This window comes from Peromyscus leucopus, chromosome X (assembly GCF_004664715.2).
Source record: "Peromyscus leucopus breed LL Stock chromosome X, UCI_PerLeu_2.1, whole genome shotgun sequence".
NCBI classification, from domain to species: Eukaryota; Metazoa; Chordata; class Mammalia; order Rodentia; family Cricetidae; genus Peromyscus; species Peromyscus leucopus.
Window position 1 is genome coordinate 113,582,929 of NC_051083.1, and position 281,836 is coordinate 113,864,764.

Genomic DNA, 281,836 nt, shown 5'->3' on the forward strand with positions numbered 1-281,836 from the left:
GGGGGGGCGGCGGGGTTATTCGGGAGTTCAACACAGCCTGGTGCTGGCCAGTGATGACTTTGTGTGACATTGTCCAACGGGGGTTGGCCCTGAATGCTTTATGGTTTTGTTTTGTTTTTTTTTAAGCTTTCAGCGGGGCTAGGACATCCTCGCCTTCACTTCACTCATCTTGGAAAACTAAAAAACCAAGCGCTTGAGACTCGCCACAGCTAAGCTGGAGACCTTCGACGAGAACGGAGAATGCAAAGGCCCGCCCACCGTCCGTGCCGCCTAGGGCCAGGCAGCCGGGTTTTATGCCAGCCAATCCTAAATGTATTTCAATCTTCACCAACCTCTCCCTGGGCGGAAATGACGCGTATCGTCGTGCGCGATTGGAGGAAGCCAAAATTGCTTTACCGCATGCGAGTAACTTGGTCTCTTTCGGGCTTCCGCTCTTGATCCATGTGAGAGACAGCCTACAATGATGAACGCGTCCAAAGCTGCGAAGGGGTAAGGAGTAAAAGGGAGATCCCGGGTCTCTAAGGGCAGAGTTTCCTGGGTTTAGGGAAGTAGAAGTCGCCTTCTAACAATCAGTAGTTAGTTATTCGCCTCCCAAGACCCTGCCAGTAGTTAATGTAACTGCGATTCATCCTTTAAAGCCCGTTAATTTAAACTGATTTTGCTCCTCTGTTTGTCGGCTCTTTAAGTGCGTCGCTCTTAGGTCTGATGGTCGTCCATCTGTCTCTTGACAAAGTTAATATTATTGATTTCCCTTTATTTGTCATGTGCCCATTTTCTGCCTCTGCCACGCGGGACCTGCGCAGGCACTGCCAAGTTGTTTGAGAGTCATCCACAATATGTCCTCCCCTGTGATATTTCATGTGTTCCCCCTCAGCGTTAGAAAATCTCAATGTAGTCCATTTGGTAATGTTTGCCTAATAAATACCGAGATGCTGTTAAGTAATAGTAGGCTCTTTCTAAATACCAATCTCCTTAGTTAAACACCCGAACTCAGTTGGTTTCCATCATTCCCGTATCTCCCCGGTTCTGGGAACAAATGAACAAGTTTACATTTTGAATACGCTGCATTTATCAAGGCACCTGACTGGCAGAAGGTGCATAGAAACGCCAGCAGTAGCATCATTGAGAAATGCAGTGCCGATCACTAACAAGTGTTGTCTTTTTCTTGCGGATTTGAATGTCATCAGTTACTGTTACGTGCCAGTCACTAATGAGTGTTAAGTCTTTTTCTTGTGGATTTGAATGATGTCATTAGTTACTGTTACCTTGGAGGTGCTGCCTGACTTCGGTCTAAATGTAAGACCTTGACAAATTACCGAAGGTGCTCTTACTGTTGCGCTTTTGCACCTCTTCTCAGATAAGGTTACTCAACTGGAAAAACTGAATGAATTGGTTTAGAGCAGTGGTTCGCAACCGTCCTACGACTGCGACCCTTTAACACAGCTCCTCATGTTGTGCTGACCCCCAACCATAAAAATATTTTCATTGCTACTTCAGAACTGTAGTTTAGCTACTGGTCATGAATCGTAATGCAATTATCGGTGTTTTCCAGTGGTTCCGTCCGACAACTTGCGGCGGGTCGCATGTTCCGTCCGACGACTTGCGACGGGTCGCGACCCACATGCTGAGAACCGCTGGTTTGGATTTTTTGTTTGTTTGTTTGTTTGGTTTTGGTTTTGGTTTTTCTGAGACAGGGTTTCTCTGTCCTGAATCTCGCTCTGTAGACCAGGCTGGCCTCGTGCTCACAGAGATCCACCTGGCTCTGCCTCCGGAGTGCCGGGAAAGGCGTGCGCCACCGCCGCCCGGCTGGACATTTTGTTGTTGTTGTTTTTGTTTTTGTTTTTTCGAGACAGGGTTTCTCTGTGTAGCTTTGCGCCTTTCCTGAAACTCACTCTGTAGACCAGGCTGGCGTTGAACGCACAGAGATCCGCCTGCCTCTGCCTCCAGAGTGCCGGGATTAAAGGCGTGCGCCACCGCCGCCCCGGCTGGACTTTTTTTTTTTTTTTTTTTTTCGAGACAGGGTTTCTCTGTGTAGCTTTGCGCCTTTCCTGGAACTCACTTGGTAGCCCAGGCTGGCCTCCCAGGCTGGCCTCGAACGCACAGAGATCTGCCTGCCTCTGCCTCCTGAGTGCCAGGATTAAAGGTGTGCGCCACCACCGCCCGGCTGGACATTATTTTAATAGGATTATTTTACGCACTAATATTTCTATGTTGCCTTTTTAAAACAGCCTTCTGGCTTTGAGCCAGCAGGAAGAACTAATGGATTTGCCAAGCAACTACTCCTTGAGTGCCAGTGAAGATGAGGTGGGTGACAAGTGTTGAACTGACTCAATTAGGGTGAACACCACATTCCTGGGGAGGAAAGGATTGAAGAGATATGTATGTGGAGGGGAGCTAACTAAAACTCCAGCATATGCTATCTGAATTTTAAACCTAATTCTCTGACAAAACTACTTAAATTGTTCTTCCTCTTGTATAAAACAGTACCAATTTTAATGATAAGGAAAGACCAGCGACAGTAGTCATCCCGGAAGTCGGGAGGCTGAGGCAGGAGGATCTTAAGTTTGAGGCTAGCCTAGGTTGCAAACTGAGGGGTTGTCTTTGTTTTGAAAGGATTTTATTGTGAAGCTCAGTGGCATACATATTTAATCCAGCACTCAGGAGGCAGACTCAAGTGGATCTCTATGATTTTAAGGCCAGCCTGGTCTACATGAGTTCCAGGCTGGCCAAAGGGTACATAGTGAGACCCTGATTCAAAAAGGGGGATGGAGTACTTTCTCCTGATAGAAAGCCACTTTGAGAACTGTGGTTATGACTTGAACTGTTAGTCAGTGTTTCTGTATGAAAAAAATACTTTATGGGTTTGGGGATTTAGCTCAGTGGTAGAGCGCTTGCCTAGCAAGTGCAAGGCCCTGGGTTCGACCCTCAGCTCCAAAAAAAGAAAAAAAAATACTTTATGCAGAAACAGCATATTATTAAGCTGATTTCTTTTCTTTGGGGGGCACTTTGATACAGAGTTTCTCTGTAGATAATAATTAAAATATCAGATACTTGTACAGCCACTAAGCTGACAAAAAAAAAGACCTTGAGGTGGGGCAGTTTTGGGACAGGGTTTCTCTGTAAGCACCCTGGCTGGCCTAGAACTCAAGCTGACCTCAAACTCACAGAGATCTACCAGTGCTGGGATTAAAGACATGTGCTACTACCTCCCGGCTTAAAGTGTTTTCTTAAAATCAGTTAGGACGTTAGCCAAGGTACTAGCATCCAAGTTACTAAGGATCTACATTCCTTATAAAGATAATGTTTGGATTTTGAAACAATTCCTAATTTCAATTCCAGCTTGGATCAGAGTGGTCATATAATATCTCATCTGATTTCCCCTGTTCTCTACCAACCATAACCAAAATGTTTATGTGGACTTGTTTCCAAGTTGTCTTTTTCCTCCCCTTATTGTCCTAATGGATTTTCCTTTTCTGAGTCTAGGGGGACAGTGATGGAGAAAGAAAGCATCAAAAACTTCTGGAAGCAATTGGTTCCCTTACTGGAAAAAATAGGTAACATCCCTGTCAGTTTGGACAGCTTATAATTAGATCTGCCTTCCCTCCTCCTCTTTCTTTTCTTTTTCTCTTTCTTTTTCTCTTTCTTTCTTTCTTTCTTTCTTTCTTTCTTTCTTTCTTCCTTCCTTTCTTTCTCTCTCTCTCTTTCTTTCTCTTTTTTCTCTCTCCTCTCTTTCTCTTCTTTCTTACTTTCTCTCTCCCTTTCTTTCTCTTTCTCTAACTCTTTTTCTTTCTCTCTCTCTCTCTCTTTCTCTTTCTTTCTTTCTTTCTTTCTTTCTTTCTTTCTTTCTTTCTTTCTTTCTTTCTTTCTTTCTTTCTTTCTTTCTTTCAGGATGTACATGTGCCACTTAGTATAAGGGGAGGTCAGAGGACAACCTGTAAAAGTTGGTTCTTCCACCATGGGGGAGATTCAGGGATCAAATTCAGTTTGGCTTGGCAGCAATGGCCTTCACTTCTTGCGCCATCTTGCTGGCCCTATAACTAGCTGTTTCTATGAGATGTCTCCTAAGATTTACTGAATGATTCTGGTACCTACCTGTGTGTAGCATATAGTAAAAAACTGTATGATTGTTGTTGGCTATTTTCCTTATTGCTGTTACTGTATTAGAACTCATACATTGGAAGTTTTATTTAATTCACACCTACAGTCTTTTGAAGCATTGAACACATGTTAATTAACCCCATTAAAGACGTTAATTAAAAATTTATCTCCATGGTCAACCATTTATAAGTGGCAGGTCCTAGATTCAAATCCATGTGTGCTTAAATCTTTTTCATTGTACTACATTATATTTTGTAAGGGCCAGGTCTATATATGAAAAGATGAGATATGGATTAGACTACTAAGTCTAAGTTTAGGAACAGTTTGGTTGCTGTGACAAAAGTGGACCATAAAACCACAGCTGCCTTTGAAGAAAGAAATATTGTACTTAAAGATGTAGCTCAGTGATAGAGTACCTACATAGCATATATGAACCCCTAGATTCCAGAATCTTAGAAAAAAAAAACAATGAACCTAAGTGTTTGGGTTTCCCATGCAAATGTATCCATTTCTAGTATATCATTTTCTCCCTAATTTCAGGTGGAAATTGCCTGAGAGATCTGAGGCTAGTCTGAAAGTGTCCGAGTTTAATGTTAGTTCTGAAGGTAAGTTTTTAAAACAATTTATGCATGAAATCATAAATATTTACCAATGAGAATGCATTAAGGGTAGTCAGGTGAAGGATGCTAAGGTCAGTGGAGCCCAGTGGGATGCCCATTGCATAAAGTGACTTGAGTGGTGGTTCCACGCATCTTTTACTAGCTTAGCTGCCATGCTTGTATGGCTCTTTAATGTTCCCAGCTGCCTTTGTATTTTAGTTCTCTCGTGATGCTTTGAGGTAAGACAGACAGATAATCAGCTTTGTTGGGGCTTTATTAGAATGGTTTGCTGTTGGTTAACCAAGGAGTCTATATGGGTGAGCGGTTACTTATAGGAGCTAGAATGGCCCCCAAAACAGGTGTATTACCGACAGCCCACTGCAACGCTGGTCAGGACTCAAGAATGCTGTGCCCCTTGACTTCCTGCAGGAATTGACCAAGGAAATCTCTGTAGCTAGTTGCTCAGATATCTTCCCCAACAGTTGTTAACTACTTCTATAAAGTTGTGTAGTGGGGGTGGACTTGGATAATTTTGCAAGTTTCAGCTTTCCCAGACACCTAAAATTTGTTTTCCTTAGGAGCCTTCCCCCTCCTATGGGAATGCTTCAGTTTGGAAGCCAGTGCCATGGAACAGGCCCCTCCCTCCCTCTTTCACAGTGTTCCCTGAGACTTGAAGTGGGTAATACAGATAGCATTTATGACTAAGTGTTGTGCCATGGCAATGGTCACTTGGGTGATTAAGTCTCAGGAAGTTTTCCTCCATGACCAGTTTAAGGCTGACAGTGACAAGGAGCTTCTCCTCTAGCACTTCAGGGTTTCAGGTTTCATGTTGTAGTCTTTAATCTACTAGGAGGGTTTTTGTTTTTGTTTTATTTCTGGCTTTCCGAGCATTAGCATCTTTGCTGTGGTTCTCCCCAATGCAGCATGTCATAGGGCAGAGGATCAGGTAGAGAATCCCAGGCCTCCTCAGCAGAAAGGAGACATGGTGACAAATCATTACATGACTGGCAATGAGGTGTCAGACGTTTTCTTAGCCCCATTGCCTCCCTGTCCAGGAAATCAATAACTAAAGAATGGACACATGTTGAGTCTTGGAAAGGCACAAAGCTTAGGAGTATCTAAGGTTTTTTTTTTTTTTTTTTCATGTATCCCCGCCCCCTCAAGAGCCCATGTTAACCCCTGAGTTGGGAGAGTGTAAAATCACCCCTGTTAAAAATGCATGCTCCACCAGGTGTGGTGGTATATGCCTTTTATTCTCAGAACTTCAGGAGGCAGAGGCAGGTGTGTCTATGTGAGTTCAAGGACAGCCTGATCTATATAGCAAGTTCCAGGCCAGCAAGAGTTACATTCTGAGACCTTGTTTGCCCCCACCAAAAAAAGTCTATTAAGTGGCATAGTTACTGTGTCTAGATACCATTTTTTCACCCTTTTCTGAACTTAGGCAGCTTGAAAGAATTTGGTGCTTCTAGGAATCACCATTGGAACCTCAGAGCAGTTAGCAATGTGCTACCAGTAAGCTAATTGAATTGATTCAACAGGTATTTATTGAGTGTCTGCAGTGTATCCAGCAAAGTAGCTAAATCAATAGCAGGTGATATTCTAGATACTAAGTCAACAGTGAAGAATAAGGCATGACCGAATGGGCTCTGCAGTCTGGTAATGAAGGGAAGAACTAAAACAGGATGATGCAGCAATGGTTCCTGTCTTTAATCTCAGTACTTGAAAAAAAGGTAAGAAGATCAGGAATTGAAGGCCAAGCTTGGCCACACAGTTCAAGATCACCCTGGTCTACATGAGACCCTGTGTTAAAAAACAAAACAAAAACCATATGGTATAATGACTTAATTGAATACTTCAGATTGGTTGGTCGTGAAAGGTCCTTCAAGAGGCAAAGTTGAAGGAAATGAAAAGCCAACCATACAAAGGTGGGAGAAAGCATTCCAGTCAAAGGAACAACTTTGGAATAGTTAAAGAAACACAGAGCATGTTTCAAAGACTTGGGAAAAGGACTTATATGACTTAGAGTGTAGCAGACTAATGTTTGTTAGAGGCAGATGAAGACCAAATCCTATCGGGATGTGTCCTTTAGGGCTATGAGATTCCAGGTAGAATTCAGCAGCACTGAATCATTTTCAGCAGGATTATGACATATTGAGATACACATTTTCAAAAACTGACTGGCTGCTATGGGATGAATGAATGAGTAGAAGTAAAAAGACAAGGACAAGCTGGGTGGTGGTGGTGCACACCTTTAATCCCAGCACTCAGGAGGCAGAGGCAGGTGGATCTCTGTGAGTCTAAGGCTAGCCTGGTCTACAAATCGAGTACTGGGACGGCTAGGACTACACAAAAACCCTGTCTTGGGGGTCAGGGGGAGACAGGAAAAGAGTAAATAACTTGCTTTTTGAATAACTGGTTTTCTCCTTATTTGTACCCCTAACATTTGGAAATGTACAAGACTAGTGGTGTCACTATGGCTATGGATAAAGGATTGAAATAAGAATTATTTGTACTTCCCTGTACATTTTCAAGACTATCAACATATTCTATTCAGGCCACTCCCTACATGATATTGACATTGTTTGGTCTCACTTCCCAAACTGACCAGAAAGTTGGCCTTTCCACAGGCTCTGGAGAAAAATTGGCCCTTTCAGATCTGCTTGGGCCTGTTAAACCCTCATCTTCATTGGCTACTGTAAAAAAGCAACTGAGTAGAGTCAAATCAAAGAAGACTCTGGAACTACCCCTTAACAAAGGAGAGCTTGAACAGGTAAGTCACATGGAAAGTGGCCCGTTGAAGGGAAGGACTTCAACTGAGAAGGGGAGGTAAAGTAGGGGCAGCTGAAGTCTTTAGGAGGAAGCAAGAGTTCATTTCTAGGCTTCTGATTATTGGGGTGGGGGTGACTAAGAAACATTGCCTCTTGGTTTCTTGTTACTCCTTTGAGTTCGATGTGGAATTTCATGGCTGTTTCCTTTCATGTACATTGCCTGGTTTAGATCAACAGAGAAGTGGCATTCAGTAAAACTTCGAAAACCCTCTCCAAATGGGATTCTGTTGTTCAGAAGAACCGGGAAGCAGAACAGCTGGTTTTTCCCTTGGAGAAGGAGCCATCTTCCTTTGCTCCCATTGAACATGTGTTTAATGACTGGAAGGTGGGTACAACAGAATGGAAACAAACCTTGAAAGCCGAGGTGCAACGTGAAGAGTCCGAACCTTCCAGCGTGTAGATGAGTAGTTTAAGCCTGAATGCCAGCTTATGTCATTGTCGTTTAGTGGTCAGAGGAAGAGAGAGGAGACAGCATATCTATCTTAACTGTCAGTCAGGGAATAGCCAAGCCACACAGGAGCTCTTGTAATCATTCTGTCTGTGCCCATGGGATTCAAAACATGGCTTTTATAAGTTTCAGTGTTAAAACATCTGGTGACAAAGATTGGGATATGGTGAAACATACCTATAACCCCAGCACTTGGGAGGTGGGAACAGAAGAATCAGGAGTTTGAGGCCAGCTTGAGCTAGCTACATGAGACCCTGTCTCAAAAACAATTAATTTTAAAAGACGTGTGTGTGTCTGCCAAGATAAAGGGAACATACTGTGTTTTTTTTCTTTTATATGGTTTATTTTTTATTTTATGTTCTTGGTTGTTGTGCCTGCATGTATATCTGTGTGATGGTGTCAGATCCCCTGGAACTGGATACGTGTGAACTGCCATGTGGGTGCTGGAAATTGAACCCAGCTCTTAACCACTGAGCCATCTCTCCAACCCCTATGTTTTCTTTCTTATCCCCTAGGTCTATTTTGTTGTGTTGCTACCACCCAAACATATAGTACTGTTTAATGATGAGAACTTTAGCAAGTAACTCATGAAGGGGGTAAGGAATAGTTTAAAACTTTGTTTCCCAAACACTGACCCCCCTGCCACTATGCATAATCATGGATAGGTTGTAATGCACCAAGTCCTCTTTATTATTAGGTATTCTTCCCATTTTAGTAGTTTTGCAATCTCCTTGTAAATGAAATGATGCTGGTAGAAAATGATGGTGTTTAAGAAGAATAGAAGTTATACTCTTGGCAAAATTGGTCCCTAGAGTATGTACTTTTTACTATATGAACAACTCCTTCAAAGCAGCCAGCCTACTTTTCTAGTATACCTTTGGTATGGAGTCTCATCTAGAGTGGTCTGTCTTAAAGAAAAATAGTCAAAGAAAACAGTACCTACACCATAGATAATAGATAGATAGATAGATAGATAGATAGATAGATAGATAGATAGACAGATAGATAGATAGACAGACAGATCTGACCACAAAGGTGTTATGTTTCTCCATGCTTTCTAAAAAAACAGAAATGATAGTGTCCTATGTCAGGAAGTTTAGCTAATTAAAGCTAATTAAAATTATATTGCTTGCCACCATAACTAAACAAATAGTCACTTATTAAGGGATTAAGCTCTGTTCTCTGATAGTATTTTTGAAGTCACTACCATTCTCTTTCTAGGATTCTTCAGAAATCAGGTATAAAGTGTGGCTGCAGGATGAAGGGAGACTTTAGGGAGAAAAAATTGAAGAGGTAATAACAATTTACAGGCTTCAAAAATATGAAGTGGTGCATGCCTACAATTCCTGCACTTAGGAATGTAAGACTCAAGGAGTTCTGGTTCAAGGCAAATTAAATTCAAGGGACATAGGGCTGGGCATGATGGCCTAGGCCTGTAATCCTAGCTGTTTGGGAGACTGAGGTAGAGGCTTGAAAGGTTCAGCCATCCAGGACAATTTAGCAACATTCTGTCTCCAACTAAAAAAAAAATGTAAAGTTGAGGATAGAAAAAAAATGGCAAGGTAAGTTGTGTTTGAAGCTTTTACAAAACTGAAGCAAATCTCACTGTCATCTAATGAGGAACATGCCTTTGGAAGAGCTGGTCTCTGCTGTTGTTTCTACTGTTCCCCTTCTACTGCTACCAGTCTCAACGTTCATTAGTAGTGGGCCTCCAAATTGCCTTATCCTAATTAGGCCCTCATAGCCTTCGACCTATCTGGCAACAGTATCGACATACCACATTCCTAAACACTCTCCCGTCCTTGGCTTCTGTTAGCCTTACTGCTTTATTGCTCCAGCTTTTCACGGGCCTTTTAATTCTTGCTCTGTAAACTCTGTGAGTTGGCTGTCATTCACAGTCTCTCTTAAACTCTAGTTTCACAGCCTGTGTGACAAAATAGGCATCCCCTGCATCTCCATGTGACCTGTCCTACCAGAGCATCCCATTTCTAGATTCCCAAGCCTTAACCACCACCTTTATTCAGTTAACAGCCTAACTCCCTATTCGGTCACCTGGGTTGAAAGCCTGGATCATCTGATCTCTACCCATTCCCTTAGCTGTCCCCTCCTTAGCACATGTGATGGGCTAATCTTATAAATTCTGTTATGGCTCCAGGTCCCCACAACCATTAGGATTTCCATCCTGAAACACAAAATTACTTGTCACTCTCCTACCTAAAATCCATCATGGGCCAGTGAAATGGCTCAGTGCTAAGGATGCTAACTGCCCAGCCTGGCAACTCAAATTCTATCCCCAGGCCCCATGTGGTGGAAGGAATTAACTGACTCGCAAAAAAGTTGTCCGCTTGCCTCCATCTATGCACCATGGCATGAGCACCTACGTGTGTGCGCGCGCACAAACACACACACACACACACACACACACACACACACACACACACAGTCAGTCAGTCAATCAATCAGTCAGTCAGTCAATGTAAAAATTAAATTAAAATCCATCAAAGGCATTCCACTTAGAGGACAAACTAAAAACACCTAGTGTTTTAGCTGTGCTGAACAACAACACATTATTCTCTTACATACCACTTATTTCCTGGTACCTGTGTTTTTGTTTATGCTCATCTGTTTGGACTTTTCCTACTCTTGAAAGAATTGTGCTTAAGCCTCAAAGCCTACATCTAAGAGTTATTTTCCTTACCTCTCTAACCCACCCACCTCCTAATCAGAATTAATGGTTCCTTTCTGTGTGCTTACCTTTATAGAATAACATTTAACCCATTCATGTTACATAGTTAGTAGCATATGTATCTCTTTTCTCTAAGCTCTATGAAGACAGGATCTATCTTAATTAATGGTGTAGTCCTAGCACCCCTCACAAGTGCCTGAAATGTAGCTGAAATCAATAAATGTTGGCAAATTGAATTGAATTTGAAGGGCGATTACAACATTGTAATATAAATCACTTTGTAGCCTGTGATTGATCACTTCTGCAGATACTAAAAAATGGAAGAACATGCACCTTTACCATTCAGTAGAATAGGTTTATGGCTAAATCAATAGCACCGTGTAACATGTGATGATGTGTATTTATGCGTTTGCTCAGATATTTGTAAGTTTAATACTGACCATGATGCATGTGGCTACTGAGGAAAAACATGCATAAAATGTGAGGGTTGAAACTGGCTGTTGCCTAAGGCTGTCTTTGTACTGTGTCAGGATGGACCATGGCCTGATTGGCCTGATTGTTTTAGTCATCCTCACAATGGCAGTCAAGCAGCAAATGGAATTTTTGACCGACACATGAAGTAACTAGTGGACAGTTTATTTCATAGATACCTCCTGTCACACAAAAGTAAATGGGAACTAAGGAGTTGGAGCCAAAGTCAGAAACTGAGTAGAGTTCAATTTGAACTCCAAGGAAGCTGGATGATTATATGAAAGGGAAGGTGGATGATTACATGAAGGTCATATTTATTTTAAAAAAAATTCCTTATGCTCAGGAAATTAAAACACATGCCCTGCCATAAAACAAATTACTAGGCAAAATGTACCTAAGAATGACTGTTCTTGTCTTCTTGGTAATGAATAAAAATATGAGAGCCAGGCATAGTAGCACATATCTGTAATGCCAGCACTTGGAAGGCTAAGGCAGAAAGATTAAAATTTAAGGCCAGCAAGACCTTATATCATAAAAACAAAGAAGAGGGCTTGAGAATTATAGCTCAGTGATACAGCACTTTTCTCACATACACAAGGCCCTGGGTTCAATCCTCAGCACTACCAAAATAAGTACATTAAAAATTAGAGTTCCCTTCTCGATTGGTTTTCCAGTTAATATCATCAATGGCAAATAATGCTTAAGATCTAACCTCTCCTTCCCTGTAGGGAAGCATCTTTAAAGGATGCTTATGATAAGACCCTGAGATTCCCAACTATCAGGTAATTAATTGGTGTTTGCTTCAATATATTTTATATATAATGGGATTTTTTTTAACTTTTGTTTGCTTTCTTTTTGAGTCAGAAGTTTGCTATATCACCCAGCCTGGCCTTGAACTTGCAGCTCTCACCCTGCCTTTGTCTCCCAAGTATAGGGATTATAGGCATTCACCATCACTTCTGAAAGTTTTGGACTTTGAAAATTAATGTGACAATTTGGTACTGCTCTCTTCCCAGCATTTGACTGAATCAAACTTAGATTCTTAAGAAAATAGAGTTCTGTTTTCTCACAATTGATAAGAGAAGACGATCCCCCAAGTAATTTTTTTTCCCCGTGCTGTAGACCGGGCTGGCCTTGAACTCACAGAGATCTGCCTGGCTCTGTAGACCGGGCTGGCCTTGAACTCACAGAGATCCGCCTGGCTCTGCCTCCCGAGTGCCGGAATTAAAAGCATGTGCCACCACCGCTGCCTGGCCCTCCCCCAAGTAATATTAAAGAGTACTTCAGTCCCCTTGTAAAAGTTGTCTTAATTAGAATTTTTTAAAAAGTCAAGCTGATGCCGGGCGGCGGCGTTGGCGCACGCCTTTAATCCCAGCACTTGGGAGGCAGAGCCAGGCGGATCGCTGTGAGTTCGAGGCCAGCCTGGGCTACCAAGTGAGCTCCAGGAAAGGCGCAAAACTACACAGAGAAACCCTGTCTCGAAAAACTAAAAAAAAAAAAAAAGTCAAGCTGAGTGTAATAGTACCTGCTTGTAATCACAACACTAGGGGAGCTGAAACAGGAAGACACCATGACTTCTGGGGCAACCTGGGCTACAGTGAGTTCCAGGCTAGCCACGTCTGGATCGTAAGGTCTTATCTAAGGAAGAAAGGAAGGGGAAAAAAAGAACAAATTTTTAAAATTCAGAATAAAATAGGACATTGTCTATTCCTCAGAACAGCTAGGTAAGAACCTAAGCTTTTTCCTGTTTTGTTACCTTCTTAAGGCAAGAACCCCTCTGGAACAGGAAGTTTTTAACCTCCTCCATAAAAACAGACAGCCAGTGACAGACCCTTTACTGACTCCTGTGGAAAAAGCCTCCCTCCGAGCCATGAGCCTGGAAGAGGTAAGTGTTATAGACCATTCCACGTACCCAGGCAAGCCATGGTTCTCCCAGCATTTGCCGTCCAGCCCAGGAGTTACTGTCCATGTCATTCATTGTAGGCTAAGATTCGCCGCGCAGAGCTTCAGAGGGCCCGGGCTCTGCAGTCCTACTATGAAGCCCGGGCTCGAAGAATGAAGAAGATCAAAAGTAAAAAGTAAGGAAGCTGCGGATCTCATTGAAGAAAATGGTGGGGTTAATCACGAATTCTTTGGAGAGAACTTTTACCATGACAGTTAGGGTCATGTAAAAGAAGTCCCAAGTAGGAACGACTAGTCACCTTTTCCTAAACCAGCCTCATGTAGTTATGCCTGCTTCAGCAATGCCCTTTGCTCTGTGTAGCTTTGTGCCTTTCCTGGAAGGCACTCTGTAGCCCAGGCTGGCCTCAAACTCACAGAGATCCGCCTGCCTCTGCCTCCCAGGTGCTGGGATTAAAGGCGTGCGCCACCACCGCCCGGCTCAGTAGGACTTTTCTTTTGTCTTTTTGCCTCTTTGGAACGTGTTCTGTTCCTTCTTTGACCTATAGAAACAGGAGAGTCTGCTCTGCAGAAGTCTGAATGGTCGGAGAGTCCTGTCCGTCTTCTCAGGTTCCGTGTTAACTGTGGTAGCCATTCTACCACCTGCTTAAGGAACCAACCCCCTTGGATACCGTGGGCACTTTTGCATGTGGTGTTTAGTGTTTCAGCTAAATCTCAGCTCCCACACCTCCTCTCTTACCCTGTAGATACCACAAAATTGTGAAGAAAGGAAAGGCCAAGAAAGCCATCAAAGACTTTGAGCAGCTGAGGAAGGTCGATCCAAATGCTGCATTGGAAGAACTGGAAAAAATTGAGAAAGCCAGAATGATGGTGAGATTGCCTTTTGCTTTTCACACCTTTGCCAACGACTGTCCCTGGAAGGGGTTGAAGATCTCATTTTGTCCTTCCTTTCCAGGAGCGAATGAGTCTTAAGCATCAAAACAGTGGCAAATGGGCCAAGTCGAAGGCAATTATGGCAAAGTATGACCTGGAGGTAAGAAATAGGCCAGACAATAGGAGATGGAATTGGAGGAAAAAAGAAAATCAGTACACAAGAATGGTAGCAGAAATAGAATTGGGGAAAAGCCACAAGGATGAATGAAAAAACAGGAATATAAAAAGATACCAGAAAAAAAAATTAAGGCACAGAGGAAAATGACCAGGAAAAAGATCGAAGGAAAATAACATCAAGGCAAATCTAATAAAAGAGAGAGGAACTTGTTATTTTTTTTATCATTGTATTTCACCTGTTGCTTCTTTAAGGATAATTTGTCTTTCTATTTTTTTCTATGGCTACTAAAAAAATGTATGTGTACTCTTTTAACAGTAGATACCAGTAAGAAATAGCAAGTGAAATGGGAAAACTGGGTTTGTAGCTCAGTGGTAGAGCATGCTAAAAGCTTAGGGTTCCAACCCAACACTATGAAGGAAAAAAATACAGGCGGTAGCTTGAGCTTAATGTTGTGACACATACCTACAAACCCAGCACTAGAAAGGCTAAGGCAGGACCACCCATTGCAAGGTCAGACTGGGCCACCTAGTAAGACCCTGTCAGCAAAAGGAAAAGAAAAGAATGAAAGAACGGAGGCCACTTTGAGAAATGAGGGGAAAGATATTGTTTACTGTGGTCACTAACGTCAAAGTTCCTGTGCTGGGGGTCTCCTTCCTCTAGGCCCGCCAAGCTATGCAGGAACAGTTGGCAAAGAACAAGGAACTGACGCAGAAGCTCCAAGTTGTTTCAGAGAGTGAGGAAGAGGGAGGCGCTGAAGAGGAGGAAGCCCGAGTTCCTGATGTAGCCAATGAAGTACAAATGAATGCTCATGGGTCCAATCCGTGGATGCTCAGGGGTTGCAATCGTGATGCAAAAGAGGAGGAGGTCCAGGCAGACTCCGAAGAACTGCCTGAGCCTGTGGCCCATGAGTTTTCTGAAAGTGAGAGAAATGAAAAGCCCGTGGCAGAGGAAGATGTTTTGTTGAAAGAATTTGAGGAAAGGAGAGCCCTTAGGAAAAGAGCTAAGCTCAACCAGGATGCTGAGCCAGTGGGTGGCCAAGAAACAAAAGGTGAGCTGTGAAGTGGAAGGGGCAATTTCTTATTTGCTCTGGATGGACTGAGAGAAAAAAGAAATGTCCACCCACACATGCTACATAGTGATTATTTTAAGAGTGTGTACTAGGTCCCTGAAGTGAAATTAGATTCGTAATAACCATTTTTTTCTAAGGCATTTGATAAGCAAACCAAACGTGCTCAAACACATTTTCTGCTCTTGGGGCTTATAATCTTCAAAAAGACATTACTAAGTTAGCCTTGAAAAGGTGTGGCTTATCATTCCTACAGACTTGAATCTAGTAAGATGGTAAGTGTCAAAATCTATACATTCAGACATTAGGTAGATATGGAGAAATTGTTAAACTGCTCTAAATGTCTGGAGTCCAATTTTTGTTTTTGTTTTTTTGTCTTGCTTGTAAAGTGAGAAAGTGGCATTTTTAGCACGTCATAATGCTAGATTTTTTCTGTGTCTGTATTTGGGTGACACTTCCCCAGAATGAATTTTTCTGCAGGCTACATGTAAGTTTATTTATTTATTGTAGTGCTGTTGTCCTGGGGATGGGATTCAGGGATGCCCTGGGGATGGGATATTCTAGGCAAGTGCTGCACCACTGCCTGATATCCTTGGTCTCCCCACCCACCCTTTGGTTTTGGGGTTTTGTTGTTGTTTTGTTTTTGTTTTGATATGGTTTCTCTGTGTTGCAGCTCTGGCTGTCCTGGAACTCACTTTGTAGACCAGGCTGGCTTTGAAGTCACAGAGATCTGCCTCCTGAATGCTGGGCTCAAAGGCATGTGCCACCACCATCTGGCTATCCTCGGTCTTGTGATGAGATTTTTTCTATAAACAATATTTATGCTTTAGAGGCTGCTTGATTTTTTTTTCTTAAAGATGCAGCCCATGTTGGCTTTAAACTCACTATGTAGTCAAGGATGACCTTGAACTCCTGATGCTCTTGCCTCTACCTTTGGAGTGCTAGGATTACAAGTGTGTGTCACTGTTGGGAGGTGGTGGAGGTTGTAGAGGTGGTGGTGGTGGAGGTGGTGGTGGTGGTGGTGGTGTGCTCGCCTTTAATCCCAGCACTCGGGAGGCAGAGGCAGGAGGATCTCTAAATATGAGGCCAGCCTGGTCTACAGAGTGAGTTCCAGGACAGCCAGAGCTACACAGAGAAACCCTGTGTCAGGGGACAGGGGGACTGGTTATCTAAGACAAGTGTGCTACATGTCTACAATCCCAGCACTTAGCAAAGAAACTGAGCTAAGAAGTTCAAGGCCAGCCTAGGCAACATAGCAAATTTGAGGATAACCTGGGATACCTTGTAAGATTCCTATTTCCAAGGAGGAAAGGGGACTGATCATTTATCTGGCAGAAAGATAAACCCAGCTAGTGTCAGGTAACAGATCACAGAATTTCAAGGGTAGCCTGGATAACACAGTGAGACCCTATCTCTTACCAAATTTTTTTTTTAAAAAAAAAAGGAGGGGGATGCCAATCATGGTGGCACATACCTTTTTATCTCAGGAAGAGGTGAATATCTCTATTCAAAGTCAGCCTGGTCTACATAGCAAGACCCTGTCTCAAAAAAAAAGCAAAAATTAATGAATTATAAAAGGGGTGGTCATCTAGCTAGCTAAATATTTTGAAGCTGTTGGTTGTGGTATGGTAGTATAATGGTAGATTTTTAAGAATCAATAAGAGCTTCCCCAAACTATAAGGCATATTATAAGAAGTAATGCCCTAAAATATTAGGAAGTCATGGATGTCCCCCTCCAACACACACACTCTATCAAAATGAGCTTGGAAATTTACTTTTGAGAAATATTGGTATACCTGTCTCAAGGCCAGATCTAAAATGATCCGATAGCTTCAAACCAAAGCTAGAAAGCAAGGTCCACACGGAAGGGAGACAGCTTTAGTTATCAAAAGGGGCAGTTTAGAAGAATAGTGTGTTGCTGTTGTTTCCCTCAAGGCTCTTAGACTAGAGATTTGGGCAGTAACTGGAAAATGGGAGCGTACCTCGACTCCAAAAAGCAGCTATTTCATTTTGTCTTGACTAGGTCACATACAACAGGTCATATAATCTGCTTGAGATGTGTAGTGAAAGGGGGAGATCTGTTCAACGTATGACATGTACTTATGAAAACGTAAGTTTAACTAGTTCAGAAGTATGAATTGAGGCTCGCATAGTTGTACATGCCTATAGTCCCAGCACTTGGGAGGTAGGGCTAGAAGGATCAGGAGCTCCAAGGTCATCCTCAGCTACATAGCAAGTTCAAGGCTAATATGAACTACATGAAAACCTGTCCCCAAAAATACATATATAAATAAATAACCAAAAGATTATAAAATGAGGATTCTTGGGTCAGTCAATACAAAACCCTCCAGAGGAGCTTTGTCTAGGCCATGAAGCCCAAAGTACAAGACTGTTTCATTCAGATGTGGTACCTGTTAAAATGTCACCTCCACCTCTTTTTTTTTCCTTTTAATTTGGATCTTTGGGATAGGAGTGGAGCTTGGTGGCGAGTGTTTGCTTGGTGTGTACCAGGCCTTGGGGTTGTTCTCCAGCACCACACTTTTAAAAATAAATAAAAAGAACTTCTGGGGATCTTTCCAAGTAGAGTTAGTCAACTAACTGACAGGGTAGTTAATACAAGGTAGTTAAGCCCCAGTCCTGGTCATTAGCGGTCACCTGGGAAATAGGACCCTGTTTGTTCTTATTAGAGTAGTTCATGGTACTCAGCACTCAGTAGTTGCTTGACAAATCCTCATTAACTGGGAAACTTCCAAGCTTCTTCTCTGACAGAATTTTTTTCCCCTCCAGATTCTACCAGCAAGGAGGTATTATCTGAATTGAGGGCATTGTCCCAGAAACTCAGTAAGGAAAATCATCTACCCAAGAAGCAAAAAGAGAATTCGGCAAAGACTGTTCCCCTGGTCCAGGAAGAGGAACCTGCCCCAGAGGAAGAGGAGCCTCTATTGCTGCAGAGGCCAGAGAGACTACAAACTCTGGAGGAACTAGAAGAGCTAGGTAAAGAGGACTGTCTTCCAAATAAGGAGCTCCCTAGAGCTGCAGTAGAAGGGGAGCAGATGAGAAGAAACCCCCAAAATCAGTTGAAGGGGAAGAAGAAGAAGAAGGAGCAAATGATCAGTCTGCAGAACATCCTGACTACAAGAACTCCTTCTGTGACATCAGTGGCAGTTCCCACAACAGTAGAGGAGCTGGTGAGCAGAGCCAGGGTCTTGGGTTTGTGGGGGCTGGAGCTGGAACAGAACAGGTCCTTCTTACAACACCATCTAGGAAGGTTGGTTTGCTGGGAATTTCCATTTCAGGAGTTGAGGTCCAGATTACCATGGTGCCAGGCTGGGACCCAAGTGTCAGTTTAACAGATACAGATATGTGGACACAGCTGAGCCACACAAGCAGCCTAAATTCTGAGCCACTAAAGCTCCCTGGGGTGACTGTCAACCAGTCCTCAGTGGAGGCGGTGGTCACTGAAAGCCCTGACTAGATCTCAGGCAGGCACAAGAATTCAAACTTCAGTTCTGTTGACTCAATTCCAACCACCAGTGGTCTGCCCTCAACCCCAGTCCCAACCCCAAATTAAGTAATTAAAACTAGCAAGACAAAACACCCTATCTGCTTTTCCTGGGATATAAACTGCTGGAAGTTCCCATTCTGGCCTCGCTTGGAGCTTCTGCTGTTGACCCAGACCATCCTTTCTCCCACCCTAAAAATTCCTTATTGAAGGTTTTAAGTTGTGTCATATGATGACGAGCTAAGGATATTCAGCCTAGAGAGAGAAATCGGAGCATGATTGCATGATCGGTTCCTATTGTGAATCGATCATCCTTTTAGCTCTTCCCCCTAGGGGGCGCTAAGATGTCACAACCCAGGATTCGGTCATGTCATGAAGCACTCGAAAGACAAGTTTCAGTTCTTTGCACTTGTTTCTTCCCAGGAAGATGAAGTGGAGAGAGACCAAAAGCAAATGATAAAGGAAGCTTTTGCCGGGGATGATGTCATCAAGGAGTTCCTAAAAGAGAAGAGAGAAGCTATCCAGGCCAATAAGCCAAAGGACCTGGACCTGACCTTGCCTGGCTGGGGAGAGTGGGGCGGGATGGACCTGAAGCCCAGCGCCAAGAAAAGACGCCGGTGAGAGGAGGGGAACCCTGTCAGAAGAGCACAGTTTCCCCAGCCCACCCTGAAGTGTGTTTCCTGCATTTTTGACTAAATCCTGAATACTCCTTTTACTATTTGGCTTTCCAGGTTTCTTATTAAAGCCCCTGAAGGTCCTCCAAGAAAAGATAAGAATTTGCCCAATGTGATTATAAATGAGAAGCGCAATATCCACGCAGCAGCTCACCAGGTGAGGTTCAGAGCACTCTCTAGTTGTCTGATCTCCACTACCCGCGCCTCTTGCTTGAGAGAAGAACTATTTTAGTATCAGTGGGGAGAGGGATTGTGATGTTTTCCTTTTTTGGTTTGTTTACTTTTGCGTTTTTTTGAGACAGCTTACCCCAGGCTGGCCTTGAACTCCAAATCCGCTGTGCTGGGCATGACCTGCACCATTAATCCCTGATCTCAGCACCCCTTAACGTCATACCTGGCTGGGACGTGTGATGATGATCAACAGAACAAATTTGTCTTTTCTACTGACTGGCTGTGAGAGTAACAAAGCCGGGCAGGCTGTGCTATTCTGACTACTGACCAGGTTTAGGCTGAAAAGAGATTCTTTGCAAGCAGTAACAGAGGCCCTAAGTCACAGTTTCAACTGGTGCTCTGGATCATTCTGCTCTAAATGAGTCTTGCCAAAGTAAAAATTAACCATTCTGCTGTAGGCTTGGATTTGTAGTCAAGGTAACATGCACAGACCAGAAGGTTTGAGCCATGTGTCAAGAAAAGTGGTGATGAACCAGTATCTGTCCACAAAAGTGAAGGGATTTTCAGTTGACTCATATGCTAATAAGCAAGGGATGGGCTGGGTATGGTGGCACCGCCCTTAATCCCAGCAGAGGCAGGTATATCTCTGATCTACAGAACGAGTTTTAGGACAGCCAGAGCTACATTGTGAGACCCTGTCTCAAAAAAAAATAGTTATCATGAGCAAGGGATGTTTGCACTGTGGGAAACTAGAGCATAGTCATTGTCCTCTGGAATATCACAGGCAATGCTGAGTGCTGTTGTTGTAGAGTCACATAAAGTAAAAAAGTTAGGAAATGGGAAGAAGATCCAGAGAGAAATTGGGCTTCTCTTGGGGTGAGGACGTGACCCAAAAAAAAAAGTCATTGAACTGCATAACCTGCATGTTCCCTTCAGTCCTGAGGTTTGCCCCTCATTAGTACAATATTGAAATGAGTTATACTTGCCCTTCTAAAAGAGAAACGAACTATGTAATGGGTACAAAACAGATGAGGGTTGGAATTGGCTCAGTTGCTAGAATGCTTGCCTAGCACTGTGTAAAGCTGGACATAAAGCACACCTTTAATCTCTAATCTTAGCACTCTGGAGGTGGAGACAGGAAGATCAAAAGTTCAAGGTCATCATTGGCTACCCAGTGAGTTGGAGGCTAGCCTGGGATACATGAGGCCCTCTGAAAAAAAGTCTTGAGATAACAGTTCAGTCATATTGTTTGATCTTAATTTCTAAGCCAATCATTGCAGAAACTGTTGCCAATATAATCCAGCTGAGACTATTCTAGACAATTGGATATAAATGGAGAGGGAAGGAATACTCTGATAGGACTGGTAAGGTGGTTCAGTAGGTAAAAGCATTTGTTGCCAAGCCTGATGACCTGATTTTAATCTGCAGGGGCCCACACTGTAGGAGGAGAATGCTCCAATGGGCCAAAATTACAGATGACAGCTAAGAGCATGCTTCTCCGAAAGGCTAGCCTTTTCCTTCCCAGAGCTCTTTCCATGTTGATTTACTATTGCCACAGCAAACTGTGAAATGGTTTTCCAGGAATCTTTCTTGACTTTTGATTTGTTTTTTTTTAAGACAGGATCTCATGTACAGCTTAGTCTGGCCTTGAACTCACTATGTTCCTGAGCATGGCCTTGAACTTGAACATCTGTTTTTCGGGCCACCTCCTCCCCAAGTGCTTGAATTACAAATATATGCCACCACATCTAGCTTATGTGATCCTGGGGATTGGACTAATGTTATGATCATAGTGAAAATAACTGATAAGTGAAACCTGTGAAAAGGATCATTCAACCCACCAAGGGGTCATGACCCACAGGTTGAGAACCACTGAATTAGCTAGCCACTACAGGAGCAAGAGAGTGAAGTGTGTCAAGACAGGAGAGGACTCCTGTCTGACCTTATTTTTTCATACCCTCAGTAACATACACAGATAGAAAAAATATCAACCTAAACAAGACATTTTCTTAGCCTAAAGGGAAAGGAAGCCTTTTTCTCTCAGTACTGATGCTGGGGAAGTGTTTACAGATCTGAGGGTAGCACTCTGGAGTGGAGAAGAGCACAGGGCAAGGACGAGGAACCCAAGGGTTCTGTTCTCTTCTCTCACATTGCTTACTTTACTTGGGGAAATCATTTCCCCTGTCTGGACACAAGTTGATGCCAAGGAAGATAACTGATGCTATCAAGTAGGGCCAACCAGCTCTGCATCCTCTGATGCCTTAAGAGGATGAAGCTGAGCTCAAGAACCTGGACGCATTCTGGATTCAGAAACATTGTGGGCTTCCTTAAAACATCAATCATAAAGAGGAAAGGAAAGTAGATCTATGAATAGTTCAGCCCAGCCAGGGCTACATAGTGAGACCATGTCTCAAAAAGCAAGAAAAAAGGGAAGAAAGGAGAGAATAGAGAGCAGGAAGAGAATAAAAGGGTCAGAATCTATAAAGATGCACAAATACTCTGGGGCTTCTTGAAGTAACAGTGTTGTCTAGAAGCACCCACTGGTTAGCAGCCTTAGAATTACTATAGCCAAACAGGAGTGGTCTTCTGGGTTTTCTGTTCTAAAACCATTGGCTAAGACTGAGAGTATGGGTATAAATAACTTCCAACAGATTAGCAGTCCTAAGATTATATGGGAACACTGGGGTGCTTTGACCTCTCCAAAGCTTACCTCCCTTGTGATTGTCACATAAGACTGAACTATGTAGACCAGCCTGGCCTTAAACTTGTGATCATCCTGTCCCAGCCCTGGCAAATGCTGAGATTACAAGCATGAGCCATTATGCCCCTTCTCTAGGCTACCTTTAAACAACTGTACCTCACACCAAATCCTTCCTTTCCCTTCCAGGTGCGGATGCTTCCATATCCATTCACGCACCATCAGCAGTTTGAAAGGACCATCCAGAATCCTATAGGGTCCACGTGGAACACCCAGAGAGCCTTCCAAAAGTTGACTGCTCCCAAGATCATCACCAAGGCAGGCCACATTATCAAGCCCATAAAAGCAGAGGATGTGGGTTACCAATCTTCCCCAAGGTCTGATCTGTCTGTCATGCAGAGCAATCCAAAAGGACACTCCAAACATAAAAAACAGCTGAAGAAAAGCTCTATAGATTGAATTGTCAGAGAAATGTCCTGACTAGTCCGCTGCTTGTCCTATGCTGCAAAATGAACTCCAAAACTGGCTTAATACACTGTGTGTAGTTAAGCCATATCTTGGAAATAAAGAAATTTTTACCTTTATAACTCGACTGCCGTCTGTATTATCTCCCTGTTGAATCATTTTCTTTAAGTCAGACACTTTGGGTACCCCAGCTTTGTACTTCTCTACTTACCACTTTGTAAGGGGAACTTCATCTCCTTTTTTTACCAAGACTTGTCATAGTCATGAAAATGAAGGAAATGTATCCACATCTCTGGTTATACATATGACACCCATCAATCATGATCCACCATAAATACCAATTTATAATGAGGGATTGACAAAGTACTACGAGGTTTAACCTCCGAATCCAGAAGCAGCATGTACAAACCACAGCTGGATCCTGCCCTTGGTTGGTCATGGAACCAAGGTGAAGTGGGGTCTAACCTCAGGAGTTGCAACTGTATCTTGTGAGCTTCCCAGCTCATTCAGGTTGCTGTGTAGAGTATCATTTTGGGGAGATGTAGCTCTGTGGGGAATTTCGTTTCCTCCAAGATACATTCTATCCTGCAGGAGGCTCCTTTAAGCATAAGGTAACAACCCAGAATAGCTTTAGGAACTCCCTGCAACTGACCAGATTTCACTAGGCCCCCTTCCTGCCAGAGTAAGTAATAAAAGCTGGGAGTCCCTCTCGGATGGAGCAAGCCAGGCTGCTCTCTCCAGCCTCAGACTAGACCAGCTGCCTGGAGGAGGTTTACATCAACTGAGGCACCCAGAAAGGACACACTCCAGCCTCTTGAGCTACCTGCAGGCTATGAAATGTGCTCCAGGTTCTCAGCTTTGTGAGCTGTCACCCATGCCAGGGTGGGCTTTGGTCATGTAGCTGTCTTTGAGTCATTTCCCTCCTGTAATTAACCCCAGTAAAACTTAATTGGTTTACCAAGTTAGATTTGGGTGGTATCCCTGCTTTGGTCTATCTCAGGCACGATATCTGGGGTGAGTAGATGTGTGTTGGTTGTCTCCCCAGGAAAAGTTTGGTCACAACAGGAGTGTACCAACCTACATACCTAGAAGGCCCAGGTTTGATTCCCCCAAGAACACCTAAAAATGGGATCATGGAGATATACTAGGTCTGTAGTGTAATCCTCAACACTCCAGAGGTATATCATTTTTGTATGTCTCTATAACAAGACAAGCTTTATCCTCACTTTCTTTCTTTTTTCCTTTTCTTTTCTTTCTTTTTTTTTTTTTTTTTTTTTTTTTTTTTTTTTTTTTTTTTTTTTTTTTTTTTTTTTTGGTTTTTCGAGACAGGGTTTCTCTGTATAGCTTTGCGCCTTTCCTGGAACTCACTTGGTAGCCCAGGCTGGCCTCGATCTCATATCCTCACTTTCTTTACAAGTACACATGCAATTTCAGAAGTAAACCTGTTTCCTTTCCAACTCACCCAGCCAGTTCCTCACCACTGATTCAAGCAGTATTTAGCCATATGGTAGCTAGCATGGACTTTTGCCTCCTTTTGTATCACAGTACCTGGAAGGCTGGAGGTGTAGCTCAGTGGTAGAGTTAAGTGCTTAGCATGCCTCAGGCCCTGGACCACACTGTACTTCATGTCCTCCCAGGGAGGCTCACCCCTCATAACCTTATGGCAAGTTTGTATCACAGGTTGTAAACGTTGAGAATGTGCTGATAGTTATGAAGCCTTCTGAGGAAAACACGAGAGTTACACTATTTTACAGAAAGTTTCAGCTTTGGACATTTATAATCACTGGACCTATTGCTACTGTGGTTTTCTGTTTTTATAACCTCTCCTCTCCATCTGGACCTTTGTCAAGCACGCTACTCCAAATCAGTTCTGAAATGTTAAGACCTCAAAAATTGGGGGGGGAGGGGGTTTAGACCCCCCTAGTACCTTGGTTTTTATAGGCAAAAGATTTCAGTGTAGAGTGATTAAGTCCTGTGTTATACAGTAAATTAGTAGGAACTAGTACCTTAGGCTAACTTGGAAGCCAAAAGTCACAGTTGTTTTTTTTTTTTTTTTTCCTGAATTTCTGAGTGTTAACTGTGTGGGTTCTTACCAGCAGTCTTCAGGAAGTACCTGGAACTGGCTGTCAAGGGAAATGAATATAATGAGTAGTGTTCTATGCCCAAAGGGCATTTTTTAAGTTATGCACTGACTTGAGATTGTCCATAATCGGCTCCGCTAGTTGACACTTAAATCAGTAGCCAGTGGAGGGGAATGAGGAACCCCTACCTCTTCCTGCCTCCATGTAAGATACCTCAACATTCTTTCACTCTTAAGCACAAAGCTGCCACCTCTGTGCAACCCACTCCCCAAATCGAAGCGCCACCAAAAAGTGGACAATTCCGGGTCTACTTTCTCCGACCCTCCTGAGCGCCTTTTGCGCTGCACAGCAGTAGAGTGATGCAAGCCACCCATCCTTCCAAGGAGAGGGCAGACATGGGAACATGACATTAACGACGCCCACTCCCCGTCTTCCAAGCCCCCAAACGGATTCGATTGTTGTTTCGTGGGGCTTCTTTTTTCCTTTTCTTCCTCCGAACCTCCGAAGTGTTCTTCCTTCCCATTGGCCAAAGCTGCCCCTTGACGCCACCCAGGCTTTGCTTGCTGATTGGTCGGCTCTGGATGTGCCCAAGCCTTTTTCCCAGGGTGTGGCGCCCCCCTCCCGCCCCCAACAGGGTTCTGACCCCTGGCTCCTCCCTTCCCCCCAACCCCCCCTCTCCGTTCCGAATGGTACCGCCCTGGCTCGGCTCCCCCACGGCCAGGCCGCTGCCCTTAGGGCCCCCGGACGGGGCGGGGCACACTGGGGACGGGCAGAAGGCGGTGGTGGCGCCTTCCTGCCGTGCCCGAAGCCACCCCCGCCACCGTACTGCAACCCTCCTAGGTTCCACTTTCCCCTGAGCAGTTTTCGCACTGCCTTGGTAGCCCCGTCCCGTCTGTTGCAGCCCCCACTGGTCTTTTGGTCATCCCAAAGGGCAGCGTTCAATCCCAGCCCTCCGCGCTCCACACGCCCATCCGCCTCCACCCTTGGATTCTCGAAAGGCTCCTTTCTCCCAGAGTCTGTACACCCTTCCCCTCCCGGTCCCTCTTTCTAGCGGACTGTCCATCCATCCCCGGGACCTCCCTCCCTGTGTGTGGCGGTTCCTCCCAGCGGCCTCCACTTCGCGGCGTCCCCTCCCCTTCGTAGCCAGCGTGGTGGAGCACTCCTGCACCCCCCTCTTCTCTGTACCCCCGCGCTCTCTTATGTTGTCCCTTCACGTCCCACTCTAAGCCCCTCCCACGACACCCCACACACACACTCACACCCCTCCCTGCGAGGCGTCCCCCGGCACCCCTCCCCTAGCCCCGCTTGTCTATGCCCCTCCCACACACCCGGTCCTTTTGTCTCCTCTTTGGTCTCTAAGTCCCCCGCCCCTCCCTCCCGCCCGCCCTCGCTCCCCCCCAGCACTCTCTTATCTTCCCCAGGTCCCGGCGCCCCGCCCCCTGGCCGCGCCCCGCCGGCCCCCTCCCTCCCGCGGCCCCATCTCCGCCCTTAGCGCTCCGCCTTCCCCTACCTCTCCCCCCCCCCCCCCCCGGGGCTCAGGCCCTCTAGCCGGGCCCACCTCCCTGGTTCCCTGGTTCGCTCCTCCCGCCACGGCCGCCGCCGCGGAACCCAGACCCACCCTTCCCGGGCCAGCAGCTCACGCTCCCGCGCGCTCTCCCCACACATGCACTCCTCCCTCCGCCCTGCCTCGCTACCTCGCCCAGGCCCGAAAGCCGTCCTACCCCGGGCACCATGCAACCCGCCCTCGGGGAAGCGTCTCTCTTTGCTGCCCGCTGCGGGCACCTCGCGAGTGGACCCACAGCCCAAGAGCGGGAACCCAAGCTGGGCGGGCCGAGCCGCCTCTACATAGCCCGGCCCTTGGAACCCGCCCGGGACCTGGCGCCCGTCGGAAGTGTATAGGGACCGGCTGAGCGCCACTCCTCTGGCCTGCCCTGCGCGCCCAGGGGAGACGCTGCAACCACAATGCCAGGGATGTCTACCTAGAGCTTCCTTCCAGCTTCTGCCCCAAACCTGTGTGTGCCTTCAGTATGCTGCTCCCACCTGAGGACTCGCGCTCAGCGGGCCGAGGTTGGGACGCTGTGTCCAATACCTCCCACCCCAGCATCAGGAGCCTTAGTTATGGACAATCTTGCCCCGTTAGTGAGAGCCGGTGATACGCCTTGACCACCCAGGGAGACTGAGAGAATTCACATCCCAGCCTAGTGCTTGAGGAAGGGGGCACCTCCCTGCCCGAGTTCTGGCCCATCAGAGAGCCTCTGGGCTTTGTATCAACCTTCTGCAGGTGGAGGGCTTGGAACTAAACTCTTTCATCTCAGGTGAGGGATGCGTCCTAAGTAGAAAGCCCAGCTACAGGCCAATAACTACTTTAAAACATGTCTGTTCCATAATGCCCACGTTGACGGTATCTCTCGCCCAAACTTCTGCTGCCAAGACCTTATTTACTCACCAGACTGGAAGCTCTTTGAAGGAGGTCCCTGTTCCTTTACCCTAGCTCACTCAATGGATCTCTTGTGATTGGCAGATAACTGGATGTGTTTGTTAACTGCCCGCCTTTTGTGACTTAAGGTTGTACACTGGCGAGGGCCAGGACCAGATCGGGATTATTAGCTTGTACCAAGCACAGCATGGTGCCCGAACGATTTTTGAAAGGGCAATCAATGGTTTTTGAAACTGATGAAAGTAATTATGCAGGAGGCAAATGCCTACCTCTGGATCCCCAGAACTGTGGATGCACCTGAGAGAGAAACTAAGGAAGTTGCTTTAGCTCATCTGCAATCCAAAGCAGAGCTGCTGGTGCCAGGTATAGCTCCAGTCATCAACTGAACACAGTGGGTGTAGGACTCTCCACCACTGGGAGTGGGTTTGCAAGGAGACATAAAGCCATCAATTCCAAGTTTACAACTGAAACCAAAAAAAAAAGTAAGTAGCCAGGGTTTTCTCACTGTGAAACAAACTGTCCCATATAAGGAACAAACCTGTAGCTCTGTCCCAAGGTCGAGCTGAACCCCAATCTGTCAGAAGAAAAAGGCTGCAAACAGACTGGAATCCATCAACACCAATTACCACGGGGTGGGGGGGCGGGGGGGCACAGTGAAAAGACTGTTTCCTCCCATTTATGGATATATTCACCCTGTGCTTTGTAGCAGCTCATTTGTAACCTGGTCACTTTAGGGTTAGTAAAACTCCCTGCCCACCTCATAACCCCACCCCCAGTTGGTCTGTGTTCTCTGTCCTTCCTCAGCCCTCCACTGTCTTCACCCAAGCCAGCCTGCTCTAAATGGCCACGGTCAGTGATCCAAGCAGAAACTGAAACAGTAACAATCAGACAGTGTCAAGAGACTCCGGCAGAGATGCCTCGGATGGCCCGGCCTCCTCCTCTGCCTTGGCACAGATGTTCTCATTGTCCAGGAAAGAAATACCAAATTCCCTCTTCAAGCTGGAGAGGGGATATTGCAAGGCTTATCCCCAAGGCCCAGCCCAGTTCCTCTGCCCCCTGATTATTCATCAGCTTGAGACTGTCACTATCTCCTCTCCCCATGCTAGCCAAGATTTTTCTCCCCCTCACCAGAGATTAAGGGGAGTGGGACTGGAGCTGCACGAGATTACTGAACTGTTCTGCAGATCTCTTTAGGGACTGTTAGCACATCAAAATACATATTTGGAAAATGCTCACAATTAACACTGGGGAAAAAACAGTAAACACAGTGTCACTTTGCCAGGCTCAACAGTTTTGTTTTGTTTTGTTTAAATGCTAATGGCCTCAAATGGGGAGCAGCATCCATCAGTTAAATAAACAAGCCATTAGACTGAGACTAGAAGTGTCAACACATGACTAATCTACTAATTGGGAGAAGCCATGGAGTAGTGAGGAAGAAGGCAGCAAGGGATGCTGGAGGCTGTGTAGTGGACAGCTCAAGCACTTAGCATGTGGGGCTTAGAGCCAAGAGGACCTGAGTTTGAATCCTGCCCTCAAACAGTTCATAGCACTGTCTTCCATAAGTTGTTGTTTTTTTTTTTATTTCCCCCGAGCCTCTGTTCCCCATTCTGTAGAATGGGCATAATAATGGTACCCATATTACAGGATTGTTAGAGGCTGAACTGAGATGATACCAATAAAGCTGTTAATACTGGGCCTGCCATATCATCAGCATTCCATGCCTTATTGGCTACACCTGATAACGTGAGGTAACTTGCAACAATGAGCACTTTTTAAAAATGAAAAAGAATTGACATTTTGTCTATCGGTATGCATGTCTCTTGTCTCCAGGTCCCCATACCTCACCATATATCTGGCAAGAGCATGCTTTTGGTTGATTCTAACATGTTTGCATTGTTTGATTGAGAGTTTTGTTTTTATTTTTGAGTTAGTATAGTCAGAGTGTCCTCAAACTCACTATATAGATGAGGATGGCCTTGAACTCTTGATCTTTCTGCTTCCACCTACCTAACACTGAGATTTTAGGTCTGTATCACTGAACCTACCTGGTTCTAACTTCTTTCTTTGTTTCAGTCACATTTTGCAGTCCTAGTTGGCCTGGAATTTGCTATGTAGAGCAGACTGGCCTTAATTCACATAGATCCACTGCCTCTGCCTCCTGAGAGCCAGGATTAAAGTTGTGGGCCACCATCACCCAGGATGTAGGTGTGTGACTGTACATGCCTCAGCATATATGTGGAGGTCAGAAGATACATTGAGTTAATTCTTTCCTTCTTTCTACCTTGAGGGTTCTGAGGATTGAACTCAAGTCATCAGCCTTGGTGACAAGCACCTTTATCAGCCCTGTGTTCTTGCATGGACATTCACATTGCTTTTTCTCTTCTTTTTCTATTCTAGGAGATTTGGGGATTCCTTCTGTGTGATTAAGAAATTAAGCTGGTTGTTTATTAACCTGCCTTCCCCTTGCTGGGTCTTGTAGTTGTATGTTAGCAACTACATTTTTTTTACTTGAAAAAAGAAATCCTGTCTAATGGTTCAAGCCTAGAATCCCAGCACTTGGGAGGCTGAGGGAGGAGGATCGTTCTGGAGCCAGCCTGGGCCAGAGTGAGACTCTGTCTCAAGCAAAAAATAGCAACAGGGCTGGAGAGTTGGCTCAGTGGATAAGAGCACTGGCTACTCTTCCAGAGGACCTGGGTTCAGTTACCAGCATTCATATGGCAGCTCTTAACTGTAACGCCAGTTTCAGGGGATCTGACACCCTCACACAGATATTCATGCAGGCAAAACACACATGCGCTGGGCGGTGGTGGAGCACACCTTTAATCCCAGCACTCGGAAGGCAGAGGCAGGTGGAACTCTATGAGTTTGAGGCCAGCCTGGGCTACAGAGTGAGTTCCAGGACAGGCTCCAAAGCTACACAGAGAAACCCTGTCTCGGAAAACCAACCAACCAAACAACAACAACAACAAAAAACCCACAAATGCACATGAAATAAAAGTAAATAAATTACTTTAAAAACAATGACAACAAAAGTCTCTGGAAGTACCCAGAAAGAAATAATAGATTGGAGGGCATTTTCTGGTCTATTAACAGGTGAAGGTGGTATGGAAGAGAAATTTGACCCTCTGGTCCCCAGTCTTCAATGGTTTATTTAGTTGTTGTTTGTTTTTGTCATTGTTAGAATTGTATTGGTGGGGAGAGTTTAGTGGTTTTTCTTTATTTATTGGAGGTCAGAGAACAGCTTGCTGGAGTAGGTTCTCGCCTCCCATCATGCGTGTTCTGAGACTCAAACTCCGGTTGTCAGGCTTGGCAGCAAGCGCCGTTAGTTACTTGCTGAGCCTTCTTGCCCGCACAGTCCTGTTAGTTTGGTTTCCACTTTTCTCTTTTTTAAAGATTTTTTTCTTTTATTTCATGTGTATGAGTGTGTCACTGTATGAATGTATGTGCACTGCATGTGTGCGGAGCAGATAGTTGTGAGCCTCCATGTGGGTACCTCAGGAACGAAGCCCAGGTCCTCTGGAAGGGCAGCAAGTGCTCGTAACCACTAAGCCATCTCTCTAGCCCCTGTTTTTGCAACAAGGTCTCAAGTAGCCCAGGATGTCCTTGAATTCAATATGTAGCTGAGGAAAACCTTGAGCATTTGATCCTCCTGCCTCCACCTCCGCAGTGCTGGGATTACAGATGTGTATGCTCTCATACCTGGTTTGGTGAAGTGCTAGAGCGAAGAACCCAGGGCTTCGGTACAGGTTAGCTAAGCACTCTGTCAACTGAGTAAATATCCCCAGCTTCAGAATCTTCAGCTGCGTGGTCTTTGTAAATTCTGCCTTGCACTTAGAGTCCTGAGTAGACAGACTGTCATCGACACCCATAGATGTTCTGCTCTCCAGTTCTACAGCTGGACTACCCCCACACTAGCAATGGGATTAGTTCTCAAACTCCACTCTCCCCCAGTTACCCTTACACCTAAGCCTTGAAGCAGGCTCCCTCCTGGCTCCACCCTTTTGCATTTGCTTTTTTTCAGATGTCTCACTCTGCAGTCCTGGCTGGTCTCAAAGTCTCCGAAATTCTCCCACCTCAGTCTTCCCAGTGCTAAAATTACAGGCATGCATGCTGAAGTCCTGACTCGGAGAACACGAAGCAAAAGACCGCGGATTCACTTGTAAACTCTCCACGGGGACTAAGAGGTTTATGTGTTCTCCCTCTTCCTTCAACAATTCAGTTGCACTTCTCCGAGCCCACGTTCTGTTCCAGAGTCTCAACTGTTGGCAACTGCATTGCCTATTTGGGCCACCCAAATTAGCCCCTCACCTTGTTCTCTGCCAATCAAATTCTCTTCCTTAAAGGACCAGCTAAATTGACTACGCTGCAGAAAGCTGCCCATGGTCCCCATGGTGAGTTCAGCTTTTCACTCCCTGGTAGTTCATAACAGGTATCCCCCCCCTTAGAGGGCCTCCTTGCCAACTATCTGACATAATTTTTTTTTTCTGTTAGACACATGTAACCTTCTTGAGGACAAGACGCATTTCAGAGGACATGGTACCACACACCTTTAATCCCAGCACTCAGGAGGCAGAGGTAAGGTGGAGTTCTGAGTTCTGGGCCATCCTGGTCTATGTAGTGAGTTCTGGGAGAGCCAGCGCAGTTACACGGAGAAACCCTGTCTCAAAACGAAATAAAATAAAATAAAACAAAACAGGAAGACAAAGCCACAACTTGGTGGGAATTGGAGGGTGTTATGGTTTACAGGACAGGCTCCTAGGGGTGACATGGGATGATGTCATCAGGAACTGACAAAAAGTTGTCATGTGGTACCAGGCATGGTGGTGCACACCTTTGCTCTCAGCAGTCAAGAGACAGAGGCAGGCAGATCTCTGTAAGTTCAGAGTCAACCTGGTCAAGATAGCAAGTTCCAGGCCCATCACCTACAAAGAAAAAAAAAGTTATTCATGCTTCCATGCTTCAATATTTCAGGTGTTTCACAGGTTATCTCATTTCACATTCATCACAACTATGTAGAATAGGTAGTTATTTTCTGTTTTTTTTTTTTTTTTTTTTTTTTTTTTTCTAGACAGGGTTTCTCTGTGCAGCCCTGTCTGCCTTAGAACTCACTCTGTAGACTAGGCTGGACTCCAAATCAGAGATCCACCTGCCTCTGCCTCCTGATCCCTGGTATTAAAGGTGTGTGCCACTACTGCCTGGCAAATAGGTACTGTTGCTGTGCCCATTTTACAGATGAGAAAAGGGATTCAGAGAAATGAAGGAATTTACCTTGGGTTGCCCAGATAAAACAATAGAAGATCTGGGATTCAAATTCAAGTCCAGTGACCTTCTCCTTATATCCTGCAGCTTCCCAATGAGTCTACCACCTTCTCTGCTTCCATTTTACAGCATACAAGACATACTTTGTGCATGCCCTTGGAAGTTCGGTACGTGTATACACACACACACACACACACACACACACACACACACACACACACACACACAAGTGACCTGCATGTTTGCAGCGTGATTATAAAATACTTGTGTTGATGGTTTTTTTTTTTATATGAAAATACTCCTAAATCAACTCAACCTGGTGAGGAGTAGAGGATGGCTGGGCACAGCCATGTACTTCTCCAAAGGGATATAGAATTTCTTTCCTCATGCTCCTAACTGTAGAGCAAGTTTTATAACTCTACAGTGACCTTGGAACTTGCACCCCCCCCTTTCAGTCTTAACTGGCTTCTTGCTGTCTGTCTCATTCTTTGCAACTTCAGTTGTCTTATCTGGGTATTTGTTTGTTTTTGTGCCAATATCTCCAAACGCCACGCGCCCCCCCCCACACATGTGGATTCCTGATGTTCCAATAGCCTGCGGTGCCCTCCCCCACCACTCTCCATACTTCAATTCTCCAAGTCAGTGTTCCAGTTTCTCCTCCTTCCAGAAGCCTTCCCAGACTCTGATCACCTGCCAGCTTTTTGATCTGGTCTGATTGTGCTATGTGTCCCCATCTGGCCCAGACCCTAGACCTTCCTGGTCAACCTTCAGAGTGCTGGGCTTACAGGTGCGTCAGCGCTACAGCCAGCTCTGATGTTTCTTTGAACCCAAATCTCGATTCTCATCTTCCTTCTGGGCTTGCACTCGTGCCCCGACCCCTTCTCTCATTGCTCCTTGGGAGCTGTTCCCTTGACCACACTTGTCCCTTGAGTTTGAAGTTCCAGGTAGAGAGAAATAAAGGAAAGTCTTTAGGAAAGAAAGACTTTATCAAATAAACCCCTTTCTCTTGCCTATGAACCTCATGTTCCCTCTACCCTCCACACACATGTGGTGACATGAGTGCCTATGCAAATGAACACAGATAAGTAAATGAATGTGATTTAAAAAAAAAAAAAAGGCCTAGACCAAGCTGGACAGTGGTAGTGCACGCCTTTAATTCCAGCATTCAGGAGGCAGAGGCAGAAGGATCTCTCTATGAGTTTGAGGCCAGCCTGGTCTACAGAGCGATTTCCAGGACAGTCAGGGCTACACAGAGAAACACTGTCTTCAAAAAACAAAAACAGATAACCAAACAAAAAAGGCCTAGACCAATTACCCACCTTCAAATGCTGCCATGTAGGTTCAGGGGATTAAAGCCAGATGTTAAGCCCCTGTGTGCTGAACCATTTCACTGGCCCCATGATAGCCTCCTTGCTCTAGTGTCTTGTAGTGCAGGCAAAGTGAGAATGCATATAGCAGAAAATGCTTGAAATGTTTCTGATTTCAGCCTTAGCTAGGAATTTAGTTACCAGTAAGGAGAGTTCCAGTTCACCTTTTAATCATTTGTCCAGGCATTGGAAAGTGGGTAATTGGTAGGTTGTAACTCTGGCTTTGATCTGGCCACTCTGGTTAAAAGATGCCCTTCCACTTGCGTATAAGAAAATGCCACCTTTGAAAAGGGGGGTGGGGGGACAGCTATATACACTCCTGAAGGCTCAGACACTACTCCAGAAGGGACTGAAAGAATGCCAGAGTAGCTGGGAGATACCTGAACTGGAGATAGTGCCACATGCCTCTATTTCCAGGACTTGGAAAATGGAGGCAGCAAGATCAGCAGTTCAAGGCCCACCTTATCTACATAGCAAGTTCAATGCCAGTTTGAAGCATATGAGCTATCTCAAAAAACAAACAAAAGTACCATCTTTGACCCTTAAAGAGGGGCAATTACTGATGACCCATATTCTGCTCCCTCCCTAACTACTCCACACACTTTCTTTTGAGTCAGGGTCTTATTTTATACTGGCTGAGCCAGTACTCACCATGTAGCCCCAGGTTGGCCTTGAACTTGAAATACTTCTGTCTCAAACTTCTTGAGATTACAAGTGAGTACCATCATATCAAGCTCCCCATTTCCTTCCAACCACAAATATTTATAATATTGGAGTAAGGAGATGAAAAAAGACTTTTTACACATCACAGATGAGGGGTCACACTTAGGCCAGGTTCTAGAAATGGGTCTGTCTATGTACTTGAGGACTCCACTGTGGCCTAGAGTAAGTTGAAGGTTCAGTCTGTTGTTAAGACCAGGATTAGAAGTCAGGGTGGCTGTCAAGTCCCTGGGGGCATCCTATTCCAGATAGCAATCACAGGGCTAGGAGTGTGAGGAAGCAGTGGAGTGCTGCCTAGTCCAGGGGAGGCCCTGGGTTCCATCCCCAAAGTGACCAAGTGTCAGGAACTGTGTTCACTCGGGATCCTTTGTTCTGTGAGGCAGTGAAAGGTTCATGAAATCAGCCTCAGGGGCCAACTTCCATGCCAGAGTTTGGCACTATTTTTCTCCTGGGGCATTAGACAACTCATTTCCCCTCTCCCATCCTGAGTCCTCGTGTAATCAATGCTAAAAAGCGGTCTTAATCTCTAGGGCCCCATAAGAAAATATAAGAAAAGAGTTGGGAAAATGTAAAGTAGTAAAGCGAAATGAAATACTGGTTTCCTCCATTAAAAAAATGTTCTAGGGGGGCTGGAGAGATGGCTCAGAGGTTAAAAGCACTGGCTGCTCTTCCAGAGGTCCAGAGTTCAATTCCCAGCAACCATATCGCAGCTTATAACCATCTATAATGAGATGTGATGATCTCTTCAGGTGTGCAGGCAAACACAAAGATAGCACACTGTATACATAATAAATAAATAAATTTTTTAAAAATGTTCTAGAACTGGGCGGTGGTGGTGCATGCCTTTAATCCCAGCACTCAGGAGGAAGAGGCAGGTGAATCTCTTTGAGTTCAAGGCCAGCCTGGTCTACAGAGTGAGTTCCAGGACAGGCTGCAAAAGCTACATAGAGAAACCCTGTCTCAAAAAAAAATGTTCTAGAAAGGACTGGGGATCTGGCTCATTTGGTCAAATGCTTGCTTAACATCCATGAAGTCCTGAGTTCTATCCCTAACATGGAATAATCCAGGTATAGTAGAGCATGATTGTAATCCCGGCATGAAGGTGGAGGCAAGAGGATTAGGAATTCAAAGTCATCCTCAACTATGTAGTAAATTTAAGGCCAACTGGGCTACATGAGTTCCTCTCTCAAAAATGAATATATTTATGTGTATATATGTATGTATACATATGTATGACCATCACATGCTCATTGTAGAAGTTTTGAAAATACAGGCAACTATAAAAAAATCATAAAACATGTTTGTAATCCTACCAACATAAAGCTTACTACTGTTAACATTTTAGTATTTTATTTATATCTATTACATATTTTTTCTTATTTTTAATTTGGTATTTATAGATTACATGCAAAATTACTGATAGCATGTTAAGTATAGCACATCGCTTTTAACATTTTTCTTATTTTAAACGTTTTTATTACATTTATTTAGTGTGAGTGTAAGCACATGTGTATGCATGTATACATGTTACTCTGTGTGTGTGTGTGTGTGTGTGTGTGTGTGTGTGTTGTGTAGATCAGAGGACAATGTGTGGGAGCAGGTTCCCCGTTCTACTATGGGTATTGAACTCAGGTCAACAGCCTTGGTGGCAAGTGACTTTATTCACTGAGCCATCTTGACAGCTATTATTATTTTTTAAAACTTATTTATTTTGTGTACATTGGTGTCTTGCTTACATATATGTCTGTGTGAGGGTGTTGGATCCCCTATAACTGGAATTACAGTTATGAGCTGCCATGTGGTTGCTGAGAATTGAACTCGGGTCCTCTGGAAGAGCAGCCAGTGCTCTTTTTTTCCCACCTGAAATTTCTGAAAGTGAAGATATCTTCACCTTTATTTTTTAATTAAGAATTTTTTATTTATTTTACATACCAACCACAGATTCCCCCCTTCCCTCTTCCCGCCCCCAGCCTTCTCCCCCAACCCACCCCTATCCCTCCTCCAAAAAGGTAAGACCTCTCCTGGGGAGTCAGCAGAGCCTGGTACACTCAGTTGAGGCAGGCCCAAGACCCTCCCCTGCATCAAGGCTGTGCAAGGTGTCCCACCACAGGTAGTGGGCTCCAAAAAGCCCGCTCATGAACCAGCCAGCACTCTTAACCTTAACCGCTGAGCCATCTCTCCAGCTACAACAGCTCTTCTTTGATTGATTGATTGAGGAGTGAGTGAGTGAGATGTGAGTGAATGAGTGAGTGTGTGTGTTTGAGTGTGAGCACCATGGCACACTTGCAGAGGTTAGAGCACAAGTTGCTGAGTTGATTTTTTTCCTCCTACCATGTGATTACAGGGACCAGAATGGAACTCAGGTTCTCAGGCTTGGTAGCAAGTACCTTTACCCACTCAGCCATCTTACTGGCTCTCTGTTTTGTTCCTTTCAGACAGAATCCTGCTGTGTATCCCAAGCTGGCCTCAACCTTGCAACCCTCCTGTCTCAACCTCCCAAGTGCTAGGCTTCTAGGTGTCTACCACCACATCCGGTTTACTATATATTTTAAATGAAAATGGAATAATGATGTACATACCTACTTTTTTCTGTTTTGTTTTGTTTTGTTTTGTTTGTTTTTCTGAGACAGGGTTTCTCAGTTTAACATTCCTGGCTGTCCTGGATCTCACTCTGTAGCCAGCCTGGCCTCAAACTCAGAGATCCACCTGCCTCTGCCTCCCAAGTGCTGGGATTAATGGTGTGTGCCACCACTGCCAGGCTACTCTGACATTCTTTCAGTCCCTTTGCTAGTGGTCCCTGAACCTAACAGCATAATTTAAATGAACTCAATTGGCCTAGGAGGGTACCTCATATGTGGAGTGCTTTCCTAGCAGTGGGAGGCCTTAGTTATATTTAATTAATAGTTTTAGATTTGTTTTTATGTTTTATGTGTATGGGCTTGGGAGGTAGAGGCAGAAGGATAGCCATGAGCTTTAAGCCAGTCTGAGATAAAGTAAGACCTTTCTCAAAAAAAGTAGCATTTCTTTTGGCAGCACATATCCTAAAACTGAAATGATGGAGAAGATTAGCACAGTTCCTATGTAAGGACATAACAACATTTATGAAGAGTTCCATGTATGTGTATACTTCAAAGAAGTCTGTCTACATTAAAAAGAACTCTATTTATTTACTTTTTGGTTTTTTGAGACAAGGTTTTTCTGTGTCGCCCTGGCTGTCTGGAACTCACTCTGTAGACCAGGCTAGCCTCAAACTCACAGAGATCCGCCTGGCTCTGCCTCCCAAGTGCTGGGATTAAAGGCGTGCACCACCACCACACCACCACCACCACCACCACCACCACCACCACCACCACCACACCACCACCCACCACCACCACCACCACCACCATCACCACCACCACCACCACCACCACCATCACCACCACCACCACCACCACCACCACCGCCCAGCTGGAACTCTTTCTTTAGATTTATTTTATTTTATTTTGTATGTATGCTTGTTCTGCCTTCATTTATGCCTAGGCACCAGGGGTGTGCCTGACGCCCATGGAGGCCAGAAGAAGGTATCAGATTCCAAGGTACTGGAGTTACAGACAGAAGTTAGCTGTCCTGTGGGTGCTAGAAATTGAACCCAGCTGTAAAGACAGTTGACAGGGCAGCAAGTGCTTTCAACTACTGAAACATCTCTCCAGCCTGAGTTCCATATATTTTAAAGAAACAAATTGATTTTCTTTTTGTTTTTGTTTTTCGAGACAGGGTTTCTCTGTGTAGCTTTGCGCCTTTCCTGGAACTCACTTGGTAGCCCAGGCTGGCCTCTCACTCACAGAGATCTGCCTGCCTCTGCCTCCCAAGTGCTGGGATTAAAGGCACGCGCCACCACCGCCCAGCTAACAAACTGATTTTTTTTGTGTGCCACCACTGCCCGGCTAACAAACTGATTTTTTAAAAAGGCTTTCCTAAACACTCTTGATACTGAGTTGAAGGGAAACAAATAAATATTAGGATGTATAGTTCAGTATTTGCACTTCTTGGGCTGGGAGTGCAGCTCAGTTGGTAGTCCTGCTCTGGCATGGATAAAGCTCTGGATTCTGTCCCTCACACTGTACAGACTGGGGATGGTATTCCGTGCCTGCAACCCCAGCACTTGAGAGGTGGAGGCAGGCAGAACAAGAGTTCACGGTCATCGTGGTTACACAGCTAGTGTAAGATCAGCATGGACTACAGGACAGCCGATCTCAAAAAGCCAACAGAGAAAGGAAGGGAAGGACAGAGGATAGGTCATGTTGAATTTTTTTTCTAGTTTATTGTCCATATTCGTTTTTGTTTCATTTTTCAACTTTGTTATTGTCATATGATGTGTGTGTGTGTGTGTGTGTGTGTGTGTGTGTGTGTGTGTGTGTGTACACGTACGTACTAGAGTATATGTGTGTGGAGGTCAAAGAACAACTTTGTGGAGTCAGGTTTCTCCTTCCACCTGTATGTGGGTTCCAAGGATTGAACTGGGCTCATCAGGCTTTCCAATCAAGTGTTCTTATTTGCTGAGTCATTGCACTGGAATTTTTTTTTTTTTTGAGACAGGGTCTTGCTACATAGCTAAGGCTGGTCTCAAATTCACTGTGTAGCCTAGGTTGTCCTTGAATTCAGGATAATCCTCCTGCATCGGCTTTTCTAATGTCGGGGATTATAGGCATGTGCCACCACTCCCAGTTTATTGGCTATTAGAATTTATTATATGCTGGGCATAATGGCACACACCTTTAATCCCAACATTCTGGAGGCAAGGTCTGGAGGGTCTCTGAGTTCGAGGCCAGCCTGGTCTACAAAAGTGGTTCCAGGACACCCAGGGCTACACAGAGAGACCAAAAACTTAAATTTTTTTAAATTTCCTACTTGTGTCCTTTGACTATTTTTGTTGTTGTTGTTGGTTTTTGTTTGTTTGTTTGTTTGGTTGGTTTTTTGAGACAGGGTTTCTCTGTGTAGCTTTGGAGCCTGTCCTGGGACTCACTTGGTAGCCCAGGCTGGCCTCGCACTCACAGAGATCTGCCTGGCTCTGCCTTCCGAGTGCTGGGATTAAAGGTATGTGCAACCGCTGCCTAGCCTTTGACTGTTTTTCTATGAAGTGCTCATCTTTTCCTGTAAACCTGTAAGACTTTCAGGGTTTTTTTTCTTTTTTATTAAGACATTCTGAGCTGGAGAGATAGCTCAAAAGTTAAGAGCTCTTGCTACTTTTCTAAGAGAACCTGAGTTGACCCATGTCGGGTGGCTCATGACCATATATGACTCCAGCACTAGGAAACCCAATATCCTCCTCTGGCTCCTGTGGGGACATACAAACTTTTCTAAGAAAAGATGTTTTAGAGCAAGAAAGATGTTCAGTGATTACAAGTACATGCAGTCCTTGAAGAGGTTCCAACTCTGGTTCCCACCACCCATATCAGGTAACTCACAACCATCCACCTGTATGAACTCCAGCTCCAGGCAGATCTGATGCCTCTGACCTTCAGAGACACTCACATACATGGGTACATACCCACACATGCATCATACACATAATTTAAAAATTTAAAATGTTTTATGTTTGGGCCGGGTGGTGGTGGTGGTGGTGGTGGTGGTGGTGGTGGTGGTGGTACACACCTTTAATCCCAGCACTCGGGAGGCAGGTGGATCTCTGTGAGTTTGAGACCAGCTTGGTCTACAGAGTGAGTTCCAGGACAGGCTCCAAAACTACGCAGAGAAACCCTGTCTTGAAAAACCAAAAAAAAAAAAAAAAAAAAAAAAAAAAAAAAAAAAAAAAAAAAGTTTTATGCTTTTACATAGCCAAATCTACTTCATCCTTCACTGTTCCTTCATTTACCTTTAAACCTAAAACAACTTGCCCTACTTCCAAGATCAGATCACAAGTACATTCACCTATTTTCTTCTAGATTGTTTATGGCCTTGTTTTTGTTTTTTGTTTGTTTGTTTGTTTTTCAAGACAGGGTTTTTTTTTTCTGTGTAGCTTTGGCTGTCCTATAACTCAATCTGTAGCCCAGGCTGGCCTGGAACTCAGAGATCTGCCTGGTGAGGTCTTTCTTGATCACTTTAGGCCATAGTAGACAACAACAAGCTTTTATTTAACACAGAGTCTTAAGTAGCTCAGACGGGATTTGAATTCACCAGGCAGATAAGGGTGACCTTGAACATCTGATCTTCTTGTCTCTATGTCCTAAGTGCTGGGATTGCAGGCATGCCCCACCATATCTGGTTTATGGGGTGTTAGGGATCAAACTTAAGACTTGTGATGATAAGCAAACACTCTTCAGACTGAGTTATCTCCAGCCCAAGAATGGCCTTTAAAGTCAAAGGAAGCTGGAACCAAGTCTCTGCTTCATTCTTTACTTACTTCCTAGCTGTGTGATCAAAGGCATCTTCAACTTTGTCTATAATGGGATACCAAGGCCTGCAAGATGGCTCTGAAGGTGAAGGTACTTGCTACTAGGCCTGATCTGAGTTCAATTCTGGGGACCCACATGGTAGGAGAAAAATGACTCCCAAAAGGTGTCCTTTGGTCTTCACATACGTGCTATGGTACATACACCTCCATAAACAAACAAACAAACAAATAACGAAATAAATAAATGTAATTTTAAAGAGGAGATACGAGCTGAGCATAGTGGTACATACCTGTAATCCCAACACTAGGGAGGTAGAAGCAAGAGGATCAGGTTTTTTTTCTTTTTCTTTTCTTTTTTGTTGTTCTTGTTGTTTTATTTTATTTTATTTTATTTTTTTATTTATTTTCTTTTTCTTTCTTTTTTTTTGAGACAGAGTTTCCACATGTAAACAGCCCTGGCCATCCTGGAACTTACTCTGTAGAGCAGGCTGGCCTTGAACTCGGAGATTTGCCTGCCTTTGCCCCATTAGCGCTTCAATTAAAGACATGCACCACCACTACCTAGTGAGGATCAGTTTTTCAAGGCATTCTCAGCCACATAATGTTTCAGGGCAGCCTGGGTTGTGTATGAGACTCTGTCTCAAACTCACACCCCCAATTAAGATACTAATAGTTTCCAATCTATGGCATTGGTTTGTTTGTATGTTTTTTAACAAAAACATCGACGTTTAATCCCCCCCACCAAACACTGACAGGAGGCTGATTTCCCATATGACATTATTTTCTACTATAAGTATGGCATTGTTTTATGCCATGTATTATGTATTATGTATGTAGAATAGCCAACCAGACACCTCAGACATGTTCAGGAAACATCAGCAAGCTGGACGTGGTTGCTCATGTCTGTAATCCGACCACTTAAAAGACTGAGGCAAGATGATCTAGAGTTAGTTTGAAGCTGGCTTTTTTTTTTTTACATAGCAAGACTTTATCTAAAAAATGGGAGGGGGGGGGCAACTGGCTCTGGCATGGTGGCATCCAACCACTTAGACTGAAGAAGGATGATCCAGAGTGAGTTCAAGGCCAGCCTTTTTTTTAGACTATGTAAGACTTTGTCTTTAAAAAAAAAACAAATAGCCAGGTGGTGGTGGCACATGCCTTTCATCCCAGCACTTGGGAGGCAGAGCCAGGCGGATCTCTGTGAGTTCGAGGCCAAGCCTGGTCTACAGAGTGAGATCCAGGATAGGCACCAAAACTACACAGAGAAACCATGTCTCAAAAACAAACAAACAAACAAACAAACAAAACCACTGGGGGCTGGAGAAATAGCTCAGAAGTTAAGAGCACTGACTGCTCTTCAGAGGACCTGGGTTCAATTCCCAGCACCCACATGGCAGCTCACAACTGTCTGTAACTCCAGTTCCAGGGGACACAACACCCATGGCAAAACACCAATGAACATCAAATAAAAATAAATAATTTTTTTAAAAAAAAATGAAATTTAAATAAATAAATAATAAAAAAGGCAGCAACAGGCCCTGGCATGGTGGCACATGCCTTTAATTCCAGTGCTTGAGAGGCAAGTAGATCTCTGAGTTTGAGTTCCAGGCCAGCCTGGTCTACAAATCGAGTTCCAGGACAGCCAGGACTACATAGAGAAACCCTGTCTCAAAAATAGAAAAAAGAAAGTACATGTGTTGGGGTGTGGTATGTGTACATGAGGTGCCTTCATAGATGGCCTCAGATTCCCCTGGAGCTGGAGATAGATGTAGTTGTAAGCCACCTGATGGACGTGTGGAGAACCAAACTCAGGCCTCGTGCAAGAGCTGTTTGTGCTCTTAACCACTGAGCAATCTCTCCAGCACCGACATTCCTTGCTTAGATTGCTCAGTATCCCAATGCCCTGATGATTTAAAGTAAACCACTGACAGCTAGGTCAAAACATGTCACCCAGAGCTTGCCTAGCCCAATGCTAGAGTTCCCTCTGGACTTTGGGACTTGAGCATTTACTGTGTGCTTCAGGGGAGAACATCAATAAATCCTGGTGGTATCTGTGTCCAGGCGAACAGAATAGCAACAAGTCTTTGGAGGGAACCCTAATGTCATGGCATCCTAAGCAAGTTAGGCATGTGACATGGACTATTCCCTTTTTCTGAGGCTGACTCTTTATGATTTTTGTTTGTTTGTTTGTTTGGTTAGTTTATTCTGTTTTTGAGACGGGGTCTTATGTAAATTAGACTGGCCTCAAGCTTTGTAGATGAAGACAGCCTTGAACTTCTGATTTTTCTGCCTCCACTTCTTGCCACCATGCCTGGTTCTCTCTGGTGGATGGTGTTAGAACACAGGACTTCATACATATTAGGGGAGTACTCCACTAACTGAGCTGTTTCTCGGCCTTGATCTTCACAGATTTGCTCACAATGAGATCCCAGAGAGCTTTCCGCAAACTCTTTGTATGCTTTCATTAGGATTAGATGCTATAGCTTGCAACCAAGAGCTTGACTGAGCAGCTCAGTGGCAGAGCACTGATTAGTATGTGTTCAGCCTTAGGATCAATCCCTGGAAGAAATCACTAACTGGTTATCTTTATGCCACTTTTATGATTTTCTTTGGTGATGACATGAGGTGCTAACTTGTTTTCCTCAAATATTCACATATCCCCAAACCATTCATTAAGTAATACATTCTTCTCCACTGATTTGAAATGGGTGAAATTTCCCCTTAAAAATCAACTCTTGCTCCAGGATTGTCCCTTTGACCCCATTCCTCCTAGAACTCCAGTGGGTTGTTCTTCTTTTCTGGAGCCCAGACCTGCCTGCTCCAGACCAAAGCTTCTGGCTAAGGACTAGCTACAGTTTCCTTTGTCCTGAAGCTAAAGGGCTGCCACTCGGGAACAGGCCTGCTGAGCTTCATGCCCCCCATAGTAAACCATCTACTGGATGGTTCTTGACTCAGGTTAGAGAAACTCAAAGACATAATTTCGAAGAGTTTACTTAGAAATGGCCCAAGGAAAGCCCTAGCTTTCTTCTCCACCCCTTCACTGGCTTCTTATATTTCTTACACTCATCACCACTCAGCTGGTATACAGTATCCTTCCTCCTGACCTGGGCCCCTAAGGCCTGACAGTGGCTATAGTGTTTACTTACCTCCTGGCCTACTGTTTAGGTGACAGCAAAACTGAATTAAAAGCTGGACCTGGTGGCACACAGTTGCCTCTCTAGCATTCTGAAGACAGAGGCAGGAGGACCTCATGTTCCAGGCCAGCTTGGAGTAAATAGCAAGAAGCTGACCCTGACCTCATGTACACACCAAAAACTGAGTTGACAGGCTGGAGATGTAGGTCAGCTGGTAGAATACTTGCCTAGCATGCATGAAGCCCTGGGTTCCATCTCTAGCATCATATAAAAGCAGGCATGGTGGTGCACACCTGTATTCCTAGAACTTGGAAAGCAGGAAGAGACAGGAGGGCCAGAACTTCAATGATGCCTTTGATTACATATAATGAGTTCTGGCCAATGTGAGATTCATGAGATCTATCTCAAAAACAAACACGTGAGTGTGGCCCCAGCATTGGAGGTGCTAACCCTACCTGGTAGAGGAGAAACATAACTAGCCTCCAAAGACTTCTTCAAGATTTCATTTGAGCATGGGCTCAGAAGACAGGCTAGAGCCTGGGAACAGGAAACATCATGAGCTGAAAGAGGGGATGGTCCTCTGAGTCTAAAGTTACATTGGTGTACACATGGCACCAAAAGATCTGAAGATGCCTTAGCTTTCATTAAGTGTAAGGGCAATGTTCAGCAGTACATGCACCAAAATTGGAACATGGAGATGAGCATGACCCCTGTGCAAGAATGACAAGCGAATTTGTGAGGCATTTGGTATTTTTATTACTTTGTATGCTAGGTAAAAATTAACTTTTCAAAGTGTAAGGACAGACATCTGTGGAAATGCCTAAGTAAAAGTGGAGATCCCAATCAATTCCTTGGGAAATAGTTGAATATGAATGTGGAGGATGGGAAACATGTGGCTCTGTAATTGTCTTTGGCAAGGACCTCTGTCATTAAGGGCATTGCTGAGGTGGTCATGGATAAAGAACAAAGGAAACAGTAGGCCTGGGAGCTTTGAAAAAGCAACAGGAATCTACACAATGAACAATTATGTGATCACTAAGATAATGTTTACAAATATTAAGGAAATTACCACTGCAATTTTAGGTTAAAAAGCAAGCTATAAAATTATGTATTAAGTTTAATCACAAACTATCTATCTGAGGAAAATATGCATTTTTTACAAAATGACTGGGGGGCCAGGGATGTAGCTCAGTTAGTAAAGTGTTTGCCCAGCATGCACAAAGCCCTGGGTTCAATCCCCAGCACTATATTAAAAAAAAGTGATGGTGCATAACTGTAATTCTAGTAGTGAGAAGGCAGAGGCAGGAGGATCAGAAGTTAAAGGTCATCCTTAGCTACATAGTAAGTTCCAGACCACACTGTCCTATATGAGACTGCCTCCCCCACCTCTCTAAAAAGAAGACAGGAAGTAGTGGTGCACACCAACAATCTCAGCACTGGGGAGTCTGACACAAGAGGGTGGAGAGTTTGGGGGGTAGCCTGAGCTACACAGTAAGACTAAAATAAATAAATAAATAAAATGAAACAAAGCAAAAACTGGAAGAAAATGCACTAAAATGTTGATAGCAGTTGATTGCCTTTGAATAGTGGCCACATAATAACATACCTGCAAAAAAGGAAGAGAACTGGGTTCTGTGTTTGGCTTTTTTGGCACAAATTCTCAACATATCTGTGCATAAGGACTCTAAACGTATCACTATTATTCCTACTTTACAATGAGAAAACTGAGGCTCCCTAACTAAAATCCACATAGCCAGCTGAGTGTGATGACTCACACCTCTACTTTCAGCCTTTGGGAGGCTGAGGCAGGGGTAGTGCCGTAAATTCAAGGCCAGCCTAGACTGTACAATGAGTTTCAGGTCAGCATGGGCTAAAGTAAGACCTCATCTCAAAAATATAAACACACATACAAAATCTACATAATTCACAAGTGGCCAAAACAAAATTATTGATTATATTTTGGCTGAGGCTATAGCCTAGTTGGTAGAGTGTTTGCCTGGTTTGCACAAAGCTCTGGGTTCCATCCTCAGCACTGCATAAAACAGATATGACATTGCATGCCTGTAATTCCAGAACTTGGGAGGAAGAACTAGGAGGATCAGAAATTCAAGGTAATTCTCAGCTACATATGAGTTTGAGGCCATCCTGAGCTACACAGTGATTCTCTGCTTCAATCAACAGTAACAATGAACAAATGGAAACATTCTCTCCTGCTCTATAGAATTTGCAATCTCTTCCTTTAAAAAGATAATTTTTGAGAAAGGGTCTCACTGTGTGGTCCTGCTGGCCTATAACTTGCTTATGTAGACCAGGCTGCCTTTGACTTATAGACATCTGCCTGCCCCTGCCTCCTGAGATTTAAAGGCCTGTGCTGCCATATACCAGGTTTCAATATCTGTCTTTCTTTCTTTTCCTTTTTCTCTTTCTCTCTGTTTCTATTTCTTTGGGGTGGGGTTTTTCCCAAGATGGGGTTTCTCTGTGCAACAACCCTGGCTGTCCTGGAACTTGCTCTGTAGACCAGGCTGGCCTCAGACTCAGAGTTCCTCTTGCCCCTGCTCCTCCCCCACCCCAAATGCTGGGATTAAAGGCGTGTGCCACCACTGTCGGCCTCAATGTCTTTCTTAGTGGAGCAGAAGGTCCTGGTGGGAAAGGACACTGTGCCTAGTCCTGAGTACAAAGGGATGCTCAACGCTGAACAGACATTTGAAGAGTATAAAAAAAAAAAACGGATAGGACAATTGAGTAACAACCACAAAATGTTTGATTGTGGTGAGGGGATTGCCTTTCCACTAGAATATGGGAAAGGATGTCATTTGGTCTGCAGCCTATTTTGTAATTTGGTCCCATTGCCCTAAGAAATCCAGCCAGCCACTTCTCAAAATAACATCTCTAGCCTTGAAGATGGCATTTTATAAATCAAGACCTAAAGCTGGTAGCTGTCATGTCCTCTTCTGCAGTGAAATTCACTCATGTTTGTAAGACCCCAACTTCTAGTACAGTTGGGGGTCGGCCAGAAGAAAGGCTGTAAGGTTCGAGAACTACGGGGTTCTTGGGGACCTTAATAAAACCCCTGTGGATAAATAGAGAGTAGAACATATTTTTGCAAATTAAGCAAGACATCAGATAAAGTAATTGATATGATTAAAATGTCAAGAAGAGAGGAGTAAGATATCCAAGGAATACCTGGCCTGCTCATAAGGACCTAGAGTCTGAATTTAGAGACCCTGTCTGGTTGGTCAATCCCAGAAAGGAATGTTAAGGCCACATGTGTGATGAGAGAGGAGGGCAATGCCAGGGCAGAGACTTAAGTGCCTTTGGGCCATACTCACTGAGTGGGTGGTCACCTTCTGTCCTTGTGGGGCAGGGGGACTGGGGACAGACAGGATATTGACTTCATTTCCTCCTGGCCCGCACTTCCTCAATGGAAAAAGCAGGCCGGGCAACATTTTCATTGAATTGGTAGCACTTTGGAAAATTATAGCCAATTCCCAGTAATCAGCACCAACGAGGGGCCAGCAGTAGGGTCTGCAATTAGATAAAGAAAAATAGCCGTGTTTACAGTTCAATTTGTTTTAAAATGACAGATTTCCCTTTATAACTGTGGACCAATGAAGGTTCAACTAGAAGGGGTCTGTCTTTGCTCCAGCCCTTCTGCTCGCCTTCTCTCCACCTGTCCCTACATCCATCCTCGGTACTCCAGAACTCTTCTTAAGCCCTGCTCAAATGCTACCTCCTTCTAAAAAAACCTTCCTGTTCTGCTGTTGCCTCTCCGTTCTCCCTGTTCTCTCTGGCACTTGGTATAGCCCCATTCACAGGCAACTTTTTCTGCCTATCTGTGGCCCGTCTCTTTTCACAATGAAAGCTTCCAGAAGCCAGGCTGCAGTGTTTTGTCCATTTCTGCAAGTCCTTGCACTTAGCACTCTGCCTGGCACAGTTAAACTCCTACCCAAACCTTCGCTTGTTGTTGCTCAGTGAACCCTGGGTCTCATGTCCCAGTGGACTTGAGGGGTACTCTAAGGTCAGGGGGATTCCATATTCCAAGGGCCCGGAGGACACCCCCTACTCGCGCGCGCGCCCCCCCGCACGCGCTCGCGCGCAGATAACAGAGAATTGCCTATATTTTGCAAGCTAAAAAGGAGTGGTATTTACCGGGCCCAATTACAGCCCATTTTGTTGTTCTGGGAGTGGGAAGTGTCAAACCTAACCCAGTAGACAGTGTGATCGAGAAGAAGAAAGGGCTTCTTAGGCTGGCGAACAGACCCTGCAGTCCCCATTTGGTCACTGGGCCCCCTAAGTGTGAGACCAGAGAGTTGAGGTGAGGAGAAGGAAAAAGAGGGAGAAGGCCCGCGGCATGGAGCCCCTCCTTTCTGCTGTTACTGCTTTCACCTCTGGTCCCGGTGCCTCCATGCCGGCCTCCCTCTGGGCTCTTGGGCTCTTTGTTGGTCTGTCTGTCCGCTTTTTTTTCTCCTCCTCCTCCTTCTTCTTTCTCTCTTTCTCTCTCTCTCTCTCTCTCTCTCTCTCTCTCTCTCTCTCTCTCTCTCTCTCTCTCTCTCTCTCTCTCTCTCTCTCTCTGTTCACGTGACCGCCTGCTCGCAAAGGCTCCGATCACCTCTTCCTGAGGCAGCACCTTTCAGCTGGTAACAGGAGACAGTCAGTGTCGGAGGCAGGATGGGTTTCCTTCCTCCGCTTTTTTCCTCGGTGCGTTCTCCGGGTAGCTCTGGAGGCTTCTTGCTGCTTGATCTCCGGCCCTCCACCTCTCCAGCCTCTCCCAGCCCCCATAGTGCTCTCGCCCTCTCCATTCCCCTCCCCCGCGGGCCCTCCCTAGGCAGCCAGCCCCCTTTGGGGAGAAGGCTTTTGCGCAGGGGATAGATAAAAGGGCCTGCACCGACTCCGGAGCACCCCTTTGCAGCGACCCACCACGTGGGCCCTCCCTCCTCACAACGGGCAGCCTTCTCGTTCTCTTCCCCAGCCAGAGGACAGGAGTTCAGTCCTTCTGGCAACCTTTCTGGCCCGGTTCGCGCCAATTGCCCTGCCTTGGGTGCCGAGCCTCTGGGTGCTTCGAATACCAAAGAATGCTTAGAGCGCTGGTCCTGGGAGATGCTCCTGAATGCAGAAGCAGCTCACTTGGTTCCTCAGGCTGGAAAATATCTGGCTTAAGGGAGGAGACTCGGGCTCCAGTTTCAGAACGCTCCTAGTCCTGGGTGGGGAGGCTTGGGGAGGGTGTGTGACAGTATCTCCAGCCTCAGGAGCCTTGAGTCTGATGGGAGATACGTACTGTGTCTCCACGTTGCAGTCCTAACCGAATAAGGATGAATTCAAAAGTGAGATGACTGAATAGCGACCCATTCCTGTAATCCCAGATCACAGAGGTTGAGACAGGTAGATCGAGTTCCAGGCCAAGCTGAGCTACATAGCAAGACCCTGTGTTTAATAACAATGATACTACTACTAATAATAATAATAACAATAATAATAATAATAACTATAACTGGGATGAAAATGTCTTGTAAAATGAGAGCCGAACCTATGTATTGGTGAACTCTTGGCAAAACCATATATTGTGTTTTCCTGACAATATGCCCAGCACTTACTGAGGTAGCCTACTTCAACCTACCACTAGTGATCATCACTTGAACCCACTACCACAATTTGGAATCAAAACTGAACTCCCGTTATGTAGATGGGTAAAATTTTAATCAAGTGCATCATCAGGCAAAAGCATTTCCACAGCTGCTTCTCTGTAAATGGAAGCTCTTAGATTGGAGGCTACTGCCAGGGTGCTTACCTGGCACTACATGACAGTAGTAGGCATTTTAGATACTATGGTGGAACTATTTATCTGAGACACACAAGCAGCTGGCCACTTAATGCTATTTTAGTCAATAAAACTAAGTCCCCTCAGGGGATATTGCCTGTAGCCACAGCTACACTTACTCTACATTGGGGCATATCCCTGGCCAATCCCATATCAAATGACCCAAATGCTGTATGGGGAAGGGTGCCAGAAGGAATTCCATCTCTCCAGGATTGTGGGGAGAGAAGTGCCCTGGGCCTGATATGTACCAAATAGAATAGTACTTTTTGCAACAAAAACTAATAAAAATGGTCACCACGGCTATTTTTTGACCTCTTCCAAAGTGCCAAGTGTATAGCACCTATTATATTGAATCAAACAACAGTCTCATATGGTAGGTACTATTATTGTCCCTCTTTGGCTGACTAATAGCAAAGCTGAGTTTTGAATCCAGGTCTAGCCAATGCCCAGCTCCAGGTGTTTAACCATTATACTATCCTATCTGTTTCTTACATGGAATGATTCTAAGACTCTCCTAGAAGGAATATCATGAGTTGGGGGAATTTTCTGGAAACTGGCTATTTAAAATATGTTCAGTAAGCTGGGTGGAAGTGGTGCAAGCCTTTAATCCCAGCACTCGGGAGGCAGAGGCAGGTGGATCTCAGTGAGTTCGAGGCCAGCCTGGGCTACAGAGTGAGTTCCAGGAAAGACTCCAAAGCTATACAGAGAAACCATGCCTCAAAAATAAATAAAATAAAGTGTGTTCAGTGGAGGAGGGCACAGGGGACAAAGTAATCTTGCTGGCTCTTTAAATGTCATAAATCTTCTAATGAAAGTCCAGACTCCTAGATTCCTAACCTAGACATTCTACCTGCCCAGGCCCAGAGAAGTCATCCCACGTCTGGTTTCTGTCTTCTGGGTAGTAGTGAGGTTTGTAGGATGCCAGGCCCCGGGTGAGCTTCTGGGAGGCAGTGTTGTGAGGATAGGCTTGATAATAGACCCCCACTGCCCTACCCCCAGTCTTCCCCAAAGGGAGGACAAATAGGTCCATTGATTGGAAACTTTCCCAAAGGGCATTAGAGTAATGACTCTAGACTGTGTGATGCCCACACCCCCTTTGACCTCCTGACTGACCCCTGCCCTGGGAAGTTCCAAAGGCCACAAATCTCAGTTGCTTGTGGGCCATGTGGTTTGTAGCTGCTTGTAGTTTTGGAGGGGTCCGGGAAACGAGGATGGGGGACACTGCTTCTCACTGTGCTGGGTTTTCAAGAGAACTAGCGAAGGGAAGGCAGGGCCCCTTCCAAATCCTGCCAAGACACACTGCAACTACTAATATGGGCTCCATCATTTATTTTTGAAAGCAGCAGGGCTCTGTGCTTATTTGCATAACTGTTTTCACTGCCTGCCATATATTGGGTTGGGAGAAGGGTACCAAGACCCAGAACAACATGCATAACAGATTTGTAACTAGGCAGCTTCCTCCTGCCTCTGAATGTGTACTCTAACCAAGCAAACATGGCCACTCACCCTCTGTGCTTACTTTCAAAAGTCCCCCAAGGTGCAAAGCCCACCATCCAGGCTATGTGGCAGTTCTTACCTTGAAAAGAGTCCTTCCAAGCCAGGTGTGTAGGTGGATAGGTAGATAAGGCAGCAATTTGACCAAGAAAAGCTTGGAGGTCTAAACTCCTAATTTCTAGCATTAGAAAAAGAAACATACATTGAGTGCTTTCTATATGCCAGCACTATTGTGGTCACTAAGCTGAGATGTCAAGACCATCTCCATCATTTGAATACTCATGACCTAACACAGGTGACAGAAACAATAAAATATGCCACCAAAACTAAAGTAACAGAGGATTAATAAAGTAACACTCAGCCATTTGAAGTGGGGATCTAGAGAGACTGGGTGGGGAATATGGCTGCTTAATCTGATCCTAAGCATCAACCCCATTCCTATTTTTAAACCACGTTTTAATATCTATAACTATCTTCCTGTGTGAGCTCAGCAAGAGATTAAACCCTTTGGGTGGCCTCAGTTTCTTAACTTTCAAAATGGGAGCAATAGACTGAGTGAGGTTGCTTCCATTTAAAATCTGGAGTTTGAGGAGCTCAAGTTCAAGGCCAATCTGGGATCCGTGGTGAATTCCAGACCAGCTGGAGTTACAAAGCAAGACTCTAAATACATACATACATACATACATACATACATACATACATAAACAAACAAATAGAAAAATAAAACAGGCGGGCAGTAATATGTGAAGCAGCCCCCTGTATCTTATTTTGCCTGGCCCCATATTCAACATCTATCCCTGAAGTGAGTTGAGGGAAAGCATACCACCAATTTCCTTAAGATTCCAAGTAAACATTTTGCAGAGCTAAAGAGTAAGGAAAATTGAGATTGAGAGGGTGACAGGAGTTACAAGGGAGGTTCGGTTGTGCGCAGGGTGTGTGTGTGTGTGTGTGTGTGTGTGTGTGTGTGTGTGTGTGGTCCCAAAGGAAGACAAGAGGTAGAGTTCCGAGTTAAACTTCTCTTCTGATACATTGTTATGTATCAAATCATCCTCCCCAAACCTTTTCTCTTTCCCAATGGTGAGGCAACAAACCTCGGCAATCTATCTTGAAGACCAGGGAGCCGGGAACGGAGCTGCCCTTTTCGACCTCTTCCCCTCATTGATTGGCATCGCCTTCATTTCTCTAAGGAGTCCAGTGGAGCATTTGCCTGCATTTTTTCTGTTATTAAATTCCAAACCCACTTTGGGGGAGAAGACTGCCAGCTGCATTAAGTTTTGTCCCCGCTGAGCAAGGATAGACTTCCTTTTACTGGCCCTAAACTACTCCCTTTGGAGCTTTAGCGGGGCTAGAGAGCTCCGGTCCTGGACAGGGCCAAGCAGGCTGCCCTGCCCCTTCAGGATTTCCTGCACTTGGCAAGGCGAGGTCGGCTCGAACTTCGGCCTGCGAAGAAAGCAACTCCGCTTCCCTTTAAAAAGCAGAAACTCCTAGCCCACGCCCACGCCCACGCCCCTCGGGCTCCCCCCACCCCGCTCAGGCTCCTCCCACAGCCCTCGGTGTTGGGGGCCTCCCAGCCACCTGCCCGATGCCCATCCCACGAGCTAAGCGTGACCGCGGGAGAAGGAAGCGGAGCTCGCGCCCACACCGGCCCGGTGCCGGCTGCTGCGAGCAGCTCGCCTACTCCGGCCGTCTGCGCTTACCCAGCATGCACTTCCAGGCCCTGAGCTATCTCGGAGCCGCAGCCCTTAGGGTCAGAGCGGCCTGAAGAAACAGGAAGTTTGGGACGGTCTTCGTCTTGGGGCCCACGGCAGGCCCTTCTCTCAGTGCTGCCTGTCTCCCCCACCCCACCCCCAACCCGCCCTCTCCCTTTGGCGCACTTCCCTGGGGTCCATTTCGGGGGCTGGCCTGAACTCCAAAAATCCAGATGTGTTAGGGGGTCATTCAAGGCACAATCCCAGGGTTCTCTTCGTGGTAGCATCCTTAGGCTTTACAGATCGAGGGATGTACAGGATGGGGGAGAGAATGCTCTGGTCCTGATAAAGTAGTAGTCCCGAGGGTGGGGAAGGGCAGAGGCGTTTTGGGTGAGGGTAGGGACTGAAGATTCATTTTCCACGGGTCATCTCTTGGGTGAATAGGGCAATGGTTAGAACTTGCTGCAGAATCCAGAGACTGTCCCTCCAGCCCTCCTTCGAGTAATAGTTAGCTTCCCTCTAACCTGTCCTCCATACTAACTAGAGCCTCCCTAGCCTATCGGGGACCATCTCACAATTCAGCACTGCCATTCACTAGGCGTGCCTGGCAAGTTAGAGGGGATCCCTGAAGCAGCCCTATTCTTAGTGCAGAGAACACAAAAGACGTGCTCATTGAAGATGATCTCCATCTACACACTATTTGGACAGGCAGGAAGGACTGGATTCTCAGTCCCTGGGCCTCCCTCTCAGTCCCCACCCCTACCTCCATATTAGCTAAACTGGTGACACAAACAACCTCAATTGTCACCACTATCCCCGACCTGAGCTTCTCTCTGACTTAGAGCTGAGAGGGGTATGAGTGGCAGTTGGTCCCAGTGAGCTGTTTTGATACCAGCATGCCATTTGGCCAATCCCTTTCTGGTTGTGCAGAGAAGCCATTTGTGCAGACACAGTGGTTCTCTTCCCATAGCCTCATTCTTCCAGCCGGGACTTCTTCCTTGCTCATTAGAAGTTTCCAGGTTCTCATGGGTGATTTCCACTCTGAAACTTCGTAGCTTTGTTGAGAGGAGGTGGCTAGGGTGTGACAAAGGCACAAGTCTTAATGGTTTGAAAGTAGGAGTGTGAAGGGAATAACTCAGGAGTTGTAGAATGGTTATAAAGTGAAACTGTCACAGGCATAGTTTTGGCCCCAGATACCCCTGGGTAGAATTAATTGGTCCTTTCTCTGTGTTCCAATAATGAAGTCTTTATACCTCTATTATCACACTGTATTGTAATTATTTGTTTATGTGTTTGTCTGTCCCATAGAAGGTGAGCTCCTGGAGGGCAGAAACCATACCTTATTTATCTATATCTCTGCAGTTCCCTGCTAGTGAGTACCTAGATTGCAAAGGGCTGTTGAATAAATGAAGTAGAAATGGACGGGATTCTATTAGATGGAAGACTCTTGTTTATCTCTCCTATTCTTTGATGCAACTTAAACATGCATCCATGGATACACTCACTGATATAAACGCACACACAGCTGACACACAAGAACCAATACACCACACTGTATGGTGTCAGTATAAGAGCACTCCTTGTAAAGTAAGCAGATGCTACCTCACATCAAGTAACTGGCCTTTTAAAAGTCCAGTCTTCAAACCTAACCATCTGACAAGTCAACAGCCAGCAGTCACAACTGCTTTGGCTGATATTTTTCTGTTGGCCTGACTTTTAAAGTAGCTACAACTCAAAGTGTCAAAACACTGAACATCAGAGCCAGAAGGACTTTCTGAGAAGCTCTAGGAAAATCTCTTTTGCAGATGAGAAGTTTCTCAATCCAAAGTCAGGCTGGAACTGAAATATCAGTCCTATGTTCTCCATACCCAGAGTATACACATGTATGACACACGTTTGTATGTAGACACTGCCCAGAATCTGCATTCCGGGCTGCTGACATTCATAACTGTAGATATATCTGAAACCTGTGCCATCATCACACAGGATCTACCAAGTAAGAATGGTCTCGTCTCATCTGAGTGTAGGAGGAGGACCGGCTCTTGCAGATCAAAGAAGGGAGGGCAGGGGTCATCTGGGCCAGGCAGCCCTTGCCAGAGTGCAAAGGGGATAAAGAAGCCTACAGGTCAGGTTTGCAGCTGTCACTGAGTGTGCTTGGTTTGCCCAGCTCCCCTCTGTGCCCCCACCCCACCCCCTCTGCCCCTGTCTGCAGAGGGTGAAAGAGAAAACATTCTCTGCTCATTCCAGCGAGCATGCACATGCTGCCTGTGAGGTATGTGAGTGAGGAGCGAACTTCCAGCTGCTGTCTTACACTTGGAGGCCCTGACAGGCCAACCCCTCCCCCCAAATAAAACTCTTTACCCACCACTACTGGCCTTTCTTCGCATGGTGACAGGCAAGAAGACAGCACGACATTACTTCCCTCCAACTCCTCAGGAATTTTTTTCTTTCAGAACCAATTCCAGCTGGGAAGTCTACACAGGCTTAACCCTTACCTGTGTGTGAGAGCCTCTTGCAGCCTGCTCCATGCGATGGTCTGTACCCTCATCACTGGGGCCTGTTCATATTTCCCCATTGGAGTCCTCTCATCTCTAGCCCATAAAATGCCATTATCTGTTCCTTGCTTTTGCATAGTGCTTTACAGCTGTCTTTCGAGACAGAGTTTCTCTGTGTAGTTTTGGTGCCTGTCCTGGATCTCGCTCTGTAGACCAGGCTGGCCTCAGACTCACAGAGATCTGCCTGCCTCTGCCTCCCTGAGTGCTGGGATTAAAGGCGTGCGCCGCCGCCGCCGCCGCCGCCGCCGCCGCCGCCACCTCCTGGGAAATTTACAGCTTTCAAAGCACTTTCCTATACATGTCTTACTTCACGTTTGTCACAATCTCTAAGGCAAGTGTTAGTAGCTTCATTTCAGTTAGAAAGATAAGCAAGCTGCCCAAGGTCACATAACTAACATGTGAGGGTGGGACAGAAGTATGCCTTCATCTTTGCTACAAAGTACATAATATCTCAACCACTCAGCCATTCAGCTGTCTGGCTCCTTAAGAGGAGTTGAAGGGAGTGTCATCCTTTATTCTTTGACAATTTCAGGATGTCTTAAGGAGAACATCCTTTGTACTCATATGGCATTGGAAGGCCTGAGTAGTCAGAGAGCATACAAACGGATAGTGGATGCTGGAAGTTCCAGGTAAGGAGGAGGTGTGTTTGCATACTGATGTTGTGCACCACCAGGGTCTTCAGTAACACTCATCTTTTGCCTCTCTTCTGCACTCTAAATTGCTCAGGACAATGGTCCTGGTCTAGATCAACTCTTCATGTAGACCCTGGCTCTCCAGTCGGCCAGTTAGCATGATTAGAGCTGAAGACTAAAGTTAATATTGGTACTCGTTATATACAGATCAAAGACACTATGATCTAGATCTTTCCTTGCAGGGACAAGTTATGCCAATAGAATGCCTCCTGCCCCTTTAGTTCTGGCAGGCTCAAACAGAGGGCACCCTCTCCAGTCCTTTTAGGAATCTTAGCTGATTTCCCTTAAAGGCGGGCTGCTAGGCAGGGCTTTCCGCCCCTGCCAAACTCCCTCACTGTACCTGGGCCCCGCCCTGACTGTCCTCAGGGGCGGAGCCAGCCCTAGGGCAAGCTAGGGCAGGAAGTGGTTGCAGTTACACACTCCTGCCCCTACCGGGAGCGACACTGCTAACTGGACTAGCCCCAGTCGTCCAGGACAGGGCTGGAAGAGAGTTTGGCGAGGGGGGCGGGGGGAGAATGGGCGGGGTGGCTCCTAGGCTAGAATTAATCTTCTTTCTCGAGGGAAGAGTGTTTCCAAGGCTGAACAGGCTTGAAGCCTTAACTGACTGATCATCATATCCACGGATATAGGAAGGGGGTTGTGAGTCTCGATCCCTCCTGCCCTCCTTGCATGGCAGGCACTCCTCACTATTGTCGCTTTTTAACCTGGCTTCTACCTAAAAGCAAAATTCTCCAGCTGCTTGGACTCCCTGCTCCAAACTGCCAAGAGCTCTGATTCTTCCTAGCCGGAGAGGACAGGCTTTGATCTTCTGCTACTGCAAACCACAGCCCAGTGGTTTTATATCTGCCTATCACTCCCGCATTCCCATTTCTTAGACGCTTTCATCTGGGGCCAGGGCGGAGCCAGGTGAAGAGTTGAACTGGTGTGCTCACAGCCATGGGCTGAAAACAAAATGTAGAGAAGGATGGTTGGTGGGGTTTGAGGAGCTTTGCCTGAGACAGCTTGGGAAAACTCTGGGTTTGGGTATTCAATGAAAACATCTTTAGCTCTGAAAACGGGCTACATTAGAGGCATGGAGATAAAGCACTGCTCAGGGAAGGAACTAGACAATGAGGCAGACACTTGCTGTAATCCTGGAAGCAACTCCAGGATCAGGAGCTCACTGGCATCCTCAGCTTCCTACCAAGTTTGAAAGCTGCCTGGATTATATGAGACCCTGTTTCAGTAACAGAAGAAACTGGACGGTGACCAAGATAATGGAGTCTGTGAGGGGATGGGAGTGGTTGAAGTAGCTTTTAAACAAGACCTGAAAGTTGAGCACGGTGTGTGAATTTGGGATCACTTTGGAGGCTAAGGCAGTGAGATAACAGTGAGTTCGAAACCAGCCTGATCTACATAGAGACATAGAATCAGCAAAGTACATGAGACAGGAGCATGAGGATTTAAGTTCAGATCCTCAGTACCCAGCCAGGTTCCTTTGTCTATAATCTGTAATCCCAGTGCTGAGGAGGTGGAGACAGATTTCCATGGTGCTGGGCATAATGCACACACACCTTTAATCCCAACACTCCCAAGGCAGAGGCTAGTGGATCTCTGTGAGTTCAAGGCCAGCCTGGTCTACTACTAAGTGAGTTCCAGGACAGCCAGAGCTACATAGTGAGACCCTGTCTTGAAAAAAACAACAAAAAATGTGGTAGAGAATTAACTAAGGAAGAGAGAGGAAGACACTCCATGTGAACCTCTGGCCTCTAGGCACATGCACACATATATTTACACACAAAACAAACAAAAACCCCCAAAGTCCAGAAACCTAGTGAATAGGATGGAGACTTCTCTGCTTTTCAGTAGCATCCCCTTCTGCAAGCTTGAGTTCCCTTGGCACAGCTGTATACTACAAGCATTGTGGCACACACCTTTAATTCCAGCACTTGGGGGTGGGCAGTGGCAAGCAGATCTGAGTTTGAGACCTCCCTAGTCTACAAAGTCAGTTTGAAATCAAACAGGGTTACATAGCAACTGTCTCAACAGCAAAAACAAAATGCCTACATTAGCCGTACCTCTGCAGCTTCTGAACCCCATTCCACATTCTCTTTAAAGCTTCAGGACGTTCTCTTTTCCTTGCCCTATTGAAACCGCCCTTTCTCCCCAGCCAGGCTTGCCTAATTTCCTGAGGTAAGCTAGGGCTTACTTTGGGGCTGCCTGAGGAAGAGGGCCTCCTCATCCAGGCTGGAACCAAAGCAAAGGCTTTGCATTCCACTTCAGGGGGCTAGCTGGCCAGCAGCCCTTTCCCTGGAGTTCCAACGCCCCCCTCCCCATCTGACTAGGAAGCTGAGTCACAGGCAATTGCAGGTTCCACAGACAGCACAGCAAAAGAGAGAGGAGAAAAATAAAAGGTGAAAAGAAGAAAAACCCAACATGATGTCTTTTAGCAGAGGCCAGAAGGGCCTCTTGGTTCCACCTTAGTCTTGCTTCACTCTCAGCTGGAGATAGTGATCAGAAGGCTATCTTTGAATATGAAGGATGATGGCAGGACACGGGATCAAATAAGGGAATCGGGATGGAAGTGTTTTGTAAACTATTAAGTTCTACAGAAATGTGAAGGATTACTGTTATTGTTACTATGCATTATAAACTTTAGTTTTTCTCCCATGGATCTGGTTTATTCAGTACTGCCCTTAATATGTGAGCATTGAAAGAGCCAGTTTGAGCCCTGAGGCTTTGGGGTATAGTGTGTGTGTGTGTGTGTGTGTGTGTGAGTGAGAGAGAGAGAGAGAGAGGAGAGAGGAGAGAGAGAGAGAGAGAGAGAGAGAGAGAGGAGAGAAGGAGAGACAGAGGAGGGAGGGAGAGGGAAGGAGGGGAAGGGAGGGGAGGGGAGGAGAGGAGAGGAGAGGGAGAGAAGGAAGGAGAGAGATTTGCATAGACTCCCTTCACTCAATATTTGAACCCTGGTAAAGTGTGGTTGTGTGAATAAGAGGGAGGAACTTGAAGGGAAGAAGACATCACAGATCACACAGCAAGGTAGATCTAAGAGATAGTCTTGTTCAACACTCAGCTTTGAACAAGCTGAGGCAATGAACTCAAGCACTCAGTGGCCACTGATTGAATGACTGATGGAAGAAAATCAGGGGAGGGCATTCCAATCCTCTGGCCTCTTCTGTGGCTGCCACAAGTAATCATTTTGTACAAATGAGTCTCAGCTCTTTTCAGCTGAAGGAGTGGTGTCCTACCAGCCCAGTCCCTCAAGAATTGGTTTTGTCGGGCTGGAGAGATGGCTCAGAGGTTAAGAGCACCGACTGCTCTTCCAGAGGTCCTGAGTTCAATTCCCAGTACCCACATGGTGGCTTACAACCATCTGTAATGAGATCTGGCACCCTCTTCTGTATACATATAAATAAATAAATCTTGGGGAAAAAAAGATTGGTTTGTCCCTGGAAGTCTGAAACATCCTCTGATGTCTTTGCCATGTCAAGAGGCCTGGTGTTCAGAGGCCACTCACATTTCACACACCATGACTTGTAGATTCTTTAGAAGGTCCCCTAGAATTTTCAGAACCATTCCAAACATTAATCAACAAACAGGGTTGTCGGTAGAGAAGCCCTTTGTCACCCCTAGAGCTCCACACAAATAGAAGAGAATATTTTTTTTTTGCACATGATAGGTTATTTGGATTTTGACTGAAGTTTACTGTATTATAAAATGTGTTTGTGTCTTCTCTATGTGTAAGTTTATTGTCTTAGCCTATAGATAGACATCTCTCTGGTCAAGTGGCACATACAAGGAAACATTTAGACCTCATAAATCCAATATTGGAGAGTAAACTCGAGTTTCCTGCCCATCTTTTTGTTTTGTTTTGGAGATAGGGTTTCATTGTGTGGTCCTGGCTGTCATGGAACTCGCTCTGTAGACCTGGCTGGCCTCGAACTCACAGAGATCTGCCTGCTTCTGCCTCCCAAGTGCTGGCATTAAAGGAGTGAGCCACCACCATCCTGCCTGTTTATCTTTTCAAATATGCTTTTATATAAGTGCTCCTCACAGCACTAGACCACTCCTAAGTCCCTCTGAGTTGAGTTCAGTAGAAAATACAGTAAGCTCAGAGGAATCTGCATTTCAGGCTTGCAGCCTCTAATGACTTTGATTGAGAAAATTTTACACACAGACAAACATAATTCATGTAGGTCCCGACATGTCTTTCCACTCTCCATTTCCACAACATCCCCACAAACATCTGCAAACCACAAAGGTCTCTTTCAGTATTCAATCAACAAACATGTGTCTAGCTCTTTCCTATCTGTGCCAAACTTCTCTTAAGCCCCAGGGCTATCATAGTGAAGAAGTCTTCACTGCTCACCATTTACCTTTCACCTCTTAAGCAATCTTTTGTAGACTATTTCCCCCCTCAAGGCCTTCCTTGATGTCCATTTGATTCTACTGAACTAAGTCAGGGTTTGAATCCAGTCTGTTTGTCTGGTTTCTAACTGGTTAACAATAGATATTTCTGGAGAGGATGGTGCTCAGAACATCATTCCTATGTATCACTAACCTCCAGAGAAGATGTAAGCCAGAATTTTTCCCCCTTGGGTCCACACCCTTGAGAAGTCAGGAGAAAAAAAAAAAACATGTGATTGGTGTTGTGTTGGAATAGCATTCTCACCTAGGGCTCTGTCAGAGAGAACACCAGGTCTAAAAGGCCTCTGCAAGACATCCAGATTAGGAAGCAGCCTTTCAAGGGACAGTTAGGAGCTGTTATTGGTGTCAAGTTATTAGTGAAGTTCTAGTTAACTATAACATTTTGGCACTTAGCAGATTTGGTGGCAAACTATTTTTATGAATTTTAAATTATGTGTAGGTGTGTCTCTGCATGTGGGTATATGCTCATGAGTGCAGGTGTCTGTGAAGGCCAGAAACATTGGATCTCCTGGAACTGGAGGTACAGAAGACTGTGAGCCACGATGTGGGTTCTGGGAACTGAACTCAGGTCCTCTGGAAGAGCAGCCAGTGCTCTTAACCACTCAGCCATTTCTCCAGCTCCTCTGGCAAATCATAGTTACTCACTGAGCCATTTCATAGCCCAGATTTAAATTGTTTCTTTTTTCTAAATGCATTTGTTTTTATTTTTGTTGTATGTGTGTCTGGATGTATGTAAGGGTTCTATGTGCCTGCAGGAATCCTCAGGGGTCAGAAGAGGGCTTCTGATCCCCTGGAACTTGAGTTACAGCCATATTTGTGCTGGGAAACAAACAGGTCCTCTGTAAAAATAGCAAGTGCTCTTAACTGCTGAGACATCTCTCCAGTGCCAGGTTTTTAAAAATTCTAAATAACTGATTTTGGAATTAAAAAATTATTTATCTATTGTATGTGTACTGGTGTTTTGCATGCGTGTATGTCTGTGTGAGAGTGTTGGATCCCCTGGAGCTACGACAGTTGTGAGGTGCCACATGGGTACTGAGAATTAAACCTGGGTCCTTTGGAAGAGCAGCCAGTGCTCTTAACTGCTGGGCCATCTCTCTGGCCCAGAGGAATTTTCTTATTTACTGAAAGGTAGTCTCCAATTCCTTTCTTTCTGTTTTTTTATTTGTTTGTTTGTTTTGTTTTTGAGACAGGGTTTCTCTGTGTAGGCCTGGCTGTTCTGGAACTCCCTTTCTAGACCAGAATGGCTTCAAACTCAGAGATACACCTGTCTCTGCCTTCCCAGTGCTGGGATTAAAGTCGTGTGCCACCACCACCATCAGACAATAGCCTCCAATTCTTTATTTTGTTTAGCTGCTTGAATGTCTTTGAAACATTCCTGAACCCATATTCAGATTGTTAGCACAGCCTACAGAGCAAGTTTAGAGTGTTTCTTTGATGACTGGGTGTCTTTCAGAGATTTGAAGCCTATGGGTCTCAGACTGAGTATTCTCAATCCATAAATGCTTGTATGTATGAATATCTGATAATTATGTCTCAAGTTTCATAAAACATGCTAAAATTATACACAAACTTGCTGGAGTTAAGTGACTTCAGTATACAAGCTTAGTTCTGAAGAAGTTTTATTTGAATTTTTGTATTTTATAACTGTTTTCTGGGAGAGTTTGGGTATTTATTTATTTATCTATTCATCTATTTATTTATTTGTTTGTTTTGGTTTTTCAAGATAGGGTTTCTCTGTAGTCTTGGCTGTCCTGGAACTCACTCTGTAGATCAGGCTGGCTTCACTCACAGAGATCCATTTGTCTCTGCTTCCTGAGTGCTGGGAATAGAGGTATGTGCCACTGCCCAACTCAGAATGTAATTCTGTTGGTAGGGTTCTGGACCAGCATAAATGGAGCCCTGGGTTCTATTCCCAGCACTGCACAAAACTTCACGTGGTGGTGCATGTCTGTATTTCCAGAATATGGAAGTGGAGGCAGGAGGATCAGAAGTTCAAAGTCATCCTTGGCTTTGCAACAATGTTGAAGAAGGCTGGATTACATGAGAACCCTCCCCCTCTCAAAGAGAGAGAGACAGAGACAAACAGAGAGAGGAGAAGAGAGATAGGGAGGGAGGGAGAGGAGAGAGAGAGAGAAGAGGGAGGGAAGGAGGGAGGGAGAGAAGGAGAGAGAGAGAGAAGAGAGAGATAGGGGAGAGAGGGGGGCAGGCAGGAGATGGTTCACCATTCTTGGCTAGCCACCAGGACCCATAGTCTGCAAAAAGATAGCTGACTCCTGCAGGTTGACCTCTGACTGCTACATGTATTTAATGGCACGTGCACCCATACAGATGTACACACATGCACACACAGAAATAAATAAAAGTAACCTTAAAATGAAAAAAGAAGCTGGGCTGTGGTGGTGCCCGCCTTTAATCCCAGCACTCAGGAGGCAGAAGCAGGTGGATCGCCATGAGTTTGAGGCCAGCCTGGTCTAGAGAATGAGTTCCAGGACAGCCAGGGTTGTTACACAGAGAAACCCTGTCTCAGAAAAAAAAAAAAAAAAGAAAAACCCAAAACAAAAAAAGGAAGGAAGGAAGGAAGGAAGGAAGGAAGGAAGGAAGGAAGGAAGGAAGGAAGGAAGGAAGGAAGGAAAACTCACTAGGTGGAGCACTCAGGAGAGTTCCTGTCTCTAAAACAAGCTGGGTGTGATGGTACACATCTATAATTCCAGTACCCAAAAGGCAAAGGCAAAAGAATCATTGCAAATTCAAGGTCAGTGAGTTCTAGGATGTCTAGGACTACATGATGAGACATTGCCTCAAAAACAAACAGCTGGCTGTGATGTTTCATGCCTGAGGTAGAGGCAGTAGGATCAGAAGTTCAAGCCCAGTCTGGGCTATAAGAAGTCTGTCTCAAAAAGACCCCACAACTGGACACATTTACATGTCTACCCAAATACACAAACATGCATGCACAAGCATGAACATACACACACACACACACACACACACACACACACACACACACACAAATCAAACAAACAAACAAACAAAGTAAAAAACAATAAAATACCATGAAGGCCAGGCATGATGGCACTATACCTGTAATCATAGAACCTGGAAGGTTGAGGCAAGAGAATTAGGGTACATAGCCACTTTCAGGACAGCCAGGGAAACATAGACAGACCCTGTCTCAAAACAAACAAACAAACAAACAAACAAAAATAAAAAACTGAGCAAGCCTATAATCCCAGCACTTGGGAGGTATAGGCAGGAGGATCAGGAGTTCAAAGCCAGACTTAGCTACATGAAACTGAATCCACTAATCAAACAAAGAACAAAACCAACAGCTACCATTAATAAATGGGACCTCTCAAAACTGAGAAGCTTTTGCAGGGCAAAAGACACAGTCAATAAGACAAAAAAAGCAACAGATTGAAAAGATCTCACAATCCACATCTGACAGAGATGATCTCCACAATATAAAAGAACTCAAGAAACTAGACATCAAAGCACTGAACAGTCCAATTAAAAAATGGCTAAAGACAAACAGAAATTCACAAAAAAAACAAAATTGAAAGACATTAAAAAATGCTCAACATCCTTAATCATCAGAAAATGCAAATCAAAACGACTCTGAGATACCACCTTACACCTGTTAGAATGGCTAAGATCAAAAACACCAATGACAACCAATGTTGGAGAGGATGTGGAGCAAAGGAACACTCCTCCACTGTTGGGAATGTAAACTTGTACAACCACTGTGGAAATCAGTATGGCGGTTTCTCCGAAAATTAGGAATCGAACTACCTCAAGACCCAGCCATACCACTCTTGGCATATACCAAAGAATGCTGATACATACCATAAAGATACATGCTCATCTATGTTCATAGCAGCACTATTTGTAATAGCCAGAACTGGAAACAGCCTAGATGCCATCAACGGAAGAATGATGAAAAAAATGTGGTACATATACACAATGGATACTACTCAGCAGAGAAAAACAATGAAAGCATGAAATTGCAGGTAAATGGATGGAACTAGAAAAAATCATCCTGAGTGAGGTAACCCAAACCCAGAAAGACAGTTATGGTATGTACTCACTCATTGGTGGATTCTAGATATAAAATGAACAATCAGACCACAACCCATAGAACCATAAAGCTATATATATATATATATATATATATATATATATATATATAGCATGGAGGTCCTAGACGACTGTGCATATAATAAATTTCAGTTTTACTCAATTATTGAAAAAAAAATAGCCAAATGAATAGAAATACATGAACTATGAACCAAAGCTGAGGGCTCCCAGCTGGACCAGCCCTCTGAATAGGTGAGACAGTTGATTGGCTTGATCAGTTTGGGAGGCATCTAGGCAGTGGACCAAGTCCTGTGCTCAATGCATGAATTGCTGTTTGAAACCAGGAACTTATGCAGGACACTTGGCTTAGTCTGGAGAAGGACTGACCTCCCTGGACTGAGTCTACCAAGTTGATCACAGTCCTCGGGGGAGACTTGTCCTGGAGGAGGTGGGAATGGAGGGTGGGCTGGGGTAAGGGGAGGGCGTGGGAGGGGGGAGAATAGGGGAACCCATGGCTGATATGTAGAACTGAATGGTATTGTAAAATAAAAAATATATATCACAAAAAAAAAAAAACCAACAGCTACAAAACCTTACTAGCAGGAAATAAATAAATCAGTGTCTATCCATACAATGGAATATTATTCAGTCATATAAAAATTAAATATTGGGGGCTAGAGAGATAGCTCACAGGCTAAGAAAGATTTCTGACATCTGACAATCACCTGCAACTCCACGTCCAAGGGATCTGACAGTTCTGGCCTCTTTGGGCACCTGAATGCACAAAGCACAGACACACATTTTCAAAACAAGAATGAAATACGGACACATACACCAACATGGATGAATCTTAAAAACGCGATGAATGAAAGAAATCCAGAGCAAAAGGTTATCATGAAATACCAAGAACAGGTAAATACATAGAAACAGAAAGCAAATGAATGGTGCTGATCAGAGGCTAAGAGGAGTGGGATATGAAGAACCACTGTTGAGCCACCAACACAGGTGGCACAGGCCTTTAATCCCAGCACTTGGGAGGCAGAATGAGGTGGATCTCTGAGTTTGAGACCAGCCTGGTCTACACAGCAAATCATATAGATAGATAGATAGATAGATAGATAGATAGATAGATAGATAGATAGATAGATAGATGATAGATAGATACATATTTGATTCAATTAATAATTTAATTTCTTTTTAAAAATAAAGAAATAAAAGAAAAAGGCTCAATGTCACCCAAAGTGCAGTCCATAAATGTCAGTGTGCCAACTGAACCTACTGAAGTGGAGTATGTTGGTGCACAGCCATAATACCAGAACTGAGGAGGCAGAAGCAGAGGGGTTGCCCTGAGTTTGAGGTCTCCCTGGGCTACATAGTGAGTTCCAGGCCAGTCTGGATTGAGATCCTGACTCAAAAACGAAAAGCAACAACAACAACAAAACAAAACCAAATCCCATAAAGGAGATAACTCAGTTGTTGAAGTGCTTCTTGCCATACAGGTATAAGGACCCAAGTTCAGCCCCCAGAACCCACCTACAAAGCTGAGTGTGGTAGTGTGCACTTGTCGTTCTAGTGATGGGGAGGTTTAGAGAGGTGGATCCCTAGAGCTTGCAGCCAACCAGTCTGGCCTAGTCAACAAATTCTAGGTCAAGGTCCTGTCTCAATAAACAAGGTAGACAGCCTCTGCAAAAGAACACACACACGAGGTTCTTCCTACACACACACACACACACGAGGTTCTTCCTACACACACACACACACACACACACACACACACACACACACACACACACACGGTTGGAGATGTAGCTGAGTTGATTGTTTGCCTAGCACACAGGAAGTCTTAGGTCCAACCCCCAGTACCCCATAAACAGAGTATAGTAGCTCATGTCTGCAGTCCCAGCACTTGTGAAGTAGAAACATGAGGATCCGAAGTTCAGGATATTCCTCAGCTATCTGGAGTCTGAGGACAGCCTGGAGTACCTGAGACCTGGTTTCAAACAAAACAAAAAACCAAACTAAAAGCACAGTTGGTCATAGAGATTTTTAGAAATGTAGAGAAGGGGGCACCATCTCAGACCAATTCAATACAACACTGAATGGGGAGAGGCCCTTGGAATCTGAATTGTTTTGGTGTTGAGTTTCAAAACCAGGGCCTGGCACATGCTAGGCACATGTTCTACACACCTCATACCAATAATCTGAAATTGGATCAGGTTCCCTGTCTTCATTCTTTGGTGACTATGATGTATATTAAGTTTTGAGAAAATCTGATGTAAAAATATAGACTGGATGTGTACTTGAAGGTAGAATATTCATTATGTGGATTTTGAAAATAATTCGAATTCCAGGTTTTTATTTGTTTTTGAGTTATCTCCTTACTTTCCTCACAAAATAGGCAACGCATTTTTCTAGTATCTCTTACAATTCAATAAGAAAGAACAGACAAAAGAATATGTACACACACACACACACACACACACACACACACACACACACACACGGGGGGGGGGAGATAATATCTTTAATGAGTTATCCAAAGCAGCAAAACTATGTGCTTATCCAAAGTTATTAATACTGGAAGCTCTAGGCTGGGGCATGTGGAAGGCACAGCAAAACATGGACTTGCTGTCCAGATACTTAGAAATCCTTGAGTGTGGTGATGTGCTGAGTGTGGTGATTTATGCCTATAATCCCAACAATCAGGAGGCTGAGTCACCAGGGTGATTGCAAATTTGAGGCCAGCCTGGGCTACAGACGGAGACCTTGTCTCACAAAACTAACAACAAAGAACAACAACAAAAAAAAAAGCAGTGAATGTCTAAGGGATAAGATGGCCACTGAAAAGCCTTGGCATCACCATGTAGGTACTTGGTTTGACAAGTGGAGTGGAGGGTTAGAAGGAGGCATGGCAGACAAGATTTGAGGGCACCCATGCCACATTGCCCCTCACAAAAAAGGACTATCAGTCAATCCCCAAACATTCATAGAGTGCACGCTTTTTGAACACTGCCAGAAGGCTGTCTTCTACAAAGTTCCTGCTTCTGGGATCTGAGGTGCCAAACTTAAGAGACAAGGCTCAGGAAAGCCTGTGTAACATTTAGTTGTGGGTCAAGAGTTCAAGAATGGCCTTGATCACTCCCTCCAGCCTGCCATCTCTGGCTGAGGCACCTGTTCCTAGTGGTGCAGAGCGCTGGACCTGGCAGATCGGGAGAGCGCCAGAGCGCCAGGAGCAGGAGCAGAGCAGGTCCGAGGAGTCAGAGCTTCTCAGCGCACCTGGTGGTGAGCATCGCCAGGACTGGGAGAAGGCAAGGGTAGGCCCAGGAGTAATGGCGTCCAAAGAGCAACAAGTCATAAAAGATCTCGCTGTGATGCCGGGCGGTGGTGGCGCACGCCTTTAATCCCAGCACTCGGGAGGCAGAGGCAGGCGGATCTCTGTGAGTTCGAGGCCAAAGCGAGTTCCAGGAAAGGCACAAAGTTACACAGAGAAACCCTGTCTCGAAAAACAAAAAAATCTCGCTGTGCAAATGAAGAAAAAGAAAACAAAAGAGGGAAGGCCTCCAAGCAAAGTGAAGAAGAATCCCACCACTTGGAAGAAGTTGAAAACAAGAACCCCGGTGCCTAATTTTCTTTGCCTGGGCCATACCAAATAGACATGTTGATCACAAGAGGGAGAGAATGTTGAGAAATTTTTAGGGCAGGTGATGGAAGTCAAGAGGAAGATTAGGGAGCAACAGATGAGGCCAAAGGGGCGTTTCTAGACACCTGAACCTGACAATCACTGTGATTTTTGTGTCATGCCTTAAAAATGGAATGTTTTCTCTGAGCTCATAAAATGGCTACTTTTTTACAAGCTTGTATTTAGTGAAGTACTTTTTCTGTAAACTTTTGGTGTTTCCACTTAACAGTTTCTACTTAACGATTGTTTATTGTTGCATTTAACTTTTTGGTTTTTTTTTTTTTTTTTTTTTTTTTCGAGACAGTGTTTCTCTGTGCAGCTTTACGCCTTTCCTGAAACTCACTCTGTAGCCCAGGAGGGCCTTGAACTCACAGAGATCCGCCTGGCTCTGCCTCCTGAGTGCTAGGATTAAAGGCGTGCACCACCACAGCCGCCCAGCACATTTAATCCTAAACATTCCTATCAGCATGGCAATTTAATCCATTTTAGAAAGAAATCTTTTTTTTTCATGATTTGAAATTAATAAAGCAATTTAAAAGGCAAAAAAAGAGTTCAAGAATGAATGAGCTTCTCAGAGGCAATGGTGGTAGAATAAAACTTAGTGGCGGTAGGGCTTAAAGCATTTGTGCTGGTAGACAAGAGGCTGGGTGTAAGCTCATGATGACCAAGAACACCAGAAGCTATAGGCTTTTAAAAATGGCATATGCTTGTTCATCAGGGCACCTGAGTTCTAAGCTTATAAAGGAGATTCCTTAGGCACAATGGTTCGTGCCTGTAATCCTAATATTCAGGAGGGAGAGAAAGAGGATCAAGAGTTTGAAGCCGGCCTGTGCTACAACAGCAACCTCCAGCAGGTCAGCCTGGAATACCAGAGGTTAAGACTGCCTCAAACAATAACAACCACAACCACAACACCACCCACCTAAACCTAGATAGAACCATTGCCACAAAAAGAAAAATGAAACCATTTAAATTCTGGGAAATTTGCCGGGCGGTGGTGGCGCACGCCTTTAATCCCAGCACTCCGCAGGCAGAGCCAGGCGGATCTCTGTGAGTTCGAGGCCAGCCTGGTCTACAGAGCGAGATCCAGGACAGGCGCCAAAGCTCCACAGAGAAACCCTGTCTCAAAAAAAAAAAAAAAAAAAAAAAAATTGGGAAATTTGGTGAGCACTCACTCACTTACATAGGCTCCCTCTATGAATGCATTTCTCAGTATTCTTTAGTGCCTTTGTGGGGAAGAGGTAGTAGTTTTGGAATTCGCCACGCAGATCAAGTTGGCCTCAAACTCAGATGTTTGCCTCCTCAGTGCTGGGATTAAAGGTGTGTGCCACCAAATTTGACTCAGTGGTATCTTTATGGTAAGTCTTGGTCAGTTTTATCCTACTCGCATTACCAAAAAATATACCTTTCTTATTTTAATGGGCCAGAGAGAAGGCTCAGTGGTTAAGAATGCTTCCTGACCATCCAGAGTACCAGAGTTCGAGTCCCAGCACCTGAGCCAGGTGACCCACAGTTGCCTGTAACTCCAGCTTCAGGGGATCAAATGACCTCTTCTGGGTACCTGCCCAAACATGGCACACACATTCTCTCTCTCTCTCTCTCTCTCTCTCTCTCTCTCTCTCTCTCTCTCTCTCTCTCACACACACACACACACACACACACACACATAAATAAAGATAAATCCAAATAAGACCTATCATTATTATTATTAGTGTCTCTCTCTGTGTGTGAATGAAGGTACATGTGGCTGTCAGAGCATAACTTTTGGGAGTCTGCCCTCCTGAGGTTTGAACTCAGGTCATCAAACTTCATGCAAGTGCCCTATTCCGTTCTTTTACTTTCATTTTAAATTATGTGTATGTGTGTGGGTACATGCACATGCACATGTGAGTGTGGGTACCAGTGGAGTCCAGAAGAAGGTGTTGGATTCCCTGGAGTTGGGGGTCATTGTGAGGAACCCAGTGTGGGTGCAGGTGCTGGGAACCAAACTTGGATCCTTTGCCAGGACAGAAGAGCAGAAGCACCTTTAACCACTGAGCCTTTTCTCCAGCTCCTTTCTTTTTTCTTCTTCTTCCTTTTTAAAAAAATTAGACAGGGTTTTACTGTGTAGCCCTGGCTGGCTTGGAACTCACTCTGTAGACAAGGCTAGCTTAAAACTCACAGAGAGCAGACTACTTCCGTCTGCCTCGTGAGTAATGGAATAAAAGTTGTGCACTACCACATCCAGCACATCTTTTTTCTTTATGTACAGGTGGTGTGTTTATCTCTGTGCTCAAACGAAACAGATATTATCACAATCTTAGTGCCTTATTTTATTATTTTATGTGCATGAGTATTTGCCTGAATGTATAAGTGTGAGCCATATGCATGCCCATTGCCCCAAGAGATCAGACAAGGATGTTGGAATCCCTGAGACTGGGTGCTAGGAATTGAACATGGGTCCTTTGCAAGAACAGCAAGTTCTCTACCACTGAGCCAATTCTCTTGACTCTCAAGAGCCTTCCATGACTCTTCCTATTTAAAAAAATTAGCCGGGCGGTGGTGGCGCACGCCTTTAATCCCAGCACTCGGGAGGCAGAGGCAGGCGGATCTCCGTGAGTTCGAGGCCAGCCTGGGCTACCAAGTGAGTTCTAGGAAAGGCGCAAAGCTATACAGAGAAACCCTGTCTCGAAAAACCAAAAAAAAAAAAAAAAATTATCATGGGGGTCTAGAGAGATGGCTCAGTGGTTAGGAGCACTTGTTCTTGCAGAGGACCTAGGTTTGAGTCCCAAAACCAACATGGCAGATCACAACCATTTGTAACTCCAGTTCCATGGACTCTGACACCCTCTTCAGACCTCCTGGGCATCAGGAAATGTGCATGTGGTGCACAAATATGCATACAAACAAAACACTCACACACCCATACAAAATAAAAATTTTAAAATCTATTCTTTTTGAGACAGGGTCTCTCTGTGTAGCCCTGGCTGTCCTGGAACTTGCTCTATAGACCAGGCTAGCCTTGCCACCTGAGTGCTGGGATTAAAGGCACTCACTCACCCTTACTGCCCAGCTTATAAATCTAAAAAAAAATTTTTTTTACAACAATATCATGGGCCAGGTGTGGTGGCATAAGACTTCAATCCCAGAACTCAGGAGGCAGAGGCAGGCATAGGTCTGTGTGTTGGCGACCAGTCTGACCTACAGGGAAAGTTTCATGCTAGCCAGGGCTACACAGTAAGACACTGTCACAAAACTATCATGGGGTATCCAGTAGCTGTCAGACTATGTTTTAAGTGCTTAAAAAATAACCCATTTGATTCTTACATCATTCAATAGGTACTTATATGTTCACATTGTCAAGAAGATAAAACTGAGGCTTAGAGAAAACTTCAATATTCAAGATGTTACCACCAATAAATGGCAGGGTTAAAATTCAAAACACCTATATACTTGTTGAACTTCAGAGATTATGTATATAACCACTAAATGGGAAGAGAAGGGTTCAAAGAGACTTGGTAAGTGCACTTCCTGTTCTTTCCAGAGGACCTGAGTTTGATTCCCAGCACCCACATAGGGTGTTTGCAATCACTTGTAACTCTAGTTCTAGGGGATCCAATATCATCTTCTGGACTCCAAGGGTTCCTGTACTTAAGTGCACATAACACACACACACACACACACACACACACACACACACACACACCACATCACACATCACACATATACACATAATTTTAAAAACTCTTTTAAAAAAGATATTAAGATTGTTGGGCAAGGTGTGCATTCCTATGATTCTAGCACTTGTGATGTGGAAGCAGGATCAAGAGTTCAGGGGTCATCCTCAGCCTGGGTATCATGAAACCCTGTCTCAAAACCAAACAAACTAACATAATGTCTTTTTGACTAAAAGGGAAGTCAGCTCTCTGTAATGTAAGGAAATGGATTGGGTCTCACCCATTCATTGACTTAACAGGCATTGGTTGGAGTCTTGCTGCATGCCAAAGTGAGAGATGGTTAAGGGAGAGGAAGAGAGCTGCTACACAGATGAGACACACTGGTGCTTCTTCATCCAAAGACTGTTAAGATGTATTTGCAAAAACAAACAGAAGTGCTAACTAAGAGGACAAGCTAAGTATGGTAGCAGTGGCCTATCAGGAGCTGCTCTTGAAAGAGCAGTATGAAAAAGAGCTTGAGAGAAATTGCAACAAGCCCCCCAAAAGTGCGTGTACCGCCTAAGAAATGGCAAGAAGGTCAGGTTTAGGCCAAATAGAGGGCTTGGGAGGAATATGGAAGTAAAGGAGACCACAGACTAATTAAGAGAACCCTGAAAGCCAAGTGAAGGCTCATAGACTTTATTTTGTCTTTAGTGAGTAGCCACAACTAGTTTTTTGAGGAACATTCATCATTTCTTCTTTTTCAAGATTTAATTACTTTTTAATTCTATGTATATGTATGTGTCTCTGTATACATGTGAGTGCTGGTGCCAGAGAGTCTCAGAAGACAGTGTTTGATCCCCTGGAACTGACATTATAGATGGTTGTGGCTGCCTGATGTGGTTGTTGGAAAATGAACTCAGGTTCTCTGCAAAAGTAGTATGTTCTCTCTCTCTCTCTCTCTCTCTCTCTCTCTCTCTCTCTCTCTCTCTCTCTCTCTCTCTCTCAAGATTTATTTATTTTGTATTCAGTGTTCTGCCTGCATGTCAGAAGAGGGCACTAAATCTCTTTATAGATGGTTGTGAGCCACCATGTACTTGCTGGGAATTGAACTCAGGACCCACTGGAAGAGCAACCAGTGCTCTTAGCCTCTGAGCCATCTCTCCAGCCCATAATATGTTCTCTTAACTGCGGAGCTATCTCTCCAGGCCCCATCTTTTTTAGGATCCTTTTTATCTTTAGCACTACCTGTTTTTAGGTGTTCTCTTTTGGTTTTGTGTGGTTTGTTTGTTTGTTTGAAGACAGAGTTTTTCTGTGTGTAGTCCATGCTGTCCTGGAACTCATTCTGAAGACCAGGCTGGCCTTGAACTCACAAATCTGTCTGCTTCTGCCTCCTGAGTGCTGGGATTAAAGGCATGTGCCACTACTGCCCATCAGTTTTTTCTTTTTTCCTGACAGGGTCTCAAGTAGCCCAGACTGGGGCCTTGAATGTATTCCTGCTTCAGCCTCCTGAATGTTGGGATTACAAGCCTGTGCTACAAGGTTTTGCTTGATTAAGAACCATGTTAGACCAGTTGGGTGGCACATGCCTTGAATCTCAGCACTTAGGGGGCAGGCAGACAGGTCTCTCTGAGTTAGAGGCCAGCCTGTTCTACATAGTGACCTCCAGGTCAACCAGGAGTATACAGTTAGATCCTGTCTCAAAAACAAACAAAACAACAAAACAATTTGTTAATCTAGTTTTAAGGGAAATGGGGAGAGGTTAGTGGATTGAGTGGCTTGCCCTGGTGAGGTCTCTGAGGTGATCTTAGCCCTCTTCCTCATTTTCCCCACTTTGGCAACAAAATCGAGAGAGTTTGTTGGCTGTTTACAGAGTTAAGTTTAACCAGACACGAGGTCTCTCTGTTTAGACTGGGGTGCAGAGAGGGCAGAGACCTGGCCTTCCTCAAGCATGTTTGTTCTCAGGGAGTTAGCACTTAGCCAGCAGCACTCAACCTGCTGCTGGAGTGCATCTGCAAGCATTAAGCTTGCTTGCACCTGGGTTCATTATTCGTTGTTTGCTGAGATTTGCAAATGACAAATCGGGGCAAGAAACGCTCCCCAACCCTACCTGCCCCTGGAACATAAAGTGAAACAAGATGGAATGTTGAACGAGAAAGTGAAACATGGATGGAACATAGAGTTTGGAGAGAATGGAGGATGGGCAGAGTGTAGAGTGAAACACCGGGGAACACAAATAGTGATACATTAATACCCAGCCAGGCTTCTTATGTACCTCTCCCTTACTCGATCCCCTTTCAACCCGGGTGACTTAAAATGAACCGTTCTGCTGTCCTGAGATGCTGCTTTCCACACCTGACTTAACCTTCAATTGAGTGAGGTGCTGAAAAGGAAGGGACAACCAGAAGCTCCCAATTTGCTTCATTCTGATAATTCTAAAGATTTCAATCAGTAGGATTCTTTTTTTGTCATAGGGCTATGCTGTTTTACTAGAGAGACAAGGCTTTTGATTGCAGAACAAAGCAGAGAATTAACATAATTATCCTTGTGGATTTAGTCCAAGGTTGGTTTGGAGCCCCAATTACCCTGGGACCCTCAAATGCCCTCCTTTGTCTGCCAAGTGTCAGGAGGGCAGGACCCAATCCAGTGTTGTTCCTAAGTCTCTATGCTAACACCTAGATAGCCTGTGGTGGACCATTGTGGATAATAACTCTTACATGAGTGCGATGGTTTATGGTGCTCATAGGGTGTCCCAGTGAGGGTAATATAGCATGTACATTGGTTCTGTATTTTAGAGTTGGGGGAAGGGACACACCACGAAGTACATGGCATCAGGCTGGCACTACTTCTTGGTCAAATATTAGTCCCTGCTGTTAGTTATCAAGACAGGACAAGACTCTGGTTGTTATATTTCTCCTAAACAATCTTCTTCCTATTTCACTAAGGTACCTTTCTGAGTGTCCTGTCTGGGTCAGTACATGGTAGGGCTAGGAGAATCGAGAAAGACGATATTCCTGAAAAAGGCTGTTTTGGCATTTAACAAAAGTGTTGTATGATATTGAAAGGAACTGTGGATGTGGAGGCAGGACTACTAGGTTCCTGGCTCAGAAACTCACTAGCTGGATGACCTTGAGCAAGCCACGCATAGATGCTTAAGAGACTCAGTTTCCTCAATAACAAAACCAAGAGTTGTAGTGAGAAACAGATAGAATAGCATAAATGAAAGGGCATTATAAACATTTTGATGCATATTCTTATTATGATTATGTTATAGTGCTAGCCTCAGATAAAATAATCATTGATATCTACAGCTCTCCCCACACTGATCCTTGGCTTCTCATCATCTCCTGTAGGGCAGGAAGTCTGGCCCCCAACAGGAAAGGGCTCAAAAAAGCTACAGTTTCACCCAGGAAACAACCATCTTCCCCCAACCTTCATTTTGCCAGATAAATGATGCAGCCAAATGGTAAGCAGACTAGTGCAAATTGGTGTGTCCAAAATGTGCTCAAAATGGGGAGCAGAGTAACACTAAGGTCCTAGGGCCTTAAGATTAGTGGCGATTTAGTAATTACCAGAATAATTAAAATCAGTGAAAATAATCAACTTAAAGCAGGGTCTGCAATATCAAGCCACATGGAGGTGATTTCCCAGTTAAGTAATGCATGTTGAGTTCATATGTTGATTAACTTAAATATATTTCTGAATCTTCTTTGTGTCTTGGTGCAAAACACTTTTTAAATAGGTGTGTGTATATGTATTGGAGGGCAGGTGTGGCCAAGTAAAATGACTAGTGAAGAGATTCCCCAAGCAAAATATGATGGCCCTACTCCATTGCTGGCAACTAGTGTTGAGGTTGGTGAGGACAGGCGATAGGGGAAACAGAACACCAGATCTCAGACAATAGCAAAGCCACCATAGCCTCAGTTAGCTGCTCTTATACTCATACACATCTTTTAGACCAGGTGAGGGAAGCACAGCAGGCAAGTCTCAACTGCCATCTGTGAAGTCCTTACAAAGGAAAGAAAAGACACCCTCCAGCTTAGGGTTGGAACCTCAAGGCCTAGAGGGGTGGGAGTAGGGGTGGGGGTGGGGGGGTAGGGAGAAGAGAAAAATATTAATTTTGCAGGGCTTCCTTCTAGTTCAAATGACTCTCCGCTTCCTTATCATAGATAAATATATAGTAAATAATATCAATATATCTGGACATAAAGATTATTTTTCCAGATTCTTGTTATTTATTTCACATTCTGTTTAGAATCCTCTAGGAACTGCTGGACATCCCCCCTCCCCCCCACCCCCACCCCCGCGCAATACCCTCTGGGTTGAGACAATACCTTCGAAGTCCTCACCACCAGATCAGGGGTGGAGCTGCTAAGAAACAACCTAAGACTGAAAGCAAGTCAGCCAGCAGCAGCTTCATCTCTCCTTCGCAAAGCCTGTCTCCCTGGAGTTAACGGAAAGTCATCAGAGTTCGAACATGGACCACAGGCTTCTAAGCCCTTCAAATCCCAGGGATGGCCTGCGATATAAACACAGGAAGGATTTATTCCCTTGGCCAGCGGGCAGTCCTTAGGGTAAAGGGGAAGGGTCAGGGGGCTCAGATTGGTGTCTTGAGAGCCCAGAGGAAAAGCAAGCTGAAACCAAGCCCTTGGTACTCTTCTAGCCAGGTTTTTCTCTGCAAGTCTTGCAAGCTCTCTCTTTACTGACCTTTCGTCCCCCTTCTTCCCCACTCAGGTCTCCCCGCCAACCCAGATGCTTCCACACCCAAGCAAGGGATGTCCACTGAGGGTGACCCAAGGTTTTTGCAGCCTGGGAGGTTGCCACGAAGAGTGGGCCGAGCGGGAGTCGCGAGACGAGGCGACAAGAGTAGGCATTTTTCTTTCCCTAGCACCTGTCCCACTTCGGCGCCCGGGCTGGGGCTTCGCCTGAGCGCGGCCTGAGTTCTGGAGCGCCAGAACCACGCACGGAGGTCGCCAAGGGTGGGGGACCGGAGGAAGGGCGGGGTGTCTGGCGGGGGCGTTCCCCTCAGGCAAGACCCCCGCCCTCCTACAGAGACCGAGTCAAAAAACGGGGAGAGCATGTTACATATAAAACCAGAGCGAAAACGATCGCTCTCCGACCCCGAACGGCGTTGCGGCACCCCCCCTCCTTCCTGGAGCGGAGGGCTGACCGGGGAAGGTGGCTCAGTTCTTCCCCCGTGGCCAGTGCGGGGTCTGCGGCTGCCCGGCAAGGTTCCGGCTTCCCCGGGGCTGGTAGGGGGGAGCCCCGAGAACTGCAGGCCCGCCCCCTTCTTCCTCCTCCTTCCCCTCCTCCCCCACGTGTCCTCCCGGAGCCCAGCGGCCTGATCCCAGCACCCCCCCCCTCGCCGCCACCTCCCTCCTACTCCCGCTTCGCCCGCTTCCCGGGCGGTGTGGAGAAGAGCAAAGTTGCGACAGCAGCCAGGGGGCTCTGCCCAGGTGAAGGGGGCGCTGTGACGGGGGCGGGAACGGCGTGGCCCTGCGGCGGGGGCGGCGGGGGGGAGGATAAAGAAACTTGCTTTCCGCAGCCCCCACCCTGAGCGGGTTCGGATCTTGCGTGAACCGAGCCCTCGTGGAGACGCTGCAACGCCGCCAGGACCGAGGCCGGCACCCCGACCCGGACCAAGACCGGGACCGCGCGCTTGGGCGGGCTAGCCAGGGCAGGCAGGCCGGCACCCAGGCAAGGGCGGGGTGGGTGACCGTACACCGGACCGAACCACGGACTCCGGTGGCGTGGGCGCGGGCCGAACCCGGACCGGGCCGAGTTGGGTGGCGAAGTAGGACGTGGATTCGGGGGGCGGGGCGCAGCGGGAGGGGGGAAACCAGGCCCGGCCTGACTGGCCTGGGCGTGGGGGCGGGGGGCGAGTTCGGGGCACTTGCTGGGCTCCGGACCGAGCGCTAGGGCGGGGCGGCGCTAGGGGCTGGGCCCGACCGGCGAGGAGAGGGCGAGGGGAGGGAGAGCAGGGGGTGGAGTAGGGGCGTGGAGTTGCGAGCGGGGTCTGGCCTCGGCCGGGGGCGAAGGTAGATCTGCGGGGCCGAGAGCGGAGGGAGGGAGGCCCGAGGCAGCGCGGCGGCGGCGGCGAAGGCCAGCTTCCGCGGAGTTTGTGCCCGGGCTTCCCGGCTGGGCTCCGGCCGCCTTATGCGCACAAATGGGGTTAGGGGACTGACTGGTTGGTAAGCAACTCCCCGTGTTAGACGGTGTTCCGTGGCGATTCCCGGAAAACTGAGGAAGGACGCCGTCTGCAATATGCCGCACCCCCCACCCACCTCTTAGCATCTGGATTCTGCTCTTTGGGGGCCATGGACCCTCCCCACCACAATCCCTTCACTCTTTCAGCACCCCTTCCGTCTCCCCCTCATCCTTGGCCATCTGAATCTCCTAGGGGTATGCGTTTGAGGGGTGGAAGGCGTCGGGGGTTGCACTTTCCCTCCCTTGGGGGCAGCCTAGTTTGTATCACATTCGTGTGAGGTAACGTCGCTTGGCGTCGTGTGGACATTGGGCTTTAGATAATTTAACCCTCCCTTCCAAGCTCTTTGATGGCTTTTAAGGAAAAGGACGGATCCCTGGATTTTCAGGACTAGAATGGGGTTTGAGGACTGGGATTTACTCTAAGCTCACTTCCACTACCAACCGCCTTACTACGAACCATTTCTATAGGGACTCGAACGTGGAGGGTGGGATACGGGAGCATTAATGTGCTTCTCTGTCTTTCTACAGGGTCGGCGTGGCGAAGGACAGCTAGTGTCGGAGGAAAAGTAGACACACACCAGTTCAACTCCGGTCGCCCCCACTATTACTTCGGTGAGGGGGACACCGCTAAGGGGATGCTGGTGGGTTGGGGCCCAGTGTAAGAGTAGGGGTGAGTAGTCGCCCCCAGAGGGATTCTTCACTGGTGGGGAGAGAAAGGCGAGCCCCAGCTTCGGGGAGGGTTCCAGGGAAGGAGATGGAGGGTGGCGACGACAAGGAGGGGGGGGGTGCGGGAAGAATGGAAGAGTCACACCCTGCTTGCAAGGGGAGCCTCCCTCAGGCTCCTGGGAAAAGGGGACTGAATACGTGTGCCCTGTGGTACCGGGGCAGGGGAGGTCTGGGGATGGTTCAAAGAGTGATTTGCACCCTGGTTCTGTCACTAGTGGCCTGAGAAAGTCAGGTCGGGGCATAAGGTGGAGAACGTTGGAAGGCAGGCAGACAACCAACCCTCTGGCCTCGGCACCCTGATCATCTCCCTTCCTCAACCTCCCTCTTGAGGGGCGTCGGGGTGGGGGGCGTGGAGCTCTTGGAGCCCCGAGGATTGAGTGCCTCCGCCTTTCTTGGGAGTCTATCTTTTTGCCCAGCTTGCTACAAGCTACCACTGCCTCCCTCTCCGGAATCCGCTCGGTTCTCTCAGCGATCCCCTCCTCCTCCTCCTCCTCCTCCTCTCCCCTCCCCTCCCAGTGTCACCGGGGCTGCTTGGCTCTGCCCCCTTCGCCGCCGCTTGCTCCCAGCTTTAGTCCCTCCCTCTCATGCTTGCTCCCTCCCTTCGCCTCCTCCTCCCCATCCCCCCCCCGTCTAGGCAGCATTCTGGGAGTTGTAGTATCTTGCAACGCTGGCTGGCGCCGCCCGCGAACAAGGCCGGACTTCACTTCCCGTCGAGCTCTGCGACCGGCACCCACTCCACCAGGCTTCGCTCACACACACAGACACACACACACACCGCTCTCCCCCTCACTCTTTCGCTCGCCGCGGCGCTGCCAGTGTGTGGCTCTGTCTCTCCTCGGCTTTGCTGAGCCCTCCCTTCTTCCTCTCAGTTCCTAGAGTCCGACCGCCGCCGCCGTGAGAGGAGAAGGAGGTCGGTGGCGATAAGGGGCGGAGGGGGGCATCGGATCCCGGCAGTGTTAGGCGGGTGGTGGTTCAAAGAGGGTGAGAGGGAGCTCGGGTGGCGGCCTGAGCCTCCCTGCGGAGCCGACCCGGGAACAGGTGCGTCTTTTTTCTCTCTCCCCCAACCCCTCCACCCCTTTTGACTCCCCGGCTTTTTCGTATTCCCCCACCCGCTTCTTTCTATCCTAAGCCTTTCCCCAACCCTGTCCGTTCTTCTCCCCTCAGCCTCTCAGCTTGCCCCCCGGGGGCGCCGTCCTCTCCGTGTCCCCGGACGTAGAGCTCCCTAGAGCTCTCTCTGTCCTCGCCCCTCCCTTCGGGACAGCTCCCCTCCACTTCCCACCTTCGTACCCCATCCCTGCCCTGCCCTATCCCCTTCTCGACCTCCTTCTCTTTTAGCCAGGTGAGACTTGTTCAGCACGATCCAAGAGAGTCTTCCTCTCGGCTGGGCGGGGGTCTCCATGGAAACGGGGGTCGGTAGATACTGGAGGGGGGAACCATAGGAATTACCCCACTCCACAGAAAGGGAGGTGGAGGCTATGGTCTTGGAACTACCTGGCCCCAAACCCTGATCCAAGGATCCGACGATCCGAAGGGAACCTGGCCAACAGGGCAGGGCGAGAAAGGGCTTGTTATTTTTTTTTTTTTGGGGGGGGGTGTCCGTGATGAAGTCTTGAAGAGACCGGGAGAAAATGCCCTCCAACCTTAGAGGTGGAGGTGCGACGGGTGCTTTCTCAGGGTTGCTTTCTCCCCTGTTCTGGGGTGCAGGAACCGTAGGGTAAGGGGTACCCCTAGGTGGCGGCGGGGCCTGGGTTCGGGAGTGGGAGTGCTGTGATGGGGGCAGGGGCAATTATCCGAGTCCCTGGAAAAAAGGCGGGGGATGACTTCGGAGCGCCCAAGCTCCGCTGCCCTCGCTCTAGGGGCGGGGGCTACCGGGCCAGGCGAGGCGGGGAGGGTGTTCAAATTGAAGGAGGATGAGATGGGGGCAATTCATACTGGCCCCGGCAAGCCTGGTGGGAGACCCGGCTTGCAAGCCCTCAACCGGCTTCGCGCCAGGCCTGGAGGCAAGGGGTCTGAGAGGAAAGCAGAGGGCTGGAAAGGAGGGAGGCTCCGGTTACGGGGCCAGATTTCGGGATCAGGGGCAATCCCCTGGCCCTTGGAGAAGGAGGGAGAGGGATGGCCGCGAACCCCAGGGTTCCCCCACCCTGGTTCCTAAGGGGCGTGAGGAACGGACAGCAGGCCCAGCGGAGCTGGATTCGAGCAGATCGTGGCCAGGGATTGGGGGGGCTTAGTGGTGGTCTTCGGGGGGGAGTAGTCCGGCGGCGGGGCGGGCGGGCGGGGCGTGGGGCTCCGGCGGGCGGCGGGGCGGGGCCGGGGCGGCGCTGCTGCCGCTGCCGCCGCCGCTGCTGCTGCTCCTGCTGGGGCCGCCGCCGCCGTTGCCGCCGCCGCCGCCGCTTCTGGGCGGGGAACCGAGGCCAGAGAGAGTCCCGTGCCGGGGCAGAGGGCGCAGGCGGCGCGCGGTGGGGAGGGGGCCTTTCCGCGGGCGGGGGCAGGCTGGGGGTGGAGTCCCCGACGGGGGGCGGTACGAGCCAGGACGACGACGACGAGGAGCCCCGGGGGCCCGGTGCGTGGAAGACGAGGTGCTGGGAGAAGGAAGGGGGGGTGGGTCCCGCGACGGGCCTCGTGGGCTTGGCTCCCGGAGGTTCGGTTTGGGGACAGAGCCCTATGGGGGCACCCAGAGGCCAGGAAAGGGATAGAGAGGTGAACTGGACGGTGGAGGGGGCCCTCCTTGCCGGGGTCCCGTGGAGAGGAAGGCTGGGCCGGAGGGACGTCCGGGCAAGGCTGGGAGGAGCCGGCCGCACCAAGGCTGGGGTTTTCGTGTTATGGAGGTGCAGGAGATTGTTGTATCGAAAGATGTGGTCGAGGGGAAAGGCGGGAGGGAAGCACGCTGCAAACCCAAGAGGCCCAACACCACAGGCCAGTGGGGGTGCCCTTCTGTTCCACTGAGCCTCTCCTCTCCTCTCGGTATTAGAAGCACTGTTTTTGTTGCATTGTTTTGAGATTTTCAAGGTTGCCTGATCAAACTGTCGACGTGGTGATACTTTCTCATTCTTGCTGTTTTCTAGAGTAGACAGTAAGGACAGCCTTCACTTGGTGAGCATTCTTCTAGCCCAGCGTTTTGTGGCTCTTTGCATGAGTGTGGGAAGGGGGCCTGTAAAGCAAGCCACAGATGAATACTTTCAAGGCGATTTGGAGGTCGTCCCCATGACACAGGGGTAGAGTACAGTTGCAGATAGCTTTGATCAGACTTTTGGGGTACACTTGAAGGCTTCAATGATTAGTCCCATGCTTCTTTCAACTTAGGCTGTTTCTCAGAATCACACTGCAGAAACATTTCGTGGAGAAAGAAATGGGACATGAATTTGGAGTTGGGAGTTGATAAGGTTCATGATAAAATTCTAAGGATGGAAGGGAGTTATCTTTTTTAGTGGCCATCTTATGTTATTCTGTTTAATATGTCCTGTCCTTGAATGTTGGGATTGAGGGCCCTTTCTTACTGGGGACACTGTAGGTGGCATAGCCAAGGATGTTTGGGCAGAGTTTTAGGGTACTCGAATTGAACATGATGTCACCATGTGGTACTGAAGATGACAGTCTGTAGGAAAGAAACTTACAAGATTCCACTGGGGATTAAACGGGATAATCCCATTCCAAGAATCACCCAGAGGCTCCAAAAGGAAGTGAAAGGCTGAGAAGGAACCTGTAAAATTTTGACAGAGAAACAAAGGTAGCAAGAAAGACTGAGGGAGGACCAGGGGACTTGATGAATCAGATTAAAAGAATCTGAAGTTCCATGATGGATTTGAGGACTGACATGTCCATGTTGAGTAGTTTATGAGGATATTGGTAGCAGGTACTTTTTGCACCGGAGGAAACTGGCTTGAGGTGAATCTGGGAGATGAGAGCCACAGGTCTTGGCACAGAGGCTTATTAAAACTGACTTTGTTAAAAGGGATTTTCACACACACTTAAGCACAGGCAGTAATGAAAAGAGGCACTTGTGTGTGTGGGGGATAAGATATAACCACATGTGGGTATGGGCTAATCAAGGGAAAGTCACTCTAAAACTTACTTTGAAAAGTTTGACTCTTGCTGGGTGGTAGTGGTGAGCACCTTTACTCCAGCATTCAGGAGGCAGAAGCAGGCAAATATCTGAGTTCTGAGGCCAGCCTGGTCTACAGAACAAGTTCCAGGGTGGCCAGGGCTGCAGAGAAACACTGTCTCGGGGGAAAATAAGTCTGACTCTCTTACCAGATTTGCAGGCAGAGTAAGTTTCTTTTTGTTCTGACTCTGATAGGAAGAGAACTAGATACCTACTTGATAGAGAAAGGGAAGGGATGCAGAAGTCTGGGTTAAGCAGACTAGTTCTCTGAAACAGAGCAATAAGGAAGGGCTGGTTAATTGTTGGGATAGGGCAGAGGAAAGCTAAGTGAGTTGTAGCCAGCTTTGCTGTTGGAGTCTGTACTGTTCAAAGTAAAGGGAAGTTCTAGAAGATAAGGGGGCTGTACCAAGGGCACTCTTAGGGATCTGGATTTTTTTTTTGGCCAGGGAAGGTGTGTGTGTGTGTGTGTGTGTGTGTGTGTGTGTGTGTGTGTGTGTGTGGAGGGGGGGGCAGCAGGAGGAGATCCTTTTCCTTCTCACTGCCTTAGAGGCTCTTGGTAAGCAAAGGAGGCTTCTCTGGGGGTGTGTATCTGTGCCTTGTTCATGATGCAGTCTACACATCATGCTTGTAAAGGTGGCAGAGGATCTCAACACATGATTAATCTGCACTGTGGGCTTTAGGGAAGAGCTTTGCTGAGAGAAACAGAATCATAGGAGAAAAAAGTTTTACCACAAGACAGAAGGAAGGCAAAAGAAGTCATAAAGCAGGTCGGTAGGGCAGTGAAGGGGGAAGGAAGGTGACCATCACTGTTCCCATGTCAGGTCTAACTAAGGAGAAAGCAGTACCTTGAATTCTCCAGGGTAATGTTTTTCCAAAGAAAGTTTGAAGAACCCTTAGGGCTCTTTACACTTTAGTGCTAGAATTGCTAGAGCAAGTAGGAAGATCATGGGTAAAAATAGGGCTAGGGAGAAGCTGGCATTTAGAAGAAAATAGAAATAGAAATATATTTACCCATAAAGAAGTAAAGGTAGTATACATGTTAAAAATGTAAAATTCACAATATGGGCTGGGCATGTAGAATGCTTGCCTAGCATGTGTGATGGCCTGAGTTCAAGCCTCAGTGTTGAAACAGAAAACAAAAATGCACAGTGTGAAAGAAGAGAGTCATTAAGAGTGATAGGAGAGAAGCATTCAGATGCTATATGGAGCTGGTGTTGAGAAGTGTAAAAATTAACTTTCGATAGCCACTACTGTGGGAGGACCCAGGAAACAGAGGGCTGGAATTCAGTGAAACATTCCTTAGGAAATCCTGATGAGTATAAGGATTCTGAATGGGGAAAGGGAGTATTGATCTCAAATAGAATGGAGAATAGGAGAAACTGGGAATACACCTGTTTTTCCGATCTGTAAGTGGGAGGAATCCTGGATTTAAGGAGGTGAGAGAAATTCCAGAGTGAAACAAGGATCAGAGATAAAGGATGAAGAACAAGGATCTGAGAGCCTTAGGCCAGAACTGGAGGGTGGGGTTAAGGGCACCAAGAAGAGACTAATCAGGGTTGGACTGGACTACATTTACACTGGTTTGTGAATTCTAGGTGGAGCTGTCTGGGACTCATTGGGTTGGCTGTTAGATGCATAGAGCTCTTTCCCAGGGTGAGCTAGCCTCTGAGAATCCATGGCAGGAATTCCATGTTGAGTTTGGGTGGGAAAATGAACACTAGAGGGGAACCGAGAGAGTAGGGAAAGTGAAAATTATTGACTAATTAAACTGAAAAGGGGGGGGGAAACACTGATGAGGATGTGAAGGAAAGGGGAGCGCTTAGACCCAAGTTTTTTTTTTTTTTTTTTTTTTTTTTTTTTTTTTTTTTTTTAAGGAAGAAAGGAAATTTCTTATCGTTAGCAACGGAAATCAGTTTGAGTCTGTGTCTGCTTGAATGTTTAGTGTCAGGACAGTTAAAGAGAGAAGAAATAAGTAATCTACCTTTCTGTTACTAGGGGATTCTAAGGCAGTATTTTATATAATCACTTATATGAGCCAGGCATTATTCATGCCAGTCTGTAAAATGTAGGAAACCATCTTCTTTCTAAATCATATCATTTCCTGCTATTCATAACTTTAAAATGGTCTTTTATGTTGAAAATGTTCTTTAGTGAATTAAAGTTGTGTTCTGGTCAAGAGGAAAACTTAACTCTGTTTCTTCCCCACCATCCCAATAAACTCTTGTAGTTTTCCTTTTTTTTTTTTTTTTTTTTTTTTTTTTTTTTTTGTAAAGCGATCACAACTCTTTCCTCATAAAACATGTAAAAACTGATCATTTTTAGCAGAGTATGTGTAGATTTGTTAAGGAACAGTGAAGAAAAAGCTCCTGAGTGTGTGTGTTGCGGGGGGAGGGGGGGGATGGGGGATGGGACTCCAAGGGAAGAATACCCTGAATCTTTTTTTGGTTTGGGTTTTTTGTGTTTGTTTTTGTTTTTTTCTGAGACAGGGTCTATGAAGACCAGATTTTCCTTGAACTCACAAAGATCTGCCTGCTTGTGCCCCTACCTCCCAAGTGTTAGGATTAAAAGTGTGTGCTACTATGCCCAGCCTCTTTTTCAAAAAAAATAAATTGCAGACTGGATGTCAAGGTTGTATTTGCCCTGGTAAATGAATTGTGATGAATTTGAAGATGTGGCTTATTATTTGTACAATACAGTAGTTTTTAAATTTCCCCAATAGAGGTAAATGTGACTTCATTTGGAGTTGAAGAGATTAGCGTGGCTAGAGATTTGGGAAGGACTGAATTCTATGGAGGAGTAACTTTGTGTTTGAGGCTTCTTTACTGACTGTCTGCTAAGAAAATTTGCTTACTTCATTACTAAGGTGTGTCTAGAAATCTTGGTGTTGGTTCCATTTAAGGGTACAGTAGAATTTTTTCAATGAAGGGGTATGAGAATAACAAGACTTTTGTTTTTCTAAGTTTTGTGAAATGTATAATACACAAATATAATCCCAGGGAGAAGATGCACTGAATACTTGGATCTATGAGACGATTGAATATATTTTCTCATGAAGAGTCTTTGCTCAGTTGAACTTGGTTCTACCATGCCCAGGTGAGCTTGCATCCTAATTAATCTACTGCTTCAGAGACAGACCTGTGTTAAAGTCCTTGTTCTTCAACTTCTTAGCAGTAGGGCAGGAAGCAAGTCCCTAACTTTCTTGAGCCCCAGTGTTCTCCTCTAGACAATAGAGATGTTACTAATATTATAGGATGATTAGAATTATATAAGATAAAATGTATGTTGTAACTGCTAATATACTTAACACATGGGATCTATTTTTAAAACTACAATTTTGTACTTGTCTTATGACATTACTTACTATATACTGTGGCAGAATGAAAACAAAAATTCATTCTGCTACCCCACCCCCATCTTAGCCCTTTGTCCTTTTTCTCTACAATCCTCTTTAATTAGTTTGGTATACATTCAGCATTTACTACCTGGTAGGAAGTAATACCTTACCTCATTGCTGCATCTACCCCGGAGGTGGATGTGGTAGTTGCTTTAACAGCTGTGCCGTGACACTATTTGCTATTTCAGGAGAGGAACTGAAGACTGTATATGCAGTTGAAATTTTAAAGGATCTTTGGGGCTACAGGTAAACTTCGTTTTTTTTTTTTTTTTTTTAAAAAAAAGGCCTTGGGAGATGGTCCAGTTGGTAAAGTGCTTGCTGCTCAAGTCTGAGAACCTGAGTTCAATGCTTAGTGCCCATGTAAAAGCTGGGAATTGTGATGCGCCTGTAATCCTAGGGCTGGAGAGGTAGAAACAGATCTCTGGGTCTACCAGTGACATCTAGCTTCAGTGAAAGACTGTCTCAAAAAATAAGGTAGAGAGCAATTGAATATGACACTTGACATTGACCTCTCGGGTCTTAAACACATATGCATGTGTGGTGAATGCATGTACACATGATCCTACTTTTTATTTATTTATTTTTGGATTTACATATTTCCAAATAACCACTTTAAAGTATTTATGTTTTAGAGATTTATTTATTTTTGTTTTATGTGTATGAGTGCTTGCCTGAATGTATGTGTGTGCATCATGTGCATGCCAGGTACCCATAGTACCAGAAGAGAGCGTCAGAATCCTTGGAATTGGAGGTACAGATGGTTGTGAGATACCATGTGGGTACTAGAAACTGGACCCAGGTCTTCTGCAATAGCAAAAAATGCTCTTAACAGCTGAACCATCTCTAACCTTTTATTTATTTTGAAATTTTATTTTGTATATATGTGTGTTTTGCCTACATACATGTCTGTGTGCTGCTTGCATGCCTGGTGGTATCTTGGAATTAGAATTAAAGACTATTGTGAGCTACCATATGGGTGCTGGGTATTGAACCTGGCTCCTTTAGAAGAGCAGCCAGTGCTCTTAGCAACGGAATCATCTCTCTAGTCCCCTTTATTTTATTTTTAATTGTGTGTGCATGGTGTATGTGTGTGTGTGTATGTGTATGTGAGTATGTGAGTGCAGGTGCCTATGGAGGCCAGAGGTATCAAATTCCCTGAAGCTGCCTGATATCAGTGCTGGGAACTTAACTAGGGTCCTCTACAAGAGCAATATATACTCTTTTTTTTGTTTGTTTTGGTTTGGTTTGGTTTGGTTCTTCGAGACAGGGTTTCTCTGTGTAGTTTTGGTGCCTGTCCTGGATCTCGCTCTGTAAACCAGGCTGGCCTTGAACTCACAGAGATCCACCAAGCTCTGCCTCCCGAGTGCTGGGATTAAAGGCGTGCACCACCAACGCCCGGCTGCAATATATACTCTTAACCACTTAGCCATGTCTTCAGCTCAAAATACTGCTTTCAATAAAGGGCTTTTAAATTATGGCTGCTTAGGCTTTCTAGCTCTCTCTGGAAATTCTAGGAAAGCTGATAGAACCTGGAGCTGATGTGCTTCTATGATAAAGATGCTCATCAATGATTGTATGGGAGTGAATAATACTGAAGAAAGCTCTGGGTTCCCCAAAACAAACTTTTGGGCAAAGGAAAAACAGTGGCTTTCAAAGTAGATCTCTTCTGTGCAGCTGGAGTGGACTTTGGTGTCAACAATTGGGTCTCTGTTAGCTATGCCAATATAGGGAGAGACCGATGACAGGCCAATTGAAAACAACAGATTGGCTGACAAATTAACAATTTGTTTGACTTAGAAAATGCATTGTTATTCTCTACCTGCCCCCAAACCCCTGAGATTTACCTGCCTATTTTTATTATGTTTAGGCAAATATTATAGTTGTTCCCTGAACACACATCTACCGGTATTCCATAAGTCACCTGAGTTTAAAAACTTGCTGTAGATGTATCACAGTGAGATAGTTGGAAGTTGATTTTATTATTTTGCTTGGCATAATTTTATTTTAGTTTTGTGATTATCTTTATTACAAAGATAAAGCAGGAAGAAGGTTAATGTGAGAGCAAGGCAGTAAAAGGAATACTTTCATCCAGTGCTGTTTTGTTTTGTTTTGTTTAGTGTGTGTGTGTGTGTGTGTGTGTGTGTGTGTGTGTGTGTGTGTGTGTGTGTGTGTGTTTTGCATGTGCATGACAGCTTGCAGTAGTTGGCTCTCTCCTTCCACCATGTGGGTCCAGGGATCAAATTCGGGTCATCGGGCTTGGTGGCAAGTGCTTTTACCCATTGAGCCCTCTCACTGGCCCTGATTTGTATCATTTTATTTTTTGAAACAAAGTTTCATTGTATTGTCCAGGCTAGTCTTATGAGTTCAAGTATCTTCCTGCCTCAGTCTGCTGAGTTATCAGAGACTGCAGGTGCATACTATTGTGCTAGACTTAACTAATATTTTCTACCTGGGGTTCCTGGTCTCTGTATGATACAGAAAAGGTTTGGTTTTCTCCAACAGTTTAGCAAGCTATTTATTGAGTCCATTTTGTGTGCCTTACATCATGCTAGACCCTACTGGGATGGGGCTAGTAAACGTATGGATGGGTAGTAGAGAGAGTCATTATGGAATTTGAAATTCTTTGAGCAAATACTGTGTAATAAAAGGGAAAACAAAACATAGCTTCAAATGAATTATATACATGATCTATATGTAGTCAGAGTCTCATCTCCCGTAAGAGAACAGAAAAAAATAACCTGATAATGGTCTCTCCAAATATGTATGTATGTACATGGTCTAGGATTGTTTTACAAAAACAAAACTTGGACGATGAGGACTCCCCTTTCCATGAAAAAGTCTGTATTATAAATACAGTATGCTAAAATGGAGGCACCAGAGGGCCACTGTCATAGTCTATAACAGGAAGGACATAGAAACATGGCAAAAGTGATTCCAATCTTCATGTTGGATGTGTGATACACTAGATGTTCTCAAGGTACTGCTGAAGATCAAGATGGAAAAAATCAACTCTTATTTTTGGATTAACAGAAATGACAAGTCTCACAAAATGTCCCTATTTACAGAGATGTCTTGTTGAAGTAGCTTTGAGTTTTAAAAGAAATAACTAATTTCACAATGCTGACTTAAGTTTTCTAGCTATCTGTGACATGTAAAAGTTGTACAAAATCTTTTTAAAGATAATTCTCTCTTTCTTTCTGTGTGTGAGTGTGTGTGTATATGTGTGTGTGTGTGTGTGTGTGTGTGTGTGTGTGTGTGTGTGTGAGAGAGTGTACATGAGAGAGCAGTGCCTACAGAGGACAGAAGAGGGCATTGGACTGCCTTGAGATGCAGTTACCAGGCAATTGTGAACCATTTGACATGGGTACTCAGAAAGGAACTCCAGTAGGAAGTATTTTTTTTTGTTTTTGTTTTTGTTTTTGTTTTTGGAGACAGGGTTTCTCTGTGTAGTTTTGGTGGTTGTCCTGGGTGTCACTCTGTAGACCAGGCTGGCCTCGAACTCACAGAGATCTACCTGGCTCTGCCTCCTGAGTGCTGGGATTAAAGGTGTGCACCTCTACCGCCTGGTGAGCAGGAAGTATTCTTAACTGCTAAGCCATCTTCTAGCCCCAGTTGTACAAAATCTTACAGCTAGAGCCCGAGTTTAGTATAAAGCTATTAATACAGTGATATATTTTTCTTAGATAGAGTAAATCAGTTTCTTTACAGCAGGAAATGAAAATGAGTGCTGTGAATAATAGGGAAAAATCAAGGTAGATAAGCTAAAACAATCTTATGTTATGAAAATGTAAGTAAACCATGAAAACTTTTGTTTTGGCTCACATCATCCTCAAAATATATTACCTCTGGTCCTTGTAAGTACTTCTATGTTATGCTCAGTTCTTGGTAGAGACTACTATATGTTATTTGGCAGATGTGGTGATAAATGGGCATAGTGGGATGATCTTGAGATGGCGAGAATTGGAGGAGTGAAGTGTTCTGTAAGGTTTCTACCACAATTTAGGCTGTGGGTCCAGCAATGCATCACTGTTGCAGGTGACAGAACAGTGATTAGATGACTCTGTTTAATACTGCTGCTATCTGATTGCATTGTTTTTTTCCATATTTTGAGACAGGGTCTCACTATGTGTCAAAGGCTGTGTCTGAAATAGCTATGTAGCCCAGACTAGCCTGAGACTAGGGATACTCCTGTCTAACTTTCCTAAGTTCCAGGTTTATACCTTCACACCTATTGTCTTGAATGGATTATGGATGTTCCTAAATATCAAGTCACCCCTAAAAGCATGGGTGTATATAATGCTCTTAAAATTCCATGTTAGTGCTCTCAGGAGCTCTGTAGAAAATTGTAAGTAAGCCTTGGTCATCTAGTTGCTGAGATGACTATTCAGCCTCCCTAGGTGACTACATTGGCAGTAACTAAATTCATCAGAATGAGTAAGCTCTCATCTGTATAATAGACAGTTAACATTCCTTTGTATCCAGTCTCATAAATGTTTATAGGCACAGTTTTTAAACATGGTGGTACCCAAGGAGTCTGTGAAGCTATCCATGCTAAAATCATATGCAGGCCATTCCTTAGCCTTCTTGTTAAATACAAGAATTAAGATATCTTGGAAGAGGATGCAATATGCCTTGGAAGAGATGCAATATGTCTGATCTCTGATGGTAGACACCAGTGGAAATATTCAGATATGACAATAAAACAAGGGAGCTAGAAAGTGTTCCGGATAGATTTAGTCGGACAAAATGAACAGCACAAAAAGTTCCTATTGTTCAAATTACTGAGTTGATCTTCGTGTGTCTGCTATCATATATGGTGGTAGAAGGACCTGCTTTGTATGAAGGGAAGCACAGTAAAGCAATTAGGACATGTCTATGCCACTTGAGTTTCAGGTACTGATAGCTGATAAATAGCTAGAAAAGGTGAGGGGATATAGATATGAGGGACAGGGAACAGAATATAAGAATGCCCTTCTCTGGAAAACCACTAAAACAGAACAGCTTAAAATGGGGAAAACATTCTCATTGGTGTTAAAGTTTGAGGTATGTAATTAATGGGGAAACATGTGTTAATATCCTGTTCAGTACACACAGAAGGAGGTAGGGCAATGATGCTGCTTTGCCCAAAGTGGAGTAGTAGGGGTAGCCTTTCCTTTGCTTCTTTGAAGGCTTTTTCTTCCTTATGGGAGTGTTACCCTACCCAAAGCTCCGTGTTTCTATTGGAACAGTAGGACCCAAAGTTTTCTTCATTAGTCACCACTGACCCAACCTTCCTCCTTAAATTGTCTACTGGCCACACCTGTAGTCTAAAGGACAGATTTAAGGCCATGCTTCAAGATGAATGTTCAAGGCCAGAGTCAGCTACATAGTGAATTTGAGGCCAGCTTGAGTATCATGAACCTCCATCTCAAAACAAAACAAAAACTACTCTAACTCAATAAACAAACACAAACCCATCATCTACTCTAGTGTGAAATATTTGTCATAGTCTTGCTCTGTCACCTCACTTAATGTTCTTCTCTTCCTCAAATGCAGTGATGACCGTGCGTTTGCTTTTAATTGTTGTGAAATCTTGTTCTGGCATCTTCGTTTCAAAGCACAATTGTGCCCTTTTGTAAAATCTTTATACGTTTTAGAGCCGCCCATGGTGCCCCAAACCATGGATTGGGCTATAACTTGTTATATACACCTTTTATCCCCTGTTTTGACAACATATTGTCTCTAACCTTTTCTAAAAAGCTACAGTGCTTCCCCACAGTATTTCAGTTTGGCCCGTGATGGTGAAATATTTCAGGTTCCCCTATTTCACTTTTCCCGTTTGATTGCTGTATATCATGGGCTTCTCTTTTATGCCATCTATACCTGCTCTTATCATCCAGCACATTTTCTTTCCTTTTGGAGGTGTTTCTTTTTTTTTCCCCTTCAGATCTCTACATCATGGTATTCCTTCTAGTCCCTATTCATTTTCAGCTTAGCTGCTATTTTCACCATTTTAAAGTTATTTCTCTCCCACTAGTCCATTCTCATCTTGGTTTCCCCTATTCTAGTGCGGCCATTATGGCTGACTACACACTCTGTGCAGTCTACTTGCTAGACGCATTTCCTAGGATCTCAGTCCGTCTATCTCCTCCTATCTACATAGGCCTCCTAAATGGCAAAGTTCTATTTTTTTTTCAGACACACTTGCTGCTTTGAGCTTGTGAACATGTGCTCTTCTTTGTCCTTATCATGAGTTAGATAAGACTTTTGAGGATAGTTTACAGTGGTCCCACTCCCTGCTTTCTAGGCAGTGACCAGCATTTGAATCATGGGTCATGCAGCTGTTCTTAACAATTACATGGTTGTGACACCTGGGAAAGTCCTTTGTGCCTGTGATTCCTTGATCATTTGGGATTACCAGGTTTCTGCCAAGTTCCTTTTTGGAACTTCATCTTCTAGATTATGGTTCTTAAGGGGAGGGGCAGAGAAAGAGAGAGAAGTAGGTGGGGAGAATGAGGATATCAATGTGGGTGCTTCGAGTGAAAACAAGTTGGTGTGAAAGCATGTGTGCCATGTGTGTTTGTTAGGTTCTTTTTCCCTCTTCACCTCCCTGTGTGATTTACAGTGAGTGATCACTAACTTGATTGGACAGGATGTAATAAAACAACATCCTAGGCTTACTGAAATCAGAGTATGTGGAGCTGAGACCTAAGATGCTGTTTGAAACCAGCTTCTCAGTGATCTTGGCTTGGGAAACACTCGTTTGCATTGACTGTTCTGATCCTGCTCCTCCTTTGCCAGCAGAAGCCTGTTTTTTAGTGAATCATTTGATGCTACCATTGACTTTCTCTCTTGCTACATGAATCTTGCCTTCTTATGTAGGCCACTTAGTTCAGTATCCTGCCTGTGTGTCTGCTTTTTTCTAACACTTGAGCACAAAGACTACTGTTAATTAGCAACAGTGGACTTCAGATGGCCAAGAGTGCTCCTCTGGTAAAATCATGAGGAACGTCACAAGGCCAAGATTTAAGAGGTTGTTCAATCTTCAAGATTTCATGAAGGCTAGATGGATGGATGGGTCAGTGGTCAAGAGTGTGTACTGCTCTTACAGAAAACCAAATTTGATTCCGAAGACCCAATCAGGTGGTCTACAAACACCTCTCTAACTCCAGCTCCAGGGATCCGCGTGTGTGTGTGTGTGTGTGTGTGTGTGTGTGTGTGTGTGTGTGTGTACATGCACACAGAGAATAAATTTTAAAAAAGACTTCTTCCAAGTAGAGGCATCGAGTGTCAGTTTTGCTCTCTAGGTTGCCATACACTACACCATGAACATGTTTGTTTTTAGCTTCTGTTTTGTTTTGCTTCTACCTTTCCTCTCTTATGTTTTTGCTGGGCCTAAAAACTAGGAGATGTTTAGTATGTTGCTCTGTTTCCAAACATTGGGAATCCCTCTTTGACTTCTGTCCTAGACCAGCAAACAATTTTCAAAAATACAGAAATAATTTTGAGTGAAAATGATGTGGTCTCTGAAGTACCTGCTGCTTACAGATACTTAGATAGCTACTAAAGTGTGTACATGGTGTTGAAATTCATCTTCCAGCAAGAATAGGTCCTTCCATTGCCTGATTCCTATAATGTTCCCTAGAGAAGATGAAAAAGTATCTGGTGTATTAGCCAGCAAGCAGGATCATTGTTTCTTTTCTCTTTCTCTTTGTTTTGTTTTGTTTTTTTTTCCCCAGACAGTTTCTCTGTGTATCTCTAGCTGTTCTGGAACTCACTCTGTGGACCAGGCTGGCCTGAAATTAGAGGTCCACCTGCCTCTGCCTCCCAAGTGCTGGGATTAAAGGTGTACACCACCATTGCCTGGCTAAACCTTTTATTTATTTATTTATTTATTTATTTATTTATTTATTTATTTATTTGGTTTTTTTAAGACAGGGTTTCTCTGTGTAGCTTTGCGCCTTTCCTGGAACTCACTTGGTAGCCCAGGCTGACCTTGAACTCACAGAGATCTGTCTGGCTCTGTATCCTGAGTGCTGGGATTAAAGGCGTGAGCCAACACCGCCCAGAAACCATTGTTTTTTTAATCTAGGAATATTCCAAGATGTTCTAACAAATGACAAATTAATTAGCAAGGATATTCAGGGAAGGGAGTTTTTTTTTTTTTTTTTTGTTTTTTTTTTTTTGTTTTTCGAGACAGGGTTTCTCTGTGTAGCTTTACGCCTTTCCTGGGACTCACTTGGTAACCACCCAGGCTGGCCTCGAACTCACAGAGATCCGCCTGGCTCTGCCTCCCCAGTGCTGGGATTAAAGGCGTGCGCCACCACTGCCCGGCTTTTTTTTTTTTTTTGAGACAGCGTCTTTCTATGTAGCCCAAGCTGGCCTTGAACTCTCAGTCCTCTTTGGATTACATGCACCACTAAGCTTAGCAGATGGGGTCTTAGTTAAAGATGTATTTAAAATTACCCTAGCATTAGTAATGGTAAAAGGTAACCTTCAAGCCCACCGGTGGTGGCACATGCCTTTAATCCTAGCACTTGGGAGGCAGAGGCAGGTGAGTTCAAGACCAGCCTGGTCTACAGAGCAAGTTCTAGGACAGCCAGGACTGTGGAGAAAACCTGTCTCAAGCTCCCCCACCCAAAAGATAATCTTCAGAGAAAAGGAAAGCATTATGACTCTCTCAACAGATTGAAAAATGAACACATAGTAAGGATTTTTTCTTCTTAATTAATGAGAAAGCTAGACATGCTATAGCTAGTGTAAAGAAAAGGTCAAAATCACAAATTCATGTGGAGTAAAGGAATGGGATTACAAATGGAGGTAAAACTGGTTTTTCCACAGTGGGGGGGGGGGCAGGAGGTCAATCCCAACTTTATGGGACCATGACAGAGTTTTTATACCCCTGAGTTACTTGCAATGTAGAGGTACAAAACAGGACATACATAGTGAACTGAGGCAGAATCAAGCAGCCTTGAAAGGTATACTATAGATAATGTATGGAGTTTTTTTTTTTTTTTTTGGTAGTAAGCCAGCATGGTAGCACTTTTTCATTTTGGTTTATTTTGCTTCTTGTGATTTCTCAGAGTCATTCCCTCAGGTCTAATCTAGAATTCAGTCCCATATAACATGCATTTACTGAGTCCTTACAATGTGTAAAGTGTTACAGAGAAGCTAAAGACAAAAACCGCTGTTATTCCTTAACTCCGGTAACCGATCCTGTGGTGGAGAGACAGACATGCCATGGCCCAGCAGAGGAGGACATGCAGTAGGACAGAGGAAAGAAGGAAAGGTTTGAGGAGAGCCAGAAAGGGAGGGGTTAGCTGTTCTTGTGCTGAGGCTAGGGGAATGACACAATGACATTTAAGCTAGACATTGAGGGATGATCGTGAGGGGAAGAAGGGGTACGGGGGAGGCCGTTTCAGAGTGCAGAAGCAGCAGAGTCCTGAAAGTGGATGGGCAGGAGCTGGGGGTGGCAAGGATTGCAGGCAAAGGGCAGAGGAGCTTGCAGAGGAGTTTGGAGGCTAGGTCCTGAGGGCCCTGAAGGCTGTCCTAAGAATTCTGCCTTGAGAGCTAGCTTGATTCTGATGGCTTTTGACGAGAGTCGGGAGGTCTGATCGAAGCAGCATTTCAGAAGATGAATTGATTGTGGAATCAAGCGATGGGAGGCTGAGAGAGCAGTTAAGAGGCCAGTGTAATATTCCTGGGCTGAGATGATGAAGGACTACCAGGGCAGTGGCAAGAGGGGTAGAAAGAGGAAGGGAGATGGCTTTATCAAGACTTGACACCTCATTTCATTGAAGAGATTCAAGTGAGAGGACAGTAGTGCTAGAAACTAAGGAAGCATGCTGTGACGGCCTGGTGAATGGAGTGAGGAGTCATTTATGGGGACAGATAATGAGTCCGGTCTGAGATATGCTGGATTGAGAGGCTTAGTGGACATCCAGTTAACAGCAAGTTGCTGGCATCTGGAATTCTGCTGTAGGCCTATGGGGAGAGGTCAGGATTAGAGTGAGAGATGTAGGAGTCACCAGTGCATCCAGGGCTGAATTGACATTGTGACTGCTGAGAGAGATGGAGGGCAAGACTGGCATGCACAGCAAGGAGACAGCCAGAAAGAGACCCAGAGTGAAGAAGGGGAGCTAGGCAGAAAGATGAGAGGGAGACAAGCAGAGGCTTGGTGGAGAAGTGGGGTGGGAAAGGATGGAAGGGGGAGCAAGGGAGGGAAGACGGGAAGGAGCATCAGAGTGAAGAGGAAACAGGGAGATGGTGAGGATGAGATAAAGTAAGGGAGAGTCTGAGAAGGCAGCAGCCAGGAAGGGAAATGGAAGAGGCTGTGCTCTGAGAGTTGTCAGAAAAGAGGAGGGGCCACAAGACATCTGAGAAGATAGGAGGGAAAAATGAGAGTGAGGAGAGAGCAAGAAGGAGAAGAAAGAAAGGAGGAAGAGATAGTAAGAGAAGGAAGGAGTCATGTGAAGGCTCATCTTCAGTGAACAGCCAGGTTTCTGGGGTGGAGAACAACAGGACCACATACAGAGAAACCAGCTAGCACTGAGCCAGGAAAGGCAGGGAGGGGGCATAAAGAAAAGGGGGAGGACACCAGAGCCCCTTGGCTTGCGCAGAGATGGGATAAGATGAAGTCAAAGAGAACAATGGGTACATACATCTCTACTGTTCTTTCCTTACCACCTTCCTTGAATCCGACCATCATGATGATCTGGCTCTTGGTTGCTCTGAGCAGGCAGCCTCCTCCTGCTTTGAGAACTTGGCTTTCCTCTGTCTGGAATGTTATTCCCTCTAGGTATCTACATTGCTCACTCCTTTATACCCCTTAGGTTGTTTTCCTCTTGATTAAGCCTATGTTGATCATCTTATTGTGAATCACAGCCCCTCCACTTATTCCCCCTGGCATTGTACCCATGCTCCTTAGTCTGTGTTGTGTAGCTTGGGATGTACTATGACAGAACAATTTAATAAGCTTATCATCCTTCTGGTCACCACCCTTATAGAATGTAAGCACTCTACAGGTATGAGTTTTGTGAATTGTTGAATCTCTAGTACCTAGGACAAATGTTTGTTGAGTGAGTAAGTGAATTATGTTGAATATGAACAATTTGTGAAAATTGAAGAGGATAAGTGGAGCAAATCTCTGATGCGACTGTACATTACTGTGACTTCTTTGGAACACAGACAACAGCAGAAAATTCTGATCACCATAGGGCTCTGTTCAGTTGAACTTTGGTGAATGATGATTTTAGCTAATAGGTTAACAAAACAGGTTCACTGGATACAGCTATTTTCCTTGATACCCCTTTTTCTGCCAAAGAGGAAAGGACTGTGCAGTGGTTGTCAATAGCAAGAAGTAGACATTGGCTCGTGAAAGGGTTAGTAAGCCATGGCAGGGCAGACAGACTAATAGGAAAGGACAAGGACAGAAGTGCGTAGTTCTTGACGGAGGCTTGTTTTTGTTCATTTGATTGTGGCCACAGTACAAGGAGTATTGCACCTAATTTGGAGGGAGCTTTCTACACCTTACACAGATGCATTGTGACCAACTTGGAAGCAGAGCAGAGTACTTTTGAAAGGCTTATAAAGAAAGTGTATGCTTCCTCTGGAGAGCTTAAATTGGCTGTGTCACTCAGATCCTTTGCTATCCATGGATTAGAGAGCAGCTGTGAAAAAGACCCCCAGTCTTTCACTGCACTTGCTGCTCAGGTATGGATGCAGCACTCTGACTGGGGTTGCTTAGGCTAAACGTATGTCAAAAATATATTGTCCCTCAACTGTATGCAGTAGATTGAATTTCCTCAAACATTCAAGCATATGTGTCTTTGAAGATAATTTAAAAATCACTCAGGGTGATTGACAGTGTCCTCATCTGCATCCTGAAATGTGGATTACTGGAAAGCTGGTGTGATCTTTTCCTTATTTGGACCTTCATTTTCTTTAGCAGGCTGCCTTGTAACAGTGATCACTTTAGCATTTTGATGCTATGATTACCTTGATTTCAGTGTTTCAGTGTAAAAGGTGGTTAAAGTATCTGTGCTTGTTCTCACTTGTAATTTCTCAGTATTCTTTTTCCCCAGGGGGAGTGGCCACAACAGATCCTATCTGGCAGTGAGTGGCTGTCATGATCTCTACAGCACCGCTCTACAGCGGCGTGCACAACTGGACCAGTTCTGACCGGATTCGCATGTGTGGCATCAACGAGGAGAGGTAAGTTTTCAAAGGTGGCATCCGGTAAGCTGTACCTAGTCACAGGTTGGGGGTAGGGCCTGGGGACAAAATTCTTGTTTGTTTCTAATTTTCCTCAATCATAGGGTTCGCCTGCCCTGCCTGCCATACTGTCCCTGTACCAGTAAAAATGAGGGAGCCATCAGATGAAAGTTGGTTTGATCTGTGTGTGTGTGTGTGTGTGTGTGTGTGTGTGTGTGTGTGTGTGTGTCTAAAATTTATTTATTTCATGTACAGTCATGTTTTGCCTGTGTGTATTCTATGTGAAGTTGTCAGATTTCCTAAAACTGGAGTTACAGGCAGTTAAGAGCTACCGTGAGGATGCTGGGGATTGAACCCAGGTCCTCTGGAGGAAAAATTTGTCAGGAAGACCTTATGAAGAAGCATCAAAGGAAGATGAGGTTGTTGATCATAGTTTTAATATAAAATTCAGAATTTGTGAGGCCTGCCTGGTTTCTGTGTCTATTTTCAGTTTTCAGATATTTGGTTTACCAAGACAGGCCTTCTTAAAATTATACATCATATCAAGGGTACCCAATTGTCCTTCAGAGTTTATATTTTCCTTTTATAACCCCTGGTCAAATTGCTCTGTATGGTGGTTATGAGACCTCTACCAACTTCAAGACATTGTCCAGCCATGCTTGCTGGTGTTTTAATCTATTGACTATTTAAACTCACATATGCCAGAGGAATTACAATAGGACTTTCCCTCCAATTTAAGATCTGGGGTCTTCAAAAAAAAAAATATATAAAGAGCCTGGTTTAGGTCTGTTGAGATGGTTCACTGGGCAAAGATGCTTGTGGCCAAGCCTGATAAACCGAGTTTGATTCCCAGAACTCATTAGATGTAAGGAGAAAATGAGTCTCACAAGTAGTTCTCTGATCTCCACATGTATACACCAGTGCTACATTACACCCAAAATAAATAAATGAATGTAAAAAAAATAGATCTGTAGTTTTCTAGGTAAATCTAAAAAGCATTCATGTATTGGGAGAGGTAATATTGATAATTTTGAAGGGAAAAAGAATGATTATCTTTGCTTTTACATACTATGTTTTTGTGGCTCTAGGAATGGAACACTGGGACTCATGAATGATAAGCATGTTTCTACCCCTGAGCTACTCCCTCAACTTCATGTTTGGTTTGTGGTTTTTGTTTTTTTTTTTTCATGACAGGGTTTCTGTGTATAACCCTGGCTGTCCTGGAACTCACTCTATAGACCAGGCTGGCCTTGAACTCACAGAAATCTGCCTGCTTCTGCCTCTCAAGTGCTGGGGTTAAAGGCATGCTTTATTTTTAATGATTTTTTTCTTTATTTCCTAACTAGAGAATTGTGTACTTGTCTGAGACTAAGGTTAGGAGAATAGACCTTTTTATTTTCTTAATCCATTGGCACCTGATAGTTTAATGGTCCCTGTGCTGAGGAATGTGTTAGAGATGGACTTAAAAAAGGAATTTAATTTCAGAATACAAAAACCAAAACCAATGAAAATAAGACAATTCTTCTGGGAGACAGGAGAAGGAAAAAGGTTTTCCCTTTGTGGATGAGGTCTGTTCTCAGATGATTCTAAGAAATGATCTTCGGCAAGGCAAGGTGGTGGTCATGATTTGTGAGTATGCATTGGTAGGTCATGTTGTTCTAGTTATAAGTAGTTGATGCTGGTTTATAGCTGTGGGCCTGAGCCTTCAAGAAGCTAGTGTGCAAGCTAGGTGTGGTTACTCACATCTGTAATCCCAGTACTCAGGACACTAAGGCAGAAGGAGTGTGGATTTGAAACCAGCCTGGACTACCTATTAAGTTTTAGGCTAGCCTTGGCTATATAAGTGAGACTCTGTAAGACAGGGCATTTTGTATACTAACCTGAGAAATTAAAAAACAGTGGACAAATTACCTTGGTTCACTGTCTATACTATATTCCTTCCAAGAAAGGAGTCAGAAGGAGATGTGAAATATGATTTTCTCTTTTTACAGACCTTTCTTGGGATGCTAAATTAGCACATATGCCCAGTGGTTAAGATGACCTTTTAAGCATTGTCATTTCTGGTCCCATCCACCCTTTGTCACCTTCTTACCACAGTCTAGGCTATGTTACAGCGGATTTCTAAAATGTAATCTCACCCTGTGTGCTTGCTTTTTTTCTTTTTTTTTGAAACAGCGTGTCTCTCTCTCTCTCTCTCTCTCTCTCTCTCTCTCTCTCTCTCTCTCTCTCTCTCTCTCTCTCTCTCTCTCTCTCTGATGCCCAGGCTGACCTGGAGCTTACTATTATAGCCTAGGTAGACCTCTAACTTGTAGTAGCAGCCCTACTGCTTGAGCCCAACTGCTAGGACGTCATGTGTGAGTTACCATGCTTGGTAAAATATGTAACATATATAATATGGTTTTTCTCTATAAATGTGTGTGTGTGTGTGTGTGTGTGTGTGTGTGTGTGTGTGTGTGTGTGTATATATATTTTTTTTTCTTTCCTATGTGTATGGGTGGGTGTTTTGCCTGCATGTATGTCTGTGCACCATGTGTATGCCTGGTACCCATAGAGATCAAAAGAGGGCATCAGATCCCCTGGAAATGGATTTGCAAATGGTGGTGAGCTGCCATGTGAGTGTTGGGAATCCAACCCAGGTCCTTTGAAGAGTAGCAAGTTCTCCTAACTGCTGAGCCAGCTCTCCAACCCCCACCCCCTCCCCCTTTTTGGAAACAGGGTCTTGCTGTGTAGCACGGGAAGAAAGTCTGTCTTAGCCTCTCAAAGTACTGTGATTACAAGCATATGCCGCCAAGCCCAGCTTTACTCTATATAAAAACCACCTTCCCCCAGTCTTTCCAACTGGTAGACCTTACAAATCTGAGGTATAAAGCTGTGTTTGGGGACCAACTTAAAATCACATTGTAGAAGTCTGCTCAGCTTCATCAAATATGGTTGAGGCGTACAGAACAGAAGGTGTTGCCTTTTCGACTGTTCCAGGTGGTTGGTCAGCTTTAGTCAAACCTCCAGCTAAATCAGCTTGCTTGCTTCTAGCATTTAATTATTTATTCAATACAAGAGCAAACTGGTAGTACATTGCTGGCGAGTGCTATAGAGTGGTATGAATAGGTCCTATGGAGTCTAGTTGCAAGAATGATGCATTTTCATGGAAATCTCAGAGGACAGTGCCATCTGAGCCCAGGCTGGAGAGATGATTAGGAATTCGGGGTGAAGGCCACTGTCCATATTTCCTTGAGTGTTTGGGAAAGGCCTTAGCTGAAGTGAAGGGGGTCCTGAAGGAGCAGTGGGACTTCAAACAGGAAAAGTCTTGGGCTGCTAGGTAAGGGGCTGGCCTCATGCATTCTAGGTTGGATATTTCTCTTAGACATTGTCCCAGGCCCAACAGGAACTGAAAAGGTCCAGTGTGACAGGTCCAGGTGTTAGCCTTTAATAATTAGGAAAATAGCCTTGAGACATGGTGGCTCATTTTGGTTAAGTTCAGCAACTCCTTGAGCATACCAGCTGTCTTCTAGTGGGAAGAACTGATTTTCAGTCCTGATTAGAGTCTCTGCATTTCCTCCTCACCTATATCCTCATAACCTTGCTCAGTTGACCCAGCCTCCTCCCCCCGCTCCTGCCTTTTCGATTCCAGGCTCCTCTCTCAGTGGAGCGTTTTTTAAATATTTGCTCAGCTTTGCATCCCCCTCAGAGGATTTGAAACATCATCGCACACATTTTCCCAGAGCTTGGAGGCTGGTGCTGAGGCTTAGGCCCGGCTGGAGTAGCCAGAAGGGCTGCTGCTGCTGCTGCCACTACCAGTTTCTCTGCCTGGCTCTAGGCTTCCCTGGTAACTACTGGCTTTCGAGAACATAGCTTCTGCTTCAAAGCAGGCTTTCTGCCCAAGGAGGAGCCCACCACCCGGGGAGGGAGCTTGCTCAGGAGGGGGAAGAATGTAAACAAATAGTGCCTTCCCCTGTCGGGTTTTGGAGGGAGGGACTGCTGTTTCCCCTCACCACCACAGCCCTCCCCCTAAAGCATCCCTGGTGAGTCTAGTTGGAACACGCTTCTTCAGCCCAAGGCTGGGTACATAGAGGTCCTGCTTTTCTGGTCTCTCAGGAGTTGATGTGAAAAGTGTGTTTTCCCTCTCCTTGGGGCCCTCCCCTTCCTCAAGACCCCCAACTGCCTCCAAAGCCTTTGCCTCACAGTCATTCTGTTTGTCCCAACAGTTGTTTCCAGCAGTGGAACCCTCCCACTTCTGCAACTCTAGCTGCTTTTTAAAGGGGACAAGCCTTTCCCCCTTGATTAGCCCCTTCTGGAGCACCGAAAAGATGGGGAGAGGCCTGCTTTCATCCCCATTGCCATTTTTGCTTCTCTTGCCCCAGGTACAATTTGGGAGTCCCTGGTTCAGTCAGAGGGAGGGAGTTATTTTCAGGGTACTCCTCCTTGCTGGAGTTGGCTCCAGGCACCCCAAATACCCTTTAGACTAGAGTGGTCGGTAAGGCAGGGGCTGACTTTTCTTCCCGGGCTGTATTGGATCTCTGGCAGGGCTCCAAAGATGGCAGGCAAACGCAAACAAAGAGCAGGCCGAGAGAGCAGTCCTGGGCTTTGCCCACCCAGGAAACTTGCTGCAGCTTTGTTCCTTGACCCCCCACCTCCTCTGCAGCCGCTCCGCCCAGGCGGGACAGGGGCAGTGTGTTCCTGCTGCACTTAAAGCGCCAAACTTGGACTTGAGCAGTCTGGTCCTTTTGTTTGTTTGTTTGTTTGTTTTGTCAGATGTCACATGTTTGAAGATTCTTACCTGAATTTAGAGAATTCTTTTTGAGCAGGTCCGGCGGGGGGAGGGGGGGGAGGGGGACATACAATTGGGTTTTTCTCTTTAGAGACCCAGCTTTCTGGCCTTAAGCCTTTACTTATGGCACATACCAATGTGAATGTGGAGTCTGGCTTTCAGAGGCTCCCTTTTGGGAAGGGAGAGAATGTGGTGGTACAGAGAGGCTGAAGGGAAGGTGCTCCCTGTGTATTCTGAAGAAGGGAAGGTGCTCCCTGTAAATTTGGAGAAGGGAAGGTGCTCCCTGTGTATTCTCTGAAGGGAAAGTGCTCCCTGTGTATTCTGTGAAGGGAAGGTGCTCCCTGTGTATTCTGTGAAGGGAAGGTGCTCCCTGTGTATTCTGAGAAGGGAAGGTGCTCCCTGTGTATTCTGTGAAGGGAAGGTGCTCCCTGTGTATTCTGAGAAGGGAAGGTGCTCCCTGTGTATTCTCTGAAGGGAAAGTGCTCCCTGTGTATTCTGTGAAGGGAAGGTGCTCCTGTGTATTTCTGAAGGGAAGTGCTCCTGTGTATTCTGTGAAGGGAAGGTGCTCCTGTGTATTCTGAGAAGGGAAGGTGCTCCTGTGTATTCTGTGAAGGGAAGGTGCTCCTGTGTATTCTGTGAAGGGAAGGTGCTCCCTGTGTATTCTGTGAAGGGGGTTGTGTATTCTGTGTGCTCCCTGTGTATTCTGTGAAGGGAAGGTGCTCCCTGTGTATTCTGTGAAGGGAAGGGAAGGTGCTCCCTGTGTATTCTGTGAAGGGAAGGTGCTCCTGTGTATTCTGTGAAGGGAAGGTGCTCCTGTGTATTCTGTGAAGGGAAGGTGCTCCCTGTGTATTCTGAGAAGGGAAGGTGCTCCCTGTGTATTCTGTGAAGGGAAGGTGCTCCCTGTGTATTCTGTGAAGGGAAGGTGCTCCTGTGTATTCTGAGAAGGGAAGGTGCTCCCTGTGTATTCTGTGAAGGGAAGGTGCTCCCTGTGTATTCTGGAAGGGAAGGTGCTCCCTGTGTATTCTGTGAAGGGAAGGTGCTCCTGTGTATTCTGAGAAGGGAAGGTGCTCCCTGTGTATTCTGTGAAGGGAAGGTGCTCCCTGTGTATTCTGTGAAGGGAAGGTGCTCCCTGTGTATTCTGTGAAGGGAAGGTGCTCCTGTGTATTCTGTGAAGGGAAGGTGCTCCCTGTGTATTCTGAGAAGGGAAGGTGCTCCCTGTGTATTCTGTGAAGGGAAGGTGCTCCCTGTGTATTCTGTGAAGGGAAGGTGCTCCCTGTGTATTCTGTGAAGGGAAGGTGCTCCCTGTGTATTCTGAGAAGGGAAGGTGCTCCCTGTGTATTCTGTGAAGGAAGGTGCTCCTGTGTATTCTGTGAAGGAAGGTGCTCCCTGTGTATTCTGTGAAGGGAAGGTGCTCCCTGTGTATTCTGTGAAGGGAAGGTGCTCCCTGTGTATTCTGTGAAGGGAAGGTGCTCCCTGTGTATTCTGTGAAGGGAAGGTGCTCCCTGTGTATTCTGTGAAGGGAAGGTGCTCCCTGTGTATTCTGTGAAGGGAAGGTGCTCCCTGTGTATTCTGAGAAGGAAAGTGCTCCCTGTGTATTCTGTGAAGGGAAGGTGCTCCCTGTGTATTCTGTGAAGGGAAGGTGCTCCCTGTGTATTCTGTGAAGGGAAGGTGCTCCCTGTGTATTCTGAGAAGGGAAGGTGCTCCCTGTGTATTCTGTGAAGGGAAGGTGCTCCCTGTGTATTCTGAGAAGGGAAGGTGCTCCCTGTGTATTCTGTGAAGGGAAGGTGCTCCCTGTGTATTCTGAGAAGGGAAGGTGCTCCCTGTGTATTCTGTGAAGGGAAGGTGCTCCCTGTGTATTCTGAGAAGGGAAAGTGCTCCCTGTGTATTCTGTGAAGGGAAGGTGCTCCCTGTGTATTCTGAGAATGGAAGGTGCTCCCTGTGTATTCTGAGAAGGGAAGGTGCTCCCTGTGTATTCTGTGAAGGGAAGGTGCTCCCTGTGTATTCTGAAGAAGGGAAGGTGCTCCCTGTGTATTCTGAAGAAGGGAAGATGCTCCCTGTGTATTCTGTGAAGGGAAGGTGCTCCCTGTGTATTCTGAGAAGGGAAAGTGCTCCCTGTGTATTCTGTGAAGAGAAGATCCTGGCTGGAGCCAGGTAGTATTCTAGAACTGTTCCTTTGGAGAGAAAGAAGTGTCTGTTTGTTGTTGTCGTTGTATTGTTTTGTTTTGCCATTTTTTAATTAAGTCAAGGTCTTAGTATGTAGCTTTGCTGTCTTGTAATTCCTTTTGTAGACCAGAGTCTAGGCTGGCCTTGTACTCAAAGAGATTTACCTGCCTCTGCCTCCTGAGTGCCAGGATTTAAAAAGATGTGCATCACCACATCCACTCCATTTTTGTTGTTGTTGCTGTTGTTGTCTAAGACAGGGTCTCCTGTAGCCCAACTAGCTTTGAATTACTTACTTTTCAGTCTCCACTTCCTAAGTATTCAAATTACAAACACATGACACATGCTTGGCTAATGTAGTATTTTTAAAGAGCCTCTTATTGTCAGTGACCAGATAGCCACAAATCAGTGTTGTATGTGCTGGTAAAGGTGAATGTGTATGGGCTACAGGCATGCCCAGCCCATCGGATGAACAGGTGATTCAGATTTGGACTAGACTTAAACACAATGGGAATGATGGTTTGCTTTGGAAGAGATTTACCCTAACATATAGACTTGAAAGAAGATGGGATTTAAAATAAAACGAATTTGCATGCCTTTTGAGGCTTACAGGTCACATCTATTGATGTTTGAGTGATGCCCTGTATATCCTAGATTGAATGGTCCCCTTGGTGGGTAAGCTCCAGGGAAAAGAAGGTGCTAAGATGGGGTTCGTCCACACTTTTGTGAGGACACTAGAAAGCAGAATAAATAGCCCCCAAATTCTGGTCAGACAAGGCTGATATTCAGGAACTTGCAAAGGCACGTGCAGAGGCTCTGCTTTGTCTCTTGAGCCCCCCAGTACCCTGCTATCTATCCCCTGAAGCTACCATGGGAAGTGAGACAGGAGGGTTTGGTGGGAAGCCAGGGAGGCAGTACCTTCTGGAGAAAGTGTCAGTGGCCTAAGTCTGAGCCTTATGTCCCTTTTCTGGTTGTGTCCTTCCTTCCAGAAGAGCACCTCTTTCTGATGAGGAGTCCACGACAGGTGACTGCCAGCACTTTGGATCTCAGGAGTTTTGTGTCAGCAGCAGTTTTTCCAAGGTAAGGAGCTGTGTGTTGTCACATGCTGCCCATCAAAGGGTGAGCTTTCTGGGGTTGTGTGGCTGGCTTGGCCATTCTGAGAATGGGAGCAAGGAGACAAGCTGCTCTAGATGAGATAGAAATCGGTGTGTGTGTGCCCTGTCCTTTGCAGTTGGTTGAGCTGCAGAAAGGACCAGCAGTTACTTCTCAGGGGCCGCAGGATACTTGGATCAGCTGTGGGGAGCTTGCTAAGATGGGCATGCTGTTCTTTCATTGCAGGTGGAGCTCACAGCAGTTGGAAGTGGCAGCAATGCCCGGGGGGCAAACCCAGATGGCAGTACAACAGAAAAACTTGGGCACAGGTCAGAAGATCAGCCTGATGATCCCCAGCCAAAAATGGACTATGCTGGGAACGCAGGAGAGGCTGAGGGCCTCCTGGTGCCACTGAACAGCCCAGGAGACGGGCTGAAGCTGCCCACTCCTGATAGCACTGAGGCCGGCCATAGCAGGGCCAATTGCTCTTGGACTCCCCTAAGCACCCAAATGAGCAAACAGGTTGACTGCTCGCCAGCCGGGGTAAAGGCTTTGGACTCTCGGCACAGTGTTGGGGAGAAGAACACTTTCATTTTGGCAACTCTGGGAACTGGAGTCCCTGTGGAGGGAACCCTGCCTCTAGTTACCACTAACTTCAGCCAGCTGCCGGCACCTATCTGCCCTCCTGCCCCTGGGTCGACCTCTGTGACCCCGTCGGTTCCCGATCCATTCCAAGTTCCCCTCTCTGTCCCAGCCCCAGTGCCCCACTCAGGACTAGTTCCAGTCCAGGTTGCCACGTCAGCTTCAGCTCCTTCTCCTCCCCTAGCACCAGTGCCCGCTCTAGCTTCAGCACCGCCCTCGGTGCCTGCTCTCATCTCTGATTCAAACCCTCTCTCCGTGTCAGCCTCTGTCTTGGTGCCTGTACCAGCGTCTGCTCCCCACTCGGTCCCAGTGCCACTGTCGGCTCCTGCTCCTACCCCTCTCACGGTCTCTGTTTCTGCACCTCCCCTGGCCCTAATCCAGGCTCCTGTGCCTCCTTCAGCTCCCACTTTGGTCCTTGCTTCTGTCCCAACTCCGGTCCTAGCTCCCATGCCAGCATCCACGCCTCCAGCAGCTCCTGCCCCTCCGTCTGTGCCGATGCCCACTCCAACCCCATCCTCTGGCCCGCCGTCTACCCCCACCCTTATCCCTGCTTTTGCTCCTGCTCCGGTGCCTGCACCCACCCCGGCCCCAATCTTTACTCCAGCCCCCACGCCCATGCCGGCTGCCACACCAGCTGCCATCCCCACCTCAGCACCCATTCCAGCCTCCTTCAGTTTGAGTCGGGTGTGTTTCCCTGCAGCTCAGGCACCAGCTATGCAAAAAGTCCCTCTGTCTTTTCAGCCAGGGACAGTGCTGACCCCTAACCAGCCGCTGGTATACATCCCACCTCCGAGCTGTGGGCAGCCACTCAGTGTGGCTACACTGCCAACCACTCTGGGAGTCTCTTCCACACTCACGCTCCCAGTCCTGCCATCTTACCTACAGGATAGGTGTCTCCCAGGTGTGTTGGCCTCCCCAGAGCTCCGCTCTTACCCATATGCATTTTCCGTGGCCCGGCCTTTGGCTTCAGATTCGAAGTTGGTCTCTTTAGAGGTGAACAGGCTCTCTTGTACTTCCCCATCCAGCAGCACTAACACCCAGCCTCCTCCTGATGGGATCCCTGGACCTATGGCAGATACTTCCCTCACCACTGCTTCTGCCAAGGTGCTTCCAACTTCACAGCCTTTGCTGCCAGCCCCCAGTGGGAGCTCAGTCCCACCACACCCCTCCAAGATGCCAGGCAGCACCGAGCAACAAACAGAAGGGACTTCCGTGACCTTCTCTCCTCTCAAGTCACCTCCCCAGCTCGAGCGAGAGATGGCCTCTCCACCCGAGTGCAGCGAGATGCCTCTTGACCTCTCTTCCAAGTCCAACCGCCAGAAGCTTCCATTGCCGAACCAGCGTAAAACACCTCCCATGCCTGTGTTGACCCCTGTGCACACCAGCAGCAAGGCCCTCCTTTCCACAGTCCTGTCGAGGTCTCAGCGCACAACTCAGGCAGCCGGCAGCAATGTCACTTCCTGCCTGGGCTCCACTTCTTCGCCTTTTGTTATCTTTCCTGAGATGGTGAGGAATGGAGACCCGAGCACCTGGGTCAAAAACTCCACCGCTCTGATCAGCACCATCCCTGGCACATATGTGGGAGTGGCCAACCCAGTGCCTGCATCCCTGCTGTTGAACAAGGACCCGAACCTGGGCCTCAACCGAGATCCTCGCCATCTCCCCAAGCAGGAGCCTATCTCCATCATTGATCAAGGAGAGCCTAAGAGCACTGGTGCCACTTGTGGCAAGAAAGGCGGCCAGGCTGGTGCCGAGGGACAGCAAAGCACAGTCAAATCCCGTTATACCCCAGCCCGCATTGCCCCTGGGCTGCCAGGGTGCCAAACCAAGGAACTGTCTTTATGGAAACCTACAGGGCTGACAAATATGTACCCACGGTGTTCCATCAATGGGAAAGCCACTAGCACCCAGGTCCTGCCTGTCGGCTGGTCACCATACCACCAAGCATCTCTGCTTTCTATTGGCATTTCCAGTGCCGGGCAACTAACCCCCAGTCCGGGGGTGCCTATCAGGCCCACCAGCATTGTTTCTGAGTTTTCTGGTGTGTCATCTCTTGGCTCCAATGAAGCTGTTCATGGACTTCCTGAGGGGCAGCCACGGCCTGGGGGCCCCTTTGCTCCAGAACAGGATGCTGTCACAAAGAACAAAACTTGCCGAATTGCTGCCAAGCCTTATGAAGAACAAGTCAATCCTGTCCTCTTGACTCTCAGCCCTCAGACAGGGACCCTGGCGCTGTCTGTTCAGCCTAGCAGTGGGGACATTGGAGTGAATCAAGGACCTGAAGAATCTGAGAGCCGCCTCTGCTCTGATAGTACTCCTAAGATGGAAGGCCCCCAGGCAGCCTGTGGCCTAAAACTGGCAGGAGACACAAAGCCTAAAAACCAAGTGCTGGCTGCCTATATGTCCCACGAGCTGGTCTTGGCCACCCCCCAGAACTTGTGCAAGATGCCTGAGCTGCCTTTGCTACCTCATGACAGCCACTCTAAGGAACTCATTTTAGATGTGGTTCCAAGCAGCAAGAGGGGCCCCAGCACAGACCTTTCGCAGCTTGGAAGTCAGGTGGATCTGGGGCGGGTAAAAATGGAAAAAGTGGATGGTGATGTGGTCTTCAATTTATCCAACTGCTTCCGGGCCGATGGTCTCCCGGCAGTTCCCCAGAGGGGCCTGGCTGAAGCTCGTGGGAAAGCCGGGCAAGCTCGAGTGAAACGGGAAAGCGTTGGGGTCTTTACTTGCAAGAACAGTTGGCAACCAGATGAAGACACAGACTCTCTGCCACCCAAAAAGTTGAAGTGTAACAAAGACAAGGAAATTGAGGAAGAGCCACAGCAGCAGCAACAGCAGCAGCAGCAGCAGCAACAGCAGCCACAGCAGCTACAGCAGCTGCAGCAGCCGCTGCAACAGCCACAGCCGCAGCACCAGCAGCAGCAGCAGCAGCAGCCGCAGCCACCGCTGCCGCCGCCTCCGCTGCTGCCACAGCCACATGATAAGCCTATGGTCCGGAATTCCCTGGGATCCAAGGTGGGTGCCAGTGTATGGCTGAGAACTTCTGATGGTCTGCTTCACTTGTGGGTCTCTGCTGCATTTGACCCCTCCCTCCCCACTCCTAGACAATGTTCTTGAGCTGTGTGAACAGAGCTGATGAATGGAAGGCTTTCCCCTTTTAAATCATGGTCTCTGTATATATTTTTACCTGGAAAGGGCCTAGCTCAGTCCATGGGATGTAGGAAATGATTTCATCCTTGGGGCCAGGGAAGCCATTGTCCTAGATAAAGTCAGAAAGCAGAAGAAGGTATTGATGAAGGAAATCACTTAATCATGAGCTTTTCCCTGAGGAACAATTCTTCCTGGTCCTTTAAAGATGATGGACCACTGGCCTTGGCAGTTTGGGGCCCAGGGAAGGAAGGAACTTTTTGATAGGATCATTTTGGCTCCACTTCTTCCTAGTTCTGTGACATTGATTAAGTTTGCTACTTAATTAATCTCTCTTAAACAAACTCAGTTCCTTCATCTCTGCAATGAGACAAATAATAGTACTTATTCAGAGAGTTGTTGGAAAGATCAAATGAGATGTTGATAGGAAATATCCAGAACAGGCAAATTGATAAGAGGGAAAGTAGCCTGATAGTTGCCTAGGGCTAGGAGATTTGTTGTGTAACCAATTAATGGGAGTAGGGTTTCCATTCAGGGTGAGGAGAAAGTTCCTGGAGGGGGCCAGTGGTGATAGTTACACAATTCTGTGTTTATACCAAAAACAATTGCATTGTACATGTAAGTGAATTGTACAGCATAGCTCAGTAAAGCTGTTACAATTAATGAGATGGTGTATGCGTGCTTAAAATAGTACTTGGCACATAATTAAGCACTCAGTTGATGTCAGTGGCTGCTTTTGTTTTTAGTATCACAAATAGAATGCCTCCTGCCCTCATGGAGCTTATGTCTTGCCATGTTGACTTAATGACAGGTAGGCATAGCCCTTCCTCTAGGAGATGACTGGTTCAGTTGGCCAATTGAGAAATGAGGGGAACAGAGAATAAAGTTACAGGAGAAGGAGAAGGCGACCAGAACTTCCAGTTTTTTTCCTTTGGAAACCAAATAATCCAGGTGTTTTGTTAGGTCCCATTTTGTTGAGAAACATGTGATGAATAACTAAGCTAAGCTGGGGCATTAATTCAAAACAGCCCACTGCTGGAGGTGGCCAGGAGGCAGACTAGGTTCCTGTTACTTGCTTGAATTATGTTTCTTTCAAAATTTTTATTACATTTATATTAATTTTCTGTGCTCATGTGCGTATATGTGTGGTACATGCATGCTACAGCATCTGTGTGGAGGTCAGTGGACAATTTCAACAGTTCTCTTTCTACTGTGTGGGCACCAAGGATCGAACTCAGATCATTGTATGTAGCAGCAAGCACGTTTACCTGATAATGCATCTTGCCTGCCAAAGAATTATGTTTCATTTGATGCTACCTGAACTTTATTCTTGTCTTTTGAAATGTATTTCAAAACTCCATTAACCTGAACACTGATCTTGATTTCTCCATCCTCCCAACTTCTCGTGTAGTTGGAGTGCATCATATATTTTTACTTTCACTGCTGCCATGGCAGAAGATACAAACAGAAATCTCTTCTAGATGTTCTGTTCTGTCTACCTTAGGAAGTAAAAGTTAATGATCTCTACTCAAAAGAGGCAGCTAAAAACAATATTTAGAAGTAAATATGACATGTTCAAATTTTATGTGCATTTAACTTTATTTCCCTTGGCTTAAAATAATTGATCTTGGGATGTACTTGAAGGTCACATTTTAAGTAATCATCCTCATCTTTCTCTTTTCTCGCTGGTTCTTTGATTCCTAATACTTTGGTTCATAGGAATGGCAGTAACTTGAGTTTCATTCAGCTTAGTCCTCTGCTGAGTAATGGGTAATGACTCCCTGTGCCTGGAGAATTGAAGGTCCTTTCCCCTCAAATATCCCATCAGTAAGATAGCTGCCATCCTGTTTGCTGGAACTAGAGTTTGATAACCGTACTGGAAGGTGATATAGATGTGATTATGGGAAAACGTGTTAGTCTTCATCCCAGTGACTAAGTGTCTGAGAAAATAATGAGAGAAGAATAGTTTGTTTTGGTTCACGGATTCAGAGATTTCAGTCCCTCATAGTGGGAAGAGTGTAGTGGAGTAGAACAGCAGCCCATGGCAACCAACAGAGAAGAAAGGAGGAGGAGGGAGGGAGGGAGAGAGAGAGAATGAGGATATGAATGAATGTATGTCCATAGTACTGGGCTCCCATTTTCCTATTTTGTGTTTGGGTGTGCTCATTGTGGGTATGTATACATGCAGGTACCTGTGCAGGCCCAAGGTCAGCCTTGGGTGTGATTCCTCACTAGCTGTCCACTTTGTGTTTTGAGACAGCGTCTTTCTCTGGAACCAGGAGCTCACCAATTATATTAGACTCATTGAGGGATCCACCTACCTCTGCCTCCCTAGTGCTGGGATTAAAAGCACACACTACTACACTTAACTATTTTTCTGATGATGAAACTCAGGTCCTTGTGCTCTTGTAGCAAGTACTTGACCTTCTGAACTGCCTTCCCAGCCCATCACTTTTCCCTTTTCTATCTGGGTCCTTAACCTATGATATGATGCCCCCTACCTTTAAGGCAGGTCTCTTCTATCCTTAGTTAATTCTCTCTGGAAAAAATAGATGTACCCAGAGTTATATAGCAGTTTGTCAATCCAGCCAAGTTGAGAAATCAAGATTTACCACCATATAACTTCAAGTAGGGTTTTTTTTGTTGTTGTTGTTTGTTTTTTGTTTTTGTTTTTTTTTTGTTTTTTGTTTTTTTTTTTTTGAGATGGAGTTTCTTTGTATAATCCTGGCTGTCCTGAACTGGCTCTGTAGACTAGGCTGGCCTCGAACTCAGAGATCTACCTGCCTCTACCTCCTGAGTTCTGGGATTAAAGACACACCCCACCATGCCCAGCTGACTTTGAGTATATTTAACTTTTTCTGTTGTCTTAAAACTTAATTTCACAATCCCTAGCTCTACAGTCCTAGAAACGTCTATCTTATCCCATTTCTTGTTTAGTGTCATAGAGGGACCTCAAAGCTTGTGGAAATCTGTGTCTTTGGGATGGAGTTCTATAGTGTGTAAGCTGATAACCCAGCAGCAGGTGAGAATGGGACTGAGCAGAAACAGTTGATGAAAAGGCAGCAAATAGGGAAGGAGATTCTTGAAAGCTGATGAGAAGAGGCCCAGCTTTGAGGGCCAGGAGTCCCAGCTCTATCTTTCTTACTGCAGGTGTAAATGAGCTACCTTACAGGATGGCCTGGTAAGTGGCATCCCTTGAGTTAGTGTGGATGCTAGACTGTGTGGCCCAGGAATAGTCAATTGACCACTTGTCTTAGAGTCTCAGTTTCTTCATCTGTTCATTGAGGTAGTTGTTATGATAAAGCAAATGGTAGCATTCCAAGTGGTACAGAGTGTAAAGAGCCTTTAATATATACTCAGCTTCGTAAGTCAACTCCAGCTGGTGTTCCGCCTGGAGCACTGGCGGGGCAGTGGGGACTCCCGTGGAGATGGCTTGTGCAGCTGCCCGGTCCCTGGCCGACCAGGACAGGTTTATTTGTATCTACCCCACTTACTTAAATAATAAGAAGACCATAGCGGAGGGCAGGCGGATTCCCATAAGTAAGGCTGTAGAAAACCCTACTGCTACTGAGATTCAGGACGTATGCTCAGCAGTTGGACTGAATGCATTTCTGGAGAAAAACAAAATGAACTCCAGAGAATGGAACCGTGATGTTCAGTACAGAGGCAGAGTCCAGGTACAGCTCAAACAGGAAGATGGCAGCCTCTGTCTTGTACAGTTCCCATCACGGAAGTCAGTGATGCTGTATGTAGCAGACTTGATACCCAAGTTAAAAACAAGAACACAAAAATCAGACGGTGCTGACCCAAGTCTTCAGCAAGGAGAGGGGAGTGAAAAAGGGAAAGGAAAGAAGAAGAAATGATGTGGTGTGAATGTGAAGCACGCAGTCCTGCTGTGAGAGACCTGGGCATCTTTGTGTCGGAGGGAGCAGCTTTCTGTGTCTGTCATTTAACTGAACTGTGAACAGTGTGTCTCCCATCTTCATCAGCAGTTAACAGTGAGATAAGTTTACATCCGAAGTCTGCATCTAGCTTTTATACTGTGAAAAGGAAAGGGTGTGTGTGTGTGGAAGAAAGAAGACTATTTTTAATAGATAATGACTGTCCCGTAAGTTACTTGAAATCCTCTATCTGTTTGTCTTCTATGTAAACACATATTTCAGGTAAATAAGTTGAATAAAATTTGAAATACAAATGTGAATGGTATAGCAGGCCTGGCCCTGTCCATTGTGTTCATAGGGAGATGGGAATCACACCTCCTGGGTAATGTTCCTCTCCTTGCTGTAGTTGAATCCATTTTCTGGCATTAACTGACACATGAGAAAAGTTTTTCTTGACTATTCTCAGAATTATTTTCAATTGATAGTAACACCATTCACAGTATAAACATGTAGCTATCCAACTTACAGAAGAGACATTTTTGTTTAATGCTTATCTTTTAACTTGTGTATGGGTATGCACAGTATGAGGCCTGACTTTGGACCTTATAAAACAACTTTGGATGTGTGTTCAGGGGCCACGAATACAGATTCTGTAGATATCTTTAAAGTTATGTGGATGCCTGAAGGGACCAGCAAGGGCATTTGACTCAGTCCAAGAGAGCCTTTATAGCCCACTGTGTCCTATAATACCATGACACACACACTGCCAGTCCTAACTCTGGGAAGTTCATATCCATGTGTGAGCAATAGGCACATAACTTGACCTTGGAAGAGGATTCTTTTGTTTTGTTTTGTTTTGTTTTTTTTGTTTTTTGTTTTTGTTTTTGTTTTTCGAGACAGAGTTTCCTGTGTAGCTTTGTGCCTTTCCTGGAACTCACTCTGTAGACCAGGCTGGCCTCGAACTCACAGAGATCCACCTGCTTTTGCCTCCCAAGTGCTGGGATTAAAGATGTGCACCACCACTGCCCGGCTGGAAGAGGATTCTTAAGAAGCAAAACTGACCTCAGATCTGACTCCTTCTACCTTTTTACAGTGCCGGAAGCTGCCTGGAGACCCCCAGGAACCCACCAAGAAAAACCCCAGAGTGGCTTCAGATTCAGGAAAAGAGCACAATGGAGTCAGGGGAAAGCACAAGCACCGGAAGCCAGCAAAGCCAGAGTCCCAGCCTCCAGGAAAACGAGCTGATGGCCATGAGGAAGGTAGGCCCCAAAGGCTATGCACGACCTTGTAGCCTGAGCGCCAGAGGGATCCAGTGGAATTTTGGTGGGGAGAGAGTAGCTGAGAGATTGAGTAGAAAAATGGATGCTTCCATGCTGTGGAATAGAGCTAGAATTGGAACCTCTGAAGTCAACAGCCAGGCAGGATGGATGTATTCTGACCTAATGTGTTAGAGTACCACACATTCTGAAGTCTTAACATTGAATAAGGTGGCTTGCTAACAGATAGATGGCAGTCCTACAATAGAGTCATTAACCCATTCCACGAGATAGGATTAAGGCTCAAAGAAGCAGCAGCTGTAAGAATACTTAGACAGCTGGGCGGTGGTGGCGTACGCCTTTAATCCCAGTGCTGGGGAGGCAGAGGCAGGCAGAGGCAGGCGGATCTCTGTGAGTTCGAGGCCAGCCTGGTCTACAAGTGAGATCCAGGAAAGGCGCAAAGCTACACAGAGAAACCCTGTCTTGAAAAAACAACAACAAAAAAGAATGTTTGGGTTGGGTATGGGTATATTTGACCTGTATACTCTGTTGTAGATGACCCAGGCATTCCTGGCTACAGTAGTCCATGTTCATGATCTTGCTCATTGGACATGACCTAACTCCTCTACTTTGCTCTTGTATACCTGTTTCCATTTGTCCACCTCCTCCTGCCTTACCTTTCTAAGGTCCATTGAGGTTGCACTTGTATGGAATAGGCTACAGCTCAGTTAGAATCTAACAAACATACAACAACCTTTGAGTTATGTAGGCAGATATTCTACTTTGGGACATGCTGTTGAACTGATTGGGTGCATTGCCTTTATTGATGCCAGTAAAAATGGCCCATCCCCAGCTTTCAAAACCACCATTCCCAAAGAGATGGGTAGTAGTGGTAGCATAAGGAGAGTCAGCTGGGGTAAACCAGGGTAACTGCAGGGTCAGCGCAAACCTTTTGGTTTTCTCATTGGAACATCGCATGTGGGCTTTTTGGTTTATAGATTTCTAATTGTGATATTCCTGCCTTCTGCCCCCAAACCACACATCACTCCAGGTTCCTTGGAAAAGAAAGCGAAGAGCAGTTTCCGTGACTTCATCCCTGTGGTTCTGAGCACTCGGACACGCAGTCAGTCTGGTGAGTAAGACCAAGAGTAAAAGCTTGCCTTGGCTTCTTTGAAAAGGTAGACAATGGGCTTGATTTTGCCATTGGTGCAAGTAGACAGTTGGCATTTTGCTTCCCTGTGCTAAAATGAAAGTCTCCTTGCAGGGACAAGAGAGTCCTGGGTAGGGGCAGAGAGATCACCTACACTTTTAAGTGGTTTGCTTAGCTATGTTAGATTAGGGATTTGACATTAACTCCTGCTTAGAGCCAGTGATGGAAAGAGCAAAGGCCCCTGCCACTCAGGAAATGTTGATAATCCCTGTCACATAGGGTGATGGGATTAAAGCCTAAAGGTTGAATGTCTTCACTTGAGATGGGCCCCATGATCATGAGATGCATCTGCAGCTCCTTTGCTGATATGGCAGAGAAGCTAGGAGGTCTTCCCTACAGAGGAATAGGAGGAAGTGGCTCCTACCCCAATTAAGAGGAGAAAGGTGCCATTGAGTGTTCTGGGCAGGCACAATCACCTTTGGTCCACTGAACTTGTCTAGGGTCTAAAGAAGATGATCGTTTCCAGCTTGTGTTCTTTTCTGCTGGCTCTCTGTTGGTACACAGGACAGAGATGGTTGCCTGCACTCACTCAGATTTCCATGCAAATTGGAAGAATGGAGAAGCATGGCCCAATGAAAAGTCAATGATTTTACGTCCTGTTAAGTGCCACCTCAGCACATGGCAAGCTCTGTGGTAATTGGGGCTTATAATGATGGCCTGGAGGCCTCACAAAGTCCTGAAGTGTCCTCTGAATCATCAAAGAGCGATTACATTATGGCCAGTCCCATTTTTGTGTTAAACACATTGTGCTGTATTTGATTCTTTGGAAATTGGTGATTTCTGTGTGATCTCTATGGTGATTCTGTATTAACTGTAATATCAGATTAACTAGAACACTCTGTTCCCTGCCTGGTCCATATAATGCAAAGTTTAGTGGGTTAGTTGCTGTCTTTAAGCAGACTGACCAACTTGAAGCTTTGGTCAAGGGCTGCTTTTTCCTTCCAACCATTTCTTTCTTCTGCTGACCTCACTGGGGTCTAGGGATTGTTGAGTTAACATGGTAGTGTTGCTTCTAAGAAAGCTGTTAGATCTCCTGTCGTGTAAAACCAGGCCAATTTAGAATTGTGCTTTTATTGTTAGCAGCGTTAAGGGTAAGTGAGGAGAGAGAAAATAGCCTCTTGGCAAGGTGGCCCAGGAGTGTAGGAAAGATGCTGTTTGTCCTGGGGCAATCAGGAGTAGAGAAGGTATGCTTTCCCAGCAGCAAGGAACAGCTGCAGTGGATGGGCAGATGGACTCGAAAGAAAACTCCACCCTTGACCTTCTGGCTACTCTGTAGGAGGTGGGATCAGTTTAATGGAAGTGGCCTGCTGTGTTCTACTGGGACATGCCTGAGTCAAGCTATGTCATAGGAAAGGGACTCCTTGCTTCTATGTTAGAGATACTCTTTTGTGATGATTCTGCTTGGCCAGGGTAGCTCTGTTGGCCATACTGGTGGAACCACAGAGTTATGGGGCCTAAGTTGTAATACCAGACTTCCTACCTCCTTGCCTTCAGCAAGAAATGAATTCAAGTAACACTGTACCATGGACGAGTAAGGGATGATTTTTAGTACTTCATAATTGTGTGGTATTTTGGACTCTATAAAGTAAGTACTTAAGACTGAAAGACTTCAGTCCTGTGAGGTAAATGTACCAGTAATAAGTGACAGAGCATGAACTTGAAGTCTGTTCTTTGAATTCCTCCCCCAGGACAGTTGTGTCAATACCATATTTAATCCCTTGAAGAAGCACCTGAAAAAGTCTTCTGTATTTCTCATCCTTAGGAAGCATCTGCAGCTCTTTTGCTGGTATGGCAGACAGTGACATGGGAAGCCAGGAGGTCTTCCCTACAGAGGAAGAGGAGGAGGTGGCTCCCACCCCCACTAAGAGGAGAAAGGTGAGAAAGACCCAAAGGGACACCCAGTACCGCAGCCATCATGCCCAGGACAAGACCCTGCTGAGCCAAGGCCGCAGACATCTGTGGCGAGCCCGAGAGATGCCCTGGAGGACAGAGGCTGCCCGGCAAATGTGGGACACCAATGAAGAGGAGGAAGAAGAAGAGGAGGAGGAGGAGGAGGGCCTGGTGAAGAGAAAGAAACGGAGACGACAGAAGAGCCGAAAATACCAGACTGGGGAGTACTTGACAGAACAAGAAGAAGAGCAGCGGCGGAAAGGGAGAGCAGGTAAGGTTGGCCGTGGGGCTGCTAGTCCTGTTTGGACGTCAGCTGGGAATCTTAGGCCCAGTGGAGTTCATACCCCTCTTCACCAGCTGATGGACTTAGCACTGACAGGAACTTGGTACTGTGGTCTTCACCTGTCACAGGAGCTCACTCAGATCCACCTTGAGTATGTGGCTTTGAATCTGGAAGGAAGGATTTCAGACTAGCCTACAGGTAAGCTGAGACGTAGAGACCCTTGCCTTCTGGTTTCTTATAGACATCTGAACCTGTGGTCCATGCCATGGTGACATTCTTGGCATGGGCCTTTGTCATACTAGGGAGTTCTGGTTAGCTTGAAAGAGTCAAGTCTTGGAGGTTCTCCCTTTTGGAATCTTGGGTTTAAAAAGAAAGAGGAAGCAGGTGTGGTGCCTGTCATCCAGGTGCTCAGGAGGTTGAGGTAAGAGGACAGTGAGTTTGAAGCCACCCCGGGCTGCTGCATAGTGAGATCCCATCTCAAAACAAATAAGGAGGGCATTGGCTGCCATAAACTAAAGTGAAATGTAGTAGTTCTCTAAAGGCAACAGAAAACCTTGAAATAGGTAAAACCTGATTTCTTAGGTAAAGCCATAAAGAGTTTTTTATAGAGTCATAGTAAAGTTTTGAGGTGACATAGGTATTTGTTGGTCCTAAGCTGTGAAAGCAGGCAGTTCAGAAAGAAAACCTTCTGTGGCCATGTCAAATGCTTTAAATATGATCATGGAGGGATAGACAAGAGGTCACACCAGTATCCTTCATTAAGTACAATTCAGGCCTGTTCCCATAGTGGGTTTCTAATTGAACAAAAAGCCCATCTCCATAGGAACATGTTTGTCTTTCCTTATTCTCTGACCACCCTCTTGAAGCAACAGTCAATTGTCTCTTATAGTATATTCACTCTGAGCTGCTGATAAATATGTATAGTCCCCTTATTAGCTAAACCAAAGCAGCTCACATTGAGTAGGCAGTAGATCCTGGGTATACTATAATGCAAAGAAGGCTTAACCTCATTTCTGACTCATTTAAGTGGAGATATATATGATACCTATCCCTACACTTGAGGGTAATTGAGCTCATTTTCATTGACTATCTGAACAAGTGGGGCAATTTTTCCCTTCTTTTGCCAGAACCGTAATGGATTGGTCATGAATGAGTTGTCAAACCATTGGCCTCTGCCTCTTGTTAGGATGATGAGAAGCTTTTGTCCCAGTCCTCTCTAATGAAGGCTCCTTTCCTAGCTTGGAAGCTTCTCATAGAACTACCAGCTCTTTCTTTTTATTTTTTCTTTCTTTCTTTTTTTTTTTTTTTGTGGTGGGGGGGCGTGCACGCGCGCACTTGCGCGCATCTCTATTATGTAACCCTGGCTGTCCTGAAAATCACTATGTAGACCAGGCTACCCTCAAACTCACAGAGATCTGCTTGCTTCTGCCTCCCAAGTGCTAGGATTAATGTGCCACCAGCTTGAGTTATCAGGTCTTTCAATCAGAAGGACCTCTTTGGAGTTTCTTGGTCCCATTTGCTACACAGTACACACAGAGAGAGAAAAGTTGCCACAGCATTGTCATAGGGACTTATCTAGCCTTTGCTAGGACATTTACAGTAAGTATGGAGAACACCAGTGATGAAGGTGTCTTGTTCAGAGGCAGCCCAGACTGTTGAAAAGTAGATCATTCATTCTCCTTCTAAGGTATGCCTGGGAGCTTTGCATTGAAGCCACTGGTGTTGGCGTATCTCTTCATGCAGAAATTTCTTTTTTAAATATATTTTTCTTAGTTTTTTGGAGATTTTCGTTTGTTTATGAGTGCTTTCCTTGTATGCATGGCTGTGTACCACATTCGTGCAGTACCTGAGGAGACCAGACTAGGGCACTGGATCCTCTGTAACTGGAATTATAGATAGTTGTGAACTCGTGTGGATGCTAGGAATCAAACCTGTGTCCTCTGGAAGAGCATCTAGTGCTCTTAACCACTGAACCATCTCTCCAACCCATGTGGTAATTTCATAACAAACATTTCTCTCCTCAGAAAGCTCTAGTCTCCCTTACCTACTTACTATCTGGCTTTCAGGTCAGTGTCAGAGAAGTTGGAAATGGACAAACGAGGCAGATCACCCTACTTCTATCTAACTCTTATAACCTCTCCTTTCATCCTGTGCTTGGCTGTCTGCCTTTTTATTCTGTGAAAGAGGTAGAAAGACCCATTTCCATGCACCTGCCTGTCACCTTCACTCTGTGCCTTTGTGGGCTAGCATAAAGCTCTGGTTCTGCAATTGAATATACTCCAGAGCTTGCCCTACCGTTGGTACATGAAATAGATGGCTATTTATTTTCCTCTTTATTGAACTCTGTAATGTGGTTTCCCCATGCTTCCTGCAGTTTTCACAAGGTAAAGTTCTGTTCCTTCCTCTTACTTTAACCCATACTTGTTGGGTCAGAAGCCCTGGGTTAAGGCTGGGCATGATGGTGTATATCTTTATTTGCAGCATCTAAGAAGCAGAGGTAGGTGAATCTTCATGAGTTCTAGACTAACCTGGTCTACATAGTGAATTTCAGGCTATCCAGGACTATATACGGAGACCCTGTCTTAAGAACAACAAGAGGCCTGGTGGTGATGGCACACAGCTTTAATCCCAGCACTCTGGAGGCAGGGACTCTGTGAGTTCCAGGACAGCCAGGGCTACAGATCTCACTCTGTAGACCAGGCTGGCCTCAAACTCACAAAGATCTACCTGGCTCTGCCTCCCGAGTGCTGGGATTAAAGGCGTGTGCCTTCGCCGCCTTGCTTGAAAAAAGTTTTTAATTAAAAAAAAATCAAGAATAAAAAACCTGGCCGGGCGGTGGTGGCGCACGCCTTTAATCCCAGCACTCGGGAGGCAGAGCCAGGTGGATCTCTGTGAGTTCGAGGCCAGCCTGGGCTACCAAGTGAGTTCCAGAAAAGGCGCAAAGCTACACAGAGAAACCCTGTCTCGAAAAAACCAAAAAAAAAAAAAAAACAAAAAAAAACCTGAGTTAGTGTTCCTGCTGGAGGGGTCATTAGAGACCATGTAGCACAACATTTCTTGGACACGTTGTGAGGATCACTAATACACTAAGTGGAATAAAGCTAGGGCTTCTTTCTTATATGCATAAGCTATAGTCAATTCCATTCCTTTCTATTATTGTTGTTATTGTTGTCTTTGAGACAGGGTCTCTCTACACAGCCCTGGCTGTCCTGGAACTCACTACATAGACCAGGCTGGCCTCGAACTCACAGACCTCTATCTGCCTCTGCCTCCTGAGCACTGGAATCAAAGGTGTGCTCCACCATACCCACCCAATTTTCTAGGCTTGAATGAGGACTCCTACATCTGCATCTGCCCTTGGCAATTTCACATATGAGAGTCCATGTCAAGTTTGGGGGTGGGGGTGAGTTGAGAACTCTGTTATTTCAATCCCTTCATTTCACAGGTGGTAGGAACCTGAGGTTACAGTTAGTTCATAGCCTTATTGATCTGTTGTGTGCTAGGCTCAGTGTTCGATCTTGTACTGAAGTCATATAATATTAATGCCTTAATCTTTATAACACTTTATAGAAGAAAATTTTGCTTGTATCACCTCAATTAGTTCTGCTACCATTTCTGGGACTTGAATTATATTCTCCCCATTTATAGATAAGGAAACTGAGGTTCAAAGAGATTATGGATTGCTTCTATTCCATTGCATAGTTAATGGTAAGCCAGGGATAAGAATGTAGTAGTTTTTAGTTGGTTAGGATGCTTGCCTACAATGCACAAAGGCTTGGGTTTAATTCCCAGTACTACATAAACTGGCTGGGGTGGAATATGCCTGTAATTCCAGCACTTAGGAGGTGGAGGTAAGAGAATCAGAAAGTCAGAGCCATTGGCTCATGTTGAGTTGAAGGCTGACTTGTTACATAGTGCAGCAACAAACAAGAGAGACCCTGCCTCAATACAAGGTGGAAGGAGAGAACTGATACCTGATGTTGGCCTCTGACTTTCATATGCTCACTGTAGCACACTTGTGCCCACACTCACACAACTGCATGCATACACACCCACACATACAAGCCATACAACTCTATTGTTAATACAAGTGAATACGCCGGGCGGTGGTGGTGCACGCCTTTAATCTCAGCACTCGGGAGGCAGAGGCAGGCGGATCTTTGTGAGTTTGAGGCCAGCCTGATCTACAGAGAGATATCCAGGAAAAGTGCAAAGCTCCACAGAGAAACCCTGTCTCGAAAAACCAAAAAAAAAAAAAAAAAAAAACAAGTGAATACAACTGAATGGTTTATGTCACCTATACAAGAGGTTTAGGGCAGACCATATGATGTGAGGCTCAAGCTAGTGGAGTTTGTAGCAGAGCTTTTTGAAATTACAATTCTAGACACATGGTGCCATGTACCAGTGATACCAATGACTTGATTTCCAATCAAGGAAGGTGGTAACTTTCTGCCATTACACATAGGTCAAGTAAACTCATAATACCTTCTGGATTGGGGAATTTCTGTTGCATTGATCTTGGTGTCTTCAGACAGTAACAAACAGGACAGTTAGGTGGGGAGAACTGAGATCATGAAGTCAGCCTTCTACTTTGATCTTACATTCCACTGTACTCGATACTTTAGCAAAACTGCTAAATTGGTTTTCATTTTGGAGAAAGAAAGAGGATGGAGAAAAGGCTGAAAAGAAATTCTGGTTGGCTCTGGGCTATGGGGAGATCCTTTTTAAATGACCCACATTTTGGGGGCCAGCCAGATGGGCTGCCCTCTGCTGGCAGGGCTGAAAACTGCCTCCTGTAGATAGAAGAGGGATCTGTATGGCGAAGCAAGAAAGGTGTTCCATTTCTCTTACAGTCATTCTTTCCTGTTTCTTGTTCAGATTCAAAGGCCCGTAAGCAGAAGACTTCCTCCCAAAGTTCAGAGCACTGCCTCAGGAACAGGAACCTTCTCCTGACCAGCAAAGCCCAGGGGATCTCCGACTCACCAAACGGTTTCCTCCCAAATAACCTGGAGGAGCCAGCCTGCCTTGAAAATTCAGAAAAGCCATCAGGAAAACGAAAGTGCAAGACCAAGCACATGGCAAACGTCGCAGAAGAGGCAAGGGTGTGTGGCCACCAAAGAGATGAACGTGGCGGGTATGGGCTAGAGAGGCAGACTTTCGACCAGGTCCCTCTGGCGGTAATTTCCTCAGGGAGGGTGAAGGAAACCAGTAGATAGGGGAGGTCAACTAATGTGTATGCAAGTATTTGAAACTAGTTCCAGAAGGGTTGGGACAGATTTAGAGAGTAGAAACTAAAGTTATAGTTAGCTCTATGGTTTGGCCCCTGATTTCTTTTCCCCAGCAATCTTTGTATCTCCTTTGAGTTAAGATACAGTTAAAGGATGTGGCAGTGCGCTCGCCTGAGTAGGTTGTTAACATCTAATCAAGAAGCTTTTGTCTGAGTTTAACACACTAGACACCAGTCACGGAGCTCCCTGAGACAATCAAGGTAGAAGCCAACTTGTAGAAGCCAGGATTTGGTTTTCTAGACCGAGGTTTCTTGAGGGTCTAGGTTAGCTGCTTTTTCCAACCTGTCCCCTGTTCCTTTGCCTTTGGAGGAAGCCTAGGCTGGGTACTCACCAGTTAGTCAGGCAAGCATTCTTTGACTCTTTTTCAAAATCCCCAGTTCATTTGGTTCTGATGTTCATAACAGTTGGTGTTGGTGTCAGATTCTTCCTGGTACCACTAAAGAAAAAATAAGACAGTCCTCATGCTGGGTGAGTTTTACATTTGAAGGAAGTGAAGGTCCAGTGTGTACCTATGATAGGTATCTGTCATTGACAACCCTAAATCAAAAGGCCACGTTGGGCTGGTTTGGTTAGTTATGATTCTTACCCTTCTGTCTAGCTTTCAAGTAGGAATTCCCAAATGGTACTAGCAAAGAAAGGATGGATGCTTGTCTCCCCCCACCCCTTCCTCCGTCCTCCCTCATGAATCCTTGTTGCAGCTTAGACAAGGCACTCAAGTCTATTTTGCTCATCTTTTAAAATGGAGCTGATGCTCCTTGCCCTTTCTGTCTCACAAGGGTGCTTGCAGGGAACAAAGGAGGCAGTGTCTGTGACAGGCTTTGATAACCGTAAAGTGTTCTCTGAGGGTTGGTGCGCATCCTTGCAGTTCAGGCAGAGACAGGAATGAGAGAAGCGGAGGTACAGCGTGACAGACTGTGGCCTGGCGTGCCAGGATAGCCGTTCCCTGAAGCCCTTAGATTATGAGAAAGATAGGGCCCACCGAGGAGTACAGAACCCTGCTTTGAACTCAGTGCCTCTTAGTTCCTGCTGTCACTCTTCTTGTTGAATGTGTGTGTTTGTCTTGTATGTATACACATTCATGTGTACACATGCAGGTCCGTGCCATAGCACAAGTGTGGGGGTCAGAGGACAACCTTGACTGTAGGTCTTTACCCTCCACCTTGTTTGAGACACTCTCTTTGTTGTTTTCCTGCTACCTACGCTGGGCGAGCTGGCGTGAAATTTTCTGTGGATTCTTCTGTATCCACCTCCCATCTTCCCACAGAGTGCTGGCTTTATAGGCACTTGTGCTACAACTCCAGCTTTTGTCTGGGTTCTGGGGATTCAAACTCAGGTCCTCAGGCTTGTGTGGCAATTGCTTTTACCCACTGAGCCATGGCCCCAGGCCTCCTGTTCTCACTCTTAATTCCTGAGTGCTTCTTGGAGGTAGGCATATGTATTCCAGTCATTTAAAGGACTTGTGTGAAGCGACGCAGTGGTCCTGCTTGCCAGAATCAGGACATGAAAGAAATTTGTCTGCCTTGGGAGGAGCCCTGGTTGTCAGTGTGCCTTGCAGTCTCTGACTCGGTGCTTTCTGCCTATTTCTGGGACATCCTTGGGAAGTGGGGGAGTAGGCAGAAAACACTGCCACCTTGAAGTAGTTCTGAGAGAGGTAGAGGTCCCAGGGTCCTGCCCCTCCTCACCATCTTTCCTGGACACTCAGATGGCCCCATCCCACACAGAGGTAGCCCGCTGCTGGACCCTCACAGCACAGTCTTATGCTTCAGTCTGGTTGTTCTGTCTGGCGATGAATCTGCTAAAACGTTCTCCTGGAGAAGGTTTTGTCTCTCCCCAGGGCCTCCCTTCCTCCCTCTCGCCTTTCTTTCTCTCCCAGTCATCACCACCTGCTCCGGTTGCCCCCATGGCACTGGGCTTTGTAGTAGGAAGCAATGCAGGGGGGGAGGATTGGGGGGCGCTCCTGCAACACTAAAGCGGGGCATTGGCCAAGGGCTTCTTCCCACAGAGGCCCGGAGCCAGGGGGAAGAGGAGAGGGGGAGGGGTCCCCCTACTTGTTCTCACTCCTCCCCCTCCCAGGCAGTCTTCTTGCCTGCTCTAGCAGCCTGGTCTCCAGAAAGAAATGTGCCCTTTGGAGCCTGGCTTAGCTTAGCAAAAGCCTGGGTGCATCACCCTGTGTCTTCAGTCCTGCCATTGTATTCTCCGTCTTCCTGGTGATAAAACAGTACCATATCCTCATGGTTGATGCTTTCTTGCTAGGGCTTGTACTTCCACCCTTGTGCTGTAGAAACTGATCATGACCGCTTGTGATCTTCAGATTTACCAGAGGGCACTGATTCCCTGGACCTGCATAGTTTATCTGCTAGTGTTCCTTTCTTGACTTTATGTAACTTTCTAGGTAACTTTTCTGACTCCCCAGGGCTTTTTACATGGATAACTTGAATCAAGTCAACACATAATTGTGATTGATAATGTACCCAGCTCTGACTTCAGTACTGGAAGCAACAAAAGAGAAGGTGACAGTATGAACTGTGTCCCTAAGGAGCTAAAGAGCTAGTCGGAGAGCTAGGTGTAGGGGGTAAAGAAAGATTACTTGATCCCTGAGTTGGACATCAGCTTAAACAATGTAGTGAGTGAGACACAGTCCTAAAGGACATTTAAAAAGAAAAGAAAAGAAAAACAACCTTACTAGGGGATGCAGACATCCCCTAAAAAACAGCAAGAAAATAAGGAAGTGAGGTGTCAGACTAGATGATTCTAAGTAGGCTCTGGATATGCAGAAAGAGGGCAGTGGGGCTACAGTGTTGTAGAATAGTGTAGAAGACGTAGGTTAAATGAAAACTTGATGCTCTGAGGGCTTTGAGTAAATATACGACATGTTAGCCCCTTTGTGGCATAAAAGATCACTCTAAAACCTAGTGGCTTTACACAACAATGAGCATGTGTTGTCTCATAGTTTCTGGAGCTCAGGAATTCGGGCCAGCTTAGCTGAGCCTAGTGTGGGGTTTGGCATGAGGTTGCAGTCACGGTGTTAGGGCCACATCTATTTGAAGACTGGGAAGATGTGCTTCCAGTATAGTTCGTGCACATGGCTGGTGTGATGCTGGCTATTGGCAGGAGGCCTCTTTTCCTTTCCTCATGGATCTCCCCAAAAAGCTGCTGGCTTTCACTTCACCACAGAAAATGATTTGAGAGAGAATCATACAGGAACCACAGTGTTTTGGGGACCTGGCCTTGGAAGTCACCCCCCATACACACACTTTTGCAGTTTCCTGTTGATTACCTAGGTGAGCCTTATCTCATGTGGGAAACGAGCTACATAGGAGCTTGACTGTCAGGGGTAGCGTCCTCAGAGTCCATCATGGAGGACCCACCCTTAGTCTTCTTTCTGGCTTCGAGTGGGTTCATGGCTCTCTTGTCTGCAGGGTATACTTAAACTCTGCTAACGCCCCTTGAGTATCATTCAGTTTCATATCTTAGACTCTCAGCCACGTGCAGCTGAGGCTGCTCCCATCTTTGAATACAGTGGTTCTTTTAATACAGTTATTTCAACACAGTTATTCCTCATCTAGAACCCAGGTTTGATATACAAATGACCTGTGCCCCCACAGACCAAGGAGGGTACAGGAAAACAAACAGGGGAACCTTTTATGTACCTTCAGTTCAAAATGGGGCAAAGGGAAGCATCCATGGGTCACCTCTGAGGACAGAACTTTTAGAACATTGGTAGTCCATAGCCTTTGTAGTAGCTGGTTATCTCAAAGGCCCTCCAAAGGAGAAAGTAATGCTCAGAGGAGTTAGGCTCTGCTTCAGGTGTTGTAACTAGTGGATGGCAGAAGCAAACTTTAAACCCAGCCCTGTCTGGTTCCAGAGCCTCACAGTCCACTGTCGTAGATGGGTCTGAATATAATGTTAGGCCATGGTATGATGAAAGACAGGGAAAGCCTGTGAGGTTGGATAGGGGGCAGGTTTATGCAATAAGAGTGAAGGCATTGAACAGTATGACGAGTCAGACTGCTGTCTCTTATGTTTCTTTGTTCTTATTACTTACAGACACGGCTTATACAAACCCTCAATGACAAGTAGAGGAGGCATGCCAAGTGCTTTAGAGAAGCTGGGCTGTCTCTACCCAATTTTCAGTCCTCCTGCCATGCCGTGGCTTATGGGGCTGAGGATCTTATACTCTGAACATCCATCTATCCAGGGAAATGTAGAAGCTTTGCTGATTTGGCAAATAACCTCACATGGCTAGTGACTAGCCTAGCCTTCACTCTCCAAGCTGACACTAGACTGGGCCGCTTGGTGTACTGTCAGTAAAGCACAGCATGAGTGCAGATGTAGTGAGGTGGCTTTGGCAGCCAGATGGCATGGCCATGATGAATCGGATATGTTGCCTAGCCTGACCTAGGACTTCATTTCTTCTTTCCAGAGCAAAGGTCGTTGGAGCCAGCAGAAGACACGATCTTGTAAATCTCCTACTCCAGTGAAGCCCACAGAACCATGTACACCCTCCAAGTACCGAAGTGCTGGCCCAGAAGAGGCCTCAGAGTCACCCACTGCCCGACAGATCCCCCCAGAGGCACGGAGACTCATCGTGAACAAAAATGCTGGTGAGACCCTCCTGCAGCGAGCAGCTCGCCTGGGCTATAAGGTGAGTAAGCTCTCCCTGACTGAGCAGGCAGGCAGTGACAGGATGACATTGGCCTGGGCCTCAGGGAGCAGCTATGCCATTGGCTCCTTTGGGGCCTAAGTCTGGCTGGTCTCCCTCTACTGTCGATATTGCCTCTGAGGCTGCTCTGCCCCTTGTCTTATCTCAGTATGTGGGAAGGTAAGCTCATTGAAAAGTCAACTCAGGATAAATGCAATCGAAATAGTATACAATAGCATCCGCTACATCCCTAGGCTAGGAAGGGCATTTGTTTTACCTTACCTATGTAGTGGCTCTTCCAACCAAGAGGAACATAGGGCGATTACTGTTCACACTTTAACTCCTGTGGTTTCTCCTCATTTTGGCTTTCATGTAGAAGGGGCAAGAGCATGTCCACTAAACAAAGCCAGAGCTAACCCCACTTCCTTATACGTGGGAAGGAGGGCAAAGAAAGCAGTAGTCATATTAAGGACTTTGATGTAAGCCTATTCAGGTATGTCTTATTGCAAAGAAAAACCCAGAGTTAGCAATATTAAATGATATGGCAAGATGTGTATAGTGGATTACCCAGGTGGCAACCCCAACTCCTGGGAGGTAGAGGTAGGCAAATCAGCAGTTGAAAGCTAGCCTCAGCTACATAGTAAATTCAAAGCTAGCCTGGGCTACCTCTGACTATCTCAAAAAAAGAAAACAAGATAAATTGTGTTCAGTATCCTTTATGACAATATTTTTGTCTGAGTTCAAACAAGTCTTTGGACTCCCAAGTGCTGAGGAATGGAAGGACTCCCCCATTTACCTTGATGAATTTACCTGAGGCTGAATGTTGGTATACATTTACATCCCTTTCCACTTTTTTTTTGATACACAGATATCCTTTAATGTGTATCTTTGCCTTTCTCCATGATGATTTCTTCTGGATTTATTTGTGGATGTGGGTTTAACTACATTCCAGAGTTTGCCTTCTGTATTAGGCTTTCTGTACCTATAAGTGTACAGACTGCTGTGCAGCTTTCATGGTGCCCCATCAAGCAGCCAGTTTACCTTTCTTGAATATTTAGTGTGGGTGTCTGCATGGCTGTCAGGGAGACCTGAATATGCACTGATAACCAGTCTCTGCGGAATCAACAAACAGGCGAACATTGGAGAAGCCAAGACCAGAGCTGGAACTTGGTCTGGAGAAGAGTGGGCATCTCTGTTAGTGAGAGTGTAGGAGGTCCATGTAAAGGCGGCAGGAGGCAACAGGCACAGCTCCGACTCACAGAGGCTTTCTCCACCTGAAAGTGTTGACAGCAGAACAATAGTGGGGACCATGGTCTGGAAGGCAGTCATCCAAGGGCACTGCCCACCCCCATCCCGGTTTATTCATAGCCTTGTCCTAGGCTAGCAGGACTGCTTCAAGTCACTTGAGTTCCACCTCTGGTCCTGTCACCTTGTCCCTCAGCCCCAGGAAGGTAGGCATGATCTGAGGCTGAGGGACAGAAGTGTAATGTGGGCCTAGAGATGTAGTTCAGATGCTTTGCCTAGCAAGCGCAAAGCCCTGGGCTCAATTCCCAGCACTGCATACACTGAGTGGAGTGCTCCATGCCTGGAACCCAAGTACTCAGGAGACAGAGACAGGAAAAGCTGAAATTCAAGGTCATCCTTGGCTACATAGGGAGTCTAAGGCCAGCCTGGAATACAGTGAGACTCTGTTTCAAAACAAGAAAACAAAACGGAGTTGTGCTTGGTGCAGTGACTGGAATGACCCTGTCAAGAACAGACCTCGCTGGGCCTTTAATCCCAGCACTCGGGAGGCAGAGTCAGGCAGATGTCTGAGTTCAAGGCCAGCCTGGGCTACCAAGTGAGTTCCAGGAAAGGCGCAAAGCTACACAGAGAAACCCTGCCTTAAAAAAAAAAAGAATAGACCCTCCCATCTGTGTCTTTTAAAGCTCAAAAGGTGAGTTCTGGGCAGCAGCGAGGCCACCCTGAGGACCTTACTCCAGTGATCACCACCTAGATGAGTACTCTTGGCCGTAAGAAATGTCTTCCTCCTCGTGCCAAGGGAACAGCTCAGAGCTGGGGCCCTGGCCATGGAGGCTGAGGACTGACTTTGTTCACAGAAGATTTGGAAATGTGTCTTTTGTTCTCACATATAAAGGACAGGCTCTAGGACTTGTCAGACACTTGTGGAGTGGTGAGTCTAAGAGGGAGGATTCCAAAACTGAGACTTCTCTTTGCTGACAGAGCTGTCCCCATCCCCACAGGACGTTGTTCTCTACTGCCTCCAGAAGCACAGTGAGGACGTGAATCACCGTGACAATGCGGGCTACACAGCCCTGCACGAGGCCTGTTCCCGGGGCTGGACTGATATCCTGAACATCCTGTTGCAACATGGGGCTAATGTGAACTGCAGCTCCCAGGACGGCACAAGGCAAGAAAGCTGCTCCTCGGCCACGTCTCAAAACGCAGTTTAGTCCTTCACTGCGGAGGGCTTACTCCAGCTGGGGTACTTGCAGCATATCCAGCTGCTGGTGTCAAAAAGGCCTTTCCAGGAAGCCTTTGAAAGGATTTCTGAGGGCTTGAAGGGAGCCAGCTTAGAGCAGGAGCTGATGAGTTCCTCGGTGGTCAGTCCATACTGGACTAAGAGAAGGCTGAACTTGTCCAGGCTTCATTCTGTCCCATGCCAGGTCCATTCAACCTTCCTGAATATCGTCCTGGTGGGCCACTTGTCTCATGTGGAATTGATGCCTTGTGATCAAAGCAGGAAGCTAATCTTGTAGTGACACTCCAGATTTGGTTTTTGTAATTTGGTCTCTGTGCACTTAAAAAAAATGAGCTACCTGGGTCTGTGAGGTTAGCCTGGTATGTTGTCACTTGCCACCAAGCCTGACAGTCTTGGCTTCCCCGTGATGGAAGGAGACAGCTGATTCCTGCAAGTTGTCTTCTGACTTCCACACACATATATTATTGCATATATTCACGCATATGCACACACACAATAAATAAACAAGTGCAATGGCATATTAATGCACACACATACACAAACATAAACACTCGCTATGTTTTGGAGAAGTTACACCCACTCTCCTCAGAGGACCTGCTTCAGAAAGGTTCCAAAGGATGCTGCATTCCAAGTAGAAGGACCCAGATCAAAATGTATAAGCTCTGCTTGGCTGCTACCTGGTATGGAGCCTCCCTACACATCCCTGCCCTTGAGCAGTCTGGGTCCTTCTTAAACAACCACCCACGTCTGCTTTCGTGTTAGCTTCCACCTTGTTCTCTGCTGAAGTAGTAGTAGATCTAAACCGTGCTCTAGATACTGTCTGAAGATGCAGAGGAACATAAAGGAGAGGCAGATATGGGAGAGAAGAAAAAGAGATACAGAGAGGATAAAGACATGGCTAGATAGGATAAGAGTTGCAGGCCAGGAGTGACTTCTCTTCCCTGAATCTTACCCACATTGCATTGAGGATATCCTGAGGTCACCACAGTATCATCTCCTCTTCCCTCCCCCTAATTGGGTAGGCTGAAGCCTGAAAACTGCCCCCTTGAGTACTGTCTCACTGACTCTCTATGACCTCCACAGGCCAGTTCATGATGCTGTGGTCAATGACAACCTGGAGACCATCTGGCTCTTGCTATCCTATGGAGCTGATCCCACACTGGCTACCTACTCGGGTCAGACAGCCATGAAGCTGGCCAGCAGTGATAACATGAAGCGCTTTCTCAGTGGTAAGCATGGACCAGAAGTACAGCCAGAATCATCAGGGTTGGCCTTGGACTCCTCAACCTGCGGTCGTGGTGGTAGTGGTGGGGCTCTTCAATAACTCTGTCCTAGACAGCCCCCATGAGGGGTGTCCTCCCTCCTCACATATTCCTTCAGTGTCTTAGGAATCTCTAGTTACTTTTAAAAGCCCCCTGCTGTGAGTGTCCACATAACTACCTCTGTTAGGCCCTAACCTCCCACAGGGACTCATTTCACCGCTAGGTGTCTGGAGCAGGCCTCCTGATGGGAGGTTGGCTATATACTCTTAGCTGGGAGCAAGATACGTTGACCTGTGCTATGAATGGAATGCCATTGGTAGAGAACAGATAATCTCCATTTTGCTGTTTCTGCAATCTCTCCTTGATTGTGATTAAAGAGGTACTTCTGAGACCCTTTCTGAAGCTTTATTCCTCATGGCCCTTTTCCCATGGTAACTTTGATATTTCCTATGCATTCCAATATTCCCCTTCTCTCCATTCCCTCTCTCTTCCCCACCCTCCATCCTCTAGGGAAGCGTCATGTTCAGGCCCATAATCAGGGGCAGAAACCACCACATCGATACTTTTCTCTCGTGGGTAGCACTGTGTGTCTGCAGGTAGGCAGGTTGCTCTGACTGAGTTGGTCAGGTGGGATGGAGGAAGGAAAGAGGGGAATCTAGTTTGAGCATGCTCAGTGTCAGTCCCTTCTGACTTTATTGCAGGAACCTTTAACTTTTTGTGACAACGTGGCTTAGTCCTTGCGCTTACCTGAGTGATGGGTGCTGCAGCTATGACCCTCCTCACAGGCAGGCTTCAGCTGGGCTAGAACAGTCTGTTCCCTCCTCTCACCTAAGCTTTGGCCCCATTAGTCACCAACTGTCCCTGCAAAGGATGCAGTATTCAGTTCCCAGGTAGGAAGTCATGCTTACTTAAGAAAGGTTCACTGAGTAGCTGTTAATGGAGGAACTAAGAGAACCTGTACTAAAGGTTCCCACAGAAGGGGAAAGAGATGGGGAATACTACCTTTATATTGTAGAGGCTACAGGGAGGCAAGTGGATGGATGACAGGTTACCTAGGGAGGTTTGACTTGAGCTCAGCCAACCTCCAGGCAGGTCCCACTGAGCTTAACTAACCCTTGAAGTATAGGCCTCAGGGTTTCCAGCCTGACTGACCTTGGGGGCGCGGACTGGAGGCTTCTTTTTCCAGTTCTTTCCCCTGGCTCTAGGTCCTTGAGCATCTGTTCCTTATGAGACACAGCCACTTAGGGATTTCTTTTCATTAATCACTTAACTTGGACCGATGATGACTGGTACTCACTTTAGCAGAGCCACCCCAAGGGTACAGGGTCTGTAGCATCCTCCCACCTGCTCACTCTGTCTTAGATGCACTCTGGATTCCCAGGACCATGTACAGACTAACATCTAGAGTATGCCAGTATAATGAAGGCATTTCATGAAGCTTTGTATTTCATAACTTGTCTAATGGGAGGGGGACTCTCTGGCTAGAAAATACCCTCAGCAAAGTAGAAGTCAAGTAAATTAATACTTCTGGCTACTTTATTGAGTAAATGAACTCTCTTTTCGTTCCTGACCTCTTCTCTAAAACTCCAAAGGAGTTTAAATGTTGACACTTTTTTTTTTTTGGAGACAGGGTCTATGTAGTCGTGGCTGTCTTGGAACTTGCTATGTAGACCAGACTGGCAGAAATCCACCTGCCTCTGCCTAGGATTAAAGGCATGCACCCCTACACCTGATTGACACTATTTTTATTGGCTAAAAATGAGAAATAAGCAATTCTTCTCCTATATTTCTATAAACTCATACCAATCTCCTAGGTATTCTTTTTAAAAGACTTTGAGCCAAGGTCTCACTATGTGGCTCTGATTGGCCTGGAACTTGCTATGTACACCAGGCAAGCCTCAAACTCAGAGATAGGAAGCTTTCTCTTAAATAACATCTACCTGCCTTTGCCTCCTGAATGCTGGCATTAAAGGTGTGTGCCACCACACTCAGCTAAAAAGATTTTTAAAACGTGTGGGGGGGGTGCATGCATGAATGAATGCCACAGCCTACATGTGGAGGTGGGTGGACAACTTTTAGGAGCTCAAAGTTAGGTCACCAGGCTCATGCAGCAAGCACTTCTACCCACTGTGACATCTCACTGACATATAGCTAGCCTTTTGACACCCCCTTTCCTAACTAAAGTACTCGTTCGTGTTGTAGAATCCAGAGGAGACTTCCCTAAACTCTAGTACTCTTGCCTATCTGGGCATCTTTATTCAGGTCTCGTCACATGTTTCTCAATTCATGGGTAGGGAGGTCATGCTCCAAGGGAGTGTTAATAGACTGGAGCAACACTTCTCCATGTGAGGGCAGAGCTCTTGTTTAGGGAAAGTTCTAGCAACCTAGACTCAGACCTTGACATGATCCTCCAGTGGAGGCAGGCATTTGTAGGAGCCAGCAGGCCCCCCAGGCGGAGAGGACTTAGACCCCAAAGCTCTTTTGATGAGGAGTGACTGAACAGGTGATAAATAGCACTTTTTTAAAAATGAAGGTGAGATAGCTGTGTGTGGTGTCACACACCTGAAGTTGAGCACTGGCCAGAGGCAGGAGGCTAAGGTAGGAAGATTGCTGGGCTCGTGAAGCTGTCCTGGGTTACACAGTGAGCAACAAGACCCTGTCTGTCAAAAGACAATGGAATTCATCTAATATAACAAAGTTCAAGTGGCTAATTCAATGACATTGAGTGCATTCATGATTAGTGATCACTGGGGACTCTGGATGCCTCAAACTGAGCAGTCCCTCTCTTCTCTTTCATCCCTGGATACTACCTCACTGCTTCCTCAGGAACCACAGGGTAGGGTGATGTTCATAAGGTGGGAGAGTAGGGAAGCACTCCTCCGATGCTAGACCTTATATCTAGGTGCATATGCATGGAATTTGGACATGTTTGTTTATTTGGGCCTTTTGAGATGGAGGTTGTTTTGTTTTTTTCTTTTCAATTTCCACTCACCTGTCTGGCTACAACCTTTAAAAGTGCTCTCCTTTTCATCTTCAAGCACTTGCTTGGCCAGGTGCTCCAGAGACAAATTGTCTCATCCTCCCCTAGCAGAAGCAGAAAATGAAGCAAACCCATGTAGGAATGCTCGGGGCTCCATTTTCTGTGGTCGTCTGACTTGTACTTCATGCACAGCTTTTCTCACTATGCAAGGCTCCTCCAGTTCTGAATGGTTTCCTGCGACTGAACTCTTCTAAGTCCCCAAAGGAACATCACTATTTATAGTGTTCCTTTAAGTAAAGGAGAGGGGACTGACTTGGGTTATAAATGTGGACTTCCTTAAGTTGGGTTGACTCCAGCCAAGGCCCATTTCTCCTGAGCTCATGGAGGGTAGTGTAGCACTGCTTCATTTCTTCTCCTGCCCATCCATTTACTGAGCTTCTATTAGCTTCTGGATGCTAAAAGCCAGATAGTAAACCCTTTCTTCCTTGTAGGACTTGGAGCATGGAGCTGTCCAAACCCCCAGGAGATCTTTGAAAGGCTTCCCCCTTGCGCCAAATTATAGGCCTGTTACTCATTTACCTTTGACCTTTGGAAAAATGAGCAGCATCCAATCTGGCTGAGAAGGAAAACAGACCCCATTTTTCCTCCTCTGTGGGGAAGAACACAGGTTGGCGGGAACTGTGCAGTTTGGGTTGAGGCATTAGAAAAAGTATGGGACTTCTTTGCCTTTCACTGATGAAAGGGTTAGCCTTTGACCATTCAAGGTCACTGAAGCACAGATTTTTGGTTTTCCTGCCAGAGACCTCTATGGTATGACCCCATGTCGAAGACATCTCATTTCTTAGTTTTTCTCCTTTCATGTCCTCAGCTGGTGACTGAGCTGTCCGGGAGGGGTGTGAAGGGATGCTAGGCTCTAGAGAAACTACTGGCTGCCACTCCATACATGGCAACAAGGGATGTGTACCTAACAGTGAGGGACTGAGGGTGCTTTCAGTCAAAAGGCATTGAGGTAAGATTCATGCCACATAAAAGTAATGATCACAAAGTGATCGGTTCAGTGGCTTTAGTTCATTTATAGCATTTTCCAGCCACTACTTCTGTCTAGTTCTGAAACGTTATCATCATCCTGAATAGAACTTTGGACCAGCTAAGTATTTGTTTCCCATCACCTCTTCTTCTCTGCTCCTAACACTTAGCACTCTGCAGTCCTATCTCTGGATTCACCTGTTCCAGACTTCATATACATGGAACCCTACAATCTGAGGCTTCTGTGTCTGGCATAATCATGTAGCATATTTCAGTACTACACTCCTCTTTAAAATTCATTCCCCCCTCTGTGTGTGTGTGGGGGGTCAGAGGATAAGTTGTGGGAATTGAGTCTGTTCTTTCACCATGTGGGGCCCTGGGTTTGAACTCAGATCATTAGGCTTGAGGTACCTTTTACCCATTGAGCCATCTATCTGGCCCATTTTTTTTTAATTTATCTATTTTATGTGCATTGGTGTCAGGTCCCCTGGAACTGGAGTTACAGACAGCTGTGAGCTGCCATGTAGGTGCTGGGAATTGAACCTGGGTCCTCTGAAAGAGCAGTCAGTGCTCTTATCCCCTGAGCCATCTCTCAAACCCTACATTCTTTTTTATGCCTGACTAATAAATAACATGCCATTGTGTGTGTATATATGCCGTTTATATTATCTGCTTATCCACGCATAGCCATTTGCACAGTGTCCATCTTGTACCTTGTCAGTGGTGCAGTTTTGATCATACATGCACAAATACTTGTTACTCTTTGTCAGTTATGTTGCATGTGTACCTAGAAGAGAAATGGGTAGGCCCGGGGCACTTTCTCACACAAAGGATAAGATCTTGAAACTTTGGTGGGCGTGGAAGAAGAATAAAAAAAAAAAAAAAAGAAGGCCACTCATTTTGATGGTAGTCACATCTGAGGAGTGTGCATCAAAGCTACACCATCAAGTGACTCCTCCCCTGTGTCTGCCACTCCCAGGCCTGTTCCAACTTCAGCATCTTGCCTCATGCCAGTTAACTTTGGGCTATCTCAAAAAGGCAAGTTCACCTGTGCAAGACAAAGCTTTGCAGGCAGTGGAGAGAACTAGAGGAATGTGCCGTGGGCTCTGAAGGCAGGCAGTTCCTAGTGAGGAGCCCCAGGAATGTGAACTGGGCCTGTTCTCACGGAATCCTTGTGTGACGTGGGGGTAGGGGAACAGGGGCAGCAGAGTGCTTGCTTATGTTTTGGTGTGCTGCTTAAGCACTTTGGTGTCTCACTTTATAGTGATTCTCTCCTTTTCCCTTCTTCCTCCTCTCCCTCCTTCCTAGTCTGTTAAGTGTTTCCTAGGTACCAGGCCCTGGACTTGCAGCACAGGAGACACAATAGTGAAGAAAATAGACCTGGTTCCTCCCTTTTTAAAAACAAGGACCTCCTTTCCTTTATTTCCCATGAGATAAAGCACAGGACTAGGCTCATTCTAGATAGACATGGACGCAGCAGACGCTTCTGGAAGGAAGTCCTGTCTCGGGTAGTGCAGTGTATAGAAGAGTGGGGGCTGTCATCAGGGCCTCAGGTTTGATATGTTGTGTGCAGAGGTCTAATCTACACGACTTAGTTCCCCCACTCTGCTACTTTCCCTGGTGCCTTTCCAATGGGAGCAGCTCTCCATGTCCCAGGAGATGGCTAAGAAAGGAGTGCCTTCGGTAACTTGCATGAACAGATAGTTCTTGGCCCGGAACAGAGGCAGTGTATGCTAGTGGTACTTTTCAGTGGCGGAAACAAGCTGCACTCCTTGGGGAAATAATTGCCAACTTCCTCCTGGGATTGGCTTTGCAGGCGGTCACCCTTACCTCCTTGTGTTCTTTGGACTCTCTTCTGTCCTGTTGCCTAGGTGCTACTTGAGAGCTGGTGGCAGTCACCCACAGCTTAGTCAGCCTGCTAATTGTACTATTTGGCACACTGGCAACTTCCGAACTGTGCACTGGCAGACAGCACACTGAATTTTGTCAGGAAAGCCAGTAGGTCTGCTTTGTATCTGCGTGGGAATATGAGGTGAACCTGTTCACTAACTGATGCCTAGCTAGGAAACAAGGAGGCTGAGGGTGACCTGGGGTCCATCTTGAGAGCAAGGAAACAAAAGGTAGGTTTTTAAGTTTGAGTTTTTTTCCTGAGACAGGGTTTCTCTGTGTAGTTTTAGTTCCTGTCCTGGATCTTGCTGTGTAGACCAGGCTGGCCTTGAACTCGCAGAGATCTGCCTGGCTCTGCCTCCTGAGTGCTGGGATTAAAGGCATGTGCCACTGCCACTGTGTGGTTTTTAAGTTTTAATTGTGGTAGTACATACATAGAAGATGTTCAACTTTAACCACTTTAGACAATCGAGTGATGGGATGGTGTCAATTCACAGTGCCGTGCTACTATCACCATATCTGGTTTCAGAACATTTTTTATCATCACGGAGGGAAACCCCAGCTCTATTCTCAGCACTGCCCTCCCCCAACACTGACATACTCAATCTGCTTTTTGTTTGGTTTTTTTAAAACAGGGTTTCTTTGTGTAACAGGTCTGGTTGCCTTGGAACTTACTCTGTAGACCAGGCTGGCCTTGAACTCAGAGATCTCCCTGCCTCTGCCTCCCAAGCACTAGGATTAAAGAAAGGCATGTGCCACCACTTCTTGGCCTTAAAAATGAGAAGGTTTTCCATGATTTTTGTTTGTTTTTAATTTTTTTTCTGCTTTCTGTCTTACTAGCCTTGCTAGTCTGGACATTTTCTTGAGATGGAATTATATAATATGTGGTCTTTGTAACTAATTCTTACACTTAGCATCATATTTTTAAGATTTGTCCATGTGGCATTGGTACTCTGTCCTTTTATATGGCCTTTTGTGTCTGGCTTCTTTTAGTTACCATCAATGTTCCTTTTTATGGTTTAGTAATATTCTTCTTTATCCATTCATTGGGCTTTTGGGCTGTTTCCAGCTTTTGACCATCATGAATAGAGCCATGTCCATTCATGAGCATAAAAATTGTGTTTGTACATCTGTCTTCAGTTTTTTTTTCATGTGTAAGTATATGTGTCACCCTATGTGTGTAAAAGTCAGTGGACAAATTATGGGGTGTTGGTGCTCTCCTTGCACCTCGGAAAGCAGAATCTGGTTTTGTTGCTCTGTACTCCAGCCTGGCTCATCTGTGAGCTTTCAGGTGATTCTCCTGTCTCTGCTGTGGGCCTTGTCATTGGAGTTCTGGAGCTATAAATGCTTACTACCACAGCCAGGTTTTTCCATGCCTTCCAGTGAGCAAACTCATGTCACCAGGCTTGTACAGCAAGCACTGTTACCTGTGGGGCCATTCTCTAGCACCTTGTCTTGAGCTCTTTTGGGTAGAAGCAAAGGGGGTTTGCTTTGGTTTTGTTGAGACAGGGTTTCTTGTAGGTGGCCCAGGCTAACCTCAAACTTGATTCTCTTGCCTCAGCCTTCTGAGTAGTAGGGATTACATATGTGTGTACTGCCATGCCTAGCTTTACTTTTATGTGTGTTTTTTTTTTTTTTTTTTGCTGTAAATTAAACTTAGAGTCTTTCACATGCTAAGCATACATTCTACCACCGAGCTCTACCCATAGCTGCTTACCTTACTTTAAAGAAGGTAGATCACGATTGGGCACATTAATACTGCGATAGGCGTAGGATTCTGCTTGTAGAGGAATGTCCTGTGCCTTTTGAAGCTGAGGTCCCCAAGCTACATGCCTTCCGGCTGATGTGTCAAACAGAGAAGAGGCCCAGTGGGGACTGGAGACTGTACATGTCCCAGCTTCTTCCAGCCACCTGTTGACATACAGGAATGTCGAGGCAATACTGCCGGAGCTTTGGATTTTTATCTATTTTCTTCAATAAAAAGTTGGGAATCTAATTTTTCAGTGAAGTCTCCCTGTTTTCAAATACTGGAGGCTGTTTTGTTTCTTTCCGTATGTCGGTGGGCTTACATGGGGCTTCTGCCTGCCTGCTTGCAGTCTGTTGTGAGCAGGAAGTGGACTTCTTTCCTGTCACCCCTGGCCCCTCTTGTGGCCTCCCCCCCACTTCCCCTCTCCGCAATCCCACAGGGATAATCCTCCAGATTTCCTCCTTGTCTCACACCTTCTCTTCCTTCCTCAGATCACCTCTCGGATCTTCAGGGCAGGGCAGAGGGCGATCCTCGCGCATCCTGGGATTTTTACAGCAGTTCTGTGTTGGGTAAGCTCTAAGTGGGAAGAATCCCGGGGCACTGGGTATGGGCCACCAGCACTTCTGGGAGGTAGGAGTCCCACTGTGGGACTTCCGCAGCCCTTCCCCAGCAGCCCTTCCTCACCTGGTTAGGCCCCTTTGGCCCTTCCCACTCAGACTCCAGTCACTAATATGAAGCCTGAGATGCCACAAGGATTTGCATAAAATCATCCTCCCCGGCCTTCTCCCACTTCCCACCCTGGGTGCTGTGTAAATCCTGGTGTTAACCTCTTTGGATAGTGCTCACACTGTAGAAATGTAGCAACTTTTATTCCCCCCTCACTATGCCCCTGTGATGGCAGCCCTTGTGTTTGTTTTATTTTCTTCTCTGGGTTTGGTTTTGTTTTCTTTTATTTGTTTTTGAGACAGGGTGTTACCATGTAACTCTGGCTGGCCTGGAACTCAGAGATCCTTCTGCCTCTGCCTTCCAAGAACAGGGAAAAAAGAGGAGAGCAGGGATTAAAGGTGTGGGCCACCACACAGGGCTCAGCCCTTGATGTTGAGATTGCTGGTGTCCTGAGCCTTAACCCTCTGGCCCAAACCTCACGCATCAGGAAGATCAGCACACCTTTGTCTGTGATCATCCAGCATTTGTCTACTATGAGCCAGGGACTGAAGATTAAGAGCAGGTTGGGCTGAAATGCTGTGTGCCACACCCAAGTGATTGGTTGGGGAAAGGAACCTTCTGAGTCTTCCCAGTTCTTGAGGATCAGGCAGTGAGATGACTTAGGGGGGCTGTAGCCAGAGGACGGGTGTTTTGCTTTACTGTAGTCCTTGACTAGTTAGTATCTTCTGTCTTCCATCTGAAGAGCTGAGCTGTCATCTTTTCAGAGTACTTTGCTTTTCTAAGCAGAGGGTGGAGAAGGGTAATGGACTTCTGGCCACAGCACATTTCCTTCCAAGAACAGAACTTTCATGTGCCCCCTCAAGGATGTGGGCCCATAGTCAATCCAGCCAGGACTTGTGGCCTTGCATTTATCTCCTAAGCAGCCTCTTTGTATCCCTTTGTCTGGCTGCAGCTTTTCCTCCCTTCAGTTTTGTGCTTATAGCTGATCCCGTGGCTGCTCACTTTACAGAGAAAAAGGACGGGTTTGCCTGTGACCTCCTCCATAATCCTCCTGGGAGTACCGAGCAAGGAGACGATTCAGAACAGGATGACTTCATGTTCGAACTCTCAGACAAGCCTCTTCTCCCTTGTTACAACCTCCAAGTGTCAGTGTCCCGTGGGTAAGTGTCTGAGAAGTCTACAGGGACTGTGTCATAGTGTCCTGGCAACCCGTGGCCCGCCTCCCAGGGAAGGAAGAGCTCTATGAAGGAGGCAAATGCAGCCTGGGGAATGAGTGCTGGAGCAGAGGAAAGATGCCCTGCTCCTCCAGACCAGATGGAGTGGAATTTACATCTAAACTCAGGGTTCACAGATCTCTAGAGCTACACCTTGGCTATCAACTCGCATTTCCAGGCCCCCAAATCTGAAGAATTTTTTGCGCTGTTACTATGTGTAGGCGATAATCTGGGAAATATTTGGGATGATGAACTATTAGAATCTCTGGAACATTTTTGTGGTTTCTGGGAATAGCTAGACAAAATATTTGCAACTGAGATTCTTGGAAAAGCCAAGGCATATGGTTGCCATAGCTCTGGATCCACTAGGATCCTTAAGCAATCCACAGCACAGGGTCTCATAGCCTTAAAACCAGCAAGGTGACCAGCACTGCTGGTTCAGGTGACTGCCTACTACAGAGGAGCCCCATCCTTTGAAGACTAGAGTATAACCTGACACCTGGTATTAGATTGAGCCCAACTGAGTCTTTGTTGATTCTGAATTGACTGAATTCTAACTCAAGGAGTTTGTCAGCCTTCAGGATCATGGATTTTTGATGCATTCTCCAGTGCATCGGCATGTGGAAGTGCTGCTCGGTAGGTGAATAAGAATCCTGGCTCCGGACACTGGAGAGATGGCTCAGCCGTTCGGCACACTTGGGCCCAGATTTGAACCCCAGTGCCCACATGACAGCTCACAACCATCTATAACTCCACTTCCAAGGGATCCAATGCCCACTTCTGGCCTCCACAGACACCAGTCACATACGTGGTGCATATGCATGCATGCAGGAAAACCCTCATGATATAAAATAAATACATTTTTAAAATGCAGGATCAGCTGCCCTTTTGTTCTTAGCCTCCTTGTTCTTCTGGGCAGCAGCTGATCCCAGGGTAGGGGCTGGGCCTCTGGGATATAGTGTTGCACAGTTAATTAATTCCTCCAAAGTATTCAGCACCTCCTTCTCTGAAACAGGATCTTAGGCCACAGGCAGTAAAAGGACCAGAGTAGTTTGCTTTAGGTACAGACCGAACATGGACAACCAAGGGCCACATGCCACCCCATAAGCCAGGGGGTTTGGGTGATTTGTCTGCAGAGGCCAGAAGAGGGCGTTGGATTTCCTAGAACTGGAGTTATAGACAGTTGTGAACTGAGTCATGTGTGGTGGGAATTGAACCCAGGTCTCCTGGAAGAGCAAATAGTGTTCTTAACCATTGGACCATCTCTCCGGCCCTTTTATTTTCATTCTTTGAAAAAGATTGTTGAAGTATATGGTATTGATTGTCACTTTCTCTTCTTAGCTTAGAGCACTCCATTCCCTAATTTTATAATGTGACAGACTTTGCTATCATGTGGAAGAAATGTTGGATTTTAGGGGAAAGGACTATGAGTCTAAATAGGTGAGGGTGGGGTTTTTTTTTTGTTTGTTTTTGTTTTTGTTTTTGTTTTTTTTGCTTTGTTTTTGATGCAGGACTCTATGTAGCTCTGGCTAGCCTAGAATTCACTAGGTAGCCCAGGCTGACCTCAATCTACCTGCCTCTGTCTCCCAAGTGCTAGAATTAAAGACTTGAGCCACCATGCCCAGCTAGATAGGTGTTTTAAATACTGTGTAGAGTGATTGATTTCGTAACCATGTTTTATGCACTGGATCAAACCTTGAGATCCACAGCACAGACAATTCTAGCCTTTGAAAAACTCAGCCAAGTGTAGTAGACAGATAAGTATGCAATTAACTTTAATAAAAGACTAAATGTTCTAAGCAGGCTTATTATTGTAAAAAGAATGTCAAGTGAGAAATAAAAAGTCAAGTCCATCTTGAGCTCTATTCCTAGGCACCAGAGAAGACCACAGTTTATGTTGATTTTGTAGCCTGTTGGAAATATCATACTAGGGCTGAGAACCAAGTGTCCTGAGGCCATAGAAAGAAGATGGACTGAACACGGAGTTTCTTTGAGGTCTTGTAGGTTTTGAAATGGCATCTGAGCTGGGCTAAAGAAGGACAGGTATAGGGAGGGACGGCCTGGGCAAAGGCATTGCAACAGAAAGCACAAGCCAGACGTGATGCCGGCGCACACCTTTAACTCCAGTGCTCAGGGGGCAGAGGCAGGCCGAGCTCTATGAGTCTGAGGCCAGCCTGGGCTACAGAGCGATTCACAGGTGATCTAAGGTTATATAATGAGGTCTGCTGTCTCTTAAAAAAGGGGAGCTGGAGAGATGGCTCAGAGGTTAAGAGCAGTGGCTTCTAGGACCTGTGTTCAGCCCCTGGCACCTCCATGGTAGCTCACAATTGTCTGTAACTCCAGTTCCAGGAGAGCTAAAATCCTCTTCTGCAGGCACCGGGTGTGTACATAAAGCACAGACATATATCAGACAAAACATCCATAAACATAACATTTTTAAAAATGACCTGGTAGGACAGGGGTCAGCGTGGTGAGTGTACGTGGGGGAGTTGGAGATTGAGTTGAAGAGGTTGAACTGGGGTCATCTTTGGACAGTCTGTCTTAATATCATGCTAAAGAAGTAGAACTTGCTGGATGACCTGGAACTTACTTTGTAGACCAAGCTGGACTCAGATTCACACAGATTGTCCTGCCTCTGCTTCCCAAGGGCTGGGATTAAAAGGCATGTGCCACTTATCTGACTACTATTTTATTTTTAATTATGTGTATATGTGTGAAGTCACATGTGGGTATGTGCACATGAGCATAGGTACCCAAGAAGGCCAGAGGTGTCAGATCTCCTGGAGTTGCAGTTATGAACCACCCGATGTGGGTGCTGGCAATTGAATTTGAGTCCTCTAGAAGATATGATGAGGGTATACTCTTAACCACTGACACCCAAGTTGGTATTTTTTTTGCTGGAAGCATGGAAGAGCCATTGAAGGCTATTCAGTGAGAGAATGGAGGATCAGATTTTCATTTTTGAAAACAGGATTCGAGGGACTCTGAGAAACCTTTACCTATGTTCTTGGGTATGTCTTACTTTCTGCTCGGCACCTCTTTTTTTTTAACCTTTGCACTTAAGCCTGTATTAAAATAGCTTTAGTAGTCCCCTCCCCCTTCAAGAGAAAGGATTCAACAGGGACAGATGGAAGCAAGTGTAAGGCTGGTGCAGTGTCGCCAGCCCGGAAGTGGCAAAGGCTGGAGCCGAGAGAGGAGAGTGGCTGTGAGGAAGAACTGTAAACTGGGACCACTTCCACTGGGAAGTCCTTGGAAGTGCTTGGCTGGTGACCGGCCTCCGCAGCACCCCTCCCAGCTAGCTGAGGCTGCGGTCCCACTCGATGTGCTCCCCAAGGGCAGACTGGCTCTAATGTGAGCCCCGGGCCTGCAGAAACGCTGCTGCTGCTGCTGCTGCTGCTGCTGCTGCTGCTGCTGCTGCTGCTGCTCTGGAGGAAAAAAGTTGTCTAATACATTCCAGAGCCAAAGAGAAATGCCTTTTGGATTACCGGCAGTTGAGGCCTTTCTCCACGCTCCACCTCCACGCGGGAAGATCTAGGAGGTCGAGTGAGGAAGAGTGAGGGCAGGAGACAGAAGCCAGGCAGGGTTGCCTGGAGTCGGGTCAGGAACAAGTGGTCCCAGCAGATAGGAAAGGCCAGGCCATGGGGTAGCAGGCTAAGGCCCCAGGGAAAGCAAGCCCCAAGAGAGCTGTTTCCCCAGGCTTGCCCTTTATGGAAGAGCTAGCCCATGGGGTGAGTGAGTACTCAAGGATGTTCAGCTAGAAGCTGGGGCGGGTAGTGTGTTGTCCCAGCCTCATCCCAGAAACCTGTGCTTTCCTGGGAGGTAGCAGTGAGTCTCAGAAGTATGGGAGTGGGGGTCACTTGGTCCCCTGGCCTTCTACGGCGCTTCTGGGGCCCCCACCCTTCCTCCTGAGCCTGTTTCCCTAACTCCATCTTTCTCTCTCCAGACCCTGCAACTGGTTCCTCTTCACCGATGTCCTGAAGAGGCTGAAGCTTTCCTCAAGAATCTTCCAGGCCCGGTTCCCGCACCTTGAAATCACCACCCTGCCCAAGGCCGAGTTCTACCGGCAGGTGGCCTCAAGCCAGCTGCTGACCCCCGCTGAGAGGCCTGGGAGCTTGGAGGACAGATCTCCCCCAGGCTCTTCTGAGACTGTGGAGCTGGTGCAGTATGAGCCAGAGCTGCTGCGGCTCCTAGGGTCGGAGGTGGAATACCAGTCTTGGAGCAGTTGACGGAAACAGCCCCTCCCCTGTTCTTCTTTCTTCTCCGAGTTCACCCTTCCCCCACCGCCCGTGTCTCCCCCACCACGCACCAGACTGCAGAATGAGGCAATAATACGGACCAACAAGAAGCCGCCTTATCAATGCCAGCATTAGTGACTGGATTTTTGTTTTGTTTTGTTGTTTTGGGTTACAGTTAGTTCTCATCTCCCTGTTGTTGTGGTTGGTGACGGGGGTGGAAAGTTGAACTCCACTTCTGAAGACAAGAGGTCTGGAGATGGTGGAAGGTGGCACCAGGGTCCCTTGGACTGGCTTCTATGCTTATGACCAAGACCAAACATGGACCTGGGTGGCTGTGGCCTGTCCTAAGGAGAAATGAGAAAAGCCCAAATCTCTCGAGTGCCCCTCCCTATCTCCCTGTTCTCTTCTGTCTTCCATAGTATTTATTTTATTAGTATTTAATTTGTATTGTTTCATTGGTTTCTGATAAGTCTGTATCACTGTGACGATTTGAGGCAACTTGTTGTATTGAGGGACTTTCTTTACCTCCTTTCCTTTTTCTTTCTGGATAAGCTTTGGGGATGCCCCCTCCCTCGAAGAAAACTAGTCCCAGCTCGTCTTTCCCCAGTCGGGGGAGGGAGCAGGGTGAGGAAGGCTAGGGGGACATCATCATATGACTAAACATCCTGGCTGCTGCTGGCCCAGAGCTGGGGGGCTGGGGGCAAATCCCTGGCCTTTGGTGCTCCCCCACCCCCTGCCAGTCTTGCCCCACGCCCTGCCCTTTGTAGCAGCTCTGCCATCTGGAGATTAGTGTTTACTGAGGAGAGGGGTTCCTGAGTTACTCTAATAAAGGCAGGTCGAGAATGGGCCCGAGGGGTGAGGGCGCTTCCCTCACCCTGCTCTGCTCACAGTGCACAGGGTGAAGCTATCCTGGCATCTTCTGCCCTGTACCCAGCCCCTCCTTGCCTCACCCTGCCTACCCTGGGCTCCCTCCCCATCTTGAGATACTGAGCCTTTTCACCTCCCAGCCTTTGCCCTGCCATCCCTACCGCAGACTTCCGGCCCCCTTTCCCGGCTCTCCTCCTCTGGAGTCCGCAAAGAGCCCTGGGACTGACTAGGCAAGGGCAGAGACTAGTCTCTAGTCTGGCTCCACACCCACTTGGGGACTTGGAGCTGAGTGAGTGGCACAGGGGCCTCAGAAGCCTAAGTGTTAGATCTGTTCTAGGAGAGTCGGGGGAGGAGGGGCTTGGGTTCTTTCCATGGCCCCACCCCTCCATACCATCGTCTTTCCCACTCTTCTTATTTTTCTACCGATTGCTATTTTTCCGAACAATCCTTGTAGAGTATGTACCATCGAAAAGCAGGAGGGCCTTGCTGTGGTTGGCTCTGGATGGAGATGGTACAGTTTTATTGTACAGGTGCTAAACAACAACAAAAGAAGAAAATGGAAAAAAAGACAAAAAAGGAAAAAAAAAAAACCAGTTTGGGGATGGGACAATCTGTTCTCTGGAGGCTCCTGACCCATTTAGGAGCATTGTTTCTTTTAACTGTGTGTGATTTTTGTTCCCATGGGGATTTTCTGGGCCCCCTTCTGTAGGACAGCCCACCATCCTGCCCAATTGGTTTTGAACAATTGTTTTCCCTTTTTAACAACAACAAAGTTATATATATATATATATATATACACACACACATATATATGTAAAGTTGAGGGGGTTTGGACTTCAGGTTTCTCTGTTGTGTTGGGATTTCCGATACTGTGTGGTTTATTTGGTTTTCTGTTGGCCTTGACTTTGTTTTGCATTTGGGTGTGTACTCTGGCTGCCCTTTATGTTTCGTTCTCAGCCACTGGCTGTGGAGTCAAAAACACTTGCATACTGAAACACCTGTGTCAGGGCCTTTGTCTCCTGTCTTCACGATTCTCCTCTTTGTGGCTTTTGGGGAGTTGAGTGGTCCCTAGGGATACAGTGGGTGAAGGCAAGGCAAGATAGAGCTTTGGGTCATTAGGTCGGGGTGGGAATCTGGAAAGGAAGGATGGGCATGTCCCAGGGCCCCTGCCCACCTGAGGGTAAAATGGTCCACCATGGGGTTGCCTTCACCTGAAGATGTGGGAAGAGCATTCCTTGTTTGCAACTGGAGTAACAGGAATAGGGGAGAGGCCCCCTATGGCTGCTGGGTGGTGGTGCAGTCCTCCCTAATCCAGTCGGAAATCAGCTGCCCGCTAATTCCTCTTCATGCTGGGACTAGCCACCTGGCTACACTGTAGTTCCCCAGCCTGCCCTTACCCTTGCCAGCCTTCACTGCTGTACCAGTGCCTTACCTGCCCACCTGAGCCGTGCTGGCTCTCCATGATTCTAGTTTCCAATGACCTAGCTATAAACGCAAGACACCTGCCCCTAGTTTTACAATTACTCCCACTTTTCGATAAACAGAAGTTAAAATTGTCTGCAGGCCCCAAAATGTGTCTTTGAATGAGAGATTTTCTGAAGGTCTGGATCCTACAAAATTTTAAGCTCTGTCTTTGGGGACTCTCACTGTAGCTTGAGTGGGCAGGCCATGGGAATGATGTGTCTGGCATCTTGGAGTCCAGTCATTGTCCAGGAGTAAACTTAAGTGCTCTCCTTACCCACACCTCAGGAACTTGCTTCTGCCTGAGTCTGCCCAGATACAGGAGCATCATCCTTTTTAGAGGCACAACACTAATCTGCCTCACTGCTGTTCCCCTCCCCACTTTCTGATCACAGGTCATCCCAAACACCCCATAGTGTTTCCAATTTCAGGTCCATCCTCTCTTTGAAACTTACAATAAAATGGCAAGCATACATGGTGGCCCATGCCCATAATCCCAGCTTGAGGGAGTGGGGCATTGAGGCAGATGGATTGCTGTGAATTCTAGGTCAAGCCAGGGCGATAATGGCAAGACCCTGTCCCAAAAAAAGCAAGCAAGGTGTGGTAATGCATGCCTGTAATCCCACTTCTCTGAAAGACAGAGACAGGAGGATTTGAGGTCAGCTTGGGCTACACAGATGAGACCTTGTCTCAACAAAAAGGAACTTGCCATTCAGAAGTCAGGCATGTCAAGAGGTTACAGAAGCCGTGTATGGTGTGGTTTGACAGTATTCAGATAGGCCCAAAATGCTGTGGGAGCTCAAAGGGCTGGACAAGGGCACCTGGATGATTGGAATACATGGCCTGGGAGAGATGACGAATGGTGTATACTTAGTATAAATAGTTACCAGGGAATGATGTTTGGATTGAGGGCACAATCTGAGCAAAGGCTTGGAGAGGAGAATTTTAAGAGTCAACAGCAGTTTCATATTTTCATGCTTATGGGTTTTTTACCCACACATTAACTGGAGACCATTGTCAGGTTATGAGAAGGCTAGAAGCGTGGACTGATGCTAAAGCTAGTGGCCTCTTAAATCTGGGATCAGACAGTTGTGAGCTGTCATGTGGGTACTGGGAATTAAACCCGTGTCCTCTGGAAGAGCAGCCAGTGCTCTTAACTGTTGGGCCATCTCTCCAGCCCCAGCTGGTGGCCTCTTAATTAAAAGTTCTTTGAGTGCTTTCCTGTGTGGAATAGGGAAGAACTAATACCGCTCACTACTGTGCACCTTGCTTGAGAGCCTAATCTTTCCAGTGGGCGCTCAGTTTACCAAACTCTGGATAGATGAGACTTTATAAAGAACAAGAGTTTCGCTGAGGTCAGTTCCCCCTCTGTGCCAAGGTCAGTTAATGTTGATCTTGCCAGGATGGTCCTCTTCTGGTGTTGAGAGCACTCCTATCAACTTCTGGATTTTCATGCCTGGTCTCTAGATGATAGAGGTGATGGAGAGAGGTGAACTAGGCAGTATGTTGCCGCTTTCATAATCTGGTCTAATCAGAAAATCTGTTGGGCATTTTATTGTGTTGGGTCTTGACGTGTTTTCAAAGAGTCAGGTATGCCCAAGGCATCCTGGACCACAAAAGGGAGTCACCAAAGGTTCAGGCATGCTGGATTCAGAAGGAGGGCAGGCCTGGTTCTATGTTTCCCCCTTAGAGGGGTAGTTTTCACTATTGGGGGGCCGACCACTGCAACGATGTGTCACTGGGTGCATGATCCTCCCAGGCTCAGGGCCCCCTTCTCCCGGAGCTTGGGTTCAAGCTACAGACACATGCCTCGATCGTTCTCCCATTTCAAGAGAGAAAGTGCTGGTTCGTGAAAGTGTCGCTAAAGGCAGGCCAAGGAGAGAGGAGCATCAGATCCAGGGCCTGTCGAGGGATTGGTGATGGCCCGGAGCCTGCTTTTGCTTTTCTAGGGAGTGCGCAGGGAGCCCGGGAGGCCAGCAGACTCTTGTTCACCTGCGAGTTCGTGAGGCTGGGGGCGGGGCCAGGGAGCGAGCGGTTGGCCAATGAGGAGGAGACACTCCGTGGACCGCTGAACTCTCCTTGGGAAGGAAAGGGGACCGAGGGTAAAGTTAGAAGCTCCAGAGCTAGGGTGGTTGTCGGCGGGAACCCGAACCTCCCCGGGAGTCAGAGAACGTGGTCAAGGGACAGGAAGACGCCCGCTTAGCCCGCTCCTCTGGGAGCGGTGGGCCACGCCCTGACCGCCCCTCCCTCCCCGGGCTCCGCCTGGCTGGCCCACCGTCGCCGGCTCCACAGCGCCACCTGCTGGATATTGGCTTCTATATCTGGCGCACCGGGCACAGGCGAGAGGAGGCTGCTGAGGCTGGGAGCCCAAAGTTGGCTCGCCCTGGGACCAGAGACTCCAAAGCCCTAGGCAACTGCCTTTCTGAGTACAGTCAGCAAGCTTGTGACCATCAGAAAAACTTGGTTGTCCCCGCCCGAGGAGGAGGAGGGGGTGACATTTCTACCTCAGTTCCACCCAGGGATGAGGAAATAGTGCTGAGGCAGTCGCTGGAAGGGAGACAGTGGCAGTTGTTTGGGAGTCGCCTGTCAGCAAAGCATAGTCGAAAGCAACTCTGAGCTCCTGGTGAACCCAACGGTAAGTAAACATGTGGGTAAAGGGAGTAGCTGCCTGAAATGTTGTGTGATGGGTCAAAATGCTGTACTCGGGGCTGCGGATGTAGCTCAGTTGGTAGAGTGTTTGTCCAGCCATACAGGAAGCTCTCTGGGTTCCATCTTCAGCACCAAATAAACGGGTTTTGGCAACGAATGTATGTAATCTCAGAACGGGGTCACATAGTCAGCTCCATGAGACCCCCCCCCTTCCTCCAATGACATCAAAACAAAACATTGTGGTAGGATTGGCCTACCTGTCCTCTTCCTGCTGTCATGCAGAAGGTTGCACAATTGGAATCTGGACTCATTCGTCTTTTCAATAAACATTTATTGAGCACCTACTGTGTGTCAGGCACTGTGGCTAGGTGCTGGGGATACATCATTGACTAGCACACAGCTCCTGTCCTGGAGGAGCTCACAGTCTATTGGAGGGGGAACGTACATAAACACAATTAAAGAACTACATACAATGTGCTACAATAAGAGGTATATACAAAGTGCTGTGGGAGCCGGGGGAGGGAGACACAGCCGCTGGGAGGTGCAGATCTTCACTTGACTCCTGACTCCATTAGGCCATCACGAAAGCGGGGCTATTTCTGCCACCCGACTCTGCTTAAAGTAAATCTTGCTCCTGAGGTTCTCCTCCAGTCTCTTCCGTAACTCTTGTCAGCAAGGGTTAGTTACCTGGGTAGCTAGTTTAACACTTTGTGTAGAAAAGAAACCGGACAGGGAGGTGTCTTTAGGATCAGAGGATGTTCAAAGTAATAGAAATCTTGGGTGTTAAGATAGGGGACGGGGTGTACCGTGGGGGCACTGAGCCAGGAATGGCAGGCCCAGGGCAGTGAAGCACCCGGGGTAACTGTCTGAGGAGAGGGGAGGACAGGGGTCACCTACCTCTAGGTCCCCATCTCTCATCAGATCAATCAGTAACTAGTCATTGATGCTCATCTGCTCTGTAGTCTGCCCCATTTTGTGGTGAAACAGTGATGCCTATCCCTCATGAGATCACACACACACACACACACACACACACACACACACACACACTCACGACTAAATCGGTCCGGATCTAAACTTAAGGTCTATGTAACAGTTTGTGATTACGATAGAGATGTCAGGCTGTTTATAATCGCCTGCCCATCAAGTGGCAGTTACAAGTTGGAATTAAACTTAAGAACTGGCTGCTTCTACCGAATTCAGTCTTGAGACAGAATTTTTAGTTGTCAGTGAGGAGAGAAAACATTTTGGTTGAACAGAACCCAGGAAAGAAAATGATAGGTGGGAATTTATGGCAGTAATAAATTCAAAGACCATGGAATCCTTTTGGAGTAGTACCTTGGAGTGGGGTGGGGAATATTAGATAGGACCACCAGCTTTGAGCTTTGTTTCCTGGTGAGGCTGACACCAAATTTCAGATCTTTCTAGAATTACTGCCATTAGCTCTCCAAGTGCTCCCCAATTCCTGCAGGACCCCTTGGGCCATGTCATGACTAAGAAACTAAAGGGTTAGTGCTAGGCCTCTAGAAAAGCCTGGAGGGTATTTGAAATATTGCCCCACCTGCGGGCCAGGACTCACTGCAGGCCTTTTAGCAGAGAAGGAGAGAATAAGTGGCCTGCAAGATGAGAAGTCACACTGGACAGGGTGCTGACGTGTTGGGAAGGGGGAAGCTGAGCAGCATGAGCTAGGCTGCATGCTCTGGGAATGTAGACAGGCTGGATGTCAGGAGATGAGGAGAGGGGCAGGGTCAAGTGCAGGTAGCCACCAGACATCTCAGAGATCTCAAGTCTAGGTCAGGAAGCAGCTCACTAGAGCTGTGAGCCACGGACTTAGAAAAGTAGGCTCTGGATTGCAAACTCATTTCAAAGACCTGGCCCATGACAATGGTGGGATCCTTGGAGAACAGCCACATATAAAGAGATGATGAGGAGCCCACACAGAAACAGAAAGTACAATAGGTGGAGGCACGGCAAGTGTGGGCTAACAAGGACTGAGAACCATGGAGAAGATATAGATATAGAAAGTGTTGATGGCCCTAAGATAATTTCCTTGAAGTTAGGAAGTATATACAGATATTACATTCCAGGTTGCTGCAAGACCACCCCAACTCACACTGTGCCTTTGTGCTCATTAAAACTGGCTGAGCTGGGGGTGTAGCACAATTGATAAGCATGCTTGTCTAGGCTGCACAAAGCCCTGGGTTTGATCCACAGAAGCACTCGAACTGGGCATGGTGGTACACACCTGCAATTCTAGCATCACAAGGTGGAAGCAAGAGAACCAGAATTTCAAGGTCATCTTCACCTACATAGCAAGTTCGAAGCCAACAACGACTATATGAGATACGACTATATGAGATACTGTCTCAAAAAACTAAAACCCCAATACAACAGCAACAATAACAGCAACAACAATGCTGAACTTTTCTCAAGATGCTTATTTCCAACAATCAAGAGATTGCCATCATAAGCTGATTTTATTAGCACAGACAGTTCAGTGCCAATTGCTGGGAATGTAGCAAGTGTACCTGCATAACCACAGATGGTTCCTTCCCCCAGGGAAGGAGACAGAACAGTAGAGGAGAATGGTGACCAGCCAGGGAGGTAGTTAGGTCAAGTGGGTGCTTTGGCACAGAGGACACAGGAAAGGTCCTGGAGCACTGGTTCACATTAACCAAATTCACCAGAGGCTAGAGTTGCTTCTGGGCTCGACATCTCTAAGCATTGCCCCTAAACCTGGTAGGAGAGAGGCAAGCTGATTCAAGGAAGGGAGACGGAGGCCCTCGGCTGAGAGGCTGACTTAAGAGAGATTAGGAGAACCCTTTGCAGATACAGACTAGAAGCAGAGAGTCGAGTACTGCCGATGGGAGCCGTGGGAACTTAGGTGTGCTAGCTCTGTCTTCTTGAAGAAAGAGCTGGCTTAGGTGGGACAGCCGGGGATGAAAAGCAACGGTCCACCTGAAGTCTTTCCCAGCCACTGTGAGAGGGAGAGGGTGGGGCAGAGAGCAGAACTGTGTGGCTGGAGATGGGGTGCCACCCCACTAGCCTCAGCAACTCGTGCCAGGTGGAACATCTCAGGGCAAACGGAATGAGGAGGGAACCTGAGATAGGGACCGAAGAGCACTGTGCCAAGCAAAGCTGCTGCCAGTCAAGCCCAGGGCCGATCTTCCACAAGCAGCCAAGAGCCCTGGCCACAAGCATTCCGTCCATTCAGGCCTGGCTAGGCGTTATCATTGGGGCTAACTACAGGGAAGCGCTTTGCTCCACATCCTTCCGGGAAGTAGTACTCCAGGTTCCAGCCTGATGGCAATGTGACTATGGCAAGCAATTGCTCCCACGGCTAGGTGTGCTCCTTTCCCTCCGCTATGGTGTTAACACCCGTGACCTCGTGTCCTTAGCAATGTCCTCTCAGCATGTGTACCCAGTGAAGCTCGCCTACCTAGACCTGTTCCATCTCCATGACATCTCTCCAGACTGGGGGCATCCAACTGCCACTTTCTAGTCTCAGAATGGCATTGTGGTTGGCGGGGGGAGGGGGGGACACAGAGAGACACAGAGAGAGCTTTCTCTTAAAACTGCCTCATGTCTGTGGCTGACCTAGGAATGGACGGACACATGCACACATACAAGCACACGCACACACACTTACTTGAAGAAAAGACCTGACATCGACATCCCATCCTCCTCAAAGAAATGAAGACACAGATCCACAAGTGCACACAAATGCGTACAAAGATATTCACATATGGGATGGTAAGTTCCCCGCGTAGGGAGTCGAGATAACGAAGTATGACCAGGCTTAACTCTTCCCATGCGGCCTCTGACCAGCTCTGGCCACACGCTGTTTCCTGACTTGGGGCTTTCCCTCCATCACCAAGTTAGCCCATTATCCTTCCAAGAGTGTATCTACTCCCTAGTGCTCTTGAAGGCCATGGTCCGATGCCAGGGATGCTTGAGCAGGGCATAGTTTGATCATGGCAATGTCAAAACAGGCCTGGGGACTTGGTATCAAATGTATCCCACCCCATTAGACGTAAGGGCAGGTATTCTATTTAAGTCCACATGAAAATGCTTCACAATGTTGCCTGGTAGGTCATACTTTGGATCCCTTTGTTTAGATGTCATGAGGCTCCATCTTAATGAGGGAAGTGGGGTTGAATGGGGAGAAAGGGGCTGGGGTTGGAGATCTGGTCAGCAGGCTCCCGGATGCGCTCACACTAGGCTCAGCTACAAGCAGGGACCCCGAGCCCGAGGAGAGCTCCAGTTCAGCCACTGGGGTTAGCCCAACAGTGGGGCGGCTGGGGGGAGAGAACGTCTGGTTCCCCACAAGGCTCAGGTTGTGGGAAGCCCTTGAAAGCACCTGCCCCGGAAGTGGCTGAAGATGGGCCTGATCTCTCAGGAGCTCTCTCAGGGTCTCTTCGGGAACCAACAGCCCCTCCACGGGGGGCCCAGTCACCACACCCTGCACATACGAGGGGGACCTCAAGGGCCCCTCCTTTACCCCAGGCACTGATGTGCCACCAGAAGTCCTAATAAAGGCGGCAATGACAGTCCCCGGGGGCTGAGGGCTAGGCCCTGCTGACCCAGCACCTATGACCTGGGAGGGTACTGGGTTGCTCGGATGGTTAGCCCCCGCCAGAAGTTGAGGGAGGCCACTGAGGATCAATGGGGCCCCTTGGGTTGCCACCTGGCTCTCCTGGAAACTGGCGTTCAGGGGGAAGGAGGCCTGCAAAGTGAAGGTGTCCTTGAATGTTGACACCTGTGGAACACTCTGGAGAACCAGCTGAGTAGGAGCAGTAGTACTGGCGGGAGGCCCATTGGTCAGCACCGTAGTCAGCGGGATGGTCTGCAGGGTGACGGTGGAGCCCGGCCCCACGGGGGCCACTCCTAAGTGGATGTTGCTGGGCACCGGAGCAGTGCTGAGAAGAAACAGAAAACAGAGCTGGTTACGGCCGGAAGCACCCTAACTGGCTAGGAATGAAGGCACCAGAGGAACGGAGCTATACATACGCTGTGCCTTTCTTACCCTAGCTAATATTTATTAATGTGTATAGGTCAGAGATTGTTCGAGAAGACTGACACTGTTTAAACTTCAAAGCCACCCGTGAACTGAATAAGCATCCCCTAACTGTACAGTCTGAGGAAATGGAGGCACACACGTCACAGCCCAGAGCTAGTCAAGACTGGAGCAAGGACTTGGCACGCAAGCTTTGTGAAACCGAGAGCTCAAGTTCCTCCACGTTCTGCTCGACTGCTTCCCCTCCTCTACAGACTGTCCCCACGACCCAAACCAGTGCAGCAGGAGGTGCAGACACGGCCCCAAATGCAGTCTTTCCAGAGAGAACTGTAGGCAGGGCCCCTTAGCGTCAAAGAGAGAGTGCCTGCCAAGAGGCACGGAAGGCGGCGTTACGTCTGCCACACACGTAATCGGTTGGGAAGTGCCAGCGACTTAGTGGCACGGCTCCAGATGGAGAAGCCCCAGAGGGCTTCTGAGGACACACTCTGGTGTCACAAGAACAGCCATATCTTCCAGTAGAAGCCCCTTCCCCAAGTGAAGTGCTGGCGTTGGATTACTCTGGCATGAGATCTCAGGCAAGTCACGGTTCTCTCTCTTGCTCGCTAAAGATTTATTTTTAATTGCATTTTTAAGGTTAAAAAAATTACTTCGTGCCGGGCGGTGGTGGCACACGCCTTTAATCCCAGCCCTCAGGAGGCAGAGCCAGCGGATCTCTGTGAGTTCGAGGCCAGCCTGGACTACCAAGTGAGTTCCAGGAGAGGCGCAAAGCTACACAGAGAAACCCTGTCTCGGGGGAAAAAAAAATTACCTCGTTACTTTTGTTTATGTGTGTGTGTGTGTGTGTGTGTGTGTGTGTGTGTGTGTGTGTATGCCATGCCTAGTGAGACCAAAAGAGGGTGTCAGGTCCCCTGGAGCTGGAGTTACAGGTGGTTGGGAGCTGCCCAGTCTACATGCTGGGAAGCAAACCTGAGTCCTCTGCAAGAGCAGTTCACACGCTTAAGCACTGAGTCACCTCTCCGACCAGGACGTGCCCTGCTTGCTTCTCAGGGGGGTTCTGTTAAGATCCCACAAAACCGGAAACACAGCCGAGCTTCACGGGAAGGTGACAACTGCCCCCTCCACACAGCATGAGGCACTAAAGAAGAGTCCGGTTACTTTGGTGCCCTTACCTCACAGTTTTGGTGAGCTTGGCCTGGCTCTGTAGTGGAGAGATAAGCATGGTGGAGGTCGTGGGAACCTCCTCGTCCACAGACAGCCCTAACTCCAGGCTTGCGGATGGCTGGAGACCAGTGTGGTGAACCTTTGGCTTCTCCCAGGAAGGGCTATCCTTGTCCTGGGAGGAGGCTCTGGTTCCAACCCTGGGGCTGGCTCTCCGGATGGTGCTGGTGGAGGGTGTGGAGGAAGTGGAGGCCTGGGGAGGGGCTTCCGGTGTTTCAGCGCTCTCCTCCTCATCCTCGATCACCACCAAGTCCTTAGGCATCTCCTTAAACTGGTAGACCAGCCTCTGCCCTTCCACTTTGGCCAGGATTCCTCTCTGGTAGTAATATCTGGAAGGACAAAAAAGGGATTGCTGACATTCGCAGAGCTGAAGGAGGCGGCCCTGTCTCTCCATCTGCCCCACATGCTAGTCTCTAGGGCAGGGCAAGCATGGGACTGAGGCGGCCTGGGGAGGAGCAGTCCAGGGCTGGGGTGGGAGGACTGGCCAACTCTTAGACACAAAGAGCTTCGTATGACATTTGAAGCTTTTACAGTCTAACAGATGTACGAAAAGGGGTCTTCAGTGCCAACCCCCACACTGCTTTGGGACTGGGGACAGTGGCTGAGGGAATGGAAATGAGCGAAGGATGGACCGTCGAGATTCAACCATTCCCTGGCCTGAGAACCCATCTGGGACAACTCAAGGCCATCTCTGGCTTCCGCAATGTGAGGGGATTGGGTGTGTGTGGAGCTAAAGCACCCTTTCAACACAGAGATGCAAGAGGAGTCTTGAAGAAGAAAAAGGCAGTGTTGATCTACATCCTACAGGGGACTGGTCAGGCCTTCCTTCAAGTGGGAGAGCCTCCTTGGGCATAGGAAATCTTGCTCATCCCTCGGGGCAGGAATCCTATGTCTCCTCAACTCCTACCTTAGAGCCCGGCCCATGGTCTCATAGTTCATGTCAGGCTTGTTTTTCTGCTTGCCCCACAGCTTGGACACAGCCTTGGAATCCACCAACTTGAAGATGCCTTTCTCTCGCTGGGTCCACTTGATGTACTTGGGGCAGGTGTTTCTGTCTTGCAGAAGAGCCAGGAGGAACTCCCACAGATAAATGGTGCTGCCTGCAGAGGGGTAGACAGTGAGGGGCAGCTCAGGTCTGAGATTAAGGGGCACCCCCCTGCCCACCTCATCTGAGCCCCAGCTCTACCTTTGCCATCCTTGGATTTCTTCCGTATGGGCATGCTGGGGTCAGTGACAGGTGAGGTACTTCGGCTGTTCTTTGTCTTCCGGCCTGTGAGGAGAAAGTGGGTAAGCAGAAAGCTGAGGTCAAAGTTGGCTGGGCAAGCTGCATACGACAGGACCGACCACCATGGGCAAGCTAGGTCACTAAGGCAGGAGGTCCATCCAGTCCTCCAGATCCACAGTCACCAGGCATCTGCACCATCCATTTCAGTCTCTAAAGTTAACTCCACATCAAGGCTACCACGTAGGGAGATGCAAGGTTTGCACAGTAGGTACTTTTAGAAGAACAGCTAGGCCAGAAATTCCTGACCTAACTTTTGGGATGGGAGACAGCCTTAAGGTGTTTTTGTGGTGCAGGTCAGTGTAGTACAGAGATAGGGGTAGGCGTACCGATGCAGTATCAAGCAGCCACCCCCTAAGTAAATCAATAACACAGGAGCTTGGGAAAGCCCAGAGTCCTTGCATAGATGGCCTGTTTCATAAGTGCAATAGAATCTAGATAAGCATACAGCATGACTCATTTTTATGTGAAGGCCCCCAAAGTCCAGGAACTAGCCAGGAGTCTAGGCCTGGTGTCCCAACACCCAACCTAGGAGCCAACCAACTGAGACTATTGGCATTGCTAGAAGAGTTTATGAATGTGCTGAACAGACAGCAGAAGCATGAGCAAGGCCAGGCTTTGGGATGGACCCCTGAGGAAGCCAAGACTTACAGAACAGTGACCTTTAAGTCATCCCTGCTGGACCAAAGAGCTATCATCCACTTAATGCCCCTCTGAGCCTCAAGCCACTCAGTCCTTGGGCCTCCCAGTCCCCCAAGGCTTTCCCTACCAAAGACGAGTATAGACTCTCCCACGGCCTTACTTCTCTTCCTTGACTTCCCCGTCTTCTTAGGACTTTCCTCTCTGGAGACCCTCTCCTCCAGAGGCTGCTCCTTCTGGTCACTTGTCTTTGCTTCACCAGTATCGCTTGTCTTCTTCGGCTCTTCAGGTTCCGAGGCAGAAAACAGAAGGTTGGGCAGACTGATGGCCTGCGCAGAGTCTGAGTCTTGAAGTATTTCAGGTGTGCTGACTGCAAGAAGAAAGGGCCGTGGTGGGCAGAGCCAAGGGCAAGGAGAGCCCTCATCTTTTTTCTCTAGTGCTGTGGCCCCAGAGGAAAATGCTCGGCATGGGGGATGATGGGGATGCCATTCTCCATAGCCCCAGCCGTAAGATACACCTAAAGCTGCCTCGGGGGTCTCACCCCCGAAGCGGGGGAACATCTGCAGAGCTGTAGACATTGATCTGCCCCAATCACCATGGCTACATTTATCACTCACTACCAGTAGTGGGGAAGGTCCAGGCTGCATTGGGAGAAAGGACTTGAAGGATTTAGTCATCCACTCATCTGACAACCCAAAAGGACTTCAGAAAGCATTAAGACCAATTCCTCTGCTTTCCTGATTAGGAAACTGAGAAACGGCAAGTCATGTGCCATGGTCACACAGCAACAGGGGTACATGTTGGCACTCAGTCAATATCTGTTGAGTCCTGGCTGAATATTAGTGAGAGGCAAGGGGAGACATTTTCTTTAGCCTCAGAGATTATTTTTGTCCTCAATTATGTCACAGTACCCCCTTGGGCAAGGGCAATTGAGCGGGGGGACTCTTTGGAAGCATTTGAGTACCTTTTGGAGAAGGAACTAAGAGGCGCGCTGCCGGGGTGGGGGGGTCTTCTAAGGCGTTAGAGGCCATGGAGGATCAACAGGCATCTGCACCCTCTTAGAATCTGGCCTTCAGGAACAGGCAGCAGGGACTGAGAGACAGATCTATGGGTAAGGCACTTGCTGCCAAGTCTTATGATCTGAGTTTGATCCCCAGGACCCGCACGATGGGAGGAGAGAATCAACTCCCCAAACTGTCTTCTGACCTCCACACTCACGTCTTGGCATATGCATTACTCCTACACAAAATATAATTTAAAATTTAATAAATGGGCTTGGGGATTTAGCTCAGTGGGAGAGCGCTTGCCTAGCAAGTGCCAGGCCCTGGGTTCGGTCCTCAGCTCCAAAAAAAAGAAAAAAGAAAAAAAATTAATAAAAATATTTCAAAGGATTATTTATTCTGTCTTCTCAGATGTACAGGACTTTAGAGATGGCAAAGATAGCTGCTCAACACCTCAAAAAGACTAAGGTGATACATTTTGTTGTATGTGTATTTGTCAAAAAACTGGTGAAATAACACCAACATTTTCCTGGCCATCTTGCCCTTGTCTCCAGGGCCTTCCTGACCCTGTCCTGTCAGCCCGGGCCTGAGTTTCTTCCCACGTATACTGATGGATGGGAATCCCTAGACCTGATGCGCATGTGCCTGGAAATCAAATGTGAAGATGCAAAGAGGACTGTTTGCCACCTTGAATTCAGGTACTTTGACTTCACACTTACAGATCTGCTTCTCATCCAGGACGTCGTTGGGAGATTCCACATTGAACAGGACTTCAGTAGATGACACATTTTGTGAGGTGGACACATTGTCATCTGGTTCCAAGGGGTGAGAGTAGAAAGGAGAGCTCTGTTAGGCTTCAGAACAGTTATCTGAGGGCAACCCGAGGAGGGACTCTATGGCACAGCTGGACAGACCCCAGGTTCCCTCCCACCCAATTCCTCTCCCCAACTTGGGTTCCATTCTTTGTGCCGCTGCACCTGATGAATTTATGAATGGATTGAGATGGTTCCCCCCTCTTTCGTGGGAAGTCTTGCCCATTATGTGGGGTTACTAGCAGCCACAGTGGACTGCTGTTCCCTGGAGGCAGAATTCCTTTCTCCACCATACACCTTCCCCGGCCAGAAAGGAACAGACCTGCCAGCAAAATACCGCCTTCTAGGATCTGATCTTGTGTCATGCACAAGGTCCTGTCCCTTATGATGCCATTGTGGACGTCATCCAGATCCAGTCCCGAGTACAGATGCAGTAATTCGGGATAGGGGACCTGCTCCACGATCACAGCTGGGAACACTGAAGGGTCTTCCAGCTATGGAGAAGGAAGAGATCCAGGTCAAGGCTCACCCACTTCTTCTAAGAAGCCCACCCTATCAGATGCCAAGGCCAACCTCATTAGGTGTTTTTTTTTTTTTTTTTGGTTTTTCGAGACAGGGTTTCTCTGTGTAGCCCTGGCTGTCCTGGAACTCACTTGGTAGCCCAGGCTGGCCTCAAACTCACAGAGATCCGCCTGGCTCTGCCTCCCGAGTGCTGGGATTAAAGGCGTGCGCCACCAACGCCCGGCCTGGTGGTGGTTTTTTTTTTAATGACATCTTTATTTTATTCTTTTTAGAGGTGGGACATACCACAGCATGTGTGTGGTGGTGGTCAGAGGACACCTTGCTGGAGTTGGTTCTCTTCTTCCATCATAGGGTCCTTAGGCTTTGCAGCAGGCACCTTTAATTGCTACGCCATCTTGCCAGCCCCCCTAGGTGATGCTCTAAGTGGGATCTTGATGAATAGAGATGGCTTAACTCTGCGGGACATGCACTCAGCCAAGTACTTTGTGTATGTGCAGTACGGGGGATGGAACTCAAGGCCTTGTACATGCTAAGGATGCATGTACTTTACCAGTGATCCTGGGCAAACATGTTTTGATTTGTTGGGTTAGACCATGATCTGAGGTTAGAGCTGAGTCTATGAGAAGAGTCACTAGTGGTGAGGGATTGATTGATGGCGAGTACTCTGAAGCTGCATATGACTAGTGGTCCTATATTGCAGTACACAAATATAGAACATTTCTAGCATCCCATAAAATTGGATTGGACTGCATTGATCTTGAGCCAGATTGCCTGGATTTTAAACTGTCTGTTATTTCCTAGTACTTTATGACCCTAGGAAAGTTCCCTAACCTTTCTGCATGTCAGTTGCCTTATTCATAAAACCAGGTTACCTGTATTATTGATCCCATAGATTGTTTAACCAGATCAGTAAACATAATGCATTCACAACAGGTCCTGGCGTAGAATAAGTTATCATTAGGCAGCTGGAGCCTCTAGGAAACCAATGTTTTGGTTCTTTGAAAAATGTCAGTGTTTTACCTACATGTATCTACGTGCACCATGTGAGTGTCTGGTACAGAGTCAGAAGAGGGCTGCTTGGAACTGGGGTTCCAGCAGTTGGGACCTGGCAGATGTGGCTTCTGGGAATCTCACCTGGGTCTTCTGCAAGAGCAACAAGTCCTCTTAACTGCTGAACCATCTCTCCAGCCCCGTGTTGTGTTTCTTATCCTAAGTACATTCATGTTCCTTTTGAGAAAGTCAGTCTGTCAGTCTGTCAGTCTGTCTATCTATCATCTATCTATCTATGACTTATGAGTTCTTTTATATTCTTGACATTTAACAGCAAAGGTCATTTTCTGTGGAGCAAAAGGCAGATGAAAATGGAAAGGTACGGGGCGGAGACTGTGCTGTGGGAAGCTAAGAAGCTGACATTCTTAAGGGAAGATTTCCTTAGGGGTTATATCAGAGAGGTGTAAAAAATGAAGGACGGGGGAGAGATGGTAAAGGGAAGGAAGGAGGCAGGAGGAATAGAGGGAAGGAGAAAGCGAGGAAGAAAGAGAGAGGTGATTCATTTTTTTTTTGAGGTAGGTGAGAACAGATACTGTGAAAGGGTAGGAGTTACCCAGGCAGGGAAGAGGGATGCTTCTTTCTCCTAGGCCAATGGGACAGAAATAGTAACCGAGGATGTCAGAGACACATGGGAGGAGTTAGGGCCATTGAGGGCAGCCTCGGCTTTGAGTGTGCCTTGACTGGACCAGAGGCTATCCAATGCTGAGGGTAGGCTGTCCAGCGCTGAGGGCAGAGGAATGCTTGGAGTATAAAGAACAAGAATAGTTTTTGAGAGGATTGGAAACAAATGACGATTATAAATAGCACTGAGAATCCAGGTAAGGTTAAACTTTTCTCCCATTCTTATCTGATGCCTTCCACAAGAAGGCATACCCCAGAACAGACGGACAACCAAGCTGAGTTATTTTGTTCAAGACCCAACAGGCCAGAAAGTGCAATGTGCTCAGGGCCCACTAGAGGGCAGCCTTCGGTAAGACCAGTAAGAGCGTTTTCTACCCTCCCATAGATAGAGCATCCGACGCCCTCAGAGCTCTGGAAATATTCAGCTGGATCTTCTCTTGGACAAGATTTAGGATGTAGCAGCCAAATAGGGCAGGGGAAAGACTTGGGTAGGTGACACTGTGTCCCAACTGAGATTAAAACCCAGCATTGTTGATTTCGACTCTCCCTGTCCTCGTTCCACGCCTGGCTGCCTCATCTTTCTCCTTCTTGTGAAAGAGCTGAGTGGAAGGAAGCCTGTGGACCATCTAGCAGCCCAGAAAATGCACCCTCCTAGCTTCAGTGCAACACAAGGGGTAGAGCAGTGGGCACCAGAGTACCAGGATCCTACTCCCACTTCTGCCATAGCCTGAATCCTCAGGCTGAGAAGACAAACTTTATGGGTGAGCCTACCAACTCCCTAGAGGCATGCATCTGAAGATGCTAAGACTCCGATTCCACGTTGTGAGTCCAGCTGGCAGTGCCCTGTTTGCTATGGAGTGGTCCCAGCAGATTTCTTCCTGTGACCCTGGGGCTGAAGGGAAGTAGCAGACACCCTCCAGGATGTTCAGTAGGATGTAAGTGTCCGCTTGGTCCCATTTGCCAATGGACTCACAGCTCAGCCGGTGGGCCTACTAATTACTTGGCCAGCACGGTGACTGCATGTGCTGGAATGGTAGGTAACCAACCTGCTCCCTGAGTGACCATCCAATGACACCTCGGAGTAGCTGGTGCACAGGCTGGCTGGCAAGCAGGTCCAGTGCTCTAACACAGCAGGTGCCTGATTGGTATTTGCTGACTAGTTCGCTGTCCATCCCCCTGGACTCCCAGGCTGGCTGGGTGTGTGTCTATGTCGCCCTGGCTGCTCATAATGGCTGACTGTGTTTTATTCCCAGAGGCCATACCTGGTGGATGTCATCCATCCCGTTGCTTGCGAACTCAAACACCAAATCACTGGGCTGCAGGGCAATAGCCATACTGGCTTGTGCCAGAGCTGACAGTGACACTCCCCCGGCTCCCTGGAGCTGCGGTGGTTTCTCGATGAAGAGATGTTACCCGGGGTCCCTTCGGATCAATCTAGGGCCTTCTCTGAGCCTCCGTGGAGGATATTCAGAGTTGGAGTGGGTGTGGCCTAAGCCAGGCTCAAGACTGCATGCTGGGCTAAGCCAACCGCGAGAACAACCTAAGGAGAAGGGAGACATGGAGGCAGTGAGTAAGTCAACTTCCTTGAGCTCTGTGGCCAGATCAGCTGCGGAACTGGAGAGGATCTGCTGTGCCCAGACAGACTTCCAGCAGAGCGACAGCAGAAAGGGACCTGGCCTGGCACAAGGCAGTAGCAGGAAAAACCTCCCTAACTACCCTGGCTTGAGAAAGACTCATGTAGGTGTGGGCGTGAGGGGGCCAGAGTGCTCATGGGCTCAGTTTACCTTAGAAGTGAGGCCCAGCTGGCTCAGAGGAGCAGTCTGTAGAGGAAGCAATGCCTCCCTTGGGGGGCGGGGAGGGTTGTCATGGCTGGTCATATGCCTCGCATGCTTATTAGCAACCCCACTCCCACTGCCCCCCACAGGGTGGCCTCCCTCCTGTGCGGCATGTGGCTTTGTGCTCGTGGCTGAGCTTCGCTTTCAGTTTCAAGACTGAACTGTCACCCTGCCTGGGAACTTGGGAGGAGAACCCCGGCTGGGGGGGAGGGGCCAGCAGAACCTTCCTCATCCTCTCTGGCTGGCCCAGCCCCCATATTCCAGGAAACCTCGGTCTGCTGAAGTCTCTCCCCAGTGCCTCGTAAGCTAGCAAGGCGTCGCAGCCGTCTGTTGCTTCCCAGCCTCTACTCCTCCACTGCCAGAGCCCCAGGGTGCTTCTTGCGCGGTCACACCCATGGCCAACTCCCAGAGACCTGATCTCCACAGACTCCGTCAGTCCGACAGTCTGCTCTGCTCTCCCACCGGGAACACACTGGTCTTTGCACTTGTCCAGGTACCAGGTCTTTGGCCCTTTGGGTTCCTTTCAGTGTGTGATGTGTTTGCAATGTGTGGATAACTCCAAGCAGGCCGATTCAACCACCACCGGAGCCAGGAGAACACAGGCTACCCACAAGAGCACCATCCCAACGCCTTGCCACTCTGTTAGTAGAGTCAGGGTGGCAAATCCTTATCCTGGCTGGGAAATAAATGAGGAACAGATGGGGGGACAACGAGGGGTGGCACAAGTGACCTCTCTGATGACCGCTCTCCTCCACAGGAGACACCCAAGCCTCTCCCACTTCCTTTCCGTTAGCCCACAGGGCTAGCCCCGCCCAGTCTCCGCCCCCACACCTTTCCACCTACTCCATCAAACAGCCTGGAGAGTTACTCAGCTCAGCTTTACCCATCAGAGCTGAATTTCCCTTTGGATGGGAGAGGGAAATCTGCTAGGTCCATCCTCAGTTGGACCGTAAGGGTGGGAGGGGGGTGGTGGTGGTAATAGTCGTGTTTTGGTTCCACGATTCCACCTTGCCCCACCCAAACCTGCACGGGGACCCTATCCCTCAGTGGCCCGCAAGACCTAGCAGGACCATTTGTGCCTGGCTCCCCTAGCCTGAGTGCCCTCAAGGCCAGCATTCCGATGCTCCTGCCCTCCCACAGGCCTGTCTGTCTGCCCTTAGGAAACGTTCTCATAGTACTCAAATGAAAGGCGATCACTTTCATCTAAACCCACTTCGTCTCAGCATGAAACTTCTGCCTCTGCTCCTGCCCCAGGTCATTCACTGGGGCCCTTCTTTTTTCGGGTTTGTTTGTCTTCTTGTTTTCTCTTCAGACAGCAGCGTTTCATTTTCAAAAGTTCTGCTGGCGCTATTTGCTTAGGAAACCTCGATGCGTTTTCCTTACCTCCCCTATTAGACACTGGCTTGTACTTGGTTTATGGAATGAACACAAGAAAAAAGGAGTAGTGGGCGTGGTATCCCATGCCCGTAATCCCAATGTTGGAGAGGCTGGGGTGGATGGATCACTGTGGTTCGAGGCTAGCTTGGACTATAAAAACCAGGTTTGGGGAGATAGCCCAATCTTTAAAGTACTTTCCGTGAAAGCATGAGCACCCCAGCTCAATGAAAAAAAGCCAGGTACAATGGAGCACGCTTATAATCGCCCGGCTCGGGTAGTGGGACAGGCAGATTTCTGGAACCTGCTGGCAAGCTAGCCTATTCTGTGAGCCCTAGGGTAATGAAAGACCCTCCTCATTACCAACACCAAGGAGGACAATTCCTGAGAGGCTGACCTCTGGCCTTCCACAGGCATGATACACACACATGCAGGTTAGAATCAGTACATATGTGCACCCGCATGAACACACTGCCCACACACACACACACATACACATGAAACCAAGCCAAGGAAAATAAATAAATGAAAAAGGAACAAAAGAAAAGACGAATGAGTGAATGAATGGTACTGGCCTATGAGCAGTCTACGGTCTATTTTTGGAGCGGTATAGGGCTAAACGTACGCTGACTGCAGTTGAGAAAGCGCAAGCTCAGAGGTTCCATTGATATTATGTTTGCATTTCTAATTACGGAGGCGCACTGTTCGTCTGCTGTGAGTGTACAAACAGACCCCAGGTGTATATGCGTACTCAGGGTGTGTGCCAAGTGTGGGGACAGATGCGTGAGAGGCTCTGTGTGTCAAAGGCTGCTCTGGTCTGGCCAGCTTGCAAAGCCACAAGCTCAATCATAGGTTCCTCCTCCTGCTCCTTCAGGGCAGGTAGCCTGAGCTGCCTGGGTGAGAATGCTGTGGAGAGGATGGGGGGGAGGGGGTGGGGGGGGGGGGGGGTGGGGGCGGCGACTAGGCAGGCCAGGCTTCTGCTGGTCAACAAGGATGTTTGACTGTGTGCTTCCCAGAGAAGAAAAGGCCAACCCCAGCATAGGCGTGGGGCCTATGGGCCTCAGGTGAGTGACCCTCAACCCTAGGTCCACTCTGCTAAGGAAGTAGAGGGGAAGAAAGGTCCCCAGAGCGCTGTGTTGGATTGCAAGGCCTTAGCCATCACCGTAGAAAGTGGAAACGAGTTTGAAATGAGAGTGGCGATTCCAGCAGCATTCTTCTACGTACCCACACGCATGTTCAAGTATCTAAACGCCCATCGAGTGCTGGAAGAGCTTAGAAACCCATCTCCGGTGATCTGCTTCTTCCTGAAGCTAAGGCAGCCCGAGTGGCGGGTGGGGGGAGCAAGGCTAAGAAACCTACCATGGAACTTTTCAGTCCAGAAATTTCCCCCTCCCCCTTCAAAAGTTTGAGGATTTGAAAGTGAGAGGTGGAGAAAAGCTCATTTGCATGTTCACTCACTCTCCCCCCGTCCCTCAAAATAACCTCCCTCTCCCAGGAACTTGAAACCAAAGAAGCCACCACCAGAGAAGGCACACCCTATTGGAGGTCGGCGAGAAACACACGAAGGTTCTTCTGTCCAGGGTCCTCTCAAAGCCCTTTGGCTGGCCACAGCTTCAGCGGCCTATAATCCCCCTGGACACTGCCTTACTCGTGAGTGGAGATGGGAAGACACAGATGGCTCGGGCAAAGGCCCTTTTCAAATCGGTCTTCCTGGAGCGGGAAACGATGCCTGGCCGCTGCACTGAAGGCTGCCGCGCTTTGCAAGAGTGTGAACCAGAAGAGGGAGCAGAAAGGCCCGGGCGCCTGTAAACACACACCTCTGGCTCCCAGGCTCCGGCTGCACTTCAAACCCAAAGGGGCGCAGAAGTGCTTTAGGCTGATTCTGCATGACCACAACCTGCAGACCCTTCCTTCCTGGGGCTGTCACTGGGACACATCAAGCGGCGTCCAGCGCCCATCCATCTAGGCCTCCCCTACAGGAGGCAGCTCTGATGTGAAATCAGATGTCCACAATCTCTACCAAGTGAGTTTAAAATCTAGGCTTCATCAGCTGAGTCAATGGCTCTCAGAATTGTTGGTAACACCCATGGCATGTTCACGCATGCCAAGAAACATGGGGGCCAGATGGTCAGCTGGGCCACACAGCACAGCTCTCCTCCAGTTCCTCATCCTCTCAGAGCCAACTGTCACCCCTGAAATACCTCATTCTCCATGAAACCTTTCTGGAATTCTTTGGAAAGGAAATGACAATTTCCTCCACCGTCCCTCCCCCTACAGCCACAAACAAAATGGAAGCTGCCTCGGGAACAGAACAGCTGTCCCCTCTACGTAAATGCAGCCTTTCCTCCGGCTAAGCTCGGAGGAGATGGCGCCCGATGCACTATGTGACCAGTGGCCTGCATTTAAGAGCTGGAGGCCCAGGGGCCTGAATGGAGCGTGCAGTCCCGGACAGAGCAGAGCTCAGCCATCTGCAGAACTCAAAGCCGCCACCTTGTCCCAGGGAGGGCTGCACTCCAATCAGCCAACTGAATCCTCTTTCTTGAGCAAGGGCCCCCCCCCCCCGTAAGGTGGCTCCAGCCACAGCTCTGTTGTCAGCTCCTTCTCCTCTGTCCCTTTCTGTCTACGGCCCCCTCCACTGGAGATGAAATCCGGAAGGCGGAGGGGGAAAGAAAGGTTTTGCAAGGTTGGGGTTTCTCTACGCTTATTTGCAAAAAAAATCCAGGTTCCTAAACTGGGTGTGGTGGGGGCATGCCTTTAATCCCCATACTTAGGAGGTCGAGACTTGAGGACCCTGAGTATAAAGCCAGCCTGGGCTACATAGCGAGAACTTTGCCTTTAAAAAAAATCAAGGACTGGAGATGTAGCTCAGTAGAGTGTTTCCCTGGGCAGTGGTGGCGCATGCCTTTAATCTCAGCACTTGGGAGGCAGAGGCAGGTGGATCTCCAGACCAGCCAGGGCTACACAGTGATTTCCAGGCCAGGGTTAAAAAAGAAAAGCTGGGGTTATAATTCCCAGCACTGCATAAAAACAGACCTGTTGTTGGCACTGGCTCTCCCTGCCCAGGGGAGGTTGAGATAGGAAATCAGAAGTTCAAGGCCTAGGTTACTTAGCATATTGATGCCACCCTGTACCAGACCCTGTCTCAAAAAACAAAACAAAAACCTTCCCCAAACAAAACGGCAAATCAGAAAAAAAAATAATAATAAAGGAGAGACATATTAAAAACAAAGCAAGAAAACCCGAGGAAATAAGTATGAAAACCAGAAAGCAGTCACACAAAGCGTAAGCTTCAGGTGACCTCCAGAGGACAAGGGTGTCACACTCACCATTATGTCCCCCACCCCACCCACCATTATGCCCCCCCACCATTATGTCCCCCACTTCCCCACCCCAGGGTTGTAGGAGATGGAGGGTTCCAGTTGTTGGCTGAGAAGAAACTCCTCTCCTGGGTTGGGAGCCCTTGGGGGTAGTGTGCTCTGTCCCCCAACAGCGTCACCCCGCCCAGCCCTTTGGGTTGTGGTTATGTAGCAAGAAAAGCACTACAGAAGCCCTAATATAGGAGAGGAAGGGGAGAAGCAGGGGGAGGGGGCCGACAAAAGGAACCAATTTCCTCAGTCACTCTGAGAAAGCTCACTGAGCACCCTCTGGAGGGGCCTGGGGCCACCACATCCTTGTCTCTAGTGCCTTAGGGAGAGAGGCAATGGTGGGAAAACAGACTGCAGGAAGGGAGCCAGGCTGAGGAGGGTGGGTAGTGAACTCCTGAGGATCGAGGCGTTGCCAGTTGCAGCCTAGAAAGTGCAGTGGGGGTCCTGCAGACCCTATAGCCAGAAGGGGCGGGCAACAGAGGTCCCTGCAGACCCTAAGAGCATGCGCCTTTCAGGTAGAAAACCTAGAGCTATCTGCCTTGGAACTTAGGCAAGTCACTACCCTATGCAAAATGGGCCCACCTACCTAGTCCTAGGTAGGGGCTGTTGCCAAGGGTTCTAAAAGAGTTAACGTAGGCAAAAGCACCCTGGTATGTCCCAAACAGCACATGTCATTTATTTTATTTTTTCCCCTTCTTTCTCTTTTTTTTCTGTCCCTTTCTTTTGAGGTGTTTTTTGGTTTGTTTGTTTGTTTTTTGTTTTGTTTTGTTTTCTTGAGACAGGGTTTCTCTATGTAACAGCCCTGGCTGTCCTGGAACTCACTCTGTAGACCAGGCTGGCCTCAAAATCATGAGATCCACCTGTCTCTGCCTCCCTACTGCTGGAATTAAAGGTGTGCGCCACCACTGCCTGGCTCTTTTGAATTTTTGAGACCAGGGATCAGTGTGTAATCCAGGCTGGCATCTTACTCAAGTAAATCCTCCTGCTTCAGCTTCCTGAGTACTAGGATTATAGGCATGAGCTACCATACCTGGCTCTAAACATATTTTTCAATTTCCTGGTCTGATTTGCTGTTTGTGGGGCTTGGTCATTCTGCTTGGTAAGTATTCAGAATATTTACCCAGATGGAGAGGGAAAAAAGGAAATGGACATAGTGGGGTGAAATGAAGGCCGAGGGGCCACAACCAACAATTCCTAAACTCATGGAGAAGCCAGGCACAGCGGCACACCTACCTGTGGTTCCTGCTACTTGGGAAGCTGAGCCAGGAAGATCTGAGTCAAGGAGTTCAGAAAACATTAGCAAGACTTTGTCTACCCCCAAATAATAAAACCATAAATAAGATTTATGGTCAAGCCGGGCGGTGGGGGTGCATGCCTTTAATCCCTTAACTTGGGAACCAGGAGCAGGCAGATCTCTGAGTTCCAGGACAGCCAGGGCTACACAGAGAAACCATATCTCAAAAAAAATAAATAAATAAACAAAAAGAAAAAGAAAAAAATTATGATCGAGAAAGGTAAGTAGTTTGACCTGGCAGAAGAGGGAGGATTGGTTGGGAGTTGGGTAAGTCAACAAGATCTAGATCCAGACAGTGGAATCTGAACTTATTATGGAGAGCCACTGGGAGGTCCTGCTGAACCTTGAGGAAAGGCAGGGCATGGGAAAGCAATTCCTTAGGAAGAGTAGTTTGGTCTGGTTATAAAAGAGTGCCCGGATGGGAGAGATGGAGCTGGCCAGGCAGGGCAGCTGAGCCCAGGAGATGGATCCCACAGCCACCTCAGGGGAAAGGAGTAACAGCTTGAGGGCCAATACATAGCTACAGAGACCCCGAGATGGGTAGTCTGTTGTCCATGGAACAGTGTTAAAAGATATAGGGCCAGGGAGATGGCACAGTGGGATAAAAAGACTTGCCATGAAAGTCTGTCGATCTGTGTTCCACCCATGGAACTCATGGTAGAAGGAGAGAACCAATTTCCAAAAGTTGTCCTCTGACCTCTACATGTGTGCCATGGCATGTGCATGCCTGTACATACATGTATACACAGTAATAATAACAACAATGATAATAATGATGTTAAAAGATATGGAGTCATCAGGGAAGAAATAACGCTGGGAAAGGAATTCAGCCTGGACCCTTTGAAGCAGAGATTATTCTGAAAATCATCAAGTTAATGGGAGAAAAGATGCAGATGGACATTTTCAAAGCTACTGTCTTTTTGCTTGTTTTTTTTTTTTTTTTTTTTGTTTCTTTTTTTTTGACTCAGAGCTTTGCTGTGGAGTCAAGGCTGCAAACTCGCCATCCTCCTGCCCCAGCTTCCACTTATGCTAGGGTTTCACATCACTCCGAGCATCTATCTCGTCTAAGCTCGGCCACGGGGCAGAAGGAACCCATGAAGGCGCTCACTGGCTATAGGAGTCACGTGACCTAGTGCAGAGGCTGAAACGCAAGGTGGCAGAGGGTTGTGCATACTGAATGGATCGTAGTTTAGTCCACCATGCCCAGTCCCTAGGAAGTCCTGCTTGTTTCCACTGTTGGGGAGGGGGAGGGGAGGGAGGAACAGAAGCATGGAGCAAAGACTAATTCAATTCACTAGTGGATTTTTTAGAAGCTGGGGTAACCTGTGACTCTGCACCGACAGGATATTAAGTCAGATAACTTCTTTTTGAAGGGACAGTGTTCTTTGTCAAGGTCCCTGGCAGAGTGTGCCCTAGAAACTGCTATGGAGGCTCTTTGCTTAGCTGTGGGCCCTGACTAGGAGGGGCTGCGGTGGGTATCCTTCCCGGATGACCTCTTCCTCTATTGACCATCCAAAACAAAGGGCAGAGTGCAGGGATCCAGGCACAAGGCCAGGGCGTTAGACTCCCTACACAGAAGAGATGGTGCCTCAAAAGCTGAGGGAGGAAGCAGCCCAGGGGTACCTGACCAGAACAGAGGCAGGCAGCCTGGCTCCAAAAGTCATGGACAACACCTACCCTGGGTTTGCCTTTTCACCCCACCCCCACCCCCACACACACACTATTGAAGCGTCTGCTGAAACCAGAAAGTTAAAAGATCACTCCTGTCTCATTCCTGAGGGGTGGGAGAGTGCTTGCCCAAGTTCACACTGACTTAACCTTCCTCCTCTCCTCATCCTCTCTGCATCCTCAACAAAGCCAAGCCTTCCCTCTGGTAAGAACAGCAGTGGCATCATTGGCGGCGTGTTTAGTCCTACACTCGGGAGACAGAGGCAGGCAGATCTCTGTGAGTTCGAGGCCAGCCTGGGCTACAGAGTGAGACCCTGTCTCAAAAGTAGAAAAAGAGCAACAGTGGCTGGCCAATAACAATGAAACCACGCATGTGCAGAACACATTTAACTTTCACAGTGGCTCCCTACTTGCACGCCTTTGTTCACACTGTCCCTTAGGCCAGCCCCGCCCCGCCTCAACTTCTGCGAGTTTAATTCCCTCACGTCCTTCAAGATTGAAGTCAAATGTCACATTCTTTCTGAAGTCGTCCCTACTTCCTCCCCACCTGGTACACTGTGCTCTTGACAGCTTGGCTTCACTTCTCAGATCCGAGCGAGCAGCTGCTGAAAAACTTATCAAAGAAGGGCCACAAGAATGGGATTTTATGACACATGAAAAGAATATGAAATTCAAATTTCAGTGCCCAGCAACAGAGTTTTAGTGGGACATGGCGATGCTTATTAGTTTGGTCATTACATGGGCCCCCAAGCCTGGAGTATTTGCTATCTGGTCTTTTTCAGAAACCTTTGCTGATGATCCCAGGGCTAACCACTCCACCCCAGGTCGATGTGAATAAATTCGTCAAGTTCATTTCTGAGAAGAATGTCACAGAACCCTGGAGGGGGGAGGTGCCTGGGGGAGGTGTAGGATGCTCAACACAAACTCAGCAGATTTTCATCAAAATGAGAGTCGCTGGGTTAGAGCCCAGAGTGCTGGCCTCGGCTCTGCCCATATGTGACCTCAAACAAGACACTTCTGCTTTGTGTGCCTTGGTTTCCTCAGCCACATACTGAGGGGCTGGTGCTGGCGGAGCTGAGGCCCTGACTAGCCCTATGCACTAGAAGTTAGGGATCCACAGTTTCTGACTTCCTTGCTGCGAAGCAGGCATGCCTAACCATTTGCTCTCACAACAAGGACTCACAAAGGGTTCCTCTGCCCAGCTGTGGTTTTCTGCTGTCCTGGCGCGTGGGGTGGGGTGCCTCACCCCATACTCACCTGCCCAGTCGGCCTTTCCTTTCTGCTCATCTGTCGGCCCTGGTCTCTAATTCCCTTCCCTGCTAAGTGAAGAAGCTTTCTCCTTTCCCCCGCCCGCCACCTCCAGTGGGCTGCGTGGAAAGCCTCCTCTTTCGGAGAGAAGGGAGGCAGGGAAAAGGACTGACACTTCTTCCTCGCCTCCCAGGGCTCAGAGTAGTCAGGCAAGGGCCAGGACACAGGCAGCTCTCACCGCACCCCTGCTCTGTGAGAGGAAGCAGCCCCTCTCTACCACTTCCTGTCCCGGGGGTTTCAGCAGTTTCCCCTTCGGGGCCGGGTGGCCCTTGCGGCCCCGCCCCTGCTCTGCACAGGTCAGAAAGTGCACAGAGGGGAGGATCCCTCACAGGAAGGCAGAGGAGACAGCTGTCTACACAAGGGGACGCCCAGCAGCAATTCCAGCAGCCTGCCTCATGGTGGGAGGGGGCCCGGACAGGGAACTATTACCTGGTGGAGGGACAGCTGCTTCTGCAACCGCTCTCATCGCTTCACCCAGCTGTGCTCTTCCGAGATCAGCAAGGGGGTGGCTGGTCTTTGAGGACCTGGGTTAAAACTTGGACTATGAGGGCCAAGGCCAGTGCCTGGTAGAGACTAGGGAGGGTGGCTTCAGATGGAGGGACAGTTTGAAACAAGAGGATCTGGGGACACCAGACCAAGGACTGGGGGTTGGGTTCATTTGGAAGAGCAGGTGACACTGAAATCAACGTGACATCATAATGTGTCAGGGCTTCTCCTTAGTGCCAGTGGATAGAGGTAACAATGAAGAAATATTATATTGTCTTTGGGTCAAAGGGCAGCAGCCATTCCTGGGAAAAGGAAAAGAACAGTAAACTCAAGAATCCATGATGGCTGCTGTTTTACTGGTAACTTAACACGGAAGTACCTCCCAGGAGTCCATGCAAGGTGGTGCTCCTATGAGCAGGTTGGGTACCTGGAGCCAATCTTTTAGGCATATGACCCACTCTGAGATATCCCCAAGGCTGTGGGTCAGCAAAACATTAGCAGCCCAAGGTCCTGCTGTCTGCACAGCTGCCAGACCTTCAGGCCCCAGGCTACTCTTGCAGGATGGTTCCAGAAGCACTGGTGCCTGATGTGACAACCTAGCAGCAGATGGACACCACTACTTGAATCTCCCCAGGATAATATTGCTCAATGAGGCTAAAGTAGCTGTGACGAAAGCTTTGCAGACTTCTACAGGTGATGTTCATCACTGACCAGCAGAACACATGTAAATCCTGAAACCCTACTCAGCTCTGATTGGCCAGCTTCCTGCACTCTTGGTCAACCTGCCCAGGCCAGGCCTCTTATCAAAAGAGCAGGGCCCTTCAGACCCATGAGACGGCCCAGCAGGTAAAGAGCCCTGTTGCCAACACTGATGACTTGAACTCAGTCCCTGGAGTCCACATGGTGGAAGGAGAGAACTGACTCTTGAAAGTTTTCTGATCTCCACATGTGCACTGTGGCACACACATGCCCACACACATTCTTATGCATATGACATGAAAAATAAATGGGCCGGGCGGTGGTGGCGCACGCCTTATATCCCAGTACTCGGGAGGCAGAGGCAGGCGGATCTCTGTGAGTTCGAGGCCAGCCTGGACTACAGAGCGAGATCCAGGAAAGGTGCAAAGCGACACAGAAAAACTCTGTCTCAAAAAAAAAAAAAAAAAGTAAATGGGCGAAACAGGTCGCTCAGTGGTTAAGAGCACCAACTGCTCTTCCAGAGGACCAGAGTTTGAGTCCCAACACCCATGTTGGGCAGGCTGCTCACAACTAACACAAACCCTTACATATACACAGAATTAAAAAATTAAAATCTAGGGACGGGAAAGATGACTTAGCAGTTAAAAGTACTGGCTGCAGAGGACATGGCTTTGGTTCCCAGCACCCACATGGCGGTTCACAACCACCTGTAACTCCAGTTTCAGGAGAGCCAATGTCGTCTTCTGGCCTCTTCAGACACAAGCTCCACAAGTAGTACACAGTCATACATGCAAAACACTCATTAAATAAATATTTTTAAAATTAAAATAGAAACAAATAAATGTGATTTCTAAAAAATAATAAGGGGAGAGCAGGGCCCTGATTTTTTTCTCTACATACTCCCCAGAACCAAGCACAACCAGTTCCCCCAAGACACTACCCCACTGTCCTTGAGGGGGGCTAACTGTTTCCTCACTCCTGTGTTTTGCAGTGAATGCTACTTCACAGCTGGCCCAGGGATGCCAAGAAAGCCTCAGAGGCAACATCTGGATGTGCACCTGGGCTCGTGCCAGTCCCTCCCTACATGTGCAGTGCAAAGCCTGGGCCGGGGTTTGGCTACAAGCTGACTCAAAGCTGGAGGCACGTGTTTGGAAAGCACATCAAGCCTGGATGGAGGGTGCTGGAAGCACTTGAGGTCGATGCCAGCTCAAGGCAAGCACTTGTGGAGTTGGCACCAGAGCAAGTGCTGGGGCCTGGGTGGCGGGTGTGGCCACTGTGGCCTCAGTCACGGCCTGCTGGAGGAGGAGCAGAGGGGTGTGGGTGCTTGTTTAAATGTGGGCAAGATTTTCTTCTGCACTCTCTGATAGCACCTCAGGTCACTTCCCCTGCTTCTGGGGAGAGGGGCCAAAGAGTAAAAATTACCGAATGAATGACAGGGTGGAGTACAAGGAAGGTGGCAGGGATTTACAGTTCCGGGCTCTGGACTGTGGGGCTGCTGTTCCAAGGAGCAGTCCATGACCATTACCCCCTTTCATCGTGCTCTCTCTCTCTGCAGTACTTCAGACTGGACCCAGGGCCTGTGACACGCTAAGCATGTAAGTGTTCTACCACTCACAGCCCCAGCACTCCAGCACTTGATGTCTCTCTCTCTCTCTCCCTGCCACCCCCAGACAGGGTCTCACTATATAGTCCTGGCTGGCCTGAAACTTGCTATGTAAGCCAGGCCAGCCTCGAACTTGCAGAGAGCTGCCTGCCTCCGCCTCCCAAGGGCTCAGACTAAAGGTACGCTCCACCACACTTGGCTGTGCTTGGTTTCTGGAGAGGGGTCTCAATATGTAGCTCGGGCTGCTCCGAAACTCAGCATCTTCCTCCAGCCTTGGCCTCACCAGTGCTTGAATTAGAGGTATATGTCACCATGCCCAGGTTTCCTTTCGTTTTTTTTTTTCCTCCTTCATTCTTGCAAAGTAGCTCATCAGTAGAAGGGCTAGAGCTGGGATTCAGGTTTATTTACGTCTGCTATCCTGTTTGAAACTTTGTTAGTGAAATCTATTTTGGTGATAATCCTACTTCAACAATTCTATTACTAAATATGTATGCAGGGTCTGACCATACCTGGCGGGTCTGGAACTCACTTCATTATCCAGGCTAGTCTCAAACTTGTGGTGATCCTCTGGCCTCTGCTTCCTGAGTGCTGGGATTACAGGCCTATACCAACAACCTGGCTAAGAGATCCACTTTACAAACTGCAGAAAAGCTCTTAGGAGATTAGGTAACATGGCCAAGGTCATATTAGTTGTCAAAAATGGAGGCAGAACTCAAATCCAGGCTTATGTGACCTTCATCTCAAAGTCTGTACTATTTCCTCTACACAGATTGCTTGCCATCTGTTGGGACCCTTCTACAGGAGCTGCTCAGGCCCAGGACCCATACCTCTTAAAGTCTCGATTTCCACTGGAGGTCATTCTAATAAGCCAATCCTTAACTTCCCAAAGTCTCTGTCAAAATGGTGGTAACATGAATTTCAATAGCTTGCTTCAAGCTCTGCTCAACTTCTGTTATCTCAGTGACCCATTCTTACCAGAAAATTTGGTCTCTAGACCTAAAGCAGTCATGAAATGGTCCCTGCCCCATAAACATACAGTTACAATCAGCTTACACATAATATTAAGTCTAGCTTCTTATCTTAGGGTGTTGGTTCATGTGTTTATTCAAATATTTATGGAAAATCAGCTCTCCTATATGCCAGATCCACAGCCAAGGGCCTGATCACCTGCTCCGTTTTTTTGTTCATTTTTTTTTTTCTGATGGGGTCTCTGGATACAAGGTTCCAGTAAAGCTGAGTTAGCACATCTTGATCACCGTGGCTGGACTTTCACCTTCAAACACACATAATAGCATCTCTGGTAAGTATCCCTTCAGGACTAAGGCCCTGGGGCTGGAGGCAAATTGGGAATGACTCCAACAGATGTGATATTTCTTTGGGGGGGGGGATGATGAAAATACTCTAATGTGGATCCTACTGATGGACGTGCAGTTCTGTGAATGCCAAAAACCACTGAAGTAGACGTTTCTAGTGGGTGAGCTTTATCGTTGTAAAAATGTTTTGTACTTATTGTTGTGGTGTGGGTGTGGAGGGCAGAGGACCGCTCTGTAAAGTTTCTTCTCCCCTTCCATCTTTACCTGGATTCCAGGGATCTAACCTGGCTTTCCAGACTTGCACAGCAAAGGATTTTTTTTGTGTGTGTTGCCACCTCACAGAGCCAAGATCTATTTTTAATTGTTTTTCTAAATTGTATTAGTTCTTTGAGAATTTCATATAATGTATTTTCATCATGGTGACCCCTACCTCTTTCAAGATTCACCTCTTCTTTCTTAGCTACCCAACTTTGTCATTTTTTTTTTAACCCATCAAGATAAATGTGTGCTGCCCAAATATTCTTGGATGTGTGATCCATTACCAGGGGTTAATTACACTCTCAGAGACTTTTTTTGCTTGTCTGTCTGTTTTGAATGAGTGTCTCGTGTAGTCCAGGTTAGCCTCAAACTCACTGTGGAGCTAAGGCAGGCCTTGAACTCCAGATCTTCCTGCTTCCACTTCCCAAGTGCTGAGATTAGAGGCACACATGACCATGCCTGGTGAAAACTATTATCTTTCTAAAATTTTCAGAAATCTCTGTGGCCCAGAGAAGGGTCTGTCTACTCAAGGCCACATACAGGCAGATGACTTTTGATTTATGACTCTGAGGCTCTTTCCTCCTTCCAGGCATCCTGTAGCCTTCAGCAAGGTTAAGTACAGGTCCAGTGAGTATGCAGAGAACATCCAGGCCTATGTGGGAAGGCTGGGGCCTGGACCTCCCACACTAGGGAAGATGGTGGGAAGCTTTTCAGGGCAAGGGCTTGAATTTCAGGTCTGCCGTTCAGGTGACCAAGTCCCTGTGCCTCTGAAGCCCAGTTTCCCCATCTGTAAAGGGAAATGCACAGGTCTGCTGATCTCTGCTAAAGGTTGCACCAGATCAGACCCTCTGAGGTTCTAATTAAAAGGCACCGCAAGACAGAGCAAAGCGAGCATCAGCCATCCACCTCTTCTTCGCAGAGGGCCGCAGGAGGCCTTTGACACAATTGACACAATCCCATGTTCCAATCAATGTTCCTCACAGAAAGTGAAGGCGATGATTTTTCCCGTAAGAAACAAATTCTCGGAGACAATTGTTCTGGACAGTTTCTCCATGGGGGTAGTTTGGCTTTAATCTCCTCTCCACCCCCCCCACACACACCTCAGCAGTGCTAGATGGTACAGCAGCCCATAATAGAGATCCATGAGCAACCCATAATAGAGACCGATTGAGATGTCAGGAACCAAGATCCTGCTTTAGTGCCCAGGCAAGCGGCCCCACCTTGGACTGAATTCGCCTCCCTATCACCGTGGCGGGAGCAGTCACTGGTGGCCACCTCTCTAGCCCCTACTGGACAGGATGTTTCCACATCAAGCCCCACTTCCTGTAGCTAGGCCTAGGCTCCAGTTTCCCCCCTTCTCTTGCCATCTGGTAGCCTGCCCTCTGCCCCCCCCACCCCCCACTTGCTGGGTGTTTACAGGCCTCCTTATCAGCCTGGGGAATCTGGGCCTCACCCAACCAGGTCCCCACCCAGCCCAGCCAGCCTGCCCAGAGCCCTACCTGCTCTTTCGTCTGCCCCAAACCCCCTGGCAGCCAAGGGGTGTGGAGGAAGGCTTGCTGCCTGGCACTGGCCCTTAGTGCCTGGGGCCCTGCCTGGTGGGTTAAAACCTGACTATTCATAGTGCTTTATCCAGCTTGCCCAGGCTGGGGAGGGCAGGCATTCTTCTTCCAGTTGGCATCTCTATCTGCAGGCTGTGGGGACAATAATAAAATGCCTGGAGTGCTGAGGAGACTCACCCGAGCCTTCAGGGTCTCAGACACCAAAAGGTAAGCCAGGGCAGCGCTCTACAGGAAGGCTCTGAGAAGTCCAGGCTCTGCTTCCCAACTTGGAGGATACGAACACTCCGCTATGAATAACCGAAACCAAAGATGCAGCTCAATGAAAGGCTGGAGGCTGAGTTCGGTAGCAGGGGTGAAGCTCAGTAATCCTTTCAAACAGCTTGGGTCCCCACCCAGGCTTCAGAGCCCCCCTAGGTAGGTCCCAAAGTCCCTCCATACCAGTCCAAGATCTAGTCATGCCCCAAATGCCAAAGTGAGACAGAGCAAGTCAAAGCGTCTCTCCCCAGAACACAAGGGCCCTAGCGATTTGTTCTCAACAGTGTTCTAAACTGAGGAGGAAGAGGTGGAGGTGGCTGGCAATGCTGCAGGCGAAAGTTCCCCTCCTCAAAGGTCTCAAAAGGTAGGTTCAGACCTACCCGTAGACAGCCCACAAAGATAGGGCCTTGTCTCTAAATCTGAACAAGCATCAGTCTAGCAGTCAAAGCTAGGGTTCACACCCCACCCGTCTTCACAGGCTCCTCGTTTGTTGCTGTTTTTTTTGTTTGTTTGTTTTCATTGACAAATGACTAAAAAATATATATTTGGGGCAGGAGATTGAAACATTCAAGCAAATACCAGACAGGTATGGTGGCACACGTAGCACCTGGGAGGCGGAGGCAGGTGGATCTCTTTGAGTTCCAGGCCAGCCAAGGCTACATAGAGAGATCCTGTCTCAAAAAGAGGGAATGTTGTATTTCGTGGCTTGTTGTGGATTGCTGTTCAAGTGGTAGAATGCTTGCCTAGCATGCACGGAGCTTTAGTTCCATTCCAAGCATCACAGAAACGGAGTGTTGGGGAGCTAGAAACAGGGGCATCAGAAGTTTAAGCTCATTCTGTTACATAATGAATTTGAAGCCGATTTGGACATGAGACCCTGTCTCAAAAACAAAAACTAACTGGGTGCTGGGGTGGGGGGTGGCACACACCTATAATCCCAGCACTCAGGATGCGGAGGCGGGGGAATCTCTGAGTTTGAGGCCAACCTGGTTTACAGAGCGAGTTCCAGGACAGACGGGGATACAAAGAGAAACCCTGTCTCGGAAAACAAAACCAAAACAAAACCAAAAGAGCAGGGGAGCAAATGATACATTGTAAAGAAATGTTATAGGAACAAGCCTTCTAGCTCAAGAACCCAGTTTAAGCCGTTTGCTGTGGCACTCTTGAACATTTTAGTCCCAGCATTTGGGAGACAGAGGCAGGTGGATCCTTGTTGAGTTCAAGATCTGATAGGACTACATGGTGAGACTCTGTCTCAAACACACACACACACACACACACACACACACACACACACACACACACACACACACACACAGTTTGGTGTACTTTGGGGGCTAACAGAAAAACTGCTAAAACGGTTTCGCCATTAGTGGCACTTGGTTCTTGAAATCTCAGGTTCCCGTTCTCTAAGAGATTTCATGGCTCTCAGGATTCCTTACAGGCTCATTGCCTGTTCCACATTTCTTCCCTCTATCAAAAATTTTTGTCCAGCAGGGCGGTGGTGGCATACACCTTTAATCCCAGCACTCAGGAGGCACAGCCAGGTGGATCTCTGTGAGTTTGAGGCCAGCCTGGTCTACAGAGCGAGATCCAGGACAGGCTCCAAAACTACATGGATAAACCCTGTCTCGAAAACAAATTGACAAGCGCCTGAAGATCAGTTGAAGAGAGGGAGGAGGGAATCATAGGAGCAAGTGGGGGTCAAGATCATGACAGGGAAAACCACAGAGACAGCTGACCCGAAGCTAGTGGGAGCTCACGGACCCTGGACTGGCAGCTGAGGAGCCTGCATGGGACCGAACTAGGCCCTCTGAATGTGGGTGACAACTGTGTAGCTTGATGTGTTTGTGGGGCCCCTGACAGTGTGACCAGGATTTATCTCAGGTGTATGAACTGGCTTTTTGGAGCCCATTCCCTAGGGTGGGACACCTTGCTCAGCCTTGAGGCAAGGAGAAGGGCCTTGGTCCTGCCTCAACTGGGTATGCCAGCCTGTGTAGACTCCCCAAGGGAGGCCTTACCCCCTACGAGGAGCGGATGGGGGTGGGGGGAGGTGGGGGAAGCAGAAGGGGAAGGAGGGGGAACTGTGGCTGGTATGTAAAATAAAAAAAAATTTTAAATAAAAAATATTTTGGCTGAAATCCCATCTCTAGAGAAGCAGCCTTTCCTACCAGTTAGAAGTGGAGGGAGGAGAAGCTTTGGTTTGGATATGTTATATGAGAGAAGAATAAAAAATAATAAAGTGACACATAAAAAACAAATAAATAAAACTTAAAGAGAAAACTCATAAACCAATTGGTGTTGATATGGTGGCAGCTGATACTGGGTCAACGGGTCATTTCTCTCCTGAACACATTTCTTTTTTCTTGACACCGGTCTTACTACGGAGTCCAGCTTTGCTTTGAACTTGCAATCTTCCTGTCTCAGCTTCCCAAGGGAAGAGATTACAGGTCTGCATTGCCGTACTTGATTTTCTCTCTGTTGCCTTCTTTCTTTGTTATTTCTATGTGGAGACGGCATCTAGTTATGTTGCCCAGGTTGGCCTTGATATTCTGAACTGAGGCTCAAACCATGCTCCCTTCTCAGCCTCCGACACAGCTGGCAATATAGGCATGCCCCGAGACACTGAGCTTGCATTTTCATTTTCAGACACCACCTAGAACTCCTAGGCGGTCGCCTAAGGTGTCTGGGTAAGGAGCGGGGTGGGTCAGTCAGTAGGCGAGCTAGAAAGTGCTGGTTGGTAGTGCTGTCTCGTGTCCCATCATCCCTTGCCAGTCATCTCCGCCATGAACTATAAGGGGAGGAAGTGTGAAAGGCTGGAAACAGCTAAAAACTGCTCCTCTTTACTGGGAGTAAGAAAGATCAAGTTCCAGCCTTGGTCCTGCCTCCACCTAACTCCTCCCTCGGCCTCTGAGATGGTGCCAATTTCTTCAGGACACACATTGAGATCTGTGGCTATGGCCACAACCAGCTGGACTCCGCCTCAGCAGAGCCCTAGAGTCCAAACTCATCTAACTTGGTTTCCAAAGGTCCTTAGCAGTCTGACCCCACCCTACCTACTCAGCCTCGTTCCCATGATTTCCCAACTCAAGCTGGGCTTCTAGCCCAGTGGTCTCCTCATGGTCCCCTGAGGGAACATTCCAGCCTCATTCATGGAATTTCTCAGGCTTGCCATCCCTTAGTGATCCTTTTTGTCTAATCAAACAGTACCCATCTAGCAAGGTCCCGAACATGTCCCCTAACCTCACAGAGCTGTTTGTGTTCTAGTAATTACAATCCACACCCCAGAGCCCCCCACCACACACACACTTTTAACTCCCCAGGGCCTTTAAGTTCTGTCACAAGATTCTTTTAGCCCATGTGGTCTTGAATTGCTAATTATTTCTTGTATATCTTTTCTTTCTCCAGCAGGCAGTAAACTCCATGAAATCAAGCTGTACTTGATTTTCTTTTGTTTCCAACCTACATCTGAGTATCCATGAATTTAACCCATGTAAACTGTCAAGGTACAGGCTCTGGCTGATTTTAGGATCACAGACTAGAAGTATGGTTGGCCAGCAGTTGGGAGACAAAGGGCTAGGAACTCAGATACCACTTTTCCTTTCTTGCTGCAATCCCGTTATAGCAACAAATGCCAGAGTGAGTTATTTGTCCAAGCACCATTGAGAAGGCAGTTGATAATCAGGTTATCATCAAAAGCATTAGCTTTTTTGTACAAACCACAGTCCCACCCTGGGAATATTGAGTTCAAGTCACATCACTGTACCCTTGGGAACGGTGTCATGATTTTGTACCAGGTCTAAGATCCAAAATGATTTGAGAGAATGGGATATGAGAAAAACTCTATGAAGTCAAACATTTGTGTTTGGGGGTGGGGGAGGAAGGGGTAACAAGGTCTTGCTCTATAGCTCAAGCTAACCTCAAACATCAGTCTCTGCCTCAGCATCTAAATAGTTAGGGCTATAGGCATGTGCCACTATGCCCAGCTATACTTTGGTTATAGGAGATCTGCTATCTTTGCAGACATGATTGAAAGGGGATAAGCAAGGCATGTATACAATGACGTATGGAAGAAATCTTGGATTTATTCACTAAAAACAGGCAAAACAATGTCGTTCTACAAATGTACAGTAAAGTTAAGGTACCCGCTGGGCGTTGGTGGCGCACGCCTTTAATCCCAGCACTTGGGAGGCAGAGCCAGGCGGATCTCTGTGAGTTTGAGGCCAGCCTGGTCTACAGAGTAAGATCCAGGAAAGGTGCAAAGCTACACAGAGAACCCCTGTCTCAAAAAAACAAAACCAGAAACAAAAAAAAAGTTAAGGTACCCTTTAGCCACAGAACATCACTAAAAAGCATCATCTAAAACAACAGTAATATCAAGCACATACCTGATTATAAGATTCAAAAGCAAAGCCAGGGGAAGCTGTTTTAATAATTAATACAAATAGAGTGTATTCAAGTATTAAAAGAAAATTATACAGACATTTTTAAACTTCATATGGTATGGCAAAGGACTTAAAGTAACCAAAATCTGGGCTGGCAAGATGGCAGGTGATGGCCTCAGTTCAGTCCCTGGAACCTACCATGGAAGGAGAGAACTGACTCCCAAAGGTCGTCCTCTGACCTCCACATACACTTGGTGGTTTGAGTCCGTGCCCACGCTCACATATGTATCACACACACATACATACACACACTCACACACACACATACACATTTACACATACGCACACACACACACACACACACTCACACACACACACACTAAAAATTTTAAATGACTTCAAAAATAATCAAAATAAGGCTGGAAGAGTTCTTGCCTAGCCCACACAAAGTTCTGGATCTCTATACTGAAAAATTAACTCAAAATGTATCACAGACCAAAATTCGAAGCCTAAAATTATAAAAGAAAACATATGATGAAATAGTCGAGATTTAGGCCTAGGCAAAGAGTTCTTAGACGTAGTACTGAAAGCATGATCTATAAAAGGAAAAATGAAGGCTTAGGACATAGTTCAGTGGTAAGGCATTTGCTTAGTGCGAAAAGACCCGAGGTTCAATTCCCAGCTCAATAGGGAAAGAAAAATAGTGATCAGTTGCATTTTGGCTAGGACTGAGTGCAAAACTAAAGCCTTCTAGAACTAGACAGTGGCGTACACCTGTAATCCCAGCACTTGGGAGGTGGAGGCAGAAGGATCAGAAAAGAGACAATGTTCGTAAAGCAGGAATCTGACAGGGCTCCTGTATCTAGAGTGTACAACGGACTTTCTGGGCCATAGACTTGAGCAGACACTTCACCAAAGAAGAGATATAGACAGTGAATAAGCACACGGAAAATGGTCAGCATAGTAAATAATTAGGGAAATGTCAATTGAAATTATAACGAAACCCAAAGGCACATCTGCGAAAATGGCCAAAAGTAGGAAGGGCACCCCCCTTACATACCATCGTCAGTGAAGATGAACAACTTGGGCTTCTCATTCTTTGGGAGGAGAGGGGGCGTGTAAAATGGTAAAGTCATTTTGAAAACAGTGTAATAGTTTCTTTAAAAGTAGAACCATCACTACTGTTACAATCTAGTTACTTTTCTTCCAGGTATTTAGCCAAAAGAAAAGGAAACATAGCCACAAAAAGATTTGCACACATATGTTCAGAGCAGCTTTGTTTGCAATAGTTTTTAAAAACTGGGAAAAAAGCATCAAATGTCCACAGGCTGATGAACAGATAAAGAGTGTGTGCTTTATCCATACAATGGAATGCTACTTTGCAATAAAAAAGAATGAAACATCCGTTAGGCATGATGGCGTAATCCTTTAATCTCAGAACTCCGGAGGCAGAGGTAGGCAGATCTCAGTGAGCGAGAGCCATCTGGTCTACATGGTTAAATTACAGGGCCAACCAGGGCTACAAAGTGAGACCCTGTCTCAAAAGAGTAAGGGGGGAGGAGAGAGGGAGAGAAAGTGAAGAAGAAACCCTGATATATACAAAAACAAGGAAGAGTTTTAACATAAATATGCAGAGAGAAGCCAGACCAGAAAAGACTGCATGATTCCAATTATATGAAACTTTAGAAAAGGCAAACTGATCTATAGTGACAGAAACCAGAGCAGTAGTTGCCTTAGGGTGGGAGGTGGGATCGCCAAAGGGCACAAGGAAACTTCCCAGAAGCTCCGCAAATGCTAGCTCTCTCTTGAATGTGGTGATGGTTTGCCGGCTCTCTCTATAAGTCACACAGTATCAAATCGTACCCTTGGAAGTATCTGCCATTTGTTGTACACTGGTGTAAAGCTGTGAGGTAAAATGAAAGTAAAGGTGCCCTGGTTTGTACAAAGTAACAACCAGCAGGAGAACTAGAGAAGTAACACTGTCAGCCGGAGGCGGCGCGTCTTTAATCCCAGCAGGCTCAAGAGGCAGAGGCAGGCGGATCTAAGTGTTTAAGGCCAGCCTGGTCCAGGACAGCCCCGGCCACACACAGAAACTTTGTCTCAAAAAAACAAAACAAAAATAGAAGTAACTGTAAAAGCCAACATTGACTGTGGTTTTGTCATTATGTGTCATTTCTATATGACTTGACTGTGTCGTGTTGCCTTGCCACAGTAGTGAAGACAGAAAAGGCAATGCTTCCCTGGAATATATATTCTCTGATGCTACCAGCAGAGTCACATTCTGAAGCTGGGACTTATCACACAGGCTGATTGTGGTGGGCTTATGATGTTGTATCTCCGGCTTTCTCATGCCAATGTTACTTTACCACCCAGCCTGGAATGCCCCTAGAACATAGCCAATGGTCTGTCTTCCCTCTTTGGAGAGGCCATCTGTCCTCTCACCTGCAGGAAGCCTTCCCCAAGGAAGCTCAGGAAGAAAAATGATCTTTCTCGAGGCAAGTCATTAGTCCCCCATTATGCAATTTAGAACTATGAAATGTCCCACCTGCTAACAGTAAGGACACCACACATGTCCCTGACACTCTAGAATGGGGTTTGGAGTCTCTAAGAAGGGATCTGGGTCTGTTCCCCCTTCTTTTTTCTTTTTTCTTTCTTCTTTTTTTTTTTTTTTTAGATCACTGTGGTGTTAAGGAACTGGTCACCTTGTGAGCTTGTAAAGGCATCTGCTTTCTGCACATGGACTTTCACAGACTCAGAAGTGTTGAACTATCACTATTATCCTAGAAAACACTGGAAAACCACAGATTATCACCTCAGTTTGCACCTGAGTACCAGTGTTATCAGGTTATCAGGTATTTAAGGAGGTTAAGACTAATTGTCGACTCTCCCATTGCTCAAGGCCTAGCTTTCTTAACTTGATGGGCGGGGACCAAGGGATCCAGTAGCATGCCCGCCCCACTTAGGGTGGTCCACGGCTAGTCCGCTGTATCCAGATACAGCAGATGGGACCTCCAAGTCATCTTGAGAGGCCTTGGGAAAAGGTTTCTGGACCCTGAGATCTCCTGGCCAAAGGCTGTGTCCCAGGCTCAAACAAAGGCTTTTGGGCATTTTCCCAGCAGGCACCCAGCATCTCTGTCAACTGAAAGGTGGGGGAAACAAGTCAAGCAGTGGTGAGCACAGAGTTGGCCAACTGGCTTCCAGGGTTCTGTCCTCAGGAGGCAAACAACCAACTGATGATTGCTAAATAGTCCCCAGGGGTAGAATGTTAGGCCTTCTCTCGAAGGAACAAACTTCCTCTGATTTCTTCTTCTTCTTTTGTTAGAGACAAGGTTTCACTTTGTAGCTGAGGCTGGCCTGGAACTTGCCATGTAGGCCAGGCAAGCCTTGAACTCTCCATCTTCCAGCCTCAGCCCCCAAAGTGGTGAGACGACACTGTGCATCATCACACCTAGCTCACTTCTGATTTTTTCAGTGGATATTCAAGACAAAAAACGATGAAGACCGGGGGAAATGGCAATATCAATACAAATATTCAAAACAAGTCCCACTCTTGGAAATGTCGTTAAATTTGTGTTGGTGTGCACGTGGCTCATATGTGGAGGTCAGAGGGCAGCTTGCAGGGATGTCTGTCCTTCCACCATGTCGGCTCCAGGGACGGAGCTTAGGTCCTCAGGCTCGGCAGGAGCACCTCCCCCCACTGAGCTACCTTGGTGGCTCAAGCTCCACTCTTTAAATAAGATTTCTTAGTCATTAACGTGTGCTGTGTGCGTGCTTATGTGAACGTGTGTGTGTGTGTGTGTGTGTGTGTGTGTGTGTGTGTGTGTGTGTGCGTGGTGGGAGGGAGGGGTGCCTGCAGAGCCAGCAGAAGGTGTCAGGTCCCCTCAAGCTGACGTTCCAGGCAGGTGCGAGCTGCCCGACATGAGTTCTGGAGACCGGAGCTTCGGCAAGCAGGCTCTTATCCATGGAGCCATCACTCCAGCTGCTCAAGCTCCACTATTAACTGCAGAACTGCCTACCACTCCAAATGGCTTCATAGATAACACACACACACACACACACACACGTTTGCACACGCTGCTTCTTCCGTAGTCCCTCTTTATCCTTCACGATGGCAGAGTTAACAAAATGTTAGCAGAAAAAGCTGTACAACCACCCTGGTGTTTCCACGAATGGGGTGGCATACTCTGTCGGCGCTTCTGGCAAAGGGGTTCATTAACCCAGGGATCTTGGCAAAGTCCCCTTTGTGACTTTGTGATCAGGGAAAAGATTGTGTGACTGGCAACAACAATCTCAGGCCAGGACTGATAATAATACCAGGCAATACTTACTGGGTGGGTACAATGTACAAGGCAATATGCTCAGTGTTTCACATACATTATCTCTTTTGTCACTCCTTCCTGTGACATGACAGTGAGACCCAGACAGGTTAAGTCAACGAGCCCATTGTCTGTCACACAACTAGAACCTGGCAGGTCTGGGATAAGAATGCATATAGACTGCCCTCCCCTTCTCGAGACAGAAATGCTCCTTGAGGAGGATATTGTGTCAGACTAGAAGAAGACAGGAAGCTTCCAGAAGGGCAGGTAGACTAAGAGGCAGGAAGTATCTGCACTGGACAAGAAATGGCCTATCTAGAGGTAGGAAGTTAAGCTTGTTCAACTTGGATCATCTACTGAACCCCTCAATTTTTTGTTCTGCTTTTGTTGTGGCAAGGTCTCTCTACTACGTAGCCCTGGCTGTCCTGGAACTCCATATGTAGACTAGGCTGGCCTCAAACTCAGAGACCCACCTGCCTCTCTGCCTCTCAGGTGCTGAGAGTAAAGGTGTGTGCCACCACACTCTTGTTTCTTGTTACCCTCTTTGAGAAATGTTCCAGAACTTTCCTTGAAGACCCTGCTGCATTCAACACCCTTCTCAGCAGAGCCTCGCCTTTCCTCTGGGAGCAGGCTGGGTTTCTCTCTCTCTCTCTCTTTCTCTCTCTCTCTCTCTCTCTCTCTCTCTCTCTCTCTCTCTCTCCTTCTCTCTTGGTTTTTCGAGACAGGGTTTCTCTGTGTTATTTTGGAGCCTGTCCTGGAACTCACTCTGTAGCCCAGGCTGGCCTCGAACTCACAGAGATCCACCTGGCTCTGCCTCCCTAGTGCTGGGATTAGCCTGGCCAGGCTGGGTCTCTTTATCAAGAAATTCACCATATGACACAGTTTCCCAGTCCAAATCAAGGCATTCTAGTAGGTCCCTTTATGTTTTTAAATGCACCGAGGACAGGAAGGCCAGAAGGGAGCAAGAAGAGAACAAACCAAAGCGGAGTGGAGGTAATCCAGGTGTTTTTATCCAGTTAAACCTAACGAGAGCCAAAGCCCTCCTCCCATCCAGCCGCGGAAGACACAAAAGTAGAAGAAACACATGGTGAATTTCTGGTGGCCAGGCACAAACGTGAGACTCTCTAGACTTCAACTCCCAGCTGACTGGGTGGGGGCCGGTGATGAAAACCTTTGCTCTCCACCTCCAGGGTTCCAGAGAAGTCTCAAAACCTGGGGAAAGGTGGGACCTCGGCAGCCCGTTTCTCCTGGGAACAATTGTGGCATGTTGATGGCACAGTTGCTTTGATGTCGTCTACCTCTCGTTTCCCGTCCTTCCCTCCTTCCCTCGTCTCCTCGCCTGCCTGTGTTGGAAGTGCAGCTAATAATGAGAGCCTCTCAGCTTGGGTGGCAGGGAAGCCTGGCCATCCTTTGTGCATTATCAATACAGGCCGGCTCACTGTCTAGGCCAACCATTTTGTATGTCCTGAAGTGGAGATCGAGGACTGCACGAAGCCACCCACACTCCCTGACCTGCTCTTTTATGTGACATGCATTTACCAAACAATCATCCAGGCTTCGAAGGTCAGTCCGTGGCCAGGGAATAGAGAGAAAGCCGTCCTTTCTCCCTTTTCTGCCCAGCCACGTCTCCCCCTCGCTGCCCCCGCCCCCTTTCAAGGTCTAGCTCTCACCCGAATCCCTCACAAAGCCTTCCCCTCCCTCTTCTGGCTGCTGCTGACCTCAGAGTCCTGGCCGTGCTGGCCTCTGCTCCAAGAAGTACAATTAGCACCTGACCAGCCCCTGGCCTGGCTGCTTGTCCTCGCCTCTGATTGTTTCAGTCTCTTAGTCATCTCTGGCCCACCACCTCCTTCCCTCAGCTCCCCCACAGCCCATAGCACAGGTTGGGCACACAGTAGGTGTTAATAAATGTCTGCTGATTTGAAACTCAGCAGCCCCTATGAGGTCAGAACCCTCATAAGCACCCCGACCAGCAGTTTCTTGGCAACCAGCGCTGGGGCCCCGCGCTACAGGGCATTAGCAACACAGCCGCTATTACGAGACACACACACGAGGCTCAGCAGCCAGAGATTTGCAGGCAGGTTGGTGTTGATGAGAAAAGCCCCTGACCCCTAGGAAAGCGCCCGTGGGATTCTGGGTACCTTTCCCGAGTTTCTTTTCTCCCCTGCAGAACTAGTTTTCAGTCTGAGAACCACAGAGGGAATAAATTGGCGGTGAAGCCAGAAACCTTTTTGCAGCTTAGAAAACCAGGAGTGATAACCAAGGCCAGGCTGGGGTCAGGCCCAGAACAGAGGAGCAAGGGTTGCCCAAGGCTCTTCCCAATTCATCAGGGGACTATGGGATGTGAAGGAGGCATGCCAGGCGTGAGCCAGAGCTTTAGGGGTGTTTGGGAGGGGCCCTAAGTAATGCCATCCTGCCCTGACACCCAGTAAATCACAGTCCAAGTGCCTGCCACTTGCAGCCTGTACATGAGCCCACTTTCTCTTCCTTCTCCTTCACCAAATCTTAGGGCAGGCTTGAGGGACAGACAACATCCAGACCAGAACCAAACCATGGTCCCCAAGAAAGGAGAGGCCTGGCTCCCCATCCTGGCCCAGGAATTTGAGTTTGGCTTTACTTCCTTTGTATTTTGTGGATGGGTGTTTTGACTGCATGTATATCTGTGTATATCTGTGCATCACATGTGTGCTCCGGGTGCTCAAGGAGGTCAGAATCCCTGGGACTGGAGTTACAGATGGTTGTGAGCCACCATGTTGGACCAAACCCCAGTCCTCTGCAAAAGCAGCCAGTGCTTCAGTTTGGCCTTAAACTACATTATTTATACAGACAACTCATCCAATCTCTCCGGACTCCTCCTACATCCTACCACCATTTCAGCCTACATTCTACCCTGGAAGGCAAGTGGTGTCTTCTTCATCTCTTTTCTCCACTGACACTTTAGCTGGGGCCAGCTCAGTACTAAGACCAGCTCGCAGCAAATGTTTGCCGAGCTGAATCTTGGGCAGTGTGTTTGCCACTATCAGAGTGCCAATTGCTGTGTGCTGGGTACCACACAGTGTTCTAATAAGCAGCCTATATGTATGGATGTATTTGTTCCTCTCCAACTTTATAAGGCAAGTTTCTCTTGCCACGTCAGGAAATTAAGGCATACAACTGATGTGGGGGGGGCACATAACTAGTAAACGACAAAGCTGGAGTTTCAACCCAGACAGGCTAGCTCTAGTGACTTGGGGCAGAATGAGAAAGTTGGGGAAGCCCAGGAGTAAAGGGTTCCATGGGAAAGCCATACTCTCAGCCAGTGGCTGACTGGGCCTTTCTGGGTGCAAAGAGCTACATTTTTGAAGCCCTGGGGTCATTTTCACTACGTTGTCAGGCTCAGGACAGGTTACAGGGCCCTCCTTTTTAGGTCCCAACCGATAGCAGAGGAAGCTTAAGCTAGGGTGCCATCACTTAGCACTCTGTGAAGAAGGCTGGATTTGGGGGCCCCCGGATGGGCCAGGGGTGGGCACTAGTTTCTGAGTAGCCAGCAAAACAGTAAAGTGGAGGGAGGAATGCCAGGCATAGTTGCAAACAAGCCACTCCTTCGGCTCACAAAGAGAGGCTGGGTGAGGGTGCTAATGGTGGAGCTTGCTTCATAGACACCCCCCTACACACACACACACACACACACACACACACACACACACACACACCACAAGAGATCACGGGCTTTGAACCCAGCGCCAGAGACACCCATATGCAAGGCAGCTTCTTAGGGCAGCTCCTGGTTGTCACTGATAATCTTCGAACACCTAGAGAGAGCTCCTGTGAGCCTAGCTTTTTTTCTGCACGGGCTCAAGAAAGCACATTATAACTGGGAAATCTGACTGACATTCTTCCTTGGCTTACAAATTTCCTGGGCATTTTCGATGCCAAAGTACCCTGTCTCCCCAAAGAGGAGAGAGATAGATAGGTTCCCTTCACCTCCCTCCATCCTGGCATTCAGGCCAAGCAAGGGTCAGCTCACAGGAGTTGAGTCCCTAATGGGTGTGCCCACCAGCTGTTGGAGCCAGCTGTGGTGGCTCAGGCCAGGGGTGGTGACCTCACTTCCGCTCTTACCTCCCCAGAACTCCTCCCATTTGAGGCCCCACCAGGCCAAAATCGAGAAGTCCAAGGTTAACTGTTACTCCCCACTTTAAGAGCTAATTAAAATGATTAGGTACAATGAACTGTCAAACATTAACTAGAAGAAGCTGCAGGACCAGACAGGCCTCTATCTCAGGCAGAGGGATGAGGGGAAGGAATCAAAGGGTCATCAAATCCCTGGGCTCCTCAGCTGGGGTGCGGTGGTGGTTGGGGGTACCCAAGAGAACCCTGCTGGGCCCAGATGCCAAAGGGTCAGGAGGTAACTCATCAGGAAGTCTAAATCCCAGGCCCAATCCCGACGAAAGGGCAGCAAGTTTAGGGGTACCGTGGAGGGGACAGGAATTCATAAAGTGGTTGCCAGCTCAGCAGTCTCTGAACCGCCAAAGCCAGACTCTGGCATTGGGGAGACCTTTGCGCTGTGCGGTTGCTGAGTCCCCTCGGATGTATCAGGAGAGGAAGCCAAGAGGCGGGAGAACCTTGGAGAGCGGGAACGCGGGAGCGGGAAGCCTGGCGGCTGGCTTACACGGAAACTCCAGCCCCTGCCAAGAGGTCTCTATTTTGGCAGTTCAGGTCTCCAAGTCATAGGTTTACGTGCGAGCGTGTGTGCGAGCGTGTGTGTGTTCGCGCGCGCGCGCGCGCGCACGATTATGTGTGTGTGTGTGTGTGCGTGTCTAAAGTGCCTGGCTGTGAAAGCCCTAGGGGCCACCGGTTCAGCCTAGCCCAGTCGCTCCAGTCTGCTCAACCTCCTGCCCTCCTGCCCTCGGGCGCTGAGATTGGGGGTTGGGGGGGAGAGAGCGCCGCAGTCACCAACAGCCCTTCCACGGAACCTAAGCTGCCCCGGGCTGGAGAAAAGTGCCTTTCCCGCCCGGCTTCTGCCAATCAGTTCTATTTCTTGTCGGATCAGGAGCCCGGGCTCTGCACAGTACACACTCCACCAGCCGAGGCTGACGCACCCTTCTCGGCCCCCCCACCCCCCAACCCTACTCCCCGGCCCCAGCGCCCTTCATTCCACTCGGGCAAACTTTTCCAGGTCTCTCTCCCCGTGATCCAAGAAGAGGAGCCATCGACGTACCTGAGGTCCGGCGCTTTGCCGGTCGGGTTCGGTCACAGGGCTCCTCGGGTGGGTCACCGAACGGTCCCCTCCCCGTTCCAGGGGTAGAGACCCGAGTTCCCACCCCCGCCAGGCCGACTTCTCCCCCTCGAAAGCGGGGCTCCGGCAAGTGGCGCCTGGAGCTCGGCGCCGCGGAAAGGAGAAGTGGAAGTTGAGCGCGGCGCCGGGTCGGTCCTCGCGGCCGCCGGGGGCCGCCGCCGCCCGCCCTCCCTCCCTCCCTCCCTCCTTCGCTCCTCGGGGCCCGCCTGCCCCCACCGCCCCGCGCCCGTGACTCACCTCGGCGCCGGGGCAGGCTGGTCCGGGCGGGCGAGGCGCAGGGCTCTCCCACACGTCGCGCCGCCGCCAATGGCAAAGTTGGAGGGCGAGATGCAAACACCAGGTGAGACGGCGGCGCCGGGCTGAAAGGGAGCCGGGGTGCCAGCTGTGCGACGGGAGTATGGGGGCGCCGGGGAGGCCGGGCCGCGCCGAGGGAGCGGCGGCGGGGGGCGCCCGCGGAGGGGCCGCGCGAGCCGGCGGAGACCTGCGCCGAGGCGAGCAAGAGAAAGGGGAAATCGCACTGGAGACACACGTCCCCGCGGGCGGAGGCTGGGCCCGGCGCGAAGGAGGCAGGGCGAGGAGGGACTGCGGAGCCAGAGGGAGGGACCGACGGGAGGGACCAGGGGCAAGCGGGCGGGGTGGAGGAGGGGGGTTGGGAGGGGCTAGGCACCGCAGTGGAAACAGCGCCCCTCCACCCTAACCCCGCCACGGTCGCCAACACGGCAGGGGAAGCCGTGCCAGGGGCCCGCGCGGGCTCTCCTTCCCCGCGAGGCTCGCTGCCCACCCTACCTCCGAGCAGACGGAGCCCCTCCCGAGCTCACGTCGCACGAATGGCTTCTCTGGCTAGCACCCCCCCACTCTGCTCATAATTGGCGGGCCCCGGGGCCCTCAGCTCTGACTGGGCGCTTCTCGGCGGGAAGTCCCACACAATATCCCGTGGAGATAGCCTGGGGATTCTGGAAGGCCATATCCAGCCGCTCACTCTCCCTGTACAATCACTTGATACCTCCGCTGCTCGCCCCCCCCACCCCAGCACGCTACATTATCAAGCATCTGCTGTGTGCCAATCAGGCGGCCTAGCAGTAGGTGCTACTTAAAAACAGAGAGGGTACATTTCAGAAACAATGTTAACTCCCAGGGCCCCCACCCCCACCCCTACCCCATAGAGTCTCGGGCGAGATATTTCCTGGATTGGTGTGACTGGACAGTTGCAGGGACTTCTAGGGAAGTCCGACCTAGGGCACTTTGGAGGCCAACACAGCAGGTGTCCAGACAGCCAGAATTGGGGCTCAGGGAGAGAGCCCACGCCCCACAGGTCTTCAATATAAAGCCAAGCAATAGCGGGACTTGAGCTGCCTACTTCCACCCGTTTTCTGTTTTGTTCCCCTTTTGCCTCTTTTCTGCCTCCGTATCCACCTCAGTCCCCATCTGGTACTACAACTAGGAAGTCCTGGGAAGGTGTCTAGTGGAGATTGTCACTTCTCACAGCTCTATGCAGACTGAATCGAGGGTGGGGTGAGGGTGCGGGAGAGGCGCATGCGGAGAGGGAGGGAATGGTGGGGGAGCGGCAAGACTTGACCTTGGCAGAGAAGCTGCTGAAGGGGCTCCAGGGGAGGAGGGCCCTCTGAGAGGTGGCCAAATGCTCTTCAGTTCAGGACCTACTCACCCCCCTCCAAAAGCCTGCTTCATCAGCGTTGGGAAAGATGGCCCCTGGCACAGGACTAGGGGACAGGAGTGGTGGTGGGTGACATCATCAAAGATGGTTGTGGATCACAGGCTAACAGTGAAAAAAAATCTAACGGCTGCACTGAGGTACAGGCGCCTGAAACCTCCTGCTTACCCAGACAGACAAGGACCAAGAGCAAATTTTCACTTCTTTTTCTTTTACAAGTGAACACATTCTCTTTAGGGGATTCTAGATCCTGGAAAAACACAGCTTTCTGCTGGACTTTTGCCTGTGAGGCTCTCTTTTCTAGTTTGGGGTAGGTTCTGGACAGCTTCAAAATGCACTAAGGCCAAAGTGGGTACAAAAATTAAAACAGTGAGCCCCCACGAGATGCTGCAGGCCTTTAATCCTAGTACCGGGGAGGCAGAGGCAGGTGGATGCCTGTGAGTAAGACCTGCCTAGTTTACATAGTAAATTCCAGGCCAGTCAGGGCTACATAGTGAGACTTTGTCTCAAAAACAAAACGAAACCGTAAACCAAACTGGCTGGAGAGATGGCTCAGTAGTTAAGAGCACTTGCTACTCTAGTAGAGGACCCAGGTCGGGCTCCTAGCACCCACAATGGTGGCTCACAGCAGTCCCCACGGATCTGATTCTCTCTTATGACCTCTGACGGCACCAGGCTCACATTTGGTACATAGATGTACATGCAGGCAAAACACCTCAATACATAAAATAATAAAAGTTAAAAAAAAATGAGGATGAGTTGGGCATGGTGCAGGCTTTCAATTCTAACATTTGGCGGGCAGAAACAGAAAGATCTCTGAGTTCAAGATCAGCCTGATCTATATAGCAGGTTCCAGGCCATCCAGAGCTAAACAGTGAGACCCTGTCTTTAAGAGGGTGGGGCTGGAGAGATGGCTGGCACTTGCTCTTCCAAAGTATGCAGGGTCGATTCCCAACACCCACATGGTGGCTCACAACCATCTGTAATTCTACTTCCCAAGGGATCTTATGCCCTCTTCTGACCTCTGAGGGCACCAGTCATTCACATGGTGCACAGAATACATGCAGGCAAAACATTCATACACATAAAAATAAAATAAATAAATCTTAAAAAATTTAATTGAGAATGATAAGAACCACCCCAATAAAGCTGCGGTGAGGACCGAGTAAGATAACATAGCCTCCATAAATGTTAGCTATCTTCAACCTCCATTGGCTTTCTCAAACCAGTTCTTGCAAGAAAATGTAGCAGGACCAAGGCAGATGCTGCTGAGGACTTAGGTGCATTCCTTCTGAAAATATATGTAGTTTCAACCAAGGTTGAAGCCTCAAGGCAGAATATGAGGCAAGCTCTTCCTCTTGGTCAGAGAAAGAGATCAACACTGTGGACCACTCAAAGGGTCTGGCTATACTGCCTGCTGGTGACCTGCAGCCTACAGCTTGTGGGAATCCCGTAAGTTACCACCTTCCCCAGCCACTCATAACTAACCACAGCCCCACACCCTCCTAGTTGAAGTCAAAGCAAACCCCACCCCACCCCAACTTGATGAAAATCTTGGTCTGATCTCACCTTGGGAAGCCATGAGCCACCTGAATGACATTTCTGGCTGCCTTTCCCCATCACCCTGTTGCTCCTCAGCCTGCCAGCCCTTCTCTGCTTGCCTCCCCATGTTCCGCGTACCCATTGGGTAAGTCCACACCAGGTGGGGCCAGCCAGACTGATTTCAGCATTCTCCCGGGGACAGCCACTGTCTCTGGCAACAGCTCATTCCCTGACTTGGCAGGAATTCCCCTTCTCGTATTGCCTGTTGATGCCCAGGAAGAGCCATCCAGCAGCGCCCTCTCGGTCCCTCTTCGCTCCCTGTTCCTTGACTGGCTTGCCCTGACTGGGGACTCTCAGGCCTCAGAACCTGATTCTTTCCAGGAGCTGAAGGACCTCACCCCCACCCCACCCCACCCCGCCAGGACCCCGTCTATCCTCGTACTCTCATTTGGCCCCTTCTTCCTTGATGGTCTCCATTGCCTCCTCTCTCAGGCAGTGCCCATCGTCTGTTTTCTGCTGCACATCACACCAGGTTGTTTAAAGGCACAATGATTTCTTATTTCCCTTCCTCACTTAAATCACTGGCCTCAACAAATTCTGTTCAAACCTGCGGCCAGAACAAAATACCGCAAAGCTAGTTTCTGTGGCCCTTGCTTTCTACCACAGAAACATGCTAGAAAAGCTATGGATCAACCAGACTTTTGGAAGGAAAAGCTTATTCTGGATCAGGAAGAGAAGTTAGTTTCAGAGGACTCTTCCTCCGGGTCTGAAGCTGAGAAGCCCTGTAAAGCAAGCCTTCATTTTTCAGTTGCATTCAGTAACCGCACATTTGTAGTCATAGGGTTTCCAGAAAGGCCTAGGTATCCAAATGACAGTCAGAAATCTTGATGCTTCAGATTATGGCTAATCAGCATAGGCAGTGTTCATTCTATAAAGCTTGTTGAGGACGTGGCAAGACAGCTCAGTGGGTAAAGGCACCTGCTGCTAACCCCCGAAGACCTGTGCTTGATCCCCAGGATCCACACGGTGGAAGAAGGGGAGAGAGAACTGATTCCCCAAAGATGTCCTGATTCCATTCACATACCATAGAGCATGTTCACACCCATACACATACATTCACACACACACACACACACACACACACACACACACACATTTTATTATGTTTTTAATGTAATGCAATTAAAAGAAAAGCTTCGTGATTAGCACCAAATCAAGGCCCTTAGAACAGATGATACACACACACACACACACACACACACACACACACACACACACACACAATCAATTTTCCATTCTTAAAATGGAGAATCCAAGCAAGTTGCAGTAGCTTACTGCTGTAATTCTAGCATTCAAGAGTCTGAGGCAGGAGAGTTGCTATAGGTTCAGGAACAGCCTTGGCTACAGAGTGATACCTTTGTTTTTTAAAAAAGGCTCTCCCCACACAAGCCTGACCAACTGAGTTCGATCTCTAGAACCCACACAAAAAGTCAGAAATGGGTGGTGCACATCTGTAATGCCATGCTGATACAGGAGGTGGAGATGGGGAACTCTGACTCAGGACAAGCTCCAGGGCTGCCTGAATTCGCCATAGCAGAACAACGAGACAGACCCTGCTGCAAAACAGGTAGAAGGCAGAAACTGACTCCCAAAAGTTGTCCTCTAATTTTCACGTATGCATCATGGCCACACATACACATGTATTTTAAAAGATTCAAAACTTTTTAAAAAGGAGTACATGCTGGTTCTCCTGACAGTCCCCGGGACACTGAAGCCCCTACAAAACTTTACGGGAACCACTGTGTCTCATTTCTTGGTAGGCTGGACAGCCGCTCCAGAGGCTGCTGAAGGGAGTTGGCAGCCTGGCACCCAGCATGTCAAGCCTAGAGGCTGTGGCTAATAGCAAGTACTATCCCAGCCACATCCAGGATCCTGGTTGGTGTTTGGGAAACATCCCATACTCGTTTGCCATGGCACCTCAGGGATGGGAGCAGGGAGGTTTGGGAGGTGGGAAGGGCGGGGGGAGAGATGAGCCCATGACTCACCTGAAAGAGAAAGAAGTGGCCTCAGGCAGAGCTCGGCAAATTAGGGCAAAGGCCCTGGAGTCTCAATACTGCGGGTCTCCAGTCCTTGCTCTGGGAATCCCCAGGAGGTAGTAGAGCAGTAAGGGTTCAGGGCCACTGATGAATGTAACCAGAGTTTACCCTTCACTCCTCAACAGTGTCATCTTTTTAATAAAAATTATAATCCTTTTGTGTGTGTGCATGGTATATGGGTGTGAGTGAGTGTGTGTGTGTGTGTGTGTGTGTGTGTGTGTGTGTGCATACTGTGTTATCCCTTTGACTTCTGATGTGTCCTTAGAATGGAACTGCAGAGACTTGGGCCTGACTAACCTGCCCATAACACAGTGTGAGTGGACCAGAATATCACAACACGGAAAGGTTGTTTTTCTTTTGTTGTTCTTGCCAGAGGAGTGCTCTGGGGCTTAGAGACACAGTAGCCAAGAAGTTGGTGTTCCCTCCCGTGATGGAGAGGAGCATCAAGGAAAAGGAAAGGGCCCCAGTCATCCACGAGACTGTCCATATTTTATGAGGCGAATGTGTGCGCCCCAAGTTGTGCAACAGTAAAGACAGACCTAGTGCAGTTGGGGAGAGAGCCTGCTTAGGAACAGTGATTTTGAAGAGCACTAACTGGATGCAAAGTGAGGGGTGGGCCCACTTCCCAGAGATTCAGGACGGGGATGGGGATGGGAAAGAGCCTGGGGGGCCATTCGCACCCACAGCATATCCAGCCGAGGGGTGGGTCCAGGTTGGGAGTAGTAGCAAGAGGTGGATGATTCTGTTCTCTTTGGACTATCCCCATCACACGGGGAATCAAGGACAAGCCTGAGACATTTGCTACACAGAGGCAAAGCCGTAGCCCATGGAGAAGACAGACACTCCTCAGTTTGCCCACCCTGACACCACAGCAGGGCTTGAGTGTTGTTGTTGTTTAATGCAATATTTAATGTCTATAAAGGTGCACTGTGAGTCATTTCATGGAATGTCTAGGCCCCTTTGCTGGCAGAAAACAAACTTTCCAGCCCTCTTTTGAGGAAGCCATCCAACTCGGCTGCTGCTGGTTTGTGTGTGAGAGAAGGAGTGTGCCTGTGGGTTTGTGTGTGGCATAGATCTCGGCTAGAGCCTTGCTTGCTTAAATGTGCCTCTGTGTGGGTCTCATGGCTATAAGTGTGTGTGTGTGTGTGTGTGTGTGTGTGTGTGTGTGTGTGTGTAGGCGTGTGCGTGTGTTGTGTGTCTGCAAGGCAATGTGGTATGTGAGCCTGTGTATCTGAGGGTGACTACGTGTACATTTTTTCCCTCGTTGCTGGCAAATTATCTTCCCATTTCTCTCTTTACAGAGTGAAGGGCTGACGGAGGGAAGGAAGCAGTCCAAAAGGGGGGTAGCAGGGGAGGGGAGAGGGGTTGGAGGCAAACCAAAGCAATTCCACTGGACAGAGGAAAGTGTCAGCCAAGGATGAAACTGAAACCGAGGCAGCTCTAAGGCACTAGCACCCAGGGATCTTCCCTGGCCTTGACTTCCTCCACTCCCCTACTCCCCCAGCCGGTAGTGGAGATTAGTCAGCCCAAGATTCCCAGATTCCCCATCCCTGCAGCTTGGACTTGACATCGAGGCAAAGAAGCTGAGCTAGAGTTTGGTCCATGGTTAGCACATGACCCCATTAAGCATCCATTAGCACATTAACACAAATTAGTATATCAGATCGTCTCCCAGTCACCTAGCAGGGCATCGGGCCAGGTTGGAGAGAGAAGACAACACAGTGACATTGGGGACCCTAGGCTGACAACTAGGAGTCAGGTGGGAGCAGGCTCTGGAGGTAGAAAGGGAGGCAGGGAGCATCAAGATCTGCTCACGTGCTCCTTTTCAGTCATGCTTTGGGAGAGACACCTTGGGGAGGGGGCTAGCAGGAGGGAGGGACTTCCAGGAATAGCTTAGCTGGGCACCAGCCCTAGGAAAGAGGCCGGGGTTCTGAGGTCTGGGCAAGAGACAGACTATATTTCTCCTGGCACACAGTGAAACCTGGGAACGTTTAGGATCCTTTTCATTTTTTTTCCTCTTTCCTCCTCTTTATGGAAAATCTGTAGATAACTTTCTCAGATGACTGGACACCCTGAAAGCACAGCGCTGGAAGGACTGGCAGGGGAGAAGAGGCCCCCAGAATGCTCGGACAGGATCTGCTTTTACTATTTATTTATTTACTTACTTGTGGTTCAGCAAAGAGGGAGTTACTCCGCTCCTATATTTTATCTGTCAAGTTTTATCATGGAAACTGGCCCTCTAGCCTTTGGAAGGGATGAGGTTGGAGTCCCCCGGCTCAAAGGTGTCTGGCCGCAGGTAATTTTGAGCCTTTGATGGTCGCAACAGTCACCACATAGCCATAAACTACAATGGGAGGTCTAACCAGCATTATGGCTCTGAGTTCAGGACCCAGGAAGTTAGGATAAAGCTGTAGCTGTGGGGCTGGAGAAAGGGCTGAGCAGTTAAGTGCACCTACTGCTCTTTCAGAGGCCCAGAGTTCAAGTGTCAGCCCCCACGTGGAGGGTGGGCACTCACAACCAACTGTAACTCCAACTCCACTGGATCTGACACCTCCTCTGAACTCTACCGACAGCCACACTCACACGCACAAGGCCACAAGCAGACACACATGTAGGCACTAATTAAAAATAAGAATAAATCTTTGAGAAATTCAACGGTCTGCAGAGAGAAAAGCTGCTGAGTTTGTGCCCCAGGATGAGCCTTTTCTTCCTATAGAGTTGCAGAAGCCTGAATCGATCAGCATGGAATCCCTCCCTAATGGTCGCCCCAGATCCAGTCTCAGGCTGAACCCTCAGCTAGGTTGAGCCTTGGTCCCCAGCCTGCACCCCAGTCCTGACCACAGTCTGGAGCTCTGTGCTGGAGCTCTGTGGTCTCACGGGAGCCAGGCTAAAGAGTGGCTTTTCAGGGAAACCCACCCCCAGCGTCCGAGACGTGACTCAAAGTTTCCATTCTACTGCCCACAGGTCAAGAGCACCATCCCCAGATTGTAAAGAGGCTCTGAAACTGCAGTACCTAGGCTGAAGAGAGTAGCCGGGCCTCGAGCTCTGCCGGGGGCCTGAGACGTGGGCCGAGGGATTCCGAAAAACTCGCACTTTTCATCTACAGGAGCAGCTCTCCTGCTACTTGGGAAGAAGGAGGCCACAAGAAGCGGTGGGGCTCTAGCCACCCGTCATGCCTTTCCTCGCCATCCTTTTTCTAGGCGCCAGGACCTCCCCATCCCAAGATCACCCCGTGGGGGGCTGAGCGCTCCCACCCACTCTTCTTGAGCAGACGCCTCTGCAGCGCCACCTACAGGCAGAATGCGCGTGGCGCCTTGACTCTGGCGGCCGCAGCTGCCGGATCTAGCGCTCCTCTGCCCCCTAAACTCTCCAGCTTTCCTGGATGGCGCATTGCCTTCCCTAGCCTCCCCCCACCCCAAGTGTGCTGGCCAGCCTAGCCCCAAGATCGAGCCCTGCCCGGCTCAGGCAGCCGGTGCTCTAACCTTTCCACTCTTGCTGCCTACTGCTTGCTGCACTCTAAGCGGCCTCCTGCCCCAGGGCGCCTCTTCCTGGGAAGCAGTGAAGTCACGCTGGGCCCCGATCCGCTGACTCAAGAGAACTAGAATCCTCCGCCCTGCCGGGCACACCCCTTGAAACTTCGCCTCAATTCTTTCCTTCTTGCTCCCGCCCCTCCATCTCCTTCCTTTCGTCCCGCAGGCTAGCAGGGGCGGCTGAGCTCCTGGGAAAGGATTCATTCCGTGGGGCGGCTGGGAGCAAAGTGTTTAGCACGTCCACGTGGAGACCTCCCGCACTCTGTTCCACCCCCACCGAGCTGCACTCTTCTAAGGCGCACAGGGTGCCACCCCCCCACCCCCCCACCCCCGCCCCGAGAGCAGCAGCATGTTTACAACGTTGGGCAACACTCCCATTAGGTATCCTTTTCCAGTTAACCACCGCCTACGGGAAGGGCATGCTGAGAGGATTGCTGGAGAGACCTCTTCCCTCTTAAGAGTTTCAGGGTTGCCTGGGAAATTCTCTTGAAAGCTGAGGTCTTATTGGAACCCCCTGTACCATTGAATGTAGCTTGCTGGGGTAAGGGTGGCCCAAAAAGGCTTGTGTCACCAAGGGAACCAGTTTGGAGTGCTCTGAGCTTTGAACTGTCCTGGGCCCATTAATCAAGTCAAGATGATTGCCTGATGTGTCTGTCACCTTAGTTGTTCCTTCTGGAACCTGGTACTGGACAGGTTCAGGTTGTGGTGGAGGAGACTTGGAGGTGGTTTTCACCACATCCTTTTGTATCACTATACGAGGATAGTGGAAGGCTAGGAAACTGGCCTGTCTTACTGGGTGGAAGCCAGAACCCCACATCTGTGGCTTTGGAATAGTCTTTCAACAAGGTAGCCGAAGGCCTCACTCAGGCACAGGTAGGGTGCGAGTGTGTGGAGGAGTGATAGCTTCAAGATGGACCTCTGATAGCTGAAACACAAAACTTGTCCTTTCCTTCTTGAGGGGCAGGATCTTGGTTTTGTTTTTCCAGACAGGGTTTCGCTGTGTAGCCCAGGCTGGCCTCAAACTCACAGAGATCTTCCTGGCTGTGCCTCCCGAGTGCTGGGATTAAAGGCTTGCACCACCACCACCTGGCTGATCTTGTTTTTTTTTTTTTTTTTTTTAAAAATTTAAAGATTTCATTTATTTGACACATGGTTGAGAACAGCCATGTGGGTACTGGGAATGGAGCCCTGGTCTACAAGAGCAACGAGTGCTCTTAACACTGAGCCATCTCTCCAGCCCCAAGAGGCATGACCCTTAAAACCTAATTGCTTACTAGCAAATCTTGGGACTAGGTTGTACACCCCCTCCCTATACGCAGTTTCTTTTTGCGCATGTGTATGGTTAACAGCTCAGTACAGAAGTTTACAAGCTTCCTGGCTCTCGTATCACGTGGTACTTCAGGGCATGGTACTGCCAAGGCCATAGTCAATGTGGAAATGGCCACAGACAAACAGCAAGAGGGTGGTGTAAGGGCTTGGCTGTGGGCTTATATGGATGGCATGGGGGAGGTTTTCTGAAATGGTATATTCACGTTGAATTGAGAACCAGCTTGGGTTATGGGAGCTTTCTACCGACCATCTGTGTAAGGTGTAAGCTCTTAAATGGCTGGGTTGGAATGTATGCACAGTGTCATGCCCGAGAAGAATTACGCTCAGCTTTCTTGGGGGTGGGGGTGTGATTCTGGGTTTGAAGCCAAACACTACTTTAAGGGCTAAAAGGATGTCATATTTCACAGAGACCAGGTTTGAAGCTGTCAGGGTCTCCATGGAAGGAAAATCAGACAGGATGCAATTTCCAGGGCTTCCAGGTCCAGATGTAACTTGCTAGGTTAAAAAAGACTCAAAAACCATAATCTGAAATTAAGATTAAAAACCAAGTGTGGAGTTGTATGCCTATGCCAATAATGCTAGCACTCAGAATGCTGAGGCAGGAGGATCGCCATGAGTTTCAGGCCAGCCTCATCTGAGTAGTAAGTTCTAGGCCATAATGAGACCCTGCCTCTGAAACAAAACCACAAACCTGGAAAGTCTAGTTCAGCCAAAGGGGAAGCAGAGCCGTGGTGGGGAAGGGCAGGTTCTCTTAGCATCTGCTGTAGGCTTCAGGAAGGACAAGTGATGAAGACCGTGGACAAATGAGACATGAAGTGACTCTTTTCTTTTATATGTAGGATGTCAGGGCAGAGGGGAGAGGTGATCTAGCCGGTTATGTTCACACATTGTTTATGGGAAGGCCAGTGCCTAGGAGAGTGGTCACCCAAGGCCGTGCAAGTGGTGGCCAATAGACCAGACACTCAAATGCACACACCCGGGTTTCCCTGTGCTCCGCTGCCTCGGCAGAGAACACACACAGGCAGAGAGGAGCTGCTGCAGTCAGAGGAAGAGCCACAGTGAGAAGGCAAACCTGAGGGGGTGGCAGGAAGAATGGCCAGGTTTCAGGAGGAAAGCAAGAGAATGGAAGGCCTGGAGGAAAGGGAAGAGAGATGTGTAAGCACACTGAACCAAAGGACTTTAGCCTCTGTCGTCTGTGAAGCATAGCTTACTCCATGTTTGGGTCCTAGGGAATGACAGAGCAGATGCAAACAAAACCGCTTCAGTCAGTCAAGTAGAAGCAGGACAATACAGCACTGTGCGAGGCAATGAACTTCCATCTGACATTCACACAGCATCCTCCCAGCACTTGGGCTGCACTTGATAGTCCCTTTGCCTTGTCTGTGTCTGCCACCAGGTTATAAAGCCACTGAAGGCAGGGCCTATATATGACTCATGTCCTTATCTCCAGGACTTAACATAGCACCGTGATATGCAGCAGTTGTCAGAAAAGGTTGAACAAATGTTACACAAGTGAATACACTCCGGCAGCTATTTCCAAATCCAACAGCCACGTTAACTGCTCCCATGCACTCTCTGTGGGTAGTGGGCCAGTGTCAAGACACTCGAGATGGGAATCTGCCTGGAGATTGACTCCTGAGCTTTCCTTAGCTGAGATGCAGATCTCGGAGGCTCCTGGGGGGCTATGTCAGGTGATTAAGATTAAGACTAGGCAAAACTCCCCTGGGTCTCTGGCCTGCTGAGGAGTTAGCTTTTTGTCTCCAAATTGTCAGTGTTTTCTAGCCAAAGCCCAAGAGAACACCCTCATGGTGGGATGGGTTATGTTTACCACTCATTGCAGCAAGAAAGGTGGTGCATGATGGGCGTCATGGAGAGGCTCCTAAGAGGGTGTGCCAAGGGCAGGAAAGGACATGGGTTAAGGAAGCTGGGCTTTGCTCTGGACTAGCTGCTGTCAGGAATCAGAAGTCATCCATGATTAGGTTTGGTTTTATTGACTGACTTTTTTTTTTTTTTTTGAGGCAGCTTCATTAGTAGCCCTGGTTTGCCATGGAACTCACTAGTAGACTAGGCCGGCCTCAAACTCAGATCCATGTGCCTCTGCTTCCCAGGTGCTGAGGTAAAGGGTGTACACCACCATGCCCAGCCTGGATTGGCTTGCTTAACAAATATTATTCAAGAGAACAGACTAAAGGAGGACAGAGCTAAAGCTAAGATTGGTAACAAAGTAACAATCTCTCAGATTACCCAGGCCAGGGGGGATTTGGTCATTTTTTTTTTTTTTTTTTTGTCTCTTTTGTTTTCAAGACAGGGCTTCTCTGTGTAGCTTTGGCCATCCCAGAATAACACTCTGTAGACCAGGCTGGCCTAGAACTCACAGTCTGCGTCTGCCTCCCGAGTGCTAGGATTAAAGGTGCGTACCACCATTGCCAGAATTATTTGGTCATTTTTTTTTTCTTTTGTCTAGATTCATCATGGTCACACAGAACCTTGGGTGATGTCAATGTCCTGTGACTTAATGTTCAAAAGGACACTTGGATCTATGAATGCCAGGTCAGTTGCTAGCCATAACAAGGCCTTCCTGGCAGTACCAAGCCAGCTTCCGGGTGTCAGAGGTACTTTTCCTTCTTAAACTGTCTGTTTTGAGATGATCTCTGGTTTACAACCAGAGTTTGGCAGTCCAGTATCTAAGTATTTAGACCCTCCCTGTATGTACTATGACCCAGTCACACCCATATGTAGAACCAGCCAGGCAGGGAGACGTCATTTCTGGCTTGGGCTGTGTGTGTGTGTGTGTGTGTGTGTGTGTGTGTGTGTGTGTACTGTGTATATGTGTCTGTGCCCACCAGAAATTCCCTGATAGGAACGAAGCCAGAGGCAGACTTACTTCTACTCTGGTTCCAGCCGGACTTTGCTTCTGCCCAGAGTGGAGGTATTAGGATGGAATCCCAGCCCTCTCCGGGACAGCAAGGGTCCTCCGTTTTAGGTGGAGTCAGTGAAAAGGGACAGAAGGGCTATTGCAGCGGCCAAATTTGAGAGGAGCGGGAAAGGGAAGAGGTAGCTGGGGAAGGGAAGGGAAGAGTTCCTTTGTACAAATGGGTCTCTAGAGAAGCTGCTGGTTTCCCTTCAAGGAAGCAGCCTGCAGTAGGTCACTGTGTGTTCCCACCCCCATCCCTTTCTGTTGTAAGTCTCCTGTCTCCAAAACAGGCCTTGTTGATTAGAACAAAAAAAAAAATAAAATAAAAAAATAAACCCCATGTGTTGATCTCATCCTTCACACAGAGGCTTAATCTGACCCCTTTCCAATCAAGTGAACCTCCTCTTAGTTCTGTCTTGCCAGTCTTAAAATATTGGGACATCTCGTGTCATGCCTTAGGAGTAGCCACGCAAAGGCCAGCATCAGCATTAAGAGGTGCCAAGGTACCATCTGACAGCATTTGGAAAGTGGCAAAAGGAACAGAGTTGAAGTCAAGAGGGTGGGCTCCAGCTACTCAGTGTTCTGGCAAAGCTGACTGTTCATCCCAGGGCGTGTCTTGCCCTGTCCTGCACTGTGGTATGGCCCTGCTAATGACAGAGCTGCTCCTTGAGGCTAAACCTCAACGGGCACTGCTTTTCTGTGAAGTCAGAAATCCGACTCTGATCTTCCACGGCCGAGGCTGATTAAATGTATCCTGGGTAAGTGGCAACTTATGGCCGTGGGTGACGTGATGGATGGGGGTTTGAACGTCTTTTCGTAAACAATCTGAATTGCAGAGATCAGAGCCTGTAAGAGACTCACATTACAGCCAAACCTGTTACCTAATATCATTCAATCAAGCAAGTAAGGATTCTCTGCGCATTCTGCCTGGGTGTTCAGGGTTATGGCATGTGGTCACCATCTTGTGGTGGAGGGGGACAGTGTGTGCTCTGGGATAGCTTGCAGTTCATTTAGAATGACATAAAGACCAGTAGCTATGGGTTGAGGGTATGGACCAATGGCAGCCGAGACTTGGCTCCATAGCTAGCATGGGGGCTGGGGAAAGGACCATCTATACCCTCACTTGAATTTTATGCAATGTATATAGATAAACCAAAATCAAAATATTACAACTCATAAATTTTGTGATGTATTGGCTGTAAAAATTAATTAATTTAAAAAAATTTAAAAGAGTTTTTATTGTGTTTTTTTTTTCCTTTTGGTTTTTTTTTTTAACCGTATGTTTTGCCTGTATATGTATGTTGGGCGGCACTTACTACAATCAATCCACGTAAGTCTATTAAATGGGTAACAGAATTTATTAAGATAGAAATTGAGGAAATACACTCATGAACACAGAACAGAGTAGACAGCAGATGTCATGTTCTGATCTGACCGGGAGCGAATCCACCTTGCAGGCAGGAGCAGGGAGAAGGAACATGTGACTCTTCTCCAACTCCTTATAAGAGGTTATAACGGTTTGGGCTGGAGAGATGGCTCAGAGTTTAAGAGTGCTGTCTGTTCTTCCAGAGGTCCTGAGTTCAATTCCCAGCAACCACATGGTGGCTCACAACCATCTGTAATGAGCTCTGGTGCCCTCTTCTGGCGTATGGCAAAACTTTCAGAAAGAACACTGTTTACATAATAAAATTTAAAAAAATAATAAAACAAAAAAAAGAGGTCATAACGGCAGGAAGCACAGCCTCCTTTGGGCCTTATAACCCAAGGTCTGGGTAGGTAGAGCAAATACCACTATAATGTATATACATAAACCAAAATCAAAACATCATAACTCATAACTTTTGTGATGTATCAGCTATAAAAATAAATTTAAGAAAATTTAAGAGTTTTGTTCTATTTCTCTTTTTTTTTTCCTTTCAGGATTTTTAAAATCATGTACATTGGTGTTTTGCCTGTATCTGTATGTCTGTGTGAGGCTCTCAGATGCCCTGGAGCTGGAATTACAGACAGTTGTGAGCTGCCATGTGGATGCTGGGAACCGAATGTAGAAGAGCAGACAGTACTCTTAACCGCTGAGCCGTTTCTCTAAGCTCTTCTTTTGGTTTTTTGAGACAGAATCTTATTACATAGCCCTGGCTGTCCTGGAACTCACTCTGTGAACCAGGCTGGCCTCGAACTCAGAGATCCACCTGCCTCTGCCTCTCCAGTGCTGGGATTAAGGGTGTGCGCCACCACTGCCTGGCTATGTTCTGTATCATAGATGGAAGGAAGCTAGACATAACTGGCTGAAAGTTGAATAATGATTACTGAAAGCTGGGAGATGTGGGAGTGGAGAAAAGGGTTTTGATTTGATCAGTGTATGCCATTGCATGTATGTAAAAGCCACATTAAACCATTTGAACATGCATAAAACATGGTAGCCAGGAACTGATCAAAATTCAAAGAACAGAGCTGGTGAGAGTTCAGAAGTCAAGGTGCTTGCTGTCAACCTGGCAATCTGAGTTTGAGTCTCAGGGCTCACGTGCTGGAGAACTGAGTCCTGCAAGTTGTTTTCTGACCTCAAACACAAGCCATGGCATGTTATATGCACAATAAATAAGCGTAATAAGAAGTTTTGAGCCGGGTGGTACACACAACTTTAATCCCAGCACTCGGGAGGCAGAGGCAGGCAGATCTCTGTGAGTTCAAGGCCAACCTGGTCTACAGAGCTAGTTCTAGAACAGCCAGGGCTACACAGAGAAACCCTGTCACAAAAAAAGAATTTTGAAAAGGTAAAGGAACAATAAACATTAAGGTAATAATTACAATTGGAACTCAGAACTAAGGAAAATCATATATGGACACTAACTAGTCTGAGGCAGGGCTTAATTTGGGTTGAAAGATGAACAGGCTTTGGAGAGTGAAAGGGAAGGGGTGTGGCATTTCATATGCAAAAGGGGTGAAGCCAAGTTAGAATGTATAATAAACCAGATATGTGTATGTGTGTTTGTACGCACATGTGTGTATACTAGAAGTTATGAAAAAGGCCAGGGATGGTGGCACATAACTCCCAGCACTTGGGAGGCAGAGGTAGGCAAATCTCAGAGTTTGACCTCAGCCTCATCTACAAAGAGTCCCTAGCCAGCTAGGGTCTGTCTCAAAAAAAAAAGTCATGAGATAGGATGTAGACTGGGTGAGCTAAGATCATGGACTGTTATGATACTTTGGAATTGATGTGTTGATGACAAACAGGCACTTCATTTTTTTCTTTCATTTTGAGATAGAATCTCACTGTGTAGCATCTCACCTTCCCTAGCCTGGATTTCAGTACTTAGACCAGGCTGGCTTCCAACTGCCTGCTTCTGCCTCCTGAGTGCTGGGATTAAAGCTGTGCACCATTATGCACAGCTCCTTTATCTTTTCAAGTGTATTTGCTATTTGTATGTATTCATATTTGCATATGTGAGTATAAACGTGTGTGTGTGTGTATGTGTGCGCGCGAGCGCGCGCGTGCGCGCACGCGCGCCTGTGTATGAGCATGCATGTGGAGGCTAAGGGTTTGTCAGGAATCTTTCTCAATGTATCTCTATCATATTCACTGGGGCAGGGTCTCAGTTGAACTCAGAGCTCGCTGACAAAGCTAATCAATTAGTTAATTCGCTCCAGAAATTCTGCCACCACCTCCAGAGCACTGGAATTATTGCTATAGCTACCTAGTGTTTACATGGGTTCTGGGGGTCCAGCCCTACTGTACATTTTTTGACAGGCTGATGTAGAACTTGCCATGTAGACCAAACTGGCCTCAAAACTGACTCCGAGTACTGGGATTAAAACCATGTACCACTGTGCCTAGCCATAGTCATATGTTAATGCATTTTCCAATTATGGCCTCTACTTCGCTCATAGAAGGCAATGGACATTGATTAGATGGCACAGGTCACTTAGCTTTTGGTTCTCTGCACTACAGTGATGCAAAGACAACAGCTGCCAGAGAACTAAACTGAACTGTAAATGGAAAAGCCAATCAAAACTTGATTTCTTTGAGACAGGTCTCAACTACGTAGCCCTGACTGTCATGCATCTTGATATGTAGACCAAGCTGGCCTCTAACCCACTGAGAGCTGCTTGCCTCTGCCTCCTGAGAAAATGTGATTTTTCGTTGTTGTTGTTGTTGTTGTTTTCCAGACAGAGTTTCTCTGTGTAGCTCTGTGCCTTTCCTGGATCTCGTTCTGTAGACCAGAGTGGCCTCGAACTCACAGAGATCCACCTGGCTCTGCTTCCCAAGCGCTGGGATTAAAGGCGTGTGCCACCACCGCCCGGTGAAAATGTGATGTTCTAAAATGACTTGAAATGGCCTACCCCCATCTATGTAAGCAGCAGGTATTACTGCAGAATGATTCCTATTTCAGAGGACACCGAAGACGTTTCTACATACAACTTGGGTATGTCATGCATGGGATCATGGTTCAGTAGACCTGTTTCCACATAATAAGAATCTGTCTTAATGCACACAATTCTTATAGTCAAAACATGGACTATTCTAGTATTCAGAAGGGAAACCAATTGCAAACTTCCTTTCATTTTTAGTTTTTTAAAAAATCAGGCAAGCAGCAATTTTCCGCTTACAGAAATATTCACAACTGCATTCTCAATTCTGCGGTGCCAAGGATAGAACGTGGGGCCTTACACATGCTACGCAAGTGCTCTACCACTGAGCTGATGGACAGAGGACACTTAGAAGTAGTAAACCAATTTTCTCTTGGTGGAAATAGACTTTACTTTAAATTTGTCCTTATTTATTTACTTTTGGTGCTGAGGATTGAACACAGTTCTGCCTATATGCTAAGCACACATTCTACTACTAGGCTACCATTAGGAAAATGAGATTCCATTTTAATGTTACACCATTTAGTTGGGCCTTGTGGTATAGTCCTGTAATCACAGCTACCAAGGAGGCTAAGGCGGGAGGATTACAAGTTCAAGGCCTGCTATGAATACAGAGTGAGTTCCAGGTCACCCTGGGCAACTTCATGAGACTGTTTTCAAATAAATGCAAAAAGGGGTCAGGATGTAGCTCAGTTGTAATCTATTTGCTTAGAATGTAACACACACACACACACACACACACACACACACACACACACACACACACGAGGTTAAGTACTTTAAAATGCCAAAATAATCTTCGTTGACTTATGAAGCATTTTGAAATTCATTTTTAACTTTTTTCTGTGCATGGGTGTTCTGCTTCCATGTTTGTCTGTGCACCACCTGAGTGCCCGGTGTCCATGGAAGCCAGAGAGATATTAGATTTCCTGAGACTAGAGTTACATCCTATTGTGAGCTTCCATGTGGTTCTGGAAATCAAACAAACCCAGGTCCTCTGGGAGAGCAACCATTGCCTTTAACCACTGACCCATCTCTCCAGTTCTTTTCTTTTCTTTTTTTTTCCGGTTTTTTTGAGACAGGGTTTCTCTGTGTAGCTTTGTGCCTGGAACTCACTCTGTATCCCAGGCTGGCCTTGAACTCACAGAGATGCACCTGCCTCTGCCTCCCGATCTTTTCTTTTTTAATTTCATGAGATCTCACTGTATGGCCCAGGTTTGGCCTCAAACTTACTGCAATCCTCTTGCCTCATCCTCCTGAGTGCTAAGATTGTAGGCATGTGCCATCATCACAACTGGCTTCTAAACACTTCAATCTGTATCTATATATATCTATATATCTATATATCTATATCTATATATTCTTTCTGTCCCCTATGGGACCAATTCAATTCGGGAGCAGCTAGTTGTTCAACGGAAAGCTGAGTTTATTCTCTATGTTTATTTGCTTACTCATTCAATGATATTTATTAAGCACATATTCTGAACCAGAACTCTTTTGCTTCTGCATATATGACCATGAGCAAGACCTTAATGTCATGGTGCCTGCTTGCAGGAAGCCATAGGTCAGTTAGTGAGACATAAATAGGGTTAGGCTTGGTTGGGTCAAGAAGGCCTTCATAGAAATAGTGAACTTGCCTACAGAAGAATTAGGTCAGGTGAGGCACAGTAGTAAACACCTTTAATGCCAGCACTTGGGAAACTGAGGTAGGCAGATCATGGAGCTAACACATCTACACAGCAAATTCTAGGCCAGAAAAACTACAGTGAGGCCCTATCTCAGAAACCCAATCTTCCTTTATGGGACTGGAGAGATGGTTCAGTGGTTAAGAGCACTGGTTGTTCTTGTAGGGGAGGGAACCAGTGTTCACTTCCCAGCACCCATGTGGTGGCTCCTAACAGGAAGTGACTCCAGTCCGAGGGGATCTACTGCCCATTTCTGGCCTCCACGGGCACCAGGCACACAAGTGGTACACAGATACATGTGTAGGCAAAACACCCATACACATGAAATAAGATCAGTGCTGTGAGCTGAGAGGTATGGCGGGCCATGATTACAGAGTGCTGATAGGAGGTTAATGTGGACTGTTGAATACATGGCTGAGAAGAATCATATACTTGCTAGTAGCTGCAGTCAGCTTGCTGATATGCACACATTGCCTCCTTTTTTTACCTACTCCCTTTAAAATAAAACAACTGATTTAAAAGAATCAGATTTTAATTTGTGATGTGCATCTATATAGATGAAAATATTCACAGAGGCTTGTTTGATTCCTGCTCCTACATAAAGAGAAAGTATGCTAAATAAAAAAGGTTCTTCTACCCACCCAACCCCCGTCAGGGATGGAAAAGTGCATGTGTATTCCATGATAGGGCTTCAATCTTCATGAATGTTGAAGAGTTTGGCTACTTCATTGAGATCTTCATGCTGCTCACCGTCCTTAATGATCTGAGGGTAGAGGAACAACAGTTCTTAACTCATTCCATGTGCACCCAGCCATGGTCCACACAATGGGGCTGCCTGGGCTAGTCTCCAGTTACACACTGGGAGGGGATTGTGGGAACAACTTTCTACTAGCCCCAAATGAGCTCGACGACTCTCAGGACACCCAGCCAAGTCTCAAGTTGAAAAGCAATGTTCATGAGCCAAGGTTATGCCTTTGTTCTGCTTAGGTGCACTCTGACCTTGGTGGACAATGCGTCTCAGGGCACCTAGTGAAGTCACAGGGACGGCTCTCAATCCCCACTTCCCATCTTCTCCCAAGGGCTCTGCCAGGCACCTACCTTCCTTGCGATTGGCATTCGGTTAAAGACATTCCACAGCACAATCCCCACGACCACTTTGTCCCTGAGGTAGAAGATGACACCTTTGCCGTAGTCCTCCCCTTCAGCGGGGGCCTGTGGGACTGCAGGGCTACTGGGCGGAACTGGGATTTCAGAGGCTTCTGACTCTGTCTCACTCTCCGAGCGGATACTGGTCCCTGTGGCAACCCCACAAAGAAACACAAAACCCAAAGTTCAGTTATTTTGATCTTGGAAAATTCTAGAAGGCAAGTGTCTTTGTATGTATGTGTAGGTACACGTGTATGTGTATGTGACAGCCTTGGATGTCATTCCTCAGGATTGTTCTTGGAGACAGGGTCCTTCTCAATGGCTCGGAACTCAACAGGCTAGGCCAGCTGGCCAGCAAGCCTGGTTCTGCAGCCCCAGTACTGCCATTAGATTCATGTGCCACGATACTTACCTTTTCAAATGTGGATTCTGGGGATTGAACTCTGGACCTCATATTTGCAAGGCAAGTACTTTTACCAACTGAGCTCTTTCCCCAGCCTGGAAAGTTTCTTTTGAAACTGGCCTAAAGCTGCTTCTACATAGTCTGTTTTCCAATATGCCTCAGCATATTCTCTAGCCACTTTCAATTAACAAAGGCCAAGCAAAGTTCTTTCTTGCCATCTCCTGGGCACTGCTGAACCTGACCTTGTACTTTTCTACTTCATTTACATTTTATGATACAGACATGTCCATGTATCTGGATCTTTCCAAACTATCAAGGGTTTACATCTCTCCTCTCAGAAACATTCGAGATTGTACTGGTTAGTTTTCTTTGTCAATCTGATACATACCAGAGTCATCTGGGAAGACAGAAGAGCATCAGTTCAGGATCTGGCCTGTAGGCACGTCTGTGGGGCACTTTTCCTGATTAATGATTGATGTGGGTGGGCCAGCCCATAGCAAGTGTTGGGGGTTGGCACTCCCTGGCTGGTGGTCTTCCCTTGTATAGGCAGGCTAACCAAGTCATGGGTTAAGCCCATAATCATCGTTACTCTACGGTCTCTGCTTTAGTGCCTGCCCTGCTTGAGTTTCTGTGTTGGCATCACGCAGTGATGGACGGTGATCAGGACATTTAAGCCAAATCAACCTGTCCCTTCACAAATGGCATTTGGTCATGGTCTTTATCACAGAAATAGAAAGCAAACTAGGACAAGGATTCAGGACAGTAGCTACTTGCCACATATACAGCTATCTGCATGAAAATTGTTTGCAATAAAATAAAGCATAGAATTTGGGGTTGTTTTTTTCTTTTCTGAGACAGGGTCTTATGTGGATCAGGCTGAGCTTGAACTTACAGATAATGACTTGCTTTCTCTTTCTTAAAATTTAACTTGCCCATGAAACATCCGGCAAAATAAATAAATAAATAATGTAAGCCAAGGTCAGAATAAGGCCAAGGAGCTAATGAAAGAGATACGTGTAGGAGGAAAGCCCATTCCAAGAGTGGTGCCTCCCATCTGAAGCAAACCTGGCATCCAGATCTGACAACTGGAATTAGAGTCAGCGTAAGAACTCCTTAGGCCAATTGTTTACTTCCCAGGGTCCAGGGAAGACACTAGGCCCTAAGAGGTTGCCACACCTGGTTCTTGAGATTATTATGAAGCAGGCAATATAAAAAAAAAATAACTAAAACATTCAGGTCTACTTCACCACTGAGATTTTCTCAGCCCCAAGAGACAAAATGGCGTCACTGAGCAGGCTGTTGCCCATTGTCTAGGATGGATACCTATAATATCGTGGTCTGTGCTTTGACCAGGATCTTGGAGCACCAATGAATGAAGTCTGGGTTTGGTTACCATTTTTTTTTTTTTTCCGAGAGAGGGTTCTCTGTGTAGTCCTGGCTGTCCTAGAATTCTGTTAGTACACCAGGCTGGCCTCGAACTCACAGAGATCACCTGCCTGTGCCTCCCGAGTGCTGGGATTAACGGCCTGTGCCACCACTGCCTGGTGGGTTTGGTTACTTTTAAAGCACAATATAGAGGCTTTGAAGGCCAGCTCCCTCTGGCCCATGCAGAACCAACTTGTTCAGGAGAACAGAGACACACTGCTTCTTAAAATTCTTCCTAGAGAAGTACTTGGACTTCCTTACCTGACTGTTCTGTGGCAGATTTGGGGTTGTCTTGTGCAGTTGCTTTTGCAAAAACCCCGACCGTGGGCAAACTACTGTCCACAAGACCAATAGCTTCATAGCCAACATCAGGACCCAAATCACTCCTATGAAGGAAAGAGGACATTCTGTCAGAGGACCAGAAGAATGGCATAGGAGCTCATTCTCTCCGTGACACTGTACTTTCATGCCAGTCAAATAACCCAGGATTCCTAAGAGGAATGCCAAACAGATTTACTGTCACCAGGACATCTGAGGACAAGCTCGAGGGAGTACGACTGTCTATCTCAAACAGCATTTTTCCTCTCAAGAAGCTACTATACACATAATCATACAATGATTGAAACTTTTGGAATTTTATTATGTTTTTATTCCGTGCAACATTTGGGGTGGAATAGGTTCCCACCTTTTTGTTTGTTTTTGAGATACACTTTCTCTGTGTAGCCCTGGCTGTCATAGATATCTGCCTGCCTCTGTCTCCTGAGTGCTGGGATTATAGGCACCAGCCACCATACCAGGCCCAGGTTCCCTACTTTTGATCCTCTCTAATTTTCTTTTCTTTCTTTTTCTTTTTTCTTTTTTTCAAAACAGGGGTTCTCTGTATAACCTTGGCTGTCCTGGAACTTGTTCTATAGACCTGGAACTTGTCCTGTAGACCAGGCTGACCTCGAACTCACAAAGATCCACCTGCTTCTGCCTCATGAGTGCTGGGATTAAAGACGTGCGCCACCTGTGCCACCACCGCCCGGCTCATCTAATTTTCTTTAACTCACGTTAAAACAGCCTTTTGAAGCTTTAAAATGTGTCCCTATTGGATGAAATTTGGAATTTAATGACTAGAGTTTCATTAACCTAACAGTACCACCCTTGGCCTCCACCTGGAATGATTTCTTTCTTGTATGTGCATGAATAGATACACGCATGTGTTATGGCGCATGTGGAGGTCAGAAGACAACTTGTGGGAGTGGGTTCTCTTTACCATGTAGATCCCAGGAATTAAATCGAGGTCATCAAGTTTGGCAACAAATAACTATTTACTTGCTGGGCTATCTCACTGCACCCCATTACTAGCTACATCTTTTTTCTTTTTTTCCCTCTTGATACAGGGTTTCTCTGTGGAGCACTGGCTATCCTGGAACTCACTCTGTAGACCAGGCTGGCCTCGAACTCACAGAGATCCTCCTGCTTCTGCCTCCTGAGTGATGGGATTAAAGGCATGTGCTATCACTGCCTGGCTATATACATCTTTCTTAATATTCCACATCATTATTATGGTTTTGGGTAATAACCTAAGATACTCCTTCTGCTAGTACACATTTTATCTTCTTTGCCACAATAGATCATTAAATTGTATCTTCGGGGGAGAATAAACAACAAATCCTTAGAATCTGTACCTCGGCCCTAACTGAAAACGGTACAGACTCATTTTTCCCTGTTTTGTGTGTGCTGACCTAGAAACGTATGTCACTTTTCAGTAACTCCCTCATAAAACTGTGTGGGACTGTCCTAAAAGGTTATCTCCAACATCAACTTAGTCTTCTGAAATCTTCAAGATTCTATTTCTGTACTCCACATTTCCATTGTTTCCATTGTTTGCACTGGACATTGGACCCAGGATCCTGTCCATGCTAAGGTCTCTATCACTAAGCTATACTCCTACCCCTTTAAAATCTGAGTCAGGATCTTGCTAGATTGTTCCAGATTAGCCTCAAACTTGAGGTCTTTCTACCTGAGCGAGCTCTTTAGTAGGTGGCATTATAGTCAGGCACAGTTCCAGCTTACCTTATCTTCCAAGTGAAATCAATCAAGATCAAAGTGTACTAAACAGGGTCAGCCCCGAGGACTTGAGAATGTTCAGTACTAATTACTACTAATCAATCAATCATTGAATCATCCTCCCTCTTTCTCTTCTTCCTTTTAGAGACAAGGTGGTTTTGTTTTCTTATGTGTATGTTGTCTGTGTGTCATGTGCATGCCTGTTGCCCATGGAGGCCAGAGTAGTGTGTTAGATCCCAGCCCGTTCTAACCTCCTTAAATTCAAATAACTGTCTTTTAGGCCTGTGAATCCTGATCTGTTTTTGTTAAATTATTGAAATAGGTCTCACTATATAGGCCCAGCTAGTCTAGAACTTGCTATGTAGATCAGGCTGGCCTTGAACTCACAGAAATTTGCCTGTTTCTGTTTCCCAAGTGCTGGGATGAAAGGTATATGCCACCATTCCCAGCAAATTGTTGATCTTAAAGGTTACACATGAATGAGCTGTGTTTTCCCCAGTATGTTGGAACCATTAGTGAAACTGGGAAAGAAAAACTAAATCCACAGCTGCCCAATCTAACTGCTGTACTTCTGAACCAACCACAAGAGCTCAAACTCTACCTTTTCCAGAAGCACTAGTGCAGTTTCCACCCATGTTATGCATGTCACACAGGGTCGGTATGGACATGGGGCGGAACTTCTTCCCTTCTAGAGAAAGGTATAGTGACTACAAAGAAGCCACATCATAAAGCAGATACAAATCTCTGTATTTTGAGCTCGCTAATACAGAGTTCGAAGCAGTTGTGTCCCCAAGGCACAGAACTATTACCAGAACATTGACTGATGCCAGTACGGCTTTGCAGCTCCAGTCATATTTTCGCCAGCCAGTCTTCCACTCACAACAGCATGATCATGATGTTCTACTCGCCTCCGACCCAACTTTATATCATAGAAGCATGCAGCATCTCCTGCCTTTGGAGACAAATACATTATGGAAACAACTCTTTAAAAAAAAAGTTAAAAGCAGAATATAAACTTTGGGCCTCCAAGGACCCTAGCAATGTTAAGTAATGTTTTCCATTTATAGGCTATAATCAGTCCTAATCAAGTGAGACACCACTATAGATGGTGGCTTAAAAGAAAAGGGCCCCCAAAGGGAGTGGCACTATTAGGAGGTGTGGCCTTGTTGGAGGAAGTGTGTCACTGTGGAGGTGGGCTTTGAGGTCTGATATATGCTCAATCCAAGCCCCAACAGTTCACTGCCTTTGGATCAAGGTGTAGCATTTAAGCTACCACAGGTAAATGTTTTCTTTTAGAAGAGTGCTATGGCTAGTGTCTCTTTACAGCAACAGAAACCCCAAGACAGTATACTTCCATAAACTATCCTAAGTCTTCTTTGCTTCAGTTTATACATGCCTGTTTCTGCTCATTGTGTTCTAGCAGACAGGCTACTTGACAATGGAGCATTCAAGAATATTTTTTTCACTATTTTGGAGATAGGGTCTCTCTATATAGCCCATGCTGGCCTCAAACTAATGATTCTCCTGTCTCAGTCTCCCTAGTGCTGAGATCATAAACCTTTACCCCCATACGCAACTCAGAATATTCTCTTCTCTATGTGGAAACCAGTTTTCAGATGTGACTGTCTCTTATCTTTTCTGAGGTAAGTGGCTTTGTCTTGTTTTGTTTTGTTTTTTCATGATTCAGTAGTCAGTCAACACATTTTCACGGAGTATTTATGATGTATAAAAGCCTTTTTTGTATATGGGTTGGTGAGATAAAAGCGACACAAGCCTTTCCTATGGGGTATGTAGAACCTAGTGTAGAACAGGAAAGAGACACCATTATTCCTAACTACAGGGCAATGTAAACAAGTACTGTACCCTAGAAGAGGCATAGATTCAACAAGCTAAGTGTCTCAGAGAACCCTCAGCTAGGGGTAGACAGGGCTCTCTAACGCTTGTTGATTTTCACAGCTATTCAGATGCCCCCAAAGCAACCTAAAAATCCAATAAGTGAACAACAGCAAAGTAAACTATGAAGTCTATTTAATGGGATATTATGTAATCATTCAACTGTTTACAGAGTCTGAAGCAACAAGGAAAGGCTTCCTTTAATAATGTTAAGTGAGATGTAGCAGAATACAAATGTTTATATATAGTAGCTCACCACAACCACATAAAACAAAGGGGGAAAGACCTTTATGTTCAAGAAAACAAAGGGAAGGAAATAACTAAAACATTCCTCGTTGCTACAGGTGACTGGCCCCCTTTTCTCCTTCTTGTCGGTGTTTTCTGCATTGAATACATGGTACAATAGGCCAAGAAAAAACCCCAGACTTTGAGACTTTGGTGGAGGAAAATACCCTTTCACAGCACCTATGGCCTTAGTTTCAGAATCCATAACCAAACACAATACATCGCAATGTTCTAGCAATGGGGAAATTACCTCATAGTTCCTACATGTTAAAGTCTTGGTTTTGTCATAATAGGTTTTAAAAATAGCTGAAAATAGGAAGGACTCAAGGAAAATGAAAATAGGCACTTTCCTTTCCAGGGAGCACATTAGAAAACTACTTCATCCTACATCGTCTGCAACAGGAGGTGTGTCTGTGAGCTGTGTTCGTGCCCAGCTGAATTATTATGAGTTCTATTCCTACAGCCATACATGTTGCTCCTTTTACTCTCCCATAGCTTGCAGAGGGTGCCACATGCGCTCTTCTTCTTCTTTTTTTTTTAATAAATGTTCTTTTTTTTTAAAGATTTATTTATTATGTATGCGGTATTCTGCCTGCATGTGTCCCTGCAGGCCAGAAGAGGGCACCAGATCTCATTACAGGTGATTGTGAGCCACCATGTGGTTGCTGGGAATTGAACTCAGGACCTCTGGAAGAGCAGTTGGTGCTTTTAACCACTGAGCCATCTCTCCAGCCCCACATGCGCTCTTCTAATTCAAGCACTTAACTGGTTTCTAGTGCTTCTCCTCTGGCCATCAAACACTTCAACTCTATTAATGAGCTGGCTTTCCTTGCTAGCTTACTTTCTTCCTTCCTTTTGAGAATGGGTCTTATTCTGAAGCCCAGGATGGCCTTGAACTTGTGGTGATCCTCCTGCCCATGCCTCCAGTGTTGAGTTTACAGAAGTAAACTACCATACCTACTGAGCTTTGGCACACGGCCACATTCACCTACAGGCTGGGAGCAATGAATGGGTTATGCTGTAGCACACTTACCACCCAGATGTTAGAACGTGCTTGTAGCTCTGCATTTACCCGGAAGCCACCAAAATCAGAGTCTATTTCCAGTCCACCAGTCTTGGCCAACTCAACATTGGGCTCTAGGCCCACAGCTGCCACTATGTGGTCAGTTTCTACCTGAGAGGAAAAAAGTAATTTAGTCAATTACCAGTTTTAACTGATGTTCATTCCTATCATAAACCTTATAATATCACATCATTAAGAATCAGACTTTTGAACCAATGGCTGAGGGGCCCCCAACTGGATCAGGCCCTCTGAATAGGTGAGACAGTTGATTGACTTGATCTGTTTGGGAGGCATCCAGGCAGTGGTACCGGGTACTATGCTCATTGCATGAGTTGGCTGTTTGAAACCTGGGGCTTATGCAGGGACGCTTGGCTCAGTCTGGGAGGAGGGGACTGGACCTGCCTGGACTGAGTCTACCAGGTTGATCTCAGTCCTTGGGGGAGGCTTTGCCCTGGAGGAGGTGGGAATGGGGAGTGGGCTGGGGGGAAGGGAGGGGGGCGGGAGGCGGGAGAACAAGGGTATCCGTGGCTGATATGTAGAACTGAATTGTATTGTAAAATAAAATAAAATAAAAAAGAATCAGACTTTCAAAAAGTTAATGTCCTCAGGAATCCAATAGCTCAGGCTTTTTCTATCAAGGGGCTGGGTGTAGCTCAGGGGTAGAATGCTTGTGTAGCATGCACAAGGACCTGGGTTCAATTCCCAACACTGTCCAAAACAAAGATAAAAGAAAATAAAGAAAACAATATTAGAGCTTTAAAAATAATCATGGGTTAACTTACCTCCAGTAAACAGATTTAAGTTCTGCTTTTATAAGAATCCCCCAGCCCACGCTGGGCAGTGGTAGCACCCGCCTTTAATCCCAGCACTTGGGAGGCAGTGAGGCAGAGCCAGGTAGATCTCTGTGAGTTCGAGGCCAGCCTGATCTACAGAGCGAGATCCAGGACAGGCACCAAAGCTATATACAGAGATACCCTGTCTCAAAAAACCAAAAAAAGGACCCACCCCAAAAAAAACCCAAAGAATCCTCCAGCCCCATACATATTCTGTATCACCTGAACAGAAATCTATTGCCCTAGCAAGGACTGAGGTCTAGTACAGTCAGGAAGAGACTAAGGGCAAACAGTTCACAGGCGTCCACGCTGGTTCCCATCACCCTATTTTGATGAAGGGATGATGAATTCAGAGAATTAGGAGATGTTAATGGTGGCTGCTAAGAAAACAAATCAATGATGTCAAGTAAGGGAATGAGAATAAGGAAACGGGAATGAAGAACTGGAAGACAGGCCTTCTGACACGGTCTCTTTATCCTTACCTTCCTTCCATCTTTCAGCTTAATGAGTAACTTGCCACCACTGACCCCAACTGATTGCACAATTGCATTGGGCATCACTTTCACTCCCTCTGTAAAGAAAAATGAGACCAGTGACTGAACTCACAAGCCCGAGACCTGCCCTCTAGTCAAATCGATTCTCTTCAGATGCAGGCAGCCTTGAGGAACCACAAGAACCTTCACATACAGTCCATCTTTAGCACGTCTGGGAATGTGGTGTCTCAGATTCTGGATGCCTGTGACCCTGTCTGACTGAGCAATAGCGAAACATTTCCTCAGCCAGATGTGAGGAATTACATCAAGGGAGTTCCCAAAAAAGCTAACTTTGCCTTCAGTTACTCTCAAAAGAAAGAGGGGAGTTATGGACAGACAGTCTCTACCTCGCTTGACTTTTTCCATGGTCCAGTTGCTGAGGTATTCAGGAAGGATCTTCCCCATATTTCCTTTCTCAGGGAAGAGCTGAATCACTTCTATGCCTGAGGTTTGAGCTAGGAAGAAGAAAGAGAACTGGTTATGGAAGCACGCGCCAATCCCAGGAAGACAGGAGGGAGATAAAGGCGGGTGAGTCAGTCAGTCCTGACTGAACTCAGCAGAGCAAAGCTGCCAAGCAGGCCACAGCTCCTGCCCGCGGGGCACTAGGGCAAGAGGGCCTTGGTGGCTGAGTTTATTCAAAGGCAAAGACAGCGAGTGTCAGAAGTGCTGTCCCGGGATTAAGCTACCAACTATGAATTTAGTGCACACCCACCCATGTGGCCGGTCACCTGAGGCTCACGTAAGGGCTTTTCCAGCTCTGAATAGGAATCACCCTCCTGAGAAGATGCCTTGAGTTTAGCACGGGCACTCCTATAATCACATCCCAACACCAACAAACAAATAAATATAATCGAAAACAGAAACACGGTGGCCATGAAACATTCAACCCAGAACCTACAGGCCTGTTTAGCTGGGACCATCACATTTCTGATTGAAGTGTTTGGCTTTTTTCAACTTCAACAATTCACAGATCCATATAGTTCTCTAGTTTGCATGGCCCCTCTCACCTTACTCATCCACTTCTTTAAATATTTGATTTCTAAACAACTTCTTTAAATATTTGATTTCTAAACAGTCTAGGCAGAGAGGGTACAGGAAAGGAAAGGAAGTGCTGCTGTTAAGTTATTTAGGGGACAACATTTTGGACACTGGGAGACTGTTTTTTTGGGTTTTTTTTTTTTTTTTTTTTTGGTGGACTTGACAAAAGCTAGAATTACCTGGAAAAAGGAACCTCAATTGAGAAAATGCCTCCATCAGATTGCATGTAGGCAAGTGTGTAGAGCATTTTTTGATTAATGATTGATATGAGTGGGCCCAACATCCTGTGGGATGTAGCATCCCTGGGCAGGTGGTCTTGAGTATTATAAGAAAGCAGGCTGAGCAAGCTAGGTAACAAGCCAGTAAGCAGCAGTCCTCCATGGCCTCTCTATTAGCTCCTGTCTCCAGGTTCCTGCCCTGCCTGACTTCCCTCAGTGATGAACAGTGACATTGAAGTATAAGCCAAATAAACCCTTTCCTCCTCAAGTAGCTTTTGGTCATGGTGTTTATCACAGCAATAGAAACTCAACTAGATAGAAATCCTTGTCTTGATCTCAGTACTTAGCTTTTTGTTCTATAAACTTCTTTGGGGGGGGGTGAAATGGGGGAGGGTCTTACTTCATAGCCCCAGGCTAGCCCTGAACTCACTATGTAACTCAGTCTAAAATCTAACTCAGAATCTTCTTGATTCTGCCTCTGGAGTGCTAGAATTATAATCATGTGCCAACAAGCCTCATTCTATAAACACTGTTCAAACTCCTTGAACTCCTCCTGGCAAATATATTTTCTGGAATTTGTGACAGTGCACCAAGATGTGTGATATATGAATAGAGAAAGTAAGTCAAGGACAGTTCTCAATACTCACCCTTTCTTCCAAGAGCACAGGCCAGTTCACTCCCAAGGAAGCCCCCACCGATAACTGTAATTGACTTGACTTCCCGTGAGATCTTCTCCAAGGCTCTAAAATCTCCAATCTGCGAGATCATAACAGTTTAGTCCACTGATTTCCCAAAGGAGCACAAGATAATAATCCAAGAAAATATTTTCCTCTAACTCTTCTACAACAGACATTTGCACATAACATCTTGTACAAAGTGGCTCTATGTTATTAATGTGAATTTTTTCTCCATTGTGACATTCCTTCCAGCAACAGTGGTTGTCAATACAGGTAGCAGTTTTTCTTCCCAGTCCAAGGTGGACATGTGGTAGTATCTAGAGACATTTTGGCTGTCAGGACAAGATGCTCCTGGCCTCTAGTGGAGAGAAGCCAGTGATGCTGCCAACATCTTACAAAGCAAAAGACAGCCTCCCATACAAAGATTATTCAGCCCAACAATCAAGAATTTAAAAGGCAGTATAAACTTCATCCGATATCTCTAAGTGTGGCTAGAAAATTCCAGCAAGGCATACTGTTAAGAAGTAAACAATCTCTTTTCTTTTGTATTTGTATACTCAACCTTTTGCATCAAAGCCTTCACAAAGCACTTGTAATGAAAAATGCCAAGAGACCACAAGGAGTTCTGGTGGATCAAATACATCAAGAGAAAACCCCTACGGAAGGGCAGTCAGAACGATAGCAAGCAAGAAAAACCAAATGTAGTTTTCTCCCACAAGCACAGCACCTTGAGGGAATGAAGTATTGGAAGTGCAGGGAGAAGTGACTCGCTTGAAGCTAGATAACAAGTCCAGAGAAGAGCTATATAGAGGACTTGGATCTCCCATTTGGAGGGAGCACTTGGGGGACACCGAAGCGTGTCCCCTCTTCCAAACGACACAAAGGAAACACTAAAGCAATTACCTTTCTGAAAAGTGTCGTTCTACTCTTCACCTCGGCTCCAGCCCTATCAATGGCAGACAGACTTCTTGGCGTGCCTCCTGCAAATAAGAAAGCCCTTAGCCTGAGAAGCAGGAGCTAGCCCAAACAACCCCTGTAAGTGGAGCTCTCCGCTTTGACGGTGGCTAAGTATGCTTGGTGTCACAGCAGGAGCGGCGGTGGCTGTGGCTGCTGCTGCTAATACTACCCAGGAGTGACTAAATGGCTTGCCTCACAGCAGGCTTCTTATAATTTCTTTAAGAACTAGATCTGAGTCTCCTTTCAGAGGACCTTGCCTCTATGGCTGGCTAAACCAGAAAGCTTAGTTCCTTTTTTCATGGCGTGTGTTTGTCTCTCTCTGTCAATTTTCTGAGAGGGTCTTACTATGTAGCTCAGGCTGGTCTGGAACTCACTATGGATCCCAGGTAGCATCAAGTCTGCTTTGATCCTTCTGCCTCAGACTTCTGAGTGCTGGGATTAGTTCTTATGCCCACCTGCCACAGTATCTCCAGCATCTCAGGAGGCCTCACATGCTAGCATGGTTATAGCACTTTCGTTAACTGCTTACCTCCTCTCCTGTTTTTGGAGAATTGACAATCAACCCACTACATATCCTTCAGGTCAGAGACTGAGCACCATGCACAGAGGAAAAAGGAGCAGCGTCCTCATGTCATTACCAGGGATTGTTTTTAATAAACTTTATTATATAAAATTGGAAATAGGGAAAAACATTACACACCCAAATTAACCAGACATCGACACCAGAGACTCTGGGAATCAGCAGTCTTAAGGATGAGCTGCAGTGTCTTTTTTTTTTTTTTTTTTTTTTTTTTGGTTTTTCGAGACAGGGTTTCTCTGCGTAGCTTTGTGCCTTTCCTGGAGTTCACTTGGTAGCCCAGGCTGGCCTCGAACTCACAGAGATCTGCCTGGCTCTGCCTCCCGAGTGCTGGGATTAAAGGCGTGCGCCACCACTGCCCAGCTTGCAGTATCTTTTTAAGAGAAGGCCAGACTCTAAAGCAGCAGGAAAGACAGCCACCTCCAGAAGTACTCACCCGTTGCAATCAAGCATTTTTCAAAAGTTATCTTAGAGCCGTCATTAAGTTTCACCATGTTGCCTCTTACATCCAGCTGTACTACCTGGTACAGTCATATGCAGACATGAAAGAAGCAGAAATGAATAAGTGATGGAAAACTACTGGGATATAATAGTCACCATTTTAAAGTGTACAATTCATTGGATTTTTAAGACTATTCTCCACTATCTAATTCTAGAACATTTCATGCCCAGTTGGGGCTGGGGGTGGGGGCTCCGAACCTATGTTGTCAACTCAATGAGAAGAATTAGTTTTTGACTGAAAATGATCCTGAAGAAATTGTTCCTTTTGTTTGTTTGTTTTTTGAGACAGGGTTTCTCTGTGTAACAGTCCTGGCTGTCCTGGAACTCACTCTGTAGACCAGGCTGGCCTTGAACTCACTGAGATCTAACTGCCTTTGCCTCCCAAGTGCTGGTATTAAAGGCATGAGCCACCACCACTCGGCAAGAAATTGTTTCTAATTAGTTATTGGGGCCATAGTTTGGGGGAGCCCGTTTCTTCAAGCAACCAACACTAGCATCAGTTGGATTCCAAAACTTCCATTCTGATTTATAGAAACAGATACTGGAAAAAGTCTTTTCTATTTGGGCGTTTGGAATCCTTATTTGTTTGCTAACAACTCTACTCCAATCACAACATCTCTGCAGAATCTTTCTGCCAGTCTCTAGTCTTCACTGAAACTCACTATCCCTCAGGGATGTTACACTTAGAGACAGTTCATTGGTCCACACCCCATATCACAAGGCCAGGAAGAAGTGTTTGAATGTTCCACAGTACCTGAGGTGGTTGCTGCTGATGCTCCTCTAAGTGACATCTACCTACATCCCTTTAAATCACTGTTAGTAAACCACTTCCTGCCACTGTGCCTTATCTCTAAGGACCTTGGAAGTCGGTTCCTATTTCCTCTGTGCCACATCCAGACTCTTATTATTTCCTAAACTGCTACTTCTACCTCAAATATCTTACCACAATTTTCTCGTAGGCTCACTGTTGTTGTTTTGTGATAGGTCTCACTATGTAGCCTGGCTGGCCTGAACTTTCTATGAAGACCAGGCTGCCCTCAAACTCACAAAGATCTACCTGCCTCTGCCTCTGGAGCACTGGGATTAAGGAACACACCACTACACATATACATAAGCTTAGCCTCACTGGTTTCTTAATCCCCACTGTGACTTACTCCTCGTTTTTGTTTTGTTTTGTATGCTGCAGTGTGGAGAACGTGCCTAGGGCTGTGGGTATGCTGGTCAAGCACTGTACCATGAAACCACATCTTCAGTCCAGCCTCGCTGTACTTCTTCCAATTCCCTGCTTATTTGTTAGCAGTCCCATTCCAAATAATTTCCACCAATGGTAGATCATTCAAATGGCTCTCCTGTCACACTCTTTTTTTTTTTTTTTTTTTTTTTTTTTTGGTTTTTCGAGACAGGGTTTCTCTGTGTAGCTTTGCGCCTTTCCTGGGACTCACTTGGTAACCCAGGCTGGCCTCGAACTCACAGAGATCCACCTGCCTCTGCCTCCCGAGTGCTGGGATTAAAGGCGTGCGCCACCACCGCCCGGCTTCCTGTCACACTCTTAATTCCCTTGTCTCTAGTTAGGGTTAAAAGCTTGAGCTTTGGAGTCTGAGAGATTACTTTCCAGTATCTGCTCCATACTTTACTAACTGTGAGACTATCCCATCAAGAAATACCTGTTAAATGTCTATGATGCTTTAGGGGCACTTCTAAGTGTAGGGGACACAGTGATGAGAAAGACAGGTTATCTTCTCCACCTTCAGCATATATTAGACGACACAACAATTTAACAGACACTAACAGTAATAAGGAGTGACAAATATGATAGACATGGGGCAGTGCAGCTGGCACTAGAAACATGGGCTGGGGGTGTTCAAGTTAGGCAGTGTTGGGGCAAGTTTTCGAGAGGCAACAGTATATATAAGTGAGTAGCTTCCTCAGCCTCCTTTGTCCTTGGTAAGCCCTCTCTTCAATACAACCTGACCACTCAACCCCCAGACTGCTCCTTCAGAATCATTCAGATTCCCCCACTGTTAACCATCTTCCATCCTGTCTTATTGTGAAAACAAGTGAAGCCTGTAACACAAACGTGAGTGCAGAGGCAATGCATCTGGAACCCCCAGGCTGGGGAGACAGAGACAGGCAGACCCCCGAGGTTTGCTGGCCAATCTAACTGAATTAGTAAGCTCCAGGTTCAGTGAGAGACCTGTCTCAAAATATAAGGTGGAGAGAAACAGATGAAGACAATGGATGTCAACACCTGGACTCCACATGTGTACACACATGCATACACCACATACATAAATATGCACACACACTGTTTACTTCCTTTTTCCAGCTGTGGAATAAGGTGACCTTTCTATTCTCCTTGTGCGTCTAGCCATTCTTTTCTCGTTCAGAACCTTCACCTGACAACTGTCCATTATTCCTCGATCCTCTTCTGAGACCTTAGATCTCAGTCCCTTACATCCAGTAAAACAAATCTTTGATTCTATGTCCCCTTCAAAATTCTATCCAATTGCCACCTACCCCTGCTTATTTAAACTTTTAATTCAGGGTTTGCAAAAGAAACATTCATATACCAACCATTCATTTTATTAACTTTTACTATACTGAGGATTGAACCCAGATCTTGTGCATTCCATGCAAGCTCTCTACCACTAAGCTACACCTGTAGCCCTTAAATTTTTTTTAGAGATGGGGTCATTCTTTCACCTAGACTGGTCTGCAACTGACTATATTGTAACCCAGACAGGCCTCAAACTGCAGCAGTCCTCCTGACTCACTTTCCAAAATACTGACATTAGAGGTGTGGCCTATTATGCTCAAATTTCATTTAAACATTAGGGTACGTGTAAGTGTATTTTCATGTCTGTGTGGGTGCACATACTCATGCATGTAGAAGGCAAAGGACAACCTTGGGTATTGTTCCTCAAGCCATCTCTGTATACCTTTTTTTTTTTTTTTTGAAACAGGTCTCATACTCATCAAATAGGCTAGGGTGACTGGCCAGAAAGCCCTAGAAAATCCACCTGTCTCTGTCTTCTCAGCACTGGTATTACAAGCATGCTCCATCATAGCTGGATTTGTTTTAGATGGGTTTCAGGTATTGAACTCCAGTCCTCAAGCACTTTACTGACTGGGCTGCCTCTGGGCCCATTTAAACTGACTGAAAGAACAGTGTAGGGCTAGGGAGATGGCTCGGTGAATAAGGCACTTGCTATGCAAGCATGAAGAACACAGCATGGATCCTCAACATCCACATAAAAGCTGTGTAGGTGTAGCTGCCCACATGTAATCCCAGTGCTGATGAGGTGGAGAGGGCTCCCCAGAGTGAGCCAGCCATCAGACTAGCAGAACCAGTAAGCCCAAGATTCCTGCAGGACTCTGGCTTAGTAAATGGGGTAGAGAGAGGCTGTTTTTGTCAACCTCTGGCCTCTCCATGCATGTGCACACACCCGTCAACATGCATATACACATGCAAAAAAAGAAAGGGTAGCTTAACTTTACAATGTTATCTACTGCTCTACAAGTTCTCTTCTGTTGTTCTGTTGTTGTTTGAGACAGGGTCTCATTATCTAGCCTTAGCTGGCCTGGAACTTTCTCTGTAGACCAAGCTGGTCTCAAACTCACAGACACCTGTCTACCTTTGCCTTCCAGGTGCTGCAATTAAAGGCATGCACCACCATGCCTGGTGTCCAGACTGATTTTTATCTTTCCCTTAAACCAGATCTTCCTCTTAAAATGTTTTTCTCAGTTAGGGGGAGGGCACTATTATCTACTCTGATATACAATCTAGAAATGTTGTCTCTTCTCTCTCCTTCACCTCCCACCTTCAATCAATCTTCAAGCCTTAGGGACGTTTGCCTCCTAAGCATTCCTCCAGCATGTCCTTCACTCTGATCACATATTTCCCCCCATGCTGGGTATCTAACTCAGTGCTATACAAGAAGTAATACATTATTAGGAAATTGGGCTCTGGTCAGAATTTCTGGGTTCTAACTCTTTTGTCAGATAAACCTGGGCTCATATTTTGTTTCTCATGTATTGTAAAAGTTTAGGCCAGTTATTTAAAATTTCTTTATTAAAAAACAATTTCTTGTCAGGCAGTGGTGGCTCAGACTTTTAATCCCTGCACTCAGGAGGCAGAGGCAAGTGGATCTCTGTGCGTTCGAGGCCAGTCTGATCTACAGAGCAAGTTCCAGAACAGCCAGGGTTACAAAGAGAAACCCTGTCTCAAAAAACAAAAACAAAACAAAACAAAAATGGTTTTAAAAAGAGCAGTTAAAATAGGTACTATATGAATTCTTAGTCTTTACATTCCTCTTCTTCATAATTATCACTACTACCAGCTTAATTTGAGCAATCATAATCATTTGCCTGAATTATTACAATAATTTTTGAAATGGTCTGTTTCTAGTCTTATAAAAACTTTTACCTATATGTATGGGTGTTCTGTCTGCATGTATGTATGTGCACCGTATGTGTGCCTGGATGATTGGGAGACAGTATGTGGATACTGGGAATAGAATTCAGAGCCTCTGGAGAGCAGCCAGTGTTCTTAAGTGTTGAGCTATCTCTCTCGCCCTCCATCTCTAGTGGTATCTCCCTGAAATGCAGTATGTCATAGTTAATAGCAGTTACCTAAAATTCATTTCCAGTACTTTATATCTTTGTCCACAAGTTTCACCAGCTCCCCAGTGCAAATAAAATTCAAGCTCTCCTTCATGGCAAAAAAAGCCTTCCATAAACAATCCCTAGAATAACTTACCAGTTTTGCCTCTTCCTAACTTGAATATTTTTAAAAATTCTTCTTGCCAGATATGGTGGCACACACCTTTAATCCCAGCACTTGGGAGGCAGATTTCTAAGACTGAGACCAGCCTGGTCTACACAGTGAGTTTCAGGACAGCAAGGACTATGTAATGAGACCCTGTCTTAAACCAAACCAAAACAACAACAACAAAAAATCTTATATTTATTTTCCAATCTCTCATTTCTTTTGCCAAGTTGGAGATCAAACCCAGTACGTTATCAATGTTAGAAAAGTATTCCACCCCTAAGCTACATCCTCAGTCCCCTAACTGGAAGTTTCTGCTCTATCAGAAGCTAGCTGCTTGTTCTCCTTGTTCTAATTATGTTTTTCCGTACTGCTGGGCACTTGATTGTGCTGTTACTTCTTCCTCAAATGTTACTCTCCTGAATGTTCTTTGGTCTTATGTAGTCTATACCTCTTCATTCTTTAATATTTTAGGTTCTAGGACTAGGGAGCTGACTCAGTAGGTAAGAGCACTTGATGTATGAGTATGAGGATCTGAGCTCTAACCCTCAGCACTCATAAAAAAGCCAGAGACAGGAGGATACCTGCAGCTTGCTGGCTACCAGCCTAGATTCAGGTTCATTAAGAGACTCTGCACAAAAGGAATATATTAGGAAGAGTAATATGGTAGGACACTTGACATCCTCCTTCTTATACTACCTACACCCACATATAACACATTCACACATACACACACACACACACACACACACACACACACACACCCCAAGAGATAAACATGCTTGTTCTTGCAGAGTACCTGTGTTCAGTTCCCAGAACCCACAGGATGGCTCATAACCATTAATAATTCTAGTTCCAGGAGACCCAACATCCCTTTTCTGACTTTTAAGGTCATCAGGTACACATATGGTATACATACAAACATATAAAATAAATAAATCTCAAAGAATACTTCAGTAAGACTTGTAGGTCCATAGATTTTCTCCAGGAAGCTTTCCTTGCATTCATCACTGTACTGTACATTCCTCCTCCTCCTTCTCCTCCTCCTCCTCCTCTTCCTCCTAACTCCCAGGACACATATCTCTTAAGACATCTCTGTGTTATGATTGTCTGTCTACGTTCCTGCTTGCTTTTGTTTTCCCTTAGGAAACAGGGCTCCTGTGTTGCACATCGGGGACATTTAACATACTGTCCCACTACCAGCTTAACCACATTCTACAGCTCTGGTATGGAGAAGTGGTCAAAGGTCAAGCCTTCCATTTGTGCTCTTGATCCCCTTTACTTTCAGCTTTGCTTCTTAAGACAACACCGTGCCCGCGATTGGAACACTGCCATTGGTTTACAAACTTAGCCTAATGTTTCCACTAAAAAACACAATGCAACAAAGCCTTCCTAGGACCCCGCAAGCATCGCCCAATAACTGTTCTCCATATTTAGGCAACCACCTTGGTAACATCCGACAATATTTTCCATGCTGCATTATGAATGCTGTATTATGCTGAAAATTAGTCTAATCTCTTGTCATCAATAATCCCAAAGCAAACAAATATAAAGGCAATAAGAAGGAGGAACAAATGCAGAAGCATACACAAAAGCAGCAATAGTTTTTAGCATTATACTATCTGACAATGTCACTTCCCCGGAAAGCCTAGCCAGCTTCATGCTCTAGATTTTGCTGTTCGTTATGCACTTTCCTCAGATAGACACACTAAACAGTATTAGTCCTAAACTGCTTTGGTTTTTCTTTGATGAACTATGGTGGGAGAGGAAACATGGACTGTAATGGAGAAGCACATCACTGTATTTTCTGGTTGGTAACTACATAAAGCCTGACAAAGAAAGCGCCTACTCGCACTCGCTCACCTTCTTCCCAGTGAGGACAGCCACGCCACCATTCTCAATATGAGGCAGGTCCTGAGCAGAGACATAGAAAGAAGGTGGCTGGAAATAAATGCTGCATGGGAAAGAGGAGAAAATCATAAGCATCTGGAACTGCTATAGGCTCCCTCTATAGCTTTAGTAAAATAAATTCCAGAGTAAGTCTCTAGGCACTAGATCTTGGTGGTGACACTGAAAAGTATTATAGATCAGTGGTTCTCAACTGGGAGCAACTTTAGCTCCACGGGACACCTGGCAATTTCTGGAGACATTTTGGGTTACAACAACTTACAAGGAAGGGGATGCTATTGTATCTGGTACCTAGAAACGAGATACTGCTCAACAGCCTGTGCTATACAGGACAGCCCTTACCTCCATACCTCCATCAGAATTATGTTATATCAAATATCAACCAATGGTGTAGAAGCTGAGAAATAAAGCTCTAGATGTAAAATCATTTCAAATTAAGAACAAAGACACTCAAGGAGCTGGTATTCACATATCGACCCACATTAATTTCTCAGAATGGTGCTGCTGGCCAATAGAGCAAGGTCTTGCTCCTAAATGATTCTACCTTAAACAATAATGCTGGTGTGTTGGCATGTAGCTACAATCTCAACTACTCAGGAAGATAAACCAACAGTATTCCTTGAACCCAGTAGTTTGGGGCCAGCCAGGGCAATAAAATGAAAACCCAAATTTAAAAGAAAAAAACTAAGTAAATAATTACGATACATTATAAGTGGAGATGAAGGTATGCATTCTGCTTGAAAATGGAACATAATAGTAAAGACTCATGAGGGAGGCAAGCACATTTTGGCATTTAACTTTTTTTTTAGATTTGTTTATTCTATGTGTGTGGATGCTTTGCCTGCATGCATGTCTGTGCTCGCAAAGGTCAGAAGAGGGTGTCATATTCCCTAGAACTGGAGTTACAGATGGTTGTGAGATTACCATGTGATTGCTGGAAACTGAACATGGGTTCTTTGCAAAAGCAAAAGTGCTCTAAAATGCTGAGCTATCGCTCCAGCCCAGGTCTGTAAAATTTAGTTCAACGGTAAAGGATCACTAGTGAGAAAAACACTAGAGTTCCAAGAACAGTACTAGAATTGAGAGACCTAAGGAGTCCTTTAGAAGAAAAAAGCTGGACCTATAGCTCCAATACTCAGGGTTTGTTTGTTTGTTTTGTATTTTTGTTTGTATTTTTGAGACAGAGGCTGTTACCCAGGCTAGTCTTGAACTCCCGATTGTTTTGCCTCATCTTCTCAAATGCTGGGGTTTTAGGTATGCACATCATGTCCAGCTAGCTCCAAGTGTCTTTTGTGCAAATAGTCTGATAACGAGGCTCTTCATTACAGTCTTCCTGCTCTACCCCTGCAGTTGTCAATGCTGGCTAGAGTGTCAAACGAAGTGCCATTAATAGCCTGGGGAGACAGCTCAGTTAAGTGTTTGCCGTAGAGGCATAAGGACCCAAGTTTAAGTCCTAGAACACACATAAAAAAGCCAGGCAAGGTGGCATGCACCTGTAATCCCAACACTGCAGAAGCAAAGACAGGAAAATCCTTGCGGCTCACTGGTTATCCAGCCTAGCCTATTTAGTTGAGTCCCAGACCAGTGAGAGACCCGGTCTCAAAAATGCAAGGTAGATGGTAGCTGATAAATGACACCCAAGACTGACCTCTGGCCTCCACATATATGCAGGCATGTATGCTTGAGCACATACACACCCAAAAATAGTAAGAGTGCCATAAATCAGTTTCACTTGCTTTTATGTGACTTGCCTAGGTATTTATTTAAAAATTTTAAAATAATTTATTTAAATGTATTTTATGTGCATTGGTGTGAAGGTGTCAGATCCTTGGAACTGGAGTCACAGACAGTTGTGAGCTGTCATGTGGGTGCTGGGAATTGAACTTAGGTCCTCTGGAAGAACAGCCAGTGCTCTCAACTGCTGAGCCCTCTCTCCAGCCCCTTGCTTAGGTATGTATAAAGAAATGACAACATTGGCTAAGCTAATCTCTAACAGAGAAATCTAACCTAAAGGTCCTAGAAATAGGAGCCCTAGCATTTCACAGTCTAGCATTAAATTGCTGATTGTTGGTGGTTTGGGGAACAGAAGCTAGAATGCTCTTTGTTGCCTCTGAGCCTGACCAAATATGTACAATCGCAGACTTCCATGTAGAGCCTTCCTATTTATCATGCGTGATCAGTGGAAACTCTTAACCTGCTCCTCATGCTCAGTCAGGCCCTGTGTACATAAGCAAACATACCTCCTCTCTTTTCCATTCCACTGTCTGAACTGCAGTGTCTTCGTAACATTTGGATCATCTGAAAACCACAATTCTTTTGAAAGAGGAGGTCGCATGTATGGCAGCTCAGGGTCTTCAGATACAATCAGGACCTTTAGACACAAAATGGTATTTATCAGAGCTAAGCAGTTTAAAAGGCAGATGTCAAAACCTCCACACTGACTAAGTACTTGCACACTATACCCTCTATACCAAGCAAAATACCGTGCCCCTTACCCTGGCCCCAGGATCCCGAGCCCGGATGGATCGGGCTGCAGCAAAAGCAGCAGTACCTCCACCAATCAGCAGGAAAGGAACATGACTCGGTACTCTGACTGGAGGAGCTGACCCTCCCTCTTCAGCTGTAAGTAACAGAACAAGTAGGGTAAGTCTTCTTAAAGGCTCTCACGAGCCCTGGCCACTATTCTCAAGCCTCTACATAAAATAAAGCTAGCACCATCTATACTAATCTTTAACTTACTGGGTTTAGGATGTAGCTCAGTGCTAGGAAGCTTGCCTAGCATGTCCAAGATACTGGGTTTGATAGCCAGAACTTAAAAAAAAGGCCAAGTGGGGTGGGACAATACACCAAACCATCTTCCTAACCTCCTGGTGGGAGTGGAAAAGGCAAGCATTCCTTTCATTTTGCCAGTGGGGAAAATTTTAAATGGGGTGAAGGAGCTGATTGGTTTCTTTCATTCAGTAGGTCTATACTGGATCTAGGGCCTACCTTAAATATTAGTCTTTTCTTTTTTTCCCCTTTTTAAGACAGAGTCTCACTCTGTAGCCCAGGCTGGCCACAGACTTCCATATGCTGGGATTACAGGGTACATCACCGCACCTGGCTAGTTGTTTCTCAAATATATTAGAAAGCATATATTAAAAGGCCTCTGCCATTCTTATTATTTTTCTACTGACAACCAGGAAAATATCAAGTTCAGTTGCACCTTTTGTTAGCAATAAAGGGAAACACCTAGGAGGTCAATTGGGGATTATTATACAATGTTCATGAAGAAGGCGGCATTATTGAAAAAAGCAATACAAACAGCCTACCCAGAGCTATCTATAGGGCTTATTAAAGGATTACAACATTCCTCTTTGAAAATCCCAGTGAATCGAATGGAAGCGAAGGCTAGAGCTTTGTGCTACAGGAAAATAAACATATCTATAACAACTCAAAACTCCAAAGATTCAAGGGAATTAATATGACCAAAAAGCTTTAGTCATTGGGAAAAATAGCTTTCCTATCTTTTCCTGTTTTTCTTACCAAGCTTGCCTTTTAAAAAGCCTACATAAAGAAAGGCCCACAATAATTTTACTTCAAGCCTAAAATGCCAACTAAATACTTTAGGAAACTGCTCCCTGCTGTGGGGTAAAACCATAATTTCTGGTAGCTTACAATCTCACACTGTTGTACTACAACAAGGTATTAGCGAATCATAATCCTTAATCACTTTCCCTTATTTAGTCTCAAATCATCAGAAGAGACAGAGGAAATACTTACCAGAAGCAATGGCCCTCCTCTGTCTCTCTTCTGGTGTCAGTCCTAACCCCGCTATTCTTTCATTATATCTTTTTTGATCTTCTTTTATAGTCTTGTAGGCCTGTAGACCCAAACACGGAGAAAGTTTATTTCATGATACAGGTAACTCAGACCATAAGCTACTATCATTTCAATTAAATGAGAAGCTTTTGTCTACACTGCGGTTAGTTCTTCTATGCCAAAATCACTCAGGCCGTTTTCTTTCCCAGCACTGGGGAGGGGGCCCAGGGCTTCATGCATGCTAAGGAAGCACTCTATCACTGAGCCACATCCCCAGGCCAAAGCTCTTTTCTTTAGAAAGAAAACTATTCAGTGTACACATATTTGGTGAGGAAAGAATACTTGAAAGCAGATCAAAACATGTTTCAGATTTCCTGAGACTCTTGGTAAGGAACTCCCCTGATACCAAACTCAGAAAGTAGAAGTAAAGAAAGGGAAATGTAATGCTAGTAAGTATAGAAATGGCTAAAGTACAGAAAGAGGTTTTGGACTATGCCGGGTGCTAGTTGTAAAATCAATCTACATGGGGAATACATCTTCCTGATAGATGTTTCAGAGTTTGCCAGGGATTGAGATATGTGGCTAGGTGTATCTTAGTCTTAAAATGTAACTCATCTTTCCAGGCATAGCTTTTTTCTTTTTCTAAACTGAGGAGGTAGAAGTCTCACCTAGAAACACAACACATTAACAATTATAAAGGGTCAAACACCGTCTTCATTAAACACCTCTTGTATTTCAAATATACCCTTTCCCCTAGACTTTCAAACTGGGGAAAGGGATCTTAGCATTATGACTAGTTTGTTATTTATCTTTATTAACACACAACACCGGGGTTTATTAGTGACTTTTAACTTATTTTTAAAATATTTGGATGCTGGAGACCACCCATGGCCTTATGTTTATCAGGCCACTGAGCTATATTCCCCAGCCCTAATTAGTAACTTTCAAAAAAGTTACCAGTTGTGGTAACAACACTTTTAATCCCAGCACTTGGATGGAAGAGACATGCAGATTTATGTGAGTTTGAGGCCAATCTGGTCTACATAATGAGTTCTAAGCCAGTGAGGCTACAGGGTGAGACCTGAATCTCAAAAATAAATAAATAAATAAATAAATAAATAAATAAATAAATAAATAAATAAATAAATAAATAAATAAATTTTAAAAATGGGCTGTGCATGGTAGCACATGCCTTTAATTCCAGCATTTGGCAAGAAGAGACAGGCTGGTCTATATGAGTTTGAAGCCACAGATTAATTAATTAAAAAAAAAAATAAGTCAGCCAGGCAGTGGTGATGCACACCCTTAATCCCAGCACTCGGAACACAGAGGCAAGTAGATCTCTGTGAATTCGAGGCCAGCCTGGTCTACATAATGAATTCCAGGACAGTCAGAGCTGCTACACAGAGAAATCCCTGTCTCAAAAAAACAAAAACAAGAACAAAAAGTGGTGGACAAGAATGACTTTTTTTGAGATAGGGTCTCATGTGATTTAGGATCACCATGAACTTCTGGGTCCTCCTGTCTCCACCCCTCCCATTCTGGGATACAGGCATGGATTACTATGTCTGTCTGATTCATTCACTTTTGAAGACCAAACCCAGGACTTCTTATGTGCTGGACAAGCACTCTACCAACTGAGCTACAGTCCCAGCCCAAGGATGTCTTCTAATGACAATATTTTTGTTCTTTTGTATCCCACATGGTCAACAAGAAAAAAAATTTAAGTGACCATATCTCAAATGAAATCTCAAATTGACTGTAGAAATAAGGACAAGTATCATAAAATATATCCCAGGAATACTCCTAGGAGGTTGGGGATGTGAGTCAGTGATGGGATGTTTGGCCAACAAGCACAAGGGCCTGGTTTTGAGCCCTACTACCACATAAAAAATAAACTAATAAAGAAAAAAGACTTTCTATGACCACTTTACAGGGCAGCTCATTAGTGATGTGCTGCAAATGGGGACCCTAAGCCCTGAGAGGTGAGTAAAAGAGATGGTTTACTCTTATCGACAGAAGTGAACAGGAAAGAGACTGGGGCTATGCTCATGAGAGGGGTCATTCAGAAATGGTCTGAGCCATTCTATACCTCCTGAGGATTTTACACATAAAAGGATTGGCACAGGAAGGTTTATAGGAAAAGGGCTAAATTAAGGTTAAATGTGAAGAGACAGCCTTTAAGCTCAATGTTCTAAAGTGAAAGTTCATTTACATACACACCAAATAACAAATTATATTCTCCAAAGGGTTTCTGTATTCCTAGTTTACAAAGATTTCCAATTTGGGGCGGGGCGGGGGGGGGGGCGCGGGGGGGGGGGGGGGGGGGGGGAGGCAAATACAAGTTAGGCTAAGAAATACTACAAATATATGAAAAGATTAGTGGAGGCAACCTTTCTACATAGGAAGGAGTTTGAAAAGAAAGGCCATTTTTCTGGGGCAACAGGATTCTGTCACTTGACTAGTGGTGAAGGGCCCCAAAGTTGAACCTCCGTAATTATTCTAAAGGCCATCTGGGGCTGGTTCACTGAAACTAGCAAAAGATGAGAGTAAAGCACCTACCTGAGGTACCAGAGGAAGTCACTGGCATAAAAAGCTCACGTGGATGCTAATCAGGAGTTTGTGTATCAAGCAGCGGATAGTACCATTAAGGTCAATGTTTTTCAAACTGGTTGTAACCCATTAGTAGGCTATGAGATTTACTTGTAGGTTAGGATCAGCATTAGTAGAGGAGACGAGTCGATTAATAGTTTATGTCCAACCCGGTAAGTATAACACTAGTTAAAATGCATTGCATTTTACATATTTGTAGTTTTATGGGTTGCAAGATAAACTACATTTCTTACTGTAGATCACGGGAAAGTGTTTCTTTAAAGCCAGGGGGGCATAGACAGAGGGCCAGGAAGGTAAAGACCCCTTAATATAGGAGTTGCTGAAGGAGTAATTATAGTCAAATAAAAAAAACTGCAGGAAGAGCTATTGCTAAGGACTGAATTCCTGAATTCCTAGGCTGAAGCCCTAGCGGCCAGGATGACAGTATCCAGAGACCGGAGTGGTGGTGAGCTGGATAGGGCTTTCATAAGAAGAGCAGGAGACAGCAGCACTACCTCGCTTACTTTCTACACTGCCCTGCTCCATGTGAAAAGACGGCAAGGTGGAGGGTTGGCTGCATGCATGTCATGAAGAAAACCTTCACCGGAAACTTAACCTTGTCTGACATTCATCCTAGACCTTCCAGTCTTCAGAATTAAGAAAATAAATGTCTATACTTAAAGCCATTTTGTGGTATTTGATTATGAGAGTCTGAGAAACAAATATAAGTACTACATTATTTTTATTGAATTTGTTTGTGTGTTTGTATGTGCATGTTCACATGTGAGTACCACAGTCAGAGGACAACTTTAGAGAATTGTGTTTCTTGCTATCCTTATTGTAGGTCCTGGGGATCAAACTCAGGTTGTCAGGCTTGGAGGCAGGCACCTTTACTGACAGGCATCATTACCTACTGACCCATCTTATCAGCCCTGAAATTTGCAACCAGAGAAATCTCACCAAATCTGGACACTGATTTTAAGTTGTTTTTCATGACTAATATCAATTTTAGAGAAAAAATGTAAGCTGCTTGATAGCAAGTTTTCAACTATTTAAAATCTGAAACAAAAGTATACAGACTAGTTTGATAAATGTAGACAAAAGCTTATCATTTAACCTGGAGCCATTATAATAGGTTTATTACAAGCAGTGTTGGACAAACACAGAGGGCAATGAAGCATTTAACTGAATGACTTGAGAGAAATTTGTGCTGCTTAGCTATTTCTAAGACAGGAGCAAGCCACAGTGGCCGGCCTAGCTCATGGCTTGGCATCAAGAGCATGTGCATGTCAAGTCTGTGGGGGCAGGCCACCCAACTCTGGTCAGCAACACAAACCAGAGAATCAACAGAGTGAAGTCATTATGAACATGTCTAATGCAAACACTTGAAAATGATTTTTGAATAGATGAGGTGGAAGTGATGAGAAAAGGTGAAAATCATGAAATGGAAAGGTTAAGGCTCGGAGGAGGGGAGTATCTGAGTCACTGATGAGAGGTGTCAAGAAATCACCCAACATGAATGCTTCAGCCACGAGTTTGACCAAATTAGGGAACAAAGGGACACTGCCAAACAAATTGAGTTTGAAGTGGAGGCTGTGGGTGCTTTGGGAAAACACTCCAGTCTCTACGGCTCTCAGGACCTTGTCAAAGGCATTCAATAAAAGGCCTTTTCACAGTAAAAGCCGAGTTGATTGCTTCTCACAAAACAGAAAAATTACATTTTACCTAAAATGATTCAAAGTTGATGGTGCTCAAGTTCCCTTTATTTACCTATTCAACATTTACTCTGAGACTGTCTTGTTAGACATGCAGCACTAAAGCACAATATAATTTAGCAGTGTAAAAATAAGCACAAATTTGACAAAAGTTTCAAAGAAAAGGTTGATAGAAGGATTTGGCTCTAAATTCATGGGTTGAGACTGGTCTAGTATAACTTCAAAGGTTTGAAAATGAGATCTGAGGACTCTCTAGTGACTGACAATGTCCCTTTAACAAGTGTCTATAGGAAGCACATGCTGAGACTATTTCACTGTACTCTATGAACCAAGTATTATTAGTGCCATGGCTTCACCCACCCTCTCCCCAAACATAGTTTAGCATGAGCGTCTTACATAATAAACTCCTGCCCCAGTCACTGTTGCTCCTACAATTAAGAAGTATACTAGGCTGCTGCCATCTTTCCCAGAAGCACCTGTAGACGCTAGTGATCTAGAAGGGGATCCTAGGAGATGACACTGCACAACTGGAGGTAAACATAAGGCCAGGAAGGAGACAAAAGGAAATAGAAAAGGCACTAAGTATCAATGAATAAACATTTAATGCAAATGCAGAGAAGCATTTTGGTTACTGTGCTAAAAAAAAATGAAAAAGAAAAATTTTTACAAGCTGCTCCAGGATTGGAGGAAAAGGACTCTTCCCCAAAGTACGTTATCAGGCAGATGTTTATCTATTTCTTGCTCTGATCTGACTTACAACTGGCAGGAACTGGCTACTCTTCTTTACATTTTGGAGTCAGGTTAAGGTATGAGAATATGGGTAACTTCAAATAATTTTCATGCCTCCCCTTAACCTAGTGACAGGGGAACAAAATAATTTTACTATTATCAGAAGAGAAAGAACTAAAATTGTAACGGTATTGAACCATTTGTTCTTAGTATGTAAAGCAAACAGCTTTCTTTGATCAAGGGTGTTAGTAGGCATCGTCAAAGTCGATTTACTGAACCTTACGGGATTCAGTTTCAGGTGAATCTGCTTAGTTACAATACAAGTTTAAAAAAAAAAAAAAGAAACACCCACAGAATAAATCCTCTGTGACCTGCTAAGATGATCAGTTCTTTTAGGGAGATATAACCATGCTAACAATATGTACCAATTAAATGCTGTTTCTCAGCTCCCCAAAACTCCATTCTACAATTGGAGATACTAGACCCATTTCTATAATTTAGTCTTTGAGTGAGATCCAGGGATTTAGTTTTCCTTTTAGGAATGCTTAATATCTTTAACTGAAAGCTGTTTTTTAAATGGTCAATCTCAAGCTATGGGGAAAAAAGTCTTTAAAAAATTGGCAAATACATTAAAATCAAATATTGTGCTTAGGAGCTGCAATGAATGTTGACTTCGTTTACAGGTTACTTTATCACAATCAAGAGAACAACAAGTACAATTTTGTGGGTTAGTCAAGCCTCAGGAAACACAGCAGTTTTCAAGCAAAGAATAAAAAGACAAGTGAAAAAAAGAGCAGAGATCAATCAACATGACAGTAAATATCAGTCCCAAATCAAGAAGGCCTTTTGGAGTTTTTCCTCCAGGAGAACGTGGGATTAGTTGCGAAGTTTGAAAGCAGAGCAGTAGTGAGTCTCTCAATGGGAGCCGTCTGGCAGCTTCTCTACACAAGCTGCTTTTTTACTTACATATGCACCAGCTCCTATTGTTGATAAGCCCACAATAAGGACTAACACAGAATTATCGATTTTGCCCCCCGATGAACCAGAGCTAGCCATTTGTCTTGCCATCTGGAGTTCTAGAGGAACGCGCCATCGCTGGAACAAGTTGCCTAAAGGAACACAATTTGTTAACACACACACAAAGAAAACAGTTAACACATATTTATGATTAAATATCATTGTACTGTAGAAATAAAGAATACCTTGGGCTGTACGATGTTCACTGTTTGATGATCAAGAAAATTATAATCAAAACTATACACATAAATACTACAGATATTTCTGTACAACCTATGGTAATAGGACTTGCTTTTGAGGCAGGGATGCGCTTTGTAGTCTAAGTTGGTATCAGACTTGTGATCCTTCTAAGCCTATACTATCATACCCAGAGAAGCTGTTGGAGTTCTCAAGAGCACAATTTAAACATTATCCAATGAGAACATTCACAGCTTCCAGAAAGTTGGTTAAAAAAAAAAAAAAAAAAAAAGAGCAGTTCCTCCAATATCTTTACAACTTCACCATAAATGAAGTAAATACCAAGATAACCTATTTAGTAGATAGTCATCCCTCAGTATCTGTGAAGCTTAGAGTCTAGATCCCCAGAAGGACCTAAAATTTACATATGCTCAAGTTCCTTATAGAATATGGTACAGAATTTGCATACAACCTATGCTTATCATCACATATACTTCAAGCCATGTCTAAATTACTTATAATGATTAATATAATGTAAATAGCTGCTACACTTTATTGTTTACGGAAAAGAACAAAAAAGCAGGCTTGCCTCCAACTCACAGAGATCCACCTGAGGGCTGGGATTAAAGGTGTGTGCCACTACCACCCAGATTATTTTGTTGTTTCTTTCTTTTATAACAGGGTCTCACCATGTAGCCTGGCTGACCTGAAGCTCACTAAGTAGTCTGCCGCTGCCTCCCAAGTGCTGGGATTAAAGGTACATGCCCTGTCATGTCTGGCTTAAAAATATTTTTGAGCTGGGCGGTGGTGCCCCATGCCTTTAATCCCAGCACTCAGGAGACAGAGGCAGGTGGATCTCTGTGAGTTCAAGGCCAGCCTGGTCTACAGAGTGAGATCCAGAACAGGCAAGGCTACAGAGAGAAACTATGTCTCAAAAAAAAAAAAAGACTGTTGAGGACTGGAGAGATGGCTCAGCGGTTAATAGCACTGGCAGGACCTGGGTTCAATGCCCAGCACCCACATGGAAACTTACAACTGTCTGTAACTCCAGTTCCAGGGGATCTGATACCTTCACACCAATGCACATAAAGTTAAATAAATTTAAAAAAAGAAAAAAATATTTTTGATTAGTAGTTGGCTGAATCCATTGATGTGGAACCAATAGATACAGAAGGCTAAAAATATACAAAATTGACTACAGGCTACCTGGGACATTATGATACCCATTTCAGGAACAAAGATATACAAAATTGACTACAGGCTACCTGGGACATTATGATACCTATTTCAGGAACAATCTACCTGGCAGAAACCTTGCTTAATTACAACCCTGGAACATACAGTTCTGTCTTATGTGTAAAGTAACGTGTCCTAGAAGAAAGAAACATTAAAAATCAAAAGGAAGTCAGAACAAAAATTTTACAATGAACTTAATCTCTCATAATAACTGAATTTATACTCTTAACTATATTCCAGAATGACAAAATGTAAAGTGACTACCAATGTCTTGCAGTTTCTTGTTCAACAGAATACAGTCATTTTTTATATTAGCACTCTGCAATAATCATATGATCATGACATGCTATGAACATGAAAATGTGAGACATTTGCAGTTCTTTTTCCCCAGTGGATGCTGCCATTTTCAGATGAGGCATGTGCCTTCCCAGTGATTATACCTTGTGGGTGTTCACTACTGATAGAATAGTGATTCTTTCCAGCTTTATAGACAGTCTGGTCTCTGGAACAATTGTACCCTCCTGGGGTATAAAAGCAGCCCTCAAAATACATAGGTCTATGTTTCAAGAAAATTTTACTTATAGCTACTAAAATCCAAGTTTTATATAATTCTTAAGTATTACAATATTGTCTGTTACTAAGGTTTTCCTGGCCATTTAAAATATATAAAAGCTGCTGAGTATGGTAGCTTACACCTGTAATCTTAGCACTAGGGAGGCTGAAGCAGGAGGATTACTGCAAATTTGAGGCCAGGCTGGGTTACAGTATGAGAATGTCTCAAAAATACCTAAAAACTATACAAATAAATGAATACATAAACCTTCACATGGTGGCTCATGCCTGTAATTTCTATTCTAGCACCTGAGAGGGAGGGTGAGGCTGGACGATCCTAAATTGAAAGACAGGACGCTTTCAATTTAGTGGTTCTAGCCAACTCAGGCTACGAAGTGAGACTGTCTCCAAAAATACAATACATCAACAACAGAAAGTAAAGTCCACTCCGCTTGTGTAGTACACAAAAGCAGGAGCTACCTGATCATGGTTGGCTGAGTATGTTCGATTTGATCTAGAGCAGTGGTTCTTTCTTCCCCCACAGTGGGTTCCTGGGATTGAAGGCAAGTCTTTCAGCTTGGCAGCAAGTACCTTTACTGCTAAGTCATCTCACTGGCTTTTTTGCTTTGTGAGACAATGTCTCCTTAGGCAGTCCAGGGGGGTCCTCCCTCCTGCCTTAGCCTGATGAGTACTAGAATTACAGGCTTGGCCTATCAACACAGGGTTCCAATCTCCATTTCTAACAAGGTCCTGAGTAATGATGACACTAGTCTTGCAAACAGGACACTACTTTGAAAAACCATAGATCTAAAGGCTGATATTTGAGTTCTTATCCTGACTAGGTTTTAAAAGATAAACAGAGGCTAGGCACAGTGGTACACACCTTTGATCCTATTACTTGGGAGGCAGAGGCTGGCAGACCTTCGTTGAGTTCAAGGTTAGCCTGGTCTACAAAGGGAGTTCCACATTAGTCAGAGCTACATAGTGAGATCTGGGTCTTAAAGGAAAACAATACAAAAACAAAAACATACAAGAAAAAAAAAGAGCCAGGCCTGGTAGATTAAGCTTGCAATTTTAGCTACTCCTAAGACTGAGGTAAATTCATAAATTCAAGGCCTTCTTGGGATATAAAATGCGTTAAAAACCAGCAAGATCAATGAAGGGAGACCTTAGGTTTAAAAAATATTTTAAAAGGGGGCTGGGTATACAGCTCAATGATAGGGTGCTTACCTAGCATGTGAAAGAACCTAGGGCCAATCTCCAGTACTGTTTAATTTTTAAAAAGGCTTTGGTAGTAGCGTCCTATATAAACTTACAGACATGGAAAATGCAACATTCTACCCTTTCCTTTCACAGTGTCAGGGCACAGAGGGGCTAAAAACAAGCCTCTTATTACAATTCTTGGGATCATAAGTATTTTAGAACTCAGAACAGTTTTCAGTACATAGTGCATATACCTGGCACAGGAAGGGAGAGCAATCTAGACACAAACCAATTCATATTCTAAGAGGAAATTACACTGTGGTATTAAAAAAATCTAATTGGGGCTGCAAAGATGGCTCAGTGGTGAAAAGTACTTGCTGCTCTTTCAGAGAACCTGAATCTGGGTTTGGTTCTCAACTCCCACATGAGTGGCTTACAACCATCTGTAATTCCAGTTCAGACATTCTCTTCTGACCTCCACGAGCAACAGGCATCCATGTGGTGCACATATATACATTCAGACAAAACAGTCATAAAGTTAAAATAAATAAATCTAAAAAATATTCTAAGTAATCTCTTTCCAATATAGGTCAAATTTCACAATGGAAAGTGGGTTACACAAACGTGATAGTCCTATTTCAATTTCTGAAATATAGATAGGAGACTTTAAATCTACACTCTCTAGGGAAGAAAATATATTTTTCTTTACTCTTCTTTGTATCGTATCTGGTTTAGAACTCTTTGTTGTCATGAAATAAAACAGTTTAATTTTTAGACAGTAATTTATTAAAATAAGCCGAATGGTGGTAGCAGTGCATGCCTTTAATCCCAGCACTTGGGAGGCAGAGGCAGGAGGATCTCTGTGAGTGTGAGGCCAGCATGGGCTACAGTTCCAAGACAGCCAAGGCTGCACAAAAACCCTGTCTTGAAAAACCAAAAGAAAAAATATATTAAATGTATTAAAATAAAACCCCTAAGTTTAGCACTTTTTTTCTTCTTTTTCAGAGGCAGAGTCTTGCTATGTTGTCCAGGCGAGCTAGCAGTAAACTGGTGATTCTGCAGACTCCATCTCTGAAACTTCTGGCATTAGCCTCCATTTTAATCTATGAAACTCTTCCCATACCTTTCTCTTCAAAGTTTAAATTTTTCAGGGAACCATCCATCACCTTCACTTGTCTTATGAGAAGGTGACTTACTCTTGACTTCTCATTACTGTACCAGTCACTTGTTTTAGATGTTCTGCAGCACAGGTCAAGATTTTGTACTTATAATACTTAGAATGCAGTTCCCAATGACCCAATTTGTGCTTGTGTAACAGTGCCTGATACACAGCAGGTAGAAATAATTTTTTAAGAGTGAGGTATCGGCCGGGCGATGGTGGCCCATGCCTTTAATCCCAGCACTTGGGAGGCAGAGGCAGGCGGATCTCTGTGAGTTTGAGGCCAGCCTGGTCTACAGAGTGAGTTCCAGGAAAGGCACAGAGCTACACAGAGAAACCCTGTCTTGAAAAATCAAAAAAAAAAAAAAAAAAAAAAAGAGTGAGGGTATCACTGTGTAGCTCTGGCTGGCCCAGAACTTGCTATGTAGACCAGGCTGGTCCTGAACTGAACTCACAGAAATCTGTCCGCCTCTGCCTCCAGAGTGCTGTCATTAAAGGTGTGCACTGCCACCTGGCCCTGGTTTAATATATGTTGCTAAAGAATGAAGGAAAGAAACAGAAATTCCTTCTAATCTGATCGATATTGACCAAACTTTTGCTGTTTCTTTTTGAGATGAGAATTTGCTATGTAACTCTGACTTGCTTTGAACTCCTGATCCCCTACCTCAGCCTCCCCAGTCCTTTGAATGGATCTTTATTTCTACTTGTCTTGTTTCTTTGAGACATGGTCTCATACTGTAGACTGAGTAGGGTTAGAACTTGCTGTGTAGCCTAGACTGGCCTCAAATTCTTGGCAGTTTTCCTCCTGGGATTATAGGCATGAACCAAGGCTCTAGCATTGACTAAACATTAAAGAATTCTTTGAGAAGATTTCTAACCTAGATCCCATTAATTTCATGTTGCTTAATAAAAAAAATTAGCAACTTTAAGTACCACAGACTATCACTAAAGTAATACTTTAACCAGTAAGCTCATTTTTGGGGGTCTCAAATTTTCCTATTATCCATACTCCCAGACCTTTCCAGAAACACATTCAAATGCTGAGGCGCTTAGGAATCCCAAATGATTAAGAAGTCTATATGCTTTTAAAACTTGATTCCTAAACATCAAGCTAATTTTTCCAACATAGATAAAACACAGCCTATTTAATGTGCCTGCTGTAGCTAGATGATTTTTTATAAATAATGCACAATTATTTAATTTAATTTTATCAGCCTTTAAAAAAAATTATCAACCCTGACTGGGCAGCGGTGACACACACCTTTAATCTCAACACTGGGGAGGCAGAGCCAGGGGCATCTCTGTGAGTTCAAGGCCAGCCTGGTCTACAGAGTGAGATCCAGGACAGGCACCAAAACTACACAGAGAAACCCTGTCTCGAAAAAAAAATTATCAACCCTTGTTGGAATTTTAGAAAAATAAGAATGATAACTATAGTACAGAATGAACCATTCTTACAAAAAGCACAGCAGAAAAAAAAACCGTTAGGTAATAGAAAAAAAAAACCCTTCACTGGGAATTTAGTATGTGTCAGAAACTGTACAGGATGCTTAGGACACAGCAACAGATAAGACAAAGTCCCAGTCCTTGGATTTAGGAGGGGGAAGTGGCTACTGTTATTCTGAATACGAGAAAATATGCTTGATACAAATCGCAAGAGAAGCAAGGCTGCTGTGTTTGTTTTTCTTACTCCTTAAGTCAGAAGAAGAGAAAGACAAGAGTCACTACTCATCTAAAACAATACTTCCCAAATTTACCCGATCATACGAATTCTAAGAGTTGGCTAAAATACAGATTCCAGGACTCTATCCAGGAGAACTTTATTCTCATTCCCAAGAGTCTCTTTCATAGATCCTGGAGTAGATTTGGGTTTTATCCTTTACTCAATTCATATAACCAGGCAACTTTGGGAAGCATGACCTAGAAGAATGTTAACACATGCAGCAATTCCTTCAAACATTTTTTTTTAAATCTAACTTATTAACTGATTATAGAAAAAGTTATCCTGCCAAAGGGGGGGAAAACCTTGATTAGGTAGGATGAGTAGAGAAGACTCATATAGGCTTTAAAAAGATGCCACCCAGCACTCTAAAGGCTAAAAAAAAGGAGCATGGGATCAAGACAAGATTTAGCTACATAGTGAGTTGGGTATAGGGTGTTCAACTGGAATGCTTATTAAGACTTAGCTATTGGAAACACATGAACTATGAACCAAAGGCTGAGGGGCCCCCAGCTGGATCAGGCCCTCTGAATAGGTGAGACAGTTGATTGGCTTGATCAGTTTGGGAGGCAACTAGGCAATGGGACCATGTCCTGTGCTCATTGCATGAGCTGGCTGTTTGAAACCTGGAGCTTATGCAGGGATGCTTGGCTCAGTCTGGGAGGAAGGAACTGGACTTCCCTGGACTGAGTCTACCAGGTTGATCATAGTCCTTGGGGGAGGATTTGCCCTGGAGGAGGTGGGAATGGGGGGTGAGCTGGGGGTAAGGGGAGGGGGTGGGAGGGGGGAGAATAGGGGAACCCGTGGTTGATATGTAGAACTGAATGGTATTGTAAAATAAAATAATAAAAAAAATTGTATAGCTACAAAAAAAAAAGACTTAGCTATGCCAGGTGGGTGGCGGGGTTGGGGGGGTTTTTGTGTGTGTGTGTGTTGTTGTGTGTGTGTGTGTGTGTGTGTGTGTGTGCACTCCTTTAATCCGCACTCAGGAGCAGAGCAGTGACCTCTGTGAGTCGAGGCTGTCTCAGGCGAGATCCAGACAGCAAAATACACAGAAACCTGTCGAAAAAAAAAAAAATATTGAGTTACATAGTGAGTTGGGGGAAGGGTGTAGCAACTGGAATACAAACCAAGATCCTGTCTCAAGGGGCTAGAGAGATGGCTCAGAGGTTAAAAGCACTGGCTACTCATTCAGAGGACCTGAGTTTAATTCCCAGCACCCACATGGCAGCTCACAACTGTCTGTAACTCCAATTCCAGGGGATCTGACACCTTCACATCAATGCACATAAGATAAACTTAAATAAATTATAAAAAAAGATCCTGTCTCAAAATATCAAAAAATCAATGTGTCATTTTAACAGTGTCCACAATCTAGGTAAGATTCTAGGTCACAAGAAGTTCAGTTTCTTTTTTCTTTCTTTCTTTCTTTTTTTTTTTTTTTTTTTTTTTTTTGCTTTGTTTTGTTTTTTCGAGACAGGGTTTCTGTGTAGTTTTGGTGCCTGTCCTGGATCTCGCTCTGTAGACCAGGCTGGCCTCGAACTCACAGAGATCTGCCTGCCTCCCGAGTGCTAGGACTAAAGGCGTGCGCCACCATCGCCCGGCTCAGTTTCTTTTTTAAAGACAAAAAGATTCAGGCCAGGCTGACCACCTAGTGCTGAACACCTTTAAACCCCAGCACTCAGGGGACAGATCCAGGCCGACCTCTATGAGCCAGCCTGGTGAGTTCTAGAACAACCAGGGCTGCATAATAGATACTGTCTCAAAAAAGAAAAAAAAAAGATGCTATGATTCCAAATAAAGAAAAATAGTCAAATATTTGAACCTTAGGTCAGAGAGTTAGTGATCAGTTTGACACAATGGGCACCATAATACTGGGTGAATAAAATATTATAGAACACTAAATATCTATTATCAACTTCTCAGAAATGGATGCAGACTTAGTTACGTTTAATCATTTCTGAAAAGAGGCAGAAAATCCAAATAAAGCAGAATAGCAGCTATTGAGGTTTTAAGAAAAAAAAAATAAAAAATAAAAAACCAGAATGGAAATTAACCTAACAATGTCAGAGACGTAGATGCATAGTTTCAAGGCAAGCTCAAGTTTTTTTTTTTTTTTTTTGGTTTTTCGAGACAGGGTTTCTCTGCGTAGCTTTCCTTTCTAGCTAACTTTAGCCCCTCCTCAACCACAGATCCACCTCCCTCCGATCGAAAAGGCGTGCGCCACACCCCGCCAACCAAGTTTGCTAAAACAAGAAAAATAAAAGCAAAAAATAAAAGTTTGCTAACAACCTGGCAAAGTATTAGAGGGGATAAAAGGGGGGAAGTGGTATATAAACCTTGACTCTTGCCCACCTCTGGGAAAGCATGTGGCAGATGCTGCTATGTGAAAAAGCAATCAGATTAAAGGCAACTGGCAATGAGCCATAAAACTATTAATTCCTACAATGAAAGTATCATAATTTCTTTTTGAAATTGTAACCCCACCCCCACTCATTTTTAAAGCAAGTGATGTCATACTCTGATTCGTGGCCAAAGGACAAAGAAATGTATGTAAAAAGATGGATGGGTATGACTGGAAGTCATAGTATTTTTACAGGAGACTGCCTTCAAAAAAGCCATGCAGTGGGAAAAAAAGCATTTCAGTCTGTATTTTTTTTCAGCAGGTCTAATACTGTAACCAAATGAATGTTTAATTGATGAGAACTTTGGTTAGATGACAGAATTCTTGCAAAAGCTATGTACTGAGCAAAATAAATACACGATATTAGAAAGCCTAGTATCTTCAGGTTATCTATATTTCTATAAATTTCTTCACAATTTACATACAGCACCACCACTTCCATACACAGAAATACAAATTCTATTCACTGGGTTTTTAGATAAGCCAGAGGGGTTTGTTGTTTGTTTGTCTGTTTTTGCTAAAACAAATTCTCAAGTTAAAGAGAAGTATTTTGTAGGACATAACTCAGCTAACACTTATTTTTTTGACAGGGTCTCAACTGTGTAGCCATGGCTGGCCTAGAACTTCCTCTGTAGACCAGGATGGTCTTGAATTTACAGATATCTGCCTGCTTCTGCCTCCAGAATGCTGAGATTAAAATCATGTGCCACCACACCCAGTAGAAAACACTAAGAAACATTTTGATTCATAGCAAGTGGACAAACTTTCCAAACACATTTGCAAAGATCCTAACAATCAAAAAGTATTTTCCACTTATTTCTAAACAACCCAGAAGGCATCTGCACATTACAAAAGCCTTAAGGATAATGTTTGATATTATAATTGTAATTACCACAGGATGATATACTTAAAAAAAAATCATTGATTTTTTAAAGTGTACCTTGTAAAAGGGGGTCATTCATTCCCACAAATTTGTATAGGTTGAAAATAAGCTGACTCAAACCATGCTCAGAAAAAACCATAAATATCGGATGCACAATGGGTTAATTACTAGAAAGAGAACCGAATTCATGCTTAACTGTTTCCGGTCAAACTTTAGGAAGCAGGGTAGGGGTGTAGCAATAGATTGGGGCCTAGAGACTGGCAGAGCAGCTTTAGCTCTACCTATTAATTATGTGACCTTCTGCAAGTAATTTCACCTCTCTGTTCCTCAATTTACTATCCATAAACTGAATGGGTTGATGTTTACCACAAAATCCCTTCCAGCTCTAAAGTTTGATAAGACAACTTCTCAGAGAACAGTGTGTTCTAAAAAATTTCATTGAAGCATGTAAGAACATCAGGAACTGAACTGTTCGGGCATCTCAAATCAATTCTGCGCTTATTCTCTCCTTATCTGGTGTACAATCAAGTCCTTACTGGTGTTACACTTCGTAGGTCATTCAAATCTACAGCTCTCATGCGGAGTTTTGGAAAGTAGAGCGAATAATCTGATTTACAGGAGAAACTTGGGCATAGGGTTGTCACAACCAACAAATGACAATGTCCATCTGACCTCAATGCTTTAAAAAGGCAAGGCGGCAGCGATGGGCAACATGCTGTGGCCAAGCTCTGTTATCCCCAAAATACAAAGACTCCCAGAAGGCCTCACACTGACTTCTGGGATTCACATCTCTTGAAGGTCAGGTCGGAATAAATGTACCGGTTCCTCAGCTTGCAAACTCTGGGTTCGTATCCCGCCAATTTAGAATTCCTGTAATGGGAAGTTTTTTTGTTTTTTGTTTTTTGTTTTTTTGAAGGACGGGGGAGCTCTGCGAGAGACTGGGAGCCTAAGGCACCTAGGCCTTTGGACTTTGCAGTAGGGTAAGGGGTTGTCCCGGATGGGTCAGCTAGTCACCTGGAAGCCGGTTCCTCTGTCTCGGTCTCTGGACGCACACCGTCCGCACCAAGGGCACCAGTTTTTGCTTGAAAGCACCCGCCAGGCCTCCGCACCGGAACATTTCGGCAACCGCTACTCAGAACCTTCCCACTCCTGCTTTTCCTTCCACACCGTCGAACGGGTCAAACAGCACGGGCTCGGGTCCGCTCCCCCTCCCGTCACACGCACACTACGCAGGCTCCTCCTCCTCGCCCCAAGTGGACATTGGATAGAGAAACCGGCCCGCTAGAGCCGGGAAAAAGGCACTGAGGCTGAAGACTTACTGCGCAGGCGTAGTACTCAGCGCTGCCTTGCAATTGGTCCCACGGTAATGAGGTCTGCGCATGCGTCCAACTCCCCACGCGCTCTGCAAAGAACCGGGTCCCGCCTCCGGATTTACAAGTTTCCGCGAGTTAGTAGTACTGTATTAGGTTGAGCCGCTTAGGAAACCTGTCCAAGGAGAGACTTGTGCCTGGCGGCTGTGGGTGGTGCTACTGCAATGTTGGTGATGGGAACTGATAGCACATCACAAAAACCGACTCCAGAACCTTACTTTCTTTTTGTGTGTTTTAGGTAACTGGCTATCAGGCATTTAAACCTTTCTGAATCTATTCGTGGGATCCAATGGTAGTCTTTCCCCCAAGTGAGTCGCCGCACCTGACTTTCAGAATCCTGAATAAACTTCCATTTTTTTACAAGTAACTGGCACTTTCTCATGCAGCCCTTTTTTTGGAGTGGGGGAAGTGGACTGGGGGCGTGTACTTCCCCTGTTCTTTCTCTGTATCATTTTCATATGCTGTACCAAATGCTTTGAATAGTCTCCCGCTATTACGGCTTTAGTGCTTGAGAAGAGAAGGCTGACAAAAGTTTGTGCCAGACAGATTTTCTGTGAAAGAAATCCTAAGCAGGACTGAGAAAGTTGTAGGATATACAGAGCTAGAAGTGAGAGAAAATAGGTCTTTTGCTCTCCTGTGGGCAGAACACATACACCTTTTTCAAAGATTTGAATTGCATATTAAGTATCCAGTGAAACTGTGTGTGGTGGTATACTGCCTGTCACAGAGGCAGAGACAGGAGAACAGCACGTAAATTTGAAGCCAGCTTGGTTTATATCAGGCCAGCGAAGGCTTCCTGGTGAGGAGACCCTGCCCCATGCTATTGAACAGTACTATGTAAGAGGCTTTTGTGGATATGAAAAGTATGAAGAGTGAGCTCTGTTTAGTTGGGAAAATGGGTCTATTGGTCTTTTAAATGATACCTACCACAGAACCAGTTCAAGAAAGGGGTTTGGGATGGAATCCCTAGGGGAAAACGTAATAAAGAAGTGTTATTTGAACTATGTCTTGAAGGATGATCAGTAATTTTCAAGTAGTGGAGGAGAACGAATAGTATTTCAGAGGTGGATGCACCGAGACTGAAGGTAATATTTTTGGGGTTTAAGCATATTGACCTGGACTCCACAGGGACCTAGGTTAAATCCTGTCTCTGCTACTTGGACAAATCACCCAATTGCTTCAACTGGTCTGGAGACAGTTGGACTTAAGGATACAGGCCTATAATTTCTCAGCACATGGAACCTAATCATGAACTCTAGACCAACCTGAGCAACATAGACTGTTTGAAAACAACACCCCAGGGCAGGGAGTATAGCTCAGAGGCAGTGGTTGACTAACACTACAAGATCCTCCGTTCAGTTTGAAGCACCGCACACAAACACCCTCTGAAGTTTTAAATAGTAATAACAAAATAAAATTTTCAGAAATAAAGTTCAGTACATTTTCAGGAGACAATGACAAAAGACATACTGTATTAGGAAGTAGTGATAAGGACAGTAAGTGTGATGGGGCCAAATTTGAATTGTCAAATGAATTTGGCCCTAACCCTTGTAAGTGATGAAATTCCTTTCTTTCTTTTCTTTTCTTTTTTCTTTCTTTTTTTTTTTTTTTTTTTTTTTTTTTTTTGGTTTTTCAAGACAGGGTTTCTCTGTGTAGCTTTGTGCCTTTCCTGGATTTTGCTCTGTAGACCAGGCTGGCCTCGAACTCACAGAGATCCTCCTGCTGCCTCTGCCTCCCGAGTACTGGGATTAAAGGCGTGGGCCACCACCACCCCGGCCCTTTTTTTTCTTGGAAGTGAATAGGGGATGCAATTGCAAAGGTATATTTTAGGAAGTTTAACCCAGGACACAGGATTCATTGCACGAAAACACCCAAAGTTTCTTTATCCATTGAGCAGATTTGATCAATGTTTAAAATTGCAAGTAATGAAGCTACGAGTGTTGTCGCATACCTGTAATGACAGCACATGGGGGCAGAGGCAGGAGGATCGAGAGAGCTCCAGCTCATCCTCAGCTATTTAGTGAGTTGGGGGAAAGCCTGGGCTACAAAAGACCCTGTCTCGATTAAAAAGAAAAAAGAAACACAAAACAAAACAACAAACAAATAAAAACAAGCTGGATGTGTTGTCACATGCTTTCAATCCCAGCACTAGGGGCACAGATACAGGGGGATTTCTGTGAGTTGGAGGCCCAGCCAGGGCTACATACAGAGACCCTGTCTCAAAAACAAACAGCAAAAAGACAGTTTCCTCCAAAGGCCCAAAATGTAATTAATGAGTAACATTTTCTATGATTTATTTTATTTTGCCAGGAGTGGTGATGGGGTGGTGGTGGTGGTGGTGGTGGTGGTGGTGGTGGTGGTGGTGGTGCACACCTTTAATCCCACCCAGCACTCAGGAGGAAGAGACAGGCAGATCTCTGTCAGTTCAAGGCCAACCTGGTCTACAGAGCTAGTTCTGGAATAGCCAAAGCTACACAAAGAAACCCTGTCTCAAGAAAAAAAAAGATTTATTTTATTTTATGTGTATGACTGTTTTGCTTGCATGTAAGTCTGTGCACCATGTGCACACCTGGTGCCCTCAGACGTCAGAAGATAACATCATATCCCCTGGAACTAGAGTTATGGATGGTTGGCCATGTAGGTGATGAGCACTGAATCCCAATCGTCTGCAAGAACAAGTCCTCTTAACCACAGACCCATCTTTCCAGCCCTTAAGAGCGACATTTTTTTTTTAAATCTAGATCTGCTTTGGGGGATTAATATTGAAAATATAAATTCCAGAATAAACTAAATATATTTTATATTTTAAAAGCATAGATATTGCTCCTTGTTATTTCTAGAAATCCATAGTATACTGAGGAACTGAGGCAAGAGGAGCACTTGATCCAAGCAGCTTAGGGGTCAGCTTGGAATAACATAGGGAGATGCAACCTTTTATCAACAACAGCAGGTTAATAATAAAGGTTAATAACAAACATGCATTTGTTTAATACAAAGTTAATTATAGCTGCTGATAAAGACGGCTTTGGGGGGCTGGAGAGATGGTTCTGTGGTTAAGAGCACTGGCTGCTCTTCCAGAGGACCTGGGTTCAATTCCCAGCACCCACATGGCAGCTTACAACTGTCTGTAACTCCAGTTTCAGGGGATCCGACACCCTCGCACCAATGCACATTAAGTAAAATTAAATAAATTATATTTTTAAAAAAGATGGCTTTGGAAAAATACTATCAAAATTATGATAGTCAGGTTCGATCATGAAACAACTGAATATATTAAAAATAATTTAATAACGCATAATTAAAACAAAAAGTGCAAAATACATGTTTTTTGTGATAGGTACAAAGAGGCGTTTCTCTTGTCCTTTTACTTAAAAACTGTATTTTACTCTTTTTACCCTAGCAATATACTCGCCAAACTAATTCCAAAAGTATGTGGTAACAAACATTTCATCAGGATAAAAACCCAATGTGAAATATCATATTTCTAGAAATCAAAATTTCAAACTTACAAAGGTAGACCCAGTGACAACTTTTTTTGCCAGAAGCATCTGAATAATTTTAGGTAGATAGAATTTTTTTCCTTGAGGTATGCTAGCATAAATTCTACCCATAAGTTGGCAGAACCTCTTTCCACTGAATGTAAATGCTGTGGCATTAATAGTTAGTTAGCCCAGTCTGGCTTCGAATTCACTCTGTAGCCAAGGATGACCTTAACCCTCTGATTACCTTGCCTCTCCCTTGCCAGGGCAAGCACTGTACCTCCTATCTTATCGTTACAGTCACTCTCCTAAGAGCATAGATCACTTGAGGCATCAGAGGGTTTTTTTTTAACAAGAAATAATTGAATAATAATTTCTATTATATAGAAAACAGTCAATTGAGAAACAAAACTACTGTGCCATGATGATTGCTGGTATACATAATGGTGGTCTTGGATTAACCAACTCCTTCTCTGGATGGTTTTTATGTTGACTAGTATAATCAAGGGTTTTAGGAATGGGTGACCCACATGTATGATAAAGGGCTATAAATACATCTCCTAACTCAGGAATAAGATTAAATAGAAGACTGTATTTTGAATAACTTGAACTTGGCTGAACATTCACATTCCAATATGCTTACACACACATCACTGAGATACTGAATTGTTTTATTTTTCCTTAGAGGAAATGGATTTAATCACATTGTCTCTTCCTTGTAGATCAGCCTCACATGCAAAATGGCAGCTCATGTGTGCTGCTGGAAACCCTGACCTTGAAGACATTAGCAATATCTCATACATGGATGCTAATGGCATATGTTAGTGCTACCTTAGTCTATGAAATATGAGGGAGATGAGAAAATTCCTAAAACAAACATAAAATGGGTGTTCTTTTTTGTATACAAATTGTACCTAAGTTGATTTCATACTAATTCTGAACCCGAAACTCACTTGGGAGAAGGAATACAGGTCTTGACCAAGTTGTGTGTTGGTTAGCAAGCCTTGGGAAGCTGCCCTCTGACATTGTAAGAAAGTTGTATTCATTTATCATTTTCCAAGCATAATCTAGGCTTCTGGCAAATTAGACCCAACCACTTTGTTCTACATTCACTTTCGGGGGGGTGGGTGAACCCTCCTTGGGATTCTCAATTCCATTTGAAACTCCGCCATTCTGGGAGCGAACGGCTCTATGAAGGGCTCAGAGTGTCAGGAATTACGGGGTTTATGTCATGTCCCATGTGCCCTCACCTGGGCCTGTAATGGTTAGTTACAGAAACAAAGTCCGCCTTGGCTGGCGCTGTCCTCACTAGTTTCCCCCCTCTCCTATCCTCTGGATGGCCCTCTCCCGCGGCGGGCCTTCCCCATTGGCCAGCCAAACACAACCGACTGTAGCAGCCAATGGGAGCCGCCCTCTTGAACATTCAGAGGGTGGGTGCTCGTGGTGTGATGAGGGGAGGTTGGCGCCTGGTACGCGCCCCCCTACATCTGGCAAGTCTTTGACAGAAACTGTAACATCCCCTACACATTCACAGCCGTGCCCCATGTCTGCCTCCTTTCAGCTGCATGGGTGCCTTCCACAAGCCACTGCGTGCGCTGGTGTCCTGGCCGTGCCCTCCCCAATTCCTTAGGCCCCCAAAGTGCACCTGCTTACTCAGTAAGACTGAACACCTCTTTATCCTAAGACTTGGGGGAGGCAGGGAACCACAGCGGCACAGCTGTCAGCTGCTGTGGAGGTGAAAGGGGTATATCCGACCCCCCACCGCCTAGTGCTGCACCGGACCCGAAGCTCTCCAGTGATGCCTTAGGGTACAGCTCTCTTTGTCCTCCCCAGCTGTGCTGACTGCCCATTGACCCTATGCGCTCTAAGTTAAGTGGGAGTGGGAAACCTGAATCCCACCACAGAACTGGGGACAAGAAGGGAAGGCTCTTCTGGGGTGGCGTGTGCCACTCTCCGCATCCCTTTCCCTGTTCTGCTTGGGCTTTCTCCTTCCAGTGTGTCCCTGGGGTCCAGACAGGGGAGGGTCTAGGCTAAGGCGCGGCACAGCCTGAGCCTGCAGTCCTGAAGCTCACCCACAGGCAGAAGGAGGGGGCTCCAGACTGGCCGGTTCTCCGTTTCTTCTCTCTCAAGCTTTTGTGTCTGTGCCTGGGAGCTGCAAGGAGGGTGCACTGGGGAAGGAGGAGGGGTGCCTAGGGTGAGAGCACCCCCTTCAAGTGCGCGTGCACACACGTTGCCGGCGCACGCACACACAGGCGGACACACACTTCAGACACGCACACGCGCGCGCGCGCACACACACACACACATACACACACACGCACACACACACGCACAAAGCTCTCTCGCCTTGAGCGCACTAACGTGGCCGCTTTCTTTGTGTGGAGCCCTCGAGTGGGGTTGGGACCCCGGTCCTGTCCCGGGGAGATGGCGCAGCCCATCTTGGGCCATGGGAGCTTACAGCCCGCTTCAGCTGCTGGTTTGACATCCCTAGAGCTTGACTCATCGATGGACCAGTATGTGCAGATTCGTATCTTCAAAATCATCGTGATTGGGGACTCCAACGTGGGCAAGACTTGCCTGACCTTCCGCTTCTGCGGGGGTACTTTCCCAGACAAGACTGAGGCCACTATCGGTGTGGACTTCAGGGAGAAGACCGTGGAAATCGAGGGCGAGAAGATCAAGGTGATCCAGCTGGTCAGGTCCGGGAAGGGAGGGACCTGGGAGGGGGTTTCGCCTGAGGTATAGCTCTGGTGATAATAAATGTCTAGCGTTGGTTGTGTCGCCACCTGCCGAGCTCAAAACCCTGGCTACATCCTCAGCCCCTTTTTAGCTTCTTTCGGGGGGCCCCCATCCCCACCTAACCCAATTTTTCTGGCAAGTCAGAGTGGTTGCATTCTTACCCTTTGCCCTCGCCCTAGAGCTCTTGCCTGGAAAAGCAGGTTTGAAATTGTCCTCGACCCTGAGCAGGAGAGACACCCCTGAACACAGGAAGGCCTGAGACATCTCTGGTGCTAGTCTTGTGGGATGGATCCCAAAGCACTTTACGAATCTTGAGGTCTTTTCTACCTCTTGGGTGTCAATAGGCTGCAAAAAAAAAATCATCTTGGCTAAGCCCTGTGACATTAGGAAGGTTGGGAATTCATGGAGCGTGAAAACTGCTTTATTTTAAATTATATTTTACACTTCAGATTAGGGCTGAGTTGGAATGGGGGTGGAGTGGAGAGCTGGTTGTGTCACAGAGCTGTGAGCCCTTTTGAAGATTGAGACAGAGTCACCCGCTGGCTCTTCATAATCACCAAAACTTGTTCTTTGGGGGCAGTCCCCCTCCAATGCTTGTTTCTTTGCTTGCTTTGGGGAACCTAATGAACCAAGTGCCCATTGCTCATTCTGCTGGTATTGTCTTCAGAAGGCCTATTGGGAAAACGTAAAACAACTTATCTGAGGGCCAGGGGAAGTGCCTTGACTCTCTCCCCACAGTTTATTAAATAGGTCAAGCAAAAATATTTGCATGTTCATTGAGTGCAGTAAAGGTAGAAACCCAGTAAGACAGGAATATGTCAATGTGCAGGGAGAGGTGGCAGGAAGCAGGACATGGCAAGGACAGCTTTGTGTGTCCTGGACATCTTCTAAGAAGGCACCAGGGATACCAAAGACCAATTCCTCTAGACTTATAGCTGGCCTTGGCTTGAGCCTGTAGCTGGACCCCAAGGAGGGCCAAAGGGGAAGGTAAACTTCTTGCTGGTCAAACAACCGAAGTAGCCACATGTCCTGGCCTGTCTTCTAAGTGAAGTGGAGAGAAGAACTGGGGAACATTCCCAATTGTGCAAGATTTCTTGGTGATTAAAATGACTGCATTTTCAAATGGCTTCAGAAAACAAACCCAAACACTGTGCTAAGGAAGAGCCTCCCGGTTGGGGAGATAGTCCATTCTTTTGAACTTGCCGGGGGTTTTGTTTTGTTTTGTTTTCTTCTTCTTCCACTTCTGAAGAGAGGGGGATTGCTTCATGTCCTTTTCAAATCAATGCGGGCATCTATCCCTATCTTTTTCAAGGACTCTCATGTTGAATGTTTGCACAAGTCAGGGTTTCTTCCTGTATGGTGTCTAGTTTCCTTAATATATGGCTATTAGACACTGGAAAGTCTAAGATATGGCTTTTTTTTGCCAAAGTAGAAATAAATCAATGGATGCATTTTGAAACACCTTCAAAATCATTCATGTTTAATGTTATCATTTATTTCAAGTCAAGTCTTATGATGAGCTAAAGAGTTCCCTGGGCTTACAGGTCAGGGGCCGGTGGAAAAGTCATCTGGAATTTGAGTAGTGGGAAAAAAGAAGTATGTGGGGTCTAGGGGAAGAGGGAGAGGAAGGAGGAGGGAGGCGGAGAGAAAAGAGGAGTGGGAGGTGAATAGTGGATAGAGTCCTTACCCAATGGCCTTAGGGAGGATTTTAAACCATTCCTCCCTTCCTGTCACCCCTGTATTTAACCAAACTGGATTTCAGAGTCTCTGCCAAATATCCCAGACTTTTTTCCCCAGAGGGCAGAGCCTGTGACAGTGTGACTCACTAGAAACAGAGATCAGCACAACACCACGTGCAGATAAGTGCTTAATATGGGCTTTTGGGGGAAGATGATATTTTCAAGAGGACAAAGCCTTGTAACACAGTTCAGGGAGGAGGCTCTGAGGACAAATTCGGCAAGAGGCCTCAGTGGCGCGTGAGACCCGGGAGATGGTGAACCTGGCAGGTGAGAGAGCAGGGTGTCTGGAAGATGGTGGAGCACAGCAAATGGCAGGGGATGAAGAGGGAGTAGCTTGTGCCTCGTGCTTTGACTGCTTGCAAGGAGCAAGTGCCTACATCTGCTTTGAAGACGACTGTCAAAGCTGGTCGCCCTTTGGGGGAGAGAGAGAACTGAACGGTGCGGTGTGGCAGGCTGAGGCGGCCCTAGAGTTCAGCCAGCAGGAGTAGGCTGTCAGCTTATAAAAGAGATGGTAAAATACCAGCCTGGCAGGGGAGTGCTAGAGACTCCTCAGTTCTAGAACAGAATAGTATGACCTCTCCTAGGCTTGCCCCCTTGTATCCCACGGGTGGCACACATGGTAGCCTCTGCTGGAGATGCCTGCTTTGACTTATTCAGAGCGACATCTTCCTTATCAGGACTATCCTCAGGAGCCTGAAGCCCATCTGTTTCTCTAATCACCATGTCTCCACTTGCACCTCATAACGTTTACAATGGTTAACACATACTCAAGCAGTCCCCCCTGGGGTGGTAGAGAGGTAACTCAGAGGTTAAGAGCACTTGAACCCAGGCCCTCTGCAATAACAACCGCTCTAGGACCTGGGTTCAACTCTCAGCCCCCCTCCCCAGTGACTCATAATCATCCGTCACTGTGGTTTCTGGGAAAGGAGCACCTGCATGTTCACTACAAACCACTCATACACACAAAAGAAATCTAAAATAAAATGTAAAAGCAATGCTTCTAATAATTAGGAGTAATAATTGAAAACTTCTATTTATTGGGGCTGCAGAAGTGGCCCAGTGGTTAAAAGCACATAAAAGTCCTCTTTCAGAGGACTCTGTAATCCCAGCTCTAGAGAGATACCTGATGCCTCTGGCCTCTGAAGACACATTCATTCATGTGCACATACCTACACATAATTACAAATAATAAAAATAAACCTAAACTAAACAGAAAACCTTCTGTTTATTGACTAAACAAAGCCCAAGCTAGTCATATTATGTCTTACTTGATAAGCCACCCTAGCAATTAAGATTTAAACATTTTTTTTTTGAGACAAGGTTTATCCGTGTAATTTTGGTGCCTCTGTCCTGGATCTCGCTCTGTAGACCAGGCTGGCCTCGAACTCACAGAGATCCACCTGACTCTGCCTCCCGAGTACTCGGGTTAAAGGCATGCACCAACTCCGCCCTGCTAAAATATTTTTAATTAAAAAAATCTACATGTAATGCGTGTGTGTGTGTGTGTGTGTGTGTGTGTGTGTGAAGTCACACATGTTCCACAGTGTGCGTGTGGAAGTCAGAGGACAACTTGTGAAACCCATTCTCTCCCCCACCTCCTCCTGTGAGTTTCAGAAATTGAAGTCAGGCCGTTAGACTGGGTGCCAAGTGCTGAACTATCTTGCCAGCCTAGAATTGGGATTTTTATCATTCCCCTTTGACAGATACGAAGACTGAGTTTGCGATGGATGAGATAGCTTGCCCAAAGGCACAGGAATCTGTTGCGATTGCTAGGGTTGCAACTGAGATCCAGAGCCCTTGTTCTTTACACTGAGCTCTACTTTAGATGGTAATATCTAGCCCCCTAGATTGGAAGTGATGATAGACTACCAAGCATCCAGTCTTATTGCACATAGGCAAGGAACTCCAGACTATGTCTCAAGGATCCAGGAGGCTGCAGGATTGGGGTGTAGTTCAGTGGTAGAGTGTGTGCTTAGCATATGTGAGGCCTCGGGTCATAGCCTCAGCACCACTAAATAAATAAAAAATAAAATAAAATTCAAGCAAGAAATCTGTTTTGCTTGCACTCCAGACACTCACCAGAGTACTTGGAGTTTACTTTTCATACCTTGGCTGTCTCACTTTGGGCATGAGAATTACAGGTGTCCAGGGCTAGAAAAGACCTTAGAAAAAAAGTCTCTAATCCCAAATCCTCATTTTATAGGTAGGGAACTGGAGCGCAGAGAGCCAAAGTGACTTACCTAAGATCAAACAAGATCAAGCCCACAATGAGGCCCTGCTAATCCCTTTTCCTTCTGCCCAGGCTTAGAAGAGTGCATAAGTCCTAAGTCCATTTAACCCAGAAGGTTATCTGTGCGGGGGACACAACACAGGAAAGCTGACAGCTTTTCCTGATCAATCCAGGAAAGATGGAGACATCTTCCAACTCCCAGAGGAAGGGAGGAGCTTCTGTTAATAACCATTATGCATTATGGATGTATCACCTACAGGTTTAGCTAAACCATATTGTGTCTGGCTCGGGCTAAAAGCAGCAGAAACCAATGAATAGGGCTGGGGGGTGGGTAGGCATTGCCGAACCATTCTTAGTAAAATTTCCAGAAAGTAGCCCTTCTGCCTAGTTTGGGTACTCCTACAGGCTGAGTACCACCCCAGTGGGTCAGCCATGACCCATCTGGGCAGGCATGGCCCAGATGCAGGGTTCTCTCCCTCTGCGGATCACTGGGGAAAACACTGTTCTGTGTTACATTAGTGAGTGCAAGGAGGTTGAGCGCAGTGTTCCTTACAAGCGGCCTGCAGTCAGAATGACATAATGTCTTCTGTGGGGGCTTCTAAGTGTCCATCTTCTGTCAGATAGTTTAATGGTTAATTATCCATCACTGTGTGTGTTCTCTTTGCCTCCCCCTCTTTCCTCCTTTCTCTCTTCCTTCCACTCCTCTTCTTCCTTTGCTTCTCTCCTCTCCCCCATGTGTGTATGTGTGTGTGCCTGTCTGTCTGTCTGTCTGTCTTTGTCTCTGTTCTGTCATTGCCAGATGTGTCAGCTTTGTGTATGTATGTGTCACAGATACAGAGGTGACAGTCCAGCTAATTAATAAAAAAATATTTCTTTTAGCTGGGTGGTTGCAGTGCACGCCTTTAATCCCAGCAGAGGCAGACAGATCTCTGTGAGTTCAAGGCCAGCCTGGTCTATGAAACTAATTTCAGGACAGCCAGGGCCACACAAAAAAACCTTGTCTCAAAAAACAAAAAGAAAAAAAAAGCAAAGAAATAAAGAAAGAAAAGATTTCTTTTAAACTTTCCCATCATCCATGGGAGTATCCAGCAAAGGTTGCAAAGGTTTCTTTTCCTTGCACCTTTGTCTTCTGCCATTGGCCTCCAACTAAAGGACATCCACAGCCCATTTCTAGAATGATACATCTCCTAAATAAAAAAAAAAAGGCCCAGGTCAGCTAAGAGTGTGTGCAGGGGATGGAGGGCTTGCTGAAACTCATTCAGGCAGGGATGTGGCAGCTCTCCACCCCATGCCCCTCAACCTTTGCCGGTCACCATTAATCTGGGCCTATCCAAGCATGGCAAGATAATGCATCTTTCTCCCTGCTTCTTCCCACACCCTGCTCTTGCCCTGTTTAAGCTTCCAGAGCCAAGCTTTCCAGAATGAGAACCAGTAGATGGGAGGCACAGCACTAAAGGCTGATGTGCTCTCCCAGACAGTGATAACAACCAATGTTCGCTGAGCATGTCACATCCTACAAAAGCTTCTTCTCATGTCTCAGTTCATGGGATCATCCTAGCAACCACAGAGAAGCTCAAGTTCCCACTGTAGAGATGAGGAAAGTGAGGCTCGGTTAAGGAATGACTGGGGCTCTTTCCAGCTGCACTTACTCCGTCAGCCGTCCGTGTCGATTCAGTGGTGTCAGGACTGCCCGAGAGGAAGAAAGAATGGACACAGTCGGCCGGCCCTCTGTACTCAAGGGGTCCAAGTAACTGAGAATAAAATATTTAGAAAACAAAGGAGGGACTAAGGGTACAGCTCTGTTAGTAAAGTGCTTGCCTAGCAAGTATGAGGCCCTGAGTTCAATCCCATTGACGAATAATCCTGGCCCAGTGACCTAGGTCTGAAATCTTAGCACTCAGGGAGTGGAAACAGGAAAATCAGAAGGTCAAGGTCATCTTTTGCTACATAAGGAGTTCGAGGCAGGCCAGCCTGATCTATATGAGATCTTGTGTGTGTGTGTGTGTGTGTGTGTGTGTGTGTGTGTGTGTGTGTGGTGTGCATATGCATACATCTACCTAAACATATACAGACTTTTTTTCTTAATCCCTAAACAATCCATTATACTAGGTATTTTTAATCATTTGTGTTGTATCAAATATTATGAGATAATTTACATCATCTAGAAGGAGGTGTGTGGAGTAAACACTACACTGTTTTATAAAGGGCAATTGAGCTTCCATGATTTGGACATCTGGAGGGTTCTGGAATCTGTATTAGTGTCATGCATATTCAAGGAATGCCAACAAGACATACCAGATGAGGATGCTGAAGTAGAAAAAGGACACACAACTAACACATGGTTTGGGGAGAGATTTGCATTCTAGTTGGTTTGCTTCCACTGTACCCTGCTGCCCCTCTGAGAGTGATGAGCATCTCAGGCATGTGGAGCTAAGGGGCAGGCTTCAATCATGTCCACTGGGAAGGAAAGAAAGAGGAGGGCAAGCATCTCCTTTCACTCCCTAGCAAGGATAAAAGGACCATAAGGATGCTGAGGACAGGAAAACTGCATCCCCAGACACAGAGAACCCATCCCATGCATCCAGTGAGCCTGACTGGTGTACTTCCGTTTTAGAGGCTTCGAGGCCATACCCGCTAGTGTTTTCTGCTGGGAGTAGCCTGCTTCTGGGCTGATGTCTCATTACAGGCAGGGGTGCACAACCTTTGGATGTGGTTTATATAGAGCTGGAATTGGAGCAGTAACTACCCTTGAATTCCCAAGCCTCTACATGAAAGCTTCAAGGCTTTCTTTGTAGCTTCACAAAGGCAGAGGAGAGCTCCAGCAGAGGGGCTCTCCCTACAGTTCTGGCAACTTGGGTGGTGTACACAATTAGGAAGCCAAGGAAAAGCCAAACAGCCAACCTTACTCAGTTCAAACACCTCACACATTCCCACCCGCGTTCCTGCAGGTATTTTTAGAATCCTGAGCTCATGGTGTTAAAGCATCTGCCACATGCCTGAGGGCCGACAGGGATTCAGCTTCACTCAGAGGCAAGAGTTAAGACTACTGGAGAGTGGGGGTGGGAAGTGGAGATCTGGAGCCAAGTGGAAATGATATTCCTGTACTGGGCCTGTGTTTCTTCCCCCTGACCTCCATCCCTCTCCCCATCTGCCTCTCTTTCTTCCTGTTCAGAGCACCAGAGAGGTAGAAGGAATAGAAATCATTTTTTTTTTGTTTCTGTTTATAGAAACAAAACAGTCTTTGAGGATTTTTGATTTTGTGTGTAATCAAAGTCGGATGCTTTCTCTGAAATGTCTTTGGCAGATACCTGAGCTGTCTGTCCTAGTGGCTCAGGCCCAAACTGCTTTTGATCACCACCACCACTACCTCAGTGATGCACAAGCCAAAGCTGAAAAACACTGCCTACAGTTTAGTCAGCAAGAGACCAGCAGCGTGGCTGGAACAGAGAACACACAAATGTATTCTAAATGGTATGCTGGAGATCCAAAGTGCAACCAAAATTCCTAAGAGAAGAGAATGGTAGAGAAGTTAGAAAAGATTCTCAGATGGGGAGAGTGGAGACAGGGCTCAGTGGCTAAGACCATTGGCTGCTCTTCTAGAGGTCTGGGGTTCCATTCCCAGCACCCTTATGGTGGCTGATAGTCATCTGTAATTCCAGCTCCCGGAGATCTGTTGTTCTCTTTTGGCCTCTGCAAGCACTGCATGCATGTGCTGCACAGGCAGAGATGCAGACAAAACATCCATACACATAAAATAGAAATAATAAAATAGTAAATCTTTAAAATTAAAAATAAAAAATAAAGATTTGAACCAAGCCTAGTGGCTCATACCTTTAATGCCAGCACTTGGGATGCAGAGGCAGGTGAATCTCTGTGAGTTCAAGGCCAGCCTGGTTCACATAGTGGGTTTCAGGACAGCCAGGACTAAATAGAGAGACCCTGTCTCACAAGAAGGCCTCCTCCCCTAAAGAAAGAGTTGAAGATGAAGGTAGATGCATAAGCTGTGTCTTTAAGAGTGGATGAGATTGGGCTCAGGATCTACTGTGGAAGGGTGAACTAGTGGACCACAGTCACTGAGAAAGATGTGGCTGAGCATCTTGAACCTAGGTAGGGATGGGTCAAATTACGACAGATGTAACTATTTCCACTTGACAGCACATGCATTAGAGGAAGCAGGGATACAGGTGCCTACTGTGACAGCAGTGGAGTGGAGACATCCAGAAACCAAATGACCGCTGTAGTCCGGAAACACGGGGAGGAGAGCCTGACCAGGGTCTGTGAGCGTCCAAACGGAAGCGGAGGCTGGTGGTAAATATCAGCAAGCCCAACACTAGGAGGCTGAGACAGAAGGACCGAGGCCGGGCCAGCCTAGAAGTGAGCTTCACTAAAAGATGATGATGAAGGAGAGCCAGGACAATGGAAACTGGTACTCTGAATGAAGGTCTTATAAGATCTTCACTCAGCAAAGAGATTCAATTATATTCCATAGATTACACTCACTGACTGCTAACCCCTAATAAAGACTATAGACTTCATTTGAAGAGTCATAGTAGTCAAGCTAGTGGCCATAACAAAATTTTGTTTGATAACTGAGGATTTATTCATTTTATAGGGTCTTGAGATCATCATTCTGAGCTTGAATATCTGCTGTCCCAGATCCTGAATATGCCACAGAAGATAACATTGGGCTTGAATATATGTTGACTTCCAGAGTATTCCTCCTGGAAATTATGTCTGTGCATGTGTTACTGATACCAGATTTTTCTCTTCATAAGTTGGCCTTTATCCCAAAATCCAAGATGCAGAAGGAAAATAGAGCAAAATAAATTATCTTTTACATAACAAAGAAGTGAGTTTAAAAATAAATTAAAAAACAGCCATGGTAGCTCAAGCATGTAATTCCAGCATCAGTGTGGCTGAGACAGGAGGATCATGAATTTGAAGGCAGTCTGGGCTATATAATAAGATCTCATTTAAATAAGCAACTAAATTAAGCTAAATGGCAAGTTTTTTTGGTTTTTGGTTTTTGGTTTTTGTACACAGGATTTCTCTATGTGCCTTGGCTGTCTGGAACTTGCTTTACAGATCAGGCTGGCTTTGAACTCACAGAGGTTTGCCTGCCTCTGCCTCCAGAGTGCTGGTATTAAAGGCATGCAGCACTACCGCCCAGCAATGATGAGATTTTTAAACACTAGCTTTGTTTTTCTAATGGGAGTAAAGCAGGTTCTCATGTAGTTCAGGCTGGCCTCCAATTTATGTTGGTTAGTCTGGCCTGACTCAGCTTAGTGTTTCTAATCTTGTAATACAAAGTTAGGTAAGAAGGTGCATGCCACATATATAATCTGAGTTCAGGAAGGTGAGGCAGGAGGATGACTAGTTCGAGGCCAGCTTGGGATATATATACGTTAAGACCCTGTCTCAAAACAACAACCATGACAAAGAAAACACTACAAAGTAACATGTATTTTAAACCAGAAAATTTGGGAAAGGAAAAAAAAAACCAAAGAGAATAAATATTACCTATATTCAAATAGCCATTAACATTCTGGTATATATAATTTTAGCATTCCTACAAATATGCTTGTATTTAATGTTTTTTAAAATTGAGATTATATCCTATGAAAATATTTGGGGCCAGTTAAAAACTGAACATATCAGCCCTGAAAAATATCTCTTTCTCACTTTCTTTCTCTGGACTTTTTTGTTTTGTTTTGTTTTTTGACACAGGGTTTCTCTGTGTAGCTTTGCACCTTTCCTGGACCTCACTTTGTAGACCAGGCTGGCCTCGAACTCACAGAAATCCACCTGTCTCTGCCTCTGGAGTGCTGGGATTAAAGGTGTGCACCACCAACGCCAGGCTTTCTCTCTGGACTTTTAAGACAGGATTTTTTATTTTCATGTAGCCCAGGCTGGTCTTGAACTCACATTAATCCTTTTGCCTTACCCTTGAGTGCTGGAATTGTAGGTGTAATTTGGTGCAAATATTACTTTTAGTGTGTGTGTCTGTGCATACGTGTGCTATTCCTCTCATAGTGAATATTTTTCCTTCAGTAAAAATAACACTGTGATCATATTTTCAAAGTATTTGAGATCATCTTTTCAATGTCTTTAGTACAGATTCCTGGAAGTAGGATTACAGATCTTAAGGTTGTGAAACATTTTTAAGATTATTGATAAAACCGTCACATTGCCATCCAGAAAATTTGATCAATCTGTGTACTATTTTTATTAATTTTTAAAAGTTTCATTGTTTTATGTGTATGAGTGTTTTGCTTGCATGTATGTAAAGAGCACTGTGTGCATGCCTGGTGCTAGCCAAGGTCAGAAGAGGGCATCCAATCCCCTGGGACCGTAGTCACAGGCATGGATGCTGGGAATCAAACCTGGGTCCTCTGCAACAAGTCCTATTAACCTCTGTGCCAACTCTCCAGTCCTTGTGTGCTATTTTTAAACTGTAAAAAAATCTCTTAGATTTTTCAACTCTGTATTTTCATCGAGAAATTTTAAGAAAAAAAAAAAACTTAGCAAACTCTAAAACTTCTCTCTGAGCTTTGATAGGTCCATTCTGCTAATCTGTCCCAAACCACTTGCTGAATCCGGACTTGTAACCGCATTTTCTAATGCTTTAAGACTATGCTTTTTCTCATATGCCCATGTTTCCTTTTCAGACTTCACATGTGGGTTTTTGTTGCAGGTTCAGGTGTGGGACACAGCAGGACAGGAACGCTTCCGTAAAAGCATGGTCGAGCACTACTACCGCAATGTGCATGCTGTGGTCTTTGTCTATGACGTCACCAAGATGACTTCCTTTACCAACTTAAAAATGTGGATCCAAGAATGCAACGGGCATGCTGTGCCCGCACTAGTCCCAAAGGTGCTTGTGGGTAACAAGTGTGACTTGAGGGAACAGATCCAGGTACCCTCCAACTTAGCCCTGAAATTTGCTGATGCCCACAACATGCTCTTGTTTGAGACATCAGCCAAGGACCCCAAAGAAAGCCAGAATGTGGAGTCAATTTTCATGTGCCTGGCTTGCCGGCTGAAAGCCCAGAAATCCCTGTTGTATCGTGATGCTGAGAGGCAGCAAGGCAAGGTGCAGAAACTGGAGTTCCCACAGGAAACTAACAGTAAAGCTTCCTGTCCTTGTTGAAACTAAATGGTGTAAATACAAGAGAATCAGCACTGGAGTTTTTTTTTTCCCCTTTTTCTGTGCCTGCATAATGCTGACACCTGCTTGTTTCCATACAAACTGATAGCAAAATAAACTTTGTATAGATTATCACATGTCTTTATGTCTTGCTTTCTTCCAGGAAGACTCTGTTTGTTTGCAGTGCTGAGGCTAGAAGCTAGGGCCTTGCATCTCTATCCCTTAGCTACATCCCTAGCCACAAGAAGAGGTTTTTGACAGTCATAAGTATGATTTTTTGTTTGTTTGTTTGTCTGTTTTTTTTTTTAAACAAGGTCTAATCATTCAGCCCTGACTGTCCTGGAACTCACTCTATAGACCAGGCTGGCCTCAAACACATAGAGATCCTCTTGCCTCTGCCCCTCAAGTGCTAGGATTAAAAGGTGTGTGCCACTTCACCTGGCTCTGTGAAGTCTTGAAAGGAGATGTGGACTAATATTTCCTGCATCCCCCAGGTGTGTGCCTTGGATCTCCAACCCCCCCCTTTTTTTAAACTTTATTTTATGTGCATTGATGTGAGGGTGTCAGATCCCCTGAAACTGGAATTACAGACAGTTGGGAGCTGCCATGTGGGTGCTGGGAATTGAACCCCGGTCCTCTGGAAGAGCAGCCAGTGCTCTTAACCGCTGGGCTATCTCTCCAGCCCCCCCCCTTTTTTAAAGTGTAAAAGTAGGCTGCCTTACAATTCCAGTTCTTTAGCAAGAATTCCACTCTTCTTCACACATTCCATCGTGAGTAGTTGATGTTTGTTCCCTGAGGCCCCCTCCCCTTTCTTGCATGAGGCAAGACTCAAGCTAACAAACACGTATTATGCAAAGGATGCCACGGAATATGTGTTACAGGAAGACACATCTCCTATGTTCAAAGGCCCCATGACCTAGTTACAGGATAATGCAATTACTTAGAAACAAGAATTCAATAACGGAGGGCTGGAGAGATGGCTCAGTGATTAAGAGCCCTTGCTGCTCTTGGAGAGGACCCAGGTTCGATTCTCAAAACCTACATCATGGTTCACAACTGTCTGTAACTCCATTTCAGGGGACTTAGCGTCCTATTCTTACCTCTTCAGGCACATGGTGCACATACATACATTCACACACAAAAATAAAATTAGACAACAATGAGTACAAGGTTATGTTGTGATAATAGATGTTGAGAACATACACTCAACATCATTGACTGCTCCTAGAAAAAAATAATTGGATTAATTTATTTTAAAATTTGTATTTATTTGTGTGTGGAGAGCGCACTAAGCAAGCCAGTATGTGTGTGGAGGTCACAGGACAGCCTGCAGGAGTAGATTCTCACCTTCTACCATAGGGGTTCCAAGGATTGAACTCGGGTCACCATCTCATGCCTCTCAGAGTTTTTGTGTACAACTCTATATTATGTTTTTTGGGCTAAATTTATTTTGAAACATTTCATTTCTTTTGGTATCATTGTCCTAAGGGGGGCTGAGGTGGAGGATGGCTTTCCTGTCAGGTGGAACATTTTATTTGATTTTTGGGTGATCCTCCAGCAGGAGAGTCCAATAGTTGCTTTCTATACACCCGGTCCTTTGTCTAACTGTAAACTAAAAATGTCTAGTGAAGGTACAATAGTCCCAGGCAGGTGTCCTTGTTTGAAGGTGTTTCTTTAATGGTCTCACTGGAATCCTGCTATGAGAGAGTCCCCAGATGACAGCACCTGAGTTCTTTCCTGTTAGGCCTGTGCAGCTCTGTCCCCAGACAGCAAAATGTAACAATGTTGTAGAGGGCTTCTCATCCAAAGAAAGGTCCAGCTCACCTCTACAGTCCTTTGCCAAGACCACCTGACCTCAGGCTCATCATAACCACCAGTATGCTTCTTGTTTCATGGCCTGGATCCCCAGTCTTTAGTATTCCAGTTCGAGGTGGTTTTCTTTTCTCTCTCTCTCTCTCTCTCTCTCTCTCTCTCTCTCTCTCTCTCTCTCTCTCTCTCTTTAGATAGGGTTTCTCTGTGTAGCTTTGCGCCTTTCCTGGATCTCGCTCTGTAGACCAGGCTGGCCTCGAACTCACAGAGATCCACCTGGCTCTGCCTTCCAAGTGCTGGGATTAAAGGTGTGCACCACCACCACCACCACCACCACCACCACCACCACCATCCGGTTAGAGGTGGTTTTCTACACAATGTCTTGCCTCTGCATCTTACCAAAAGAGCTGGGGTTCTGTCGCCTGTTGATTTGATAACTAATGAAACCCTGGTTGGTATGCTTTCCCATGACTGAGTACTTTACAACTGTGAGTCAGACTGTACTTGTTTGCTCAGAGGCCTGTATCCAACATGGGGATAGACTGTGGCCAAGGTCAGTGAGGTTAAGGACCATCACCTCAATTACTCAGAAAGTCCAGGGTCATATGCTGATCTAAGCACCACTGCCCAGGGCTGGGGCAGAAAAGATCCTTAGTCCAGAATAGTTGGATAAGCCCAGGAAAGGAACTTAAGCCTACTGGGGGTGAGGTGGGTACACCCATGTCCAGAAAGGCAGCTTTCTAGAAAGCAAGGCTTAAATTCTGCCATGTTTACTAGCAAATGCCAGTAGAGGTGGAGTTTATTATCTTGAAACACCTCAGGGGACAGAGTTGCTGCCTTCCTTCATAGATACCTTCCTCCATTGGTCATCCCTCATCACCTTCCTGGAAGGGTACTTGTTCCTTTGGGAAGGGCCAGCTTTAGGCTCTTGAACTACTTTGAAGTTTCTTGATGATGTCAGTATGATTTATACAGTGCAACCACCAGGGTTAAACTCCTGTTTTGATTCCAAGTCCCTTGGCTCTGTATGGCCCTAAGGGCTGTGCAGGGTCATTAGGATTGATGAAATATCACATCTGGGATTCTTTTGGATTAGTGGTTCTCAAACGCTGGTTCAAGCTAACTGCCGGATCTCAATTAGAGTACGTATTTCCAAACCACTCTATCTAGAAGCTCTAAAGTGGTGTTCAGGAGCTGGAATTTTTAAAATGTCCACAGATAACTCTGTGGTGCCCCCATGTCTGTATGGGTCTAGCTTTCCCTAAGCTTTTTGACAAGCTCGAACAGCAGAAATGATCTGTTCAGGAACTGGAATTTGTAAAATGTCCCCAGATAACTCTGTGGTGCCCCCATGTCTGTATGGGTCTAGGTTTCCCTAAGCTTTCTGACAAGCTCGAGCAGCAGGAATGATCTTTCTGGAGCCACAGCACTAAAGCCAGCTGTGTGAATAGGACACTCTGGGTTTCCAGGGAACTCAACCTAGTGAAGTGGATCCTTTCAGGCCCTAAGCAAGAAAAATGAAACTATTTTGGTCATACCCATTGTCCTTGGGCTGTTTGCCTGAAACTAGTGGGTAAGAGCCTCTTAACTTCAAGAGACTTGGGAAGACTAATCCTGTGTATAAACACTTCCACACTGAGTGCCACTCTAGACGCAGGAAGACACAAACTTGACATGGCAAGGAGAATGCACAGCCACCGCACTCCCCCTGCTGGCCAAGTTCGTGAAGGCAGCAGCGCGGGTTTCTTGTTTTCTTTTTCAGTTTTTATTTCAATAACATTGTTTCATTTATTTTACATACTGACCACAGCTTCTCCTCTCTCCTCTCCTCCAAGTCCCCCCGCCCCCGCGCTTCCCATCTACCCCCCTCCCCATCTACTCCTCCTCTGTCTCCATTCGGAAAGGGGCAGGCCTCCCATGGGCTTGAACAAAGCTTGGCACATCAAGTTGAAGCAAGACCGAGCAACTCTCCTTGCGTCAAGGCTGGGCCAGGTAATCCAGCATAGGGAACAGATTCCCAAAAGCCAGATAATCACCAGGGACAGGTCCTGATCTCATTGTTAGAAGCCTTACAAAGAGACCAAGCTACACAACTGCCACACAAATGCAGAGGGCCTAGGTTGGTCCCATACAGGCTCCCTAATTGTTGGTCCAGAGTCCATGATCTCCCATGAGCTCAGGTCAGCTGTCTCGGTGGGTTCCCCCAACATGAACCCCTGGCTCATAAATCCCTCCTCCCTTTCTTCAGCAAGACTCCCGGATAGTGGCCCAGTGCTTGACTGTGGATCTCTGCATCTTCTTCCATTAGTTACTGGATGATGAAGGGTCTATGATGACAATTAGGGTCGTCACCAATCTGATTGCAGTAGATGGCCAGTTCAGGCACCCTCTCCACTATTGCTAGGGGTCTTAGCTGAGTCATCCTTGTGGATTCCTGGGGGTTTCCCTGGCACCAGGTTTCTCCTTAACCCCCAAATGGCACCATCAAGACATCTCTTTTGTTACTCTCCACCTCTGTCCCTCCTCCAACCTGCTTCCACACCCAACCCACCCAACCCGTACAGCTACTTTGGAAATCAGTATGGTGACTTCTCAGAAAATTGGGAATCAATCTACCTCAAGACCTAATGATATCATTCTTGGGCACCCAAAGGATCTTCAATCATACAAGGACACTTGCTCAACTATGTTCCTAGCAGCATTATTTGTAATAGCCAGAACCTGGAAACAACCTAGATGCCCCTCAACTGGAGAATGGATAAGGAAAATGCGGTGCATTTACACAACGGAGTATTACTCAGCTCTTAAAAACAATGACATCATGAAATTTGCAGGCAAATGGATGGAACTAGAAAAAAATCATTCTGAGTGAGGTAACCCAGACCGAGAAAGACAACATGGTATGTACTCACTCATAAGTGGATATTAGGGGTAAAGTACAGCATAAGCAACCTACAATCCACAGCCCCAGAGAGGCTAGATAACAAAGAGGGCCCAGCGAGGGATGCATGGATTTCCCTGGGAAAGGGAAATAGAAGAGATCTCCTGGGTAAACTGGGAGTGAGGGAGGGGAAGATGGAGGGATGGGTCTTGAGCAAAGTGGTTTTCTGACTGGTACTGAATATTTCCTTAATGTTTTGTTTGCCTAAGTAGCAGGAACAAATCCTGGCCCCAACTCAGGCACATAGACACCAGGAGCTAGGACAGCCTTACAAAAGGAAATGGTGGGGCTGGAGAGATGGCTCAGAAGTTAAGAGCACTGACTGCTATTCCAAAGGACCTGGGTTCAATTCCCAGCATCTACATGGCAGCTCACAGCTGTCTGTAACTCCAGTTCCAGGGGACCCTCACATAGACATACAGGCACATAGTAGCTGAGTGGAACATAGCATCTGAGCCAGAACAAGAAATGGAACTTTATGACTGCCTCTGGCTCTGTGGTTGGTACTTATTTTTTTCCCCAATAATTAAGTAAGCATTATGACTTTGCATTTAATCTTAGATGACCAGAGGACGCTTTAGGCACTATCATGGTTAAGAAATCTGGTTGACTTGAGCCTCCCCACAAACTCCATATGGAAATTAACATATCCAAATAAAGGAATGACAGGCAGTGGTGCTGCACGCCTTTAATCCCAGCACTCAAGAAGCAGAGGCAGAGGCAGGCGGATCTTTGAGCTCCAGGCCAGCCTGGTCTACAGAGGGAGTTCCAGGACAGCCAGGCCTACATAAAGAAACCTTGTGTCAAAACACCAAAAATAAATAAATAAATAAATAAATAAATAAATAAATAAATAAATAAAAATTAAAAAATAAAACACAAAGTCAAATAAAGAGGAGCTACCCCAAATACTGCCCTGCTTATTCTTCCAGGGACCTCACTGAATGGGAGCAATATCAGACTAGATGACAAAAGAGATTAGCTCTATTCTTCTCAGTTTGTGCATGGGTTCCTTGGCAAGATCGATGAACCCAATTAATTACAAGAACTGATTGGCAAGACTTTTTAAAATTAATTTTACATGTACACTGAATTTTTTCACAACATTGAATTCTGAAGAAATGATCAAAGCATGATGCATTCATACTTTTTAGATCAAGGACAATAAATCTGTAAAGAAATAACATGATTGTTATCTGGGCTAGGGTAGTAAATTCTAGGGATGTCCTTACAGAGATATATGGTGGGGATGTAGTCACTATTGTAAGATAAAGGTTACATCAGAGTTTGTTTACTCAAGGTCACTGAAGCCTTAATGATCAGCCTCTTGTGAGCAAGGCCATTTCCCAGCTTTGGTATGTGAAGGCCACCCCCACTGAAAGAATCATTATGACTTGCTGCATGTCGAAAATGCAGGCCAAATGGTCCTTCCCAAAGTTACATATCCTTAAGTGATTTCAGCTTGAAATAATCAACTGACCAGTCTGGCTTATTTGGACCTGGCACTTCTTTAGGATTAATTCTAGTTTTCACTCTCTCTGTTTCCCACCAAATTAATGACAGCTCTTAGATTTTTATTTTTTTATTTATTTTGGCTCTGTGGCTCAGGCTGTCCAGGAACTCAATATGTAACAGCTCAGGCTGAAACTCAGTCTCTTGGGTGCTGGGATGACAGGCATGCACTACCACATCTAAGCACTACATGATGGTCTTAGCATGGGCTGTCATGCTTAATCCTCACAATAACCTCCGAAGCACATAATGAGCCAACTATTTTGCCTAGGGCTACATGGCTGCCAAGTGTTGGAATAGGGTAGAACCCTGCTCAGTTTAACTGCCCAGCCTGAAGCACAATGCATACTTCTCTTACCCCACTACATCTCAAACCTGAGAGGAGGAAATGCTCTTGGCCTGAGGTTAGTGATCCCATAACTGTGTCATTTAGGATCAGCAAAATAGATGAGGATTGATAGAGGATGCCAGCTTGGGTTGGTTAAATCATCCTTAGAACAGGCTTTGTCCTAGAACCTGGGAGTCCATAGGCACATGAGGATCAAAATATCCCAGGAGACAAGAGAATGGCAAGGGATGGGAAGTCTAGGAAGTAGCTGTTTCGAACTATGGAGCTTTTAAAGAAGAGGTATTTTACAGACACTTCTTGCACCATTTGGGAAATGGGAAGATATGACCTGTAAGATTCTTTCCAGTTCACTATTCTCATGAAATATAAAAATATTAGGATTGTGCAATACTTTTTATGGACATAAGCATGTTAAGCTAACTATGAAGATAATGAAGATTTAGGCCGTTTACAGAAGAATTTCATGCTTGTTTACAGATCAGAAGTCAGCTTTAAATAGTGCAAAATTTCCAGACAGGGTTTCTCTGTGTAGCTTTGCGCCTTTCCTGGAACTCACTTGGTAGCCCAGGCTGGCCTCGAACTCACAGAGATCCGTCTGGCTCTGCCTCCCAAGTGCTGAGATTAAAGGCGTGCGCCACCACCGCCCGACGCAAAACTTCTGATAAAGAAAATGCTTCAGGGACAAGGTGTAGTTGGTTTTTTTTCTCTTTGGGGGCCCGGCACCCAGTTCCCAAATAATTACACAGAATTTATTCTTACTTATGAATGCCTGGATTTTGCTTGGCTTGTTTCTTGCCAGCTTTTTAAACTTAAATTATCCTCTTTCTCTTTAACTACGTTTTTCCTCTGGGCTTTTTACTTTTCATTATTCTTTCCTTTTTACTCCACGACTGGCGGTGTGCCAGGCCCTTGGCGTTCTCTCCTCCTTTTCTTGCTTTTCACTCATCTTCTTTGCTCTCTTCCCTAGATTTCTCCTCCTATTTATTCTCTCTGCCTGGCAACCCCACCTATCTCTCTCCTACCTAGCTATTGGCCATTCAGCTCTTTATTAGACCAATCAAGTGTTTTAGGCAGGCAATGTAACACAGCTTTACAGAGTTAAACAAATGCAACATAAAAGAATGCAACACATCTTTGCATCATTAAACAAATATTCCACAGCATAAATGAATGTAACACATCTTAAATTAATATTCCACAACAGGTAAGGATATAGTTCAGTTTGGCAGAGTGCTTGCTTAGCCTTGGGTTCAATTCCTATTACCAGGCACATGCCTATTATCTCCACTCAGGAGGTGGAGGCAGTAGAATCTGAAGTTCAAGACCATCCTTCACCAGGCATGGTGGCTCAGGCCTTTAATCCCAGCACTCAGGAGGCAGAGTCTCTGTGAGTTCAAGGCCAGCCTGGTCTACATAGTGAGTCCCAGGATAGCCAAAGGTATGTAGAGACTGTCTCAAATAACAAACAAAAACATTGTCTGCTAGTAGCAAGCTCGAGGTCAACCTGAGGGCTATGTGAGAATATGCTCCAGCTTGGGGTACAGCTCAGTGGTAGAGTATTGCCTAGCATGCATGAAGCCCTAAGTTCCATCTCCAGCACCTCCACAAAAAAAATCAACCAACCCCCCAAAACTCATCTCCATGTCTTCCCCCCAAAAAAACTCCCCACCACCAAAAAACCTTTATTAGTAAAAAGAAAATGCTCTGAATTTCCTAAAATGAGGCACGGAAAATGGTACTTCTACCATGCAATGTAAGTACTTCCTGATAATGATGTTATCTTCCAGAATGTTACCCTAGTATATATATATATATATATTTATATATAATATATAATAAATATATATATATATATAGTGTTTGAAATCATTTGTTCAGGAATTTTGGAAGGTTCAAAGAAGATAACTTATGTGAAATGTACATTTTGGATATACATTTGTATATTGTATTTTCCATATATATTTATATTTGTGGTTGTTATTTAGAGACAGGGCCTCTCAATAAATCCTTGACTGGCCTGGAGCTTTCTGTGTATACTAGGCTGGCCTCAAACTCATAGAGATCTATCTGCTTCCTGAGTGCTGGGATTAAAGGATATACTCACACTTTCAGAAACCCTGAATTCTTTTGATTGAAATGAATGAAAATGGAAGGTCACACAATCTTTCCCCATTTAGTTTAAAAACTAATTCTGTGTTGAATTTATATTTCTTTTATTCAGAGGCACTTGCAGGTTACTAAGAGATCTAAGCCAACTTTAAAAATTATTTCAAATTGTCTTTAGGGCATTTGATCCAATCAATGAGAGACAACTGGTTAAATATCCTACTCATTTGCTAACAATTATTTTGTTTGGAGGCTCTGAAGATTTGCTAAATAGTAATATCTCATTCCAGGGCAAGTGAGATGGCTCAGCCAGCAAAGCCCATCACCAAATCCGAGTTCGATCCCCAGAATCCACACAGTAGATCAGACTTCCAAAAGTATCTTTTGACTTCCACTTATGAGTTATGGCATGTACATACCTGTGGTTGATATATTGTGCACCCCAATAAACTTATCTGGGGTCAGAGAACAGAACAGCCACAATATTAAACATAGAGGTTAGGCAGTGGTAGCACACACCTTTAATCCTAGAATTCCAGAGGCAGAGATCCACCTGGATCTCTGTGAGTTCAAAGCCACACTGGAAACAGCCAGGCATGGTGACTTACACCTTTAATCCCAGGAACTGATGGCAGAAAGCAGAAAGGTATATAAGGCGTGAAAACCAGGAACTAGAGCTGGTTAAGCTTTTAGGCTTTTGAGCAGCAGTTCAGCTGAGATTCATTCTGGATGAGGACTCAGAGGCTTCCAGTCTGAGGAACAGGATCAGATGAGGAATTGGCGAAGTGAGGTGGCTGTGGCTTGTTCTGCTTCTCTGATCTTCTGGCGTTCACCCCAATACCTGGGTCCAGGTTTAATTTTATTAAGACCTTTTAAGATTCGTGCACACACTCATACACATACACACATAATAAATGATTAAATAAATAAATGTAATAAAATTAAACAAAAACTCTTTCCTACTAGAATAGCATCTAATCAGGTAGATTATGATGGAATCTGGGTGCTTGTCTGTGGACCTCTGCATCTTCACAGGCTCAAAGCTTCCACAGGAATCTTTTTCTGCCTGTTTTTTTTATTTTTTATTTTTCATAGTATTTTTTCATGACTGGGATTCTTCCCCAGGAGTTTGCTGTCAGAGTCCCAAGAACACAGCTCCTCTGTCTTGTTGCTTTTCTTATCCTAAGTTTTATTTTCTTACACGATATTCCTATATTCTACCTTATATTTTTCCTTCTTACCC

At 46.2% G+C, this 281,836-nt stretch overlaps 6 protein-coding genes and 2 pseudogenes across 9 annotated transcripts; 6 read left to right on the forward strand and 2 right to left on the reverse strand.

Moving 5' to 3' along the window:
• The first annotated feature begins 375 nt into the window (after positions 1-375).
• Positions 376-22,778, forward strand: Utp14a (UTP14A small subunit processome component). The gene is made up of 15 exons (XM_028887362.2): positions 376-489; positions 2,229-2,304; positions 3,484-3,554; positions 4,639-4,703; positions 7,325-7,467; positions 7,695-7,850; positions 12,896-13,015; positions 13,114-13,208; positions 13,776-13,899; positions 13,985-14,062; positions 14,741-15,128; positions 17,934-18,334; positions 19,072-19,265; positions 19,380-19,479; positions 22,381-22,778. The coding sequence occupies exons 1-15, from the start codon at positions 461-463 to the stop codon at positions 22,648-22,650; spliced, it is 2,310 nt and encodes a 769-aa protein (XP_028743195.1). The 5' UTR covers positions 376-460; the 3' UTR covers positions 22,651-22,778.
• Positions 22,779-44,683: 21,905 nt separating this feature from the next.
• On the forward strand, positions 44,684-44,782 carry LOC114705489 (annotated as a pseudogene).
• Positions 44,783-68,084: 23,302 nt separating this feature from the next.
• On the forward strand, positions 68,085-68,561 carry LOC114705475 (annotated as a pseudogene).
• An 8,861-nt stretch (positions 68,562-77,422) lies between these two features.
• On the forward strand, positions 77,423-148,315 carry Bcorl1 (BCL6 corepressor like 1). The gene is made up of 17 exons (XM_037198864.1): positions 77,423-77,525; positions 78,805-78,888; positions 86,098-86,194; positions 98,558-98,687; positions 106,602-106,692; positions 106,951-110,177; positions 110,304-110,364; positions 115,471-115,636; positions 116,685-116,765; positions 118,606-119,004; positions 123,895-124,118; positions 128,728-128,949; positions 131,190-131,356; positions 132,512-132,657; positions 140,822-140,899; positions 142,006-142,156; positions 146,154-148,315. The coding sequence occupies exons 4-17, from the start codon at positions 98,602-98,604 to the stop codon at positions 146,434-146,436; spliced, it is 5,382 nt and encodes a 1,793-aa protein (XP_037054759.1). The 5' UTR covers positions 77,423-77,525; positions 78,805-78,888; positions 86,098-86,194; positions 98,558-98,601; the 3' UTR covers positions 146,437-148,315.
• Positions 113,282-115,209, forward strand: LOC114705464 (signal recognition particle 19 kDa protein-like). Its single transcript, XM_037198863.1, has one exon. The coding sequence runs from the start codon at positions 113,925-113,927 to the stop codon at positions 114,357-114,359; it is 435 nt and encodes a 144-aa protein (XP_037054758.1). The 5' UTR covers positions 113,282-113,924; the 3' UTR covers positions 114,360-115,209.
• A 3,428-nt stretch (positions 148,316-151,743) lies between the features above and the next one.
• On the reverse strand, positions 151,744-195,032 carry Elf4 (E74 like ETS transcription factor 4). 2 transcript variants are annotated; one of them, XM_028887364.2, is made up of 9 exons: positions 194,812-195,032; positions 164,847-165,124; positions 161,714-161,885; positions 161,299-161,391; positions 159,742-159,948; positions 158,844-158,927; positions 158,565-158,757; positions 157,609-157,986; positions 151,744-156,341 (listed from the first exon to the last, which is right to left on the reverse strand). In XM_028887364.2, the coding sequence occupies exons 2-9, from the start codon at positions 164,916-164,918 to the stop codon at positions 155,537-155,539; spliced, it is 2,004 nt and encodes a 667-aa protein (XP_028743197.1). In that variant the 5' UTR covers positions 164,919-165,124; positions 194,812-195,032; the 3' UTR covers positions 151,744-155,536. The 2 variants fall into 2 exon arrangements, with proteins under 2 accessions (XP_028743197.1, XP_037054757.1); XM_037198862.1 differs by lacking the exon at positions 194,812-195,032 and adding an exon at positions 194,497-194,713.
• A 19,186-nt stretch (positions 195,033-214,218) lies between these two features.
• Aifm1 (apoptosis inducing factor mitochondria associated 1) lies at positions 214,219-254,511 on the reverse strand. 2 transcript variants are annotated; one of them, XM_028887360.1, is made up of 16 exons: positions 254,187-254,511; positions 243,788-243,930; positions 237,747-237,846; positions 236,480-236,604; positions 236,225-236,355; positions 233,940-234,030; positions 227,244-227,328; positions 226,177-226,253; positions 225,244-225,352; positions 223,688-223,795; positions 223,290-223,378; positions 221,945-222,085; positions 219,543-219,685; positions 216,940-217,064; positions 214,803-214,999; positions 214,219-214,467 (listed from the first exon to the last, which is right to left on the reverse strand). In XM_028887360.1, the coding sequence occupies exons 1-16, from the start codon at positions 254,287-254,289 to the stop codon at positions 214,396-214,398; spliced, it is 1,839 nt and encodes a 612-aa protein (XP_028743193.1). In that variant the 5' UTR covers positions 254,290-254,511; the 3' UTR covers positions 214,219-214,395. The 2 variants fall into 2 exon arrangements, with proteins under 2 accessions (XP_028743193.1, XP_028743194.1); XM_028887361.2 differs by lacking the exon at positions 243,788-243,930 and adding an exon at positions 242,489-242,619 and having other exon boundaries at positions 254,187-254,475.
• A 5,004-nt stretch (positions 254,512-259,515) lies between these two features.
• Rab33a (RAB33A, member RAS oncogene family) lies at positions 259,516-272,015 on the forward strand. 2 transcript variants are annotated; one of them, XM_028887366.2, is made up of 3 exons: positions 259,516-259,677; positions 260,513-260,703; positions 271,424-272,013. In XM_028887366.2, exons 1-3 carry the CDS (start codon positions 259,587-259,589, stop codon positions 271,877-271,879), a joined length of 738 nt encoding a protein of 245 aa, XP_028743199.1. In that variant the 5' UTR covers positions 259,516-259,586; the 3' UTR covers positions 271,880-272,013. The 2 variants fall into 2 exon arrangements, with proteins under 2 accessions (XP_028743199.1, XP_028743200.1); XM_028887367.2 differs by lacking the exon at positions 259,516-259,677 and having other exon boundaries at positions 259,708-260,703; positions 271,424-272,015.
• Positions 272,016-281,836: the final 9,821 nt, after the last annotated feature.

Bases quoted from the DNA above. Each gene is read 5' to 3' on its own strand.
- Utp14a (XM_028887362.2), top strand. From the start codon at position 461: ATGATGAACGCGTCCAAAGCTGCGAAGGG. The intron at 7,851-12,895 runs GTGGGTACAACA...TACCTTCTTAAG, and splicing joins ATGTGTTTAATGACTGGAAG to GCAAGAACCCCTCTGGAACA. The intron at 19,480-22,380 runs GTGAGGTTCAGA...TTTCCCTTCCAG, and splicing joins TCCACGCAGCAGCTCACCAG to GTGCGGATGCTTCCATATCC.
- Aifm1 (XM_028887360.1), bottom strand. From the start codon at position 254,289: ATGTTCCGGTGCGGAGGCCTGGCGGGTGCTTTCAAGCAAAAACTGGTG. The intron at 234,031-236,224 runs GTATGTTTGCTT...TTTCCCATGCAG, and splicing joins TGGAATGGAAAAGAGAGGAG to CATTTATTTCCAGCCACCTT. The intron at 223,796-225,243 runs GTGAGTATTGAG...TCTTCTTCCTAG, and splicing joins CTGTGCTCTTGGAAGAAAGG to CTCAAACCTCAGGCATAGAA.
- Bcorl1 (XM_037198864.1), top strand. From the start codon at position 98,602: ATGATCTCTACAGCACCGCTCTACAGCGGCGTGCACAACTGGACCAGT. The intron at 98,688-106,601 runs GTAAGTTTTCAA...CCTTCCTTCCAG, and splicing joins TGTGGCATCAACGAGGAGAG to AAGAGCACCTCTTTCTGATG. The intron at 110,178-110,303 runs GCAACAGCAGCA...ACCGCTGCCGCC, and splicing joins GAGGAAGAGCCACAGCAGCA to GCCTCCGCTGCTGCCACAGC.
- LOC114705464 (XM_037198863.1), top strand. From the start codon at position 113,925: ATGGCTTGTGCAGCTGCCCGGTCCCTGGCCGACCAGGACAGGTTTATT.
- Rab33a (XM_028887366.2), top strand. From the start codon at position 259,587: ATGGGTGCCTTCCACAAGCCACTGCGTGCGCTGGTGTCCTGGCCGTGC. The intron at 259,678-260,512 runs GTAAGACTGAAC...TGACATCCCTAG, and splicing joins AAAGTGCACCTGCTTACTCA to AGCTTGACTCATCGATGGAC. The intron at 260,704-271,423 runs GTGATCCAGCTG...TTTTTGTTGCAG, and splicing joins TCGAGGGCGAGAAGATCAAG to GTTCAGGTGTGGGACACAGC.
- Elf4 (XM_028887364.2), bottom strand. From the start codon at position 164,918: ATGGCTATTGCCCTGCAGCCCAGTGATTTGGTGTTTGAGTTCGCAAGC. The intron at 159,949-161,298 runs GTAAGTGTGAAG...TTCTTCTTGCAG, and splicing joins CCTGGATGAGAAGCAGATCT to TCAGCACACCTGAAATACTT. The intron at 158,758-158,843 runs GTAGAGCTGGGG...ACCCCTCTGCAG, and splicing joins GAAATCCAAGGATGGCAAAG to GCAGCACCATTTATCTGTGG.